This window comes from Podarcis cretensis (genome assembly GCF_951804945.1).
Source record: "Podarcis cretensis genome assembly, chromosome: 10".
In the NCBI taxonomy this organism is placed as follows: Eukaryota; Metazoa; Chordata; class Lepidosauria; order Squamata; family Lacertidae; genus Podarcis; species Podarcis cretensis.
The window spans coordinates 24455553-24686348 of record NC_137179.1 but is presented as its reverse complement, the minus strand read 5'-3'; the positions used below and the strand labels follow the sequence as shown (position 1 = coordinate 24686348).

Genomic DNA, 230796 nt, shown 5'->3' with positions numbered 1-230796 from the left:
TGTTCATACTTTAGTCATTGGGTCATGTATGCATATGTTTCTTTCTAAAAGCCAATTCACTACTCCTTTGCAAGGTGAGAGAAGAACCTCACCAAAGAATGTCAATATGTGTAGATCAAAGAACAATGAAACATCTGGAATAACCTGGGTTCTGTCACTGTGGTAGTTTCTGCCAATCCAGTTTCTGGCAGTGGACTACCATCAGCCACTCACACACCAAAGGAGGCCCATAGCAGTTCAGGACTCAAGTGAAGAATAGGCTAAAGGATTCTTTGCAGGAAGTCATGGTTGTTTAAAGTGATATAATATGGTTAAATGTATGGCGCAGATGGAACCTAAGACAGGGGGGGAAAATCCCATTATGCCATTAGTCTTTCCTTAGGCATCAATGCTAATTTTTATTACAAAATAATAATAGGGATGCCAACTCAAGACCATTCCAGACCCTGAGATTTCAGGGCCAAAACCTAAGACCTAGGGAAGGCCCTGGAGATGGAGGTTAATTGGGAGAGGAGTGAGGAGGATGGCAGACCCCCACAGTGTCTATGCTATAATCTGTAGCCAGCTCCTGAGATCAAAAGTTGACATTTGGGCAGCCTTGAGCCAGAGTTGAAGTGGGCGAAGGAGCAAATTATTATTATTATTTTAACCTTTGGAAAATAGGCTAATTTCTACACACACTTAGTCACCCTTCTGTATCCTTCACCCAAGCCACCAAGAAGCTTTATCAGAATTCAAGGATACATTCCAGCCTGCAAAAACAGTCACAAGGAGTATGAAAGAAGGGTGGCCCTGGGGGGAGTGTATGTGACTCAGAAGGGGATGTGGCCAGGAAATAATGCTGAGGAAATTTCACACAGAAGTATATTATTGTTCACTCCAACTCGCCTGTGGAAATAACTCAGAGGCTGTGAAAGAAGGAAGGATAACAACAGGAGGACTCAAAGAAGGAACTTTTGGAAACTCAAGGCAATAGAAACGTAAGATGATTGGACCCCACTGAACTTGAAGCATGGGAAGCCCCAAACAAAAATTTATAATTTGGCAAAATATTTGGACTTCATGATGTGTATTTGTATAATTTGGAATATTTAATGTGATTTGATTGGATTGTTAAAATGGAAAACTTAATAAAAAATATTATTTTAAAAATGAAATAATTCTGAAGGCTAGAGAGAAATCTGGAAAGGGGGTGCACTTGACCCCATTGTTGGATTGCACAGTGTAGCCAAATGCGAGTGCGGAGCAAGGTGGGTGAGATGGGGGCAGACCACCCTGGGTGTCATCACTGAGGGGGGTGACATTTGGCGTATTCCCTGCCCATGACTCCCGCCTACCACGAGCCGTCAGGGGAAGGGGGAGCTGCATCACTTTGCAGTTTTGACAGCCCTGCACCCCGGGCTGCTGGAGGAGACAGGCAGGCAGGGAGAAGACAGGAAGAAGGCAGGTGAGCAGACAAGTAAAGGGTGGAGGGAAGGATAGAAGCAGAAGCTCCCTCAACTCAGGACCCAAACCCTGTAACCCCCCAAAAAGCTCAACAACTCTGGCCAACCCTCCCCTAAAAAAAGCTGAACAACTCCTGGCAATGACAATGGGTAGATCACAGCCAGTCTTTTTTTACTGTGAGTACATCGCAGTCTCTTGGGAGCCCAAGTAGATTTCAATGTTTGGGGGGAGGGGTGACAATAATCTTTTTGCGCCGGGTACCCACCTGACCTTGCTACGCCACTGGCCAAATGCAGCAGTGAGCTGGCTTGAGCTGGCTTTCTTTGGAGAATTAAACATTCCAGCAGATAAACATGCCCAGAGCCCTGTGTGGTCAATTTCTGCATACGTTGGTGCACATAAAGGAAGGACCTACGCAGGCACTCATGTTCTTTTCTTTCCCCTGCTTTCCTAATGCTAAACTGGACAATTAGGCAATAAGATTGCATGCCCTGTTGACATTAGATTAACACAGGCTTTTTATCATTATTATTATTGAAGGATTTCAGCGCTGCTACCCAAAACCTGCACAGAAATGGTGGCAGAGTCTCTAAAATGTTTAGAGAACAAGCTCACACTCCGGAGCCTGCTTCCAGTTTCCAGTGGTATAGGAACAGAAGCCAGGATAAATCCTGTTGTCACAAAAGAACAAGTTCTAGTATACATTCAACCACACTGAAAAATGTTCAAGCAACATTAAGGATATAACTGAAGGCCACAAAAGCCAGGAAATTTATCATTGGGGTTGGGAAAGCTGTCCTTAACTCACCCTCAGTGTGTGAAATAAGACCGTTTAGGATTGCACAGCTTATTCCTAAATCTGCTCTGAGTGGAGCGAAAGGAGAAGGGTTGGGGGAGACGTTGATACTGGCTAGTTTTCCGCAGCTACCTTTGCCCGCACAAACCCCTCTGGAACTCGTAATCGGAACCGTGATTTATTTCAGTCAAGATTTGAGGATGTTGCTTGTTGAGTTCAGTAGTCACTCCTTTGGAGTCCTTCTGCTCATTTGGGAAGGGATTACTTGGTCTAGTTCCCAGATAAGATCCTCCCTCTATTGTGTGGGCAGGTAGTCCCTCCCCTACCTGGCCTGGTCTCCTTGGCAACGCTTCCCCCAGGCGGGATTGGACAACTGACTGAGGTAGGCGGAGACCTCCAGGTATCCCACCTGGGGGGGAAGGCGAGGCCAAGCCTATGCTGATGGAGCTGCACTGGGTCCAGGGGCTGCACGCGTCCACACAAAGGGCGCCCCCCCATTTAATATGGGGAGCGGTCATTGCGCATTGTCTTACCCACATGTCTACCCCAGAACCCATTGTGTGTTGCAGAGATTTCTAGGGTATCAGGTAAAGGATAACGTAGAGTTAGGAAAGATGCTGAAAATGGCAAACTAAATAATTATGGGACTAGAGCATTTCCTCTATGAGGAAAGGTTACAAAGTTATGGTGTCTGTGTATGTGTCAAAAATTACAAGTGGGGTACCAGCTACACTATTTATTTATTTTTAATACTAAGGATACCTAAAATAAGGTGAGAATTTTGAATGAGGCTAAGATTTCTTAGCAACAATTCAGGTCTGACTAGAAGAATACAGATTTGGTTTCCAATGCCCAGCTTTAAAATATTTTAAATATTTTAAAATTACAAAAATATATCTTGCTTAAGATAAAGTTTATCCCCCTTTTCATTTATAATGATGAACAGAAGAAGGACTGGTGATATGGGTAAAATAAGACAGGTATTGGATGATATCCAACTGAGTCATACTCCGTGTAGGCTGAGCCCTTTGATTGTAATAGGTCTGAATATGACTAACAGTGGGTATTTGCAAAATACATCCTACAATTTATTTATTTATTTATTTATTTATTTATTTATTTAAAATTTATTGGTATATGAATTTTTAAAATATTCAGCGCTCAAGATAGGATAACAGAGAAACAGCTCCAGCTTAAGGAGGAGCTTCTAAAAAATATTCCAGTAGTGCCAGATGTCCAAAACATCAGCATCATGTGATAATATTATTTATTTATTTGAAAGCCTTTCTATATTGCTTAATATTTAAAAATCTCTAAGCTACATTAAAAAAAATACATAAAAACATAAAACAGATAAATAAACCCCAATAGTTTCCCACCGCAGGTCTGTTTTGTAATTAATAAAGTGACCTATTAGTTTGTTCAACCCGGTTTTTGTGTCCAACTGTATATCTGGCCCCCAGATAGTGAATGATTAGTTTTCTGGTTCCTCCTGGCTTTCAGAGATCAAGTGGTAGGGAGAGATAAGCAAGGATGTGCTTAGTTCTACCCTAAAATGTCAACTAGTCTTCCTTACCTCTTCACAACAGGAAATGCAATGGCGAAAACAGCAAGCAATGCTCCAGCTATGTACGCAGTTTGCTTATGAGCCTGCGCCTCTCTTCCTCGGATCCCAGCCCAAACCATTAGTTCATAACTTACTCATAAGGCGTTTCTCAATGCATATGGGGTCGTCCATTTGTTTAAACTGCAGGTTTCTCAGGACAAGTGTAGCCTATTTTTCGGGTTCTGCACAGCATCAAATATAATGTCAATAGCGAACAATAAAAACTTAGCCAAATTCTGTGGTCATACCAGCAAAATTCCCATAGAAACCAGAGGGAGTTTTACTTAATTAACAACTTTTAGAATTTGGGCCAAAAAAAATAATGATCAGCTCCTACTATAACAAAATGTGTTCATTTGCAGCACTGAATGTTCCAGGGGTTTGATGCACACAATTTAAAAAAAAAAAAAAGAGGATTTTGAGTTTAAGTGATAATACCTTGCTCATAGTTCTATGCGTTTGTCAAGGCTGATATTAATTCTCCTGGATCAAACTTTTACTACATCCCATAGAAAAACAAAGGTATCATCTGCACATTACATTTACCCCTTTAATAGTCATGGCTTCCCCCAGAGCACCCTGGAACTGTAGTTTGCTAAGGGTAATGAGAAGATACACTATTCCCCTCACAGAGCCACAATTCCCAGAATTCCCTGGGAAGAGGTATTGATTGTTAAACCACTCTGGGAAATGTACCCCTGTGAGGGAAAGTGTGGTCTCCTAACAACTCCAGTACTGTAAAAATAAATAAATAATAACATTCCCAGGATGCTTTGGGGTAAGCCATGGCTCTTACAGTGGTACCTCAGGTTAAGTACTTAATTCGTTCTGGAGGTCCGTTCTTAACCTGAAACTGTTCTTAACCTGAAGCACCACTTTAGCTAATGGGGCCTCCCACTGCTGCTGCGCTGCCGGAGCACTATTTCTGTTCTCAACCTGAAGCAAAGTTCTTCACCCGAGGTACTATTTCTGGGTTAGCGGAGTCTGTAACCTGAAGCGTTTGTAACCTGAAGCGTCTGTAACCCGAGGTACCACTGTATAATAGTGCTTTGAGTGTAAGGTACAGATGTGGTATTGGTGTGTGCGGTGCACACTTCCCCTCAATATCTCGCTGGGTGTGTGTGTGATCTGGGTGACGGAAGAGAGAAATGATCAGATGGAGTGGCACCCATAGCATTCGCTCCAAATTCCAAATGTGCCCCCACAGGCCTGAAAAGGTTGGCGACTCCTGATACTGCCAGTGAAACAATTTCCCTGCAACAGTAATCCTGGTAATCCATTTTGGCTGCGGAAACAATCAAGCTCAATCATTTTGCTGCATATGCGACCAGCCGGCTCCTGGAGCCTGCTCTGTGCGTTTTGGCTACACCATGGCACCAGATTTATTGTTTCTAAATGGCTCTGAGATCCCTGGATGAAACATGTGATAGATGAGCAAGGCAATGCCATGGCCTTCAACAAAAATCATGTTAAGACCCTGAGGACAAAGAGGGAAAACCGGGGGTGGGGGTTTGCTGTTTCCTCACAAGTCCTTGCAGGTCCACACGGTTGGGTCCAAACCACAGGAGGTATTTTAGCAACCAACAGCAAACTGGTCATGTCATTGCAACTGGTTTTCATTAATGTTTGGAGCACGCCGTTTTACTGCAGCACGCTCTGGTTGCCTGAGTAGAACACAAGGAGCCAGGTTCTAATCCTGGCACTCGCTCCAATTCCTTCTGTGGCTTTGGGCAAGAAAAAATTGTTCGGCAGTAAAATGCTTGCCTTAGCAGGAGAAATAATCTTGTGTAGATGATCTAACATTGGCTTTCCACCCCTCGTTTCTACAATTCCAGCTTTTGAGATGCTTTTGAGATGCTCAACCCAACGTTCTCTTTGGTTTTTTGTGCGTAGCAATGAAGAAGAGTTGGCTTCTCACCTTTTGCCTACTGCTCAGTGTTCAAGCAACTACCAGATTGTAATAATAATCACATGCTTCCAGCCACCCAAAATGGGTACCTTAATGATGAATAATGCTTAATAATTAATATTTTTCTTTCCCCGTTCTAGACATTTGGGAGTGAATCAATTCCTCATACACAATACTGTTAACCAGCAGCATGTAGCACAACCCTTTGGCATGTTCCAGGGCCAAGATTGGGGGAAACTTAGGATCCACTGGATCCTAAGCCCCCCTCCTTCCCAGGCTGTGTCTCTGTAATGATAAGAAATGTACAAGAGCTGTAGAGTTGACATACTAATTTTCCTTCTCACTGGAACCAGTGGGAGGGAGTGTGTGTGTGTGTGTGTGTGTGTGAGTGAGAGAGAGAGAGAGAGAGAGAGAGAGAGAGAGAGAACTAGCATGAAGAAAAGGTGAGAAATTGCCCCCAGTACCTTTTGTCCTGATAGTATGAGAGAGGGCTTTGGATATGGCAGTTCCTCTACCACTAATTTTCCATCTGCTGTACAGCATAGGGTTGGTCTGACCAGCATGAAGGTTGGCTCAGAAGTCCAAACCCATAGGCACATTTAAGCAATAGATAAAAACAATTTTATTGTTAAGACATTGAACCACATAATTGGAAATAAGATATCTGAAACTTTCCCCCACTAGAGTAAAGGGCCAAGGCACTTACATACTTTATGACACAATGCAACCCCCGATTCTGCCACACTGGGGTATGTATGAATTGTGGTGTTTGTGCTAGACAGGCACAGGGCTAGTACACAAAGAGTTCTTGAACTTCCTAGAGGGCACCCTCTGTGTGTGGTCACTTCCTTTGCCTTATCTGGGGAAGAACTCCGTAACAAAGAAGACAATGCTTTATATTTCCTTCTGCCTGTGAGGAGGAGACTCTCTTTTCCCACCATGCCTCCAAGCTGACCAGACATGCATGGCTAAACCTCCTGCTTTCAGCAGTTTTAGCTAAGATTGCCAGCTTTTATTTTACTGTAACTTAAGAGCAATTTTCTGCACACTACTTACGGTAGTTGTATTTGCTGCCTGCACTGAAATGTAAGTAACCCCTTTTCTGTTCCTCTTACTGAAAACATGTGGTTCATTCTCTGCAACAGGGGTGGAGAAGAGGAGGTCAACAGACCACAAATAGAAGGGATAAAAAGATATAAGTGCCTAATTCCTAAGCTTTAATAAGCTGCAAAACTTATGTGTTTTACTCTGCTAAAAAGGCTTCACATCCATATTACTTCTGTGTTTCTCCCACACATGTGGAATAGGAGGTTTACATCTAAATCTACAGATTTACTCCTCGATCCATTTCCCACACAAATGAGGAGGATGTCTCCCTCTGGCCAGCCCATAACAGCCCTTCCTGTCCACCCGTGGAGTGATGCTGAGCGCTATTGGATCCTGATCCAGCCTCACTGTCATCACCTTGCAGCACATGATGCTGGCATAGCCTAGCATAGGCTTTTGCCTGTCTCCCACCTTCTGTCCTGGACAGCACAAACAGCAGGGCTGCTGCAGATATGGTTGTGGCTATGGTCATGTTTCCGTCACTGCCCAGCCATGGTTTGCCAGTCATGCGATCTCCCAAAGCCCTTGCTCAAGCCATTTCGACATGGTTGTGGCCATGTGTTTGAGGGGCTATACCTCCAGCAAAACCGTTCTCAGCAGCGTCAGGAGAATAGCATGTGGCCCTAGGAGAGGTTCACCATCCCTGCTCCCTTTGAATCCCCTCTACAAGAACCATTCATACTCCACATAGAGGTGATTCATGAACAGAAGAGCAGCACATGATCATTTATTACATTCCACACCTTGACTTCAACCTAACTTTGCATCCTGTCCAAATGTCTCCAGCCTATGATTTTAAAATAAAGTGTGACTATCCCAGATGCTCTTTCTGAACTCTTTTGTTGTTTTTTTGTTCTGGTTTTTGGAAAGTAACTGATTCAAGCTTAGCCCATCATCAGATGGGAAATATTAATTTAGCGAAGCATCCGAACATTTGGAGTAAATTTGAAAACAGAGCCATCTGTTATATAAACTAATCCAATAGACTCCACACTTTGTATCACCAGCTGCTGTCAAGTAAGAGATTATGAAACTGAGTCATAAATCTTATTTATTTATTTTTTTTAAGACTCCCTTCCCTCCTCCATGTAAGAAAGGGTTTGAGAATTCTTACTTTGAATGTAAACTGCTTGCAGGCTGCCTGTGGTTGTTGAGGGGCATGGAATATAGCATCCATCATCCCTTTGGGAGACTGAGGACAGCATGTCACCGAGATCAAACAAAAGAGATACAATGGGATGCACCCCTTGTCTGTGTCTGTGATCTACTTGCTTTCCTGCTGTGTAGAATGGCTAGATTTGGGTCCCAGGGTGTTAAAAAATTCAAGAAAGCTTTGTCCAGCTTTACAGAGCATAGTCACAATATCTTCAAACATCCCCCCTCCAAGATTCCCGATGGTCAGAATTTAAATGAAGAGGGTTTTTTAAAAGAAAGAAAGAAAAAAAATTGCCTTGAGTTCAGTTTCAGTTCCCTATTGTGGATAAACAAACATGATTTCCAGCAGTCAAAATGTTTAAACTGAGTTCAACAAGGTTTTCTGCAGCCAAGCTCTCACTCTCTCGCTCTCTCCGCCCCTCCTGAAGAGCAGATTTGGTCACCAGCCCCAGCCTCCATCAGCCCTTTCCTTTCCTCTCTCTTACAGTATGATAGGGAATTATTCAATCCATGACAGCTGGCTCAACTCTGTTACCCTGGCAGTCCTTGTGATTCTGTAGCAGTAGTCTTTCCCCTGCTCAGGGAGGGATAGAGGAAGAAGAAGCACCTTTTAAAGCTTCAGACACATGTGATCTATCTACTACATTACTCAAGATTTACAGAACTGTGGAAAAAAACACAACTTTTTCTTTTTTTGCTTTCTTGCTAGTCTCCACTTGATTTTCATGTGTCAAGATGACAGTGTGAAAAAACAGACATCTTTCCCAAAGTCATTGTGCGTATGCAAATACCAACTAAACCAATCATGAAAATAGTTTTTCCCCCTTTGTTGTTTTCAACCTGATAAATAATTATTAATTCACATTTTTTTTCCTCCTCCTCCTCCTCCCTGTCTACCTTCTCTTCCTCCTCCTCCTATATTCTGTAAAGTGATCAGGTCTGCAGTACAAAACAAAGATCTAGGCCAGGAATGGGGGATCCATAGCCCTTTAGCAGTTGTGGGACTACAACTCCCATCATCCCTGACCATTGGCAATGCTGGCTGAGGCTGATGGGAGCCGGAGTCTAACAGTAACTGGAGGATCACAAGTTCCCCATTCCATGTCTAAATCAGATTCCTCAGTCCCAGCTTCATATAAGACTGCAGCAAACTCACAATTTAAACAAATTTATCAGCCTCCACTATATCCAGTTTTGCCCAACGGATGAACAAAACAACAACGACCATGGTATATCCCAATAAATGAGAAATTGCCCTTCATTTTGCATACCCTCTAACATTTCTCCGATGAAAATAGGGACATCCTACTCCATAATGATGGGGACGCGGGTGGCGCTGTGGGTAAAAACACAGAGCCTAGGACTTGCTGATCGTAAGGTCGAATCCCCGCGGCGGGGTGAGCTCCCGTCGTTCGGTCCCAGTTCCTGCCCACCTAGCAGTTCGAAAGCACCCCTAAGTGCAAGTAGATAAATAGGTACCGCTTTATAGTGGGAAGGTAAACGGCGTTTCTGTGTGCGGCGCTGGTGCTGGCTCGCCAGTGCAGCTTCGTCGCGCTGGCCACGTGACCCGGAAGTGTCTTTGGACAGCGCCGGCTCCCGGCCTCTTGAGCAAGATGAGTGCGCAACCCTAGAGTCGGTCACGACTGGCCCGTACAGGAAGGGGTACCTTTACCTTATCTTTACTCCATAATGATAATTTTACTACTTACACCCCACACATCTTACTGGGTTGCCCCAGCCACTCTGGGCAGTTTCAAACATATATAAAAAACACAATAAAACATCTAACATTAAAAAAACTTTCCTATACAGGATTGCCTTCAGACAGCTCGAGGGTCAGATAACTCAATACCCTTCAACAATTCTCCAGTGAAAACAGGGACGTCCTAAGGAAAAGTGGGACATTCCAGAATCAAATCAGAAACCTGGATGGCTTCTCTAAATCAGGGACATCCCTGGAAAATAGGGAAACTTGGAAGGTCTAATTTTAGAGTGAGTACAAGCCGGGCCAAGGGACGTGGGTGGCGCTGTGGGTTAAACCATAGAGCCTAGGGCTTGCCAATCAGAAGGCTGGCGGTTCGAATCCCCGCCACGGGCATTGTTCGGTCCTTGCTCCTGCCAACCTAGCAGTTCGAAAGCACGTCAAAGTGCAAGTAGATAAATAGGTACCGCTCTGGTGGGAAGGTAAACAGTGTTTCCGTGTGCTGCTCTGGTTCACCAGAAGCGGCTTAGTCATGCTGGCCACATGTCCCGGAAGCTGTACGCCAGCTCCCTCAGCCAATAAAGCGAGATGAGTGCCAGAACCCCAGAGTCGTCCACGACTGGACCTAATGGTCAGGGGTCCCTTTACCTTTACAAGCCAGGCCAGCAGATATTTCATTGATTTGGTCAGCTGATCTTTACAACGAGCCCTCAATTTGTGGTGCTATACTTTGACTAGATTTATTTTCATTATCAGTTATGATAAAGGCTATTATTGACTACTCAAGGAATGCAAGGGGGGGCGCATTGGAGTTTCATGGATATAGGCACAGCCAGCCTGTAACTCAAGACATTTTGCTACCTAGGAGAAGGACAAGATGGTCCCCTGCCCCCATTCCACGTATAGGAGCTGGACTGGCAACTGAATATCAACTTCTTCAAATGGGAATGAGACAGTGTCCTCTGTCACACCTGAGGGCAACAGGTTAGTTGGCTGGATGTAGAACAGACTATGTGGTCCACACAGCTCTGTCTTCCAACAGACGGTAACAGATGATGTGGCTACCACAATTAGTATGCCACACAAATAGCATCCACCACCTGAGGAAGTTATCTCACTCAACCTAATGGCAGAGCTGGCCCATAGTAATTTGTTTTCTGCTTTATGGAAAAGTCTAAAAAAGAAAGAGAAGAAGAAGAAGAAGAAGAAGAAGAAGAAGAAGAAGAAGAAGAAGAAGCCTTAGCTACCCATAGTTCAAAACCCTCAAGGCTTTATGGTCCCTCTGTCAAGTTCATCTCTTTCAGTTTTACAAATTATGAGTTCAAATGTTCTTGCTTTCCCTCATTACGTCTCCCTGACAGATTTTTCATTCACTGAAACAGTCTTTTTGTTATTCTGACAAATTTCCCACACAGCCCTGACAATTCCCCAATATCTTTTTTCTCCAGGCCTTTTCTCATCACTTCTCATCCTAGTCTCTTGCTATTCTCAGAACAGCTGCCATTTTTACTAATATATTAGAGAGTCAGTGTGGTACAGTGGTTAAAGTATTAGACCAGGAATGAGGAGATCCAGGTTCAAATCCCCAGTAAAGCTCATGAGGTGAATTTATGCCAGTTGCTGTCTCTCTGCCTAAGCAACCTCACAGTGGTGTTGTGAAGTTAAAATTAGTGGGGAAACTTATGTAAACACACAGAGATAAAAACTAAAACTTCCCCATTAATAAATCCCATGGGGCATTTGTAGACTGTTCAGAGGATTGTTCTAGGAAAAATTAGATGATTCCCTTTATTTCCAATGTCCATGCATGTTTTGTTGCTTATGTAGCAAAAATGGCACTATCCACCGGAGGAAGGTATCAAGAAGATTGGAGAACCCCAAGGTTTGTTGAAGGACAAAAAGATTGGTGGGGGAGAACTCCACTGGTCCCACTGTTCATTGACCATGGAAAGTTGACTGAATTTTGGGAGGGGGTGAAAAGGCATCTTATGGCTGGCAGACTGGACTAATGAACAGGAGCAGTCCATACTGCAATATCTTTTTGCAAATCCAGTTGTGACTAATTCCAAACCGGTTTGTCCGTAAGTACATGCACACAGAACAATTTCAATTTTCCTGTGGTCAACAAATGTCCATGGACTGTGGACTATTTAAGTAGATATTTGCCTCCTTGCCATGCTTTTCTGCGGTCTTTGTGACAAAGATGAGTCATCGGCGTTAATAGGACCAGGCTAGAAAAAGTGGCCATATATTTTAAAAGCAAAATATGTTAATGCTGCCTTGGCTCCCAAAGTTGAACATGATGAGGTCTAATGTAGATTACCAAGTAGCATGTTAGCAACCCTTCCGTTTTTATGTAGCTCTTAAAGAGCTGCGGTTGGAAAGAGTCACCATGCACACGTCTGTGATACTCATTATCCCAACGTTGGCCATTAATCGGTCCTGCCATATGGCATCAATAAGGCAATCCTCCTGTACACTCTAAAATATCTACGTGTCAGTTATTCCTGACCAAAACAATATTGTTATTCTTTGGCACAAATCCTTACCAATTAGCTACCTTTGAGAAGCTGGCCAGATCTTTGTTACTTGGCAAACCAAAGCCATCTCAAAGGTATATAGGCTATAATGAGAGCCAGGATATTATTATTATTTTTTGCTAAAATATTAAGAGTAATATTTCTAGCGTCCCTGACCTCCACCTCTTGCATATTCATATTGTATGTTATGTACATCTGTTCATTATCTGGCCATTTCAACAGCCATCAATCATTCCGCTGAGGTGGAGGGAAGCAGCAGTGATGCACAGTATTTTCTTCACTGGTGCTGCATTGTGACAAGGTGGGTATCTCAATGCACCTCTGGATGTAAAACAGTTTAAAGGACATCAAAAAATTAGGGAAAGATTTACTTCAAAGTATGCTCACTACACTACTCAATTAATATGTGTCCATCTGACTCCTATGGAGAGAAATTATTCTAGGGTGGAGAGGGTGATGGGGGCAAAATGTCCTCTGATAGGACCTCTCCTCTGTTGGTGACTCCTGGAAGCTGTTAGGGCTCTGGTAGCAGCCCAAAGATGCCAGATGTTGGTGCTGGACCTGCCAGTGTAGGCCACATGCTGTCCGTGCACTAATTTTCCCATATGTCTGATATGTAAATACAGAATCTTATCATCCAAGCAACTCTGCAGTCTAAACTGTGGCCCAACCGACTTTCTTCTTCTGAGAAACAAATCACAGACCTGGAATAGGTCTTGTAGGCCATCTGGTCCAGTGGAGGAAATCCAGAGCTAAGGCAATTCAACTTGTCTCTGCAACTGCAGATGCCACAGTAGCCTGCCACCATTTTAGCCTCCTGCGGAACAGCAGCAGCAGGAAGAGAGACCTGTGAGAATTCAAAGACATTTTCATGAACAAGGCATGTGCCAGATGCAGTGGCAGAGCATGCATTGGCAGCACCAGGGGCAGGGCAAGGATTGTACCTCCTAACCTCCTTGCAGACGCTGCATGGGAGGCAACAAGTGGTCTTCACTGCATCCCTGCTGTACCTGCTGCTCATGGAGATTGCCTGCCAGTCACCACATTCTCCCTCTCAGCTTAGCGAACTCCCAGCAGAAGCAGCGGCTGCTGCTCCTTGGTGAGCTGGGTGGCATCCCAGAAGCGCTGGAGATGCAGCAGGTCTAGGAGGATGGCGGTAGAGAACAGGCTGAAGCACCAAGTGCAGCCCGTCCCTGCCCTCCTCTCTTTGGTCGTGCAGCACAAGGGTGGGCACCAACAGGTTCTGGGTGAGCGGGCAGCTTTCCTCTCTATGTTCCCACTGTGCGGCATGTGCTTCGCCCAAGGACACATGCTGGGAGGGAGGCACCAGGGAAGGACCAGGAAATGTCCAGGAACTGGCTGGTGGGAATTCCACCAAGGATGGGCTTCTCTTCGCCACCCACAAGAGGGAGGTGCTGCCGCAGCCCTGAAGACCTAGCCTGGGCCCGGCTTGCCTACCCGTGGCTCCAAAAAGAGGCAGCCACACAGCCTTGGCGAGGGAGCCTGTTGTGGGCACGCTAGGTTGTGCTCCCTCAGAATTCTGCACCCGGGACCACAACCCCCTCGCCCCACCCCCCACACTATGCCACTGGTCTGATGCGCAAAGAGAGAGTTTCCAGTGGTCTCTGCTGTCTCATGAGAAATGCTTCTTATATACAGTGGTACCTTGGCTGACAAACTTAATCCGTCCCGGAAGTCCGTTCTTAAACCAAAGCCGTTCTTAAACCAAAGTGTGCTTTCCCATAGCAGCAAGGGACTCAATTTACAAATGGAACACACTCAACAGGAAGCGAAACATGTTCTTATTCCAAGGCAAAGTTCAAAAACCAAAACACCTACTTCCGGGTTTGCAGCGTTCTTAATCCAAGTTGTTCATAAACTAAGCTGTTCTTAAACCAAGGTACCACTGTACAAAGAAACATAGACAGCTGCCTTTGTTCTGAGTCAGATAATTGAACCTCAGCATTGTTTAAACCGGCTGGCAGCATCTCTCCAAGGTTTCAGGTAAAGAGATGTTGCCAGTCCCAGCTGGAGATGTCAGAGTTAGAACCAGGGTTGTAGTGCCTGCAAAGTCATATCTCTGCACTCAAGCCCTGGCCCTTCTCTTAACTTTAATTCAACTGGGGCCGGTAAGACTGAACTCAACAGAACTAGCTTTTCAAGCTAGCCTGCTAGAAAAAAATATATCAAGCCTAAATCTTCACATGGATAATCAGCATGTTAATTAAGACTTTTATTGTGCATGGAGGTCTGTCAGGCAGTTCTGGAGCCAAGTCTGAAGAAGTCGTCTTAGGGCACTGAGCGCTTTGCCAAAAAAAGTGGGGGGGGGGCAAACAAAACAAAACAAAAAACCTACCATGACCAAGAGTGTCATGACCACTTAGAAAACTTTCTTCAAGGATGAGAATTCTTCTGCTGGCAGCATGCTATCAGGAACATCTGGCTCAGTGCTATGTCACAGTTTCTTCTGTTTATTTTACAAACAGCCAGCCACTGCAACATTTTCGGGTTGTAGTAAATCTGAGATAGGAGAATAAGGAGCACAGAAGAAAACATCATCAAGTAGTAAAGTATAAATTAAGACCGGGGGGGGGGGGGGAATCAGAATGATGTGCATTGAAAAAGAGTATTTTATTTGCCACTGCAGCTGCAGATTTTCACATCTGAACCAGCTCGCCTTTGGCCTACATTGTCCACTTCCCTTCACGATTCTGGATAAAACAAAACCAATCTGTACTCAGAGGATACAACCACAGCTCACAGAGGGTAGAAATAAGAAGGATAAAAGGGGTCTCTTTAATTAGTGGGAGATGGTTGGGAAAAAGATGGGGTCAAGGAGAGTACAGACATTTGGGTTTGAGGAGTGCAAGGGTCAGCTAGCAATTGTGTGTCAAAGAATATCTAGAAATGCAGTGGCTTAGAACAGTGGATCCCTTCCATTTATGCAAGGCACTTCCAATGGGAATGACTTCTGATTTTTCAGGTTCCCCACTGCAGCCCACCCATGCCCCATCCAATGCCACTCTGATAGGTTCTCCAACCTCAGGAGTGGCTTTTCAGAGGGTAGTAGTGAGAAGGACGAATTGTTGAAGTCCCATGCCATGAAGGCAACTCCACCTATGGGTTCTAAGCTAATGCATTTCAAGCAATACATAGAACCTGACCAGTGGTATGCATGAAAATAGGAGCTGACATGAAGATATATCACTCAGAACAATGAAAATTGCTGAATCAGCAGCCCACTGGCTTCATCAATCCCCTGTCCGTATGATTCAGATGCAAGACAGACAGAGCTAGATCTATCAGTGTGGAAGAAACTGAATCCTGAAACAACATTGTTTATTGCAATTGCCACTCCGGATATGATACTGGAATACAATGCCACAATCTATCACGTGCATTTTGGGTGCAAAGAACTTTGCAGTCCTTCTGTCATAACAAAACCTGTAAGTTAGGTCTTTGCTATGCACATTTTCAATGCAAGTTAAATACCGTCGTTTGCTCAAGGACATACAGCAAAGCTGGAATTTATATCTGGATCTCTTTAGTCCAACATGATCACCTACATGCCTCATTTCCCAGCGTTCTAGTCACCTTGGTGTTTCAGTAGCATCAGGTTGGTATGTGTCTGTCTTCAGTACATCTAATAAAAGAGTTACTGTTGATTAGACTTTGAATGTCAAGTTTCCTTTGGAAGAAGTTGTGAAACTTAAGCAAGGGATAAATAAATGCAATTTCGCCCCCAGTTACTATAGGCCATTTAACTTTATGGTTTATCAAAAATCTGTTATTTAATGGGATGATTGGGTCTGTGTGTGGTTTCTACCTTCGGCTTTAGCCAATTTTCATAGTTTCTAAAAATTTACTGTAAGAGGTTATGGCTTGACAATGGGAGACCACTAAGGCTGCCAGCCTTGCCAAACTATGCTGAATTATAGTGGTTTTGTAGTATTGGGCTGTAAGCCACAGGGAACCAGAGGGCTATAGCGAGAGAAAATGCTTTTCTAGGCAGACCTTGTTCTTCTTCAAATACAGGATTCTAACTAGAGCTTATTACTACAGTTCATAAGGGAAGATACTAGTATTTATTTGTACGAGTACCAAATCCGAGAAATGTGAAAAAGACAAGGTATGGGAGGCCTGCAATACAAGGTTGCTGTGTGGGCTGCTCCTGTTCAGCTTGCAAGCCAGCCAGTCAGCCCTTCCAGGATGCTCCAATCCATAATTCTCCTTTAACAGACAGTCAGTATTCCATGCACTATGAGCATGCATTATTTGCCCATTTAGGGAGGGGAGTCTCTTCTAAAGATTTTCTGTACTTCTGCAAACCTTGGAGTTCTCCTGAGCTTGCTGATCTGCTTGCATAGCACCATGTTGGCTGGATAAAGATTGGCACTTGCAAATGTGTTTGCTATTAGTACAGTGGTACCTCAGGTTACATACGCTTCAGGTTACATACGCTTCAGGTTACATACACTTCAGGTTACAGACTCCGCTAACCCAGAAATAGTGCTTCAGGTTAAGAACTTTGCTTCAGGATGAGAACAGAAATCGTGCTCCAGCAGCACGGCAGAAGCAGGAGGTCCCATTAGCTAAAGTGGTGCTTCAGGTTAAGAACAGTTTCAGGTTAAGAACGGACCTCCGGAACGAATTAAGTACTTAACCCGAGGTACCACTGTATATAATACGGGTTTGCATAGGCTCTGCATGTACCCCAAACTACAAGAAATGAGGTGACTTGGGGAAGGTTCTCACATTTCTGAGTTGGATGTTACCTTTTAACAAGGTTAGTGAAATCAATTCCTGGGTTGCTCTGTGGCCCAACCATGTTTTCTTTTCCAGAGAAACAAAAGCAAGCTGACTAGGGAAATGTTCAGTGCACGAGAGGGGAGGGGGACCAAAGTTTCATGGCAAAGTTTTCGACCAGATTATTAGCCACTTTCAGTATAACTAATACAAATGCAGAATATATTAGCAACAGTAGCAATAATAAATAATACAATTTAAATAATGGTGATGATGATGTTCAGTAGTAATGAAATGTTGAGTGTTACTTGGAAAATATACACAAAAGTGGGAGGGAATGGTTAGCTAGAACCCCCAAGGGGACCTTTTAAGAGGTGAGGATGCTTTGCCATGTCTCATTGTGGGTCCAACTTGTAATATTTAAAGTAGGGTTTCCCAAACTTCGGTCTCCAGCTGTTGGACTACAACTCCCATCATCCCTAGCTAGCAGGACCAGCGGTCAGGGATGATGGGAATTGTAGTCCAAAAACGACTGGAGACCCAAGTTTGGGATACCCTGATCTAAAGCATAAGAAAAAAGGGTGCTGTGGCCACCAGAGGGCTCACGAATTTTCTAATAATTTTTGGCACGGCTTACATCACACATTCCCCGTATCGTAACACAGGCAAACAAGGCTACAACTATACCTGTAGAAGGCAAAGAGCAAAGCAGAAGTACACGGCAACACACACACATATAGAGATGGAGAAAGATATTCTTTGGAAAAGGAGTATGGGGTTCCTATAAGCATCTACACAGGAAGTCCATAAAAGCAGTCCTGATGCTGAACTATTCTTAAGATATAATGGGAGGAATTCAGCACCAAGCTCTTCTGATCACTCCATCTGTGCAAGCGTTCCTGCTTTCTGGATAGAACAACCCCTCCTCCTCCTCTATCCATGCGCTGCTCTGGAGGTTCTTCTGACCCTCCAGAGTGGATGTCGGAGAGGCACATGGGCATGTGGTGGAAGGAGAGGAGGCAAATTTCTGTTGTGCTAGCAAGAGCCTTTGCAGTAACTAACACTAGCACGCCATATTGGTTGAATTCAGGCCACAATATTTTTTATTGATTATTATTTATCCCATTAACACCTACATACCATTCATCTTTTTCAAGTTCCAAACCAGGATGTGCATCTTCTGGGGCATGCTCTCAGGCAAGTCACGTGACCTGTGCCTCACTCCCCCCCCAAGCACTTTTTGAGGGTGAGATCTCACATGCTTTTCTGAAGAGCGCAAGAGATCACGGCACTCGAAATGGCTGCTGCCATCTTGTGTGAGAAAAAAATGGGATGTCCCTTTTTCCCGGGGCACTTGGGGAAGTATGTACCTGTAGACTGAGGAGTATAAAATATATCAAGTTTGACTGAATTGCTCCAGCAACAGTATGTTCCTAGGTGCTGTTCAGAAGTCACATACAGCACTGTCATCATTCAGTAGGTTTTAGGCCCCCAATTCTGAACAGCAAGGCACTGAGTTCTCACCTACACTGAGAGCACATTGTTGGTAACAAACACATAACAAGAGCCATGCTGGATCAGGCCAATGACCCTTCTAGTTCAGCATTTTGTTTCCACGGCAGCCAACCAGATGCCCTTTGGAAGCCGGCAACAGTGGCATAGCGTGGGGGGTGCAGGGGGGGCCGGCCGCACCGGGCGCAACATCTGGGGGTTAGGGAAATCCACGGGTTAGGGGGCGCAAATCCACGGGTTAGGGGGCGCAAATCCATGGGTTAGGGGGCGCAAATTACTTGCCTTGCCCCGGGTGCTGATAACCCACGCTACGCCACTGGCCGGCAAGCAGGACATGATGAGCACAGTAATTTAATTTCCCAATTGTTGACTCAGGTAACATCTCCAAGGAAGTCAGGGGATTTTAAAAAGAGACACGGGATCCAAGAGAGAAGAGTAGAACAGGCTGAATGTGAGCAGGCATAAGAGACTCAGTGACTGGACACGGAGGCTAAGGATGTATCCTATTCTCTGCAGTAACCAAAAGATGCCTCTGGGAAAACCACAAGCAAGCATGAGCACCTCTTTCTTGTTTTTCTGCAGCACCTGGGACCTGGAAGCATGCGCTTTCTGAACTTGAAGGACTCCATTAAAAAGGTAAAGCTACCCCTGCCCGTACGGGCCAGTCTTGACAGACTCTGGGGTTGTGCGCCCATCTCACTTAAGAGGCCAGGGGCCAGCGCTGTCCGGAGACACTTCCGGGTCACGTGGCCAGTGTGACATCGCTGCTCTGGCGAGCCAGAGCCGCACACGGAAACGCCGTTTACCTTCCCGCTGGTAAGCGGTCCCTATTTATCTACTTGCACACGGAGGTGCTTTCGAACTGCTAGGTTGGCAGGCGCTGGGACCGAGCAGCGGGAGCGCACCCCACCACAGAGATTCGAACCGCCGACCTTTCGATCGGCAAGTCCTAGGCGCTGAGGCTTTAACCCACAGCGCCACCTGCGTCCCAGTTGAAGGACTCCATTAGATGACATAAAAAATAGTCACTGGTAGATGTGCCCTCCATAATTCCCATTTAAAGCCCGCTAAGGTTGCATAAAAGTAAAGGTAAAGGGACCCCTGACCATTAGGTCCAGTCGTGGCCAACTCTGGGGTTGCAGCACTCATCTCGCTTTATTGGCCGAGGGAGCTGGCGTACAGCCTCCAGGTCATGTGGCCAGCATGACTAAGCTGCTTCTGGCAAAACCAGAGCAGCACACGGAAATGCCGTTTACCTTCCCCCTGGAGCAGTACCTATTTATCTACTTGCTCTTTGATGTGCTTTCGAACTGCTAGGTTGGCAGGAGTAGGGACCAAGCAACGGGAGCTCACTCCGTCACGGGGATTCAAACCGCCAACCTTCTGATCGGCAAGTCCTAGGCTCTGTGGTTTAACCCACAGCGCCACCCGCGTCCCTAAGGTTGCATACCTTATCCTAAATTTAAAGAATGTTTAAAGCACATGACATGACTTCAATGAAACATGGCCCCCACCCCAAAAATATTTGGGGCGCAAAAGGGCTTGTCCCCCTGGAGCTGGTCCCCTACTCCAAAGCTAAGCATTTAGGAGCACTAAAAATACAAGGTGCTTCAGCTTCAAGGGAATGGTGCTCAAGTTCTGTTATGCACAATGGAACATCACAGAAAACACCATTTAAGTCACTCTGAATTAAGATTTCGTAACACCCCAAATCATTTGCAGAGAAAATTGTAGATCAAGCCAAAAGGCAGCGCATGGAGACCTGCATTGACTGTTGCAAAGCAGCCCTAATTATTATTAGTCTACAGTAATTCCCATTATGAGGCTGCATAGGCACCGGCTCCTAGGGGCTGAGGCAGTCTCCCCCTCCCCCGTTTTTGGGGTTTTTTTAAAGGGCCAGGCCCCCTCCATGTTCAGAGGGTGTTTGGTTCCACCCGCTGGCTCCTCGCAATGTCACACGTGCAATGTCAGGATGTCACATTGAGCCCCCTCAATCAACTTGAGAACATGGTGCCTCTGTGAGGCTGGTTCCTGCATTTCACTCTCTATATCGTATGAGTTATAAAATCCAAAGACAGCATTTCCAACAGTTTTAAGGAATCTGTTCAACTGGTGAAAGTTGCATTCCTGGCGTAAGTCAGAAAGAGAAATACGATTTATCTGTGGGAAGCAGACAAGGGACTTCTTGGCCTCTCTTCTACTGAGTCATCTTTCTCCCCCCCCCCCCCCCCGCCGCCTTTCATACTGACAGTGGTTTCTAGGAAATGTGTAGACCTTCAAACATGAGTCAATAAATTGCTTATCAAATCTCACACAAGATTCTTTCAGACCACGATAAGATAAAAAGTGGATAATCTTGCCAAAGCCCAATGCTGTCTCTGTGGAAATGTGTAAACCGGCTACGGAACAAGTCAAGGTGTAGAGTCCTTGCTGAATGTATGCCCTTTCCTTCAGCCTAGCTCATTGGGGAAGGACTGTAGTGCAATGGAGTAAAAATGTATGATGCATTCATCTCCTGTTAAATGTGTCGTGGGGTGGCCAAGTCGGGGCAATGTAGGTGGAGAATTGGCCAAGGACCCAGAGGAAAGCTCCAGCAGGATGTGGTGGCCTCTGATGGGAGTGGGGGAATCGGCTAGTGAGGATCCTGGATGGGGGCTGCCTCAAGAGCTATTCAGCAGTGGAACAGGCTCCCTCAGAAGGTGGTGGACTCTCCTTCATTGGAGGTTGGATGGGCATCTGTCATGTATGCTTTAGTTGAGATTCCTTTGTAGCAAGCAGTTGGACTAGAAGACCCTCAGAATCCCTTTCAACTCTACAACTTATCATTCAACCTGCTCTCTTGTCTCATCCGTACCTGGGTGTTCCATCACCTTCTCTGTCCCTGCCTCCCTCTCCAAGCATGGCGGAGCCTCTCACTGATAAACCCACTCCTGCGCCCTCAGATACTGAGAGTAGCCCTGCCTGCTCAGAGGGAGAAGGAGCAGCCTGGGGGGAGGAGGTGTCGGAAGTTGTAGAGGCAACAGGGGGCAGAAGGCAGTCCAGAATGAGAGGCAGAAGTGGTGGTTGGAGAGGAGCGGGGTTAAGAGGCAGAGATCAAGCAGACAGCTGAAGAAGCCAGGGAGTCTCCCCCTCCTGCTGCATCCAACTGCCCTCCAAACCTGGTCTCTCAGAACACAAAGAGGAATGAAAAGGGTGGAGCAAAGAGAGACAAGAAGAAGGAGCCTCAGGTTGCTGGGGAAGGACTGGGGGGGGGGAGCCTTAGAGAATGGTGGGAAGGCAGAGCCATTCATTCCTTGCAACTGCCTCATTGGGGCAAGACCTACTGGGAAGAGTTGCTGAGATCACCAGGCGTGAGCTATTTGGTTTATATAAATAAAGAGTTAACATCACTGACATCTTGTGAGTTATTACTGGCTTGCTCCCGCCTCCCGCCTTGACAGCAGCACCTCCAGCAAAATCGTAGCCAGAGTTCTTTGCCATCATCTACCTAGGAATGGGGACGCAGGTGGTGCTGTGGGTAAAACCTCAGCGCCTAGGACTTGCTGATCGCATGGTCGGCGATGCAAGTAGATAAATAGGGACCGCTTACTAGTGGGAAGGTAAACGGCGTTCCGTGTGCTGTGCTGGCTCGCCAGATGCAGCTTGTCACGCTGGCCACGTGACCCGGAAGTGTCTGAGGACAGCGCTGGCTCCCGGCCTCTAGAGTGAGATGAGCGCACAACCCTAGAGTCTGACAAGACTGGCCCGAACGGGCAGGGGTACCTACCTAGGAATGGGAGAAAATTTTGATTCAGTTTGCATTTTAAGCAGAATCTATCAAATTCACCACACTTCAAAATTCACACTTACCCAAATTTTGTGATGCAGTTCTCAAACAAAGCACCCCTTTTCCCAAGCACCTCTTCAACCCTCTATTACTATTTTTTTTTACAAACAGAATAAACAAAATCCCACGAGGCAGCCACTAAAAGAAATGGAAGTGCTCTTTGCTGTAGTCAGAGAGGATAGGAAATCACATTAGCCTGTAAGGTAGGGCAGATTGCAATGTGATTTCATGTGATTTAATAAAAGTTAGAAAGCCTCCAATCAAGCACTCTATAACAGATCAGTCTGCAAACTTGTGATTTCAGAGTTAACGTTAGCAGGAGCTTGTTTTGATGGTGGGCTCAAGTGTGCATAGATGCATCCAGCTTCTCATTTCGTTCAGCTGAAAGGTAAACGACAGCTGATCTCTGGCTGTGTGTGAAGCCGGCTGAAACGTGACCATTCATACATTTCATTTCCCATTGCAGCTTCAGTTTCTTTGACTTCTTAAACTGTTTTCCCTCCTCCCCCTGCCCTTTGCTAATGTACATTCTTCTGGGGGGGGGGGGAGAGAGAACATGCTCCAGTGCTCCAGTTTCAGAATGCAAAGGTATGATGTTATTTGTCACCATGCCCAAAAAAGTCCTTACTCAGTAACTTTGCCAGAAGAGGGAGAGGGAGAGAGAGAGAAGGCAAATGTTCCCCCAGCTGTTTCCTGTCTACAGTGTCTGTGTAATGTAGATAAATGTGAGGATTTTCTCTAAATCCCTCTTCTGTTTGCTAAATCTCACTGTCACTGCTAAAATCAGTGCAGATAGAGCCTGCGCAATGGAATAAAAGTCCTCAATATTGAAATGTGACATTGCTCTCAACATCTCACCTCTCTCTGGATTTCTTTTCTTCCCTTTTTTTCCCTCCCCCACCTCATTATTACTGCTAACCAATTCATTTCCAGAGTTTGCACTTAAGAAGCAATGGAAAAAATCAACAGTCTTTCAACACAATTATTTAAGTGCTGCTTTTGTGATTTCTTGAAGGTAAATCTTTCTTCCTATTTGATTTTTCTTTTTAAAGAAAATATTATGATTATATTGTGTGTAATCTGATTCTGCTTAGAAGAGTGTTATATGCACTTTTTTCAGTGTCATTATTTCTGTACTGGGAATTTTATTTCTAAACTGCTGAACAGACAGTTTTAGCAGAGCTGAAGAATGACTGCATGTGATGGTTGTTCTGAACACAGCTAGGTAACTGACGAGGTAAAGCTATTGCAGGCACTTAGGAATTCAGCTTGTGTTGGGGAAACTTTTTTTGCAAAATTCTGGCTAGCTTGTCATATCTGAAATTTCTACTAACATCATTTTCTGTAGCTAGTGCTGCTAGCATGGAGCAAGAAATTTTAAAGTTTCTCTGCAGGTGCAAATGCTGACATTGTGATAGTCATTTGACAGCAGGTAGCTGGTTCACTTCTGTAAGACTGCTATATGCACAGAATTAACATTGAACGTACAGCTGTTTTCTGACAGTGTTGTACATTTACTTCTTTTTAATGCTTTCCTGTTAAGTCAACATTAAGTTTGTTTTTCCTTTTCTAAAACAGAAACCATGTACAGCTTTTGCTGGCTATGCAGATTGATGATAAGATTAAGTTATTCTGCATTAAGGAAAGTAGAGATATCTTCATGTCAAGCTTTATTTTGCACTCTGCAAAGAGGCTTTTGTCAGGCAAAGTTGGAGATGGAATTTTTATACCATATTACTAGTCATTGCTCCTTAAGAACATAAAAAGCTTTTAAGGTTAATTTTGGCTTCAGTAGATGCACTGACCTCTGTTTCTCTCAGCTGGCCTTCGCTCAAGTTTCCATTCTCAGCAAGATTATATCCTTCAAGAACAATTTTTTTTGTTTTGTTTTTCCATTTGTAGCAGGATTTTGTACAGCTGACACAGTCTCTAAAGCAGTAGGTGCCAATTTAGTTTTGTTTTTTTAATTATCTAAGTAGGATTTATCCATTTCATTTTAAGATGGGGGAATTTTGTAACAGTAGAAGCAAACAGAATGCAATGCAAATCTTGCTGAATTCAGTAGCCATTGGAGAGTCAGAGTTACAATTCCACAACTATGTGCATCCTTTGCTCAGTTTACTGAAGAGTTGGAATTAAACTACTGAGGTTGTTTTTTATATATATATCCCCAATATACTACAGATTCCAAATTGCTGTCATTTAGCCATGGTCTACTGAAATCAACTGAGCTATCCCAATTTATAAGTGAAGACAGCTTCTGCCAGTTTGGTGTGCATGACCTAAACATGCTAACAGAACCACACCTGACTAAGCTCTAAGGGACTTACTCCCTAGTGAGTCTAAGAAGGACTGCAGTTTCAGTCCAGAAGTTCTAAGAAGGGTAAAAGGCATCTTCAGAAAGAGATAAGCAATATATTGTATGGGTGCTTTCCCCAACATTCTGGATTCTACTAGACCCTTTCATATGAGCTAGAAGCATGGGGGTCTACCCCCAACTTTCCTTTACATTCTGCTGTCTGCACTGATTTTGCTAATCCCTTTCCATGGGAACTAGAGGCTGTGTGACTTGTGATTGTCGGTTGGGAAAACCATCCGTATAGACCTCTTGTTTAAATCTTCCACTGCATTACTTTGATTGCATCCACTGTGTTAGGTTATTTCTCTATCACAAGATGTGTCTAGTAACAGATTGATGATTTGTGGTGCTGTCTTTGACAGTAGGGCAGTTTGCATGTGTATTTACTTAGCATAGACTGATACTTGGTTCTTGGGGCAGCCAGACAAGTTCGGAAACATACAAATGAATGCATTTTAATCTGTGGCATCCCTGCTGCCACCGCTGTGTCTCTGAGAAATGTTTTCAGTCAATTGAAAGCGTCATCCGTTTAGACGAATCAGCGCTCACCCAAATTTCGCTGGAACATTCATATGTGCTGCTTGATTTAAAGCTTGTTGAATGGGAGGAGTTGCGGAAGGGCAAGGAAGGTGTAAAAGCCATGGAGCAAGCCATCTGTTGGCTTCCTTAAGTGCCACTGTTTTGGACCGCCGCTCTCCACATGTAGTAGACACTGGATCTTCTCCTGAAGGAGAGATTTGTGAAAATCTCAGCTGTAAACACAATTGGTCATTCATTATAGGGGTGTTTAGCCTGCCTTGCACTGTCCTGAGTCAGACTCAGAGTCCAAATGTAATCAGATGCTTCGATAAAACTCCACCCACATGGCAGTGCGTGCTTTTAAAGGCCTCTGTTTCCCATTCAGTTTGGACATACAATAAATTGGACACACCTATTGAAAAGACCAGCAGCCAAATTGTTAGATCATCGTAAGTATTTTCTTATGAATCCCACCATCCCCATCTAAATGAAAATGAACAGGAAAGGTACAGAAGAGAGTATTATTTCTGTCAGATTCCTGAATAATCTTTTAAGGGACAATTTTATGTTTTTTCAGAGCTAGGTCCATAGGTCCATTTGGCCTAGGAGCATATGAATCCATCCCTTTCCTCCAAGTCATTGATTGTTTTATAATTTGTCAGGGTGGGGGGAGTGTTGAAACTCTTGGCAATTGCATTGTGTCATATTCTTGGCTTGCACTAAAGAAGGGGGGGGGGGACATGGAGACCCTGTATCTTGTCCCAGAACTGATACTTCACTTACAACGTAACTCTCCCGAAAAGTCTTTAAAAAATATAACATTGCTGAATGAGGCTTATGTTTGAGGCAAGGCCAGATGTGAATTAAGAACACCCTGCTAAACACACAGTGTTCTTAGACAGATACACAATGCCATTCCGTTGAGACCATGATGGAAGAGCTCTTTGAACTGCATCCTTGGAAGCAAGAGCATGAAGTCAGCAGGTGATTTACCTCTGCACGCAACAGCTTTTAAGATATCATTGAACAGAGGAAGTGATATTATTAAAACATCGCCTCTTCAGAGCTTTAAGAATGAAATACAGAGGGGCTTTACTGTCATAGCTTTGCGCAGTGGCAGTATCGTAGCCAATGAGGTTAATCCGAGGCGCAATTATTGCTAATTGAAAACTTTTCCCAAAAACTTTTACTGTCATGTTCATGCATTCAGGGTTTTTCTTTTGTTTTGCCAATTTATTTTTTAACGTTACAAAGCTGAGGGAGGACTCATGTTGCAAATGCGAAGAATGGGTATTTTCCAATCACTCCTTGGTGTATCTCATTTTGGTCTTTGTGTTGGATGTTTTCATTGTATCAATGTCATTATGATGAATGAAAGTGATGGTTCCAGCTTCTATACTAGCTGTTTTAATACAAACTAGCAATTAACCCACCAGTCATAGCTGGGCATAGAGTGTTGGCTTGCAAAGAGCAAGGCCTGCGCAGGGGCAATGGATCCTCACTCGCTCTGTATTAACCATGAGCTCCCTGAATGGTAGGACCAGTCCAGGTGCCAAGGGTAGATTCTGCCCTTATGCTAGCAGTGGGAAACCATGTTCCAGATGTTGCTGGGATCCAACTCCCATCATCCCTGTCTGTTGGCCATGCTTTGTGGGGCTGACAAACACCTGGAGGACCACAGGTTCTCCAGTCATGCCTTACAGAATAAGCTTACCATGTACTTTTTCCAATGAGAGTGAATGGCAGCCATATGGGGCAAACTGAAAGAGGACACTACTGAGACCAAACCTACTTTACAACCATGGTGAACCCAGCCATTGAGAATATCCTCTTTTCCTATTTGCATAGGCTCTTCTGGATCTGGGGTTTTGGTCATGTTGGGGTATGATACAGTGCGGTGGGGGGGGGAGTTGAGAAATGTCTTATATATGAAGGATTACTCAATATAACAAAGATGTAGGATCATGATGTTAATGTGGCCAAAACACAGCTGAGAAACAAGATGGAGGTATCAGTGTGACTGGGTTGGGGGTGGAGAATCACAGAATTGTTGACTTGGAAGGGATCCCGAGAATCATCTAGGCCAACCCCTTGCAATGCAGGAATCTCAACTAGATGATACATGACAGATGGCTACCCAACTTCTGCTTTAAAACTTCCAAGGAAGGAATGACCACCACCTCTCATGGGAGGTGTTCCACTGTCAAACAGCTCTTACTGTCAGAAAGTTCTTCCTGAAGTTTAGTTGCAATATCCTTTCTTGCAACTTGAATCCATTGGTTTGGGTCCTAGCCTGCAGACCAGGAGAAAACAAGCTTGCCCCATCCTCCAGGTGACAGCCCTTTAGATATTTGAAGATGATTATCGTATCTCCTCTCCATTCTCAGTAGCCAGAAAATGTTGAGCATCTGTTGCAGGGAGCTGGAGAAAACCAAGGAGATTCAGAATGGAGTGTCCTGGAAGAAGTAATAAGCAGCACACTAGAACTGGTCCCAGCTGTATTTCAGAATTCCTATCTAGCAGGTGTTTAGGTGTTCCCAATTGCTTCTGAATCTAACAAAACATAAGAAGTGCTTTTGTGCTTTGATGGTGCTTGTGTTTGCCATTTCCGCCTGGTCCTTCAAACGTTCTGGGGAAGAATGTGACTAAATTGTCACTGATGTCCAGGAGAGATCAGTTCACTGCAGCTGCTTTGTGCTGCTCCAGTAACACAAAGCAGCTGCTAATCCTAATTTAAACAGCATTTATACAAGGGTTTAGAGCTGCTTTGGTAGCTGGACCACACCCAATCCATTTGGCCTTGCCCTTTGCAGTTGAACCATACTATATCTGTTGATTTAAACCCTCTGCAAACTGACAACTGTAACACTGCCTGGGTTTACCTATTAGCTGCCAGGATCAATAAGATACTCAGGGTAGGGCTCCTGTGCTTTTAACTGTAATGCAAAAGAGCATTTTGGGGGAGGCAGGGGCAACTCTGTGAGTTACAGTGGTTAGAGAAGCTTTGTCTTCTGTTGAATCTGACAATTCTCTTTTCCCTACACTTTCAGGAACAGTCTTCATAACAAAGGGACTGGAAAGCCTTTAGAGACTTTGGACTCTGGACGTTTTCCGTGTTTTTCTACCCCTCCCCACCTTACAATTTCCCTCAGAGGATTGATTTGCATGACCTTTGACTGCATGGGATGTGGCTTGGCTTGATCCCTGCTCTGGTTGTCTCACATATGGTGGGAGAATGTCCATTTCCAATCAAGGGAGGCTTGAGTCCATGCCTCTGTCTGGAAGCCCTGGGCTCTCTGTGCCTTTCCCCCACCAATCCCAGATATGTGTGGGCAAAAAGCAGTTGCTCAGGGAAGAACAAAATGCACCCAACACATGTTCAGTGGTGCCCTGTTAATGACTTCACATGTTCCTGGGATGAGCCCTATATTTGAAAGTAGCTTCTGTGACTGAACCCGCAAACAAGGTTTGGCTCAAGTTAAACCCTGGTGGGTGCAGAATTAGGTTTTCTAATTCTGTACAAGCCACACAATTGGACAGTGCTGAAAAACTGACCAGGCAGGCAGGAAGACTCATTGCCCCAAACATTACCGTATTTTTCGCCCTATAGGACGCACTTTTCCCCCTCCAAAAATGAAGGGGGAATGTGTGTGCGTCCTATGGGGCGAATGCAGGCTTTCGCTGAAGCCTGGAGAGCGAGAGGGGTCAGTGCTCACTGACCCTTCTCGCTCTCCAGGCTTCAGGAAGCTATCCGCAACCCGTGGGAGAGCTGTGCGACTTCACGCAGCTCTCCCACGGCTAGCGGAGAGCTTGCCTGCACCCAGAAGCTTGGGGCACGCTGAGATCAGCATGCCCCAGGCTTCCGGCTTCGCGCAGCTCTCCGCTAGCCGTGGGAGAGCTGCACAAAGTTGCACAGCTCTCCCGCGGCTTGCAGATAGCAGCCTGTGCTGGGGGCGGGGGAAGCTCGGGCTTCCCCCGCCCCAGCCCTGCACCTGGGGGGGAAATAATTTTTTTCCCCTTTATTTCCCCCCAAAAAAACTAGGTGCATCCTATGGGCCGGTGCGTCCTATGGGGCGAAAAATATGGTACTTATCCTAGGACCTTAGAAGATATTTCCTTATTGTGAAGGAAAGCAAGGGTTTTTTGTATAACTTAACATTGTCACATTTACGCTGCATTCGCATTGCAGTTTATTCAGTTTTCATGACTTTTCCCTGTTAATGTCCACATTACATTTGAGCTTTCGCATGCTGTAAAAACCACTTCCAGGACTATAGTGGAATATAGTGCAAGTTTAGCCCTCATTTCCATACTAGTTATAAACAGATTATTATTTTTCTGGAAACAAATAATAAGGAAAAGAGCACTGAACTTGGAGTATATTACATTATAGTCCCAGAAGTGGCTTTTACATTGTGTGAAATCTGAACTATGATGAGGAACTTAACACTTAGGGAAAAGTCATGAAAATGGAATGAACCGCCATGTGAATGCAGCCATAGTCTCTGCTTCAATATAATGTGAGCTATCTTGGATGCAACTCTAACAAGTCTGAATCAACATCTGGGGACCCAAGGTTAGAGAAGACTGGTGTAAACAATACTAAGGTAGATGGTCAAATTGTCTGACTGTGTAAGGCAGTTTCCTATATTACTATATTCTATGTTCCTATAACCTGCCTCTGGGCTTCCCAGAGACATCTAATTGGCCAATAAGGAAATGTGGTGATGGATTGAATGCAATAAATCCTCAGCCATTCCCAGCTATTAGTCATAAATGGGTCATTGAAGGAAAGATTAGGCCTGGAAGCCTATGTCCTTCTCCCACCTTCATTACACCTTTGGCCTGCCAGCATCTGCATTCTCGTACAATATGGTTTAAGGGTTCACCCAGAACATAAAACATGACTGCACAGAACATAATTGCAAGCATGTTATGCAGGTGCTCTCACCCCAGAAACCAGCAATGTCTCTTTCCATTGTTCCTGTGGTGGTGGTGGTGCCCTGAAAGCTGAACCAGCTTCTTGCTGTGGTACAAGATGAAAAGAAAATGCATCTCTTTAATCAGACCAGCATCTTGATATTCCCTCTGCATGGATCCTAAGTATTATTCTTAGCGCCATCAATTATCGCGGTGGGAAGTAAGGAAGGATTTTAATCTACTGAAGCTTGTAGCCCCTGCTGTGTGCTATCTTGTCTATAGAACCAGGCTTGTGTATCCAACAACACAGAAATTGGTCCAGGACACCAAGTGTGTAGTGGGCTCTCACTATCAGCCACAGTAGACTGGGGTTCCAACTAGCTGTTGCATTGGGGAAAGAAGCACCCCAGCAGAAATTGCCTACCAAGCAGAAATTATTGGACGTGTGCTCTGTGATTATGGAAACAACATATGCACTTGGTAAAAATGCACCCTGCACATACAAAGAAATTCCTCTACTATCAAGTCAGCAGGGACCTTTTTCAGCCAAAGGGCCACATTTTCTCCTGGGCAACCTTCTGAGGGACCGTGTGCCAATGGTGGGTGTGGTCCAAGGCAAAAAGTGGGTGAGGCAATGCATCTTCAGCAGGCTGCATTCCAGCCACACACACACACACACACTTCTTTCAAGAAAATCAAGATGTGTTATTACGGTTCAAGGATACATTCTACCCAGGCAAAAGCATTCAGAGCATGGTGCAGGACGGCTATGGGATGTGGCCTGGGGGCACTTCTGAGGGATGGATAGAGATGCCTTGAGGGCCACGTTGAACCCCCAGGTCAGAGGTTCTCCACCAGTGCTCTAGTCTACCAAAACTCTTTGGGCCCTCAAAATTCCCCAGATGTTATCATCTGAGGCCAAATGCTTCTGAATTCACTTTTCAGGAGAAATCTAGTGGTGTTCCAGACTGTGTGAGACCCGTTGATTAATTTATTTTATGGATTTGTTGCATTTATATCCCACTTTTTCTCCAAGGAGTTCAAGGTGGCGTACGTGGGTGTCCCTCTCCTCATGTAATCCCCACCACAACCCTGTGACGTAGATCAGGCTGAGTGTCAGTGACTGGGCCAAGGTCACCCTGTAAGCTTCATGGTCAAGTGGGGATTTGAACACTGGTCTCCCAGGTCCTGGTCTGACACTCTAACCGCTGCACCACACTGGCTCTCTAATGCTAATGCTCTTATCAAATCTCTACGTTTTCCCTTTGCCAAATTTGCTTTAAAGTTCACTTTTGTCAAAAGCACCAGGGGTCCTCCTAACACATGGCATATGGCAACCAACTTTCACAGTAAATAGGAGGTGGGAGAGGAACAATGTGGACCTGGTGGGTGAAGCAGAATGGGAAATTTCCCCAAAAAGGCCATGCTTCAGGATTCTACTGGGAAACTCTGATGCAGTCTCTCTCTCTCTTTTACTTCTTTGGCAGGTGAAGATGCACACTGTGTCCTACATTCATCTCTTCTACTTTGGCCTGTGTTTGCTTACATTAACCAGCTCCTCTGCTGCTGCTGCCCCGGAGACACTTTGTGGTGCTGAGCTGGTTGACGCTCTTCAATTTGTCTGCGGAGAAAGAGGATTTTATTTCAGTAAGTTTGAACATTTGCTACCATTTCCCTCATACAATCAGTTCTAATCCCCTCTCCCCTCGTTTTCCATGGGGATACAGTTATTTGAGGCTTGCGTATGCATAGTTCTAGCAAACCACGCACAAAATGTGGCTTACTCTACTGCACCCCAGAGCTCTTCAAAATCCAAAGGTCAAGCAAAGCACAGTGGCGTAGCGTGGGTTGTCAGCACCCGGGGCAAGGCATGTAATTTGCGTCCCCTAGCCCATGGATTTGTGCCCCCTAACCCTAACCCCCAGGTGTTGTGCCCGGTGCGGCCGGCCCCCCCTGCACCCCCCATGCTACGCCACTGGCAAAGCACAATATTTGGTCTAAGTTCAGCATCTTCCCTCTGCCCTCCACTCCCTGCCGGATTTAGGTTTGATGAGCTACTGAAGGTAATGGGGTCCTTCGTCAACAACAAATTGCTTTTTTGTGTCAAATACATGCTATATGGTAATTTATGGATCTAATAGGTATCTAAAGCCATTTGCACATAACAAAATATGTATCAAAGTAATTGTTGAACTGAAATACAATTAATACAGGTTTTTTCCTTTACATTTTTGGGGGGGCCCCAAGAGAGTGGGGCCCTAAGCTATAGCTTGTTTAGCTTATATGTAAATGTGGCACTGCCCAGCAACCTTTAACACAGTTATTTCCCTCATCCTCCTGTTGTATTTGCTAGGATTCCCACCCCCACCTCCGGTAGAACATGTTGCATCTGGCAACTCTTGAGAAGTGCAGCACAGCACTTTTAAGCAAGTGACAAAGAGGGTTCCACATTGCATTGCCAAACTCGCTTTACTACAGCATCTGGTCTGAGCGGTTGTATGAATTGACGTTTATTGAAGTGGGAAGTGTGGGAGAGAGGAAATGACTGCATAAAGCAACTGCTAGGAGATGAGTGTTTTGCACTGATCAGTCCTTGCTATTGACTTGGCTTCAATAGGTTTGGGTAGCAGGGATAGGAAAAAACCTGCATTGGCCTCCAGAAAGCTAGGTGATCATGTGACTGCATGGATAAAGGCCATTGCTTGGCCGGAGAAGAGCACTAGAGTAGCTAAATGGCTTCTCCTCTCTGATCCTTAAGGTGAATTCAGCTAATATCTATAAGAGTTTCAGTCTTTGATTAAAAGGATTTGCCCTTGGTTATCAATAGTGGATCAGTTGCAGAGCAGTGATATTTAGCAGCTAGGAAGCTACAACATATGTCAGGGTACAGTGTAAATGCAGCACACACAAGGCTTCCATTCCAGAGGCAGTGTGTATAAGCAAAGTCATATATAGCCTGTGTCTCCACTGCTTTCCTCGATTTCTTTGTTCATTTGTTCTCTGTTGCTCCAGAGGGCTGGGCTTGAACCCATTGGTGGAAATGGCAAGGAAACTGAATTGGATTAAACATTAGAAGAGACTTCCTAGTGATAAGGGTTATTTGACAGTGGAACAGTGGACTGCCTTGGGAGGTGAAGGGCTCTGCTTTGCTGGAAATATTTAAGCTGAGGCTGGACAAGCATTGTAGTTGCATCCTGCATTGCGGATATGGCATTGAGCAGGGAGTTGGACAAGGGTCACATCCATGCCATGCATTTAAAGCACTCATACTCTTTAACAGTCATGAAGAATCCTGAGAATTGAAGCTTTTAAGGGTGCTGGGACTTATAGCTCTGTGATGTTGATACACTTCACAAACTGCACTTTTCGGGTTTCTTTGAAGGGTGCCATGACTGTTAAAGTGGTATAAGAGTGCTTTAGATGTACGGTGTGGGTTGTGACACGATTGTGACACTCTCTCTCTCTCTCTCTCTCACATACACACACACACACACACACACACACACACACAAGCCACTTCATTAGAAATAAAAAAGAATCACTCTTTGTGGGGAGGTTAAAACTGAAGCCCAAACAATGGATATTTTACTGTCAGGGAGAATACCCAAGTAGAAAACTCTTGTCTAACTTTAGGGGGTTCTTTATAATGCTTGGCCTCACTTCTGAGGTCTGTCTCAGTTGCCACCACAGGAATCAACGTGATAACTGAAAAGGTAGAAGGTGTATTCCTGATGCCGAGTTAAATCAATTTCCCATCACTGGTATGCTAAGTATGAGTAAGCCAAAACGAAGTGTTGAACTGCTGGCTCAAAATGAATAATGTGACAAGGTTTGAAATCTTAGCTATGGGATAATAGACAAAAACGTTACTTGATTTGTGCTCCTGGGGTGTTGAAATCTTTCTGTAAATGTACCCAAATAGAGAAAAAGAGAGCAATGGCAGCCTCATTCCTATGTGTGATGTACAGTTGTATCTCTGGTTACAACCGCTTCTGGTTACAAACGCTTCAGGTTACGAACTCCACTAACCCAGAAGTAGCTGCTCCTGGTTGCGAACTTTGCCCCAGGATGAGAACGAAAATCGTGTGCCGGAGGTGTGCGTGCAGCAGGAGACCCCATTAGCGAAAGCGGGCTTCAGGATAAGACCAGTTTCAGCTTAAGAACGGACCTCTGGAACGAATTAAGTTCATAACCAGAGGTAGCACTGTACAGTTACAACTCCCCTTGTGTACTCTTTTGAAGTGTATATTAGATGAAAAAATAAAAGCACTGGAGATTGCTATGGTATTATAACTCAGACATACATCCCCACACCACCTGTTTTGAAACTCCACACATTTTGGGGATTAAAATATTAACAATTTATTTCATTATTAATCACCTGAGTGCCACATTCATCCTAGGCCAACCCTCGAGGGCCACATGCAAATTTGATAGACCTGCCTATAAATGTAAACTCAATCAAATTTCTCTCCCTCCCTTGATGGGAGTTGCATTCCAGGAACATTGGGAAGGGCACAGATTTCCCTGCACCAAGCCACTGACATATGAATGAAACCTATATGCATTCTATCTCTATAGACGGCCATGATATTCAAACTTTTTACCAGTGTTCAAGCATTAAGTGCCTGGGAACTTTGAGTCATTGCAATGGACATACTAGTTTCTGGACTGAATGTCCGGGAGAATGAAGTTCTCTGTTTGTTCATAGAGCACGTCTAGCTGCATGGGCTGTGGGCAGTGCCAGTGCGAGCTTCTACCCACCATTCCACCAATGGGCCTTAACCCTGACACAGAGGGGCAATCTCTAGGGGCGTGATGGCAGTTCATTCTACATGCTCATTTTGTTCTTTAGTTTCTGCGCCAACACTGCCAACAAGTGTACTCATTAATTAGTGCTTATTTTGTTGGTAGGGATTTGGGGTTTTTGGGGAGGGGAGAGGGTGGTGATGTAGACATAGGTCCATTGTCCACTAGACAGAATCCTGCAGTTGGGGGTGTATCACCTTATGGCTGCCAGCTATAAAACTAATGTTCCATGTAAGGTCAGGTCCAGTAGTTACTGCTTGGGTGGAAGTTCTCCAAGGAAAACAAGCTGCTCAGGAAATGCTTATTCAGTTGACCTTACTTTGCCATCTGAGTCAGTCCATGCTCAGGGTTAGAGAAAGGCCATCATTTGGCTGACAAAGAGACATCCTAGCCACTGGAGAGAAAAAAAATCCAGTACTGTGGTTTTTCAAGTGTACAAGTAAGGCTACCTTTAGGAAAGCTGAATTTTATCTTTTCCGTCTGCGTGCCTGACATTGCAAATGGGATATGGTACTCTTTCTTCTGGTTCCTTTATCGTAGCCTTTTCCTCCCCATTTCCTGCCCCACGCCACTTATAAAAACATCCATGGAAATATCACTGATCTGCACTCCCCGCCCCCATCCCGTATCATAAAATTCAGCTCCCAAATATAATTTTTTTGCTAGGGTAGGCAGAGATCCTGAAAATGATTGTATCTGGTGTCAAAACGAAGAGAGACGGAATTCTACCTTCTAATTAAGCACACTGGACAATCTGCTCCCATTCTACTGATAAAGCTGGTCTTGGCAGGAACCACATTCTGATAACACTGTGAATATGAGATGGCACTAAGCCCTTGAGGATGTGAGGGTTTCAGCACACGTTTCTTTTTGCCAGGCATCATTGGTTGTTAATATATAGCTTCTAAATCATTACCCACCCAGAGGTCTTGGGATAAGGTGGGCTGCGGGAAAAAATTGAGCTTCTGTTAGACAGCTCTTGCAATCAGATCTCAGGTGGCACTGCAGCAAAATTTATGGTGCTCCGTATTTTTTTAATGCAAAAAAGAAAAGAAAAAATCCTGCTTCCCACTGTTTCACAATATTTTCCACCCACATCCATTGCTCCCCTGAACTGCTGCTGCTTTTGAGCCATTTCTTTTCTTCTACTTGAAAGGACTGTGTTTCAAAGAGCAGGGGAATTCTCCCTGGCCAGAGTTCTAGATTGCATTTTGAGTCTACATGAGTAAGGATGGCTCCCTGGTGCAGGAGTGTGTGTGGAGTGACAAGTACTGCAGCAGTGGCACCAGTGCCCATCAGTTCCTCCTTCTTACCCCATTGGAATTTCATGTAAAAATTCAGGAATTCCTGAACAGGGCTTCAATTTAGCCCTATTAAATTTGTGATGGGCTGATTCACATCAAAAGATGTGAACCCATGGGGGTTTCAACCCCCATGGGATTGCAGTGGGATGAAGGACAGTTTATCAATGAGGTAAATGAAAGAAATTAAAACAATGGAAGAATTAAGTTTTCTTTTTAAAAAAAGCAACATTAATGTATGGAGTTGTTTTTTGTATTATAATAATAATAATAATAATAATAATAATAATAATAATAATAAATCCTTTTTTAAAAAACCCCACAGGCATCCCCCTCCCCACCCATTTTTAGTGCCCCCTGACAAGGATTGCTGAAAATGGGGGTCACTATATTTTCATTTAAGCACTTTGCTAAGTTTAAAGCTACAATAGAAAATATGGCCTAACAATTAAGGTATGGCTTAGATTTAATACCTGTCAGGTTTTGCCACTGATTTGTACAGAGACGTTGGACTGGTTTAGATAGGATTTACGAGAATTCACATACCCTCCCCCTGGGTTTGCTTGCTCCCCCTCCTCCTGCTGCTTCCTCCTGTGGTATGACCTTAAGGAAGAGTTCAAAAGCTTTCCCTTCTGTTTTAGATTAACCATAAATTATCATAGTGACTGAATCCTGGCAAACGGTGGTAAATCTTAACTTTAGTGAGTTGAAATAAGCCAAACCATAGTTTATGAAGCTGTCTTGTTTCAACTAACCATAGTTAATATTAGCAACAGTTAAGGTGTCAGATGACACACTAAACAGCAATTAATCTAATAAAACCGCTTCTGATGCTATTCTTATGAGAAAGGAGGGAAAGGAGGGAATAGCATTTGAGCCCAAGGCTCATTGATGTATGTTCTCCTTATGCCAATCATACAGTACATTCTGTGCTACCTGTAACCTATAATGTTACCTAAGTCATGATGTAGCATAACTTCCATGAGAATTCTGACACACGAAAGGTTGTGGAGGTCTTGTGGGCAGTCTTGCTTCTGCTATGAAAGGTGGAAAGGCTGTAAAAAAGGGGGGATGTAATATTGTGCAATATTCTTATTCTTATTTACGTTTGTATACCACCCTTCATCCATAGATCTCAGGCCAGTTCACAACATAAAAATACAATATAAAAACACAAAATGCATAATAAAAACAAAAACAAACCAATACCCCCCCCCAATCTATTTAAAAGGGCATCAGGTGTTAATCAGCCAAAGGCCTAGTTGAAGAACATTTTTGCCTGGCGCCTAAAGGTGTATAACAAAGGTTCCAGCTGAACTTTCCTGGGGACAGCATTCCACAAACAGGGAGCCACTGCATGAAAAGCCTGTTCTTGGTTTGCCACCCTCTGATTCTGTCCTGGAGGCGGCACACGAAGAACCACCTCACATTTTGATCGCAGGGTCCAGGCAGGTTCATATGAAGTTGCATTGAATTGTATTTTCTCAGTTTCGTTGTTATATCTATTGCACTCTGTCTGCTAAGGGACGGTTTAAAATATTAAGCAGCATATAAATATATTAAACAAAAAACAAACCAATTGCTTGGCTGTAACCATGGATGAGGAGCCTGGGGCTCTCTATATATTGTTGTTATTCCAGCTACCATCAACTACCTGTCCTGTCACCAGCTACCTGCCACCAGCTACCTGTCCATTGGCCATTCTGGTGCAGGATGGTGACACTTAGCGTCCCACAACATCTAGAGGCCAATGGAATTCCAATCTCTGGTGTAAATTCCTTTTTAAAAATCAGAGAAATTCACCTGCTCCCCCAAACCTCCTGAACATTCTCCCCCTTCATGGGGAGTGAGGCAGAGGCGTAGGAAGGGGGTGCGGTGGGTGCGGTCCGCCCTGGGTGTCATGACTGAGGGGGGTGACAAAATGGCAGGCGAGTGGGTGGCACACCTTGCGCTGGGCGGCAGCCGTTCTTCTGACCCAGCGGCCAAGAGCAGCCCTCCTCAACCATGGTGAGGTGCACCCAGCCGCAGCAGCTCCATTGCTGGGTCATGTGTGACCCGGCTGAGGAGAGCAGGAGGAGAGTGAGCAGCAGCGAGAGCCAGTGTGGTGTAGTGGTTAAGAGCGATAGACACGCAATCTGGGGAACCGGGTTCGCGTCTCCGCTCCTCCACATGCAGCTGCTGGGTGACCTTGGGCTAGTCACGCTTCTTTGAAGTCTCTCAGCCCCACTCACCTCACAGAGTGTTTGTTGTGGGGGAGGAAGGGAAAGGAGAATGTTAGCCGCTTTGAGACTCCTTCGGGTAGTGATAAAGCGGGATATCAAATCCAAACTCTTCTTCTTCAGCTTCCCTGCCCCTCTCCTACCCTGAACTGTGGCATGTGGGAGGGCACCCTCCACACCCCACACCCTTCAGGAGCACACCCGCCCTGGGCAGCGCGGGCATATGCTCCGCCGCTGGGGTGAAGGGCCCCATTAAAGAGGGAGAAAGATCATCTCAACATTAGATACTTAGCAGTAAAGATTCACAACACCCCAGCAGGAGACTGAACTGTGGACCCTAGAAATCTGGGTGGAGTTGACACCTTTGATGACTTCACTGCATGTTTAGATCCTGAAGGGATGGATGTTGCTGGACTGCAAATTCTATCCTTTTTGTCCACTGGTCATGCTGGCTAGGGCTGATTGGAGTTGTAGTTCAATACATCCAGAGGGCTCATTGACTACCTGTGGTGTAGGCAATATAATGCTAGATATAATGGTCAGGCCAGATCTAAGACGGCTTCCTATGTCCCCATATTCTTCTCATACTAGAGACTATGGCTAAGCAGTAGCAGCTTGTTTAAGGCCACCTGGTAAGACACAAGACTTCAAGCAGAGACTACCTATTCCATGGTTCAGCCTCTTAGCCTCTATGGCACTGAAAGGCTTGATTTATATGTAAACCTATACACAACTAAAGAGAGAGGAATATTACTTACACACACACACACACACACACACAGAGAGAGAGAGAGAGAGAGAGAGAGAGAGAGAGTGTGTTGAGAAAATTATCCAAAGATACAACAGGCAGGGTGAACCAAAGAAAGATGTAAAATGCAGAAGGAAAACTTGGCCATGAGCAGCTAGGTGATAAAGGACAAGTCATATTTCACTGAGTAAAGCAATCTCAAACTGGTTGCCAAGTAGCATCAGACGTTTCCAAGTTATTCCTCTCTTCTCTCTTTGAACAGCATTCCATTTTGCTGCTAAAGCAAGCTGTTTGGTCGCCCAAATTCCATGGCATGGTGAAATTGTGGCTTTCCAAGTTCACAATAAGATGCCTGACAACCAGTATAAAGCTTTGTATCTGAGCCTGTTGGCCCCTGGGGCCCAAACAGCTGGGAAATTACCTGAAATCTTATGTCTTTTTCAGAAGGAACCACAGGTATTCAAGACAGGATTTTGACGTTTGTGCTTTTTATTATTTCCTCTCTTATAATCATGCTACAGATCTATAACTGATGCACTAGATTTGACCCGGCAGAGGTGCATGGCTAGCAAGCATGCAAATAATTAACAAGTCAGGGTTAAAAAAAAAGGAATTAAATATAAAGCTGGTATATAAAATGGATCCTGGGATCCAAAGTAGGATAAGAGGGAATGCTCAACTAATCTGTTCAGAATAGCAAGCTGTCTCTTGCTCTCCTCAAATTTAACTCTGAAATAGTCATTGAATTTAACTCAGAAATTATCTTCTCTCATACGCAGCTCTCCAACCCTCAGGGATAACACAATTTTATGAGCTTGAATAAATGAACTCCCCATCAGCCTCTCACATACTCTAAAACACACCCTTGCTTTCTCTTCCTTGATGATCAGTGGGGTAAATAGTGGCACAATTGTGGGACAAGGAGATTTGTCCTCTTTTCTTCTCATGTGATGTTTTAGCAATAGCACAATTTCAGAAACCTACAGACATTCGCCGTGACAAAGAGGCTGAACAATAACGAGCAACCCTTTCTCTCCCTACGTGCTTCTGCTATGAATTGTCATGTATGAGAAACAAGGAGGGCTTTGGGAGACAGTGAAGAGCTGGTGTGGAAGGAAAATTGGGAATTCTTCTCTAGCTCAGATTTTGATCCTAGCTGGGGAAGGATTGAAGCAAGAATTAAAAGCTCACCTCGCATTTGAGTCTGGCTTTTACTAACTCTGGGTTTTTAACAGAGCCTGGCTCAGGAGAACTTTGCAAGCAACTCTGTAGATTTCACCCGACTGCGACAAATTATAATAGCTGATTCTCTTTTCCTAGTATTTTGCATGTGATAAAGATAAATCACACACCTTTAAAATAACCAGTTGTAGGAAGGGGCCTTCACGTGTTTCGCTTTGGTGTTCTGCCTCTTATCTCAAGAACTCAAGCAACATACTCAGCTTTTGCGGTATGTTGTCCTCAGAAGTACACTAGGCAGAGAAATGGCTCAAGGCCACCAGTGAACTTGAAGGTTCAGAGGGAATTTGAGCCCAGGTCTATACTCAACATTCTCTCCACTCTACCAGGAAATACCAACTTCATTGAGAGGTGGGGGGAGAGGTGATCCCAGCCAAGTTATTCACAGACCAGAGCCTCTGCCTTCCTACAGATCACCCAGATGTAGCAGTTTAGCTAGGGAAAATTCATTCCACTAAGAAAGGTGCCTGCCAGGTTAGAAACATTGCTTTCTAAAGATGACGTCTTACCATTCCATTTCTAGAGGAAGATAATAGTTTTCTCACAAATCTATAAAGGAAATAACACATTTTTATCATTAATTTGTTTTTTCAAGGTCTTGTTACCATTTCCCCATAAAATAACATCTCTTGCTCCACCCATGATGAATCCTATTGACCAATCTGGGGAAATGGTGGAAAGTCAGCAACATAATATGTAGTTACTTGTAAGAAAGGAGACAATAGTCATTTGGAAAGTGGGTCAGAAGCAAATTAATGAATACTTGATTCATTCATTCAACAAACCTAGCGTAAATCTAAAAGCAACCATAGTTTTCATTTTTACAAAATGAAATGCATTTTTCCAGTTACAAAAGTCATCTGTGTGCTTAAAGCAAATCTTCTGAGGCACTGCTGGCTTTAAAAATGAAAATCACAAGTTGGAGTTAAAGACTTGGCACTGAGCAGGAAGAATGATCTAACACATGCTTCCTTGAACAGAAAAAGGAATTTCATAAAAGAACTGGGCAGATTTTGGTTTCTCTGATATTCAGCACTCGGCACTGCCTGAATCCATCCATGACGTCATTTGACTGTTGGCTTTCTTGTCAACAAGACCATAAAAATCCCTAATAATTATGACTGACCTCCTCCAAACTTTGATATTTTGATTCTCTATTCAAATCCATTGAAAGTAGCTAATATAATGACACCAGTTTTATGTTGCTCAGATGAACACGCTTCCTTACTTACCATCCTTGAAACTCCTCATTGGGTTGGTCCCCGTTCCCAGCATCAAGGTGCCTCCTCTATACCCATGATGCAATAGACATCAGTATTTGAGGAACAGAGTGATCCATTGTGTCTTGTATGAGATATTTTATTTTTTAAAGCAAAGGACAAGATGGGGCTCACCACCCCATTCCATATACAGAAGCTTTTGTCAGTTGAATCTTACTTCAGTATTTGTAATGGGATGGCATCCTCCACTATACCCTAGGCCAGGCCTGTCCAAAGTCTGCCTCGGGGGCCCTAATCTGGGCCGCTGGTTGGTTTAATCCAGCCCCCATGGCAGTTTATTTCCTGGGGTAAAATCCTAAAGAAACCTCAGCAACTTCAATCCTTGAAAAAGCTCAACAACTTCAACCCTAAGAAAAGGTCAACACGTTTGGTCGGCCCTTACGGCCCTTCACTTCATCAAATGTGTCCCTCTTTGAAAAGATACCACTGCCCTAGGCCATGGGTTAGTTTAAGGGGGCAATTACATGTTGTGCAGCATACATAGCTCTGCCCTCTAACAAATGGGAATGGCCAGAGGGCTGCCCCTGCTGCCCATCATCACCTGCGGAGGTCAGGTGTACATGGAAATATTCATGCTTACAGTTGCTTTCATAGGTTCCTGAACCCCTCCTTCATCTAAAAACTATCCACATGTATGCTGCTTGAAACAATGCAGCGTATGTTTGTTTGTTTGTTTGTTTTGCTTTTGACCATACAAAATTTCAGGAAAGAAAGAAAAGTGGATCTTGTTTATGCTGGAACTGATGACCCTTTTGGAATACTGAATCGGTAGGACTCTTAAGTTTGTCAGCATGTCCCAAAGCCTGACTGAGCAAGAATTCCGGTAATGAGAGCCACCATTACACTTTTCCAGTAGTATCCAGGAAGAAAGTTTATATGGAGGAATTTGAACCTTGCAGAGAAGAAAAACAAAAAAGACCAGCAAGAGGCAATGTTGTGGTCATGTAGGCTTGCATGCATGCTCACTGCTTTTTCTCAACCATTTCTCATTTATTTTGTTTAAATAGTCTTCTTGAGGCAGTGTTGGTGGTCACTTTTCGAATCTGAAAGTAATGTGGAGTAATAGGTGGAGTAGGGACCTCAGTACAAGTACTTGGGGTTATTTACATGTGTGCATGTCATGAAGTCTGGCAGAAATATATAAATTATAATGGCAATTTTCTGCTGAGCGACAAGATTTAAAGACTGTGTGTCAGGTGAAAATAGTTAAAAGGTACAAGAGGGGGACTGAGTTACTTAAGGTTAGAATCCTTAACCATCATTTGTTGTGCTGAGTTTGTCATCCATGCCTTATTTAGTGTCATGGATCAGTGCTGCCCTTGCAGCCACTTGGAGCTTGAAACAATCTCTCATGTTCACCTACTGTGGACGTTATCAAAGGGTTAGAGAACACATAATGTATCACCTTATTAGGAGGCGGCCTTAGAGATTCTTTTGTGTGCCTTCCTTGAGGAATCCAATAAATCTGTTACTGAACAGGTGGCAATGTCTCCGAATGCTGTGGTATTTCTTAGACCTGCTGTGATAGTTAGCTCCTGGTTTTGTCGCCCTAAATAATAATGGGTTCCACTGAGGCTGTGATTTTTGTACTGGTTCATATTTTGTACTTTGTTTAATGGTCAGTCAGCCGTAATAAACATTTGATTGATTGATAGTGTCATGTTGGCAAAAGTTACTTAAAGAAGCTCTTGGCAAGCTCAGCCCTGGTTCTGGCATGACTAACCCCCTTCACTTTTTTCACAGGACCTTAAATACCAAGACAGCCTTGACTTGCTTTACTTTCTGGCATATTCTATTATGTAATCAGCCAAAACCTTTGCACATGATCTCCTCTATTTGTCCTGATATTATTAATGGCTTTGCAATATTTGACCAGGGGTAGCAAGAGTCATTCAGACATATCATACAGTCAACCAAGACCACACAGTCTCTTAATTAAAACCTTTTGCTCAACATGTTGAAACATATAAGGCAACTTACATAGCAACTCCAATCCAGAGCCTGGTTAACATGGATTCCACGCACTGTGAAATATATAATGTACAGTAGATTGTGTCCTGCCTCTGGGCCTTTTTCACACCTTATAATTTTTAATATAAATTTTATATTACATGCTGAGATGTAATATCATGAACTGTGAATGTTTGAAAACATATGTTTTGTTTGGAGACACCATTAGAGAGATTATCCAAGGTTCTTTGAGTAGTCACATGGTAGGAAATCTGATTTTATTGCCATCTTGTGTGTGAAATGGCCTGCCTGGCTACCAGGCTTTACAACACATCTGTGTCTGCTGGTACTTCACTGTCTTAAAAGAGTTGGACAGTGGCTCTTCTGTGAGGGTTTACTGAAGAGATATAAAGGAACAGGAATGAAGTGTTTGTGGTATGATTTAGAATTTTCTGCATTTAGTTTAAGTAAACTAACAAAGGTCCCATCTGCACTATACTTCTAAATCAGTATCATCACCTTAAACAATCATGACTTCCTCTAAGGAATCCTGAGAACTGTAGTTTGTTAAGGGTGCTGAGGAGACCCCTATTTCCTTCACAGAGACACAATCCCCAGGGCTCTCTGGGAATTGGAATTTGTTGTTAAGCCACTCTTGGAATTGTAACTGAAGCAGAACCAGCATGGTTTCTTGCAAGGTCAAGTCCTGTCACACTAACCTATTAGAGTTCTTTGAAAGTGTCAACAAGCATATTGATAGAGGTGGTCCTGTAGACTTTCAGTGATACTTTGACAATTGCATTTGCCATTTTATAATAATAATAATAATAATAATAATAATAATAATAATAATAATAATAATTTATTTATACCCCGCCCATCTGGCTGGACTTCCCCAGCCACTCTGGGCGGCTTCCAAAAAAAATTTTAAAATACTGTAATACATCAAACATTAAAAGCTTCCCTAAATAGGGCTGCCTTCAGATATCTTCTAAAAGTCTGGTAGTTGTTCTCTCTGACATCTGGTGGGAGGGCGTTCCACAGGGAGGGCGCCACTACCGAGAAGGCCCTCTGCCTGGTTCCCTGTAACTTGGCTTCTCGCAGTGAGGGAACCGCCAGAAGGCCCTCGGTGCTGGACCTCAGTGTCCGGGCAGAATGATGGGGGTGGAGACGCTCCTTCAGATATACTGGACCGAGGCCGTTTAGTGCTTTAAAGGGCAGCACCAACACTTTAAATTGTGCTCGGAAACGTACTGGGAGCCAATGTAGGTCTTTCAAGACCGGTGTTATATGGTATTGGCGGCCACTCCCAGTCACCAGTCTAGCTGCCGCATTCTGGATTAGTTGTAGTTTCCAGGTCACCTTCAAAGGTAGCCCCACGTAGAGCGCATTGCAGTAGTCCAAGCAGGAGATAACCAGAGCATGCACCACTCTTGCAAGGCAGTCCGCAAGCAGATAGGGTCTCAGCCTACATACCAGATGGAGCTGGTAAACAGCTGCCCTGGACACAGATTTGACCTGTGCCTCCATGGACAGCTGTGAGTCCAAAACGACTCCCAGGCTGCGCACCTGGTCCTTCAGGGGCACAGTTACCCCATTCTGGACCAGGGAATCCTCCACACCTGCCCACTTCCTGTCCCCCCCCCCAAAAGTACTTCTGTCTTGTCAGGATTCAACCTCAATCTGTTAGCCACCATCCATCCTCCAACCGCCTCCAGACACTCATACAGGACCTTCACCGCCTTCACTGGTTCTGATTTAAAAGAGAGGTAGAGCTGGGTATCATCCGCATACTGATGAACACCCAGCCCAAACCCCCTGATGATCTCTCCCAGCGGCTGCATGTAGATGTTAAAAAGCATGGTGGAGAGGACAGAACCCTGAGGCACCCCACAAGTGAGAGCCCAGGGGTCTGAACACTCATTCCCCCCCCCCACTTTCTGAACGCAGCCCAGGAGGAAGGAGCGGAACCACTGTATGACAGTGCCCCCAGGTCCCAGCCCCTCAAGAAGGTCCAGATGGATGTTATGGATGTTATGGTCGATGGTATCAAACGCCGCTGAGAGATCTAGCAGAACTAGGAAACAGCTCTCACCTTTGTCCCTAGCCCGCCGGAGATCATCAACCAGTGTGACCAAGGCAGTTTCAGTCCCATGATGAGGCCTGAATCCCAACTGGAAGGGATCCAAATGCTCCGCTTCTTCCAGGCGTGCCTGGAGTTGTTCAGCAACCACTCGCTCAATCACCTTGACCAAGAATGGAAGATTTGAGACTGGGCGATAGTTGGCCATCGTGGCCGCATCTACCCAGTATGGAGAGATCATCGTGGCCGCATTCACCCAGTATGGAGAGATCTTTTTGCAGCTCCTTGCAGTCTCATTTTGCTTTAACCATCCTGAACAATTTGGTATCATCAGCAAACTTGGCTATATCACTGCTCAGCCCTAAGATAGTTTTTGGACAAGTTATAAAACGCAGGTCCCAATAGCAATCATTGGGTGACTCCACTTTTTTCAGTCAGGAGAATTATTGAGTTATTCCCACTCTGTACTTCCTGTTACTTAACCAGTCCCTGAACCACAAAAGGACCTCACCTCTTTTTCCATGATTGCTAAGCTTCCTCAGAAGTCTTTGGTGAGGTACTTTCCCTGTAAGCAAGTGTGAAGTGATGCACATTGGGCCCAAAGCCCTAATTTCACATATACACTCATGAAGTCTGAACTGACAGTGTCTTGCCAGGAACAAGAACCTATAGCCTTGCTGGGTAGCTCAGTTCAGACATTGACCGAATGTGCACCAGCTGTGAAAAGAGTGAATTCTATGCTAGGGGTCATTAGGAAAGAAATTGAAAATAAAACTGTCAATATCATAATGCCTTTATACAAATCTATGGTGCAACTGCACTTGGAATACTGTGTTCATTTCTGGCTACCTCATATCTCCTCAGAAAGGATATTGTAGAGTTGGAAAAGGTTCGAAAAAACGGCAACCAAAATGATCAATTCCCCTATGTGGGAAGGTTACAACCTTTGGAGCTTTCTCGTTTAGAATAAAGGCAAGTATGGAGGGACATGACAGAAGAGCATGGTTAGGAGAAAGTGGATAGATATTTTCCTCCCTTTCGTGTTAATACGAAAGTTGTGCTCATTCAATGATGCAGGAGATTCAGGACAGACAAAAGGAAACACTTCTTCATGGATCAAGCAATTGTTTTATGAAACTCACTGCCACAAGATTTGGTGATGGACAATATCCCAATGGCTGTAAAATGGGATTGGACAGATAACATGAAAAATAAGGCTGTTAGTGGTTACTGGTCACAATGGCTATATGTAGCCTTGAGGTTCATAGACCGTTTGCACCAAAATATCAGCTGCTGGCAGCCTTGCTTATGGCCTTCCCAGAGGCATTTGGTTGGCCACTGCAGGAATCAGGATGCTGAACCAGCCATACTGCTGGTCTGATTCACAACAGTTTTTGTTACATCCTAATTACGTATGTCCCAGAAAGCTTCCCCTTGCTTTTGTGGCTTTCAGCAGGCCCACAAGCACCTCATACTCAGCAGGGTCCCACCCCCCACCCCCACCCTCAGCTGCAAGCTATTTTGTAGAAGCTAGCTCACTTCACCCTAATTGAGGAGGCATCAATGTTCCCCTCACTCCTTAGCTCTTTCGTCACATCTCTGCTGGACTGGCATCAAGCATCATTTTGAGGGCATTTTCCCACATGTGCATCATGCCAATGAGGTTTACTGTTATTCATTATCCTGACATTTATTCTTTTCACATAAAGACTTCCTTGGATTGTTTGGGTTTTTTGTTTTTTTTGTTAGTTTATTGTTTTATTGTTTTATTGTTTTATTGTTTTATTGTTTTATTGTTTTATTGTTTTATTGTTTTATTGTTTTATTGTTTTATTGTTTTATTGTTTGTTTGTATGTTTATGAGAGCCAGTGTGGTGTAGTGGTTAAGAGCGGTAGATTTGTAATCTGGTGAACTGGGTTCGCTTCCCCGCTCCTCCACATGCAGCTGCTGGGTGACCTTGGGCTAGTCACACTTCTCTGAAGTCTCTCAGCCTCACTCACCTCACAGAGTGCTTGTTGTGGGGGAGGAAGGGAAAGGAGAATGGTAGCCGCTTTGAGACTCCTTCGGGTAGTGATAAAGCGGGATATCAAATCCAAACTCTTCTTCTCTTCTATGTGATTGGGCAACTGTGTTCACTGCTTCAGCCCCTGGAGGTTAATGGAAAGCTAATTGTTGCATCTATTTTATTTTCAATTTTGCATGGTCAAAATTATTATCTCAAAAGCCCTTTAAATCGAGTTATAGCATCTCACTTCTGCATCCCTCAAATTGCTGAATTATGATTCAACAGGCTTCATAGAAGAGCCTGATTCCTCCCCCCTCCCCTTTACATATTTCAAGTTTTATGTTTCTTTCCATTAAAGTTTCCAACCTTTCTCAGACGTATTTAGTTTGGCAAAAGGAGTAATGTTGAGTCATGGAAAAGATTTGAGAATCAGCTACTGAAAATGTATCTAATTTCTCTTTGTGTAATTTAGGAGCAGGCAATGGATAAGTGGGTAGAATCACAAAGTAACAAGTGGTTGTTGGGGTTTTTTTTTCCGGTCTTCAACCCTACTTAAATTTGATGGCCCAAATGTAGCCTTTCAAAAATCTCTAGGCTAGTGCTTCATTTTCTCTAAATTAGATAGAGTGTGTATGTTCTTTAAACACCAAGAGATTAAATTCTCTTGTTTTTGATAGGGGTGATGTTGCCACTGCTTAAGCTGAATCTCAAACTCCGCAGTTCAGTGTTACATCAGTGCCATGCTTGGAGCAGGTCCCAGTGTGTTCAGAGAGGCTTTCTTCTGAGTATACATGCATAGCATGGGGCTGCACAGTGTCAGTCCTAAGCACACTTTGGGAATCAGCAGGATTCCCTTCTGAGTTAACATAGTAAAGTGGTTTCTGTCTCTTGCAATCAAAATGACAGAACCTCTTGCAGAATTCCTCAGACCAGTCCAATGTATTTGGGGTGTCTAGAAATGGAGCTCAACATTTTTGTGGATTCAGGGCTGTAAGCCCAACAATTTTTGGCAGTTCTAGGGTGCAATCACTGTCTATTCACCTCATTTAAAGAAAAAATGAGGGGAAAGAAGCCTCAGGCTTGTCTGTTGTCTGTTGCTTGTCTGCCAATTAGCCCTAAAGCATCTTCCTACAACACTCACTAGGTTCTCTCACTGCGAGAAGTGAAGTTACAGGGAATTAGGCAGAGGGTCTTCTCGGCAGTGTCACCTCCCTGTGGAACACCCTCCCATCAGATGTCAAGGAGATAAAGAACTACACAAGTTTTAGAAAACATCAGAAGGCAGACCTATATTGTGAAGTTTTTAAAGTTTGAAAGCAGCTCAGAGTGGCTGGGGAAACCCAGCCAGATGGGCAGGGTATAAATAATAAAATTATTATTATTATCAATAATAATAATAATAATAATAATAATAATAATAATAATAATTACTACTTCTACTACTACTCCTCAGGATTCAGCTGTAAATATGTTTTCTTAGTTCAGTTTTCATCAGTGGATTTATATTTACTTATTTATGCCTATTACTAAGCTGCCATTCAGGGAGCATTTTTTTTAAAAAAAGAAATTTAAAACATCAGAAACATGTTTTGTTATGATTGATGTCTTTGTCTAATGCAGAGGTGGAAAACCCCATAACAGCCCCATATGTTGTTGGACCCCTGCACCCCAATAGTTTCTACCAGCATGGCCAATGATTAGGGAGAATGGGAACATCTGGCAACATCTGGAGGCTGCATGGTCCCCTTTGCTGGTCTAATGTCGTATTGAAAATATTTTATATTCACTTATGCGGCAATCCTATAGAACAAAAGTCATTTTATTGTCATATTATATGGCTCTTCCCCCAACCCCAATGATCTTCAGGACAACAACCTATCTACACACAAAATGGCCACAGCACCTTCACACAACAACAGTTTCTTAAGATTCCTTTGGGAAACCTAAACTTGTTCAAACCTGGTTTAGGATAGTAATGTAGATGTGATCCAAGTAACAATAATAGGCCCTACATAAAGAGTCCTGTTGTGGTCATGCCCTGCTCGAAGGCTTCTAACAGGCCACTGTGAGAATAGGATTCAGGGCTCTTCTTGAATGAAAGCAAGTGAGTTCATCACTATGTGGAAGACAGACAGCTGACTGAAGTAAACAAAAAGCTGGTTGAGGATAAGGTTTCACTGAAGCTTAAGCCAAGTCAAGAGTGCAAAGTCTCTCAGAGTGCTGCCTTTCCGTATTACTTTTTCCTTTGAGGTAATATACAACTGCTCCAAGGATAACCCCACTGCCTGACCTCCTCTGAACTGGAAACTGGAAATGCTAATTGCTGTGGTTGCAATTTCCAAACCAGTGGCCAGAAACTGTACTTATTTAGTCCCATCTTGCCATTTTGTAATAGTTATGTTCTTCAAAAATGACAGAAAGGGAGAAAATGAGAGAGATTTATGTCAGCAATGAGTAAATAAGTACGCAGTCCCTTTACTTTACATGCCTTTGCAATTCATATCTCATTGGGGCCATTTTGGACCTAGTTTGTTCTCTTATCACTAAAGTATCTTATCACTAAAGTCCTCACTGGTACCCTAGACTTTCAGTTAGAGTAATGAAATCTCATGCCACATGTATTGATATATATTATCTGTGTTCCCTGGCTGGGTCTTATATACCTTGATGAAGTGCTGTGATTGGCCACTGAGTTAATTGTAATCCTATGCTGCACTGTGGTGTCGGGTCAGAGAAGAAGTAAATAGAGGGAGAGGCTGGAGAAACCCTTTGTGAGGAAAGGTTACAAAAGACAGTGGGGGGGTGGAGCATATGCAGGGCATGATAGAGATACCCAGTGTGGAGAAACTGGATAGATAATTTTTCTCTGACTCTCATAATGCGAGACTGTGGAGAACAGACAAAAGACTTATTCTCACAGTGCATAGTTAAACTAAGGAATTTGCTGCCACAATATGCAATGGTGGGCCACCAATTTACGGTAGATGGCTTAAAAGGGGGATTAGAAAAAATCACAAAGGATAAAGCTATCAGTAGATACTAGTCGTGATATCTATATGTTATATCCAGCACCAAGTTGGCAGCTATGGGGAACAGGAAGCTGAACTAGGTGTGTCTTTGGTCTGATCCAGCAGGCCTCTTAAGTTATCTCTTGAGAAACTCCAGAGACTTTTAACTTACACCACCTTTTGTTACAGGTATAATGTTGTACCACCATCAAGTATAGAACCAACTACTAAGCAAACATGAACACCTGTGTTGAGAACAACACCCATTCCACCAGAGAATGGCGCTTGGGGGGAATTGTCATCGCGCCACTCCTTGGTGTGTGGAGTGCCTCAGGGTGCGATTCTCTCCCCGATGCTTTTTAACATCTTTATGCGCCCCCTCGCCCAGCTTGTCCGGAGTTTTGGGCTGGGCTGCCATCAGTATGCTGATGACACCCAACTCTATCTGTTGATGGATGGCCATCCTGACTCGGCCCCAGACACACTGGCGAGATATCCTTTTACTGCAGGACACCCACTGTCATAGTTTGCACAACTGTTAGCCATCACTGCAAAGGGCTCACAACACTGGTGCATTTCCCCCATAGGGAAACTGCTGGTGCAAGGAAGTTTAGGAGAAATTCTATCATAGATGGATATCCTGTGCCAGGTCCTGCTAATTTTGTGGTTTTTGTACATAACTGTACAAAATAAATGCTCTTTTAGTCTTTAGCTATGCATTGTGGCATTATTTTACTGTTGTATTATTATTTAGTACTCTATATTAAATTTGTATGCTGCTCTATACCCATAGATCTCAGGGTGGTCCAGAACATATAATATGTTGCAGTAATCTAACTTAGAGGTTACCAGAGCATAGACATCAGTAGTTAGGCTTTCCCTGTCCAGATAAGGGCACAGCTGGGCCACCAGCTGAAGTTGATGAAAGGCACTCCACACCACTGAGGTCACCTGAGCATCAAGTGACAGCAAAGTATCAATGAGTTCCCCCAAGCTACGTACCCACTCCTTCAGAGGGAGTTTAACCCATCAAGAGCAGGCAACCTCCCAGCCATCTGGTCTAGGGAACCGCCCACTAACAGCGCCTCAGTCTTATCTGGATAGATCTTCAGTTTGTTGGCTCTCATCCAGTCCATTATTGAAGTAAGATGACAGTCCAAAACATCCACTGCCTCCCATGCAGGTGTACAGGAGAAAGAAGTAGAGCTGTGTGTCATCAGCATATCGCTGACAACATACTCCAAACCTCTGGATAACCCCACTCAGCAATGTCATGTAGATGTTAAACAGCATGGGGGATAAAATCAAACCCTGTGAACCCCACTTTGAAGGCTCCATGGGGCTGAAAACACTCCCCAAGCAACAGCCCTGGGGAAAGTCCACCCAAGTAGGGCTGGAACCACCGCAAAGCGGTGCCACCCACTGAGATTGCAGCTCCAGAAGGATACTATGGTTCATGGTACCAAAAGCTGCTAAGAAGTTGAGGAGAATTAACAGGGAAACATTTCCTCTCCTCACAGAGGTGACCAAAGCAGTTTCTGTGCTAAAACCAGGTCTAACCCCAATTGTAAATAACTGGTTCAAATAATATTTTGGTGAAAATTATAGTGCCATCTTCTACTGTGTGGTGTGTGGCTTTTCTTTGTTTTCCGAAAGCTCTGATTATTGCTTTCACGAAAGTGGCTGTACATTTCTCCTGTTACTAAAGTCCTGATGAACAAACAAGGGCGATACCAGGGAGTTTTATGTGTTTGATTCAAATGCATGTCTTCCCAAAGATCATCGATGATTCAAAACAGATGAATCTTAAAGATGTCAAAACAGATTTAAATTTTAAAATAAATCCAATTTGATGGCACTATTAGCAATCAAGTAATAGACAACAGATCTTTATTTCAAATCATTCTTTTTTTTTTTTAGATTATGACACAAGCAGAGGCCACCCAGTTTAAATAAATACAGGGGGTGTAATTCCCAAAAATGCAACTACAGTGGTACCTCGGGTTACATACGCTTCAGATTACATACGCTTCAGGTTACAGACTCCGCTAACCCAGAAATAGTACCTCGGGTTAAGAACTTTGCTTCAGGATGAGAACAGAAATCGTGCTCCAGCAGCGTGGTGGCAGCAGGAGGCCCATTAGCTAAAGTGCTGCTTCAGGTTAAGAACAGTTTTAGGTTACGAACGGACCATTCTATACAGGTAGCGATGGGGGAGAAATTCAGTTCAGTTTGTTACTTTCTGTAACAATATGAGAACCAAAATACAGCCATCATTTGAACTTTGCACTGCTCTGAATTTTGTGGTGCAGTTCTCCAACCAAAGTTCTCCAACCAAAAAAAATAAAAATGCATAGGTTGGGGAGAATGTGCATAAAATGCATATAGCATACAAAATGCACTATATTAGGGAAATTGCTTTCATACGTGTGTGTGTGTGTGTGTGTGTGTGTGTGTGTGTGAAAACTGCATACAAAAAGGTATTTATTAGCAAAAATTCACACTAATATATTGACAAATTTTCATGATTTGATTTTCCCCCCATCCCACAAATTGCTGCAGAAAAATGTGGAGAACCAGATCTTAGATTAGAAAATGGGAAACTGAGAGGATCAAAGTTGATTCTCGATCCATCCCTATATACAAGTTTAATTAAAAGTCAGAAACTTCCTGATGGAGAGGAACATAGAGTGGACAGCTAAAAGGTCTGACAATGTTAATGATGAGGGCAAGAAAAGATCTACACAAAGTCAGTACAGTATCTAAACAGCTACCAAATAGGGATCTGTGCAAGGCACACATGCCATGGTTAAGAGAAAAGAAAATGGGCTGAAAAAGGAGGCTAACCCATTTGACTGTTCTATACAAAACTTCCAAGGAAACTGAAAGCTTATTAGTGTCACCCTACTGAGCCAATATGATGCCACTGGCCTCGTCCAATAAAAGCTTTCATTGGATGGAACATTAGTTGAAGTGTATATTCTCCAAACATTAGTAGAGTCGTATTCAGAAGTCGAACAGAATCCATTCCGGAAGTCCATTCCACTTCCAAAACATTTGACTTCCAAAGAGCGACTTCTGCAGCCAATCGGAAGCTACAGAAGCCCCGTTGGACATTCGGCTTCCCAAAGAATGTTTGAAAACCGGAACAGTTACTTCCTGTTTTTGATTGTTCTGGAGCCGGAACATTCAACTCCCATGGCGTTCGGGAGCCGAGGTACAACTGTAACTCAAATGAGCTAGCATAGCTTAGGGTTGCTTTATGATTTGTCTAGAACTGGCTGTTCTCTCAGCTGGTCAGATTTTTGAAGACAATTGTAGATTATTAGATAATTGTCAAGTTAGTTCACATTTCTGTTTTTCTGCCACCAGAAATTGACGTTCCCCCAGATCTTTTAACACTTTTCGAGACCCAGAATCCAAATATATATTGCACCCTTTTGATTACTTCACTGCATGCACCCTTAGCTTTTCAAAAATTGACTGCTCCTCAGTATTATCCAGGCTAGGTGTTTAAGGCAGATAGGTTTATTGCTAGCTACTGAATCATCAGCAATTGTCCTACTTGAACTTCAAGATACACCAGTCACTTAAAAGAGAGAGAGAGAGAGAGTGAGTAAGGGCTGACCTAAAGATTTGACTTCCTGACACACAGAACATCCTAATACACTTAAAATGAATCTTCTGACAAGAATATGAGAGGCATTCAATGAAAACTAATAATTCATGACATGAGTTAAAAATAATGATGGCTGAAACTGAAGGGACATATAGTCTGCATTTGCATTTTAAAAATTAACAGAGGTTACTCAGGGTTCCAAGTGCTGGCTTTTCCTAGAAATTTAGATATTCCTCTTTTTTTAAAAAAAAAAAAAAACCCCACAAATTGGGATTCAAAGTTCACAAACAACAGGAAACTGTAAGAACAATCAAAATCAATTCAACTACACTTAATGCAAGTCTTCTGGCATAATGCATGTTTTATAAGGTGATTCATATCTTCTTCACTGAACATTAAAAATACCAAGTAAGGAGCGCTCTGCCACTGTGGTAAATTGTCTTTTGTCCTCATGACTTGGAGAAGCAAGAATAGGTATAATTTGATTGGCTGATGCCAGCATCAGGTGCTATTTTAGTGCCAGAGAGCAAAGTTAAATGCAGACATACCATTTTTGAAAGCACAAGATCACTCTTATAAGTGATTTGCAGGTTTGTATGCATGGAGAACATCATCATCAACATAATCACGATAATAATAATATTAAATGGGCTCAGGGCAGCTAACACCACCAGTAAAATCACAATAAAACATAATAGGGGAGGGGGGAAAACAATTTAAAATATGGGTTAAAATACAATTTAAAATGCAGCCTCATTTTAATAGTAGCCCATAGTTCAAAACCATAAGGGGAGGGAAACATAAGGGTCAGGCTGAGTCCAAACCAAAGGCCAGGCAGAACAGCTCTGTCTTGCAGGCCGTGCAGAAAGATGTCAAATCCCGCAGGGCCCTAGTCTCTTGTAACAGAGTGTTGCACCAAGTCCGGGCCCGTACTGAAAAGGCCCTGGCCCTAGTTGAGACCAACCTAACCACCTTGTGACTTGGGACCTCCAAAGTGTTGTCATTTGTGGACCTTAAGGTCCTCCGCGGGGCATACCAGGAGAGGCGGTCCCGTAGGTATGTGAGTCCTAGGCCGCATAAGAGGAAGTCCAGCATATTTGAGTTGTGTGCATATCCACAGTTTCCTATGGGGAATGAAAATGCATACTGAATTTCTAGAAGTAAGAAATTTCTTGGACTCACACTTAAAGACACTGCCAAAGAAGGGTGTGTCATCTGCTGCTACCTGCCCTTTTGGCATGTCCAGAGTGCACCCCTGGAATTGTCTCAGTAATGTAACTTGCTTATCTTAAGAGCATATACTAAGAGCATAAGAACATAGAAACATAAGACAAGCCCAACTGGATCAGACCAAAGGCTTACCTAGTGCAATATCCTGTTCCTCACAGAGGCCAACCAGATGCATCTAGGAAGACTATGAAATTGCCCCCTGACTCTCCCACTGTTGTTCCCCAGCCACTGATATTCAGGGGTTTTATATTTAACTCTGCAAAAAAGAAAAGAAAACAGTTTGTGGGAAAGCAAGTTATGCACCTTCTGTTTTAAATGATATTCAGACGCAAGAATCATTTTTAGAATTTGTCCCAACTGTAAAATGTAGCCTTTCAATTTGTCCTGAGGGATTAAAAAGATGTAAAATTATATTCCTTGCTGGATCAATGGTCTAAGCATAGACCCTTAAGCCAGTGTGTCAGTGGTTTGAAAACTGAAACACAATTCCCGTACACAAGAGGCAATTAGGAAAGAAAAATGTGTGGGTAGAGAGTTGGAGTCACATAATACTAAATCATGAAAATAACTATTAACATTCCCACTGAAATTACATTTTTGATCACGGCTTTCCTGCATCATATGTGTACAATGTCAACAGATGAAACAGTGTCAAATGACAGCTTTGCCAGAAAAAAATTATCCATTGGTGTGCTGTCCAGGCCAGCACTATGTGTAAGGAATATCTTATATGAAACTTATTATACCAGCTCACCTCAGAATTCTGTAATAGAATCTACTGAGGGAGCAGATTATTGCCCAGCTTCCATGTAGACAGTGAGAAATCTACTCTGTGACCCCAGTTCACTGAAATTTCTGGAAAACAACAATGCAGGTTTGGAAGGGCCACACTTGAGCATGAAAAGAAATATACTGAATGCTTTTAAAGATATAAAATTCCTAGAACTGTTGGAAAGACTCTTGCATGTGAACTCTCCCATCCAAGTTGCTCAATAGTATGACTCCAGTCGAGAAGGCTGACTTCAGACTCTTGTGTAACCCATGAGCACAGCAATGCCAGTTTTGCAAACACATTCCGTAATTTTAAAATCTCACCAACATGTTATATATAGTTCAAGGTAGTTTTCCGAAGTATGAACTCACTTGTGTGCAGAGTTACTTCCTCTTTATTCAAAGGAAAGAGGCAATATAAAGAACATAGTCAGGGGCAATAGAGCTTCCACAAAAAGGGTTCCATCTGTTTGCAGAAGAGCTGGCAATCCAGTGGAGGTTGATGCTCTTGGAAGGGGAGGAGATTTTTCTCCAATTCCTCCTTCTGCTTCCCATGCCATTCTGGAGAGTCTTCCACTCTCCCAAAGTAAATGATAGCAGGCTGCAATGGGAAAAGAAATCAATGGCAATCACTTTCTTTTTTCCGCGAGTACAAGGTTCTGTGAGTGGAACTCTGCTTCTGGAATCTCAGAAACCATCCTGTTATATTTGTGGCAAGCAGACTTTTTTTTGCTCAAAGGAATAATTTCATTTCTTGCAGGTGCATCAGTATAGCAGGCAGAGTTCCATAGTAGGTGCTAATGGAACAGATGAGTGGCTTTTCCAACAATATCTAGGATTCCAAGTCTCTTTCCCTGGCTGAAAGTTGTTGCATCCAATTTGATTATACATTGTATTTGTGATAGCATAGTATTTCAGCAATAGGCATGTGTTTTGTATTCTGCTCATCTCTGCCACTTACTTTATTACTTAGATACAGTTCATACATAACCTGACTGCCCAATCTCTCGCATGGTGAAGGAGTAGGATGAATGGGAGGCACAGGATTCAAGAGCCATGGGAAAAAATTTGCTCTCAGTAGTTCCTGAAGAGTTAATCCCCCTGGCTGGCAAGGCCAGCGCCCGTGAGATGTGGGAAGGGCTTAATAATAATAATAATAATAATAATAATAATAATAATAATTTATTATTTATACCCCGCCCATCTGGCTGGGCCTCCCCAGCCACTCTGGGCGGCTTCCATAAAAACCAAAAATACAGTAAAATCACACGTTAAAAACTTCCCTGAACAGGGCTGCCTTAAGATGTCTTCTGAATGTCAGGTAGTTGTTTATCGCTTTGACATCTGCTGGAAGGGCGTTCCACAGGTTGGGCGCCACTACCGAGAAGGCCCTCTGCCTGGTTCCCTGTAGCTTTGCTTCTCGCAATGAGGGAACCGCCAGAAGGCCCTCGGCGCTGGACCTCAGCGTCCGGGCAGAATGATGGGGGTGGAGACGCTCCTTCAGGTATACTGGACCGAGGCCGTTTAGGGCTTTAAAGGTCTGTCATCTCCGACAAGAGGCTGGGTCTGTGTTGCTTTACTTCAGAAAGTTGCACAGGAAGCGTTTGGAGCCAGGGGGAGACCTTAGAGCCCACGTTTTACATTTGCAGCATCTCAGACAGGAATTGACTCATAGAGGTTTCAATATGCCTGAGTCTTAGTTTGCAATCCTTATTCTGGACTCCCTGGATGAGAGCTATCATGCTGTGGCAAGCCAGCTAGCAACTCTTCCTGCGCAGGCCCTCACTGCTACAAAAGTTTTGGTACCTTGCAAAACGAGTGCTTGTACCATCCGTGTCGAGGAAACAGCCATAACAAAAGCTATATACAAAACGGAAGTTCCCAGCGAGAACAGTGCTGGGAGTAAACAGGCATGTGACACACAACAATCATGCCTGACTCTTTTAAGGAGGAATGGAACGATATCCTAACAGGAATATGCCCCTCTCCTCCCATAGTCACTTCCTCCCGTAGTGTATGACACAATGGCTGCATGTACATCATATTCAACCTCACTTTCCTTGCAACCCCACCATGTTTTAGAAAATCCCCGAAAGTTGGGTTCTTCCCTGTGATTCTCTATAACCACTAGGGATGGAAGAGAAATCAATTCACACTTTCTGAAAAAAATACACAAACAGAAGCACATCCATCCTTCAAAATCCTCATTTCTCTGAATTTTGGAAAGCAGCTCTCTAGCCAAGTAATGCGTACAAAACTGCACATATTAGGGTAACTTGTGCATGAAAGCACATGTATTAGTGAAAATAACAAAAAATGTGTTATATATAAGAATATTGCTTTGCAAAACAGTGTATGTTAGGCACAATTGCACACAAGCATATACGTTAGGAAAAATTCACACTAAAATCCTTATGAAATTTTATTTATATATAACTCTAACTCTAACTCTACCTAACTACACACACACACACACACACACACACACACACACACACACATATATATATATATATATATATATATATATAACAAAGGGATGTACAAATGTGGAGAACTGAACATAAATCTGGAAAAATTAGAAACAAAAACTGAAAGATTCATCCATCCCTAATTAACACACAAGTGATTTGAGAGAGCTCCCAAAATAATGTTTTGTGGTCCAACTCAAAGCTGGAGACAATTTTCTAGGGGGGGGGGTTGCAAGCAGCAAAATACAAATACAGAGACATTTTTCACTTCTATTATAAAATTAAATTTCTGACTTCCAAATTAAATTTCTGAATAAAGGCACAGCTCATTACCTCAGCCAAATTTGAGTGGCACAATGATGCCAGGTGGTGCTGAGAGTTTGGCTGAGGAACAGGCCTTAAGTGACTAAACACGTGATGAACAGAATAGTTCAAAAGTATTGTGTAGAGGTGTTTGCTAGTGGTGGTAACTAAGGAAGGGACTGTGGGGACTAGAAAGCACATGAGGGATTCTTCAGAAAAATATGGGAGGTGCTCCAAATAGATCTTAACATGATGCTGCGACCTCAGTTGCTCCTCCTGTCTTAGAATGAAAGTGCCATATCACTGCTACTAAATCTTCAGCCAGTACAATGTCTGACATGGAAGCTTACAACCTGAACTCACAAATTAAGAATGTTTACTCTATTAAATGACTTCTATAATTATTGCCAGCTTCAGCACTAAAATGTTAGCAATAGGTTTGTATGCCTGAAATGCTGTGTTCTTTTTACAGCAAATCAGTTTGGATGATATTCTAGATCTTTGCCAGATGTGACAAAGGAACACTGAAGCCCAAAGCTTGCTTATCCTTAAATCACCCCTCTCACTCCTTTCCCCCTCTCTCACACACACTCCCCAAAGTGGGGAGAGAAAAAGATTTGAATTCTGATCTTTCAAGATAAATATTAATTTTTAAAGCTCTGCTGACCCTTATTACATTAAAATCAGTATGAGTAGATTTTAAAATGCTGGCGCTAAGAACATAAAACCTTTCCTAAGTCCCGATTATCAGCACAAAAGACCTAATGTAGTGACGTCACCTTGGAAAGAAGGCAAGGATAATCTCCTGCTCATTGCCACATTATTGAGGAACTGAGAGTATTTCTGATGAATACACCTCTCGGCTCATACATATGCTTAATTAGGATTGACTTGGAACACTGCACGGTGCACAGATGGAACAAGTTACGGATTGTATAAGCAGCAATGTCTCTGGTGTTCAGCATGGTTAAGTGTCTTGTCTTCCTACTGTACTGCAACACTTTCCAAGCATTTTTGAATATTTAACAAGTCTCCAATGGTGATTTCCTCCAGAACCAGATGTCGGCTTTGCAACTTTCTGCAGTATAAAGTTGATGGGAAAGAGTGGGGGGAGGAATGGAGGAAAAGAGGCACAGATCCGAGACTGCAGTCCTAATCACACTTGCTAACGAGAAGCTCCACTAAATTGCATGGGGAATTACTTCCAAGCAAATGCACACAGGTTTACACCATCAGTGCTAAGTAAGAATATTCTGGTTCCTAGTGTCACATTATTTATTTGTTGTAATCAAATATATACTAATAAGCTGTATTGTGGTTTGTTACACCTGCATATTCAAGGTGCAGATGGGATTCCAGATTGCACTACGCTTCCTGATTGCATGCCAACCACAACATTTTGTTTGCTCCTTATCAGCATTCTTTAGTCAACCTTTAATTGCTGGAAATTCTTTAAAAAGATGAAAAGGTGGTGGGAAAGCCTTCCAAAGATTGCAATTTATTTTTAATGGCCTGCTGTCTGACTGCTAGAGGGATAAACAACATTACACAGAATGCAGCAGCCAACAGCTCCATTTCCAGAAAGTTATTAATAATTGTGAAGAGATCCAGTGAGGTGCAGCAGAAACTAGGCTCAGACAGTTGGCATGGGGGGGGGGATAGTGGTGATGGCAAATGCTTAAAACCTTTCCTTTGTTTTGGCAAAAGTGCTCAACTCTCTACATCTACTTGCAAGTTGGGAAATGCGGGAAAAATATTTGTTTACTTATTCAAGAATTATAGATGCATTAGCCACAATACTGAACCAGGCATGTGCCCTATGGCTCATAGGGCTGTCATCTGAGTGCAAGGCTCCCTTTCAGCTTCTAGGGGTACCAATGGGAAACCTAGGTCAAGGGCACAAGGTGCGAACTGGATAAAGTTTTATTTTGTCCGGGTAGCATCAAACTTCTCTAGTCTAGCAGCTCTAGTGTGTTTGTTGAGTCTTCCATGTTTATGTGTATTAATCGATGTCAAGGGTGGGCAGGGACATTATAAGGAGTTGGTTAAGTTGGCCCCCACCAAGGGCGCAGGCCCAGGGAGGCACAAAAATTGTGCCTCTGGCTCAGAGTGGCTAGTAGCCCGCTCGTCTGCCCATCTGCATGCTCCCCAGGGTGCTCCTACACTGCTCTGGGCAGCCAGATGAAGCATGCAGGTTCCTCTGGGCACCTTGGCAGAGGAATCTGGGCGCTGGTTTGGGCCAACGCAGCAGCCCCCCAGTGCCCCCTCCCCAGTTGGCTGGCGGCACTGTTAGAAATGTGAGCAGAGTGCTCAGGGAAGAAAGATGAGAGAGCAAGCAAGAGTTGCAGGAGGAAAAAGGAGGGAGGGAGGGAAGGAAGGAAGGAGGAGGCAGACAGGAAGGCAGCAAGTAAGAGAGGCAATCAGGCAGGCAGGCAGATGGAAGAGGAGGAGGAGGGGCAGAGTGGAGCAGACCCTGATGACTGCGGAGGAAGTCACTGGAGGAGCACGAAAGGCGACAAAAAGCAAAGTTTTTTTCCGTTTTTGGTCCATAGTCTGTCCCAGCTTTGGAAGGGCCGATGTGTCTTCTTGCCAAGAGCACAGGGGAGCCTAGGCACACCTCTGAGAGTGGGGAACATGTAACCCTCCAGATATTGTTGCACTACATCTCTCATCATCCCTTACCATTGGGTCACGCTGGCTTGAGCCAATGGGACTTGGGAGTTCACCAACTTCTGCGGTGCCACAGGTTCTCCAACCCTAATCTTTTTCTCATTCTCTTCCATGAGCCTGGGAATGTTCCATGGATGCCAGGGTGGTTCACAATTAAATGAGTGGATTATTCCAGGGCATAATTATCAGGACAGCCCCTCCATGCAGAAGTTCTAAGAGCACATCAGAGCCCTCCGGGATTTGGAGTGTGACTTCATTAGAAGTTATAATTTATAATGAGTATGGATGCTACATCTACTTATTCTCAGGAGGCCTCTCCTTTGTTTCCAACTTAGCTAAAGCTTCAGAGTCCTGCTGTGTGTCATGCTAAACACAGATGCAATACGTTCAAGGTTCAGTCGCCAGCTTTTCCAGGTAGAGTTGAGAAAGACTCCTGACTGAAATCCTGGAAAGTCACTGGCCAGTTTCATCTTTCAGAAAAAGCAGGTACACAGGGCACCAATCAGGACTGGGGTCACAGGGAGGTTGGCTTAACTCTTTCCTGTACTCAGTTTTACCCACTGAAAATCCCCACCACTTGTTATTTCTTCCAAATGTGCTGTTAGAATAACATGTAGCTCACCCCCTCAATCTGTATTAGCATCACAAAATGTACGATGGGAAGTTGTCCTGACTGTGATCTGTCATGGTATCATCCTGAGAGATGCCCAAAAGATAAAATATGTGTTCAGGTGTTCATCTGAACATATGTGAGGTAAAACTGGAGATGCGGGACAGAGGTATGCATACAAGCTCCACACCCCAGCATCCTGGTACTCCTCTCTCAGTCCACAGCAACAACTCCCATCAGCCCCAGACATTTGGGTTGGTGAAGGCTGACAGTTAAGGAAGTGGTGCATTTCTAAATAACCTATTCAACTGTCCCCAAAAACCCTTTCTGTGCTTGTATTTGAAGGATGCCATTGAAACCCCAAACTGTCTTATCTCACAGGAATGGCAGGTGCTCCACACTTCCACAGATCGAATCCTTCCACTTTAAGGATGACAGGGCTACTGGGCAAAAAAAATATGACTCCAAACAGTCAAGAACAACACGGCTAGTGACCTCTTCTCTAAACAGTGCAGTGAAAAGCTGTGACAGAATAATGTGGGCACAGCCAGGAAGGTGCCAAGACTGATTACACAATAATCCTATCATTATATATGTATGAACTTTATTCCCTTTCTTCATTCTGCAATACTTTTACAGCAGTCGCTTTCCACTTACTTAGGGTTTAATTTGAAGGGAAAGGAGGTGAAGACTCTTCTTCATATACTGCATAGTAGGATTCAAATACCGTCTATTCTATTGTGGGCCAAATGTCTTGAACAGTGTTATTACTGCATTTATTATTTTTAAGCCTCATTTTTCCTTTCAGGAGCTTAGGCTGGGTAGACAGGGTAGACAGACTTCAGACTTGTTAAATCTACTTTGCTTTTTATTAGAACCTGAAGTGTTTGAACAACATGCACTTTGCAACATTTGAGAAGTGGTCTTCCTCAGGGCCATAGCTCAGTGGTAGAGCACGGGTCCTGAATACAAAAGGTGCCAGGTTCAATTCCTAAGCATCTCCAGGTAGGTTGGTGAAGGACCTCTTTCTGGAATCTTGTAGAGCTGTTATCACCATAAACCAGAGGTGGAAAGCCTATGACCCTCAAGGGCTTGTTGGACTTCCAGCAGCCCACATGGCACAGCCTACATGGCCAATTTCGCAGGAAGATGGGAGCTGGGATTGATGGGAGTCCAACAACATCTGATGGACCACAGGTTAACTACCTCTGGGATGGGCAACGCTTAACTAGACGACATCTCCCCATCTTTCACACCTCTCAGCTTTCTGAGCCATGGATCCATACTGATCAAATCAGTTACTAGACTGGGGATAACTGCTCCCTCAGCACACTGTCACAGCTTGTAGCAATATTGCAAGCCATTAAAGGGCATTTCCATGCTGATATATTACAGTTAGCAAACAATAATGTTACATGATCATACATGTACATCAGGGATGGAGAACCTATGAACCTCCAGAGGTGGTTGGGCAACAGCTGCCATCATCCTCAGCCAGCTGATGGTCACAGGTGATGGGTGTTCGTTTGTATGTATGTATTATTATCATTATCTATGTATTACCTGCCCTCCACCCTAAGGTCCCACAGTGAGTTACAGCATTAAAACACAATATGAAAACAACTCACAATCATAAAAATGTAGCCCAACAACACCTGGAGGGCCACAGGTTCCCCACTCCTGATATACATAATGCACAATAGTAGCATAGGACACACCAGGAGTAAAATGGGGATGGAACAAGGAATTGTTCACCTATCCACTTTACAATTGGTTTTTAACCAATAGGGACATGGCTATGTCTCTGTGCAGATCTACACAATGTAGTTGAAATATAACAACAACTTAGAGGCAGTACAGTAAGGTGGATGCTCCACTCCATTAGTCATGGAAACCACAGTGCAAGTCAATCCTTACTGAGTCACTGCTATGGAAATCTTTCAGAGTTAAAAATTATAAGGAGTTGCAGCCTTATATTGAGGCTCCTTACATATTAACCCACCTATAATGTCATTTGGCGGGTGTAGATGCAGCCACCCCACTGCTGGGACCACCTACATCTGTTTTGAAATGGACACACTGTAATGAGCTTTTATTTTTGGCATGAATCCAGCTTCCCACGAAGCACTTCCTCAGAGCAAAAAATATGCAATACAGTGGTACCTTGGGTTAAGTACTTAATTCGTTCCGGAGGTCCGTTCTTAACCTGAAACTGTTCTTAACCTGAAGCACCACTTTAGCTAATGGGGCCTCCTGCTGCCGCCACGCCGCCGGAGCACGATTTCTGTTCTCATCCTGAAGCAAAGTCCTTAACCCGAGGTAATATTTCTGGGTTAGCGGAGTCTGTAACCTGAAGCGTATGTAACCTGAAGCATATGTAACCCGAGGTACCACTGTATGTCTAGATTGTATGTAGACTATGTAGAACCAAATAAGAAAACTGAGTCACCACTGAGTAAAATGTTATGTGTATGCAACCCGAGTCAGACCATTGGTCCATCTTGCCATCTACACTGAGTGGCAGTGCACTATAGGATTTCAATTAAAGGCCTTCCTGGGGATGCCAAGGATTGAACCTGTGACCTTCTGCATGCAATGCAGATGATCTACCACTGAGTCACAATCCCTCACCTCGAAGACTGAAAAACTTCGGGGGAAACATCACACAATCAGACTTCACCCCCGCCCCAGTGGGGTACACAAAGTACATTCACTATGTAGGTAAATTCTAAAACAAAGGTTTGGCGCTTTCAAATAAATATAGGGATGTTTTGACCAGGCAAAGAAAATTTTGCGTGGAAACATTACTCTTTTCTAGATCTAGCTTCAGCGTGATCCAGCTTTTCTATAATTTATGATGTTTGTTTAATCCAGAGTTTGAATCCAATGAAACAAAGGAAAGAACAGTTGCCAATTAAAAAATAATAAAGTACTGCTGAGAAACATCTTTAAATGTTCTTAGGATTCATGTCAAACTCTCAGAAAACTTGGACTGGAAATAGTGCAAGAAAGGAATTACTATGATTACTTTAGAAGCCTAACTGTAAGGGAAAACTGAATTTATTGAACATTAAAAAGACTAACAACTGAAAGACCAACAAATACGAATGTGGAAAAGTCTCAAGAGTTTTTCCCTGTAAGAAGTGGAGGGAGAAGGGGGGAAATTCTTTTTCTTTTCCAATTAAAAGCTAATTAACTTATTAGAGAATGCATGGGAATACTGTGGCCAGGATTCAATGTCTTGCACCACTAGTTCCATGCACTCGATGGGACTTGGGACTGTGTTCTTCTAACAACATCCCACTATGCCACATGGTAAATCACTTTGGAAACAGAAAGAACTTTCTAAAAAATATCAAAATTCAACTGAGCATACACAAACCCCTGATGTGCCTAATGCTGCAGTTTGGATATGATTCCCTTTTGGATTTCTCTCTCTCATACATATATAGAGGGGGGGAGAGAGTTCTAAGATGTTTTCATCAGTAGAGAAATCAGTGTGGGTTGCCCTGAAATACTACCCAGTGAGTATCTCAATCTTGAGAGTTGATCGCCTGAAGTTTTTGCACTGCTACTACACCATTGGTGTCTGGACAGCTATAGGACCACAAAATCAGGACCAAAAAACAATAGCCAGAATTATTGTAATATAAAAAGTTACAGGATTTCAGTAGGAAGTTACAGCACGTGTACTGCTTGGAAATGAACCAGTGTGACTTCCCAAAACCTATTGAGGTGCATACAGTATTGAATGAAGGTTCGCATGTGACTGTCTTATGAGCATGAATCATAACGAATGTACAACAGGACGGGTTAAATTACGCAATTGATTTTCTCTGGATTGCACAGATTGTCCTCATACAAAAAGCAAACTGAGTTGTCAGTGATCGAACTGATAAGCAGCCTATGAGTCTCACACACACACACAATAAAATGAAATAAAGGAAGCATAGATTGATGGCTCTTTGGCACTGCACTGTAACATTTAAGAAGTGGATTTGCCCCTTGGGAATTGTAGTCCAAAGTGTGAGCCGCCCTTTGATCTTCTCACGATGAGCAGTATAGAAATTAATTAATAAAGAATAATAAAGAAAACTGGGCCAGCCCTAACATTAGACAAGGTGGGACAGCCTATCTCAGAAAAATGATTGTCTGGTGCATTGTAACAACAAATGGTCAATTAGTTTATTACAATTTTTTTTTACCAGCATGGTGGGGTGCTCCGTTTGTACTTTTTCTGCCTGAGCATATCTACAAGGGATAGTGAGGGGTAGCAGACACACCCACAAACTATTTCCTGTTATCCCAAACTATTGCCCATTGCCCTCTTTCCTCCTCAGTTTTCAGGAACAGTATATTATGTTCCCATATAGCTTGAATCAAATTCTTGCTCTGTTAATAATTATCTTCGCAACACCTTCATTTTCCCCGACTAACTTATTTTTAGACCTGCTCCTGTGTCTCACTATTAGGAAGTGGAAGAAAAAAAATGTTTTCTTCTTTACCACTCATTTCAAAATGCAACAAAGGTCTGCAGTGCATTTCTCTGAAATTATTGCAGTCAGTGGAATTATAGAGGTGTTGGTGACACAAAAATATTTGTCAAGTAACGATTAAAGATGTTCAGAGTGTGCTGAATTCTTTACTGACAGTGGTATTTGGCATATAATTTAGATACTGGGAAAATATCAGCCTTCGATATTTAAAAATGCAGGTCTTTATACAGGATGGTGATTAAGGTGTATTGAAAAAATATTCAGGCACTAGCATCAACAAAGGCTTCAGTGTCATTGTTGAGATGGGAAATAAATTTATTTACTGCTAATGTGGATTCATAGCCCACTGAAGGGTTGAACAAAACTTGTTGAATAAAAGCATTGTATGCTGATTTCTGCTGATGTTGAACTTTGATGCATCTCCAGGGGAAGGGAATTCCAAGGCTGCTGAGAGGAAGATATCAAGAATGCCCAACAGTTCAATCCTATGCAGAATTCTTACTGAATTCAATGGGATGCTTGAGGAATTCGTTTTCTGTGAATTCTGATAGTAGCTGGTCTGATCTGCATATCCCAGAATAATGTGTGAATCAGAATGCAATTATCCTTGAGATTTGTGAATTAGTACGTTGAATTATACTTGAAATTTGTGAATTAGTACATTGACATATACTAAAGTACTCAGCTTAAAAAAAATATCCATAAGAAATACAATTCTCAAATGAAAGCCAAACCAGGACAGAACATACTTAGTAGTTAGCAATTCAATCTGCATATCACTTCACACTGCCAGAGTGTGATTTACAGGGGCAACATACAAATATACAATAAAAATCCATTAAAACAAGACAAATATACTAAAAGTGGCAAGATGCAAAAGTGACACAGACCAGAAATAGATCAGTCTGTCCCTACTCCAAAGTAGAGATGTATACAGCCTCTGTGTCCATGCCGTCCTGATCTGCTTTCGGATGATTTAAAATAACTCAGTTGTATGCATCAGAGCCCAATGGTACTTTGGGTGAGTGCTCACAAAAGGCTCCAGTTGCATGTCGAGACCCCAAGACCACTCCCTCACTGATGAATAAGACACTGGCTGGCAGGCGAATGACATGGCTGGGAACCTCCAGGGGACGCGGGACTTCATCCCCTGCCCCCAGAGGGGAGTGGGTGGCCATGTGGTCCACCGCAACTCCTCCCCACTGGGAAGTGGAGCGGATTTGTCAGGAGGCAGACTGAGGAGAGGTGTGAGAGAGTGACAGGAAACAAAAAAGGAAGAATACAGCAAATACCATAAAATATTTGGCCTTACTGAACCAAAAACACGACAACTGGCTTCATCAGCTTCTAATTATGTTATCACAGTCCTTAATAAATCTGGCAATTCCCTTTTTGTGTCCAACACAGCATTTTTCTTGCCAAAGTATCATATTTGTTTTCTGGCAACCTTCAGGTTTCCAGCCATGGAATCTGACCTAGGCTTGTAAACTCTGACGAGCTGGCAACACACTCGCCCTCTAGAGCATTATATTGGTCTAAAGCAATACATCATATCAGCTCCCACTCTCTTGTTGGCCTTTATCTCGAAAGAATCCTGAATGCTATAAAAATTTCCGCCTCAGATCCCAGATCAATACTGCCTATAGGTTCTGCTTTTCACACCAGCACAGCTGGCTCCAGAAACTACTGTGTTGAGGATAGAGGCCATATCGTGCGCTATGTAGACTTAATAGCTTCCCAACGGCAGAAGCCTTAGAAAGAGGGCATAGTGCAGTGCAACTATGTGTGAGAGTAATCACTTTCCAAAGTACAGAGTTTACAGCAAGATTGGGAGAATGAGAGATAAAAAAAATAAAACAAAGATTAAGCAATTTGGGAAAGGGGGGAAAAAACTGCTACTGGAAGCAGATTCCTCGAAGAGAAAAGTCTATTGCCCTGTTTGATTGTGAGACATGTCTAGCAACCAAATTAAAAATTAACACAGCCTGTTGATTTTATAACCTATTCTTCCGTAATGCGTGCAAAGATGTTGGCAAGGCTTTCTGTGGAAGACCAGGGTCATCCAGGTGCTCCAAGATGGGCACCAACCTCAAACAAATATTAAAAGAGACCCCTATATTCATTCATGAGATTTATGCCCTGCTTCCCAGACCAAGCTCCCACACTTCACTGTCAGGATGCATCAAGATTCTGCAAATCACCAAGAACAGCCATCTCCGACTTGGAGAGCTCCATAAGGTATTGGACAACAACTCGCATCAACCCTGACTGTTGAGTTTGCTGCCTGGTTGGAAGGGAGTTGTGGTTCAAAGCATCTGGAGGACCCTGGGTTAGGATGAGCCAGCCATGGGGGTGTGGTGGTCCCAGAGGACCACCAATGAACAATTATTGAGAATTATGCTTTCCTCTCCCTGAAGCTTGATTCCATGTCCTCCTAGAAATGCTAGGAAACAGGAAACACATGGGCCACAGGTGATTCCATTCACATTGTTAATTGTTCTTAGTAGAGGACTTGGTGGTGAAGCTTGATATCCCTGGCATTCTGAAAGAGAATTAACTAATCAAGGATGTAATTCAGCACTCACTTATTTGGGAGTAAGCCCCACCAAATTTAATGGGACTTATCTCTGAGTAGTGTATAGGATTGTGCTGTAAACCACTTTAAAATGTGTATCCTGCATTTCTTTCTGGAGGTGGGGGGAGCCAAAGCTGCTAAAGAAGAGGCAACTAAAAACTACCACCACAAAGGTCAAAATTGTGGGGTAGGAATAAGCAGCAGGTACAGCAGCAACAATGCAGCAGTGTCAAGAAAACAAATCGACAACTGACCAAAGGAGGCAGGGAGTATTGCGGACCACCTGTTTTTCAAAAGCCAAGTCATGGATCCCCTACTTTTGAAACTGTTTATACATCTATGGTAGTTTCTATGTGAATGGTGCCTCGGATCCCCTAGGTGGGCTACAAGGAACCCCTGGGGTCCGTGGACCACCAATTGTGAACTCACCAACCCCATTCTGCCTTCATCCAGCCCTCACCTGCCTGCCTTCTTATTACATCTACTCCAGCCGTGGCACTGCTCAGTGTCCTTGCAGTATTCAGCAAGGAAGAGGATGGGGACAAAACTAGAACGAGTTTGTTCTGCTGGTCATCGGCTCTGGCTTCACTTACCATTGGCTCTCTGACTTCATTTACTGTTGTCTCCCTGTCTTCCACCCTTCCAGTCCCAGTGAGCATCAGCCACCACTAAAACCAATACAGTTGTACCTTGGATCCTGTGACTTGAACGTTTTGGCTCCCGAATGCCGCAAACCTAGAAGTGAGTGTTCCGGTTTGCGAACGTTCTTTGGAACCCGAACATCCGATGTGGCTTCTGCGGCTTCCGGCTGCATGCAGGTAGCTCCTGCAGCCAATTGTAAGTCACGCCTTGGTTCGACAACCAAGGTACAACTGTAGTAGTAAACCAGAACAGAGCCCTTAGCAGAAAAGGCAGCAATAAGGGAACCCAGACAGGTGACTTCTGAAAGCTTGCCCCAAAAGAGTGTTTGACAGTGGAAGCCTATACATTTCTACCGAGTTCAGTGGGACTTACTCCCAGGTCTGTGGGGTAGAGAATTGCAGCCTTAGCATTCTGATAGATACTTTATATTCTCCTTGCAAACTCAGTATACATGCTCTCTTGTGATATCTCTCTTAGGATTTATGAGAACAAAATGTTTCACAGTAAGTTTTCTTTAAAAAAAAAAATCAGTGTTTAATGCAAATAAGTTCATTCAACATGTAAACATATGCTACATTTGGCAAAGAGAAACTGTTGCAAACACACTTGTTTTACAACTGTTATTGCTAAAATTTAAATGCAAGTTTAAAACAAAGCCCTCAGGAGGTAAAATCCAGAGTAGGCTTTTTTAAAAAAATTAAATGAGACTGAAGTGCTTCATCAAGAGTTTGCATCTTCATTGGTGACATGACAAGTAGGGAATTTTTGTTCAAAGCAAGAATATAAAGTAGACAAGCAGAGCTTGCAACAAAATGTTGCTGGGCAAAGCCTTCCTCTTTCCAGGATACAGTGGTAGCTTGGGTTACAGACGCTTCAGGTTACAGACTCCGCTAACCCAGAAATAGTACCTCGGGTTAAGAACTTTGCTTCAGGATGAGAACAGAAATCGTGCGACAGTGGTGCAGGGGCAGCAGGAGGCCCCCATTAGCTAAAATGGTACCTCAAGTTAAGAACAGTTTCAGGTTAAGAACGGACCTCCAGAACAAATTAAGTTCTTAACCCGAGGTACCACTGTACTACAATCGATGTCCCAGGGAAAAAGGAACTATGTTGCCTGCTGGGCTGAATCCTGAACTCCTCCGCCCCCAGCCAGTTACTTTGGAAGGCACCTGACAACGCCATATCATTGGGTGGCCCATTTTTTATTTTATACTGTGGCTGCAAGGGAAGATCCTAGCTGATCCAAGTGGGACTGGATCAGCTGAACGACAGCAACTTCCAGTTCTGCTTGGTTGAACTCTATTCCAGAGTTCGCAACTGGAAACTCCAGAGTGTAGCTGATCCCAGCTGGCCCTACTATTAGACAGAATGAATCGCCCACCTCAGGTGGTGGATGCTGAAGGGCAGGAAGCAACAGGAACAGAGCTATGAGAGCGACATGGCCCTAGTTTACACCTGCAAAACTAGCCTGTTGCGCTCAGCTGCAGTGAAGAACTCTGCCTCTTGTCAGAATGTGGGAGTATCCTGTCCTTTACCTTAGCCAGCAACGTATCTTGGGCCAGCCCTGTCTCAGAAGAGATGGTTTAGAAGGAACCACGGTCAGAACTGTCACACAAAAAGACATTAATTATTTCGGGCACTCTGACAATTCTCTTAAATTCGACTAGCATGCTCCAGCAAACCATTTGAGCATAGTGGCTATATTGTTTCAAAGGCAGCTGAATCACTAATAATTGCCTATGGGTACTCTGTGGGGTTTGCTTCTGAGTAAAACTACGAAGCACGTGTCTGCAAAGATTCTGAACATCTTGGTTTACTGATCCTCCGTCAGAGATGCAATGCAGGAGTTTCCATTTCTGCAGTTAATGCCTTGAATTTGATCTATAAATCTGAACAGCAGGAAACGTAGTCTGCAGAAGGAAATGGCAAGGAGGCACAAAAGTCAATACAGCATGTTGCAAACTTTCTCAAAACACTGGCTAGTCAGCATGCTGTATGACACACAAAGGCAATGGTCAAGCAGTTGTTTGTTGCACCAACAGTTAGCATGGATGCTGGAAAAGCAATGTCCCAGGGCCTCTGTAATTCTGCTCTTTATACTAGCACACATACTGGTTGTGGGGAATGGACCACCAGTGTGCTAGAACCACCATCCATATGTGCATTATTAATATCCGCATTAATAATCAGCTACTATTGGGCTTCTTCTGCCCACTCAGCTGTAAATGCAAATTCTTTGATAAATACTGATTCTCCATTTTAAGTAGTGCAATCAAGGCTGGATTAGTCATTATCCTATGTACCGTATTTTTCCGGGTATAACAACAACTGCAACAAAAAATGGGGGGGGGGGCTGCCCAAAGTTGTTGAGTTTTTTTGGGGGGGGAGATTGCCCAGAGTTATAGAGCTTTTGGGGGGCACCACCGCCAATTGCTCCACAGCATACTGCCACCAATCGCCCATCCCACCTCTTCTATCCGTGTATAAGATGACCCATAATTTTTGCCTATTATTTCTAAGGAAATAATATCGTCTTATACACAGAAACATACGGTGTACTGCAGAACAGGGATCCAGCAGTGTTAGCTGTCTGGTGGCTGTATCTATCCTGCTCCCTGCAAATGGCCTGTTTTCCTCTGCCACTATGTTAGTTATGTTCTTTAGAAATACAGCTAATTAAATGGAATGATCAATTCAAGATAATGCGTTTTCTGTGGCTTCTGAAGGCAAATTATCAGAATATATTTATTTATTTATTCATTTATTTATTTATGCAAGCTGGCACTGGAGAGTGGTGGTGTGACAATGGTTAGCCCTAAGTAGAGAGCCCTGCTGGCTATTACAAGTCCCACGGGCTTTTCATTAGTAATTACTTGGACAAAAAAGAGTGCAAAATGTCACTAACAGCACAATTCTCTGCACGTTTACTTGGAAGTTGTTCGCATTGTGTTCAATGGGGCATATTCCCAAGTAATTGTGCATAGGTTTGCAGCCAAAGTCTTTTCAAGATGTGATTTGAGCAAGGTTTTTAAAAGAGCACACTGCTCCTATCTATGACACACTGCTCCTATCTTAATCTAGGCTAATGATGTAATATACTGAGATGTGCTCTTTGTGTTGTGATTTATCACCAAAGCCTGAAGAACACTTGCATGACACTAATCAGATTAATTTGCATGGTACTCCTGATCCTTCAGACCATTTGCTCATGGGGCTTCCAGAGCACACTGACCACCAGTCAGTTAGAAAAGCATAGGGTGGCCAGTTACTGATTGCCAAAAAAGAGGACAATGATTTGCATAAATTGTGGTTGTGCAACTTTAAGGCCCCTGCACTCCCTTCTTTAAGATTCTACAGCCTTGCCATATACACTGGCTGGGGCTGGATGTATGGGGATGGGGAGGCAGATTGTCACAGAAGCCTGGAGCTCATGCAGCGATTGGGCCAAAACCGGTCATGGTGCCATCGCATAATGGCAATGCGGTCACGCCAGAATGCTCCGGGTAAATAGGATATTCGGGGGGGGGGGGACCTAATGAACCTAGGTATCAATAGAATTAATTTTACATTGCTTTTAGTGGAGTTACTTTGTAGTTGTTTTTCTTTCATTAACCATGTTCCCATGTTCTTCTTTTTTTTTTTTTGCACTGCTTGCTTTTACAATAATTATTACAATTATTTTATTATGATTATAACACAGTGGAAAAAATGATTCCTGAATGAGTGAAACTCAAGCATTTGTGTGTATAAAATCTATATACGTTAAGGCGGCCACTGACACAACACTAAAAATTACGAACCGTGGCATCAAAAAAAAAGGCTAAAGAGGCAGAAATTTGCATAAAAACAAACATGCTAATTTATATGCATAGATGCAAATTCAGAAATAATGACTACAACTTAAATAGAAATACAACATCTCTCACCATAGTGGTGAACAAGACTGTGCCCAGGTGACCTGTGTGCCCTTTTTAGTCTGCTGTCCAGGTCTTAACTTTTGACCGACAACTTCAAGACCACTGCTGCTCCCTTTAAGGTTTTTTAGCTTTAAACCACACCTGGACAACCCTTCAAACAGAGAACTGTAAAGTAGGACACATAACTATTCCAGCCATGTGCCTACTGAACTCCAGCAAAGTTTTGGAGTTCAGCCAATATTTTTTAGCTACTGAATCCAGTAAAAAATATTATAGCAGTTGCTCTTGTGGGTCCACTCAGCTAATAATACTCTAATGTTAGTGTGTTGAGACTTTGGCCATCTCAGACCCTCCCAGTGTCCCTATTTTCCAAGGATGTCCCTGATTTAAAGAAGCCGTCCCGGTTTCTGATTTGATCCTGGAATGTCCCACTTTTCCTTAGGATTGTCCCTATTTTCATCAGAGAAATGTTGGAGGGTATGGAGTTATCCAACCCCCGAGCTGTCTGAAGGCAATCCTGTATAGGGAAGGTTTTTTAAATGTTTAATGTTTTATGATGTTTTTATATATGTTGGAAGCTGCCCAGAGTGGCGGGGGCAACCCAGTAAGATGTGTGGGGTATAAATAGTAAAATTATCATTATGGAATGGGACGTCCCTATTTTCATTGGAGAAATGTTGGAGGATATGCCATCTTCTCTAACAATGCCTGGTTTTTGTTATACTTAGGTAAACCTGCAGGGTATGGGGGCAATAGGCGTCCACCTCCCACCCGAGGAATAGTGGATGAATGTTGCTTCCAGAGCTGTGACCTGAGACAGCTGGAGATGTACTGCGCTCCTGTTAAACCACCTAAATCGGCAAGGTCTGTACGTGCTCAGCGCCACACTGATATGCCTAAAGCACAAAAGGTAGGCAGACTATGATCAACTGTAATCTCCCAATATGTTGCATTTGAGGATTTCCAGCACTGATGCAGAAGGATGTTCATGCACCATTAGTTCTTCATGCATTCATGCTCCTGGGAACTCACACTGAGGCATCTAATCATAAGCCTGCATTTTTATCAAAGCTTATATTTTTGATCAGGGCCTGTATTTTAAAATGAGCTTAAAGATTTTCAAATGTTCATGCCAGGCAGAAGACCAGCTGCCTAAGAACCTTGGCAAGATGTTTATTCTCCTGGACAAGGGGCCCCCCTGATTTATAGCAGAAAACAATTCTCAAAGTCGTAAAAAGGGAATTACAGGCTGACAGCCAAGGTTACACTGACCCTACATATTACAGAAGATAAAAAAAGAGATAAACATAATTAAGAGTTGATAAATAGTAAAATAAAACCATGTGCCTCCCATTAAACTTGAGCCATATTTTCCTAAGGTTGAAAGGTCAAGAGCAGTGAAAAAGGCAACTGGCTTGGCTGGAGAAGATAGGTTTCTTCCTATCTTATTTTGAGGCTGGAAACTGTTCCTTCCTTTTTTACTTTGAAAAGGTTTATTCTTCTAAAAAGCTATCTATGTTATGTATTAAATATATTGGCTTAAATGTAATTATGCAAAGGAATTAGAAGCTAAGAAATGTTAAATCCTTATGCTAGATTCTTATTTCATATAGTTGGAAGAGATCACAGGGGCCATCAGCCATCAGCCCAGCCCCCCTGCCAAGCAGGAAACATCATTAGAGCACACATATGGTTGTCAGGCCTTTGTTTAAAGACCTCCAAGAGAAGGAGATCTTTCAATGATGATGTGAACTCAAGATCCTTGACATCTGTTTAAGATAAAAATTTAAGATTAACCATTTGTTTTGGAGGGCAATAGGGCAAGGAGGGCAAGAGGTGAGCTGGTAATTAAGGTTCCTTGTTGAGACACATGTAAGATATATTACTACTTATTTGTCATTTATAGATAGAAGAATATATAGCTTTTTGTTTCCCATAAAAGGGCAAAAGGAAATGGGTGTATCTTTTGTGATTGGTTCTAGCAAACAGCCAATAGGAATTTCAACCAGGCTGATTGGACAGAGGCAGCCACAGGAGGAGCAAGGGGGCTGGATTAAGGAAATATAAGTGCTGGCCAGAATGGCAGGAGGGCAGGCCAGAGCTTGGTAACCATATACTACTGTGCCTCTCATTTATTTGTCTGACAAATAAATTATTATTTTAATTTCTCTATTGCTGCGTTGAATATTTCATTCCAGCTAAGCGTTAACCACAAGCAGGGTGCTACAACACAGATAACAAAATCCATTTATAATATTATTGAAGATTGTTGGGCATTGTTTTAGGGGTTATTTTCACGGCAGCGGCACAACCATAGTTTTTTTGTTAACTTTTGTTTGTTCGTTTTTTTATTTTAAAAAAGATGGTCAAGTACAAAGGGGGATAAGCCTCCTTCACCTTTTAATTGTTATATAGATGAAATTTCACTAAATGCAGCTTGTCTGCCTCAAGGCTCAGAAGGCCTCAGCATGAGCAGGCCGTGTGAAATAACTCGGTTTTACAGCAGAGACATGTGTGAGTATAACTTGTCAGGGACCTAAACAATGTTTGGCCCAGAATAAGTCAGAACATTTTAAGGCTGGGGACATACAAAAACATTAGCAACAGGTCCTGCTAGCTTGTTGGGGCCTTGACACTTGCTCTGTGGACACTACGGCAAAACACATATGAAATTTAAAAAGTGTTATGAGAGTACCAGTTAGGCCCTATCATAGACCTATGTATATTCCTAGAGTGCACCAGCAGTTCCTTGTAGCTATGTATGACAAAGGAAGATCAATAGGGGTGGACACGCTGCCTTTCAGAGAAGATAATTATTATTAATTATCATCAATAGCAACAACACTCCTGTGGAACTCACTGCCAATTGAGATTAGATGGTCCGTGTCCCCCACCCCGCTTAATGTCAGGTGCTTGTCAAAGACTTTCCTATTTCAGCTGGCATCTTAAGGTGGATTTCTGATCATTTGTTTTCATTTAAGAAAATTTGTATAAAGCTTAACTGTAAATAATACTTCCAAGCAGTTCACAAAGAATATAAGACATGCCATAGAACTGTCAGTAAGTATCAGTGTTAAAAATGAGTGTATAAAAAGTGAAATGAATAAAATCAACAGGTAAATGTATACTTTCTAAGCTAAGATTATAGTTTAAAACACACAACAGCTTTACATGTCTGACTAGGCTTGCCTACACAGAAAAGTTTTAGATGAGCACTGGGGGGGGGGGGAATACAGAGAAAACACCTGCCCAGTGTCAATTCTTAATTTTAATTACTCTTATTCTTTGATTTTTAAAAACATTTTTAAAAAATGTTTTAAAAACATTTTTAAAACACCCCTCTTATAAATTCTTTCTTTTTCTAAAACTACAATCCAATGCACAATTATCCAAGTGAAATCTGTGGGTCTTATGTAAAAAAGTAATATTAAACAAAAGTTTAATAGTGGTTTTTTAAATATTCTAGCCTTTGCCAAGTCTTAGGAACAAGGTGGCCTAGAATTCCAAATCAGTCAGATAAATGCATTGGCTTATTTAAACCATCTTTCCCAGGCTGATCAGGAACCAGATGTGGACCATAAACCAGTTTGCCTCCTGCAAGAACAGACCACAGCCTGTCAAGAAAACTTAGAGTGATCAAACTGAGACAAATCATCCTATGGGAATGAGACCAAGCTCTCAGAGTGATTTTGTTCCATTGATATCATTGGCTGCATGGAAAAGTCTCATTAAGGCTGGGAGGATATTCAAACACAAACCAGATGCCTCCATTGATTTTAAATGATCTCAGCTGTTCAAGTTAGTCACAAAAGTTTGTCACTCAGACAAAAGTAGCATTTGTACACTGCACTGTCATTGCAGCCACTCCAGTGATATTCAAAGCACTGGTGCAAAGAAAAGGAATGTTATATCTAGAGGTTAACACACCATCATCTCTCATGTTCAGAGAGAGGTTTCTAAATATAATATAGCTTGTGATGGTGAATAACATTTTTTTAAAAAAAATTATAAAGTGTGCTGAAATATTTTCTTTCATTTTCAGGAAGTGCATTTGAAGAACACGAGTAGAGGAAACACAGGAAACAGGAACTACAGAATGTAAGAAAATATCATCCATAAAAGTGAAGAATGAATGTGCCATCTGCAGGATACTTTGCTGTAAATAAATTGTCAAACATTGGACAAAACACTAAAGTTCAATAAGCTTGATGAAATTTCCACTAATGGGCATTCTCCCAATGAACAATGCAAGTAAACATTCCAATAGAAATCAACTCAGTGCTAAAATGTTTCTGAGACTGGCAGATCGCTGTTCTAATTGTTCACCTGATAGAAATGTCCTACACACACACACATATATACACATACACACAGAGACACAATGAATCCTGTGCCCCTCAAAAGCCACCAGATGTACAGGCCTTTGATGGATCCAATTGCACTAAATTAACTTATGAACCCTGCTGTTGGAGTCATTCACCAGCCTTGTCTAAGTGGGTTATGTTTTTTTTTTTTTTTTGTCTTTAATATTTGCACTTCCATACAAGCAACAGACTCTGTCTTGCAGTGTCTGATACCATTGTTTGTTTGCCCCTTTTATATTTGCACAGTTTGGCATTCCCAGTAGCAGCGACAGTAACACGTCAATTACACCAGTAGCATTCTGACAACATATGAGTTGCATGCATTCACCCCAGTTAGAGATCCTTACATGGTTCAATATGCACACAGAGTTCCTGTGTAGAATGGAAGCACCATTTACTTTGATGGATGAAGTGGCAACACACATTACACTCTCAGTCACTGAAGTGAATGGGGCCGACTACATACACTTGAGCTCCACATGTGCATGAGAAACCCTTGTTTGCAACAAATTGCTGGATCAGGGTAACAGATTTTAAGACAAAGGCTCACCACCACAACACATGAAGATACAAATAGACACAACATGGACAATTGGGGTGTTGTTTTTTGCAGTTTAGAATCAGCTAAGAGCACACAAAAGGCTATCTTAAATCCTTGGTGATTCTTTCAGGTGATGAGTTATTTTGCCACACTATAAATAAAACGTCTTTTCCTCCATATAGTGCAGTATGTAAAAAAATTAGCATATCAATAACACACATATAATCAACATTATGTAAAACTGTTTCATAGTACAATGGTGCTATTTTGTAGCTTGCTTTATGGAAGGTTCTGGCAAAAACAGTAAGAGGTAAAAGCAAAATAACAGTGGAGTTGGGTGAGAACTAAGCCCAAGGTGAAACGGAAGGAATTTGTAGGAAACACATGCATAATTTAAAAAAAGGCTTCCAAATAATTAAAAAAATTAACTACCAATATCAAGTAATAACATTGCTATCACATACTGATGAGATTTTTGTCTGACTGTTTATCCAACTGAGTGGCAACATACAAACCAATGTGTGATGCCACTCCAAAGAAACTGGCATCTTGTTCTTGGCTAGTGGCAATTTGGGAATTAGCTCTGAGTGACATTGAAAAGATACAAATTATGGCTTGGCAACAGCATGGGAACACGTGTACCCAACTGGTGCTCCCCTAGCGTACCAGGTCCTTGGTGATTTCCCTAGGCTCTGGTTTATAACACTACTTTCTTATCACTGTAAACTAAATATCTGGGACATCTTCAAGTAGACCTGAGCAACGCAACCAGAAGAACCTTGCCGTACTGTACCACTTAGGACTGCAGATGGGAGATTGCAGGTCTGAAATGTTTGCCTGTATATAAAGCTGCCTGTATACAGAAAAATAGCAATAAGGAAAAATGATTTTAACCTCATTTTCTCCCTGACACGCTACTTTTTTGTTTGCAGGGTATTCCGTGCCCAGAGTATTTCCAAAATGATACTGTCCAGCAAGAACCTCACCATGTGATTCTGCTGATTATGTAACTTGAGTCCCAGGTGGTACTATCCTTCAATTCCCCCCCCCTCCAAAAAAAAGATTGCAATGCCTACCTTGGTGCTCCGTAAGACTTTATTTAAACTGTGACATGAATAGGAACTCTAACTGGAGCCAAGGTGAGAAGCAAGCAACCCACAAATCATTTGACTCAGTAATGTTTTAGGAAGGACTACAGTGAGGAAACAAGCCAATAAATAAAATAGAATCATGTAATTTTAGACTGTCCTAAAAACACTTGCATGCAATAAGTATGGTAACTGCGTGCAAATAAGCCTCGCTTACTTTCTATGCACCCCTTCCTGGGAGAAGGTCTCATTCAACTCAATGGGGCTGGGATTGCATTGTAATCCTGACCTGCCCATATCAACAAAGGCATTCAGTTCAATGGGACCTAGAGAGGTTTACTTTCTGCATAGGATCATGCTGCATAAACTCAGATTTAATGCAAAACAGGCTCAGATGTTGCAACAGTTTGTGTTGGCCCTCTGAAAGGATATCAATTTTATTCGTACCTAGCAGTAATTTTTACATAACTTTGGATGGTGGCTGGAACCTATGAATGTATATATATATGAAGTCTTCTGCTGTATTCAAGGCTACTCCATTTTTACAAGCAAGAGATATACAAATGAAGGATTTGGGGAGGGCAGGGGGAACCTGTAGCAATTTTGCTTTACCTTTTACTGATTTGGCCAGCTATGCCAAAGTGGTGCTATTGTTTTGTTTAAGAAAGTACTTGACTTTTAAAAAGAAAAGTATAAAAGAAAGTATATGCATATTTTTAAAAAAATTAATTGACAGATATATAGATTTTGCTTTTTAAAATAGAAACATGCCTAGCCATAATTTTTCAACTTTTTGTCATTTTAAAAAAGGGGGGATTTGGGACAGTACTTACATTTAAAAAAAAATGAGAGAAAAATAAAATTGCCAAAATTAATACTAATATTAGGTGTCACATTATCAGAACAGAAGTGTAGGGCTTACTAAGTACTGCTGTAGCTTAATTTCCATTTGTTTTGGTGGGATATACAGGGATACTGCTCTAACCCTATTGGGATGAATGAATGTTGTAGTACAACAGTGCTTAATGGATTAAATCCGTAAGCCGCACTCAGAAGTTCCAGTGTGCCTGTGAGTGTTCCAGGGCGCCCTATGAGCTCCCATTCTGTTTAATGGAGGGGACAATACTGTGCTTGTGGCAGGATGCCTGCATGGAACTTTCGGTCATGGCACAGTCCTCCACCCATTAAAAGCATCATGTGTTCTTGCACAGGGGTAACATTGGGATTGTTTGTGTGCAGTGGTTACATTGCCTTGGTGGAAATCACCTTTCACTTGTCAGGGCATTTGATTTTCTTCAGATCCCCTTACCCACTTAAGTCCACCACCTCCTCCAAAGTCCCTCTGGAGCAGAATACAATATGGCACTTTCCACTAAGGCAAAGTCACCATATGGATATAATCCATTCTAATTACACCAAATTACAAAAACCTTTCATCCTGGCCTTGGTTAGGACCAGAAGTCCAAATTATCATTCAAAGGGTGATAATCCCTGGAGTGTTTTCACACAACAAGAAAGACACACTTGAGCCTTACTCACGCCTTCTGCATGCATGCATGAAGTCCTAAAACACAGAGTGCCATTTTAAAAAAAATACTTTTTCTATCCATGGTTCCTGAACTACCAAGTAATAATAATAATAATAATAATAATTTTATTTATACCCTCGTCCATGTGGCTGGGTTTCCCCAGCCACTCTGGGCGGCTTACACTATATAAAAAATTGTAAAACATCAGACATTAAAAACTTCCCTAAACAGGGCTACCTTCAGATGTCTTCTAAAAGTCAGTTGCTTATTTCCTTGATCGGAGGGCGTTCCACAGGGTGGGCGCCACTACTGAGAAGGCCCCTTGCCTGGTTCCCTGTAACCTCACTTCTCGCAGTGAGGGAACCGCCAGAAGTCCCTCAACACCAGACCTCAGTGTCCAGGCTGAACGATGGAGGTGGAGATGCTCCTTCAGGTATACTGGGCTGAGGCTGTTTAGGGCTTTAAAGGTCAGCACCAAAACTTTGAATTGTGCTCGGAAATGTACTGAGAGCCAATGTGGGTATTTCAGGACCATATGTCTCTGCAGCCACTCTCAGTCACCAGTATAGCTGCCGCATTCTGGGTTAATTTTAGTTTCCAAGTCACCTTCAGAGGTAGCCCAAACATAGAATGCATTGCAGTAGTCCAAGCAGGAGATAACCAGAGCATGTACCACTCTGGCAAGACAGTTCACAGGCAGGTAGTATCTCAACCTCTGTACCAGATGGAGCTGGGAGACAGCTGCTTGGACACAAAATTGACCTGCACCTCCATGGATAGCTGTGAGTCCAAAATGACTCCCAGGTTGCACACCTGGTCCTTCAGGTGCACAGCTACCCCATTCAGGGTCCCCCACACCTGACCCCCCAAAACAGTACTTCTTTCTTGCCAGTGATCCATGCATAGAAGCCTAGTTACATGTATGGATCTCCTTAGCTGGGTTGAGACAAAAGTGTACAGTGGTACCTCAGGTTAAGTACTTAATTCGTTCCAGAGGTCCGTACTTAACCTGAAACTGTTCTTAACCTGAAGCACCACTTCAGCTAATGGGGCCTCCTGCTGCTGCCACGCTGCCGGAGCACGATTTCTGTTCTCATCCTGAAGCAAAGTTCTTAACCTGAAGCACTATTTCTGGGTTAGCGGAGTCTGTAACCTGAAGCGTATGTAACCTGAAGCGTATGTAACCCGAGGTACCACTGTATTGAGTTTATTTTATCTATAACAGATAACTCAAGGGTAGACCCACAAACATAAAACGTATATTTATAGAGAAATCGGTTTAGGTACAAATCACAGCTATTTTAAAAAAAAGATGCCTTGAAGTGAAAAGAAAAAAACATCCATTTCTAATGGGGGTGGGGAGAAGAAGTGACATATTCTGTAGCTTTTGAGAAAGAGTTGAAAATATATGGCTAGCATTCTGTGAAACTGAAATTATGTGCATGCATTGAGTCTGTATGTGTGATTTTTTTTTTAAAAAAGAAAAACTTTATATAGTTTTCACAAACATCAAAATGTGCAAAAATGACACCTTTATGGTTCTTTTTAAATGAAAGTTAAATCTCATTGGAGATTCTTTGCGTTTAGATAGGGGGGAAATTGTTCTGATGAAAGTATACTCAGTCTATTTAATGTGTTTCAAAACTACTTTTAGTCTGGAAATGAATTGTAGTAATTTATTAAAGACACAATATATACCACTGATTCCTCTTTTAAAAATATCATTGCAGTTCAAACAAGTATGCCGTATATTTTATAGTTTATTCAAAGAGACTTTCCATTGTTCTGGTTTCAAATGGCCTCTCTAGTTTAAATGCCTGTGCATTTGATGATTATTTTTAAAAGGGGGATTAGGATTTTTTGCTCTATTTAACAAGTCACAAATCTTCATTGGTGACTTTCCTCACAAGCCATTAACTATATAGAAGCACCATTTGGTAAATCGTGTAAATCAAATTCCTGTCTTGAAGGAGAAACAAATTCTAAGTGCAAACCTATATTCATTTTAATCCTGCAATAGACATTTTTGCTTATCACAATATTACAGTATTCTGCAAGGACTATCATTGCTCAAACACAGTATCTTGTGTACAATTTTTTTTCTGTTTGACTTTTACATGAAGGAGGTTATAAGAATATCTGAAACTTGACTACATATAATACAATATAGAGATACCACTCTAAGAAAGACAAAACTAGACAATATTTTCATTTCCCTTGAAAGATTGAGGCTAGGTACAGATAGCGGTTCCAGCTGACTTCAAGTTAATTGTGACAAGTTAGTCTCATAAACTAGCTGAAGACCTGTTGCTTTAATTTAATTTAGTCACAACTGCTGGATCAGGGCCAATAGTTTTTCACATGCTTGAAGGCAGAATAATTCAATGAACACTGTCCATAGGGCACACCTTTACTTTCTCTGTCCCACGTTGCCACTGGAGACACTTGGGCTAAACCTAGCCCAGAGATGCTGAGCTGACCAACCATCCCTCATCAAAGTAGCTCTCCAAGAAAGCGAGTTGCTGGCCAGGTCACTACAGTCTCCAGTCATCCAAATGCTTAAAGCACAATTAGATTTTGCGACCTTCCCAAGTGGCTTCTGTTTTGCAAACTCATTTCTGCAAATTCTAAACAAGGCTATTGGAGTCTCTCCTTAATTCCCTCCAAGACAATATTTGAAGGGGTGTGTGAAACTTGAAATTTAAAACATTCAAATCATACTCTTGGTCCAACTAGCCCAGTATTGTTTTGTCTGACAGGCAGAAGCTCTGCGGGGTCTCAAAGAGGGAGAGATTTTCTCCTCCCTACCTTATCTTTTTCGGGACGCAGGTGGCGCTGTGGGTTAAAGCCTCAGCGCCTAGGGCTTGCCGATCGAAAGGTCGGCGGTTCGAATCCCTGCGGCGGGGTGCGCTCCCGCTGCTCGGTCCCAGTGCCTGCCAACCTAGCAGTTCGAAAGCACCTCCGGGTGCAAGTAGATAAATAGGGACCGCTTACCAGCGGGAAGGTAAACGGCGTTTCCGTGTGCGGCTCTGGCTCTGGCTCTGGCTCTGGCTCTGGCTCTGGCCAGAGCAGCGATGTCACGCTGGCCACGTGACCCGGAAGTGTCTCTGGACAGCGCTGGCCCCTGGCCTCTTAAGTGAGATGGGCGCACAACCCCAGAGTCTGTCAAGACTGGCCCGTACGGGCAGGGGTACCTTTACCTTTTTTACCTTATCTTTTTACCTGGAGATGCTAGGGATTGAACTTGGCACCTTCTGAACCACTGACCTATGCCGTCTCTCTTGCCATTTATTACACGGCACATACATAACTACAATATGGACAGGAGAAATTAACATATGTGCCCTTGGACATTGATAGCTCTATCATGCTACCTTAGAGATATACTAGCATCTGTACCTAGCTCCATACTGATTGCATGAAGGGTGCATGTTTTGAATTTTTTTTTCCACTTTTCAATAACCTGCAACATAACCACAACTTTCTGCTTCTCACTTGCATTATTTATTTTCAGAAATCTTACGCTGTAGCTGTTTTCATTGGAATGTATCAGCACAGCCTTATATTTGCAAACCACACATAACCAACACTTCAAAAACATGTGTTTCATTCACTAGCACTTCTTGGATAACTTTGCTGTGCTACTACCACAGCCATCTATTGAATGGTCACTGTGAATCACGATACCTAGCCATGCACGTTCCTTCTCTGCTCAGTGGTACCATTTTTGAAAACTCTCTCTCTAGGTTTACTTTGTCTCACGCACACCAGCTGTGCACTCCTGCTCTCCAGCAGTGGAATACATGTCTCTTTCAATATGTTTTTGCTAGGCAACCCCACTCCAATTACACAGAAAACGAGGTCATAATGGAGAATGGGACTACTGTTAATCCTGTGTTTACTTCAACAACAACAAACCTGGACTATTTGGAAAGGGCCCTTGGCTGGAGGGACATCCTGTTTCAGACAATAAGGAAAATTTACCTTGTGCTGCTTGTTAGTTGCAGCCCCGTTAGACCACAGTTACACCTCTACCTCTACCTCCTGTTCATACATCTGGTTACCCATGCAATTGACTTTGGGAAATTGTGCAAGTGGCCACCATGATTTGCATACAGCAACCTTTTTCAAAATGTCTCCCTGTCAATTCGGTGTGAAGTCATAATTAGATCCCGTTGAAATCAATGTGGAATATTCGTCATGATTAACTTTTAAAACAGGACCATAGCATGACTAACTTTGCCTGGATCCAACCCACTGTTTATTCTTGTGGTCTCTCTTTTCTGGCATAGTATTGCTCACTACTCTATAGCGTTGCCATGATTTCCCAATTTAGATCCTAATACCAGATAATAACATGGGCCCAGATGTTTCACAGGTCTACTTCTAACTTGCTTATTTGCTGCTACAACTGCACATAATATTGGGGTTAACACCCTACCTCTATGTTTAAATTTCACAGATACCAATGGAGTAGATCTACCAAATAGATCTACTGATAATTGGCCACCAATAAACATAAGTCCAAGGATGCAGACTATCTGATGCTTAATCAAAAACATTATAAAGGGGGGGGGGACATTAAAGAAAGACTGACTGAATTGATGTGTGAAATGTTGGTTGATGGACTTCTTGTTGAAAATCATTAAATTTTTTTCTTTTTCTTTTTCTTTTCTTTTTTTTCTTTTTTTGGGGGGCTGCTTCTGAATAATGTCTTGCTTTGCTAAGAAAGCCTGTTCATTTTATAATGGATACTAAATGGGGTGATTTTGCTGCTAAGTAACCTTAAAAGTAAGGCTGTAGGTTATGTACAACTTGCATGAGGAAATTGGCAACATACGCTTGGCATGAGGAGTCATCCTACTTTCATTATGGGAAGGAAACAATGACCCTTGAAAGTGTTGACTTTCAATATAAAGTAGCATTTTCCCACATTAAAAGAAGCAGACTTAGGTTTTCTAAAGGGTATATGACCAGGGTACATGACAAAGAGCCACAGCCAATCCTGGACTCTTAAGAAGTATAACTATATGGTACCCATGTTTTTCATTCATTCATTCATTTTTAATTTATTATTTCCTTTATCTCCCTCTCTTTTTAAATTACATAATCCCTCAAACTAAGCTACAACAGCATTAAACCAGAAAACTTTAGTGTTGGTTGAATTGCCCTGCCTCACTTACATCAATAGGGATTGTTATTGGTACTCAATAGCACTGATGAATTATTTCATTGCTTAATGTGGCAATACACATAGCACGATGACTGTAGATAGAGATGGATGCCCCAGTTTTGAGTACATTCATACATATTTCATTGAAGGTACTGGACTCACACAACCTGGAGCCTCACATGTGCAGAAGTGGCCCCTATTCTCCTTCATGGCTGCAAATGTTCTGTGCACATCAGTGGGAATCCATACTACATATGCAGACCATTTCCTCAATTTATGGAAAGGAATGGAGCTGCTGATGGCCAAGATGTAACCTAACACAGGTGTTTAGTTGGATGCTCCCAACATCAGCAGTGGCAAAGAAAGCCTTAGTTGAGCTTGCAGAACTTCATGTGCCCAAAATGGCAATGGTGGTCCTATTTCATTGGCCTGTGGGCCGCAGCCTATGTCCAAATCCTGCCTAATGAGACCTTTCTTTTGTTACTTGCAAAGGAGAAAATGCAGTACTCCATTGCCCTTAATTTATGAACAGCATTTTGCTATTGCAGAATGAAATTTACGGGGATAGAGCACTTTGAACATGTCTTTGCTAGCCAAGGTTGTGTGCTGGGGAGGGGGGAGGCTCCATGCATGTACATGGTTTTGCACGCCTTAATTGTTGTTGCTACTTTCTTGTAATCGATCCATTAGCTTAAATGCCTGTTGTAAGCAGTCTACCAAAACTGTTTTGTAATTTAGGTTTATTTCCACTTGCAGCCCAATCCCCAAAGCGCTCCGCCGGCACAAGCCCCATTGAGGACTGGAGCCTTAAGCAAGGAACTTGCCTGCATCAAACTTACACAAGGGCAAGCTTCCTTACACTATACAGTAAATGAGAACAACTTTTACTGTGAGGTATGACAGAGTGACTCTGATGCATTTCTAACCAATTCCAATGATGGAAATCAATTGTGACCCAAGGAGAGTAACGAAGCAACTGAAGCAACCAGCTGGTGTGTTACAGCATGTTTTTTTCTGAATAGGTTTTGCGAGCCAAAAACAAGATTCCTTAGTGGGAAAGGACATATGCTGCTTTAAAAAACAATAGTTCTGGGAGACTTTGAAGTACCACATGCTTATTATAAGTACCGTACATCCCTAGAGGCACAGCTAACAACAAAACTAAATGCAAATTTCCAGTATGCCTCCAGCCGATATTTTTCTGTACGTGTCCAGCATAATCTAATCTATAAGACAACAGGATCAAGGACTGACTAATATCTGGATAAGTGACCCTCTGCAAAGCTAGAATGTCATAATTAGCCATCTAGCTTATATGTGTTTTTAGTTACTTAGCTGCCCAAGTGCTAAATGTTGAGATTAATATTCATTTGTTTTCCACAATGCCATTCTTCCAAACAAAAATATGAGCTGGCCCACTTACCTTAAATTAAGAGTATGGTCAACATCAGAACATGAACTGGCCCACTTACATCTTAAGAAAAGGTATGTGCAACCTCAGGGTTTAGATTATACAAGCATGGTTGTATGTGGGCACTTGAATTCCTATAAATTCACTACTGAAGGCTATTGATGGCAAGCATATAAGCAAAAACCATGATGAGGGACATTGTTTGCTCACCGTGTCAGCTCCTCCCACACACCAAAAAAAGTCCATAATCCTTGAAACACTTTGGCGGCATATGTCGTACTGAGATAGATGGGCAATGCACCAGCACAAGGCTTTGTAGATTGGGCTGTAAATATTTGGATTTGTGCAGTTTTTATTTTCCCTGTGCTCATTCAAAATGCAAACTGTCATGACCTAATGACAAGTAAATAATATTTCATACTGTGTATGTAACATCAGTGTGTTGCAGAACCCCCCACCCCACCCAAACAACTACTTCAACAGTAGAACTCACCCCATTATTCTCCCCATTTAGCACTGGTAAGCTTTCCACAGATACACAGGAATGCCAAGTAATGAAGGTTTTAGTGCTTGCGAAAAGAAAAAAACTGATCTTACTATTTCACATTTACCTCGGAACCATTTAGCCATGTCCCCCACTCTGTGCAAACTTTCTAACCCGGTAAACATTGATCCATAAACCAATAGTGTATTCATGCTTCTTAAAAGGCTCTTTATATGCATTTCTCATGATAGGTCCAAAAGATCTCAAGAGCTAGTTGTCTGGTTTTCATTGTTTGTTTTTCTAAGTATCCACTGATTCAGTAAAAAAAAAAAAAAGGGCTTGGTCACACTGTATAATAAAATAAAGACTATGGCAACCTTAGGTTGGTAGAATGTACTGAACTGTTTGCTCCCTCTTGAGATCCAGTCCAAAATGTGAAACATTACTGTAAGAGGGTATCTTTCTAATGTATTTGTATGTATAGTTGACACCTCTGTGAGGTCTAATAAAGAATAATGGTTAATAAACATAACTGTGCTAAGCATCTTTCTTGCTCCAGGATATCTCTGCCTTCTTTGGCTATAAAGCAATTGCTTTAGACTCAGGCTCTGCACATGTGAGAAAAAACACAGAGAGAGTGTTGGCTGGTGATCTTAAATTAAGATAATCAGTACTCCCTCTCCCTCTCTTATCACCACCCACACTCTTTCTTTCTCCTCCCCCCCCCTTTAGAAAGAGAGAGAAAGAGTGTGGGACGAATGGATGATAGATGAATGGAGGCTGGAGGCGGTGTGAGTGAGAATGAATGGAGCGCATCCTTGTATGCCTGTGTAAATAAATCAGTGCTGTGTAAGAAAGGGTATGGAGTGTCTCCAGCCCTGCTAACTGATGGTATGCAGAATCTGACATATTACTCCCAAGGGAATGCAACCTTCAGAGGCAAAAAAACAAAAACAAAAGATTATTCACCCCTCCTTTAAAGCGAAACAAAAACATGACCAATGTTAACAAAAAATACATATGTTAGGGGAACATGTGCATAAAAATGAATATATTAGTGAAAATAACATGCAGTATATTAAGAGAAACTGCTTGCAAAAAGGTGTGCATTAGTCAAAACTGCATCCCAAATGTGTTTATTAGGAAAAAAATTCACTAACAATACAGTACAGTGTTTTTCTTTTCTTTTCTTTTCTTTTCTTTTCTTTTCTTTTCTTTTCTTTTCTTTTCTTTTCTTTAAAACTGCAAACTGCTGCAGAAATGTGGAATTTAAGATTGGGAAAATGAGAAACTGAGTGAACTGATATTGACAGATCTTTCCATTCTTATTGGAGTGGCCACACTCAGTGCCAGAATGTGGCCACTGGAGGACTGACCAAAGTTGAAAGGGGCCCTCAGACCAAAAACGGTTACCCGCCATTGGTCTTCTTCTTTGGCAACCACTTGTAGCTGAGTAAGATTGTGTTCCATGAGCACAGTCTTAATGGTGTGTCCACAGATGACTTTGAAGGCCAATTCTAGATCCACATGTCCTTCCACAGTGGGGACATAGGTTTCCGGGCAGGAGTTGATCATGGTGAGGGTTTACCAAACATGTCTTCCTTTTAATCCATTTCTCCCTTTCGTCCTGCGTTTGAGTGTCTTCAAAGTCCATGACACCTTTGGTAAAGGCTGTTCTCCAACTGGAGCAATTGCAGGCCAATGTTTCTCAATTGTTGGTGTTTATACTACATTTTTAAAGATTTGCCTTGAAAGAGTCTTTAAACCTCTTTTGTTGACCACCAGCATTACACTTTCCATTTTTAAGTTCAGAATAGAGTAGTTGCTTTGGAAGACAATAATCAGGCATCCACACAACATGACCAGTCCAACGAAGTTGATGTTGAAGAACCATTGCTTCAACACTGGTGATCTTTGCTTCTTCCAGTACACTGACATTAGTTCGCCTGTCTTCCCAAGTGATATGTAAAAATTTTCAGAGACACCGTTGATGGAATCTTTCAAGGAGTTGGAGATGGCGTTTATAAGTGGTCCATGTTTCACAAGTGTGAAGTAAGGTTGGTAGTACAATAGCTTTGGAAACAAGCATTTTTGTTTCCCTGTGAATGTCCCAGTCCTTAAACACTCTACACTTCCATCAGGAGAAAGCTGCACTCACAGAGCTCAGGCGATGCTGGATTTCAGCATCAGTGTCAACCCTTGTGGAAAGATAACTGCCCAGATAGGAAAAATGACTGACATTTTCCAACGTTACAGCGTTACACCATTAAGTTGGATTTGTGGCACTGCAAAGGGGTTGTTTTGTGCTTGTTGATACTGCACTTTGGTTTTTTGGATGTTGAGAGATAGGCCAAGCTTTTCGTAAGCTTCTGCAAAGATATTTAGGATGGTTTGGAGGTCATCCTCTAAGTGAGCACACACTACGTTGTCATCAGCATATTGAAACTCTATGACGTAAGTTATGGTAACCTTACTCTTTGCTTTCAGTTAAAGAGCTTTCCATCTGTTCAATATATGATTTCTACCCCAGTGGGGAGTTTACATTGACAATGTGTAGGATCATGGCAATGAAAATATTAGAGTTGGAGCGATAATACATCCCTGTTTAACACCTGATCCCACTGTGAATGGTTCGCTTTGACAGCCATTGTTTCTGCCACATTATCATGGAGGAGCAGAAGAATGTTCACAAATTTATCCAGGCAGCCGATTTTCAGAAGGAAAGTCCACAGAGCATTACGATTTATAGTGTCGAAGGCCTTAGTCAGGTCAATAAACGCCATATACAGGGATTGGTTTTACTCTCTGCATTTTTCTTGAAGCTGTCGAGCGGTGAAAATCATGTCCACTGTTCCCCCTAGAAGGTTGAAAACCAATTTGGGATTCAGGAACGGTGGCCTTGGATATAGTTGGGAGACGGTTTCCTAAAATCCATGCAAGAATTTTGCCAACTGCAGCTAATAAAGAGATAGTTTCCACAATACGTTCTATCAACTTTTTAAAAAAAGAGATTGCATTCTCTTCAGTACCAACAATTTGAGACTAGGTGCCAGCTTCTAGCTTAAAACAACTGAAAAATTCATCTCCATGAAATTTCTTTGTCTGTCAAAATACTTACATCTCTTCCCTCTCTGCACTGCAGTCATGATCCTATCTCTCTCTCTCTCTCTCTCTCTCTCTCTCCCCCCCCCCCATACACACATGCATGGCTACTTACATTATTAATGCAATAATACATTTAACATCACATCAGCTTTGGCCCAGGGAGCTGCAGTTTTGTAAACACATTTCTTCATATTCTAAAGCTAGGTTATCTGTATCCCACTTCATCATTTTTATCTCAGCCAATTATTTGAGGGAGGAAGCATGGATAAATACTTAGAGCTGTTCTACCTAAATCCTAAAACCAGGAGGTTACATTCTACAGTGCCTTGGCATTACTGCAGGGATGGAAAACCTCAGTTCCAGGGCCTAGAAGTGGCCCTTCAAACCTCTCCATGGGGCCCTCAGACTCTCCCTGGACCATGGCACTGAAGCACTTTGTGCCTGGAATATGTCTTGATTGCCTGGATGAAGAAGTGTGTACACAGATAGGGTGTGTGTGTGTGTGTGTGTGTGTGTGTGTGTGTGTGTGAATCTTTTAAGTTTTGTGTGACTGGAATGTAGATTAGTGTAATAAAGATAATAATCACTTTCGTTCCTTTTCCCAGCCTAGCATGTGGCCCCAGAAGGTTGTTCATAAGGAAACATGGCTCTCTGATTTAGTGAAAAGTGTTTTCCACTCACAGAACAGTGATTTTCATTCCTCCTCCCCTACCCACAGAAGCCCTTCACATCCTACACTGTTTTTGAGAGTCCCCTATCCTCACGACCAGCTTTTGGCTCAACGGAAACAGGTTGCCACACCTTGCACAAGGAGGTACACTTTCCACTAGAACAAAGCTACCATTAGTCACAACCCAGTAATGATCAGTGCAATCATATGCTAAGGTTACCAGATTTTTTCAATGAATCCGGGGACACTTTTCAACCTCAGTAGGAATGATAGGATTTTGTCAGGGGACTGATTTGTAAATCCGGGGACTGTCTCCAAGAAACGGGGACGTCTGGTAAACCTTATCGTATGCACGCCTGCTCAGAAGTAGGCAGCATTGACTTCAATGGAACTTATTCCTGGGTATGCATAGATCACATAAAGAAATTAAAACCCATGCATAAGCAACCATAAAGCCATCCTTCCATAATTCAGACACCCATTGTGTGTCAAACTGAAGCTCCTGTACAATCACAAAGAGCAGTCCTCTGATAATGCATGGCAGCTGCTACCCCCACCCAACAAAACTAGATTATGGGGCCAGTTTTAGGGGTGAGAAGGTCCAGCACTTAAGGAGCCTTGATCACCCTCTGCAAAAGCTGCAGTCTTGTTTCCCCAGCACCTTGAGTCTTAGACATGCACTGGTGTCTAACTTGAATTCAGTTCAAAGAAATTCTCTCCTGACATTCTCATTTTGCAGGAAAGCTGAATTCCATGGGCAGAAGTTTCAAGCCAAGCTGTCCTCGAAATGACTTTGATGCTGATTTGTAGAGCGGGGGAAACAACCAGCTGTCATTCCACAGATGCAGAATGAGCCAGAAACAATTGGTACTGATTGTAATGATAGCGTTTGCAGTCTATGTGGAAGTCAAAAGCTTTTTGGACTAGGGAGCCTTTCTATTCGGAAGGAGGCCCAAGTGCTTTACTCTTCCTGTTGTTCCCTTCCAGCATGACAGTTACAGTGCTAATATCTTAGCATGGTGCCTGATCTTCTGACTATAATCATAAAGGCAGACGGCTATGGAAGAACAATAGACTTTCTGTATTGGGGTAGGTGACATCATGCCTCAATCTCCTGGCAGAAGAAGCAAGTGAGACGAGCAGCAAAATGATGCCATATGGAGTACTCCTGTTCAGGGTTTCAGTTACCCTGCCCCCACCCCCAGTTTTCTATTTTATCCCCACCCCACTGTCAGCATCAGCAGAGGTCACTGAGCATGCTCAATCTTCATTAGGCTATTGGAGAGGTCTCCCCTTAGGGTTTTTTCCCTTAAGATTTTGTATACTTCTGTAAATCTTGGGGTTCCTCTGAGCCTGGTGACACCTCTGTTAGGATATAGTTCCGTTCCACCTTAAAAGGGAAGGGCATGACTATTGTGTGTCACATGCCTGTTTACATTTCCAGCACAGTCTGCTGGGAACTTCTGTTTTGTATATTGCTTTTGTATTGCTGTTTTGCTGGAGACGAAGGGAAGCAGACATGTTTTCCTTTGTTCCTGAACTATGCTGGAAAAAATGCTGTACATATGCTTACACATGGCTCTGTTTGCCTCTTCCGTTGTGAGAAGATTTATTCACTTTGCTGATAGAGCATCCACAGTTCTCTTAATGTTTCGGAGGCTCATTTCGCTGACTGATGCTGTTCCAAAGGAGACCGGTGATCGCCCGGCTGCCAGCCAGTGGCTGGAGCCAGCTGGGGCACTGCCTGTTGCCCCTATCACCCCAGCAGCATTCCAACAACCTCTGTCATCTGTGTGGGCGGTGCCATTTTAGATACAAAGACTAGCATCCAGAATATTAGAACTGCTGTTGGTGTACACTAGTGGGATCTACAACAAGATGCTACAGAGCTGAGTGCTTCTGTTCCAGCCAGCCAGTCAGCCAGCCATGCCCTCCTACACAGTGCTCCATTTCGCCACCACTACCTGGCCCCAAGTCAGTCAACAATCCAGGGTCATCAAGCATGCTCAGGTCTCATTAGGCTCAGGGGGGCAAAAATTTACTTTTGCCAAACTTTGGTATTCCCAAAAGCCTACTGTTTAGCATCGGTGGCACTGTTTTAGCTTACAGCTTCTTACAGCCTGCATACTGGATATACAGAATAAACGTTAAACAGTAACTATTCAGTCTGTAAGAGGAGATTTCTATAAAATGTAGGATTATTTTTAGCAACCTTGCTTCCCGCCACCCCTCCATTTCTGTCATTTGGGTGGGGTTTATAAGACTTTGTCGCTGTAATAAGTATGCTTTTAGCAGTCTGGTCTGTAGCCCAAGTCAAACTGACCTGGATATAAGCTCTGGGGAGCTGTTCTCACACAGCTCTGAGACGATATATTATTTTCTGTGACCACAGCCAATTTGGACCACTTCCAGGTTAACTAGGGAGGTTTACACAGTTGTCGTCAGCATAATCATGGCATGGCCACAAGCACTGATGTTCTTAAGCATCCGGGACAAGCTTCCTCCCATGGCATTAGGAAATTATAATTAAGCAAAATGAAATTGGATTGGATTCTAGCATGCTTTGAAAGTTTATATCTCAATGCCAGGTGTTACTGGTTTCAGAGCCAGGCCTAGAGGATTACCTTGGGATATTCTTCCTCATTGCATCACCAGGGAAGCCTAGTACAGGAACCACAGTGATAAAATCTCAGTCCTATCCACAGTAGTGTGTGTGCTGTGTTCACAAACAAGCTGAGTCATGATCAGCTTGTTGACTCCCCTGCTCATTGGTCTCCTGAAAAATCACAATTCCTGTGCATGTCTCCTTGTAGGTCCTCAGGCTAGCTACTGCTCTGGACCATCCATCCAGGTGTTCCACCTTCACCTGATCAATACTCAGTTTATGGCAGGGGTAGGCAACCTAAGGCCCGTGAGCCAGATGCAGCCCAATCGCCTTCTCATTCAGGCCCACGGACGGTCCAGGAATCAGCATGTTTTTACATGAGTAGAATGTGTCCTTTTATTTAAAATGCATCTCTGGGTTATTTGTGGGGCATAGGAATTCATTCATATTTTTTTCCAAAATATAGTCTGGCCCACCACATGGTCTGAGGGGCCCACAGCAGAAAAAGGTTGCTGACCCCTGGTTTACAGGATGGGGGCAGCACACGACTCAGTCGCTGTACTTCATGACCACTCTCCAGACCAAGGAAAACTCCCAGGCAGGGCAGTTTTGCAGCCAAACTGGGCAGGAAATGTGTGCAAGGTTGCTATCTGTCCTGCCCTCTCCTCATACCTGGATATTTGTCCAAATTGCAACTGAGGAGGGGAAGATTAAACCTCTCCCAAGTGCTGTGGACTTGATAAAAATCATAGGTTGCTGGCACCTGCTATTATTATTATTATTATTATTATTATTATTATTATTAAAATATTAAGATGCTTCCTAATGACCCATTTAGCATCATATGTGATTGGGCCCTCAGCAGTCTAGGACTGATATATGGAGACAGAATAGGACTGTGCCTGCTGGTCTATATCAACAACATTGTGTGCCCCACCAGCCTCAGCCCCCAACATCTGCACATTGTGTGTGCAGTGAACCTCTGCAAAAGTGTGTCCATGCAAGAGGTCATGATTGTGTTCAAGGGAACAATATGTAGTTAATACAAACTACATTCATTCAGCAGTTTATTCCATTTCTTGAAATCTTCCTGTTAATTTTGGCATTTTATTTCAGCTTTCACGTGTCGTAAAAACCACTTCCAGAAAACTAATGGATTCTAGCATGTGTTTAGAACTCATTTCCATGTTATCTGATTCCAGAAAAAGAAAAAGAAAACCTTTGCAGCCACCGTAACCCAGAAACTCATAGGAGTAAAATGACGGTATTTGGGGCAGTATATTGGCATACACTTCTTTCCTGCAATTTCCATGGGGGAATTGTGGGGGAACAAAAACATCCATGTGCAGAAAGTGTGGGGGAGCAGCAATATTGTCCAATGACATTGTTGTGGTGTCGTACCATGCCCACTGCTGTGAATGAAATTTAGCTCAACATGCCACTATATTAGTCAAGAAGGCATAGTTCCATACAAAGGCGCCGTCTTGTGCTCAACATTGGGAGGGGGGTTGCAAGTGTGTGATGTCATGTGCACACTGCCCCCCCCCAACTTGGCCTGCCATCCCCCACCCAACCACCGTCCAACGCCATACCTGTTTTTGTTGTCGCTGCCACAAGGCTGAGGCCGCCCGAGCAGGGCCACCTGAGGTGCTTTGGTACATTCCTTTGCTACATTCCAGGGAGCACACCAGTGCAGCTTCCAGGGCCCCCTGCGCACAAATACTGAGGGGGCCAAAGATGCTCCAACCCCTGGAGTTGGTGTGCCTGCTTGGTGTGCCGTCTGAAAGGAACATTGGAAAATGAGACAGAAGCACTAGCATTATAATCAGGAAAACTAACACAATATTCTCCATGTCTGAATGCATTCTAACTGCGCCTAAATACAGTACAATATACCCAGTAAATCACTGGTGCCTAAAAAAATGGCTGTATGTCAAACACATATTTTTCACATTAATATATAAAGCAGGGGTGTGGAGGTTTATTATTTCCATTAAAAATAGCCCAGGGAGAGGGGGACAAACCCAGGGAAGGGAAGCAGGCAAGAAAACTGCTCAAAGCTAGGGACCCCTTTTCTGCATAAGTTTGAGACCTCATTGCTTTTACCTCTTTTAAAAATAAATAGGGGAAAACATGTATTCAGCATGCACATGGTTTTCCCTCCATGTCTGGTTTGCATTGCTGAAGAAGACAGTAAACAGCTTTCTCCTTGCCCCATGCGTCCTGCTGCTTGTAAGGTTGGACTTCTGCCTTCTCTTGCATTCGGATACATAGATTGATAGATATTCTTTATGATTTTCTGCTTTTACACACTCCCTGACCCATTCCCTCTCACTCTCTCTGGACATAATGAAAACAGCAGAGCTTCAATAATGGTTTCAGATTGTGATTTGTTTGTTTTTAATTCCTCGAGAGAAAAGAGCCAGACAGCAATCCCCGATGTACACTAAGTTTTCAAAATTTCCTTCCTCTCTAATTTGCTCATTTTTCTTTTTGTCCTCAACTTCTTTCATTCCTTAAACTTCCTTCAGCTCACACTTTGGTAAACCTCCATTGCTTTTCCACTCAGTTTCTCTGTCAGCATTTCTATCCCTTCTACTCTAGGCATATTTTCCCTTCCTGCACAATTCTTTCCCCTCATCACCTGGGCCAGCATTAGGGATCTGCATAGTCAGGCCCTTCCTGAAGGTCTGGGGGCCCAGAAGGGCCGACTGCCAACCGCTCTGACCTTGCCACCAGGATCCCCACCCACTTGCTATCAGTTCTACAGTGCAGAATCTCCTCTCACCCCATGTGTGTGCTACTTGTTGGCATTTATTATGGGAGCCAAGTCATAAGAAGACTCCCTTCAGATATAGGCACCCACCACATTAGATTCCCCAAATTGCAGTGACCAACATCAGACGTTGCCTCTTGGGGAATTTAACATGGTGGCCAACCACTGTAGCACATAGCTGAGGACTGGCTCAGTTCCCATAATAAGTGTCGCCGCCACCAGGTAATATTATTATGGGCTGTCCTGTGAATCCACTGGATTAAATAGTGGAAGAACGTTGCCTCAGGAGAGTGAGGAAAATTCTCAGGGATGATTCACACCCTGGCCGGCAATTTCTTGATCTCCTGCCCTCAGGCAGAAAATATAGAAGCATGATTAGTCGCACCAACAGGGTAAAGAACAGCTTCTATCCGTGGGCTGTTAGGCTGCTGAATGAAAAGATAACACCAGGGCAACTGACTTTCAGGTTTGGTGGGTGTGCATCAGTAAAAGAGGGGAATTAAAGACAAAGAGAGCTGAGTGGGGGGTGCTCGTGTAATCTCACTGTATACAAGTTGTACAAGTGACAAAGTATTTCAAATTTCAAAATTTCAAATATGTTTGCAGGGAGAAGAGGGCTGAGGTAACCGACTTAACAGCAGCAGACTCTGATGTGGAAGCAGCAGCAGCAGATGGGTGTGCGGGCAGGGTCATATCTATGCCATATGTTTAAAGCACATGGCTTCCCTCAAATAATCTTTGGAACTACAGTTTGTTAAGGGTGCTGAGGGGACGCAGGGGTACACATTTTGTGAATCTTTGTACTTTTGTCCATTTATTTTCCCCAATTTGAACTACAAAATTGTGATTTTCTTGAGTCAAAATGAGAGCACCCCTAAATATGTTTTTTAGGGGGGAAAAGCACTGTATGTAACAATGGCAGCCATAAACCTTAGGAAGCATGCTTTTTCCTCACCAATGAGCAATCTTGGTCAGAAGCTACCTGTTGGAGCGGGGGGCTTGTCAATCCCAGCACATCTCAGAGGAAGGTTTGTCTGAAAGGATGGCAGTTGGGGGGAGGGGAATATTTGAATGCACCAATGAAAACAGGGTCTCTCACCTCACTGCCCTGCCCAGGTAGTACCTCCAACATTTCAAAAGTGAGCAGCCATCTTCTTGTTATTATCGTTCTTCCTCACCTGCTGTATTTTTCTGCTTTGAATCTGGCTGCAATTTCGGTCAATGACAGCCTAATTTGACAGCTATTTGAGCAGCTATTTTTTCTGCAGGTGAAGATGATACAGATGTTTTTTCTCATGAATACACATTGAAAATGATGAATTGAAGCCTGTGCAGTATACAAAAGCATCCGATGAAGAGGGGCCGAAACTTGTTCAGCTGTTTATACTGGACCAAGCTGACTTCTAAGATTAAATGGATTTGGGGCTTTTAGAGTTGCAAATTACTGTTTCAAATACCAAGGTGTATTTGGGTTGTTCCTCCCCTCCCCAATCCACTGCCCCTGTTGATTGGAAGGTCAATATAAGAAAAAAATTGTACTTTTACTAGCAAAATTTTAATAAGATATCCCCAACGTCTACCCTAAACAGGGTCACCATGAGGGCACTTAAAAACAACAACCCATAAACCACAAGTTAAAGTATATAGTCTGTGTCTCTTCCTTTGGGTTTGCAAACAGTATTTTAAGCTAATCAGAGATATAAAGCTGCAACATTAAACTAGCTTTAAAAATATTGTTCTTACAATTATTCAGTCAAGGGTTTGGTTGTGTTTTTATCATGGTTACTGTACTGACACTCTACATTGTCTTTGTGTGAATAAGCAGTATATAAATTTTGTTAAATAAATAAAATAGTAATAAAAACCTATTAAACAATTTAAAATAGTCATTTAAAAGTACCAATAAGAGCAAACATTAAAACAGGTTACATAAAAGCTTTAAAATATAAACTAAAATCAGTAATTTAAAAACAGTTATAAATAATAATAATAATAATATCACATGCTAAAACCGCATACTAAAATTATGTTACAGTAAATAGCTTTAAGACTTTCTCTTTTAGTACAAAGTAATATATAAGTTTAATAAGTCAAATACAAAATAAAAAGAATGGTTTGGTCTGGAGAATGTAGGATAGACACACACTTTTCTCTTCTTACAAGATTAGAACCTGGGGAGATTCAGGGCGGAAAAAGAGGACTTCTTCATGCAGCGCTTAATTGAACTACAGAATTTGCTTCCATATGATCTGGTGATGGGCATCAACTGAGACAACTTTAAAAGAGGATTAAAATCATGGTGGGTAGGTTGGTAGAGCAGGAGACTCTTAATCTCAGGGTCATGAGTTTGAGCCCCACACTGGGCAAAAGATTCCTTGCATTGCGGGGGGCTGGACTAGATGACCCTTGTGGTTCCTTCCAACTCTACAATTCTAGGATTCTGCAAATGGCTACTAGTCATAATGGCTACACCACCGCCAGGAAAATACAACATGCATCTGAGTATTACTTGCTGCTGGGCAAAGCAAGCAGGAAAGGACTATTGCACTCACGTCTTGCTTATAGGCAAGGCATCTGGCTGCCCATTGCAGAAGAATGGATTCTGGACTAAACAACCCTTTGGTCTGGTTCAGCAGGATGCATAATTTCTTAACTATGGCTAGAAGACTGGGGGCAGTTTACATCTAAACTAAGGAAAACCTAAATTTCATCATTGTGTCAATAAAAATGAAAATGTTTCTGAAATAATTTTTAATGCAATCATGCAAAAGTTTGAAATTTAGGTTTAAAAAGATTATTTTAAAGTTTGCCGTAACATTTCTGTTCTCTGATTATTACATTGGATCTCTTCACCACAACACTAACTCCAGACAGGAAACATTTTGGCTCCTTGTCATTTGGATGCTTGTCTGAGGATGTTTATGGAACTTCTGGAAACCACTTCAGTCCTGGACAGACTATGGTAATGATGCACTGAAATATTGTTTTCAAAGCTGATATAGCTCTTCAAAAAGTCATTAGCAGTTTGCACTTATAATGCGTCTTGTATATTGTAGATTACATTCACAAAAACAGTACATTATGGTCTCTTTTTGAGGCCTCTCGGGGGAGATGGTTTGAAATTGTCATTTTTATTGTGAATTCATTGCTGCTAGGCAACTGCTGACAGAGAACTCAGCTATACAGTGGTACCTCGGGTTAAGTACTTAATTCGTTCCAGAGGTCCGTTCTTAACCTGAACCTGTTCTTAACCTGAACTTTAGCTAATGGGGCCTCCCGCTGCTGCCGCGCCGCCAAAGCATGCGTTTCTGTTCTCATCCTGAAGCAAAGTTCTTAACATGAAGCACTATTTCTGGGTTAGTGGAGTCTGTAACCTGAAGCGTATGTAACCTGAAGCGTATGTAACCCGAGGTACCACTGTAGTTATCATTTGTATTCACAAAACATGAAGATGATTGGAGCCATTTTACCATCATGTTCCCACCAACAGTTCGGGCCCCATCTGTACTGTACATGTAAAAACAGTATTACTTTGTGGCTTCCTCAAAGCATGCTGGGAAGTGTAGTTTGTTAAAGAGAGTTGTTAGGAGGCCCTTGTTCCCCTCACAGAGCTGTAATTCCCACAGCTCCCTGGGAAGTAGAACAAAACCCCACCCTACAGATGACATCACATCCATCAGGATGATGTCAGCTGATTTGACAGGTGGGCATGTTTTCAAAAAGTGGACTTAAGGGTCAAATTGTAACCCCAATCCGACCCAGACTGGTCTGTGGGTTAAACCCTTTTAAGCATGTTCAGGCTGACTTTTGGGGAGGGGAGTGGATAATCAGGGGACATGAAATGGAAAGGCTGGAAACCTGAACAGAAGCACTCCACATGAAAATATGTTGTAGCCGAACCTACTTTGTTGATCCCATGTGCAGTTGTTGTGCAAGAAAGGTCTCTTGGCTGCCTTCAGTCTTTTTTATTTTTCATAGCCTGCCCTAATACTTTGTTATTTGTTCATAAAATGTCTGTACCACTTAAATAAAATTGTGTAAGATGGACCAGGGCAGCGTACAAAACACAAAAGGGGGAAAAGGAAGAGCTTGGTTTAACACGTATGCTTTTAAGAGGCATTTAAAGGTCTTTACCATCTCTGCCTCACAGATTACGGTACCTGGGGAAGGGAATTCCAGATGGTGAATGCTATTGCCTGGAAGGTCCACTTCTCCCTTGTCACCAAAAGATAATCCACACTGGATGTGACCAGCAGGATCTATATGGAATATCTTCAAGATTAACCTGGTATTTATTTATAGTAGGGTCCCAACAAAACTCAAACATGGCTACTAGGCAGCCAGTGCAGCTGTTATATTTTTCTCTCTGGGCCACCCATCATAGCACCTGATCTCAATCACCTCTCTGCTTTATACACAATGTCTCAGCCAGACAGAAGCAACAGTTTCTTCAGCCACCCCCACCTCATCACTGTGTGAAGAGCAACAAAGTACCAGTAAAGAGGCCTCGACCTCCGTCTTTGTTCACCTGGTAGAAAGTCACTGAGTGAAGCTACCATCTCTTATAGAATCAAAACATGATACAAGTCAATATTACAGGCTTTTGAACCCTGGATCAGTAGCAAATATGGCCCTGAGTTGTGAAAATAGCAGAAATCATCTGGCATGCGTTAGCCTTTAACTTTGTTTTGTCTGTCTAAAAATGGCCAGGAAAATACAGTGCAAAATAAAATGGACTGAGGTCTTTTACATCTAGCTTGATTGTTGGCAAGCTGGAGCATGCGCAAAGGAGGGCGATCAAGATGGCCCAGGTCTGGAAACCACGCCTTATGAGAGAGCTGGGTATGTTTAGACAGGGAAAGAGGAGACTGAGAGGAGTTATGAAAGCCATCTTCAAAAGGCTGTCACATGGAGCAAGCTTGTTTTCTCTTGCTCCAGAGGTGATGGACCTGAACCAATGTCTTCAAGTTACAAGAAAGGAGATTCCTACTAGGCATTAGAAGAACTTTCTGATGGTTGAGAGCTGTTCAACAGTGGAACAGATTCCCTTGGAAGGCAATTTAGGCTTTTAAGCAGAGGTTGGATGGTCATCTGTCATGGATGCTTTAGTTGAGATTCTTGCGTTGGAGGGGGTTGGACTAGCAGGATCCTTTCCAACCTTTGAAAACAGAGTGTATCTTACTGAATCCAAGTGCCTCAAAATTGCAACAACACTATTTGAACTCAGTAGTATCACTGGCATGCACGAAACTGCTGAAAAATGCTGGAAGGCGCAACAGTCTTAGGAACTAGTTACCATCCAAAGATCTGCATAGTCACCTCTGCGAGGCAGGCCAGTCACACTGTCTTGAGTGTGATGATACAGGTAGAAGGTGATTAAGACATGGAAGAAACAATTCTCTATTGGTAAATCAAAATCTAACCCTTATGGTACTAGCTAATTGTATACGTAGCACCTCAAAACTGTCCTGGATTTTATGATGTTAAAGACAACTCTGTCTTCAGTGCACATAATCTCTCTCAGTATTGTTGCAATGTGGGTTTTTCAAATAAATTGTGTTTGAAAGCTGGACTATTCACCTACTCCCAGCTGCCCTTTGCTGTTTTCAATGGACAACACAGTTTCAAATCATCTGCAAAAAATCAACTGTAGTCTTAGAGTTTTTGGTACAAAAATGAAATATTCCTGCCAGGTCTTTTTCTGGCTGATGCACAAGTCTTGACAAGCAGCCAGATTAACATTACCAGACTACCTCTCTTTAACCCCCAACCTAATTACTATACTTCTAGAGGGAAAAGAATATTTTACGGAAATATCTTATAAAATTCATCCTCTTCCTTTAATCAGAAGAGGGAAGAAATAAGACTGTGGATGAGATAATGAACCTTATTAAGGTGAACATTAAACATCATGGACTTTTAACTTGCTTTTGATAAGCCAAATAAACAAACTTTTGCTTTCATGGCATATCCAGGTGCTACTTAGAAGTTTCTTTTTGTAAGTATCAGAAATGTAATGGCTGCCAAACAATCTAAAAAACCTCAAGGGGTAGGGAATAGATTTTGCAAGTTGCCAGAAAAGTAAGGAGAATAACATTTTCCTGTTAGCTTTTTTAAAACTTTCATCCAGTTATGGGGTTCTAGAAACTTACCCCTAGAGCACTTTTCATTGTGCAATTTACACATACCTAGACCTACAGGGTAGTCTTTACAGGACACTGTCACAAACTGTCACCCATACAACATTCCCTAAATTTCAGCCAGTTACCACCTACCAGTTTCTGGAAACAAAACAAAACAAAAAAACACCTCTAGCATAAAATGACCCAGAAATGCAATGAATTTTGCCATTTGGGTGTTTATTAACCCAGCCAATGTTTACGGAATGGGATAGTAAAGCAGCCCCTAATTTTCAATAAACCAGTGGCCAGGGAAAGGTCAAGAGTGTATCAGTAGGTTGGTACAAACCATATAATGTTGTTTGGGGGGCTGCTGTCTAACCAAGGACTGTTTTCTTGTGAGTTTCTTAATGAAATTAGAAATACATCCCCCAAAAAGTTTGTTAGCTTTCAGTAGAAACAGATTTTTATTGACAGTTTACAATACTTTCATAATATTTTTACTTTAAAAAATAGTTTTGGTTGTTTGTAATTAAAAATAAAAACCATAGCTTATTAAAGATTCAGAAATTGTGTTGTTTACTCAGTATGCATCTGGCTTAGGGGAACAATAACTACACAGACAGATTTTACCTTCTCTGAATAAGTGTTTCCTGGCTCTGAGTGTTCAGTTACTGTCAAGCACACTTAATTTGATGTCACAGAAACAAATATTACATGGGGTATACATTCTAAGTTGTGGGCCTCCTTGGCCTGTCCCCGTGTGGGGAGCTGGGGCAGCTCCGCTCTCACTCACCTGCCTGCCTGCGGGGTCCCGGCCTAGGGGCCGGCACTGGGGCGTGGCGACGCCAACCACACCAACCCATCACCTGGTCGAGGGAAATGAGGGATGAGGGTGGCGCTGTGGTCTAAACCACTGAGCCTCTTAGGCTTGCCAATCAGAAGGTCAGCAGTTCGAATCCCCGCGACAAGGTGAGCTCCCATTGCTTGGTCCCAGCTCCCGCCAACCTAGCAGTTCGAAAGCATGCCAAAAAAAGTGCAAGTAGATAAATAGGTACCACTCTGGCGGGAAGGTAAATGGCGTTTCCATGCACTGCTCTGATTTCAGTGTTCCATTGCACCAGAAGCAGCTTAGTGATGCTGGTCACATGACCCAGAAAAACTGTCTGCAGACAAATGCCGGTACCCTTGGCCTGTAAAGCGAGATGAGCGGTGCAACCCCAGAGTCGTCTGCAACTGGACTTAATTGTCAGGAGTCCTTTACCGTTACCTTTTTATACATTCTAACACACACACCCAAATACACTGAAAATCTCATTGGGGTATGAAATGCACCCCCAAAATTATTACTGTGATTCCCACCAACCCACCCCCCACCCCCAAGATTGAATGAAGGCTAAGGGAATGGTCTGATTTTGAACTAGACTCTGCCCTTGGATCGGCCAAAAGTTACTGAGCTCCACCCCATGGATGCACCAAACATGGACCCACAAATACAGCAGGGCTGGCTTGCTAAATTTTTAGGTAAATGAAGTAATGCATAACTAAGGGGATGGGGCTGTATGACCATTAAGTTCAGAGTTTAAAGTCACCTCAATGTATGCAAACACTATGCAGAGGATTTCTGCAGATATTCTAACATATATAGGTTGGAAAACCATTTTTTTCTATAGAAATGAAAGTGTTTAAAAGGGGGAGGTAGGCTGACATTTAGATACCTTGCTGCAGAAATCAGCCGTCTTAAACTGTAAATAATCCTCAAGATCTCATTTATAGCATTGCTTTGACACCTTCCTTGTCATCATCAGTTGTCTCTCACTTTCAAAACTATCAGGTCAAACATACAAACAAGCAAAACATAGTCACAGCAAAAAAATATAGCCCTTTCAGTTATGTGAGAGGCTCCTGACCTAATTAAAGTTAAATCATTTAGGCCTTTTTAATCAACCTAATGAACCATAGTTCTAGAGTGGAAAAATAAGTATAGTGTACTGCAAACCTGGTTTATTGAGGGCTCTTCCACAGTTCCAGTTGTCCTGTGATCTCTAGGCATGAGTCTGAGAGGTTTTTCTTTCGTCCCGCTGCTTTGTCTGGGATAACCTGCTGTTTACCACTGAATCGAAACAAACATCAGTCAGGTTTTCTGCAGATTGATGTTTGTTCTGATTCAGTGATACATAGCAGGTTTTCCCAGAGAAGGCAGCAGGACAAAAAACCCCAAAAACTTCAGACCCGTGCCTAGAAACCACAGGACACACAGGAATATTGCAGTCTAAGTTATATTAGCTTCCATATTCAGAGGCAGAATGTCACAGAAAGGGAAGGTTATTGCCCTCATACCTTGGTTTCATCTAGCTAGGCACTGTGGGAAGCAGGATCCTGGATGTTTAATATGAATCAGCAGGGTTCTTAATATGAGTAGCAACACACACACACACACACACACACGAAAATGTAACTACCATGTTTTGGGTAGGCTTAACTAGGAGTTTTGGGGGCAGGGATTTGGTTGTTAGGATTTTAATGCAAACCTAACAAGCACTTTCTAGGGACACAGGTGGCGCTGTGGGTTAAACCACAGAGCCTAGGACTTGCCGATCAGAAGGTCGGCGGTTCGAATCCCCGTGACGGGGTGAGCTCCCGTTGCTCAGTCCCTGCTCCTGCCAACCTAGCAGTTTGAAAGCACATCAAAGTGCAAGTAGATAAATAGGTACCGCTCCGGCGGGAAGGTAAACAGCGTTTCTGTGCGCTGCTCTGGTTCGCCAGAAGCAGCTTGGTCATGCTGGCCACATGACCCGGAAGCTGTCTGCGGACAAACGCCGGCTCCCTCGGCCAATAAAGCAAGATGAGCGCCGCAACCCCAGAGTCGGTCATGACTGGACCTATTAGTCAGGGGTCCCTTTACCTTTAACAAGCACTTTCCAAAACAGTGTGCAAACCAAAACTTAGCTATCCTTCAAAATGTTCACTTCTCTGAATTTTGTGGATCACATAGAATTCACGCAATGTTCATGTTAGACTGTACATCTGTAGACCTATTCATTAGCTATGTAATGCGTATATATAATTCTTGATTTCTTGAAAGATGAAGTTTGTGTGCTTTCATTATAAACCATTCACTCAAGTGCCTAGACAAGTCTGTTATGAAATACTGGCAATTATTAAAAGTACTTTTGGCTCAAAGTAGTAAAAGTCTGGGGAGATGGAGAGAAACAATAAAGTACCCAGTCTAAGCTTTAAGTAATTACTGTCAATATTAAACCAAAAATATTTCTTCTAATCTAAGCAGCCAAAGGGGAAACACTTCCAGAAAGCATTAGGAAAAATATAGGTAGAAAACCTGCTTAAAAGTTTTAAAATCACAACTCACCTCTGTATCCTGCAGGGTAGATACAAAACTCTGTATCCTGCATATAGATTTTCTTCTGATGGTAGCAATTAGAATAGATGATAGATGATGATAGATAGATAGATGCTATAGTTTGTGTATATATCTATAGTTTATATAACATATAGATATAGATACATATATACACACACCCCAGCTATAATCAGTTTAGAAAGTGCAGGCAGGGTTTTGAAGACGGTCTTTGAATGGCAAGAGAGATCGTGACAGTAATTTATGGATCGTAAAAGAAAACTCCACCCATTTGGGTTAGCTGTGTGTGTGTGTGTATTTAGTTCATAATTTTAAAGATCACTGCTCACCTTGAATAAACCTCAAACCTTATTTGAAAAATAATACATTCTAATTGCAGTTGGTATATTCAAATATGCCACTGGAGGCAACCATTTTTACAGTGACATAATTCTGTGTCATTAACAATCTGGAAACTATCTTCAGACGGACTACATGAATAGGTTTCTAGCGTGACTTAATATGACTCATTGCCTTAGCAGGCTAGCATTTCTTTAATTTGTTTTGTTGTTGAATTCTAATATTTAATTTCATCATTCTGTCTGACATTCAAAGTCAAAACATTTGAAATCTGACAAATCTGTTACATTCTGCCAAACACAGTTATTCTGCAAATATTATATTCAGGTATTACTGCTAACAAGAGATGCTCCATGCGGAATAAAAATATATTCAAGATATTTGTCATACTTGAGAACAGGCCTCCAGTTTTGGATAAAGGTCCATATTGTTGTGTATTGAGTCAAAGGATTTTATATCTGTATTATTATTGTCTGTAATTGCATTAGGGTAAAGTAACTGCCTTTTGGTTCCAGAGGGTACAGCTACTATTGGTTCATTTAAGCTGCTGTATTTGGATCCTCTGTCTTATTGGTTGCCTCCAAAAGGCAGGACTGTGATTGCCTGATATTGTTCCCTCCAAAATGTATCCCTTCTAGCTAGTTCCCTGTCCCTATAAATGTAGCTCTCCCCTCCTCAGGTTTTAGTCTTGTTGCTTTAATAAAGAAGTGTTACTAGAGAACTGTCTCCAGCATATTATGTCAAGAGAGCTGAAATCACAAACCCGTCACAACACATATTATAGATTCATAAATGTTTTCATTTAATCCCATAAAGTTTTTATATATGTACGAATAGAATTTTATATAAATGTGGGATGTAATCCTCTGGAGCAGTCAAGTACATCATTTCCTGTGTGCCTAGAGTGAACATGCATGGGGAATGTTGGTCCAGCCAGTTGAACTTCCTGTTACACCTGGCTGGAGCATCCTTCCTTTTGCATGTGACTAGTAGGTGGGTGTGACCTTTCCAGACCTAGTAAAAGGCCAAGTCACATAGCTGCCACCCCCTCCTCTCTTTTTTTTCCCTGCCTGCTTTCTGATTCAACTGGACTGCACTGCTGACTGTCAGCCAGCAGTCCCTAGGTTATCTCACATATGGGGTAAACCTGTTTGTACATATTTGTAACTTTAAGCCTAAAGCCTGCCTTCAGGAATCACGCTGTGCTCTGCTGTTCATAAAACTTCTTTTTGCTACTCATGAATAAGACTATTGTGTCTTTATTGTCTTAGGAGGGATCAAAGGGGTCTTACCGGAAATAATAGAACATATCTCAATCTGAGCAAGCCAGACTGAATTGCTTATTATCTTAAGAGATTCACACAAGTCTGCAACCAGCTTCCTGCTGTGTAAAAGGGGGGATGCACTCTGCTATATAACGAAACTTACTAGTGCAAGTTAGGAAGCATAATGTTAATCAATATATCCTCTCCCGTTACCCACAACATTCCCACAATCAAAAAGATTCTTGATGCATAATAGCTTTGAAAAGGGTTCAGGAAAGTTGGTACAAAAATACAACATCCAGGCTGCTGGTAGGAACTTGTTTGCTCATATAACAATATTATACAAACTTCATTAGTTTGCAAATTGTTTCCAGGCCCACTTCAAAGTGCTGGCTATCACCACTGTATTCCTAAATAGGATGGGATGTAGATAGCTAAATGCCAGCCTCGTCTTACTGTATATGCATTTACCTATATAAATGCTTTAGCCCTCAGGGGAAGACTTGCCCTCTTTTCAACTGCTATCTGAGATGAGGTTGGTTGTGCAAAGAACAGGTCCTTCTTAGTGGTGGTATCACCCAAGCTTTGGACTTTTCTGCTCCAGAAGACTTGCCAGATTCCCCTTCTTTCTGCTTTCAGCCAGCATATACCGGTAAATACAATACAATACTATATAAATACAAGATTTATTAGGGCTTTCTACAATATATTAATATCTCTTTGCTAATTTATTGCTTCTGCTACAGTTTGAGCGATCTTTTTATGCTGTATTGAAATTGTTTCTATAATATTTGTTAACAGCCTTGATGTTCTGTCAACAAAAAAATGAGGGAACCCTTTTTTTAAAAAAAGAAATATTTTAACCCACTCTTCATTGTGGAGCAAACCTAGTAGTTTCTCAATTAAAACAAAAAAATCTCAACACACACACACATGTATATTTAAGCAAAACAAAAATACCGCAAAAATTGCAAGTGGTGAAATCTTTCAAAGATAAACATATTTGGTACTGTATTATGCAATCTGAAAACTATGATAAGGAGCAAACAGTAGCTTTCCCACTCAACATCTCTAACCACATATCCAGACAAGCATCCAAACACAAGAAAAATGGCAGAAAATCTTACCACTTGGTAAAGTCCCTATTGTTTCCCACACTTTCAAATATGTCACAAGGGAAAATGAATGCATATTTGCATGAGTATAGGAAACCAAGTCATCATGTGGTAGAAAAATGAAGCACATGGTAAGCAGGACATCAGATTTCAGCTTGTTTCAATCACTTTTACATTAAGGAAGTCTGCTAAGCAAAACCAGCTCCCATTTTGAAATTAGCCCAGACAAAATGCCCTCCAGGTGGGCACTCTCCTTCTCTGGGGACCTTACCTGCTGATGGCAGTGCTGCAGTCTGTGCCATGCTGCCACCCACCATTTAATTTTTTTGTAATGCTCTCAGTGCAGCATTGCTCTGGGGTAGAGAGTCTCCGCCCATTTTGGTGACTGTGGCAGATCCAGGTTCAAAGACTCAGTTCTGTAGATATCATCATTAGAAACATGTTTACTGGCTGGTGCTGATTTTTTTTAACCTTATTTGTTTTATATATCACCTTCTTCCCAGTGTAGAACCCAAGGTGATTCACAACATACCTTGAAAACAGATACAGCTTTTTAAAAGTACCAGTTAGTTATAAATATGAAAAACAATGAAACAAGTTACCATATTAAAAAACAATACTGACTTAAAACAACTTAAAACCTTTAAGAATGCAATAAGAGAAGAAAATATCCACCATTAAGAAACCCTGCCACAAAAGCCAGTTGGTGGCCAAAGGCCTCTAGTAATTTTGGTGACTGAGCGCTGCTTTTTTATTTGCAAAAATATCCAAGTTCACAAGTAAATAATAGTTTTGAGCCCATCACACATACACACACACAGCAATTATTACCTATTTGACCTTGTGGGAATATATATTAGAAATCTGAATACAATGAAATCTGTCTTTCCAACTTTACAGTATTAGAACAATATTTCATCCTCTCCCCCTTCTTACCACATACCTTTCACTGTGCTTGGCAGCACAGCCATTTACGAACAGCCCTGCATCTGCAAATACTATTAGTTTAGAAATTTTTTCCTGCACTATGTTGTTATAAAACTCATTTTTGGCCCCATTTCTTGGTATTTTTTTCATGTTACAGGACATTTTCCCCCATTTTCTTTTCCCTGCATAATGACAGTTTTAAATTCAGCTATTTTGGCCATATATATAAGTAGTTTTCCTGAGGCCAAATAAAATGTCAGCCTAAAGCAGGTCTTGAACTACAATCATGAGCTTCTGTAGTTAATTATACTGTTAAGTGGAGCTGCTGAGGCAGATGGTGATGTGCTAACTGAAAGCCCTGTTGTTTCATTGAACTAAGCTGCTAACCTCACCCACAGCTCTGGTGGTTAGGAAGTGGCCACTTGGCTTGTGATTGTTGTTTAGTCATTTAGTTGTGTCCGACTCTTCGTGACCCCCTGGACCAGAGCACACCAGGCACTTCTGTCTTCCACTGCTTCCTACAGTTTGGTCAAACTCATGCTGATAGCTTCAATAACACTATCCAACCATCTCATCCTCTGTCGTCCCCTTCTCCTTGTGCCCTCCATCTTTCCCAACATCAGGGTCTTTTCCAGGGAGTCCTCTCTTCTCACGAGGTGGCCAAAGTATTGGAGCCTCAGCTTCAGGATCTGTCCTTCCGGTGAGCACTCAGGGCTGATTTCCTTAAGAATGGATAGGTTTGATCTTCTTGCAGTCCATGGGACTCCCAAAAGTCTCCTCCAGCACCATAATTCAAAAGCATCAATTCTTCGGTGATCAGCCTTCTTTATGGTCCAGCTTTCACTTCCATACATCACTACTGGCTTGTGATAAAAAGCATCAAAACTAAACCTGTCCAAACAGGACTGGGGAGACCCAGGTATAAAACCCAGCTTGGCCATGTAGCTCACTGGGTAACCTTGGCCAGTCTGTCTTTCAACCTCTTTGTCACAGGGCTGTGGCAAGGATAAAAATGGCAAATGGAATCATGTACGCAAACTTGATTAAGCTCCTTGAAGGAAAGGTGGGGTATTAACATAAGTAACATAAAAAATCCATTATAGCTGCTGCCTTCTGCCTGTTTCCATTTTCTTAATCTACTCCTGCTGGCTTCTAGTGTGCTCATCTTCCTCCACCACCTCTTCAGCCCTTTCAATCAAGTCCTAGTCAGAGAATCGTAGAATTGTAGAGTTAGTCCAAGCCCCTGCAACACAGCAAGCATAGCTAAAGAATCCCTGAAAGATGGCCGTCCAACCTCTGTTGAAAAACTTCCAATGAAGAAGAGTCTACCACCTTCCGAAGTAGTCTACTTGACTGTTGAACCAGTGTTACCATCAGTCTTTGGGCCTAGCTGTCCCTTTGCCTTGCCCTATTATGTGATTAAACTGATAGTCAGGCTCATAAATGGCAGTCACTTGGTATTCCCCAATGGTGTTGCTGTAGATCCTTTTGGTTGGACGGGTCCTACAATACACAAACCGTGGCCATAATGAAGGCATGTGTGATCAGAATTCTCTTTAGGCACTCATAGGCAAAGTACCCATTACCTCGCATAAGTGGAGGGGGGTGAGGGCATTTGTAGGAGAGAATCAGTACCTAGTGGTGAGGTGAAGTTCTAGGCCTGATAAAATAAAGCATTCTCAAAAAATTCAAATGTGCAATTGCTGATCTTCTAACAAAAATATCTAATGACCATATCCATGTTTAGCTGTCTTTTCATAAACAAAAATGTTCATTACTTTAGACTTCCCTTGTTGAGATTCCCCTCTCTCCATTCTCAAGGAAAAGTACTCTCCCCCCGCAACACACACATTTCTTCCACATATGTGCAAATTAGTTCTTTTAAAAAATGGTTTCTATTTGGAAAAAGGAAGAAGTGATGTTTGATATATGATAATCTGAAGTATTTCAAGATTATATTACTAAATAAATTCATCACCTATGGTGTAAAATAAAAGAAATGTAATAGTATACAAAAGGTCACCCTCTTAACTAGTGGCCATCTGAAGAACACATAAGCCACTGAAGTGGTTGCTATTCACTCGGTAGGCTATATAAAGACAGTTTTGACTGTGACCAACACTATTTTCAAAGTAGTCTCTTTCAAATAATATTTGAACTTGATTCTCTTCCATGCAAACATTAAAGCACCAGAGAATGTGTATCTCATCCTATGCATTAATACTAATTTTTTCTCTCTTTTCTCAAGGTTTCTTTCTTTCTGTCTCAAAGTCTATGCGAAAAGCAGAAGATGATATGCTGCTCAGTACATTCACGCTTGGAAAAGTAATACAGAATGGAGGCAAAGCTGAAAAGGCACGGCCCGCATCTTCTCTTGAGCATTATAAAATGGAGGACAACAGTTTTCTGGATGAAGAGGAAGATGCAGCCCCCAAGTTCTCTGTGAGTTTCATCTCTTGAGCTAATATGGTTTTTTAATACATTATTATAAATTATATGAAACAATATAATCATTCACCTTACAAACTCTTAAGAATTCCTGAATAGTTAAAAACTGATAAATATAATCAATCCTTAATCAGTTACAACTCTATTAGTTTAATCCAATTTTATTAACTAGATTGCTTTGAATAGATTTTTTTTTTAAATCAAAATAATTCACTGGAAGTATTCTTCTGGGCTTTTCTCTGCTTGTAACCCAGTCCTGTATTTAACTTTGCCAATTTAATCATTTCCCATCAATTTCTCAATTCTGTATTGCTGAGGCTTCTTCCTTTATTCAGTTCTGAGCAATGAGAACTTTAGCATCACCAACAAAGAATAAGTTATCTGACTTCAATTACTATTACAGAACCTAGTAAAATTACAATACAATCTGCTTAAATCTTTACTTGAGTTGTAACCTCAATTTTCCTTAATATTAACTTGCAAAATTTCTGTATCACTGAGCAGTCCCAACATATCTGCTTTATGCTATTTAAAACTCCAGCATCCAGCTTTCTTCTCCACCTCATTCTCTTTATTCATTTATTTTTTAAAAAATATAAACTGCTCACCCACTTGAAAAAAATGGCATCCTCCAAAGAGACTTTCTTTAAGGAGCTGCAATCCACTTCATGTTCTGGAAATGGCTCATCAGATCAACTGAGATCACTATACTTTGCATTCTGGCCATTAATATGTTTTTTTCCTTTAACATCTAAATTACCTTTTTATTAAATACAGAATATAAATCCTAAACACCATGCCATAAGTCATGGCCAACCCATGAACCTAGATATTAAGCAACTTCCTTATTTTGCACTGGAGGGACCTATGACTTTTCCATCTGATGCTGAAGTTCAGAACATTCAATCTGTACAACAAAGGAGAGAGACTGAAGATGATGAGAACTCAGCTAAATTACCTATTGGAAGAAGAGATTTTGACAGTAAGTATAACTTTCAGGTTATTTCAAGCAAGTAAAACAGCTGGATTATTGCAGCATTTTAAGGTATCAACTACTGAGACAAACACTTGGACTGGAGTCATTTCCTTTAAAAAAATTAAATAAATTGATTTTAAGATTATTAGTTTAGTGAAGGTATGTAAGATGAAGATGTTCTTAAACCCAATTTAAATAAATGTTATGTGTGTTAACTATTTATCTACACAAAAATATCAATATTTATTGGATGTTTTATGCAGTGCTCAGATGCATGCTGGGAAGAGTCTACCGACCTTGTTGGCAAGTCTAACAACTGCTGAAGTACATAATTTGGAAGAGACAAAACCATGTTCTTGACAATTCAGTAAAGAAGTAGTTGTGGTTTAAGTATTGTTTTGTGTTTGTATTGATCCTATATATTTGTACATCAAAATACCACATGATTACAGTATACAAATGTAAAAGATTACAGTGCATTATTAAAACTGGGAATTCCGCAAAGCTTGTTGATCCATTTGTCCAAATACTGCATACATATCAATATTTATAATCACAAGGAAGATGTTACTGTAGCGTATGCATTTTTTCTTTCAAACCTCAAAACGAGTCAACAATTGTTTGCATAAGAATCACAGCAAGAGCATTTATAATCTAAAGAAATGAGTTAGCTTTGCTTGACCAACAATCAGTTTATTTTTGGCTATAATCTTGTTGCATTTTCCAGCCCTCTTTATTTTGCTGTCCAAACTATTCTGGCATTTCACTGCAGTTTTTGGTCTCTTACTGTGTATGTGTTGAAGTGATTCGTTTTCATTACTGCATATGACATTTTCACTAGTCCTGTCCACCTGCTTCCTCTTTGAGCTCTTGTTTCTTGGCTGGCAACTTAGTTTTCCTATTTCTTTACTTTTACTTCCATTCTGATGAACATTTCCAGAACTAGTTCCAAGTGCAGCACTTTCAAGTTGTGAATGTAGGCATTCTGCTGGTTAAGAGAACACAACATTTTTATAAGGAAAAAAAAGCAAGATAATATTATTTGAGTAATTTTTTTCCTGATGTGCTAGTCACTTAAATCCACATCATTATTTTTACACAGATTACTTTCTTATAAAAATAATTAGCCCAACACAAATTAGCAGAGTTAGTGCACTACAAGCCAAACATGATATATAATTGTAGCAATGATTTAGAAAAAAAATTCAGCAATTGCTATAGGAAATGGACACACAAAGGGCAGAAAGTTCATCTTTAAAAAGTAAAACATATACAGCAAAATGCAACTATTTGTTGATGTAAAAGAATTAAATCAACAGTTTAAACACCTTTGTCTTCATCTATTTACCATGGCAATACACAGGTGGTAATAATAATAATAATAATAATAATAATAATAATAATAATAATAATAAAATTTATTTATATCCCGCCCTCCCCAGCCGAAGCCAGGCTCAGGGCGGCTAACAATAATCAAATAGTCAAACAATAATCAAACAAAAAGTATGTGAAGTTTAAATAACTTTTCAAGAATATTTAGAGTATCACTTTTGACAGAGGTCAATTCACACAAGGTACTTTTACACATCAGAAATCCGTGTACTGAGTTATGCACCTGGGTGGACAAAGATAAAAGGTGCATCTGGTGACCGCAGATATAGTAGCAGCAATTTATAAGATCACATTGCACTTATTCTAGCTGTTGCAGCAACAGGATTTGCTGCAAACTGTATCCATGACTGCATTATACGGCCCTTGTGATATTCTAGTTACTTGCTTGTAGAAGCAAGCATAGAAGAAATACAGCCCTAAGGCAACAAAAAACAACACTCAAAAGCAATGCTGTTTTCAACACCAGTGCTTTGAAGGCCTGAATGTTCATGGCCAACATTTATATAAAGGGGTTTTGTATTAAATAATTGCAGGAGAAAGCAAGCAGTGGTGTCTCCTGTGGATCTGCACTGAGATCAGTACTATTCAACTAATTCATAAATGATCGTATTAGGAATGATCAGTGAAGTGGCCAAGTTTGTGAAAGACACCAAATTATCAAGAACAGTGAAACTCCAAGTGAACTGGTGAAGAAATTGAAAATGGGTAAATGGGTAATAAAATGGCAAATGATACTTGAATTATGTGTTCACTTTTACACATAAAGTTATGCACCTTGGGGCAATACATCCTATCTTCACATATACACTTCACATATGCATATATACTGCTGGGGTCTGAACTGATAATGTTGAACCAGAAAAGAGATTGTGGGGTCATTGTGGAAAACTTTATGAGAACTCAGGTTGCGTGGTGCAAAACAAAAAGGCAAATTCCATGCCATATTGGACCTGTCCAATAGTCTATTCCCACATCAACTCTGTAAAGTAGGTGAGATTGAGAATGAGGTATACAGGAAGCACATGATTAAAAGAACAAAACGTACATAATAAAACAAGTCTAACAATAAGTTCCATGCTGGCTAAATAGAATCTGGATACTAGTTATCTGCAACCAGAACCAAGGGCGTAGCTAGCTGCTCCGGTACCCCGAGCAGTGGGGGCAGGGCGAGCCGCCGATGGGGATGGGGCAATCCATGCACGGGGGTGCCGCGGTGATGACCCGCGAAGGGGGCGGCGCAGCAAGCTGCCCACAGAATCCACTTGGCGGACGCAAGCTCTACACTGCCATTTCAGGCAGCGCAGGGCCCCGAGCCACCGCATCACTCCCAGGAGAGACGCGTGGCTCGGGTGCACTGCGGGCCATTTTGTCACCCCCCTCAAGGATGATACCCAGGGCGGACCGCACCCCCCCTTCCTACGCCCCTGACCAGAACTAGCTGCTGGATATCAGAACCTGGAGACAGAAAGCAGCAGCAGGCATGACTGCCTTCATACCCTGTTCATGGACTTCCCAGGTGCCCCGAGAGGCCAATGTTGGAAATAGATGAGCTAGATGAGTCTTTGGTGTGATTCAATAGAACTCTGATTTTCTTATACAAAACAATTTTAGATATGATTATAATGGTTAATTTGAATTTGGCAACATACAAATCCATCTGGCTTATCAGAAAGATGCAACTATATAGTCAGTCACTGAAAAGCGGAAAGGGAAAGCAAAGAGGTCTTGAGAAGTTTTATTGCCGATTGGTTTACCTGCAGTTGATTCATTTTTAGAGTCTGGAACAGCCTTTTCTTTCAGTGCTGGATGTTCACATGTTGGGGCCTGGATTGCCTGGAAATGCTGACCCTTTGACTCAGTCATTTGGTCATCTTTGTAGGTGCAAGAAAACTGAGACCTAATTAAAGGTTGCTTCAACTAAATTGAAAGAAGTGAAATTATGAAATGCAGGTGGTTGCTATGAATGTGATTTCTAATATGGAAATCTGATGTGAAAATACTTCCAGAAATTTAGATAACTATATTTTACATTATATACCGTATTGGCCCAAATATAAGCCACATCCCCCCCCCAAAAAAAAAATTCTGACCATGAAAAGTGCGGCTTATATTAATGACCTTACAAAAATTGGATTGGAGTGGGCTTGTCCCCAGATGTTGCCTGGTTTCAACTGGGCCAGCTCCCAAGATGGCAGCGCAGTGAGGGGGTCCCTGAGAGGGAGCCAGAAGGTGAGGAGGAGGAGGAAGGGAGGAGCGCGGATGAGCGAGTGATAAGGTCTGCTAGGAGGAGGAACAGGAGATGCAGTTGGTGTGCTGGGATTGGCGCTAGCCTGAGGTGCTGCCTGGCTTTAGCCCGCCGAGGGGCACATGAGTCCCGCCAGCCGCTGCCTCTTTCCACCCATCCCATTGGGGGCCCATGGTGGTGTTGACCCTCTGGAAGCGCTGCTGCCCACTGCTGCTGCTGCCGGAGTGAAAGAGCTGCCTCCTTGGCCCCCCTCAGCCCCCACTCCTCCTCAGGTATTCTCATTTCTTTCCCCCCCCCCTTTAATTTTAAAGGTGCAGCTTATATTCGGGTGCAGCTTATATTCGGGCCAATATGAATATACCGTATTTTTCGCTCTACTGGACGCACCGGACCACAGGACGCACCTAGTTTTTAGAGGGGGAAATCAAGGGAAAAAATATTATCCCCCCCCCAGCCCCAAAGAGCAAAGAAGCCAAGACAGCGAGCGGGATCCATAGCCGTGCAACCCCTCCAGCCAGGAGCTAAACCTCTCCAGCACAGCTAAAGAAGAAGACAAGGCAGCGAGTGCGATCCATCCCACTCACTGCCTTGGCTTCCTCTTTAGCCTTGAGCAGCATCTTTAGCCTTGCACAACGGGATGGATCATGCCTGCTGTCCACCGGGGCTGGACTACATGACTCCTGCGGTTCCCTTCCAACCCTGCAATTCTATGACCTTGGAAGGTGTTGGGGGTCTCCACCACTGGAGGCTTTTAAGCAGCAGTTGGGGCACCATCTGCCTGGCGTTCTTTAGCTGTAATTCCTACATTGTGAGGGGGCTGGACTAGATGACCCTCGGGTGGCCCTCCCAGCTCTATACAGTCCTACACTTCTGCGGCAGGAGATCCACAGCCAGTTCACACAATACCCACTCCCAATTTTCATTGGAGAGACATGTGGCTTCAGTGTCTAGGTAGGTACCCCCCTACCTGCCACTCTCCCCCCACCCCACTTAAGCCGAGGGAATTCCTGCCCAGAGAAGCTCCCAGATGAGGCAAGGGTTAAGATCTACCTCTGGTAAATGGCTTTCCCTTTTCTCTTCTTCTTCTGTGCTATTTCCTTCTTTTGTGTTTTGTTTAATCTGTTTTTATTGTATACTAAAAGAAAAGCTGCAAAGTTTCCTTTTTTATAATATCCTCCCCTCCAAACTAAAATGTTAATCTAGATAAAAACACTGATCCAGAGGAAAAGAAGGGGGTGGAGAAAGGACGAAAAAAGAAAAAGAGGTAGAGATAGAGAGATTTTTTAAAAGTTGGCTTCTTTAGCCTTGCGCAGCCTCCCACGGCTGGAGAGGCGCGCAAGGCTAAGAAGGAAGCCAGGGGAGCGATCGGGGATGGATCGCGCTCGCTGCCCGGGCTTCCTCTTTAGCCTTGCACAGCCTCCCGTGGCTGGAGAGGCACGCAAGGCTAAAGAGGAAGCCCGGGCAGCGAGCGGGATGGCTTCCTCTTTAGCCTTGCGCAGCCTCCCCCCGGCTGGAGAGATTGCGCAAGGCTTTTCTAGAGGAGGGAGAAGGGACTGACTGACCGCGTCAGTCCCTTCTCCCTCCTGGGGAAAAGCCTGCAAGAGCCGCACAAAGCTTGTGTGTGGCTCTTGGGGGCTTTTCCTGCCTGCCTCCCCCCCTGCATTCGCAGTCTTATCTTGTTCCGCCGATTTCAGTGTAGCGTAACTGCATTGTATGATACTATATTTGGTGATGTTTAATATATGTACTGTAGTTCCAACCTATCACGTTGCATTATCACAATACCAGAGGTTGTGAGATTAGAATGAAACACAGAGTACCATTACAATTGGTGCTTTACTGATATAAAGGCCCACAGGATTAGATCTAAGCTGTTAAGCTTTGCTTAAAAGGTAAAGGTAAAGGTACCCCTGCCCGTACGGGCCAGTCTTGACAGACTCTGGGGTTGTGCGCCCATCTCACTTAAGAGGCCAGGGGCCAGCGCTGTCCGGAGACACTTCCGGGTCACGTGGCCAGCGTGACATCGCTGCTCTGGCCAGAGCCAGAGCCAGAGCCAGAGCCGCACACGGAAACGCCGTTTACCTTCCCGCTGGTAAGCGGTCCCTATTTATCTACTTGCACCCGGAGGTGCTTTCGAACTGCTAGGTTGGCAGGCGCTGGGACCGAGCAGCGGGAGCGCACCCCGCCGCAGGGATTCGAACCGCCGACCTTTCGATCGGCAAGCCCTAGGCGCTGAGGCTTTAACCCACAGCGCCACCTGCATTTTAAGCTTTGCTTAAAACAGTTTAAATCCAAATTAACTTTAAAAAAACCTTGATACATATTTTTCTTCAAAGGACTCTAAGTATGCTTATTCCACTGCAGGAGGCAAACTAATCATTTACAGCAATGGCTTCTGGAGACTGAAGAATGTCCAAATCCACCCCTGCTGTTAAGGTACTTGCTACAGACAAATAAGCAGAAGTGATCAGTTCACAGAGACAGACCAAAATGCTCTGTTTTACAGCTTTTTCCATCTTTAGAAAACTTTCAGTATGCTAAAGCCAGGTTGGGGGGAGCACCTCAGCCAAACACATCTTCCTAATCTCCACCCCATGCACTAACTTCAGTTCTTTATCCCTTGTATTAAGTGAGAGTTCCCCAGTCTGGGTTTATTATCATGCTTAGGAAAGGAAGTGTAGGAGCTGGTGCATGAGGGTAGACAGTGTTTACCCCAGTGCTTGTTCATGGCAGTTTTGTTGTTTTTTAAGGGATGGTGGGGAGAAAGAAGAGTGAAATAAAAGCATCATTTTACCTGAAATTGCAAATCAGGCCTCAGACACCAGACAATATAGATATGTAATCAATTAGATTAATAATAGTTCTCCTCAAGGCAAGGATTTTGTAGTTATCATACCTTAATTTTGTTTTCACCAACTGCTGTCCGAATTCTCTGTCTCAAAACTTTTGGAGAAGATCCACTAGATTGTGCTGGAGATCTAAATTAATATAACAGTGACTGTAAGCAATAGTGACCAGCCCAATATATGAGAACATATTACGGTGAATTTTCATTACATGCATATATAGATTTGGCGTCTGTTTTTTAAAATTCCAAAATAAATGACTTTTTAGCATATGAACAAAAAAGCAAACCCAGTCCCAAAACAAAACCTACTGCAGCTGCTCTGACTGGAGAGATGCAACATGTATTTTGATCTGCAGAGACCTTTGGCTGTGTGGGTGTTTAATTCATTTTAAAGAAGGGAGCCAATTCATATGTACACAAAAAATGCTTGTGTAAATAGGTTCCCGTCATGAAACAAATGCTTTTTTAGTTCAGAAATCTGCAGACATACAAAGGAGCTCTGTACCTATTGATGACAGCTTGATTGGAAAAGCTAATATTGGGGCGGGGGGGGGGGAGACAACTTATTTATTTATCATTGTACATACTTTTAGTTTTTTACCCTTTTTCTATTGTTTTTATTTTATCACTGTAGCTGTAATGACCATTTTGGGTAAAGTCATAAGTTTACTAAACATTCTGCTGAAACTGAATTTTTCATTAAGGAAATATGGCTAGCAATAAGGCTTCTCAGTTGCCATATTTTATCTAACTCCAAGCAACATAAAACTGGCTCAATTAGAAAGTATCTTTAACAGTACTTAAGTCTTGGTATGCTTCTTCTCAAGTGTTTCACTCCATTTTTTACTTTGCAATTGTTTCCCCCTTGTTGATGACATTATTTTTGTTATACAGAATTCTATGACTAATATTTTATTGATACAATATTGTCATCCTTTTCCACCCAAGAATAATTCCATCTGAGGACAGTTGAATGCATAACTTCCTGAGCCACTGCCTTTTTTGAAACACACATTCCACACTTCCCAAGTTACAGTATGCTTGTTGTTCTTTACATAGTCTTTGTATAGGAGATAACTGCATATGGGGTGGCCCCAAGTCATCAGCTTCATGGGGAAAAGTATTCTTGCTCTCACCTCTTCTGTGAGGCTTTGCCATTTTTCAGCACCTAGCACTTACCTGAACAACAAAAATGTACAAGGGAATCCAAATTCATCACCAAACAACATTTGGGATTTGTTTTTGGGAGGAGGATCGGTAGCTGCTTCATCCAAAAGTGCTAATAAAGCCTTTACAGTATCTTTGCCACAATAAGCAGTGCCATGGTTTATAGCATGTAGCTTGGGCTGAAATTAAATATTGACTATTATTAGTTTTACAGGAGGGGTTTGCATCAATTGACTCACCTGATCAAAGTAGTTTTAGGTTGTACAATTTAGGATATAAAACCTCTCTGATAAAGCTTAAAACCTGAACATAAATGTTTGTGCATGTGTATCACTGGATCAAAAGTGACTAGTTACAGGTTGGGATTATCAGATACATGGGTGGAGGTTGTATCACATAGTACATCTATTTATCTTAGACCATGCTGTGCCCCAACTTAAGACAGCAAGAATTAACAAGGTGCACCACTGAAGGTGTTCATGCAGAAAGATAATGCCAAGGGATTGAAGCAAGGGAGAGCTTAGCAAAAAGACCTCCCAGAGTTAATAACCAATCCAGCCAAGGAAAAACCCAGCATATAAACATAATGGTAAGGGTAATCACAGTGTCAACCATTACTAAGAATGAAAGGAAAATCTTTTTTCCCCAAAAAATCTAAAAAGGTAGAAGTTTATAATGTTTGGGTAAAATTGTTGTTGTTGGTAGGAATGTCTTGAGACATTAGACAAAATATAGAATATTTCACTCTGATGTTAAGTTATCAGTATTAAATTATTAGAAAAACTCTTTTCTTTCATAATTCTTTAGAAGTACCTTATTTGCCAAGTAAGACTATGTGTGTGTACACACACACACACACTCATCCCTCAGTGCAAAGCAAATTCTTTATTTCAACTTGTTAAACCCATATTATAGGAAACCTAGATTGCATAGATAGTTCTTACATTGTATTACATATATTACCTATTATTGTATTAAATTTGTATTACTGAGTTAGTTTCTACATTCAAATCATTTTTAAAAATGTCCTTTCTTTGATATCAAACCATTAAAAAGAACAAAAGGGGGCCCCTTACCCGGGCTGGACTAATTCCAGTGGTGCTAGCTGTCATAGACTCATGCTGAAAGTTGATAATATTTTTAATCCTCAAATCCAAATCTTGTACAACTTCCTCTGCTGCTTGACAGAAGGCATCCCTGCTGTTTCTTCCTTTTATCAAATGCATCTTGATTGTTGATAGAATTTTCCCCCCTGCAAGTCTAAAAACAGACCTAGGGTCATCTCCATATTCATCTTGGCGCTATTTTAATATACTTAATAGTTCTGAAAACAGAGCGTCTTCACAGTTAATCAAAACTGTTCAGCCAACAGCTTTGATCTATTCAGTTGCACAGCATCATGCAATAAGATCTTGCCCTTTAATGCAATCTTTCACTTTTAAGAATTGGGAGATTACAAGAGTCAAGGAGCAGGGACAGTAGACTTCTCTCTAGTTTACAATTTTAAATAGAAAAGGAAATAATTAAAACTTGCTATGCCATCAGGCTATCATTTGTTCATTCACATTATCTAATTCTGCTCATTAGCCACAAGTGGATTAAAGTTTGAAAAGAAATGAAATCTGCCTGCTGTTATAGAACATTTCCATTTCCCAAACTTTTATAAGCTCATAAGCCAACAAAACTGTTTTGCGTGCTGTATAGCAATAATTAAATAGCTAGCACAAACAGGTCATTTACAAGGTCATATATTTTTAATAAAAGTGTCTGACGTATGCTTCCAGCAGCAGAGGGAAAGACAAGATTTCTGTATTTTTAATACAGTGCATACTTTATACAAGTCAGTTCTCAACACTCCATGATGCATACTAGTGTGTAATCAAGAAAACAGAAATTTAGTGAGGACCATGCAAATAGAATAAGTTCAATTCCTAATCAATAGAATCACTAAGTACAGTGAGCAGCTTTAATCACTACTCCATGGCAATTCTTACATGATTGTTGGGTGTTTGTTGGTATATAGGTAGGAGTAAAGAATGTAAACTTTCCATCCTTCTCTGACCCCCACCATTCAAACTTGATAGGCCTTTAGCTAGCTTAGTAAGAAAAGAAGCTTCTCCTCTGTTAGCTCAATTGCATAGTCAGGGAAATCCTCCTTTTCAAGAAACTCCAGTAGCCAAGCATTTTGTCCCAAATATGACCTCTTAGTAAACCACTACTATGTTTCTATCTACAGTGGTGCCTCGCAAGACAAAAAGAATCCGTTCCGCGAGTCTCTTCGTCTTGCGGTTTTTTCGTCTTGCGAAGCAACCCTATTAGCGGCTTAGCGGATTAGCGCTATTAGCGGCTTAGCAGCTATTAGCGGTTTAGCGGTAAAGCGGCTATTAGCGGCTTAGAAAAAGGGGGGGAGCGAAAAAATCGCAAGACTCGCAAGACATTTTCGTCTTGCGAAGCAAGCCCATAGAGAAATTCGTCTCGCGAAGCGCCTCGAAAAACGGAAAACCCTTTCGTCTAGCGGGTTTTTCGTCTTGCGAGGCATTCGTCTTGCGGGGCACCACTGTAGTATGGATTTTTACCTGCATAATTTCTGATCAAAGAGCTCTTAAGTGTAAAATCTGAGTAGTAAAACCTATGGTACCTTAATCCAGAGTTTTCCCCATACACAAACACTCAGTGCTTTTTTTTTCTTAGGGAAAAAATGTTTAGCACTACTCTCATTTTCCTACTCATATTGAAATACTGCCCCTTAATGAGGCCAAACTTACATTCACAAAATTTTTAAGGGTATGTGTACCCCTGCATCCCCCCAGGAAAAAAAGCACTGCAAAAACTGCTACCTACCTTCCAATAAGGGTCCAGCATAATTAAAACTTCAGTTCATCATAAGTATAAAAAAGACTCTTTCCAGGCCAGGCAACCTACAACAGTCTTTTGATTAAGATGCTTACAAACCAATCTCGCATTAAAAGTTTGGCAATTGTGTATGAGGATCACACCTAGTCTGATTGGATAGTTCTACAAAGAGGGCCATTTAGCTATTATTATTCTTCTAGCAGCACAACATTCAGGAAAACTAAGATCAATGTGTTTGTTTCTACCTAATATTGCTGCTCCAACAGCTAATATCCCAATGCTCATTTTTCTTTCCACGTTCTTCATTTCCAGGAAAAATGTTCCCATTCCCCATCAGATATACACAACTCTAGCTGGAGCAATGAAAGGAAAACTTCATTCATTTTTCATATGAGGAGGCCAAGACAAAGTACTGATCTACTGTGTATGGGAATTAAAGACATTATGCCATGGTTTTCTTCATTTTGCATTAAGGTACAGTATAAACCGCCTGCCAACCTAGCAGTTCGAAAGCACCTCCGGGTGCAAGTAGATAAATAGGGACCGCTTACCAGCGGGAAGGTAAACGGCGTTTCCGTGTGCGGCTCTGGCTCGCCAGAGCAGCGATGTCACGCTGGCCACGTGACCCGGAAGTGTCTCCGGACAGCGCTGGCCCCTGGCCTCTTAAGTGAGATGGGCGCACAACCCCAGAGTCTGTCAAGACTGGCCCGTACGGGCAGGGGTACCTTTACCTTACCTTTACAGTATAAACAGATTAGTCTTCCCATCTGATTCTACCCTTGTTTAATCAAAAGTAAATCTCACTGAATTAAACAGGATTTGTCTCTAAATAACTATGCAAGGGGTTGTACCTGAGGTTGATTTTATTAAGTTGCCCAAAGTATTAAATCTGTTCCTGATACATTGCATGAATGATTTTAAGCTGTACAAAAAAAAGCCAAGCAGTTGAGATTTGGTCTATTTCACTTCCTGCTACATTACCTGTGCCACATTAAATTAATTTAAACTGATTTCTGTCCCACCTCTGACCTGCAATATTAACAACTGGGAAGTTACACTTCTGGTCAGCAGAGAGTGGAGCATACAGTAAGGGGTTGGCTCATCTTCAGAAGGCAGGGTAAAAAACAATTCTAAAAATGTTTGCAGTAGCAAGCTAGAAGAGGAAAGAACTACCCTCCTATCCTCTCACTTGGCCTTGATGATAGCATTGTGGCCATGGGGGGGGGGGGGACACACTGGGGAATGAAACCTTAACAGAATAGTATAAGGAAATAGCTAGAAAAATATGAAGAAGGGGTGTATTTAGAATCCCTGCCTGGCTTACCAGAGGGAACTGCACAATGTGATGTACATAGACCTTTCTATCCCACCCCACTGATTTGACTCAAAAGGCAGAGCTGTATGCACTATTGTCTGCTAACTAGAAAAAAAATCTCTGCTTTAGAGTAAATCCAACTTTTCATTCTTTATCAGTGGATTATACAGGAAAGGGATTTACAAATGCAGTACCCTCATGGACTAGGTGGAAGGAGAATTAGTAATCACAGCACTTGTTGTAGGATCCTCCTCCCAAAGGCTGCTTCTGTCAAAACATATTTGTCTAGTTTGAGGTGCCTGGTGAATGTAGAGGGGTGAGCCCATGTGAATGCCCTGCAGGTGTCCTCCGTTGAAGTTCAGGTATGCAGAGCAGCTGAATATGCTCAAAAAACTGGTTGATCAGTGTCCCAAGTACAGTGGTGCCTCGCAAGACGAAAAGAATCCGTTCCGCGAGTCTCTTCGTCTTGCGGTTTTTTCGTCTTGCGAAGCAACCCTAATAGCGGCTTAGCATCTTAGAAAAAGGGGGGGGGGCGAAAAAAATTGCAAGACTCGCAAGACGTTTTCGTCTTGCAAAGCAAGCCCATAGGGAAATTCGTCTTGCGAAGCGCCTCAAAAAACGGAAAACCCTTTTGTCTAGCGGGTTTTTCGTCTTGCAAGGCATTCGTCTTGCAGGGCACCACTGTACTAGGTACATGTCCCATGTAGGGAATCTATGAATAAATGCAGGGGGGTGGCAACAGGAGCAAGGGTTGGCAATAGAACAGAACCACATAAGAACTGCTTAGTGTGGCTATGGGACCTTCCCCCAATCCAGTAACATTCAGTCCAGGGCCACCAAATGCTTTCAAATCAAGACAAGCTTGCACAAACTCAAGGATCTCTCAGACGCCTGAAGCTGTGGCCTGGACACAAAGGCATTTCCACCAGCAATGGAAAGCTTTCCTGGCCATTTCATAGACAAACATCTGGAAGCTAGGATTTTCCAGGCCACTTTATTGGGAAAACCCTTCGTCTAAAGCCACTCACGGTCTAAACACAGAGCTGCTGCCAACATGGGGGCTTATGGGTTAGGAAATCCAGCTGCATTGGGATATGCCAGAGTTCTTAACAGCCCATCAGGTCCAAGAACCGCAGACTCTGGAGCCAGTGGCAATTCACTAGTTGGACCCTGTCTCAGAGAGTTCTGACCTTCTGTAAAAGTTTGGATAGGAGGAGAAACTGTCAGAGTAGTGACAGGGAGGTGACACGGGTACCAGGTGGCCTATCTTTCTCAAAACTGGGTCTTGGATGGGGGAAAGCCTTGTAGGTGCACCATGCCCATTAGATGAAGCTGGATTCAGGTTATGAACTTCCTTGTTTTGTCCAGAAGGTTGTCTTCTTGCTCCTGGGACACAAATATTTTGAGCTGGATTGTGTCACCCCCTCCTCACTCCCAGGTGTTGGATCCTCTCAGCTGTGATGAGAAAGCTCTTAAGTTGATTTATCATGAAGCCATGTTCCTCCAGTACTAAAGTGGTGGTCAGGATCTCCCTGCATGCTCTGGCCTTGGATACTCACAAGTCTGATCCTATAGTAAACAAGTTGCTGGCAGCATAAAAAGAATACTACTCCTCAATATGATTTTATAGTATGTACTCTTTCTGGGAACTATGTGACGGAGAGAGCAATACAGACTGTCAAGAATATGGACAGCATTCAAAAACCTGATAAGACATAAAACAGCTTCCCCAACATCTATTCCAGGAACAGGAAAGCATATATCAAAATCCTATTACAGAGGTATCAGCATTTTTATTTTTTCCCGTCATGGCAGTTACAGAAAATGCACATTGCAATTTATAAGAAATATAATGTATTATATTACGGTATGTTGTTATACAATAGAAAGACAGCTCATGATAGATTGTGGACATCAATCAGCTGGAGAACTTATGTTATTTTACCAATTACTTATTTTAGAATGTACATTTTTATAGAATTGGTGTTTGAAATGCTCGCTCGGGTATTTTGATGCCAACTCTCTGGAATTTCCCCTCGCCATATTCAAAGCCTTGTATTATCCCTCACAGTTTTCACAAACCTCTTTTTACTCCAGGGTCAAAGACTTTGGAAAATTCATCAGCTAGCTAATCAAGCTTTTTAAAAAATAAAATAAAATACAGTGACCACTCTGGTAAACTCCATTCTCACTAGGTACTGTTCCCCTATGGGTGCCTCATCAAGGGGTCAATGGTTTTTATATTTGAACTTCTCATGTAATGACTGGTATGATGTGATGGGCATGCAGATTTATAACTATCTCAGGTTAGAAGCATATTCCATTATTTAAGGATGCCAGAAATATTTGCCCAGTTAATGGTTTAACACATAGCTGGGCTGTTTGTCTTCTCTCTGCTAAAAAAGCATGGCCAACTAAAGGACATCCCATGTAGCTGTTCAAAGAGTTATATATCCTGAGCCCACAAACTGCTCGAGGATACAGGAAATTTTTCTGGTCATGTGATACTGAAATATATTTTCCTAAGGAACCCTCCATTATCATGTCACCTCTCCTCCCACACTGGCTCTCTGAGAAGCTTTGTAACTATAGCAGAGAAGGTCAGAAATTAAGGGAGCTGGAGTTGTACAATGTTTGGAGGGTCACAGGTTTGCTATCCTTAATTTATAAACTCATTTTCACTTGAATCCCACACGCACCTCCCTTCTCTCTCCCTTGCAATCCTTGTTCTGTCTGCAAAGTTGACCTCCTGTTATACAGCTCACAGTTATCAGGTTCATGTATCAGGTTCTCATCCTTCAATGAACTCTTCTTTAATTAAGTATTTCCTGAACTTTTGCCTAAACTGACTGCTTCTTCCTCCGCATTTCTCGTCAATCCCATTTGTTCTTCACCCATCCAGATTTGCCCAGATACTGTGAACTACAAAGTTCTTTGAACATAGATGTCACTTCTGTGGTTGTGCACAGGATGTAGTACTAGGCAAGTTTGCAGTTACAGCACTAGCCTCTGTTACTACAACTGATATTCTTTGGTAACACAAGAAAGCAAGCTTAAATCAAAACTAGAGAAAGAAAAAATGGAACAGAAGCAAGAAAGATTCACATATCACAATAAAGCACAGGGCAATGTTTATGAGCTAGAATTAGTCCAAACAAGTCCCAGTTTCATGTGTTCCTCCCCTCTGGAATTTGGAAGTTTTAACCTCCACTTTTAGTTAAGCTCATCTTGCTATGCCATCTGGACCCCGAGTTATAATAAACTTTATCCATCAGCTTCAGAAACCAGTTTGAAGTTGGCTTCTTTTAAAATTAACCATACAGTGGTACCTCAAGTTAAATACTTAATTCATACTGGAGGTCCGTACTTAACCTGAAACTGTTCTTAACCTGAAGCACCACTTTAGCTAATGTGGCCTCCTGCTGCTGCCGTGCCGCCGGAGCACGATTTCTGTTCTCATCCTGAAGCAAAGTTCTTAACCTGAAGCAATATTTCTGGGTTAATGGAGTCTGTAACCTGAAGCATATGTAACCTGAAGCGTATGTAACCTGAGGTACCACTGTAGTTTTAACCACAGTTTGTTTGTCCAGATAACACAACAAACTGTGGCAAACTTAAAGCAAAAGCTTCTGAACTCACTCACCCAGCCAGCCACATTGGAGTTGGAAAGAGGAACATAGTGTGTAAACTTCTGGCTTATTTCCGTTTATGCATGTCACAAAAAACTAGGAGTGAGGAACCTCTGGCCCTAATTAGGCAGTCAGGAATCCACCTACTTGTCGGTCACAGCTACCTGCCAGTCCCATGACATCATGGCAGGTATATGCAAGTAACAAGATGGGAGAGCCAAAAGGGCTGATCAGCAGGGCTTCAGAAGCACTATACGCTCAGTTTCTGAAGTACAACCATCAGCTGCTCACTAGTACTCCAACACGCTACATCATCCAGTGTCATTGTGACATCTGGTGATTGACAGGTGAGTGGCCCAGCGCAGCTCAAGTTTGGGCAGCAGGGGTTGGGGAAGAGAGAAGCATAAGGCTCTGGCCTGCTAGACTGATCCAGTTGCTTCTGTGCTAAACAACATATAGTGTGATGTGCAAACCAACTCAAGCGTGTGGGAAAGCAAGGAAAGAAAGAGACCAAGGCTGCAATTCTATGCCTACTTTCCTGACAGAAGGCATCTTTTAACTCAATGGGCCTTATTTATGAATAGACATGTATAGGATTTCTGTGTCTACTCAGAAGTAATTTCCAGTGCATTTGATGGGGCTTACTCCAAGTCAAACTATTTTCAATATTTTTTTTCAAATAACCTCTCTTGCCCTGTCTGCTTTACTGCAGTTGTTATTAAGGAAAGGCTGAATAGATTCAATCTTCATATTGATAGGCTTACAAGGTTTGAAAACCCTCTATCTAAAATAGCTAAGAATGAGTGCATTTGTAATAGCTGCTGGCTTTGTTTTAATGAAGGAATACACATTTTAAACAGTGCTGCATGTACACATACATAGGAAAATTATTACCTCGGATCCTGGACTTCACCAATAATTTCTTCCAGTTTATCAATGAAGTGAACCAAGTGTGAAAGTCCCTTCATATGGGTTCTTAAAGGATCAGTTGGGGAAGGGGCATAACCTTTTCCTCCAAGTTCTATGGTTCTGATAAAAGATGTCGCCATCTAACAAGACATATAATTTGGCTAAGTAAAATAGTAATGCAAACATAGAAAACCAATACACCACACGTAAACCACAAATATTCCCACAAATATCAGGATGATTCAAGGCATCAAAGAAAAGTCCAAATTATTCCTTAAAATTAAACATAATGGCTTTCTATGCGATTGTAAAACAAAGACAAATCTGTTCCAAATATGATAACTGTGTGCTATTGTGAAGCAAAACTACAAATCTTTGGAAAACTTAAGTATATTAATTGTTCAACCCATTCTACTGTTTCAAGCCAGAAGGATTGTGCCTGCATAGTAAGACAAATTTGATCTTCCCATTAGCCACCTTACATTTAAATGTTTTGTGCAGAATTCAATTAAAATTGTGTCAATCAAAGCAGGTACTAGCATCAGGTGACTTCTGGGTCAAAATTCTGACCCCACAGCTGCCAATTCAGAGGTGGCCTGTATGGAAGGCACATAGGTCTGCCTCAACAGGACTTGGGATATTCATTAACCCTCAACAACATCATATAGTAATCCTTTGGCAAAAACGTACACAAACCCAGTTAACCAGTGCACCAGAATCTGGTGGGTCTACAAGTGTGTTCTTCTTATCTACATATTGTATAATTAAAAAAAAAAAAGATGGGGGTTAGATTTTTAGAGAACCCCCAACCTTGTAGAATAATTCTGCCAGTGCTCATGGATACACTACAGATTGTGTGTGCTTCATAGGATCTTGACTACTCAATGGAAAGTATTTCGTCATTCTTCTTCTTTAGAACAAAGCTGCCAAAAGAAAACCATGTTTTTATACAAAGAAGTTTTCTTTCTTTGGTAACCATAAAAGAGTGGCTGATGAACATAGTCCAAGTCCATAATTCATAAAACACCAAATAATACAACTTTAGGAATTGAACTGATTAATCTTTCACATGTTTCCATACTTATTCAATTATAACACCCCAAAAACTTGACTATGCTACATCAAACCTGTTCCCAAGTCATGTTTTGAAAGGAATTAACATTTAAAACCCAAATTATGAATACATGGTACAGTGCTCTGGCCTGAGTGATTTCCTATGGCTCTGCCACTGATAATGGGCAAAGATCTTTGAGTAATGCCCATTTGACAGAGAATTTAGGAAACACTTTTTTCACAACTACTGCTTCATAAAGCAACTTTAGTGCTCTGAAGCCCTTCAGTTTTGATTTGCTCCCCTCTGGCTCCACCAAAACTATACTGATACAGATGGGCTGTCCTGAGAAGCTAATATATTAGAATGATTTCAGTCAACTTTTTCAGTATTTGGTGTACTGACACAGCATACCTGACTGCAACAATCCTCACAGAAACTATGCCTATATTCACTTATCTAAAATGGCAGACTGGAGGATTTGTACAACCAGCATGGATAACGCAGTACAAATGGATGACTTCTGGCTGTTACATGAACAATCCCAATCCAGCTCCTATATAGTTTGCTTTAAAAAAACCCAAAAATCGTCCTATTGCATCTCCTCAATGCCTTCAAATACAAAAAAATTGCTTTGATTTGTCATACGTACCAAGAATATGGACATTTGTCTCTGCTGTGCAGCATGCTTTAGGTCAGTAAAAGCTTCCCTTCCAAGTCCTCTGTCAGGAACGTTTAAAATGTAAGCAAATGCCAGATCATTCTTGGAGTTAACCAATATACTTAAATATGCATACAAAATTTTCTTCACCATCATTGGTAGCTACATAAAAGAGAATCCTGTTAGTTTATTCTATAATAGTAATAATAATAATAGGTGGCTTCCAACAAAATATTAAAATACTGTGATACATCAAACATTAAAAGCTTCCCTAAACAGGGCTGCTTCATGAAAACACAATTTAGCAAAATATTAGGAAACTCTCATGTAGGAAAGCAAAAATACTACACTAGCTTTCAATTCACTAATCTACATTTTGAAAAATCAGATAAGCAATTAAAGAAACAAATATGGATTATAATTAATACATAAAAGTACACTGGACAAAATTTTAAATTACTTTTGTTCTTTCCAGCCTGAGATCTACACTTTCCATACTGACCACCCTGGCAATAGACACTATTTCATCATAGGACTGTTCATCATTCCAATCTTATTAATGACTCCAAGTAAATTTTATTGTGTCAGGCATTCTATCTCCAGAGCAAGGTTTGAGTAACTGAAAGGCAGCAGGGGTGTACAGGTAAGAAAACATGGGTAAAGATTATGATGGGATTCTGAATCTTGGAATCTTTTACCATGCTTATCTACATGTTCTGAAATGTCTTTCCACAAAACAGAATACTAGTTTTCTTCTTTCAAAGAAAGCAGAAATGCAGCTAAATTTCAATACTGTATTAGAGTCCAAGTGTGATTTCTGTACATAAGCAAATACGGGTTATGACAAACACTATGATAGTTGGAATATAGGACAATACTCATACATTTTACCTCTTCATGATCCTGGTTCACTCTGCTGGTTGGTGTTGAGGGGGTAGTAAGAACTGAATGATTCTCAATGGCTAAATCTGCTGTTCCAGCAATAAATTCTAACAGTTGTGCCTTTGGGAAGCAATAAGATATTTCAGAACTGTAACTAGACACTCTCCTACCATTCTTTTCAAGGAACAGGTTGTGGAGACTGTTTTGATTCTTGAGTACCCAGAACAAAGTTTGCTGCACAAGTAGATAGCAAAAATCCCAAAGCAGAAAAGTGGTTGAGGAATATGGATACTCAAAAAGAAAACTTTACTGGTTAGCTTTAAACTGGTCCTTGTTGAGAATGCAGGATTAACCATTAGTGCCAGAATCTCTCAGAGTGCTCCTTTTCTCTCTGTTCACATTCTCCACACCATCCATAATCTTATATATGACAGAAGTATCAAAGATTATGCATGTTGTGGAGAAAGTGGATAGGAATTACTTCTTCACACAGTGCATTAACTAGAGGATTGGCTCCCACATGATGCAGCAATGGCTACCAACCTGGGTGGTTTAGACAAATGCATAGAGAATAGGGCTACCATGGTTACTAGTCAATGTTCTCTCTCCACTGTTAGAAGCAGTGTGCCCCAGTATACAAGTTGCCAGGAATCCTAAGTAAGAATGCTATTGCACTCACATCTTGCTTGCGGGTTTTCAGTAGGTATCTGGTTAATCACTGTGAGAACAGGATGCGGGAATAAACATCTGAACTGATTCAGCAGGGCTCTTATTATAATTTTTTAAGGATATAACATGCCACGATCACATTTGTAAAACAGATGCTTGATGGGGAGGGACCTAAAAATTGATTCCAGAATGCTTGTTGGATAGTGAAAACCAAATTGCGGCTTCTGATTGGCTGCAGGAAGCTCTTGTAGCCAATCAGAATCCACAGAATCCCCATCGGATATTCAGGTTCCAAAAGAATGTTTGCAAACTGAAACAATCACTTCTGGGTGTGCGGCGCCAAAACATATGAGTTCTAGGGCGTTTGGGATCCAAGGTACGATTGTACAAAGAAATCTCATAACAAGAGAAATTTCTTTATATCCCAGTAGCAGAGTACATGAACATGGACATATGTAAGGCTGGAATGGGCTTTAATTCCTTTAGATACAAGTTTCTGGTACTGTTTTTGTTTTTTTAAAGGTGATTAAGTGAATCAAAAATGTGCAGGCATTTGATGATAGGGAAATAAAATGATAAAAAATATTCAAGAATCAAAATTACAAAAAAAAATCAAAAATCAAAACTTCTAAAGCAAGATTTCAACAGGCAGAACTTTCCTCATCACATGCTCATAATTTAAAGTACCATAGCAGTTTGTCTTCATAATGTTTCCGATTAAAGTGACTGCATCCCTGGAATTTAATTCTGAGTTACTCTGACATGAAAGAGCATCCTTTCCATAGAGTTGTGCCAGACACATTAAGAGGGGATTATCTTATTTCATAACCACATAGCTTTTATCCTTACCAAGTTTAGCACAAAAACTGAAGTAGCTTATATGGCTAATATGTGGCTTTGGCATGGATTGCAGGATTACTGTGTAGCTAATTTAGCTTCATCTACATCACTTTCTTGGCAACATTTTATTCCATTCTTTTAAATAAGCCCACAAAAGTTACTAGCCCACAAATAATGCTTACCAATCCACATTTACTTTGTTAGCCATTTTTGTGACACAGCAACAGGCTAAGATAAAGCAAATTTGAGGTGTTCGTTTCCCTGCTTGGTCGCCTTAAAGTCCAGCTTACTTGTCATAGGCTATGAGTAAAGTGGCTGTTTTAATTAAATAAATAAATAAAATACTTACACAGGAAACCGATTCATTTTCCAGTGCTAGTGCCCTACATTTTTGATAGACATCTATTAGATCCATCATATTGCAGCGTTTTAAAAAGCTAGCATATGCACTTGTGATGTCAGCATAGTTTTCAGGAGCTTCCATATTTTTCTGCAGTATGCCCAGTTTGCCAGGTACCAAGTAATTCCAAGTTAATAGCAGTTCACTAAGAGATGCTTCAAAATCTCCGCGGTTCTGTAAGTTAATACAAGAGGGGGAAATCTGCTTACCGTACTTATTTGGAACAGGAATTGCAGGCTAATAAAATACAAACCAGTCTTACAAAGTTATATTATGCTGAAAAGCAAAAACTAATCACATAGAGCATTTAACTATTTTTATGAAAGACTTCAGGGAAAATACCCTTATCAATTTCCTCCCCAAGCCTTTTAAAAATGCATTGTTGTGTCATGGTTGGATTCTAAGGAGACTATATAGGAGAAAACATCAAAATAATATATCTTTGTGGACTGATGACTGTTTCTAAGGTTTAAAGCTACATTTCAAAATCATCATGTGACTTAGAGCCATGAGACATATGTTAGACTCATCTTCCTATGGCCACTTATAGCCTTTTCTGTTTTCCTCACTCTTCCTTTCCTCAGTTTTCCTTACATTTTTCGTATTTATAGCAATGCCTTACTTCCTGGAAATATCAGCCTAGTGTGGTACAGGACTAGGACATGGGGGACCAGGGCTCAAATCCTCACTCAACTATGAAACTCACTATGAGACCTTGGGCCAGTCACTGCCCCTCAGACTAACCTACATCACCAGGTTGTTGTGGATATTAAATGAGAGGAAGAACCATGTATGCCTTTAGCTCCTTGGAGAAAAGGGTATGTGTGTAACAAATGTAATAAATAAATACATATCTTAAAGAGTTTCTAGAACCTGGTCTCCCACAGACACTGACCCTTACATACTTATTTTATTTATTAAATTTCTATTCTGCCCTTCCCCTCAATGGAGCTCATGGTAGCAAACAACACAGTAATAAAACTGTACATATAATAAAATAAAAACATATTTTAAACACTTAAGAATGACTAAGACCATCTAAATACATTTAAAAGGCTTGTTTACCTTCCCCATGGTGGCAGCATCATATGCCATCTAACCATTCCCTGGACAAATGCTTGGTGGAGTGGAGTGGCTTCAGACTAAAGCTGAACTTGCATCCAATTGAAATGATTTGGACAAGCTAGTCTTTATCTATACAGTGGTACCTCGGGTTAAGTACTTAATTCGTTCCGGAGGTCCGTACTTAGCCTGAAGCACCACTTTAGCTAATGGGGCCTCCTGCTGTTGCCGCGCCACTGGAGCACGATTTCTGTTCTCATCCTGAAGCAAAGTTCTTAACCTGAAGCACTATTTCTGGGTTAGCGGAGTCTGTAACTTGAAGCGTATGTAACCTGAAGCGTATGTAACCCAAGGTACCACTGTACTACATTGATTTCAATAGGAAGTAAATGTCATCTGTGTCCAGTCCACTCACCATGTTCACATGTCATGCTATGCCAGTGTTTCTCAAAGGGTGTGGCATGCCACACTAATATGTCAGGAGAGGATGGCAAGGGCAGCAGGAAGATTTGAGGACAATCATTCAGTGTAGTATAGTATCATTTTTTTATTATTATTTGCAGAACATGGATAGATATCTTTTCAAAATGAGAGGAAGAGCACCAAGCGATATTGAGGACAATCCTAGCTGTGATCCAGAATTGCTGTTTAAACAGAGTGCTTGAAAATAGCATTGGCTATTCTTCTACAGTTCTCCGCAACGTACTGTTGTGAACAGGGATTTTCAACTCTGACAAATATGAAAGATTGCAAAAGAGAAAAAGGCCTTGATGAAGAGATGATAGTTTGTCTGATTCAAATTAGACATAATATAAATGAGATTACCTGACAAAAGCAAGCTCGCGTTCAATGAGAGGTGTGAGTTTATATACATATTTATGGCACATATGTAAGAGGCTAGTCTATCATATTTTGGGAATGATTCATGTTCTTATTTAGCTGCCTTGTTTTATACTTTCTGGATTTCCCCTGATCATATTATAAAGTAATTGTGTTCTATTTTATAAATCAAGTACTGATAGGATTTCTTTCTTATTTGTTTTCCAATGTATTTCTTATCAATAAAATATTCAATGTGGTGCAAGCAAATTTTTATTCTGAAAGTACAGTCCAGAGAAAAAAGTTTGAGACCCACTGTACTATACTATGGTTTAGTATTACAGTATCTGCATGAGAAGAAATGAGCCACAGTGAGACTTCCATCATGCAACCATTTGAAAAAGTTTGTAAGTTTTTTACTTTCCTTTGCTTAACTGTGGTTTTGCTGTGACTGACAAATTGTTGCTAAATTAACTACAGTGGTGCCCCGCAAGACGAATGCCTCGCAAGACGGAAAACTCGCTAGACGAAAGAGTTTTCCGTTTTGGAGGTGCTTCACAAAACGCATTTCCTATGGGCTTGCTTCGCAAGACGAAAATGTCTTGCGAGTTCCTGCGGGGGTTTTTTCCTCCCCCCCCCCTTTTCTAAGCCGCTAAGCCGCTAATCTGCTTATCTGCTAAGCCGATAAGCCGCTAAAAGCCGCTAATAGCGCTAATCCGCTAAGCCGTCAATGGGCTTGCTTCGCAAGACGAAAAAACCGCTAGACGAAGAGACTCGCGGAAAGGATTCTTTTCGTCTTGGGAGGCACCACTGTATAGTTATTTTCAAATCAACCAAACTCAGATTGTTGTTTCTGAAGTTGGCTTGTTTAAACCATAGGTGGCATAACCAGTGGGTCAGGAGGCCACACCAGGTGGATTGTGGCAATGCTGTTGCTGCCATGTTGAACTTTAGCTAAGGCTAAATCCCACCTTCCTGTAGCTATGCCTGTATTGAGGTAGCTCTACATGGAACAAAGGTACTCTGTTCACTTTCTGGTCTATATCTGTGGCATTCTAGAATTCTCCTGGAATGAAAGTATGCTGGGAACTAGAATGCAGAAGTGTTTTGCTGGGATAGTTTGGCTGCCTGGTAGTTGCCATCATAGCAGCTGATGGGGGCCCAGGAAGTGATGGCAAAAGTCTGGTGGTTGCAGCTCTTTTTAAAAAAACACTGTTTTGAAACCAGTTCTTTGAAGTGTAACTACTAGTTAAGCTTCAGAATAATTCAGTCAAAATCTTTTCTCACAAGATGAAGAATTTGCAGAGCTTAACTGTGTTTATACTGGTATTGTAAAAACATTTTAAATCCAAATAAAAATGCTGTCCAGATATCAGTTTTCATGATCAGGTGCCCACCGTGACAGCATATTATTCATAGAAAGGATTGTGAGAGTTTGTGGTAGGACTCAGAAAATGTTTTGCTAGGAATAAATGCCAGCTGGCTAATTTATAAAGGAAGTTCACAAAGTTCAACACTTTAATTCTCTGATAGACAACAGGAATATTATATTTCACAAGGGTAAAGTGAAAAAAATCAAACTTTTACCAATCTTAAAGCCCTGCAGTTCTTCCAAATGTTTTTTGGAATAATCATGTACTTTCTGAACATATTACTACAGAGCTTTTTTGTTCTAAATTCCAAATTTCTAACAAAATTTCTTTACAGAAATTATTAAATATATTTTTTAAATAATTACACCGAAAATGGAAGTATGTTGCATCATGTTACTATGGAGGAATTACAAAGAAACTATGCTACCTATATGTTAGTGCAATGAAAAAATAGGTATAAAATGAGAATTCCTGGGTGCCAATTTTGGGGCAAGTACTCTTTGGTGAGAGAACCCCAGCAGAGATTTAAAATCACTAAATATGCAGCATACTAAAGCATGGAAATATAGGCTGTTAGAGCTATAAAAGATGCCCTTGTGAGTTCCAAAGCTTCCTTCTTTCCCTAACATAGAAATTTGGTAAGTTAAAAATGGTTTACTTACAAACTCTCCAAAGGTCAGTTTCATGTGCTTTTCCATACAGCATTCAGAAAAGGTTGCACAGACAGTATTATTATTAGTATTTATTAAATTTTTCTACCACCCTTGATCTATATATTTCAGTAAAACGTGGCTTAGTTGCATAGTGGTGAAAGTTTCAAAATTATTGGTACAGGAATTCAAGAGAGGCTTGTTAGAGACATGCGGCTAGGCTGGAGCAACCAACTTAGCCTCTTCACACACTGCATTCATCAGGTAGATTGAAGTGGCTTGATTAACTCCCTCCCCCAAAGTAAGCTAAACCTGGCAGAAAAGTTTAACCTCTTCGTGCATTAACTAGACTAAGCATGTTAGTAATATGAGGCTGGCTATTTGTAAGTTTGCTATCTAAAATAAAAATTATTATAAAATGCATATATAAAGCCTCTGCTGAACCAGCTGCCAGAGAGATGCAACAGAGGCCCATACTGGGTACCCTCCAATCACATGATTAGCAGCAGGGCAGGCCCAGGATCCAGTGGATCCTGTGCTGGCCCAACCCCACAGAATTGCAGTTGTTTCTGAAAGCAGCTTCCATACACTAACCATTTGGGCAACCACATTGGGGTGCTCCCTGCAGAGCCCCCACACCAGCAGAGGGGTTTGGATTGTTCTCTGTCTCTTTTAAAAGTTATGTTAATTCATCGGACAGAAACAATGCTTATTTTTGGTCTGGTTTGATAACAATGTTTGTTTGCCCTTGCAAACCACCAGAACAGCAGAGGCCAATAAAAGTTCCAACTTTTCACTAAAGATCTTTGTTAAACAAAAATATATCATATGTCAGAAAAGTGTATATATAACTATAAGCATAATGTTACAGATGCAGCTGAAAAACAAGTTCCTCACTAACCCTCCCCACTTTTTCATCTGCTTATAATTTTATGATGTAAAATCCTTTTGAGCTGAAAATTTCCATGGTCAGTCTCAGCAGAAGAAAGTGAGCTTTCCTGGAAAAGTCTGCTGAGGTACTTCATCCTTCAGCTGCTTGCACTTGGACAAAGAAGAAAAAATTGGTTCCACTGTAACCAAGTTACACAAATGCTAACCTTGCAGTAATTGTAACTTGAATTATATGTACTTCCAACTTTATTAGAAATGTAGTCCTCATTAAGATCCTAAGTCATTTAAGTAGTTAGGCATATATTTAAAGACACACACAAGGATATGCTAAATTGATTCCATTCCAAAGAAAAGAAAATTAAAACATATGTTATGTTAACAGCCAAAACATTAAGCATCTAACACTTCCCAACATTCTGTTATGCTTGAGTATGACAAAGAAACAGAAGTCAGGGGCCTTATTCATCATCCATTTGAGACAAAAAGGACCAGAAGTAGGTTTATTCTCATAACAGTGTTACCTTTTAACTTTCTCCAGTGAGGATGAATGGTTTCCAGTCAATGGAATGGGGAAGAAAGAAGAATGTTCAGTGGAACTCATACATATAACAAAAAAGCCACATTTTCCCATTGCATCTGAAACAGCCCAATGAGAAATATAAGCAGCATTTTGAAGAGGCTAGCAAGACTCCTGCCTTCTCAAGCATCAGAAGCAGTAAAGGCATCCTTCAGCTTTATCTGGGCACCTTGTGAACGAAGTATTCAAGACAGAAAATTTCCCTAACTTTGTTCACTAACCTTTTTATTGACCTCAGCAACCGATAGGTACAAAGCCATCAGCATGCAATCTACACCACACACAGTAGTCCTTTCAGATTCTGAAAATAAGCGCCATTCTTTTCGAAAACACTGAATAATATTCAAGATCCTTTGCTGAAGGGAAGCCATGATCCTAAAATTAGAAAGTAAAATAATACTAATTTTACTTAGTTTCAGTGTTAGAAACACATATGTATAAGCTAATCACCAAATGACAGCTTAAACCTAGGTTGAGGTTGCCAAAACTGAATGTCTAGGTGTCTTTTTGTGCAAGAAGATGTATATATACCGTATTTTTCGTCCCATAGGACGCACCAGCCCATAGGACGCACCTAGTTTTTTTTGGGGGGGGGGAAATAAAGGAAAAAAAATTTTCCTTTATTTCCCCCCCAAAACCAGGTCGGGGAATCCAAACCAGGTTGGGGAACAGTGGTATGGCGGCGCGGCGCCTCCCCGCTGTCCCCCGAGCTTGTGGGGCTGCCCGATGTCTGCCCAAAGCGCGGGGCGCTCTGCTTCAGGGGCCCGCACGCCGGGCAGCAGGCTGCTATCCGCAGCCTAGGGAGCCCTGCGGGAATTCCCCCGGGCTCCCCAGGCTTGCTGATAGCTTCCTGAAGCCTGGAGAGTGAGAGGGGTCGGTGCGCACTGACCCCTCTCGCTCTCCAAGCTTCAGCGAAAGCCTGTATTCGCCCCATAGGATGCACACAGATTTCCCCTTCATTTTTGGAGGGGAAAAAGTGCGTCCTATAGGGCGAAAAATACGGTAATTATTATTATCTACATTTCTATACCACTTTATATTTTAAAGAAAAAATCCCAAAGCAGTTGGAACACATTAAAATGCTAAATAAAACAATCCAGAATAAAACTAATTCAAGCTTCAATGAAAATCTTTCAGACCCTTCTCTAAGAGCTTTCCCCATACTTATTAACCTACTTAATTTATATAGCTTCTCTATAGCAGAAGTACTCAGAAGTGTGGTTTAGTGGTTAAAGTGTTGGACCAGGACTTGGGAGATCAAGGTTCAACTCCCTACTCAGTCATGAAGCTCACCAGGTGACTTTGGGCCACAGTCCCTCAACCTACCTCACAGGGTCATTGCAGGGAATAATTGAGGAGTAGGGTGAACCATGTACTCCTTGGAGGAAAAGGTGGAATATAAATGCAATAAATAAGTTGTTCTGCTTACCTGCTTAAGAAAGCTGGAGAAACCAGCCAGATGGAGATGTCAGTTGCCAACTTGGCATCCAGAGATCTCATGGTAGCAATTGGACCCATGCCAGTAGCAAAATGTGCCTGGCATCTGGCTAATTTCTAACACTGCTTAGTTTAATTTTGAACTACACAGGAGGGGTAAACCTTTAAAAGAACAGGATAAACATAATATTCTCCATGACTAGGGGCATGAGAAGCAAACACATCTAAATGATATTCAATAAGGACAGAACATGGCTGAAGAATAAATGTGACCTGGAAACAACAGGGAAATATGAAAGATTATGGTAAGGTGAGTTACCAAAGTGACAGTATGACAAAAAAATCCTATGTCATTTGAAGGTACATAAAAATAACCTGGGGGCCAATTCTACATTGGCTTTGTGTGCCAGATCTCCATAGGGAACTGGTGCACGCAGGAAGATTTAATCTCTTCTCAGCAGATGAGCTGGGGGTTAAATTCTACTCAGTTTGGCTACATTAGCCAGTTCTTTACATAGAATTGGTGCATACAACCAACTCAGTGGTCTGTGAGGCCAATCCTGGTAAGGATCTGGCCTGTGCAGCCAAAAAGATTGCCTGGTGCTTGCAACAGAGAACATATAACACTTATACTTCAAAAGTACCACTGGTTGCCAATGTGTTCCCAGACTAAATTTGAAGGTGCTAGCACATACTTTTAAAAGTTTGGGCCTATATAACTCCCTCCATACGTTCCTTCCTTTAAGACCTATGAATGAGAACCTTTAGGCACTTATTGTGTCTATTAAGCAAGAAGCTACTGTGATGGCTCTGAAGCTTTGGGAGCAACTCAACACATTGTGACAGACTGGGGATCCTGCACTTGTAAGTAGATGTTTAAAGCCTAATGGCAATCATCATTTATTAGTTCATTCACTCTCTCTTTTACACCAGCTGTGGTTTTATCTATCCCTATTTAACTGTTGAATTGTAACTGTCACTCACTTCAGAAAATCATGATGATTGAAAGGCTGGTTCAAAGTGACCTGAAACGAATTCAACCGTGCGGTGTTTAACACATAAAGCTCTGGTAAAACCAGTGATGTATCACTTTTTCCCTGTGCTGGCAGGGTGGCTCAGAGCTGTACCGTTTGGATCCTTGCGAAAGAATGACCACAAAGACAAAATTTAAAAACTTTTAAAAGCGAGGTGGGAGGAGAAAATGTCTAACCAAGCACCTGCTAAGAGTTCGAGAAAGCCTTCTTCACACATTCAACATACAGTAATATGCCTAATCCTCCCCGTGTCCCCAGTCACCGCAGCCATGCCTTTATTGGCAGCGTAGCACATTCCCTTTTTTGTAAATAATTTTTATTTGACTTTAAGAAGATATAACAAAAGCAATTTAAAAACCACATAAAGATATTACTCTGAATCTCAGGACCCCTCCCCCCATGGGTCCTAATAACAATGTTTACAACTACTTATCAGGTCGTTGTCCTTTTTTTTTATCCATCTAAACTCTCCATATTTTTTGTTACTTTACAAGCGTAGTTAAAATCCTGCTACACATTCCTATCCAGCATGGGATGTACTACTGTTAGGAGCAAGAAGAGACCAGGGCGTTGTTCTCTTCCCCCGGTCAGTTGGCAACCCTAACTTCTAGCAACGCCGTTATTAACGTCCTCCCCTCTCCGCCCCACCGCTCTCCTCTGCTGGTCCGACAGAGCTACGGCCACCTCCCTACTCACCCTGCGGTCGCGGGACAGAACCGCCACCTTTCTAAGCAGAAGCTGGGACTCAAAAGCCCGGTGGGTTGCTAAGCAACCCTCAGCACGCTCCGCCAACCGGCTGTTCGCGGCGGTTTAATTTCAAACTCGTCGGCACCAGCCAATCAGCAAGCGCGGCGCTCCGTGACCCGGAAGAGGTTTGTCGCGGTTGCGGGCAGATACCGGAAGTGCTGAGTTTTGACAAATTCTTCGCGGGAGCGTGCCGCTCAGAGAATGAGGTGCGGAAGTTTGGAATTGGGTTTTTTTTAAAATGGTGGGAGATCTTATGAATATTATGCTGGATCAGGGCACGTGGGGCGGGGGGGGGTCTTGCGGTCAAACGGCTGTTTCCAGTCTCTGAGGGGTGGGAGGGGGGAGATCTGCTGAGGTTGCATCGCCTCAGTCTTCAGGGCAGGGGAGAGGGTAGGTTTAATTTTTTAACATTGAAGCTCAACGCTGTGCTGTGCAAGGAATACCTCATCCAGATAGAAACATCGCTCTTAGGGCCGGTTGAAGCGTCTAGGAAAATATGTAGCACGTTTCTGCCTGCGCTGTGTGTTGCACCCCTAGGAAATGCTGGATGGGAACTACGCGTTGCTCAAGATACAGCAGCGGTAACACTGGAAGCCGTTTTGTATTTGATATGAATTAATAGGCTCTCCGAAGACAGGAGTGCCTGGCGTGCTCTGGTCCATGGGGTCACGAAGAGTCGGACACGACTAAACGACTAAACAACAACCAATAGGCTCTCCTTTCTATTTTATATCAAAGGTTGCTGGCATGGAATGTTTATGCACACTTAGGAAGAACCACTTGATAAGCAACTTTCAAATATTGCAGCCAGCCTTGATTTTTCTAAAAGCCTTGCTACTGCCACCTCACTCTGGATATTGTACAGCAGCCTTCCCCAGCCTGGTGCCCTTCAGTTGCTTTGGGCTACAAAGCCCATCAGCCCCTGTCAGTATGGCTAGGAAACGATGGTTCCAGCCGCAACTAGAAAGCGCCAGTTTGGGGCTTGGGGAGGCTGTTGTACAGGCTGCTTCTAATTCTCTCAAAATTGGCAAGAGAAGTCAAACCTGAACAAGTATTTTTGAGGGACAGAAGAAGAGTTGTTGTGAAGTAACAGCAACAGGAAAAACTACATGCAAAAAAGACCCACTTCAAATAATGAACAGTAACCTGTTGTGAAATAATGTTTAGTTTCAATAAGCACTGGCGTTAAAAATTTAAAGAGTATCATAGATCTTTCCAAATGGAAATGAGAGAAATGTTTTGATTATTTGCAAAGCCCATGGTAGAATTGTTTCATTTTCTTATATTTATATCCTGCCTTTTTTCCATCATGGAACTCAAGGTGGTGTACATGTGGTTTTCAGGCAGTCACCCATCTAGGTACTGATCAGATCCCACCCAGCTTATCTACAGTTCATGTACCTTTAGACCACCACCACCGTGCTTTATGCCTTGATTCTAAAGGGTGTTTAAACATTAGGACCATCTATTTCTATGAATATTCCTTCAAAGTAAAACCTTTAGGGGGAAAGATAAGATCTTCATATGCCTGAGGAATAGCATCATTTATATATAACTTGATGGTATAAAACTACATAGTGATCTAAAAGAAATATTTTCCCATTATGGTGCTGTTCTATTTCCTTTGCAGCACAGTAAGATATGTATTCAGAAGTGAAGCCTAGTCTACACAGTCACTTGTTTTCCTGTAACTCTCCTTCTCTTTACCTATCTATAGCCATTCTATTAAACTGTAATAGATATATAATAAATATATTCCTTCAGATGAGGAATGAATATATATATATATATATATATATATATATTTCATAGTACCTATGGTAAATAACATTAAGCGCTTTATTTTTAAAAAGATATTGCAGCAAGAATGTATTATTACACTCTACTTACTATTTCATGTTGTCTGTTGAACTATTTGTATGCTTTATTTAATTCTGAAAGTTTGTAGGCTGCCCAAGGAGCATGTTTGACGGGTGGAGTAAAAGTGCCTTAACTAAAAATAGCAGAATGAGGTGGACTTTTTAGACCTCAGGTGAAGGATGACATTTTTTAAATGCTGCTATGTGCAAAAGACCTCGTGTATGTTTTAAAAACCAAAGCTAGTATATCAAAAAGGAGAGGTTTAAGCCCAGTGCACTCTTTGCTATGCTGGGTTTTTTTCACTTGTGCAAAGACAGAGTTCAAAACTTTACTCATTGTCCAGTCTACTACTTCTGAATTATATTGCATTATATTCCTGTGTGTGTTGACCATATCTATCTTCCATTGATTTCAATGCAACTTCCAAGCATTTTTTGTTAGGTTGAAGCCTCAAACTGTAATTGCTTACTTGAGCAAAAGTGTTATTGGCATAGTGGAACTTAGCTCTGAGTAAAAGCAGATAACTGACAGCCCAATTGTATTCATGTGTGCATTTACAATTCAGTTCCTTCTCCAATTGAAGAGCCTACTGTTGACTTGAATCCATTTACTGAAGATGAAGCAGGAGAATTCCCGAAGTGCATCCTATACTGTGGAGTGTGAAGATTACGTCCATGTGGTGGAATTCAACCCATTTGAGAGTGGCACTGCAGAATCACTCATTGCATATGGTGGCAATAATTATGTGGTTGTTGGGACCTGCAGGTTCCAGGTTAGTATACTTCATAGATCTGAAGCTTATTAAGAAGGCATTGTAACTTGAAAACAAATATGGCTATTAGTTTTGAGAAGCTGAAAATGTGAATGATGCACTAGGAAAGAAAATAATTTCTATGTATAAGTGTGCACAATAATTTTGTAACCATTGGGTATCATCTTTTTGTCTTTATTACCAAAGATACCTACGGTGGCATATTACGTTTAAAAGGCACAGTTTTTTAAAAATAATAATAATAAAGAAGCATTTATTTGCTTGTTTGGTTGTTTATTTAAAAATATATATTTGCAATGCAGTTTATATTTGATTAGCATTGATTTCTTTCTGGGGGAAAGCCCTTCATAAAGCATTCCATAGATAACACTCACTAGTTTGGAATACTGATGAGAGAAACCTGAGGGAGCTGGGAGAACCAGCATGGCTTCTTTAGGATTCCATACATGGGGATAGAATGGTATTGCTGTAACACAGTCCTATGCATGTCTGCTCAGAGGTGTGTCCCTATGTATCTGATCTACCTTACCCCCAGGTAGTTATATAGAAATGCATGATCTTTCTCATGAGAGGAAGTGCACAAAGAATCTGCAATACCATGTAGTCGGGCCCCAAATAAATAATTCAGGGGCCATGTTGTTTGTCAAGTCTATCATATCACAAAATATTTGAGATGCTTTATTACTTGCTCACAAGTGCATTGCATGTATCTATCTGTAGGATGAGGATACAGAAGTGGAAGGAATTCAATATAAAACGCTAAGAGTTTTTCATCATGGGATTAGAGTTGATATCATTGCGTGGAGTCCAGAAACTAGACTTGATGCTTTATCTCCCCAAATACGGTAATGTATCCAGCTAAAATGTAAACTTTCTTGGTCATTTTTTATTGTGCTAATAACACGTCTACAGTCGTACCTTGGTTTTCAAACAGCTTAGTTCTTGAACATTTTGGCTCCCAAATGCCGCAAACCCGGAAGTGACTGCTCCAGTTTGTGAATTACTTTTGGAAGCCAAACGTCCAACAGGGCTTCCGTGGCTTCCAATTGGCTGCAGGAGCTTCCTGCACCAATCAGGAGCTGTGCTTTGGTTTCTGAATGTTTTGGAAGTCGGACGGACTTCCTGAACAGATTCCGTTCAACTTCCAAGGTACGACTGTACTCAGAAGCAAGTCTCATTGAGTTATATGGAGCTTACTCCAAGGTAAGTGTGTGTAGAACTGCATACACTTAGACAACTGATCCTGGAAAGTCAGTTATGAATGTGAGGGATAAACCTCTGTGTTTAAAAACGAATGCTACTGTATATATAAAATAAACTCTGCACTTGACTAACAAAATGTGTGCAGGAACAGGGAACGGAACAGTGTGGTGATCTGTCATACAAGCAGTACTGGAGTGTCTTTTGTGAAACAATGCCCCTTCTCTGAAAGTCTTAAAGAAATCTGTCCAGATAAGTATTAGCATTAATCTGTAGCAACAAGACTGGTGTGGAGTGGGGGAACTCTGCCAAAGTACCTTTTGTTAAACCAAGTTTTAACAAGTTTTTGTAAGCAGCCTAATTCGTCACATGCAATAATTTGCCAGTACAGAGGGACAGAAGCAATTGGTCCCCTTATGCTATGCTGTGTGCACAGCCAACCCAGAAATACAGAGCCACGTCTGCTATGTGAACGGTACTTTCTCCTGTAGCTTTCCAAGGCAGAAGAAAACTGTTCATGCGTTCCATGTGGTGCTGCATTGTGCAGCTGGGTCTGAGAGCCCTGGTCACCAGGGTAAATTGTCGTTTGCTTATTTCCTCTGAGGCAACTCAGACTTTGGTAAGGTGTCATAACAGTTTTTGCCTTTTCAGTTTTTGCCTGTACTATTTTATGTTAAATCTGATTAAGTTACAATATTAAGCTGAAGAAACTTGAGTAATTGAAACCTGAGTAATTGAAAGTGTTGAATGATATTTAATTATTTGACTAGCACTACTAGCATAATAGGCATTGACTCAGATCCCTTCTTGGGTTTTGTTCCTGCTATCTTCTTAATTTTCGTAAGTGTTTGGCTATCAGCTACAAGTTACATAAATGCTATTGATTAGCTCCACACATCAATACATATAAGTTGTTCCTAACATACTAACCTACAAAATCAGGAGCGATATTATTTTCTTTAATTGCAAGTGATTCCTGCCTGGCTGTGATCTAATGTGTATGTTCAGAGAAATATGGCAGCTTAATTATTTTTCATTTTATAATGAATAATGCAAATTTACTTCGAGAAATCCATCTTTGATAACATTGCCAACCATATTTCACTTGTATGGAATAACTGAATGTATTGCTTATCTAATTACCTTAGATTTTGTACTGCAGCTGCTGATAAGAAATTAAGGTTATTCACCTCAGATCTCCAAGAAAATAATGGATATAAGGTGAGGAGAAACAAATTATAATGATAAATGCTATTTTCTGTTCTTTATTTAACATGCCAACTTTTTAAAAGTAAATATTGTTGGAGTGGTAGTTATGAAGTTACATAAATTTTGTAAACCTTAAATCATTTATTTTAACACTTTTAAAATAAGTGTGTTCTTGCAGAACAAAACCAGTGTATACTACTTAAGGCAAAATTTTAATAAAATGGATAAATGTTTTTTAATTGCCTAGTAATTGTTAAGTCTAAAATAAATGCAAATAGGAACATGAAGGCAGAGCAATATATGGCATGCTAAGGAATAAGAATAATTTATGGAAATAATATGCAGGGAACAGTTTTACAAGAAGAAATTAAAATCTTGTGTCTGATAAATATTCCTATTGAAGCAGCTACTATTTTATAATTAAATATCACTTTAATCCATGATTAAGTATCACTATATTGAATAATATTTATCCTTCTTCAAAACAACCTCCCATACATATCCAAATAATGTTGATATTCTACCAGTCATAGTTGTGATAGTTTTAAAACTACAACTTATGTGATTACAATGGTTTATTAACACTCCCAGATTGAGCTGATAGTTCAAGCTGCCAGAAAGTCTGTACTGGTGCTAGACTTTATATATTAACACTCTGATTTATAACTAATGTCAGTGGAGCTTCTTTGATGAATGATGTTGATCATATATCTAAACTGTGGAGGCACAGGTCAAATCTGTGTCCAGGGCAGCTGTTTACCAGCTCCATCTGGTACGTAGGCTGAGACCCTATCTGCCTGCGGACTGTCTCGCCAGAGTGGTGCATGCTCTGGTTATCTCCCGCTTGGACTACTGCAATGCACTCTACGTGGGGCTACCTTTGAAGGTGACTCGGAAACTACAACTAATCCAGAATGCGGCAGCTAGACTGGTGACTGGGAGCGGCCGCCGAGACCATATAACACCGGTCTTGAAAGACCTACATTGGCTCCCAGTATGTTTCCGAGCACAATTCAAAGTGTTGGTGCTGACCTTTAAAGCCCTAAACGGCCTCGGTCCAGTATACCTGAAGGAGCGTCTCCACCCCCATCATTCTGCCCGGACGCTGAGGTCCAGCGCCGAGGGCCTTCTGGCGGTTCCCTCATTGCGAGAAGCAAAGCTACAGGGAACCAGGCAGAGGGCCTTCTCGGTAGTGGCGCCCACCCTGTGGAATGCCCTTCCAGCAGATGTCAAAGCGATAAACAACTACCTGACATTCAGAAGACATCTTAAGGCAGCCCTGTTCAGGGAAGTTTTTAACGTGTGATTTTACTGTATTTTTGGTTTTTATGGAAGCCGCCCAGAGTGGCTGGGAAGGCCCAGCCAGATGGGCGGGATATAAATAATAAATTATTATTATTATTATTATTATTATTATTATTATTATTATTACTACCATATAATTGATGTGAGCAATGCTTATTACAGCTTGATCAGACAAGAAATAGATTTCCATAGGTCCTTGTGTAGTAAAATAAACAGTAGTTTGAATGTCAATTGATTAAACATGTAATTGTTTGAATTGGTAACATGCTGAGACTTGCAAGACTAAATACAAAAATATATAATGATTATTCTGAAAACACTACAAATTATAACATTATGCTGGTTTTGAATGCCAGTTCTGTAGTATTTCTTCATTTACATTGTTGTCCAGTAGAACTATTTTAGGTGTATGGTTAAAGAAAATTATTGTGCCTCATCTTATGCTCAATATTAAAACTTTGCTACCCACTTTGTAGACAAAATGGCTAATATGCAGCCAAACATGGCCCAGTTAGTTTAAAAACACCAAGGTAGCAGGTGTTCAGTCTTGTCCTGGTTCTTCTTTTTCTCTGTTTCTGGATCACTGGATCACTCCCACCAATGGAGAGGCTACAGTTGCAGCTTGTATGGGTGATCATCTGCAAGTTGTTTGAACATGCTCATGTTGAAAGCTTGGAGAAGCTGGAACCTTTATCTGCTGGTAGTGGTAATGGAGGAATAAAGTGCCAATTGGCTGTAAAAATGTGCCTATTTGGCCCTTATTTGAAAGATTATATCTGTATGAATACTTCTCTAACTAGCTATTTCCCTATTCCCAACTTTCCTTCCTAGAAACAACTGGATTTCGTTAGTATTCAGACCCCATCAATACAGCTTTTAGATATTATGAATTTGTCATCCATGGCCAAAAGGTCAATCTTTGCTTAGAAATCAGCAGGGTCAGTTACACCCTTCTTGTTCTCAATTATTTTTTCTGCAGCCTTGTTGATTATGAAGTACAGTGGTACCTCGGGTTAAGTACTTAATTTGTTCTGGAGGTCTGTTCTTAACCTGAAAGTGTTCTTAGCCTGAAGCACCACTTTAGCTAATGGGGCCTCCCGCTGCTACTGCGCTGCCGGAGCATGATTTCTGTTCTCATCCTGAAGCAAAGTTCTTAACCCGAAGCACGATTTCTGGGTTAGCAGAGTCTGTAACCTGAAGTGTATGTAACCTGAAGCGTATGTAACCCGAGGTACCACTGTACTAATTATACAGCTATGGGGTCTGCAATGCTTTTTTTGAGCAAATTGTCGGGAGCATTCTGGCCACTCATAGAACCAGAGCAAGAACCCTCATGGGCACCTTTCCCTGAACCTGAAGAACAGTGTCTCCCACACTGTCTCACCAAGGCCACTGTGCAGAGACGTCAGCAAATGGGAGGCTATGGGACACAAGAGAAGTGCCTCTATGAAGGCTAGAGGGTTGGCATTTGAGTTCTCCAAAAGGGGGCAGAGCCCAGGAGGGTGGATTGGAGGCAGGGGCTCAAAAACCTCAGCTCCAACCCTAGTTGGAGCAAATTGCTCACCAAGAGCTCTCCTTGGTGTTGCAATAATTGATCTGCCTTCCCCCTTTATCCTTGGGACCATAATGGGACAGTGGTCATCACCCTGTCATGCCCTTCTCTGTGGCGTCCTATAAAGGTCTGCTTTGCTCCAACCCCACTTTTAGTGAGTGTCTGAGGTTGCTAGGTGAGGTTTTGTGCAGGTATGGTGTTAGGTTCCAGTGATATGCTCATTTCACGAGGCTGCAGTTAGTGGCTGTTAGGCTGTCATGCTTTGAACTAGCTATCTCCTAAAACAGATAGGTCTCTGAGAGCCTTATTGTAATCCACACACAATTAAAGATAGTTGTTTTATGCTGCAATGCTCTAAATTGCTTGGGTCCAACACAAGCCATTTCTTTTGTCCCCTGTATCCTACCCTGACAGATAATAATTAAGATCTTCACTTTACATTTGCTTGCTTGTACCAGTTGTTCTTTAACTTGCTTTGTTTAATTTATAACAAAAAATATTTCCACTTTCTATCAACAGACTTTGGAGGGCCACTCAGATTACATTAATGATGTGGTATTTTCACCTAAAGAAGGTCAGGAAATTGCAAGTGTGAGTGATGACCACACTTGCAGGTATGTGAATTTAACTCTCTCTACATATTTTTAATTAAAACTAGGACATTGGTCACTGAAGCAATTCTCTAAGTATGAACTATGTAATTTCTAAAAGGGTTGATATTTCATGCAGTGCAGTTTTTCAGAAGATTGCATATAAAAACTGACTAAGCTTATTTTATTCCCTGTGTACTGCTTTAAAAAATACTGTGTGTTTGTACTTCCCTGCAAATTACTTTAAAAAAAATACTGGCTCACTTTGCTAAATATGGAAAGGAAAAACTTGTATTTGCAGGATTTCAAGCCTTTTTATGATTTTTTTAAAAATAATAATTCATAGAATACATGCAGGTCCTGCTTTACTGATGCAATGCATTCCCTGGAAATCGTTCATTAGGTGAGCGTTTGCATAAAAAGTCAGCAATTGCCATTGTTTCCTTTGGAAACATTTCTCCTAGAAATTTCTCAGGCGGAATTTGTCCACTGTCTTGCCCCCTCTCTCCATGATTTCTTCCTGAAATGGCTGCTGACAACTGGGGCGGGGAGTGGACCAAGGAAGTAAGGAAGCTGCCTGCTGGAATAAGTGAACCTGCGGAGCATATAGCAAAGTTTGGACATAAGTCTTTAAGTGCAGATAAGTGAATGTTCATATAGCAAGCATGTGGAGAGCGAGATCTGCATGTATAATAAAATATTTGTTGAGAGGAGGGGGACTTGGAAGTTTATACAGTTTTATGAATCATATAATTTACTACTCACTTGTTCTTGTGTCCATCCAGCATTTGTTTTCTACACACACACACACACACACAAGCCTTTTACTTTAACTCATAGGATGATGTCCAACATTCTACGAGCAAGCTTCTGCTTATGCAATGGGACTTACCTTATCGTCCCTCTCCCCAAATCTGCTCCAGAGTGCCCCCAATTTGGAACTGCAGCGACTGTGTAAAGAGGGAGGGAAAGCCCCGTTCACTAGCGGAAGTGTGTTCTACAGGCAAGTGACCACAGTTGATGTTCACTCATGATGTAGAATGAAACTAGATTTTTAAGTACAGTGGTACCTCTGGTTACGTACTTAATTCATTCCGGAGGTCCATTCTTCACCTGAAACTGTTCTTAACCTGAAGCACCACTTTAGCTAATGGGGCTTCCCACTGCCGCCATGCTGCCGGAGCACAATTTCTGTTCTCATCCTGAAGCAAAGTTCTTAACCCGAGGTACTAATTCTGGGTTAGAGGAGTCTGTAAGTAACCTGAAATGTCTGTAACCTGAAGCGTCTGTAACCTGAGGTACCACTGTATAGTGAAGTTAACAACAATTACATAGGCTGCAAATTCTCTCCCTCAATGAGGGCCTTCTCTACACAAACTGAAGCAATGTATTTGGTTACTACTGCTGTCTAGTCATTGCTGAGCTTGAATACATTCCCCATCACTCATTATAGCACTTTCCTCCAAGTCATAATTTCCATGTGGTAGGAAAATGTTGTAGTTCTAGTAAGTTCCTGCATGACTGCTGCTTTTTGTTCAGGGTTTTATTTTATTTTATTTTATTTTTTTGCCACTCCCCATTTTTCTTTGCTGGCCTATTTGTTATTTGGACAGTTAGGATGGATACATGCTGTAAGAACTGAAAGAAGAGCTATACCCAAGGGTATTCTAGGCCGCTTTCCCCCTTTGCTCCTCTCATCACAGTCTCTGCCAAAACATGTTGTTCTGGGAGTCATCCTGCACATTCAAAAACCGTTTCAGCCCTTTGGCAATGATTGTGCAGTGTTTTTTGTCTTTTATTCTCAGCGGTCTTTCCTTCCTCCACCCCCACCCCCTTTACCCCTCATTTTGCAGTACTTCAGCAGTAAGACCAGGCTAAATTATTTTTCAAAATAGCTTAAGAAATGTAGCTTGCCTTATCCTAAAATATGCTCAGGCTATATAAACACATGGAGTGTACCAGCTGTTTTGGCAGTGTGGTGTTAATAGGCCAAGATACTGCCGTAGTGTTGATTGGAATGTTAACTTTAGAATTGGAATGCTAGTTTTGTTTGCAAATAGAGCATTTAACATTTTAGTTGTATGTTTTTAATAAAAATGTAATTATTTAACTTTTACCTGTGGTAGAAAAATCACCCGGAATATAAAAACGCTTTGTTTTCCAATTGTAAATAAATCTTTTCTCTCTCTCAAAAGACATGAACTTACAATGTTCACCAATTTAGCTGTTATGTACTGTAATGCTTTACTAGGGAATATTTGGACTTGGATTAAACATTGTGACATAAGGAGAATATTTGCTGATCCTTGGATTCTAGGGTTTCTGCCCACTTTTTGTTGTATTCAAATGTGTCCTACAGATGTGATCCATCCCCCCCTCCCCCGTTTAGCACTTAATCATTACAAAGAACCGGACAATATGCAAGTTTGTGACTTGCTACAGTATCTAGGCATCTCAGAAGCAGAGTAAGTTTCTGAAACAAAAGTATTACCTGATTCCTTATAACTTAGTTGTTAGCATTAATCATAATATATGCTCACTTTGCATAATTGTTCTGCTGTGAAACACTTCGTAACAAATGCCAAGTATTTTCTGCTTGTCGTTTTTGATTACTATGCCCAGGAAAGGCCTATCGCTAGACTGTAAATTCTTTAGAAATGAAATCATTGTCTTTAAAAAAAGAAAATAAAAAGAGATCATAGAAATTTTAAGGTCACTGTAGAGAATCAAGTTCAGGTTGTAAGGATAATCATGCTTGCAATAAGGATAAAAGTACTTTCAGCATTTTTTCACATGTGGCATTTCACTCGCCTCCCAAAGATTACATATTGGTTCTTCACTTTTCTTTAGACGCTTGCTGTATGTAAGTTAAAACAATATAGCAGCCTTGCAAAGAAGTACAAAAAAATTACTATCCTAAAAAAAGTTTTACTTCTCCACCTGTGCAAAAATTAGCTATGTTAGAGCAGTCATTATAATGTCTAAGCCAGCTCTCCCCAACCTGATACTTTCCAGGTATTCTTGGACGGCAAATTTAAAGTCCCAGTTAGCCAATGTTCAGGGATAATGGGAGTTATAATCCAGCAATATCTGGATGGCACTGGATTGGGAAAGCTTGGTCTATGGAGTGGGGTTTTTTCCATCCTTAGTGGCCACTGCTAGTGGGAGGAGCTGCAGGCTGTCCAGCTACCTGTGTGAGGAGAATCTCTGTCTCCGGGTCAGAAAGCATTTGGCACTACCTGGCCCTGGTTGGCAAATAACACACTTCCAAGGGGTTTATTTCTGTTTCAGACCTTTTAAAGACCAGCTGGCAGCTAAGGACTAGGGAGAAGACCTTTTGTACCCCTAGCACTTAATCAACACTGTGGTTTGGGGGTTTTTTTATGTAAGTTTTTGTGTGTGTTGATTTTATCTTAGTTGCCATGGAGAACAGATATAATAGCTATTTTGTGGGCTGAAGCTGAAAAAGTGCCCCTACTTTTAAAAGCTTCCCTGTCTGGCCATCTGGAGACCAAGTTTTACTTGCCACAGGCAACCAGGTGAGTGCCTATAAACAAGTTGGTGAGAGAATTGCCAGTTACTTCTTCAGCACTTGAATAGTCAGTGCCTTGCATTGTGAAGTGTGCAGTTTAAATGCAAACTTGCAGTTCTCTCATGCAACCCTGACATCCCTTTATAAGGTTCCTTTTGATATGGAGACCTGAATGCACTCCAGAATTTTGCATTCCCAAGGACAGCCAAGATAAAGAAAAGATACAGTTTATTGTAGCAAAAATGGAATTAGCATATATTGAAGATATTAAACAGACTCTGTGAATAGCACTCTAGCAACAGGCTACATTTAAAGGAGTTTAAAATTACTACAATAGTTCTAAATAATTAAAATGGTTTAAAATGCATCACTTTTAAAAGTATGCATGAAAATACATAGAAAAGCTAGGATGTAGTAAAATTGATCAGAGAAACAGGATGGGAAAGATGTTGCCTGGAGCAGAGAAGAGAGGCTTGTCTGAAGGGAGAGATGAGATGGATGATGACTAGAACAACTTGCTCTAGAAAGAGAAGAGGTGAAGAAGGAGGTTTGAACTGTGATTTTGTGAGGCTTTGGGAAAGGTTTTAGGAAGAAAGCAAGTGAGATACTCTGGGGAGAGTAGAAGTTCTGTTTTTGCAGTGGGTGGCTATGGGCAGCGAGTAACAGAGAATACGAAATTCTGGGGTGAGACATGCAAAGCATAGCAAGGGAAGGAAGAGGAGGTTTCTCAAGAAACAGGGATTTGATAGGTGATGGGGAGAGAGTGTAAGGGTTTGGGCATATGATAGACTGGCATGTGAAGTGGTGGTGGGGGAGCAGCAAAGGTAAAGGGACCCCTGACCATTAGGTCCAGTCGTGACCAACTCTGGGGTTGCAGCGCTCATCTCGCTTCATTGACCGAGGGAGCCAGTGTACAGCTTCCAGGTCATGTGGCCAGCATGACAAATCCACTTCTGGCGAACCAGAGCAGTGCACGGAAACGCTGTTTACCTTCCCGCTGGAGCGGTACCTATTTATCTACTTGCACTTTGACATGCTTTCGAACTGCTAGGTTGGCAGGAGCAAGGACCGAGCAACGGGAGCTCACCCCATCGTGGGGATTCGAACCGCCGACCTTCTGATCAGCAAGTCCTAGGCTCTGTGGTTTAACCCACAGCGCCACCCGCGTCCCTTTCCTTATTTCTGTGGCACTGGAGTTGAGTACGGTGGAGGAGATGGTACCTCTTCAGAAACAGAAAGGGGATGAGAACAAGAGAAATGGGTGGGGGAGTAAACAGGAGATCTATGCAGGAAAATGAGTTCTCTGGTATCCAAAGTGATATGGGAGGATGGCAGAGATTTACAGTAAAGGAGACAGCAATCAGCGCATCTAGCAGGTGATACAACTCATCTTTCTTGACTGTGCCCTGCCTAAGTTACTCTCCAGGCCAGAACAGTACTTCTGTGAAACAAAGCCTGGGATCAAGAGAGGTTCATCTGTGCATGTACATGGACTTTTTTCTCTGGCAGCTCTTGGGATGATATTTTAGAGGACCCCCGCCCCCGCCCAGTATTCAAGGGGATGCAGTTCAGAGGGCAGCTGCTGTAATCGGGGACAACATGTTTGTGGAGAACACATTGGGTTGTATCCAACAAAGTTATACTCTAAGTAGTTAGCCATGCCCATTTATTTCAGTGGGGGCTATTCTGAGTAGGGGTAGTGTTGAAAGTAGCCCTTTTGTGGTGCTTTGGCTCCAGGGCAATATAAAATAGGATAGGGAAGTTCCAAATGTATTTACTTAGAAAAGGAGCCTCTTGAAATCACTGGGAATTACTTCCATAGATAGGTAATATTAAGCACGGGAAGGCCTGACATTCTAAAATCTGTACTTAAGCTTTCTTCCCAGGTTAGTAATAATTTAGCAGTTTTCAAATAGAGCTTTCCAAATATGCATTGCATGTGCCTCTGAATCAAACCATCTCCCAAACGCAGTCAAAATGCCTGCAAAGAAACATCTGTTAAGGATGGTCCATATAATATGAATTATGACTTCTTTTGATTTAACAAGAAGGGAGGAAGGAGGGATTGTTGTCATAATTTGTGGTTGCCTGGAAATCTGAACTAAACACTATTAAGAAAGTATATTCCAGTTTATAAAAATTCTCCAAAACTAAAACTTGGATGTGCATGAAAATGTTGACTGAATGCCTGAACTTAAACGTTCTATTTGCATAGTTTTATGCTTCCTTTGGTACAAACCTCTGCCCAGTATTTTTTTTATTACTGCTTTGATTTTTCTTAATAATTTGTTTTTTCTTTTCCCTATGGATTCTGCGGCCTTTCAGTGATTGAACAATTGTTTTCAATGTTGCCTGCCTCTTATCAGCCTGCCTTCCATCAAGAGCTCTGTGCTTAGGTGGACTGTAGAGGGGGAAACAAAGGAGAGCAAATTATCATTTTTATTGTTTAGCATCTGCAGTCAGTTTGTTGTAGCAACTAACATTGCAGTCCTATTTGCTCCTGATCTGAATTTTACCTGTTTTTTGTGCAGTTAAAATGGAGAAAATGGCAGGATGTTTCATTATTAACAAACATGCCGTCTCTCAACTTTGAACTATCCTAATTTATTCAAAAATAAGTGCTGCTTGAATACATGACAGAAAATCTACATATGAAAGATTTATTTTTAGTTTATTTATTTATAAAATATTTATATACTGCTGTATCATAAAAATGTATCACAGCTCTTGACAGCAGTATAAACACATAAAACCAGACGATCATATAAAGTTAAAAACAAGAGCAAAAAGAAACAAATCTCAATACTCCATTGTGGAGTGTATTCTTAATTGCTTGCATAGACCTGGTGGAATAGAATTTTTTTTTTAGCAAGGGTTTAAAAGCTGGCACAGAAGGTGCCCGCTGAATATCTATTGGCAGGGTGTTCCACAGGACCGGGCCAATGATACTAAAGGCTCAATTTCTCATTGTTGTCAAATTAGCCGCACCAACTCAGGGAACAACCAAAAATGCTCCTGCAGATGATATTAGTGATCTTAGTGAGCTGGAATATGAGGGTTCAGGCGATCCCTGAGGTATCCTGGATCCAAGTTGTTCAGGGCTTTGTAAATAAATAGAAGAACCTTCAAGTTGGCTCGGTAGCAGATGGGCAGGCAGCACAGCTGTTTTAACAGTGGTGTCACATGTTCTTGACCAAATGCTCCCATCAGCAATCTGGCTGCAGCATTCTGTACCAGCTGGAGCTTTCAAACCAGACCCAAGGCAGACCCACGTAGAGCACATTACAGTAATTTAGCCTTGAGGTTACCAATGCATGGACTACAGTGGACAGGTTATCCCTGTCCAGGAACAGTAGTAGTTGACAAACCAGAGAAAGCTGGTGAAAGGCATTCATAGCCACAGAGGACACTTGGTATCCAGGACTACCCCCAAACTACACATTTGCTCCCTCAAAGGAAGTGCAGCCCCATCCATAACAGGTAACTTGCTAGGTTCCTGAACATGGGAACCACCCATCCGAAAAGCCTTTGTCTTCCCAGGATTCAAACACAGTTTATTGTCCCTCATCCAGTCCCCAGTGCACGCAGACACTGGTCCAGAGCTTTCACAGGCTCTCTTGATTCAGATGTTATGGAGAAGTAGAACTACATGTCATCAGCATACTGGTGACACCTCACTCCAAAACTCCTAATGACTGCACCCAGTGGCAGTGGTTAATTGGTCTCTCCTAGGAATGCCAAAGTTGCTGTGCAACCACCCTCTCCACCACCTTTGCCAAGAAAGGAGTGTTGGGTACTGGTTGGGTTTTTTGAGTAGTGGATGCAGTGGGCACCACTCCATCACACAATGATGCATTTACCATACCTAATAAGCCAGGGTGGACAAGGATCTAATGAGCAAGTGGTTGGGCGCATCACTGGCACTATCTTGTCCACATCCTCAGGCATCATCAGCCAGAAATGGTCCCACAACATCAGGCTCGATGTTGCATTGGACGCCTTGGTTTATACTGTCTCAGTTGTTGTTGTTGTTTAGTCGTGTCCGACTCTTCATGACCCCATGGAACAGAGCACACTAGGCACTCCTGTCTTCCACAGCCTCCCGCAGTTTGGTCAAACTCATGTTGGTAGCTTCGAGAACACTGTCCAACCATCTCGTCTTCTGTCGTCCCCTTCTCCTTGTGCCCTCAATATTTCCCAACATCAGGGTCTGCTACTGTCTCGGTAGCAGCATCTAAACCACAGTGGAGCCAAGCAACGTTATCCTCAAAGTGTTTAGCCATCCAGTTACAGTGAGTTTCCATGTGTTCCAGAGGTCTGCCCCCCTGGTCAGGAGCAACCAGCCTCTGGACCACGTGAAACAGCCCCACCAGACTGCTCCTCAAGAATGCAGTGGAGGCAACAGTGTAGGATCTTTTTGCTGCCTTCATCACCACATGGAAGGCCCAGTTGTGAGCCTGAACACATGGTTAGGTGGCTCCAACTTCTGGTCCATCCCTCTCCCAGCCTGGCAGGGCTTTGCATCCCCTTTGGATTTCCCCTCTTCCTTTGGGTTGATCTTTCTGAGACCAACTACCAAGGACTTCATAGTGGAACTGTGGGTCAATGTGGAACTTCCCAGTTCTTCAGCTCATACTGTGTCAGCTTTCATGTGACTACACGTGCATCTATTAGGTTTATATGGGCTTTTCTTTTTTTCTGGCATAGAGATCTGGTCATCTACAAAATGTGTAGTATCTGAAGGGGCTCCAGTAGGACTATATTGTAGTTGGGGAGGTGGTAAAGGTTGTTGGGCGTGTTTTGCTGCCGGAGGATGTTCTGTTACTGTACATGATCTTTATACATCCACGAAACATAAAGCAGATACAGGCCTGACAGTAAAGCATAAATCAGAAAAATATTGCTGCCTACACCTCAACTCCTTTGCCTTTGGGAAAGGGACATGATGTTCCCTGGCCAAAATGATTCACCATCTTGAATTGTACTACGCTCCTCTTCCCTGCATAGTAAACACATCCAGAAAGTGTTGATTTGACTTGGAAAGACCTACAAGGCAAAACCTTTGGCAGCAGAAGAAAGGACTTTGTCTGTAAATTACCTAATCAAGTAGATATTCTTTGTTTTCACAAAATGTGGAGTTTTTAAAAATAAGGATGCTGATCTTTCCAAATTTGGAGGCCCTAGGATTTTTGCAGGGAAAACAAATATTTGATCTGTTGAGGTTTGGCACAGAAAGGCTCGCACTGTTAATTAATTGTATTTATTTTATTTCACATCTATTTTGTCTAGACTTGACTAGACATTTTGCTAAAGAGTGTGTTCCGATGCTAATATAAACTTTTCACAGCCCTGGTGAGAAATGAACTCAAAAGATCTCTAAGCAAAACTTAACTTATAAAATATTTTGCTATTTGGTATCTTTTAACGGAAAGTTAAATTGAACATTTTCACTTAAACATTTATGAACAAGAATACTTAACACCATGGTAAAATTACGCAATTAAGTCAAGTGAAAATCTATATTTGATATCATTTTTATATATTGAATGTGGGAGGATTATCCAATTGGTCATAGTCCTATTTTTCCTGTAATCCAAGTTATCATATTTTTAAAAAATGGTTATAGTTAAGGCATACTTTGCAGACACCCCACAGCAGCCTTCCCTAATCAGAAGCATGGCTGTACTTGCTAGGACTGATGGGAGTTGTAGCCCAAAAATTTTGGAGGCCACCAGTTTGCAGAAGACAGCCTTCTTTGAACAGCTTCCTATTGCATAAATCTGTGAATTGAAGAGCCTGCAAATGCAAGGGAGATAAATGGGAGGGCATCTGCCTACAGTGTCTTCTGTTTTACATTGGGGAGCACACACACCCTGCCCCCATTTAGGGAAGTGAAACAAAGAGGGTAAATCATAAGCTCTTTATAACCTGCAGGGGTATAAAACACTGCAGAAGAAACAGGAAGGAAATGGGTACATTATAGGGTTATTCAAAGACTGCCCTTGACATATACAGCAGGCCACTTTGCAAAGTGTTACTGAAGCCACCTCCAAGTTTTAACAGAAATCTTACAAAGGCAAATGCTTAAAAAGGAAAAAGACATGTAATCTCCTGCTACCCCTCCCTCAGTTCCATAGCCTTCATTAACTAGAGTATTTGGTGTGTTGGTTTGGAATTTCTTCCTTTCAAAGATTATCTTGTAGAATTTATTTTTTCTCCTACAACTCCCACCCTACATCTTGAAAATGTGGATATAAATGAATCTTTTTGGCTAAAGTATGGGCTGTATTTTATTATTATCCCTTTGTTATATAGTGATGTACTTTACTGTAAAGTTCATTTATAGATTTATTGTAGCATTTTTTTATTGTTGGATTGTTTTCACATTTGGTTGTCTTGATGCTTATTTGTTCATGTCTGATGTGAACCCCTTTGAACTTCCTTCTGAAGGCAACAAAAGAGGTACAAATATGGTGGCATGATCTCTGTCTTAGAGAAATAATAAATACCTACTGTGTAGTTTTTTCCTAAAACCTCTCCTATAGGATACCCACCACCTCTCCATATATGTTTTCTCCATCTATCTAATTTAAATGTTAATTGGCTAGCATATCCTGTCTTCTGCCAACTGAATTTAAGGTCAAAAACGGCACAGTTCTTCCCTGTTGTAACAACTTTATTGAGGTGGTTGTTCTAAACTGGGCATGGTATGAAACCTTTTTTTTAGAACTCGACTGTTCTTTGGTTTTTTAGGGTCTGGGACCTGGAAGGAAACTTGACCACTGACTTTGTTCTACGTTCTCCTGGAGTGAGTGTGGGCTGGCATCCTGAAGATGCATTCAAGGTCAATATGCTACAGGCAATTTTTCCTTGGTGAAGCACCTTTGATTTACCGGTAGTTAGTCATAGGTCACAAAACTGAAGCTTGTCTGAATTCGATTGTTTTTTGAACAATCAAAAATGCCATTTCCAAAGCCAACATGAGATAACTCATTCCTATCCCCCAGCAACATGAAAGTATTCACAGACTTATGAGTCAGCATCTTTAAAGCACTGCAGCAGGCTGAAGCCTGTCATGGCACAACAGAATGAACTGAGTTGTCTTGGTACCTGATCCTACAAAAGAAGTCCAAGCTCTCTAGATAGTTAAACCACCCATGAGTTCTTCAAAATAATATATTTAAAGTAGGGCAGGGGTTTATGAAGTGTAAACGATCTTTGTATGGAGACATTAGTTGTGGTCACCACTGATTTCCCCCCAAGGTGGTTTGGCATACACTGTGGAGGGGCTTATTCCAGACTAAGGGGGAAGTTTGAATGCCTGAAAGCACAGGACAAAATTAGAGATCAACTTGGCCTATCCATCCCCAAGTTCAAGACTGGGGAGAGGGGGCAGGTCTTCATCCTGCACTTCAGAGATATCTAGATAGTACCAAGGCATGGAGCAAGCCAAAGATGTGACCTCTTGTTTTGGGAAAAGGTGGGTCAGTCATTTACTTAAGTTTTACACCTTGGAAATTGAGTCCCTAAAAGGGCAGTGTGAACAAGATAGGGATTGTAAAATATAAATCCCTTAGCCGATATTGTAATATTTATTACAGCGATTCAGGTTTATTTAGGTTTGGAAAGTAAAAATTTAAGGTTTGCTGTTCAAAAGTTATTGTAACCTCATTTTACTTTTCTTTTAGTTAATGGTTGCAGAGAAAAATGGAACAATACGATTCTATGATCTCGTCACCCACCAAGCTATTTTGTCTCTCACAACTGATCAAACACCACTGATGTCAGCAAACTGGTGTTTAAAAAATACTTTTAAAGTTGGAGCAGTTGCTGGAAATGATTGGTTTATCTGGGACATTACTCGATCTAGGTATTTTTATCAAAAGCTTTGTTCTTTTTTCTATTTGTGTAACCCATTCTTAAACTTTTACATTCATATAAACATAGGGGGTAACTATGTCAAAGATGAATGATCAATTCCTTTTCTGGGGTTTTATAACTATCCTATAAACTGAAGTGTGGGTATCACTTAGAAATTGTTCTGTTTTCTTTTACAGTTATCCTTTGGATAAGAGACCTGTCCATGCAGATAGAGCTAGATTATTCAGGTATTTTGTCCTAAACTGCATCTGCTGAAGTGGGCTCTACTCTATGAATTTTTTTTGTTAGGGATTGTTTGTTTTTGTCCTACATGTAGTATTTACTTTTCAGAAATACTATACAGCTTCTCTTTTTGTAAGTATACCATGAATTAATTGTTAATATTTGCCCTGGTCTATTAAGTCTCTTGAAGAATAAGACTGTAACCAGAGAACGAGTAAGTAAAGGGAGAACTGCAACACAACTTAAAAATATTTTTAACAAGACCATTGCCTTCTAAATCATCATTTAAACATTTGGTGGGGGAGAGAAGAGTCTTTGAGGTAATATGTAATAGTAAAAACCTTAATTGAGAAGCAGCTTATAGCAACCAAGTAAAAATGAGGTGGGGAGGGGGAGAAAATTATTTTTTAACAAGCAATATACTATTGCTTTTTTCCATATCTGATAGTGCTACAGATCAATTTGATTTCTCACTTTGTGAGACAATAATACATATAAAGTATTTGCTGCCTGCATGGTTGGTTGTAGGTAACGTTTATACTTATAGATGCAGAAAAAAAGATGTTTGCGTATACATGTGTAAATACATATATACACATTCTCCCTTACTGGGAATCCCCCAGTCACATTTAAGCATTCTCTTGAGTCTCAAGTGCTTTACTCTCATTGAAATCTATTAGATTTAAGGGTGCTAACTTTGACTGTATTACAACCTGTGTATATAGTATACTCTATTTTAATATTTCTTTTAAGAACATTTGTGGTTTGTGCTTCTGTATATAGGTGGTCCCGAGTCAATGAAAACCTGTTTGCTACAACTGGATATCCAGGCAAAATGACCAGCCAGCTTTTAGTACATCATTTGGGACATCCTCAGGTAAAGTTCATGCAAATATAGCATGCAGAATAGCATTCTTACCCCCCCCCCCCATAACAAAAATATAAAATGGGCTCTTTCTAAGAACTTAGCACGATTGCAAGGCAGGTAAGACACAGTCCAGTGTGGAGGTTTTTGTTCTTTCGTCTTGTGTCTCAAAATGAATATAAGTGGACTCAGTGTACTTTGAAACAACCTTATCAGAACATCCCGAGGAACACTGTCTGCAACTGTAGTGTCCAGAATAAAAGCGATGAAAAGCTCATAGGCTGTGATCCAATGAGCTACTTTAGATGTGATCAAGGGTTTAGGCATGCCCAAGGGATTTTTTTACTTTCTCCTTTTAAACAGCAAACCCACCTGCCATATTGCAAACTGTTTTTATTTGGTTTTTTTTTTAAATTGCCTCATTTTCAAAAACAATTTGCCAGATTGCATGGAGGCCTGCTGTTCAAGAAGCAGGCACATCGGAACGAAATCTGGATTCCATTGGCTTCACAGTGTAATAGCCAATTAGAAGTTTTGTGACACTGTGATTGACTCTTTTTGAAATGATACCTCCACTCCTGAGGCTTCATCTAATTTCTGTTGTCTGTACAAGTTAAACTGAACTTTAGAGAAGAATGTCCATTAACATTCTGTACACTACTGGAAAAAACTTTTTTAATTGCCTGAATATTTGCACTCAAGCCCCCGACTTTCTGTCTTGGAAAGGAGTGCAAGGATGAAGGGACTCATGTACACATATGTGTATTGCACATCACATGTTACATACACATGGCTGAGTATGCATAAAGGCAGTTCCAATGTCCTGTTTGCAGGACTTCAAGCAGGCAAATTTTGAACCAGTTACTGAAATCAATGAGATGATAGCTTGTGAAGAGCGAAATATGTGCCAAGTTTAACTGAATTTAAGGCAGGTAGTATAGGTTCTTATTTTATTATGTTTAAATGTATATTATTTAAATTGAATTGAACAATTTACATCATATTCACCCATCAATGGCGCTAAAAGGCCAGCAGATAAAAGGAGCAGATTCCAGATTAAAAAGCAAAACTTTTGAAACCCGGGGGTATAAAAAAAAACTCTGCCTCCAGTACTGAAAAGACAACAAAGGGTGTGCCCAGGCAAGCCACTCCTTTGTTTTAATTTTTTAATCCATGGCTTATTAGGGTTTGCGCATTATTACGTTATTGGTTCAGGATGCTTCAGAGAGCCACCTTGCACCTGGACAAGCCCAGCTTCTGTCCAAAGCAGCCTGCTTTAACCTGAGAGTCTCCTGAATCTAATATACACCCTAACACAGACTATAAATTTGGAGAGTGAGTGGATCTTGGTAGTTCTTGGGTAAGAAATTTAAAATATTCCCATCTACGCTTGAGCTGGCACAACAGACTTTTGTGAAGGGGTAGTAACAGGACCAGACTGAAGCAGCTGCTTCAGATTGCATGTTCTATAGATGCAGTGCCAGACTTGTAGCAAGATATTGGGGGGGGCACTCCCAATTTATTTAAAAGGGCTTGGGGCTGGAGACATTTCCAGTGGCTTTTGGCTCTTATAACCCTTTATTTAAGTCATTCTCTTCTGGCTTCTTGCTGCAAGTTTACAAGCAAGTTCCCTTGAGGTATATGAAAACAATTTGGAAGGCAAATGCAGGAGGTGATTGCCGGGTCATAGCATTGCAGCTGAAGAGTTCTTTAGAAATGATTTTAAAATTTATGTCTTGTTGTGCTCTAGATGTAAGATATCTAATCTCCCTCTCTCTCTCTCTTTCCAGCCCATTCTTATCGGTTCTGCACCTGTAGGATCTGGCTTAACGTGGCATAGAACACTTCCATTATGTGCAGTGGGTGGAGATCATAAACTTTTTTTCTGGATGACAGAAATGTAACCATTTATATAAAATCTGGGATTTTAACGTGAAGATATTTGTTAAATTAAACATATTTTATATCGCTGTTTACTTGCCAAATGATAGAGATATACCAAATGACTGCATACAAGGAACAAAGAATCTTTGCTGTACTTTTTCTTTTTCAAGGCTACAGATGCAACCAGCTCCATCAAAGCAGGTTTTTTTTTGTTGGGAAGGGGATTTTGTAATAAAATATTATTGTCTCTCTTGAGCAAGATGTATTGTTTCTTCACATTGAAGATAGGCTAGCTAAAATATTAAAATTCAAGTTATGCGTTTGGTCTTGGTGGGGACGGTATACCTAGAACCTTCCGTGCAAATCTTGTAGAAATACAGGGAAACATTTTCTTGTTCAGTTCTCATTTATTCAGTAGGGTGCACATGAGAAACATTCCATATATTAAGGTACTATTAGCTTGGCACATAATATGGTTATAATTCAGATATTTATATTCTCGCTAGAGAACCAGACCAGTGTACTAGATAGGGTGCTGTGTTTGAAATGGAAAGGTCCTGGTTCAAATCCGTGCTCAGACATGCACTCAATAGGCAGGTAAGTTTTTCTCAGTCTGGCTTAAGTAATTACCGTATTTTTCGCCCCATAGGACGCACCGGCCCATAGGACGCACCAAGTTTTTTGGGGGGGAAATAAAGGGGGGGAAATTATTTCCCCCCCCCCCCAGGCGCTTGTGGGGCCGGCAGCGGGGAGAAGCGCTCTTCTCCCCGCTGCCCGCCTGCAGATCAGGTCCGGGGACAGCGGGAGGATGCGCTGCGCCTCCCAGCTGTCCCCGGAGCTTGCGGGGCAGGCAGCGGGGAGAAGAGCTCTTCTGTCCGCCTGCAGACCAGGTCCGGGGACAGCGGGAAGACGCGCTGCGCCTCCCAGCTGTCCCCAGAGCTTGCGGGGCTGGCGGCCGGGAGAAGCACGCGTCTCCCCGCCGTCATCCTCCAAATCACATTGGGAGACAGCGGGATGGCAGCGTTCCGCCTCCCCACTGTCCCCTGACCTTGTGGGACTGGCGCTGCGGCTCTCCTGAAGCCTGCATTCGCCCCATAGGACGCACACGCATTTCCCCTTCATTTTTGGAGGGGAAAAAGTACGTCCTATAGGGCGAAAAATACGGTAAGTATTGTGGGAAGTGGAAGAGAGCAAATAGAATAACCCTCTTGCTCCTTGGGTGTAGAATACAGTTGTGATAAATAAGTAAAATTGTATGTAAAGACTAGCTAAAAATAATCTCTTTTTTTACCTATGGTCAAACCTGTTCATCAACTGATTTGCCTCTAGGTGCCTTAGGTATGCTGGATGATGGGTGTGGTACGCCTCCCACTCCCCATCAAATTGCCTTAACCTTTTGCCAGCTCCATCTAATCACATCTGTCTACCAGTGGGTAAACCAGTCTACTTCACATGTAAGGGAGGGGGAACAAATTGTTAATATTTTAAATGAAGTTCAAAGGTAATCTTAGAATTGTTTAATGAGACAATAGAACCTAGATTTCAATCATGGAAGAAGAAAAAATCAATTTTTGAAAGAGAAAAAGCTGCATGGATGGAAGCTTGTGACAAAACAAAGAACTTTTGCCAAAGAACTAGTAACTTCTCTTGAATTGTTAAAGGGGGAGATCTGAGAATTGATAGCCATTAGAACATCAGACCACTAACCAAGATTGTGATGGGGATGCCTCTTATTACTAATTGAAAAGGATCCAAGGAGATGGGAGGGCAGATTACCACAGAGGGGACTGACAGAAGGGCAGAGGGGCAGAGCTCTGTTTTCCATTCTAGAAAAAGAGGGAGCCTCTTATTTGGCTTAGCACAGAGTTGCATGTCCACAATAAAAATGTGTTAGCTACATCAATGTGGTGATTAAAAATTAAACTAGATTTTGTTAACCTTGGAATGGCATTTTCCAAGCTATTTTGTTCCTAAATACTAGATTCATTGGTGGGGCTTCCATTTTTAAAACAGCTGCCTTTCTTTATGGGGGGGGGGGATTTGTATGACGCTAATGATGGGAGGAATGAGGGCTTATGACATGTTTATGTATCCCTTTGTGATGGTGCAGCAGTAAAACTGCTAGCACATTGGCAAAGCTAAGCAGGGTCCAGTATGGCTTCAAACTGGAAGACCACATGTTGAGATAGCTGGGGGTTGGACTACATGATCCTCAAGATAATCTTCTACAAATCTATGATCTATGAAAAACATACCTGCAAACTCAAATACAAAGACTGAACTCATTGCGGGACCCCAAAAATATGTGAAAGTGTAGTGGGACACTTTGTGTCTTTGGTAGCAAAAAATATTGTCCTTGGTCCAGACAGACGATTAGCTTTTACAAAACAGGTCCAAGATCTCCCAATAGTTAAATCTACCCATGTGTTTTTTGAAATTAAGAACTGTGTGTTATTTCCTATTCATTTGAATTTACCAGAGAATTTACTGGAGCACTTTGCTTTTATGTAGATCACAACTGCAAAAGTCAAGCAATGTTTCATTCTCATTTGAGTAAAAAAGGAGGGAAAGGTTTCTTACAAACTCAACTGACATGGCTGCAGACCAAAGCAAACAGACATTTTGACTAAATGATGTTCATTGTGTGTTTTCAATTAAGTTAAAATTGCCCTTTTCTAAGCAGAAAAGGCATATGTCAGTGTGTCATGACCATTCTGTTACACATTACAATTCTGATTCTATTGCTTGTTTGACTTGCTGCCACAAATATAAATCAACTACAAAAAAATACTGTGTATCTAAAACATAGACTGTGAGTATGTATTTGTACAGAAGTTAATGTTCCTGGTGCCCATTAACCGGCATCCTCTTCAACACCCTGCCACCGGGTTACCATCTGTTGTTGGCTTGTATTCCATGTATCCTTAGTCAAACAAAGGCTGGTATTATCTCACAACCTCTTCCACTGAAGCTTGGTGAACAATGTTAAAACACACAAATAGAAGCCATTCATCTTCTTAAAAGTATGAGACTGAGCATTCCTGTATGGCTCAGTCTTGGAAGATCTGTTTATCTATATACCTCTATTGCACACAAAAATGAAAAAAAAGTTACATAATGTGCAGTACAGAAACATTTCACATACAGTACATGGTTTCATTGCAAAATGAGATCATAGAATCAGAATTGGAAGAAACCCTGAGCATCTAGTCCAATCTCCTGCAATGTAGGCATATGCAGCTGTGCCATATGGGGATTGAACTTGCAACCATGCTCTAACCAACTGAGCTATCCAGGTAAAAGTTTATTTTAATATAAAAAATAGGGGGATATTAAGTACATATACATAACATTAGGAGAAGCATGTCAGGGCTTTCCTTAGAATAATGCAATAGTGAAATTATATATACATAAACAGCAAGTATCCTCAGTTTCTCTCAAATGCCTAGGAATCCTCTTAAACCATATCCTCAAGGTGGTGGTAGGGAAACTGGCAATACAGTAGTCTGATCCTGAGGCATAATGCCTTTGGGTCATATATTTTGTGCTGAGCCCCTAACCTTATGGACTTCAGCCTCCTGGGGAGGTGAAGGGAGAACACTTTTAAGATGGCATCACGCAATGCAGCACCTTGTGTTAATATGAAGGTTTTCAAAATATTTATTGGGCAGTGCTTTCCATTGGAAAACTTTGTTCATTTGTGTGTGTGTGTGTTTGGGGTGGGGGGTTGCTGTAAATATCAGGACTATGATAGGACTTGCAGTTAAAGAAATGAGACTGCTTTTCTGGCTTTCTTTGTATGATCTCTGAATTACATTACATAAGAACTCTACTGGATAAGGCCAGAGGGCCACCTAGACCAGCATCCTGTTCTCACAGTAGCCAACTAGATGAGAAGTCTGATGAGGGCCTGAGCACCAGAGTGTTCTCCTCTCTTACAGTTTCAAGCAACTAGTATTGAGAAGCATACTGCCTCCCTGAAACCTGATCCTCTTTTAAAGCCATGCAAGATGGTGACCATCACAGATAGCAATGATAGGAGTTGAAAAACCAGATCATACAATATTTGTGCAAATCATGAGCAGTCTAGCTATCCCAAAGGACTGGAAAAGTGGACAGTCTTAAATCCTGATTTGAAGTCAGGCTCGCCCAGATCCATGGGGCTTATGACCACAGAAACAGAATTAACAAAACCAGGATCCATAAGTAACTAATTCAGAGCAATTCTATACATGTTTGCTCAGGCATACGTCCTGTTGTGCTAGGAGGATCTTACACCCAGCTAAATTAGTACTGTATAGGACTGCAGTATCAGTCCCTTTTTAACAACTTTTATCCCAGATATATTTTCTTCTTCACTTACATTAAGTGGTGTGTATAATTTTATTTAAGAATTTATAAATAATATTTTCTGATGACAATGCTAATCCTCAAAAGCAGTTTTGTCAGAATGTTTTTTGAATACACAAACTTTGAGAACTTCATGGGAAATTGGGGGGGGGGGGGCTACTTTCTGACCTTTTCAGCTGTTCACTGAACTACTTTAGTAAACACAATTGTTGCCTCATGGAGGATCAGGTGACACCATGTCTGGAAATTGCCTTGGATCAGCTTTTTCGTTCTGTGTAACTTGCTGCTTGGTTGTATAGTTGTTTTGACTTCTATGCTGATTATTAAGAGAGCACACTGGGAATTGTTACAGTGGTTTATATGAATGTCATGTGCTCATATAAATGTAAGTCAGAGCTTTGGTTGTTTGCCTGGTTATTTTGATTACTGATAATTAAAGTGAGCTGTTGTAGAGGAAAGGGCTTTTCGTTTAATCTGAGGGAACTGGGCCACAGAGTATTATTATAAATAATGCAATTATCCTTTTATGCCACAAACTCAATCAAGTCTTCCTGATACTTTTTCATTGTTTTCACTGGGGATGGAGACACAGCTTGTGATCTTTCTGCAGACATGGGCTTTGCATTTCCATTTGGCTAAACTCCATGGAAGGCTGACTCCCTCATTTCCTCACACATACTAATGTTCATCTTTAACTTGCTTTCTTTTTAAAGTTGTTCTGCAACTGAACTGCCACCCTTTGGTGGGAAAAATAATAATTTGACTGGCCTCGAGTTCTTTAGTTGCTCCCATTTTCCCCCCTCCTATGCCTTTATAGATTTTCAGTACAGTCATACCTCAGGATAAATGTGCTTCAAGTTAAGTACTTTCAGGTTGCGCTCCACGGCGACCTGGAAGTAATGGAGCACGTTACTTCTGGGTTTCGCCGGGTGCGCATGTGCAGATGGTCAAAATGACGTCACGCACATGCGCAGAAGCGGCGAAACACGGCCTGCGCACGCGCAGACGCGAGTTGCGTTCCCTTCAGGATGCGAACAGAGCTCCGGAACGGATCCTGAGGTACCACTGTATTAACTAGAAGGTTGGTGGTTCAAGCCCACCCAGGGACAGCTATAGGCAGGATTCCTGCATTGCAGGGGACTGAGCTAGATGACCCTCAGGGTCACTTCCAACTCTATGATTCTATGTTGCACTAGGGCAGGTATGGGGAACCTTTGGCCCTCCTGATGTTGCTGAACATCAGGCAATTGGCCATGCTTGCTGGGGCTGTCAGGAGTTGTTCAGCAACCTATCGAGGGCCTAAGATCACCCACACCTGTACTAGGCCAACAGACCACTTTAATCCACTCTAATTGGATAAATCTACATAAAGCATAATAATTGTCCAAACCTATAAAGTTCCAATACATGCTTGAATCCTTTCCACAAAATAGTCTGGAGGCACCACCTATCTGAGCATTTTTTAGCCCTGCAGAACGCCCTTCCACCAGATGTCGAGGGAATAAACACCTATCTGACTTTTAGAAGACATCTGAAGGCAGCCCTGTTTAGGGAAGTTTTTAATGTTTGATCTTTTATTGTGTTTTGAATATCTTGTTGGAAGCTGCCCAGAGTGGCTGGGGAGGCCCAGCCAGATAGGCGGGGTATAAGTAATTATTATTAGTAGTAGTAGTAGTAGTATTTCCTGCCAACCTAGCAGTTCGAAAGCGTGCCAATGCAAGTAGATAAATAGGTATCGCTGTGGTGGGAAGGTAAACGGCGTTTCCGTGTGCTCTGGCAATCATCACGGTCGTCCGTGCATCAGTAGTGGTTTAGTCATGCTGGCCACATGACCCGGAAAACTGTGAACGAACTCCAGCTCCCTTGGCCTGAAAGCGAGATGAGCGCCGCAACCGCATAGTCACCTTTGACTAGACTTAACTGTCCAGGGGTCCTTTACCTTTATTATTATTATTATTATTATTATTATTATTATTAAATATATAAATAAAAGCAGCTGAGTACGGTTCCTATTGAATTTAACACATTTGGTCCCAGCTCCTGTTCAGGGATATTTGAACCTTGGTGGTTAGTACAGTGGTACCTCGGGTTACGTATGCTTCAGGTTACAGACTCCGCTAACCCAGAAATAGTACCTCGGGTTAAGAACTTTGCTTCAGGATGAGAACAGAAATCGCACGGTGGCGGCGCGGCAGCAGTGGGAGGCCCCATTAGTTAAAGTGGTGCTTCAGGTTAAGAACAGTTTCAGGTTAAGAATGGACCCCCCGGAACGAATTACCGTAAGTACGTAACCAGAGGTACCACTGTATAGTAATAATAATAATAATAATAATTTTTTATTTATACCCCGCCCTCCCCAGCCAAGGCTGGGCTCAGAGCGGCTTACAAGCAATAATAAAAACAAGATGATTACAACTTAAAAACAAAAATAAAATACATTAAAATAATGGAACATTAAAATATTAAAATGTAGCCTCATCGCAGGAGGAGAAGGAAAAGAAAAAAGAAAGAGAGGGAGGGAGGGAATCAAATTGGCTCCAAGCCAAAGGCCAGGCGGAACAACTCTGTCTTACAGGCCTTGCGGAAAGAAATCAGATCCTGCAGGGCCCTGGTCTCATGAGGCAGAGCGTTCCACCAGGCCGGAGCCAGAGTTGAAAAGGCCCTGGCTCTGGTTGAAGCCAATCTAACTTCCTTAGGGCCTGAGACCACTAGGGTGTTGCTATTTATGGACCTTGAGGCTCTCCGTGGGGCATACCAGGAGAGGCGGTCCCGTAGGTACGAGGGTGCTAGGTCGTGAAGGGCTTTAAAGGTCAAAAGAAGCACCTTAAATCTGACCCTGTACTCCACCGGGAGCCAGTGCAGCTTGAAAAGCACTGAGTGAATATGCTCCCATGGCAGAGACCCCGTGAGGAGCCTCGCTGCAGCATTCTGTACCCACTGGAGTTTCTGGGACAGCTTCAAGGGCAGCCCCGCGTAGAGCGAATTACAGTAGTCAAGCCTGGAGACGACCGTCGCATGGATCACTGTGGCCAGGTCGGGGCGGGAATGGTAAGGGACCAACTGCTTGATGCGGCGAAGGTGGAAAAATGTCGCCTTGGCTGTTGCCGTAACTTGCGCCTCCATGGAAAGGGAGGCGTCAAGGATTACACCCAAACTCTTAACGGAAGGCACTGGCACTAATTGGGCCCCCGCAAGAGAAGGGAGTTGGTCCCTCATCCCCATGCCATCCCGACCTAGCCATAGGACCTCTGTCTTCGAAGGATTTAGTTTCAATCGGCTCCCACGAAACCATCCAGCCACAGCTTCCAAGCATCTGGTCAGTGCGTTCGGGGCTGAGTCGGTGTGGCCATCCATCAGCAGATAGAGCTGAGTGTCATCAGCATATTGGTGACAGCCCAGCCCAAAGCTCCGGATAATCTGGGCAAGGGGGCGCATAAAGATGTTAAAAAGCATCGGGGAGAGAATTGCGGCACTCCACACACCAAGGAGTAGCGCGGCGACATTTCCCTCCCTAGTGCCACCCTCTGTCCCCGACCAGAGATAAAAGAGCACAACCAGTTACGGGCTATGCCCTGTATCCCCAAGTCTGCGAGGCCATGGTCCAGAAGATCATGATCGACCATGTCAACGGCTGCTGACAAATCTAAAAGGATCAGCAGTCCTGACCCGCCTCGATCCAGTTGTCTACGGAGATCATCTGTTAGGGCAACCAGACTGAAATGTATCTAATGCCGATGTTTCCTCCAGAAACCTACCAAGCTGTTCAGCAACTGCTCTCTCAATTACCTTACCCAGGTATGGAAGATTTGAAACTGCGCAGTAATTGGATAGGTCTAAGGGATCTAATGAAGTTTTTTTTAATAGTGGACACACCACTGCTTCCTTCAGTTCCCCTGGGAATGTCGCCGTGTCAAGGGACAAATTGATAATTTCAACCAGGGGGGTCCGCACAACATCTGGACACTCCCTAATCAGCCAAGACGGGCACGGATCAAGGAGGCAGGTGGTGGGCCTACCAACTTGGAGGAATCTATCCACATCAGTAGGGAGTATCTGATCAAAATGGTCCAACACTGGACCTGAAGTCAGTCGAGGGGCCTCCAGTTCAGTCACTGTATCTAAATTGGCAGGGAGGTCAACAGGACTTTCTCCGCAAAAAAAACCTCGCGAATGCCTCACAGCTGTGGGTCGAATTTGTGCTTAAATTTGGTTGTCCTCCTAAGGACGTTATTGACCTAATTATTCTAAAAAGTTGTGCCGGGGGAGAGCTAGCGGATGCAATGGAAGCTGCAAAGTAAGATTTCTTAGCAGCTTTCATAGCCATCTCATAGGCTTTCATAAGCGTCCTATAAGATGTTCTTGAGGCTCCGTCATGAGTCCGTCGCCATACTCGTTCTAGCCGTCTGAGATCCCGCTTCATTTTCCGGAGCTCCTCAGTAAACCAAGGGGCCCGGTTTCGACGGGGTCGCAGAGGGCGCTTAGGCGAGATCTCATCAATGGCTGCCAAGAGCTGGTTATTCCAGTCCTCAACAAGGTCATCTAATGAGTTGACAGGAGGAGTAGGGTTCCGCAAGGATTGTCGGAATCTATCAGGATCCATCAGTTTTCGCGGACGAGCCCAAATAGGTTTGCCACCCGAGCCGGGGAGGAGCAGGAAGTCAATCTTGGCTTTCAGAGCGTAGTGATCAGACCATGATCACATCTATGCCAGCCCCAAAGATCAGATCCAGCGTGTGGCCTGCTTGATGAGTGGGGCCCAAAACAACCTGGGAGAGCCCTAGTGCTGCCATGGAAGTCACTAGGTTCAGAGCCTGTGAGGAGGGAGCGGCATCGGCATGGACGTTGAAGTCTCCCAAAACCAGTAGGTTTGGGAGCTCCAAGGCCCAGCCCGCCACCACCTCCAGCAGGTCTGACAGGGTGGCTGCAGGTGTGCTGGGTGGTCGGTACACCAGCCAGACAGCCAAGCTCTCCTTGGTGCCCCACACGAGACCAAAACATTCAATGCCGGAGATCGCCGGTGATGACAGAGCTCTGAAAGAGCAATCCTCCCGGAATAACAACACTACTCCTCCCCCCCCCCGACCCACAGTCCGCGATTGATGAAGGACAGAGAAACCTGGGGGTGTTATCTCATGTAGGGAGACTACTTCGCCTTCCCATACCCAGGTCTCCGTCACGCAAGCCAGGTCAATCCCCTGCGAGACAAAAAAGTCACGCATGGTGGCGGTTTTGTTGCCTACGGACCTGGCATTGCACAGCACCAATGACGGAGGTGTGTAATCCTTGCTCTCCCTACCCTCATCCCTTGGGATGGGGCGTAGATTGGAAGGGGTTCGAGGATCACTGCATCTCGAAACCCTTCGCCGATAGAGATATCTAGCCCCACTGCCATTCCAGTAGGAATTCCCAGTTGACCATTTCTCTCTGTATTATTTGTAGGCCAAGAGGCCTACACATTGCAGAGCAGATGCACAAGCTGTTAGTGTTGTCCTTGTGTTTTGCAGTAAAAAAAACCCGACGTTTTGAAAAATTCATGTTAGCCAACTTAAGAAAAAGAAAAAAGCGCTGCACATGACTAGTTTTAAATGGCTCATTGTGTGGTTTTGAATATTGTCCATATGTTCCAAATGACCATAGGCATCCTAATCCTAAACAAGTTTACCTGCCACTAAGTTTAAGAAGATATCTGAAGAAGTGTGCATGCACACGAAAGCTTATACCAAGAACAGACTTAGTTGGTCTCTGAGGTGCTACTGGACATTTATTATTATTTTTTTATATTTCGATTGTACAAAGTGTGCTCAGGAGGTCAACTATTTCTCCCCACGCACCCGCCCTACTCCGAGTGGTGCAAAAAACAAACAAACAGAGAGCGCGCGCGCGCACAAAAACTGCATTAATAGATCATTCAGGTGTTGTAAATCTGACTAAGTAATAAGAACGCAGAGAAAACAGTCCACGCCCCATTTTCAGGTTCGATTTGTCGGAGCTCACCATTAGAGCTTCCTGGGGGAGAACTACAAGCCCCATGATGCAACGCGGCCTCTCCTGCCTTCCCGCAGGCGAAGGGCGGGGTCGCGGAGCGGCAAGTCGGGAATCGCTTCCGGTGCGCGGGGTCGCGAGGGGTTCCCTGCTTGAGAGGCTGCTTCTCTCCCCAGTGAGGTCCCTCTTGGCGCCTGCCAGTGGCCGCTTGAGGATGGATGAGGACGGGCTGCCCCTCGTAGGCTCCGGCATCGACCTGACCAAGGTACAGGCGGCGCCAGGTTGCTGGCGTTGCTCCCTGAGGCCGGCGCCAGGTCCCCAGGGAGCGAAGGAGGCAACTTCCCCCTGTAGGATGCTCCCCCACCCCGTCATCTCTTCAAAAGAGAAGCTGACAAGCTCTGTGAATCGGGGCTGCTGCTTTTGCCCTTGCAGGGCTCCTCCTGGACCTCAGGCAGGCAGAAGTTCGCCAGGAGAAGCTGCGCTCCTTCGCCTGCGGTGTCGTGTTTTTATTAAAGATGCAGAAACTATGCGGGTGGGGAGGTGGGAGCGCGGGTAGGGCAACCTCTAAGGAAGCACAAGTCTATGGAGGCTGAGGGTTAGAGAAGAGGGCGGTTGCGAGGAACTGGGGGGTGGAGGGTGTCCTCACGGGAATCAAAGGTGGCTTAGCTTCCTCTGCCATTCGTTTCCTGTGGGAGCCAGTTGAGTGAAAAAACAATACACGCTGGGCCTCCTTCGTGGAAGTTACAAGGGGCTTGCATAGCAAACATATATTCTGTGCCCTTATATGCCAGTTTGTTAATAGGTAGTAGCAACCACTGGTCATCTGACCCACCCTGAGTAGCCAAGTCTTGAAGGTTTCCAAAACATCTTGAACAAAGAGCATTTTTTGGTCCTTGATCATCAAGCTTCCCTCTGAATTGATTGTTTGCTCTTCCATGCCCTACTTTCCTCCATCCATAAGATTGCCTTTTTAAACCATGTCCCTATTTTTCATTTTTAACGCATTTGACCAGGTCTTCGTGCACTGTAGTCAATTTTGGAGTTGTTGGGTTGTTGTTTTCTGGCTCTGATTCACTCGTGAGTGCAGTTGTTCTGGAGCAGGCTTGATAACCCATGTAGCATATTGGAACTTGCTCAGTCCCAATTCCCCTGGGGAAACTTAAATAGCTACACTGCAGTACTGATTTGGAAAATAAGGCAAAACAAATTAAAGGGTCTGGAAGGTTGCAGGAACAGCATGAGCTGAATTTCTCAATGTGTGCTTGCAACTCATCCAACCCTAATGCAATGCAAGTTTGATTCCATAAATCATTGACTTCCAAGCTGTATTCTGGAAAATCCAAAGTGTGTTGTTGGACCAGGACCAGGGAGACCCAGGTTAAAATCCCCACCAGCCATTAAGTTCCTTGAGTGATCTTGAGCCAGTCACTCTCTCTCAATCTAAACATAATCACAGAGTTTTTCTGAGGATGAAATGGGTGGTGGTGGTTGCATGCTATTCTGCATGCTAAAATGTAATAAGCCCTTGCCTCTGATACTACATGAAATCAATAATGGCACATAAAGTTCCCTGGCAGACAGCTTGTCAGATCTGCCAATCATCTTTTGCAGTATGCCACTGCTCTGCATGAACCTGTTGTATTCCCCTAAAACAGGCCTTGCATTCTACTACAGCAGACACCCTGGTAGCACTTCCTTGGCAGATGACAAGCCAATGGTTCCTTGAAAGCAGGAAGCTTCAAAATCACAAGGGAGTAAACTTAGTGAAATATAATCCAATGACAGTAGCAAGCAGGTGCTGCAGGTAAAATGGAGAGAACTCTGCAACACTCCATAAGAAAATCCACTGTTAGATTTCTGCTGTGGCAACACATTGCACTTTGATCATGTATGCAAGATCCAGTAGTCCCTAGGATGACAGTTTTCCATGCCAGACACCATGCTGGAAGTTGCATGATACTTAAAAAAAAGAAATGCCACACTTACTGGAAAGATAAATTCCTTTCTGACTTTCATAGATAACTCCCGAAGCATCTAATTTAACATATCTCCATAAGCTGTCACAGAAATATTTGATCATAAATGCCTGTTGTAAAAATTTTATTGGTTGATTCATAGATAAAGCCATGACTTGGTGGCTGTTGTGGATTTGCAGTAGGATAGCGATGATGAGGGAAGTGTTTTTAGGCTAGCCCATGCCCTCAGAAATGATTATAAAAATAAGTTTGTCGGAGAAACTGTTTAATATACTTCCAAAATCCATCCACTATCTTTTTCAGAATGTGAGACTTGCAGCCCCTGCATATTCATACTTACTCAGAAGTAAGTCCCACTGAATTTGATGGTATTGGCTCAGAGATAGCAGTGCAACCTTAATCTGTTCTGTTTTACATTTGTAGTCTGTCCCATTCTTGTAGATGAGCGTTAAGGAGCCTGTGGCCCTCCATGTGTTGTTGGACTCGTGTTCCCATCATCCCTGACAGCTGGTTATGATTGGTGAGGCTGATGGGAACTGAAGTCTCAACAACATCTGGAGGTTTTCCATCCCTGTTATAGAACTACCACGTTTACATATTTGAATCCGTGACTCAGATGGAAAACCATATGCCCATCCAGTTTGCATATGTTCCAAAACTGGGAAGAACTGCAAGCATGATAGAGCACAGGATTACACTTTTATGTGACTTACATAACTTGAAGCATTGATCTGAAAATAATAAATTGGATTTCAGCATATCCATAGCAAAAGTGCAGCAGATATGTGTATTCAAACACTGGACAGAGGTGTTGGGAGCAACTTTGCTCAGTTTTATCATCATATAGGTTTTGGGTGTACAGAATGAGCCTTGCTATTGTTGTATTTGTGCTTTGTACAATGCAGGTTCCTGCCATCCAGCAGAAGAGAACAGTGGCATTTCTAAACCAGTTTGTGGTTCACACAGTTCAGTTCCTCAACCGATTTTCCACTGTTTGTGAAGAGGTAAGTAAGTATACACTGTACTACCTGGGGGAAGGGGGTGGGTGCATGTTGCAGACAGGATTTGCATTGTTGGCTAATAGTCTGCTGTGTGGTGCACAAGCCCATTCCCTCTGATGAATTTTGTAAGACATAGTTAAAGTACAGGGTTCATTACTTCCAACTTTCCTAAAGAGATGGTGCTTTGAAAGTTCAGTAACTCTTCCTCTTCAAGGAGGAAAGAGACACTGGCTGGAAAGTACATGGGGTCCTTTAGCTTTTTAGGGTCTGACATGGTGCAGTAGATAGCACCAAGCATGGCTATCAGAGGCCCACATTCAAATAAGGAGCATAGGAAGCTGACTCAGGTCAGACGAGCCTTCGAGCCCAGTATTTCCCACTTTGATTGGCAGTCTTTCCCATTGCCTGCTACCTGCTTCTTCTAAGCAGAGATGCCATGACATGTTATCTGCCACACAGCTATAGTCTCCTTTTTCTGCTGCGAAGCTCACTGGAAGGTCTTAAATCCCTAAATCATTCTGGGTCGTTGTGGTTTTTGTGTGTGTGTGTGTGTGTGCTTGTTTTTTGTTTGTTTAATACAAAGTATCCCACACAGTTCATAATGTAATAAAAATTAAAACAGTACATAATTATCCATGTTCTATAGATACTTATGGATTGATTTTATTGTATTGTATATGCTGTAAGCTACCTTGATATATTTCCCAAAAGTGCAGATTATGTACTTCAAATAAATAAATAAATAACATAAAAACAACAATCAGATAAATAATTAAATAATTAAAAAGGAACCTCTGGAGAAAGGCTCAGACCAAGCGGACTTCCCTCTTCAGGGCACCACACTAGAAAAGACTTACCCCTTGTGGCCATCTGGCATTCTTCGTATGGCTGGGGCTCTACATGAACAAGCCACGATGGCTATGTAGAACCTCCACCATTGGAGACTATGCCTCTAAAGGCCAGTTGCTGGGAATCCCAAGTGGGGAGAGTACTCAGTTGTGCTCATGTCTTGCTTGCAAGCTTCCCATATGTGTTTGGTTTGCCACTGCGAGAAAAAGATGCTGGACTGCACAGGCCCTTAACCTTCTCCAGCAGGCTCTTCATATGTTCAAAGGTCAGACATTCAGAGGTAGAGGTGATTCTTCAGATCCACTTTGTCACAGCCTGGTTTCCTCCAGATGTTTTGGACCACAACTCCTCTCATCCCTGACCAGTGGTCATGTTGTCCAGGGCCAATAGGAATTTGAATCCAACAACATCTGGAGGGTACCCTCTTGGGGAAGGCTACTTTAGATCCTAGGGTCCCTGGATCTATCCACCTACCAGGGCAATTGTGATGATGAGAGAAGAATAGGAAAGTGTTCCATACACTGATAAATGCCATAAGAATCCTGTTGGATAGACATCAGCTTCCAGTGTTCCATGCTACTCAATTCACATCAACAAGAAGTGGAACTTGTGGTGGGGCTTTGCAGATAGCAGCAAAATTCATTGTCAGTAATTGGGGTCCCAGGGGGTATCCAGGGCCCCCAACCAGGTTTAGCCTTTCCCATTGCTTTATCTTCCATAAGTGAGTGTTTGCTATTCACCCATGTGGGGTAAAGTGATGACACTGTTGGGTTTGAAGGTAAACCTGCCCTTGCACTGTGTGGCCTTGTCATCGCTGATGGTGGAACAGGGAAGGGGCACCACCTGTCTCTGTGCATGCTGCACCCTGTAGAAGTCCTTTCAATATGCAAGCCCTCCTTCATGCACCATTATTTATTTGTATTTTGACAAAATATTTCCAGACTGGCCTTTGCAAGCAATCAATATTGGTTGGCGCCAATAGGCTTTGCAGACTTACTTGCATTGCTACATTTAAATTTTAAGTCCTATCACCTACCTTCAGCTTCATCTAAAAAGGCACCATCATAAGGTTTTCTGATATATAAATTACTTCATATACCGTAAATTGACTTTGAACAGCTAAAAACCAGATGGCTAGTTCTTTTTCTTTCTTTTTTATCCCAAAGTCTTGACAGCCCTAAATGCTTGTGTGTGGTCATTTTTTAAAAATGACATCCATTCCAAAGAACAAAGAGGCATCTATAAAGAAAGAGATGGAGACCAAAAAGGAAAAACAAAACCCCAAGCTCATCAACATCTGTGCTTCTTTGTCTCTATTATGTTGGCTGGTTGGCATATTTCTCAGGGTGTTAAAGATTTTGGCTCTAAGAGGCCAGCAAAAAGTTACTACCGTGCCAGGAGGCAGGGAGAAAAATGCTACAGATCTGCCAGCCAACACACTAGCCAAGGGTACAACACAGGCTGGTTGCATATGGCAGCAATTAGTTCAAGCCGCCATATCACTTCTTAAGGCTTGGGCTTTTTTGCAAATCAGCTTGCATTTTAAAATAAGTCTTGCATAGCGTTTGGAGCATTGTGTCAGTTCACCTGACCTTTTATCAGATTTATTCCACCACTTCCAAATTGGATTACAATTTACGAGTAGGTCTGAATGCTTTAGTTGGAAGATGGGTTTGTAATACTAATTGCTCAGGTTTCACTTATTTCGTTGTGGAGGAGGTGGGTTAGGCTATTTTGATTGTGGCATGTCATGGGATTGTAATATAGCATTCCCCATCTAAAGATGAGCAAAATATGTTTCAGTGTATCTGAAGAAGTGTGCATGCACACGAAAGCTCATACCAAGAACTAACTTAGTTGGTCTTTAAGGTGCTACTGGAAGGAATTTTTTTATTTTGTTTTGACTATGGCAGACCAACACGGCTACCTATCTGTAACTAAAGATGAGCAGTAACTTTTGTTTATTAAATTGTTTCACTCTTATTCTACCCTTTTGCAAAAACTATATGAGGAGGTTTGTAGCATTTCTCCCTCCCAGTAGGCAGGTTTATTTAAAGGAGTAATTGTTCTGTTTACAACTTTCACATAGCCTTTCATCCCCAAATCTTTGAAATCAGTAGAGATACACACAACAATCTATATCCGGTCTGAGTAAAATTCACGTGTTGATTTATAGTCCGGTCCATTTTCTCATTAATCTGCAATTTTTTATCAAAAAAATCTGTACAAAAATTCTTCTACATGCCAGGATTCAGCATTCTCTGACCACCAGTGCAAGGGCTATTACGCTAGTGTAGCAATGAAAATAAAGGGTGGGCAATACCAAATGCAGTGCAACAATTGTGCTAGCAGGAGCTTGTTGTGCAGCAGTTTGTTCAAGAGGAAATATCAGTACTACAGCAGCAATCTGTTGCACAATCAGCAAAGAGAATCACAGTCATTTCCTGTACTTTCTCTTGGTTGAGCCATTCTTCTGGCACAAGTACACCACTAAGCAGTTTTAAATCAATGCGACATTGAATTCCTCTCACAATCTCAATATACACATTTCTGATCCTACTTTACCATAAAATGTGTATTTGTTTAAATATTTTGATACCTTTTGTGGTGAGAACTTTATTGCAAAATTTTGAGAATTGCAAAATCCAAAGGATAATTGTGTTGTGATCCACCTATTTGTTCTAGAGGTGTGAATTAGGTTAGTTCACTTTAAAAACTAACCAGTTCTGTATCCTATTGTGAGCCCTTACCACATGACTCTTCAGGGTGCCCAGTTTTATCTTGTTCCTATTCAAGGGTTTAAGATTCATTTTACACAATACTATTACGTAATAATTTGAAATCAAGTCTATATGGCAGGCTCGTTCATAGACACTTTATTAATTGTCTGTGCAAAGTAAAAATTGCCTCCAGGCAGCCAATGACAGAATTTTTTTAAAAAGTTGTCCTTTTTAGGCCACAGGTGACAATCAGCTATTTCGGGGCAGATGGGCTGTTAAATGTTTTTGAGAGCTAGAAACTATTTACCAGGCTTCACTGTTGTATATTGTCAGGGACTCAGCAGGAGCGCAGGGAGGAGAAGAGATGGAGAGCGAGGGGGAGCAATCCGAGGGCAGCGTAGGAGAATATGACAGCAGTTCGAGAGATTCCATGAGCCTCTCCAGCGAATCGGAAGATTCACAGAAGGGGGCGCCGATGGGCAGGGCAAGGGGCGAACCAAGGGGGACACCCCAGAAGCAAGGGGCCAGCGGGGACTCCCAGAGCAGCAGTTGGAAATCAGGAACAGCTTCCCCACCAGAGCGCAGTGGGGGGGAGGAGTTCCAGGTGTCAGAGCCCACATATGCACCACCAGCGAGAGAAGATGAGTCAGGGTTGGCCACGCCTCCATCGGAGAGCGAGTTAACGGTCAAGAGGAAAGTTGCAGGCTGGACGCGCGCGCCAAGTTCAAAGGTACAGGCGAGCGGCACAGAAGGTAGCCCGGATAGGGAACCAGGTCCTAAAGCCCGCCGGAAGGAGGGGCAAGAATCGTCAGGGTCAGCGTCAGAGGAGTCCAGGAAAGATGAGACCCTAGCGGGCAGGAGGGCCCAGAGGAGAAAGGAACTTAGGAAGAGGTGGAGCAAGGCGAGGGTCTTAAACTGGTGTGGAAGGGGAGGAGACTCAGACGGGACTTCGCCGATCTAAGGTCGAGACGTAGAGCTGCACGCTGCGGCTTTAAAATGGAAACTGAATCTCAATAAAGACTTTTGTACATAACTACAGCCTAGCGTTGGTCCTCTGTGAGCTGGGACCTGGAGGCAGCTCTGACATATATGTACCAATTCTGGTAGCAATGAATTTTACAGCCTAATGTTATAATCAGCGGTTGATCTTGAGGTATTTTAGACCACCTGTGTGACAAGGCTTACAGGATCATCGTATAATGTGCCACATATTATCCTCCGAAAGAGTGAGGCAATAAGTATTTGGGGGGAGGGAGTGGAATGCTAAGTATTCCTGAGCAGGGAGGGCAGAGGAGAGAATTGCCAGTGAGTAAAAGTATGGAGTAATATATTTCACTTCCATCTTTCCCAGAAATTGTCAGCACTTTCCCTCCGTATTCAGCAGATTGAAACTACACTGAATATCTTGGATGCAAAGGTTTGTGCATGATATCTCTCTTCTTGCTCTTTGTAGTCTTGAGCACAAATTAACGGACTTGCCTGTATAATTCCTAAAGTCCGGTTTTTATCTGAGCTACATTCGTCTTCAGGCAGAACTGAGTATATTTTTTCAGAATGTTGGAATGTAAATGGAAACAGATGGCAAACAGATATCTGTGATAAGGCAAAGAGGAGGTGAAGTGGTTGGGTGCAAGCAGGGCCCGAGTGATAAACACTTCACCCCCCTGCTGGCCAGAATTTTGTGACATGTTGGTTTGTCTTAATTAAGGTATTGCCTATTAGTGAATGTTGAGGCCTTGGTGAAAAATAGCATGTACTGGATGCTGACTAAACAGTTACAAGTTTTATATTCTCAATATTAAAATGTTGTCTACTGTTCTTGGTGTTCCCATCTTCAGTTGTCTTCTATACCTGGGCTAGAAGATGTCAAGTTTGAAGTATCCAGCACCAGTGTCAACAGCGTTACGAATGGCCCTGTCCCACAAGTCTCAATAGATCCACAGTCAACAAATGTATCTCCTCAGCTGGAGGTAAAAGATTGAGCTCTTCCTGACTTGTTTTTCCCCCGCTTCTAGTTAGCCTTCCTAAAGCAAGCAATGACTTTGTTCACAAGTGATTTGATTTGCTTCCCGCAGACCACAATCTGTAGTCAGGGTTTGTTCTTGGCTTACTGATTGTGGTTTGTTGGATCTGTGGTTTGGACATAATTCATAGCCAGGGATTGTGGTTTGTTTCATCCATGCGCTAGAGAGGAGGAGCGAAACAGTCCCAATCTGTGTGCTTGTGCTAAACTTAACCATGGTTTACCATGATATGTGAACTGAGTCAATGTCTGCACATGTTTAAAGATCGGCACATAATGTTTTCTCTTTATAGCAGAGCACTGGTCATGAGATGGGGCAACAGAAGACGGAAGGAGCCACAGAAAATATCATCACGGTAGCAAAGGATCCCCGCTATGCAAGATATCTCAAAATGGTTCAAGTGGTAAGATAGTTGTTCATCAGGTTTCATCAGACACCAAATTTGTGTGTATTCTGTATCAAGCAGCCTTCGAAGTTAGCCCTTCTGGCTGTCCACTCTAACTTCTTTTTAACTAATCCTCTAACTTTTGATAAACTCCCTCTTCTGAAAGGGTATGTGATTCTGTTGGAATTGGTGGTGGTGGCTGTTGTCAATCAGTTCAGAACTCTATTTCTCGCCTGATGTAGACCCTACTTACAATCATTTGTTGTATTTATTAATGTCTCTTTATCGTGATCTGAATGTGCGTTTGCTCTTTCAGTGTGATGACAATTCAAATCATCTATAACTAATGGCTTTCCATCTCTGAACTTCCCTGTTTAATGTGTTTAGAGACTCGGCAGCAGTTTCCGTGTTTGATGGCTCTGCGCCAGGCTTGATGGGAACAATATGTGTGAAAAGCCACTCAAGGATCAGTTTTGTTCCTTTTAGTTTGTTTCCACTGATGTCCAGCCAAACCAGTTAAATTGCTCAACATGTGATGGACCTTTGCATCTAGAACATGCTTGCAAATGAGCTCTTTGTAAGCAGGCCCTGGCTTCTTTCCATTCTGATTGAGCCTCCAAGCCAATTGTCTCATTAGCATTTCCTAACCTCCTGTTGATGAAAGGAATAGGAACAGAAGTCACTTTACTCTGAATTAAACAGTAGTAATAGGGAAAAAAATTATGTGCCCAGAAAATTGTAGGTGAGCAGGCTGCTATTGTGCTTATGTCTTGCTTGTGGGCTTCGAAAAAGCATTTGTTGGCCGCTGTGAGAACAGGATGCTGGACTAGGTGGCCCACAGACCTGCTTCAGTAGGCTCTTCTTCTGTTCTTAATAAAAATTATGTGAAAAGGCAAGACTACGCCATTCACATTTTTTTCTAGAAATAAGAGACAAAGGTATTCTGAATTTCTATGGATTAGAGAAAGCAGGAGCGAATGATTCTCTGTGAGAGTGCAAAGCCATTCAGTATTCTTATTCCACAAAGGTGTTTAGTGGGACAAGGGAGGGGCACATGCCCATATTTTCCTTAGCTGGAGCATAACATGGAAATAACTCTTCACACATTTTCCTAAGAGATGCTTTTTAGCCATGGCACCATGCAATTGGTCTTATTTTAACCAGCTATTGGCAAACTTGCCCCACCTTCATCTTTGGACCATGCTGTGCAGCCTTCCTGAAATTAAAATGGAACTAATGGCTTGATTTCCTTGCTTGTGCCCAACGGTTGCTGTTGAGTCAGGCTTCAATACAAAGCATTCAGATTCAGTATAGTTGTTAGGATATTCCACCAGACCTCTTTTGCTGGCCTGAACATTTTCCTGTGAATTGGGAGTGGCAAACTGGCGTTGTGTGGCTAGATAATTACCAGTGCATTTGGAAAGACTGATGTGGTGGCTGAAAGGAGAGTGTTTGGCTGATGGTTCGCTCTAATGTCCTTTTTTTTGGTGATGGGATTTGTGCTGGGGGTGGGTGGGGAAGACAACTTTCTGCCCCCCCCCCACACCCCCTTTTAGAATCTTTACCACATTATTTGAAATCTACCCTTCTTCTGTAGAAAGGCTTCTTCTATATATGCCCCCTTCCTCTTAGGTACAGCATAAGAATGAGATGTTGGGCTGTTGAGGAGCACAGTAGTTTTATGTATATGTTACAGATGCATCAGGAAGCACAGCTTTACCCAAGTAAAGCTACACATGAATTTCGGCGCCACAAAAAAGTGAGGAAAGCAGGCATGCACATGGTTTGTATTTCTTCTTTAGGAACATATAAGAAGTGCTTTATATGAGATCAGGTTACCTGTATGAAGTAAGAAAAGTGGGCAGAGATTAGTTTTTCTCCCTCTCATAATACTAGAATCCATGGCCATCCAGTGAGAAGCTGAATGTTGGAAGATTCAGGAAAGACAAAAGAAAGGATGTCTTCAGACAGAACAGAGTTACGCAGTATATTTTGCTCTCATGAGATGTAGTGATGGCCACCAACTTGGAATCAGAAAGTGGATGAGTTCTGTCACGCTTCCTCTTCTCCTAGGCTTCTGGTTGGCCACTGCAAGAACAGGATGCAGGACTAGCTGGACCTTTGGTGTGATCCAGCAGGGCTCTTACATTATTTTCTGGCCCACTATTATCTACTTCAGCTGGTTCAGGCTTTTCACTTCATCTGCTGCCTGGTTGTTTGTTGTTTGTTTGTGATATAAGGGACTGGACCTGGGACATTCTACATCCCAACTTGTGAATTCTGACATTGAGCTAAGGCTCCTCCCTTCCTTTGTGAGATCCAAATGTCTTTCAAGTGAGCTTTCTTAGTTTCATCTTCTGAAGCTACAGGAGGGTTGGGAAAACCAGTGATGTGAGTTCCTCACGGTTCAGCTCTTCCTGCTTTTTTTGTAATGTTTGAAACAGTATTCTGTTCAAAGCTGATGATTCTAGTTCTCATGACAGTCACACCAATGACATCTATGTATCCTCCATGTAGACAGCACTGTCAAGAGGTTGTAGAGGAGCAAGCTTATTGTGGGCTGGCTTGAACAGAAATTTCTTTGTGGGAAAGTGGCAAAAAAGTCTAACAAACATGGACCAGCAGAACTTTGTGGCCCAAGTCCAAGTTAGTTAGGCGTAGTTAAGCCAATGCACCTGATTCTGTGTTGGAATGTAGCCTTATAGCATAGCTGTGAGATTTAAAGGCAGCTTCTTCCACCCCCGTAGAGCTTGTGTTTAGGCTTCTTGTATGCAAGTTAGGAGCTGCAGGTAAGCCAATATGGAGATGAATATATCCTGACCTGGTAGCCTAGGAATTGGGACAACCCAGCTATAAAGATTGAAGCAATATCAATGATGGCAAAAATCCATGAGAAGCAAATTGTTTCAGTGGGTGTAACGGGTTCAAATGTTTGGTGGAAACATCAGAAAACAAAGAGAATAAAAATTGTAGCAGTAAGCAAGCCAGTTCTGACCCTTAAGACAGATAAGCTTTCTCTTAAATTGCGAGGGAACACTGATTCTCAAGTTAAAGGTGGGTCTGGAAGTAAATGATCTTCCATTTGGGACAACTACTCCACCTGTTTCATAAAACCCTAAGCTGACTGTTTATAGGCCTCCAGGATATGATTTTAAATTCCTCTCGCATTAGTTATGTAATACAGCTTGTGTTTTTTATTTGATTATAAATCATTTTAGTGCCGTATGTATGTTAGATAAAGTTTTTGGCAAGTAAAAACCTTCTACTGCATCAAAGCATAGGTATGTAGGTGTGGGTCTCATCTTCTCAATTTCTTACTTCATATTTCCCATGACACTTTCTGGGGTTGAATCTTAGGTGATAAACTTTCAATTCTTCTCTCCCCCACCCCCCACGCCAGTCCAGCAATTATTAAAAGCTCTGAAATGGGAAGAAAATATTGGGGGAGGGGTGTAGCTCACTTGCTTTGCATGCAGAAGGTCACAGGTTCAATTCCTGCTATCTCTAGGAAGGAGTGGGAACATCCCCTGCATGAAACCATAGGGAGCTGCTACCAGTCAGTGCAGGCAATACCAGGCTATATACACAAATGGTTTGGCTCAATATAAGGAAGCTTTTTCTGTTCCTATGACACTTGCAAGGTGACATAAACCGGGGTATGATCTATCCAGCATACAGTTTGATGGAGACCTCTGAAACATAAAACTTTATGTAAGATGGTTCCCCTCTACTACAATCTTGCATATCTTTTTCAGCTGCAGTTCTTACATGCTATTCTGTTTCCTGGCTAACAGTTGTTTGCTATTTCTTCCATTGGCCTTTTTTCATATTTATAATAATTGTTCCCTTTGTAAGATACAAAACGTTCTGGATAACAGAATCCTCAACACGTCCCGCCCCCCTAAAAAAAAAAAAATCTAACTTCCATACTTTGGGTTACATTTTCCATATGGCATATGGTAAGTCCCAGTTATAAAAGATCTGTGTGACTCCTGGTAATTACAGTTCTGTAGATCCCCACTATTAAACTGCTGAGTTTAATTGTTTTTATTGGAGATAGCCAGTTTATATAAAGGTGGGGGGAAGCCCCAAATACAGATGCACACAGGAAAATATTAATCACCGAATTAGCATCACTATTGCTCTGCCAGCCTTAACCACTCTCTCCACTTTCATGTGTGGCGCTAGTACAGACACGCTTCTCTGAAACACCCGCCATGGCTCCTTTCTCCTTACCTTGGCCAAAGTACATTTGTTCAATGCCAAAACCAACCACGCACTACTGTTCACTTAGAGTTTGAGGTCTCTCACGTCCTTTTCAGACCTCCAGTAGACCTTGGAACTCAGAAATTGGACTCTCTTTTTTTCGTTTTTGACCTTTTGCATCAATGATGGCAAAGCAACAAGTTCTCTTTGAGCCTCAGTGGCAGGAACACAGGAGCCAGTTCTGTTAGAACACCCCTAGCAGAGAGTTTGGACTTTCACAAACTGTTCTTTACGATCCTACAAGAAAATATGAAGGGAAGATGTTTGAGACTTGGGGAAATGCACCACAAGTAGTGGGAGAGCTTGCATTGAAAGGTCATTTTCGTATGCATAGTTGTCTAAAACTTACCTAGCCCACATTTAAATGTTGATCTTGTGATGCTAGATTTGGAGAAGTCTGTCTGAGGAGTCTCCTGTTGTTATCAAGAAAGTGCTGAGGGGAGCTGCAGGAGAGTAGCATAGTTACAAATTGCAAGATGAATGAAGCTATTTTTCTTTGATTTCACAAAAATAAAAATAGCAGTTCAGTTGATGGATGGAATTAACTGCTGGCAGCAGGTGGGAAGTCAGTCTGACGATGTTTAAACAGAAAAAACATTAATAATAATAATAATAACCCATCCATTTATACCCCACTTTGGGTTACCCCAGCCACAAAAGCTTGGTAGCCTAATACCTGTACTTATGACCTAGGTAGAAGATGGGTTACAACCTCTAAACCTTCCAGCAGCATCAGCTAAGCAATTTTATTGGAAAGGACAGTTTCATTACGTGTCCCTTTATAAAAGTGGTTTCCTGTTAGTAGGATTATGATGTGATCTCACCTCTGTATGTTGTGATTTTGGAATCATAAAGGCTGATCCCATTTTCCAGTTGCTGCAAGCAAACTGATGAGAAGAACTGCATGGGTAGGGATATATCCCGGGCAAAGAATAGTCACAGATATTCAAAAGGTCCAGGACCTGGCCACTGTACTACACATGCTAGTCCTGTTCTTTACATCTCATTTAGCTGGCTACTGGTTAAAGAAGCGGCTGAGAGCAATGTGCAGAGCTTGAACGTTGGTCTGCCATCGCTGCATCCATTTCTTTTTCTCCTTCCTGCATCCACATCTTGGTTTCTTTGACTCCACTGCCATGATCACCTTTCCTAACTCCATCCATTTTTACACTGATAACTTGGACTGATGTTTGAGCATAATTTATTTCGTGCCTGGAGTGCATTGCTGACCATCTCTTGTATCCTTTTGTGGAGCAATGGAGAATTCAAGAAAGAGCCCTGCTGGATTGGACAATGCCTGTCTCATTCAGCCTTGTACTCCTGCAGTGGGAATGGAAGCACAAGACCAGTAGCATGCTTCCACTAGTGTTTGCCAGCAACTGGCATTCAGAGGCATGCTGCTTCCAACCCTGGAGGCAATATAGCCATTGTGATCAGTCCATAAATTTGTCTAATCCCCATTAAAAGTCATCCAACCTGATCGCCATCACTGCATCTTGTGGAAGGGATTCCATCGTTAAATTTTGTATAGTGAAAAAAAAATACTTCCTTTTGTTCATCCTGAATCTCCCACCATTCAGTTTCACTGAATGACTCTGAGTTCTAGTATTATTGTGGGAGGGCATTCTCCATCCACTTGATCTGCACCATGCATAATTTGGTTCACCTTTAACCCCTCCTCCCCAATTTTTCTAAACAAAAAAGCTCAAGATCTTGACTCGTAGGAGAGCTGCTCCAGCCCCTTGATTGTTTTGGTTGCCCTTTTCTGTACCTTTTTCAGCTTGACAGTGTCCCTTTTTGAGGAGGGAGAAACTCACATGGACATTGCAGACACGTAAGAGATATTCCACAGCAGCAAACTTCTCTAGGTGTTTGAAAATGAAAGAAAATGGTATGCTAGCTACAGCCTCTGAAGTAAACCAAAGTTATTCAGATACGTAATTTGGTTTTTCAACAATTTCTACTCCCAAACTTTCTATAGGGGCAGCCATAGGAAATGTGCCCTTCGATCAACTTCCTGCTGTAACAAAATCAGTTTCTCAGATCAGAGCTTTTTCCCTTAACATTTTTGTGTTTGCTCTTTATTCATTAAAACGCTGCGATTTTGATGGGACTCCCTTATACAGTGCTTTTCTAGACTTTTATCATTCTTTTTCCCCTCCGCAGGGTGTTCCTGTAATGGCAATAAGAAACAAAATGATTTCTGAAGGATTGAACCCGGATCTTCTTGAGTAAGTGACAACTACTTGCATATTATGTGTGCAGAGACAGGACAGAGTCGGCACTTGCAATGGGGGATAGAAATGTGTATCTTGGTCATTTGGAAGCTTCAGAAAAAATCTAATTTTAATTAAACTTGCAAGGCTAAAAAAGCTAGTACACCCAAAACATCGTGCAAAGGAGATTGTTCCACCAGTGCAAGCATTTCTGCTTCCCTGACGGAACAATCTTCTGAATTCCACCTTAATTCTTTCCCAATCGGGTTTTAGTTAAGGCTATCCCCACCCCCTAAGCAGCAGGATTACCTCCCCCACTGAACACTTTTAATGGCTTGAGGATAATATCTTACTTTTTTCTAGACAGTAGCCACAGTTAAGCATGGCTGGGTGTTTTCCACTGTTGGTGATGGAACAGCTAATACATGCAGGTCCACCTCTTTATTGCCAGCATTTTAAAGGAGAATAGATAAAATTTTAGAGATTTGTTTTACTATCAACAGAGAGAAAAAAGAATTGGCTCACTTACTTGGGATTGAAACCCAACAGAAGCTTCAGTTCCTTGTCAACAAAAGAGCTACAGGTAGCCTGATCCCAAAATTTAACTGTGCCACCTATAATAAAAGCGAAGGATGAGGCATACCTATTGATTTTCATAACCCATGGTGTTCAAGAAAGATTCTCTGGTGCATATGTTCTGGATTCCTAAATCAGTGTTCTCAGACATAATGAAACGGTATAACCCCATCCTAGAACATACCCACAATCCTAGGATTCTGACTTCTGAATACATATCCTGACCAGCCCCTAAGCTGCCCACACTTCTTCCTGGCTCCCCACATCAGTAATGTTACAGGGGCCACGACAAGCTCCAATAGGACTCTGTATCCCTTTCACTAACACCAGTAGGGCTAGGACCTGTCCTTGAGAGAGTGTCTTGGACCTTTACAATTGATAGGTCTATTACCATTGCATGTGCAGATAACCCTACAGGCTGAGAAATGTTGTCCTGCATGATGTACTAATAACTACAGCAACAGTACTTGGCCTTTATGCTGTGCTTTTGGAGTGTTCAAAGAGCTTTGCATCAGTCATCTTTAGAGCAACCCTATAAAGTCGGCCAATATTATCACGCCACTGCAAGAGAACAGCAGCAGAAAGCTACCTCAGTGAGCTAAGCGAGATTTGAATGGGACATCCCCACCTCACTTCCAAGGTTTTCTGGATTTTGCATCCAAAGAGGGATCTCTGAAATTATACCCCCTTCCTATGGGAAACTAGTCTGCTGCAGTACAAACACCTCCTGCTTACCTAGGAACTTCTCAGTCGACTTCATATAGGTAATTATGTAGGCGCTGCCTATGAAAGCCCATGCCACAGTAAACCTCTGAAGTCTGTAAGGTTAGGAAGCATGTTTTGCTGCTGCATAACAACACAACTGCTCTTCTGAAAGTAGCTGCAGCATTGACACTTAACATGTTTTCTAGCGTTGCACATGATCATAGAATCATAGAGTTGGGAGGGACCCCCGCCCCGAGGGTCATCTAGTCCAACCCCCTAAGTTGTGGCTTCTTATCTTTCCCTTGCAGGACACCAGATGCTGCAGTGCCTACCTGGGGAGGGGAGGCAAATGCAGAAGACAGTTCTGACAGTGAATCCTCATTTAGTGACTGACCTCGCTGATCCAGGTGCATTTTTCCTTAAGAGCCCTCTTCGCAAGTGCTTGTGTACAAAACTTAAATCTGAAAGATTTCCTGATAGCTTGAGCCATAGAAAGTGTTCTTCTTTAAAGGAATTGCTACTTTGCACTGGGGTCTTTGCATCGTCTTCCTCAGAGTTTTGAATGAAGGCCCAGTCTGTCCTGAAGGGACTGACAAGATGTGCTGTTGCTTACGACATGATGGCCCTGATCTATTGTTCCAAGGAAGCTCAGGGTAAACTTGGGGCAGGTGGGAGAGTAAGTAGACCATGCAAGCATGGCAGGTGGGAACAAGTGTACCAGCTCTGTCACTTTCACCCTCCACAAGTTCTGCGGATGACCAACTCTAGCGGGGAGCCTCCTGCATTTGTGGATTTGTGTACATTCCCTGTGCCACGTAGAACTCTGATCTTCCTACACTGCAAGGAGATGGGTGCCCTCTTATTCATGGAGGGGGATCGGGACAGAGAGCAGAGCTAGCGTGCTCATTCTTGCTCTCTCCACTGGCTTTTCTGCTTATTTGTGAGTAAGGCACCTGAGAACAACTTTGCATTTCTGATGAAGCCAAGGTGTTTCTTTGGACAATACTTACAGCCTTTTAAATTACCTCTTTATGACTGGATTCCACTACCCCTCCCTTCCTGGCAACTATCTATATTCAGAATGCTGCTAATGCTGTTTCCTACACTGCTTTTCTTTTTAATCCTCCAGTATCGAATGAGAATTGAAAGCATCAATTGCTTGCTGCAAATATTATATTTGTCCCAGTGGTCTAAGAGCTGTGGGTACGAAGGGCAGTGACAGAAAGACTGAGGGTGGAAGATGGTGGCTCTTTCCACGAGCATCTCACACAAATCACACAACATTGCTGCTACACCCCACCAAATTTTTTTCCCAGTGGAGATCCCGTACTAGGCGCGTGGAAATCTTAAGGTAGCTCAGCGGCAATTTTTTTGCGTATTGTATCACTGCCATCGTAGTCAGCAAGCGACTTCTGTGGGTTATATCTTGTTTAGAATGTCACTCCAAATTATAATAGAAATAAAGAAATAAAGGTCCATGTTACTTAGGAGAGTAGAGCTTTAAATTCTGATGGGTAAGAAAGTTATTTTAATGCAATAGCAAAGACTTCCATGGCTTACAATTTTGAAAGATAGATACAACTAGCAAGGAGATTATCTTGTTTTCAAAAGCTTATTCAGGAAAGCAACACTCACAGAAACTGAGACCTACCATTTATTTCAAAGCATGAGTTGCCTTATGGAGGGATCTGATTAAAAAGAAGGGGCAGCCCTGTCTTAAACGAAAAACAGCCTTTTAAGATCAAAATGCAATAGTACGTTACAAGACTGCATAAACTTTCAGAGGTCTTTTTTTGTGCAAGATTGGCTTGCCTCACTGCCTGGTGAATTTCACTAGTGATGTTAAGGACCACTTCACTTTATGGATTTAGAGCATTTCTTAAGTGTGCACACAGTGTACACTAAAATACTCAAAAAAGAACGCTAATGCCCTTCCACCCCATATATGCATAGCAGGGATCTGCAGTTGTCCGTGACTTCCCAATGTGGCGTAGAGAGGTGTAAACTGGCCCTCAGCTTTTGTCCTTCACCTTTTCTCCCAGCCCACCAGTGTTTTCTCACACTACCATTCTGAATTTGCTGCACATGTGCTAGCGCCGTTGTGCTTTCAGCAAATGCCAGGATAGCCATTTATACATCAAAATCAGATCTGAGTATGAGCCAAGAAAGGCCGGGGATGCACACGCCTCTTGGTTAGGAGAGTTCCGGCTGCAGGCGTGAAGCAGAATCTCATGCAATTCTTCTGATTGGAACAAGACATTCCGGGACATTTGTTTTTTCCGAAAATATTTCGGAATAGATCAAGACATTTTGTTTCAAGCAACAAATCTAAGATGTAACCTTTGTCTAGGTCTTCATTAACCTGGTCTTCAGCAAAATGCAACTAGTATTAACAGTGTCTGCTTTGTCAGCCATAAATAATCAATCAAGTACTATTTACCATGCTGCCTAATAACACATATTGTATACTACAACACTCAGAAGTGGATTCTGTATATTTGAAAAACATGCATCTATAATTAAAATTATGTTTTGTAAGCAAATGTTTGATTCTTTGTGCAATGTGTAGATAAAATTGCATGTTTTGATGCAGCCTTATTAATTTTTATTGTCACTAAAGTGCACTGCAAGAACATTTGAAACTATCCTTCCCCAGAAGTCAAGGGAGATAAGAGTCCAAGAAAACAAGATTGCTTAGCAGCAGAGAGATTTCTTACATCTGCAGGCAGACAGCATTTGAAACCATGCAGTGGAGTCTAGAAATACTATTTTTCTGCACTTGTTGTTGTTGTTTAGTCGTTTAGTCGTGTCCGACTCTTCGTGACCCCATGGACCAGAGCACGCCAGGCACTCCTGTCCTCCACTGCCCCCCGCAGCTTGGTCAGACTCATGCTGGTAACCTCGAAAACACTATCCAACCATCTCGTCCTCTGTCGCCCCCTTCTCCTTGTGCCCTCCATCTTTCCCAACATCAGGGTCTTCTCCAGGGAGTTCTTCTCTTCTCATGAGGTGGCCAAAGTACTGGAGCCTCAGCTTCACAATCTGTCCTTCCAGTGAGCACTCAGGGCTGATTTCCTTCAGAATAGAGAGGTTTGATCTTCTTGCAGTCCATGGGACTCTCAAGAGTCTCCTCCAGCACCATAATTCAAAAGCATCAATTCTTCGGCGATCAGCCTTCTTTATGGTCCAGCTCTAGTTATAAATGCAGTCAGGTATTGTTTATGTCAGAACATTGGTGGTTGATTTCAGAAATTCTCAAACTTTAAAGGAAAAGGTGGCTTCACTGTATGTGGATTAATGATGCAATGTATGTTTAATTCCCTCCAATGTTTTTTGTAAGTATTACTGTTAATGCAAAACACAAAAAGCCTGTAGCTATTATTTAGAAACACAACAAAAACAGAATAAAGCAACCTGAGTGATTCCAGTATTTTAACAAATAATATCGTTTGATACAGTTTGACCTATTTTAGGAAGATGCAGATTATACGTCTCTCATCAAGTGAGGAAGAAGTTGCACCGTTTTAACAATATAAATCAGTTTGCCAGTTTAGTTCAAACCATGGTTTGCTGTAATGTTTGTTTGAATTAAATCAAAATTAAGCATTTATATCACAATATTCGATGTAGATGTATATGCCAAGAATAGGTATATGCATGTATACACTGAATATTAGTAAAAGTACTTCTAGCTAGTTCTGGAACCAACTCCTTCCCATCTCCCCCCCCCCCCAACATAACAAATTAGTAGCAATACAGTGGTACCTCTGGATACGAACGGAGTCCGTTCTGGAGCCCCGTTCACATCTAGAAGCAAACTTAACTAGTGATGGCACGTCTGCGCACGTGCGTGTCACTTTTCGCCACTTCTGCGCATGCGCGTGACGTCATTTTGAGCACCTGTGCATGCGCACGCGGCAAAACCCTGAAGTAACACACTCTGTTACTTCCGGGTTGCCGCGGAGTGCAACTCGAACGCGCTCAACCCGAAGCGCATTCAACCCGAGGTCTGACTAGTTTTTTATCCCTTCTTTTTGTCAAGGTGAAGATGTTTGTGAGTTATAATGATGTTGGGAAGCCATCAGGCTGCTGAGATTGCTTTGCTCAAGGCTGACGCTTTTTAGCATCTTTCTGCTGGAACCTCTGAATCATTCAATAAGAAACTGGAAGGGAACTTTTATTTTTTATTTTTTTATCAGCTTTGCTAGCTACTGAAGAAAAAGTATTTCCCAAAACTGCTGGAATGAAGGGGGATAGATTTATACGAAGATTTAAAAATAAAAATGTTAGGCATATTTTCCTCAAAATACCATGGATTGCTTTTAGAGCTAGATTGGAATATTTGTGTAAAGCTGCAATGTTTGGCCTCACAAAGACAGGATATATTTTATGCCCTTAATTGAAATTTATGGGAACTTTAACTGCTCATCCCAACTGGAACTGGCAACATTAGCCCCAATATGGGTCTGGAGATAGGTTACTATCTTTTTATGTGCAGTTTTATGGGAAATAGTTTACATTCAAGATGGGGGGATTAATATTTATTTTCCATATTTTGATCGCCTGCCTGCAATCTTAAAATATGAATGAAATTGCCCATTGTTTCACAGTAATTGTAAGATGTACTGTTCGTGGGAAGGCTGGTGAGCAAAGCACTTTATTTATTTAGAGCAAGTGTGGGGGACATTTGGCCCGATGGATGTTGCTGAACTACAACGCCCATCATCCCTGGCCATTGACCATGCTTGCTGGGCCTTGTAGTTTATCAACATCTAGTGGGCCAAAGGCTCCCCTCACTAAAAACATTAGGCATGAGAAAAGCCCACCAGAAATCTAATTCCTCAGCTGCCTCAGGACAAAGTCTCCAGAGCTTTGTGTAAGATCTGGACTGGAACACCTACAGAACATGATGCACCAGACCCAGAACTTTTCTTCCTAGCTGTAACTCATCAGGACTCAGTTCTGGCACCTCTCAGGTGGGTGCCATTGCCACTCTAAGAGAACGAGGGAGAAGGATATCTACATTTTTAAATATATATCCAAATTTCTCCCAGGTCTGAGGATGAATCAAGGTTTTGCCAAGGACCCACATTCTTTTGGAGCCTACCAGAACTTCAACCACAGAAGTAGCAGCAGGTAGCAAGTCAATGGGCAACTTCAAGGCCTTCGTTCTCCCTTCTTAGGGTTCTTTATTTTTAAACCTAGCTCGGACCAGACAGCCCTTCAGACAGAGGCTTGTCCTCCGTAAAGTAGGATACACAACCATCTATATATTGCCTGACTGCGTGCTCCTGGGCTACAGGCTTTAGGTTTACAGAGAACTCTTTCTTAGAATGGAAGGGCATCTAAGTCCCACCTTTGGAAGGAGCAAATTTTATTTAAAAGATGCACTATATTCAAAAGCTTGCATGCACCAATGTCAACAGACAAATTAAAACCCTACTTGTCCCCTAGGGTGCAGCAATAGAACTGCTAGTACATTTGCAAAGCTGGTTTCCAGTTGGATGAGGGATCCTGTGTTAAGATTCTGGCATTGCAGGGGGTTGGACTAGATGACTTCTGAGGTCATTTCCGAACTCTACAATTCTATGAGTCTATGATTCTAGATTCATTACTAAAGACAGGAATGGGAATTCTACTCATAAGGAATCCATTAAATGGGATGAGCCTTTGAAGCTACAAGCTGTCTTTTCAGACTCTTCTCGTCTGCCAGCCACTGATTTTAGGAATGTTTTAGAAATACCTGCCAGTGCATAAATGGAACTCATTTTGGTACTGGGAACCAAAGTTACAATCTCACAAAAATACTAGAATGTATTGCATCTTCCAATTTATTAAGTAATAGCATCGACTTGTCTTAGTAATAATGGTGGTGATGATGATAGATGTGTTTTAAAAAGCAAAGTATCAGATTGGATGTAATAGCAGGGTTGCTCATTTTGATTTTAAAGACCAAGCTTGTTCTTTGAGCATTTTTAAACGTAACTCCCAACAATTTCTCACACCATAATTTGCCTTCCCATGACCTTGTTTTGGAATATACTCCATGCAGATGGTCAGTTTAACAGAAGGGATTCTCCAAATTCTGCCAATTCCCAGCTACATTTAAGTAGTCATGGAAGACTTCAGGGCATTTAGCCTCAGGGAAAAGAATTCTTCCTTTTTTCAGATTGATGTGGTAGGTACAAGACATTCTGATAGTTATATTTTGAAACAACTACGCCATGTGCTAGGCACAGATTGCTAGGCACAGGATGAGGTCTAACAAGTTAGTTTTTTCCTGAGCATTTGGAAAAATGCTACAAGAAAGAAGATTCCACCTAAACATTAGGAAGAACTTCCTGACAGTAAGAGCTGTTCGACAGTGGAATTTGCTGCCAAGGAGTGTGGTGGAGTCTCCTTCTTTGGAGGTCTTTAAGCAGAGGCTTGACAACCATATGTCAGGAGTGCTCTGATGGTGTTTCCTGCTTGGCAGGGGGTTGGACTCGATGGCCCCTGTGGTCTCTTCCAACTCTATGATTCTATGATTCTAACCACTGGTAGCAAGAGCAGAGCCAGTGTGGTTAGAGGCCTGGGAGACCAGGGTTTGAATCCTCACCCAGCCATGAATCTCACTGGGTGACCTTGGGCCAGTCACCATCTCTTAGCCTAACCTACCTCACAGGGTCATTGAGAGGAGGAAATGCCAAGGAGAGGAACCATGTACACCACCTGGAGTTCCTTGGAAAATAAAAGTGGTATATAAAGGTAAATAACTAACTAACTAAATAAATAAATAAGAGCAGTTCAACCACAGAAACAGTTGCCAGCAGGGTTTCTCCAAACGTGTAGTCCAAAAACAGCTGGAGACCCAAGTTTGGGAAACCCTGACCTAGAAGGTGAATGTGGGCTGTTTCTTGCTGCAGGTCTTCAGACAGAGGCTGGACAGCCATCTGTTGGGTATGCTCTAGGTCTGGATTTCCTGCATTGGTGTACATCAGGTATGGGGAACCTTTGGTCCATGAGATGCTGCTGAACTATGAGCCCAGCAAGCATAGCCAATGGGCAGGGACAGTGGGAGTTCTGGTTCAGCAATATCTGGAAGGCCCAAAGTTCCCTACACCTTGACCACATGGAGTATAAGGTCCCCTCCAGTTTTATGATCCAGGGATCCAGCTTAACACCCCAAACTCATAAAAAATCAGCTTGCTGAAAACCGGAAAAATCAATTGTGTCTTTTGAAAGACTGGCAGCAATCCTTTTTTATAGAAAAAAGCATGGCACATTCTACAATTGTCATAAGCAATTTGATTTAGTCACAGTTAAACTAACCAATGATGTTAGATTTAGGCAGGAGCCCAGCTGTTTGCTAGCAGAGGGTCGAGTTTGAGAGTGCCCTGGAATGAAAAATACCTGCATGGCTTTAAATCTGTCACCAACACCAAGATTAAGACGACCGCAAAATGGAAGCAAGCACATTTGTTGACGGTCACGAAGAAAGATGGCTTTGGAGCAAGAGAGCTGAAACCACACGCTAATGCTAGCATGCTCTATTTGTTTGCTTTGCCAGGACAATCTCTGTGAGCTGAATATTATGTAACACAGTATGACGACAGTGGACAAAAGCAGAAAGCAAGACACACTGCCAACTATGTGCCCCAGAACTGAAGCAAAGAAATGTCAAAGAAAAGCTTGCCTATTCTCAAGAGAACTTGCACTTGTTCGTTGGAGACAGGCTCTTTACCTTATGTGTCCAGCTGCTTCACAAACCTACCCCCACTGGTCAGCAAGGCTCTTTAAAACAATGTTAGCAAGAGAAATGTATTCTTGCAGATCAGAAAATTCAAATTCAGGTCAGAAACCCAAGCGAACCCATATCTCTCTTAGAATCAGTGGAGTCATTCTCAGGCCTGATGTACAAACACTTTGCCAATCCCCCCCCCCTTTTTTTTTTTGCCTTCAGGGAAGGAGGAAGAAACAACTCCCTCTCCCTGAACAACAACAACAACAAATCCCACAACAAATCTGAGGGCCACTCCAGAGGATTACACCTTGTCCTCCTTTCACCTCTTTCATGTTCTTGGCTTTGCAAAAGCCCCAAGAAGAGGTTTGCCAGAGTGCTGCCACAAGGGCCAAGTTTGGGCTTTTTAAATGCTTTTGCTTTATTGCATTTGCATTAGCAGGGGATTTTATTTGGCCCACGGTGAACAGTGTCCTGAACAAAGCAACAGACATTAGGAGCTCTATGTAAGGGATAGTGTAGCCAGGTGATAAGTGTGGCTGACTACATTCACCAGGGCTGTGGTTTTGGATCTTGGGGCCTAACTAAACACTGCACGCAAATGCATGTAACAAAATTCCCAACAGCCTTTTAAAGAGAGGGAGAGAGGGAAAGACTAAGAGAAGCTGCCTAAGGAAGGGCCAGTTAGAGCACAGAGGTAGAGAAAGAGTGTGTGTGTGTGTGTGTGTGTGTGTGTGTGTGTGTCAGTGTCTGCATACACAATGTACAGTGGTACCTCAGGTTACATCGCTTCAGGTTACATACGCTTCAGGTTACAGACTCCCCTAACCCAGAAATATTACCTCAGGTTAAGAACTTTGCTTCAGCATGAGAACAGAAATCGTGCTCCGGCGGCATGGCAGCAGCAGGAGGCCCCATTAGCTAAAGTGGTGCTTCAGGTTAAGAACAGTTTCAGGTTAAGAACAGACCTCTGGAATGAATTAAGTACTTAACCCGAGGTACCACTGTATATTTAAAGCACCCTCCTGAATCCTTCATTCCTCACAGAGCTACAATTCCCAGCACCCTTAAACCACAGGTCCCGACATTTATTGCCGGGGTGGTGGTGTTAAATGTGCTTTAAATGTGTGGTGTGTATACAGTCAGAGGGTGCATGCTTAATCCATCATCGCTCAGCCACAAACCATCTTCCCAAATGAGGAGGGAAAGTGCTATTGGGTGAGATTTACTGTAGAGCAGGGAAGTGATAGGTGGGGAAAGAGTTAAGCACCCTGTCTTCCTCTCCTGCCGCTTTCCCCCCAATTTAGGCCACTTCTTCCCCAAGTGACTGTTTCACTGGGGGTTTCACTGCACACATCTACGTGTAATGTTCAGGTAGGTTGTCCCTCCGTGGGCATTTCTAATGAGATCTACAGGAGTGTTTTCCCCCTTCAAGGAAATAAATTGCCAAATGAGTCAGATGTCACTTTCCACCTGACAGGCATCTTCCAGCACAGGGCCTCATTAAGTGGCTAGTCCCTACAAAATCTCAGATTAAACGTTGTGGAAGACAACATTACCAGGTAGGAACTTCAGTGCCACTGCTTTGGTTAGTGACACATGGAACACAGTACTAAATTATGTTGGGGGGTTGTCCTGCACCCCTGGCCTACTGGCAGCAAATCTGGGGGCCAATCCACACAAGCAAATTCCCAAGATCAGGAAATGTAGTTCACGGTCAATCCAGGTAGCCAAGTCTCAAGGCCAGCAGTCCAGATACAGTCCAGAGTCAAACCCGAAGCACAGCCCCATAGAGGTCCAGGAGCGTCCAAGCCAAGGCCCATCAATATGGACAGTTGAGCAGACACAGCAGTTCAGTTCTGTTTTCCTTCCGTACTTTGCATGCTGATTGCCGTATCTGGGCTTTTTGAGGCATGTGGCCCTTAACTGTCCTGAGCCTACTCCAGCTGAGGGATCACACACCTCCTTCCAAAGCTATCAAGTCCCACCTGGCCAACAAGGGAACTGGGTTGTGGGCCCTGGCCTGCCCCAGCCCATTATTATAAAGGACCCCTGAATGGTGTGTGTGAATATGCGACTATGGGGTGTGGTGCTCATCTCGCTTCAGGCTGAGGGAGCCGGCATTTGTCCAAAGACAGCTTTCCAGGTCATGTGGCCAGCATGACTAAACCGCTTCTGGCGCAACGGAACACCATGACAGAAGCCAGAGCGCACAGAAATGCTGATCACCTTCCCACCACAGCGGTACCTATTTATCTACTTGCACTGGGGTGCTTTCGAACTGCTAGGTTGACAGGAGCTGGGACACAGCAATGGGAGCTCACTCCGTCGCGGGCATTCAAACCACTGACCTTCCAATTGGCAAGCCCAAGAAGCTCAGTGGTTTAGACCACAGCGCCACCTGTGTCCCACCCCCATTATTATACCCTGTCCTGAAGCAAGAAAACTAATTTTTCAGTCAGTACAGTTGGATGGAATGGAAGGAAGGCTGTTCCTTTCCGAGTCAATGCTCCCAGGATTAGCTGAGCAGACTCAGGCTGTGTATACATTCCATTTAATCTGCATTCAATGTGCTTATACCGCTGGCTTAGGAAGGGGTGAACACACCACATTAGCTACTATCCACATATAAGCTGTCATAGGAAACGCTGGGTTTTGATGCATTTCCCCGCAAACCAGCATTGATCCAAATTGAGAAAAATAATGACCCAGCTCTGTTTTAAGCCAGTAATGCGGACACAGCCTTAGTTGCACAGGGCTATGTTCATGCAGCAACAGTCATAAGGAGCAAAGGCCAAACACGCAGCCAATTTTCCACACTGCAAAGTATCAAGCAAGCATTACGTATAGATACTGCTGGACTTTCTGTTCAAACAGGCGCACGCACACAATTCACAAAATTCCCCGCTTATTATCATATTAAAATCTTGATAACTTGCTCAATTTTTATGAAAGATTGTAGGCCATTTTTAAAGCCTGCTTTTTCCTTTCAGCCTTTCCCTTGACCCCCGAGGCTGAAATCCTATATACACTTTTTGGGAATAAGCTCAACCTTACTCAGTGCAGTTTACGTCTGCATAGAGGTGTAAGATTTCAGTGTTAGTCTCATGCCCAGTTGAAACACGCAGCCCAATCCCATGCAGGACCATTCGAAAATAGGCTCCATTGTGTTCAGTTGGGCATATACTCTTTAGGGTAAGAGCCAAAGAAGCACACTGTATGTGTAACTGTATTTCATGCTCTGTGGATTTCATATGCAGCAGAATAGGAGGTGCTAGCACGGAGCATACCACTTCAGAGTGGAAGTAGGGGATGCTATTTTTAAATGTCCCCCCACCTCTATATATATATTTAAAAATCCTGCAAGTAAAAAAAACTAGCAGAAAGATTCTAGTTCACATCCTGTGTGTCAATTTTCTTCTTGTGGTGAGCTTTGTGGGGGGTTTTTTCCACACAAAGGAATATTCAAAATGCCATTTCCCCTAGCTTGGTCTGAAGTGGCACAGTCCATTCTACCAGGGCAAAACAACAACAACACCCCCTTGATCTGCTGCATACACAACCTCTGTGGCAAGAGAACAACCCAGTGGTGAGCAGTTGGTTAAGCTTATTCTGTAGAATCAGCTGGTGCAGCTCCAACTGGGCTTACCAAAGCCCAATTTCCTGCCATGCAAAAATATCCTTCGAGAGCAATAGGAATCTAGTCAACAGTTTCCACATTATATGTGCGCACACATGGCATAAAAGAGATGACTACTGCTTGGCTCAAGACAACTGCCCCATTCTTTTTTTGCCGAGGTGAACAATCCAAGGCAGGACTTTTGTTTCTGGCACTGGGGCTCCGCAGACACCGATTAGGTTCTGTCTCCATAAATAAAGAACATAAACCTCAGCAATTTTTCTCCCGACATTCTGGTTGAACAATTTTTCACTGTTGAAGGAATAATGATGCCATGGTGAAAAACAGTCAACATGGCTTATGTAAGGGGGAAGAAGTCATGCTTCAACCTATTGGAACTATCTGGAGGCTGTCAACAGGCATACAGATCCTGGTGGCCCATTGAACAAAGTGTCAATAGCTTTTTAAAATTATTCTTTAAGCTTTGTATTTAGTTTCTTACCCAAGGCCCCTGTGGTGATACAGTAGGATACCTGCCATTGAGTGGAACGTCAAAGCCTCTTTATGGTTTGGAAGCGACAGGAAATAAAGGGCAGGAATAAATGCAGTGAAATGAACTGGGCACTCAAGGCTGAATACTAGAACAAGTTATTTAAAACTGATAATCTAGAGCTCTGGTCTTCAGCAGGCGGGTTGGGAGAAGATGATGAAGAAGTGTTTGGATTTGATATCCTGCTTTATCACTACCCTAAGGAGTCTCAAAGTGGCTAACATTCTCCTTTCCCTTCCTCCCCCACAAGAAACACTCTGTGAGGTGAGTGGGGCTGAGAGACTTCAGAGAAGTGTGACTAGCCCAAGGTCACCCAGCAGCTGCATGTGGAGGAGCGGGGAAGTGAACCTGGTTCACCAGATTACGAGTCTTAACCACTACCCCACACTGGCTCTTGGAGCCGCTAGTGAGTCATGGAATGACCCAAGGTGGGGAGCAACAGAAGCTTTTCCACCATGCAAATATATGGTAAGATATTAAGAAATGGATCTCCAAATGCATGTGGGTCCAGGGGTCTAAAAAGGTTGAAGACTACTGATCTAGAGGCAGGGTAAATAGGTCAAGCTTGCACAAGGATATATTGTTTGCAGGTGATGCAGCCTTGACAGCACACTCCAAGGAAGCTCTACAGAGACTCACCAACTTTTTTGCCCAAGCCTGCATGGAGTTCAGCCTGACGAAGACCAACATAGTGGGTCAGGACATCACCAGCACTCCACACATCAGCATTGAGGTGACAGAAGTTTTCCCCTACCTGGGCTCCACTATAACCAGCAACCTTTCCTTGGGCAAGTATATTGGTAATGCAGCTATGGCAATGGCTCAACTCTCCAAAAGGAGATGGTCCAAGATGAAGGAGTACCAGGCTTGCGTGCTGAGCACGCTGCTTTATGGAAGTCGTGGGCAACTGACAACCGCCAGGAGCAAAGCCTCAATGCCTTCCATATGTACCATGTCAGGAAGATTTGGGGCATCACATAGCAGGACAGAATCTGAAACAAAGGTGTGCTCTCCCAAGTCTGCATTCTCAGCATGTTTGCACTTCTGTCTCAGTGATGTCTACACTGGCTTGACCATGTGCAGTGATACCTCGGGTTAAGTACTTAATTCGTTCCGGAGGTCCGTTCTAAACCTGAAACTGTTCTTAACCTGAGGCACCACTTTAGCTAATGGGGCTTCCTGCTGCCGCCAGGCCGGCGAAGCACGATTTCTGTTCTCATCCTGAAGCAAGGTTCTTAACCCGAGGTACTATTTCTGGGTTAGCGGAGTCAGTAACCTGAAGCGTATGTAACCTGAAGCGTATGTAACCCGAGGTACCACTGTACATGGAATGGAGCGTGGCAGGATCCGCAAGGATGTGCTTTAAGGGGAGCTGGCTTCAGGCACCAGGCCCGTTGGCAGACCAACTCTGTGTTATAAAGATGTCTGCAAACATTACATGAAGGCTGGCAGCATTAACTATGCTGTGAGGAAATCCCCTGCAGACAGCCACAGTGCCTGGAGACAGCCAGGTCATGTATCCACAGCGGTTTCCAGAGAAACTGGGAGGAGCACAGAGAGAAGAAATGCCACGGTGTATCTGGACACCTCCATCTGCCCCAGCTGCAACAAAACATGTCTCTCCCGTATCGGTCTCTACAGCCACAGCACTGTAACTCTCCACTGGTTTACTTTACCCCCAATGGCGCACTCTTCCCTCGTCTTTCGAGACAGACGAATGCCAACAACAACAACAACAGCACAAGGAGGAAGGAATAAAAGATATGAGACCTCAACAAAGCAATGAAAAGTACAGAGGCTCAAACAGTGCTAAAATTGAAACTTTATCAGTGACATAATCCTTATAAAATACTGACATCTCTCTGGAAAGATGTTGTTTTCCTAGCAGAACCATGACAGAACTGAAGGTTGTATTTAGCTAAAGCACATTGGGCATTTCAATAGGGTTTTCTTTCATAGCACCATTTTGAAGGTTTGCTTTTCTTTGTGCCTTTAGGCTTGCACAGAACAACAAAATATTTCAGAGCAATAAAATCCATAGGACATTGTAAAAGAGTTCCATAAACTTCCCTCCACGAGCTGCTTAGTCAATGTGGTTCCATATTAATGTTTGCTGAGGTAACTATGCCACAATTTATGTGACCCGTCAGCTGAACACCCCACTAGCCATGCCTGACAATTAAGAGTAAAATTATTGTCAAGACACTTGGCAGACTAGCTTGGTCACTCATACACCATACACTCATACACCAACTATCAGGTAACTGATAGCTACGTCTGTTGTTAAATAAATATTGCCTGCAACACTAGAGAGATATTTTAGAGCAATGTGATAATAGTTTTATTTGAAAGCCATCTGAATTAATTTTGTGCTGGTTCAATAGGTCCTTTTTGTTAATTATTATATTGGAAGTCACCTCGGGGTTTGATCCAAAAGTGGCCTATAACGAAAAATAGTATAAATACATTCTGATTAGCAGCTGCTTTTTTCTACAAGCATAGGAAAAAAGCAATTAATTTGTCTTACGGTGACTATCTGATCAGACTTCAAGCTGCCCACACATTTATTTCTTCCCAGGGAAGTAGATCAATTATTATTTAAGGATTTAGGGGCAATACACACTACCAATATGGTCCTTTAGTGCCATCTACTGTGCAGTCAAGAAAGTATTACATATACATTATTATATACATACAAAAAACCTTAGCAATCTGATTTGTACAAGGAGTCCCTTTTATTTTGTTCAGCCTTTATGTTCACCTACACGTTGTTTCACATCTGATTTTCACCACAGATATTAATTTTGTCATTCCTTTTCCAAAAGAACAGAGAAATGTTGGTTGGTTTTTTTTTTAAAAAAAGCAACAACAAAAAGATTCCCCTGTCAAGTAAAGAAAAGCCTATATGTGCATTTAGTGAATTTATAATGTTACTCTTATGGTGCATGTGCACACATCTCCTGGAAGTGTTTTTAGTATCACTAATGGAAAAGACAGACTTTGACCCCAGTCCAGAGCTAGTTAGCTTTTCTAACTCCTGCTGAGTTCAATGGGATGTTATTGCCAAGTAAATGTGTATAGCATAGATCAGTGGCGTAGCGTGGGTTGCCAGGGCCCGGGGCCACATGGAGGGGGGGAGGTAGGGAAATGGACAGAGTATGCATGCACATTCAACTGCCTAATAGCGTCACCCAGGAGATCACAGCTATAGATAAGAAGGGTCCTTCCATTGTCTGGAGAGGTCACTTCCTGGTTTGCATGGAGCTGTTTTCAACGGCATGCAACTCCTGGAGAACTGGCCAGCACTCAACGTAGCCCTTGGCCCAAAAAAGAATGTAGCCATCCCTGTTTGATTTCAATAGGACATGTAGCCCAAAAGGCCAAGTTAGCCATGACTATCTGAAGGCCACAGCTAGCCTGAGGACATGAGGAAGATGCCTCAGACGGCAGATGTTGAGGGGCAGGCAGTGGTGGTGAGGCAAGGACAGAATTGCCTGTGCCCTCAGGTGTAATAGAGGCAGCTAGTGCTGAAGTAATATTCAACTGCCAACCTGGTTAGTTTCTGTAGCCAGAACATCTTATTCTTTTATCCAAAGCAGCGAGAAGCCTTGAGCAAGCCTTACTGAAGCCCCTTTATGTTCAAAAAGGACCTGAACCACAACAACCTCTCTTTAGATCAGGGCCAGTTTATTTCCTAATACATAAAAGCAGACATTACTATCCACAATGAATACTAGGCATTTTAAAACACAATCTTAAGCACAGTCAGTTGAAAGAAAGCCCCACCAAGTTCACCAATGGGACCGAGTTCACCAGACTGCAGCCTGAGTTTTACTTTGAGGCCATCGTGACTTCCAACAAATAGAAAGAAGGCAACAGTTGTCGAGGAGGGACGTCTCTTCCTCTCCTTTTTTCCCAGAAGTTAACGTTTTTCAGACATCCCCATTTTTAAAAATGAAACTGGAAAGAAGTATTTAAAAATACAAAAAGGATTTAGAACAGCGTTTCCCAACCTTGGGTCTCCAGCTGTTTTTGGACTACAACTCCCATCATACTTAGCGAGCAAGACCAGTAGTCAGGGATGATGGGAAGTGTAGTCCAAAAACAGCTAGAGACCAAAGGTTGGGAAACACTGATTTAGAACACAGGTTAAAAGGGGAAACGAGGCACATGGGGATATTAGTAAAAGTAAAAATAGTCTCTCCCTTGACTATGATTATGCAAACTTGCAGCGTTGATCCACCAGGTTTGCGTCACACCAGATTTTACCGTTCTGGAGTCTCCCCAACAGTTTCTTTAATGCCCTCGACCCCAGCTTCTATGATTCAAACTATAAAAAGTGGTCATAGGTTTCCATGTAGCTCTGTTGATATCCGTATTGTAACTCCCTGGAACAAAAAGAAAATGAGAATAACCAGTCACTACAAAGTACTGGCTTCACATGTGTTACGCGGTAGACAGGCATGCAGGCAGAAAAGTGACAAAATATTTGGCATTAGTAGAAAAAGGTTCGTTTCATCTAGTATTTGAAGAGAGCTGGGTCCCCAGTCTTAAATATAATTTAAATCCAGGCAAAGCTAATAAAACTGACCTCATCCCAAAACAGACTGGCTACAACCCAAAGTCATGCATACATGTATCTATGGTGAACAGATTTTTTTTTTTTTAAAAAATGCACCTGTCTACTGCCAGAATTAGGGATGCGGGTTGCACTGTGGGTTAAACCACAGAGCCTAGGACTTGCCGATCCGAAGGTCAGCGGTTCGAATCCCCGCAATGGGGTGAACTCCCGTTGCTAGGTCCCTGCTCCTGCCAAACTAGCAGTTTGAAAGCACGTCAAAGTGCAAGTAGATAAATAGGTACCGCTCCAGCGGGAAGGTAAACAGTGTTTCCGTGTGCTGCTCTGGTTCGCCAGAAGCAGCTTAGTCATGCTGGCCACATGACGTGGAAGCTGTATACCAGCTCCCTCAGCTAATAAAGCGATATGAGCGCCGCAACCCCAGAGTCGGTCACGACTGGACCTAATGGTCAGGGGTCCCTTTACCTTTACTGCCAGAATTGGCAACTAAAGGCTGGGTACTGGTAGTGGTTTTTCAGAAACTCGAATGTGTCTGAAACTGCAGTACTTTTTTCCAGTTCAGAATTAATGGCCAAAATTATCCCCACTGCCGCTCTTTGTGCCTAAGGGTACCATATGCTGAAACCACCACTTTCAGGGACAAATAGGGGCCATGCAGAAATGATAAGAGGGCCTTTTGGTTCAGACGGTGGAATTCCCTTCTACTAGAGCTATGCGCATCCCCCTTGTTGACATCTTTTTGTCACTGAAAACACAGCTGCTCTGTTCAAAATAGGAGGGTTAACAAGGTTATTGTGCTGTTTGTTTTGCGACAATGTATTCTGCTGATGATCATTATCGTGAATTTATTGCTCTGTTCTATTTTGCATTTTATTGCTAATAACCTTTGTTGAAGGGCATCTACAAACAACAACATCAAGAGCAGCTGCAGCAGGTGGATTTTTGGCAGCATACTGGCATGGGCCCACCCTTGATCCAGATTTAGTGTGCATTCTGGAGCATGTGCCCCTATGGCTGCTTTTTCTTAAGGACAAAAATGACGTTTAAAGCAATATGCTTATGGCAATGTACAGTTTGGCCCTCAGACTCTGAAGCCCTTTTGCTCTGAACATGAAACCTTTTGTTCTGCCATACCCACCTGAAAATCTCCGATGAAAGTTAAGAAGAAGAAAACAAAACTGAAGGCTACTACCCATTCGCAGATTGCACTCACAAAATGAAACACGTAATCCTAATGGAAAGGAGAAATAAAAAGTAATTCTAAACACTAAACATGGCAAACAGAAGGCAAGTCAGACAGGCAGATACCAATTAATGTATACACCAGGAACACAAAGGAGATGCCTATTTTTATTTTGGAGACATACATTTCGTGTTTATTTTTTAAAAAATGTTAAACTCCTTAGAACAATTACATTGGAGACACTGAGGTTCACATTTCCTTGTTAATCCTTCCAAAATTTTGAATAATTTTATTACAGTTTTCTCTCTCTTTCTTTGATAGGTATTGCTTTTAAGACTTTTTTTGTAAGAAAAGCTGTTTAAAAATAATAATAATCTAGATTTTCAAGATAGCCTATTGGTCACTTGTTCAGTATTTTGCCATTTTGAAGTTTTATGATCTTTTTAATCATTTTACTGCATTCCGCCTTGGTATTTTTTTGACCTGGCTGTTTACAAATATTCAAATAAATAAATCCTCTCATGCCTCAGGATACAAACATATTGTTAAAAAGAATCATTAGGGATTATTTTCACCCATTTACACTCTGTAGCAAGATTGTGTAGCAAAGTACATTCTCCCCCACCCCCCTTTATTTTATTTTTATTTTATGAGATTCATAAGGCACGTGCTCCCTCTTGTGGTATATCATACCCACAAAAATACTTGCAGAAATTCGGGATTTCCAGTGAGGTTAGTCTGTTGCTGCAGCGAAAACAGAGAGCCTTGGTGCTCCTTAAAGACTAACAAATGTATTAAGGCAGAAGTTTTAATGGACTAAAGCCTGTTTCTTTAGATGCACGAAGACAGTGAGGGAGGCAGACAAATGAATCATCAGGTCCACTCTAGTCAAGACTGTTCCCCTCACTGCAACCAATTTTCTTTTATTTTTTTCTTTTGGTATTTTAAAATTGTAAACCTCCCCTCTGGGTGCCTCAGCAAAAAGGCTGCCTATAAATGCAGCAAATAAGTGTTATCCTCAGCAGGCAAGTGCATATATATGGGTGCAGAAGCAGAAATTTGTAGGCAAGCACCATCACAATTAAATAAATGATGCTGGCATCTGTCTGCCTTGGGAGACAGTGGAGGATTGAAGCTTTGGGGGTGAGGTCAAGCTGTTGGAAGGTTGTAGTGCCTACTGTGGCTGTAGAGACCGAAGCAAGAGACACATTTGCAGCTGAAGGCGTCTGAATTTAGTGCACATCTCCTAAATTTAGTACATATCCGCCTAAAGGTAGGATAGGGCTGATTATGCAAACGCCTTCATTTATACCACTTCAAACCCCGTGCACAGCCTCCAAAACCCAAATGTGTAGCTTCTCACCCCCTGATTCCTACACAGATGTTGCCACTGAACCATTTCATTCCCAAACTGAAATAGGGCTGCAGCAGCTATAGGAAACATTAAACCTTAAATGAACACTATGTTGTACCAGGAAGGTAGAGCGTCTCCACCCCCATCGTTCAGCCCAGACACTGAGGTCCAGCTCCAAGGGCCTTCGGGTGGTTCCCTCACTGCGAGAAGTGAGGTTACAGGGAACCAGGCAGAGGGCCTTCTCGGTGGTGATGCCATGTGGAATGCTCTCCCACCAGATGTCAAGGAAATAAGCAACTATCTGACTTTTGGAAGACATCTGTAGGCAGCCCTGTTTGGGGAAGTTTTAAATGTTTGATGTTTTATTCTGTTTCAATATTTTGTTGGGAGCCACCCAACAGAGTGGCTGGGGAAACCCAGCCAGATGGCCAGGGTATAAATAATTTATTATCATTATTATTATTATTATTTGCTTCGCTCATTCTGGCCCCAAGTGTAAGGAGCCTATTTGCAGCAAGGAGAGGAGCATTACTGCTTCCCCAAACACAAAGGCGAAAAGCCTGCTTTTTGCTTGCTGCACTTGATGATCCAAAAAGAGATTCTGACAGCTCTGGCCACCCAGTGGGATAAGTGAATAAAATGGGGCAGAGGTAAGTAACAGTGTATGCCCTACAATGCCCTTTTTTTTGGGGGGGGGATATGTGTCTCCCCCTCTGTATCCTGCTGTTGGCACACGTATGCATTCTCAATGCTAACTTAGAAAGAAAGCTCATCTTGTTCTCAATTAACCTATCACCAACGTTAAACACACTTAGATGTTAAAAGGTACGTACATTCTTTTGCATTATATTTAATATCACGAAACAATATGGCAGCTTTTATAACTATGGCTATCTATGTAAATGCAAAATAGTTCTTAGCCTTGTATAACTTAGCTTAGTCTGTGCAGCTTCCAACTTACCAAAGTTAAGCCCTTTATTGTCTACTTTTGCCTATTTTAATTTGAAAGTATTGAACAACCAAACAAAATGGAAAAACGATTATATATTTTTACTTAGTACGAATTTACCTTTTCACCTGGATTCCACTCAATCTTTGTTATGGAAACTAGTGAAGCACACGCAATCACTGGAGGAGAGGGTGTTAAAGGGAAACAACTGATTTAAAATGTAATGCTATTTTTGGCTTGTAATGCAGCAATACATAATTACAGTGGTGCCCCGCAAGACGAATGCCTCACAAGACGAAAAACTCGCTAGACGAAAGCGTTTTCCGTCTTTTGAGGTGCTTCGCAAGACGAATTTCCCTATGGGCTTGCTTCGCAAGACGAAACATCTTGCGAGTTCTTGCGAGTTTTTCCCCTTTCCCCCCTTTTTCTAAGCCGCTAAGCCGCTAATAGCCGCTAAGCCACTAAGCCGCTAATCGCGCTAATCCGCTAATCCGCTAATAGCCGTGCTTCACAAGACGAAAAAACCGCAAGACGAAGAGACTCGCGGAACGGATTAATTTCGTCTTGCGAGGCACCACTGTATTCACAAAGAGGAATGGAACAGTCAGTGGGAACCAGCACACAAACATACACAAACTTCCACAGACAATTGCAAGAAGTATGACACACATCTCATTTTAGAATTTATACAGCCACGAATGTTTGGTGCACGGTCATGTAAGAAAGTTCACCAAAAAGGAAAACAGATGAAGTTAGTATCTGGTTTAGATTTTAAATGCCTAAATTCCCCCCACCCCCCCGGTCACAGACTTTTTATTTCAATGATAGGACCTTTGATTGATTAATTTTAAAAAAAAAAAATGTTTAAAAGTTCTCCAAAATGATATGAACTGTTGGTTGGCAAATCACAGTCACTTCAGGAACTTTTATTACCATCAAATCTCAGAGTATCCACACATGCAATTCTGTCCTCAGAACTGTTTTGGAATAAGGACTTATCCACACTTCCTCTTCCCTGGGGAAAACTTGCTCTTTACTGCTGAATCAGAGCAAACGTCAGCTGGGTTTCCCACAGATTGCTACTGGTTCTGATTTATTGCTAAAGAGCGGGGTTTCCAAGGGAAAGCACCAGGGCAAAGGCAAAACCGCTTGCAATCTATGGCCTGATGACCTTGGTGATTCTCAGTAGTCTTGTTATTTTACTCTCATGGTTGGTACCTCTGATCTCTACTTGCTGTGACTGCATAATTTCATCCATCCCTGAATAATAACCAACACGAGCAAACAGCCCTTGATCACCCAGGGATTCTTTTCCTTGGTTTTATCGTCAACCATGCTTTTGAGTGCAACCAAGCTTGCACAAACCCTTAGGTTATATAACCGAATCACGAGAAGGAAATAAATTCAAATAAATACCTCAGAACCAATGATCACGTAAACAAGACCCTAACGCCAACTCTCAACGTTACTTAAATTTTATGGCTGTAATCGTCAAATCGTCCCATTCTTAGTAGTCTGCTAAGCCTCAATAATAAAAGATCTAGAGAACAGCAGAATGAACATGTTACTTTCAGCTAAGGCATTTCAAATAACTGAATGCAATAGGAATGGGTTCTTGTTGTTGTTAAGGTAGATTATTCATGCTTTAAACAGGCAGAGTGACATACTGAAAAGGATACTGGGAATGATAGCTACCCAAGTCATTACACAGAAGAACAGCCTTGTGTGACACGCACACGAACTGCTCCATTGTGGATGCGACTTGTAAGAGATTACAGTCTGAAGCACAATGTACAGAGCACCAGACACAAAAGCTAAAAGAGCACCTCCATCGTGGACAGCAGGAACTGCTAGCTCCTGAAAAGACAATTGGAAAAGCATTATCTACTATTGCAATTTCGCTAATGAACACAAAAAGGAGACTGATACTGCAGCAAATACGCAGAGGGTAAACACAAGAAGACAGACTGGATTTGTCAATATCTCCGCAGATGAGACTGAAAAGAAACCATGAAACTTTGATGCATTGTGCATCCCTGTTCTCATAATTTTCCATATGGTTCCAGGACAGTCAAAACTGCACAGAAGAGCTGTGATGCCTTATGGTTTACACATGTTATTCTTTGTTCTCTTCCTTTTTGTTATACTTGCACTTCTTATTTTTCAACCGATCAATTAAAGGACAGGGGAGAACCACCACATAGAAAAGCAATGTGACCTTGCTTTCCATCATGCTCATTTTGTGCAACCAATAATTATTTTCTGCAGAATATCCACAGTTCTGTGATCAAGATCCTGGCTTCAGAATCGAAGGGTGAGATTTTGGTTCTTGTTATTTGCTAGTTGGCCTTGAACAACCTGCTTAACCTTACTTGACTTTGGCATCTGCACATGAAGTTAATTACCTCATTCACTCTTCTCATATCTTATGCTACAAATTCTTGCAAAACATAAGGGGCACAGCTTCTAAATATATAAAAGGAAATGTCACAATGTGAAGGGTTAAGGACAATTTGACTTGTCCACTTGCTAATTCCGCACAGCAGTGCATTAATAACCATGGGAAAGCATGAAACTAGCAACACAATCCACAGATTTAAACAAAACAATCAAGCAGTGAAATTTTGTCTTTGTTTAGCAGCTAGCTACTCTGAACAGGTATCTGGACACAGCAATGAGCTGGAGGAGGGCTCAAGCCATCAACATGTGTGTTAATTGGCTGCCAGGTATATAATAAATTGTTTCTAAAACGCCTTCTTTCATTTATTTCCATACCATCATTTGATGCCATTAGATCTTCCAAAGGAACATTGTTGGGAGAACCACATTTTTTGTGGTTGTTGACTATCTGTAATAGTGACAGACACCTGGAATTATCTGCCCTGCACTCCTTCAATAATAAATAATAATAATAAATTTTATTTATATCCCGCCCTCCCCAGCCGAAGCTGGGCTCAGGGCGGCTAACAACAATCAAAATAATCCAACGTTCTAAAAACATTTCATTATAAAAATTAATTAAAATCAAATTGATGGCAACCATTAAGCAAAATTCTGTGCAGATTGCCAGAGGAGGGGGTCAGGCTGCGCCCTGACCAAAGGCCTGGTGGAACAGCTCTGTCTTGCAGGCCCTGCGGAAAGATGTCAGGTCCCGCAGGGCCCTAGTCTCTTGTGACAGAGCGTTCCACCAGATTGGAGCCGCGGCCGAGAAAGCCCTGGCTCTAGTTGAGGCCAGCCTAACCTCTCTGGCCTCCACGTGCCTGTCATTCAGTAAACCAAAAAACAGTCTTTAGGAGGACTTTGACCTCTGGATGAGAGAGTCATTGCATTGCTCCTTGCAGTATCAGTTCCAATTCTTGGTTGCTGATTTACCTAGAGGTTTTGTTTATTTTAAGGACTAGCTTTAGAATGGGATATATATATGGTATTCTTAACTACTTGTAGGCCAGATGAAGGGGAAGCAAAATATCAATTGAGGAAAGACAGACAGAAAGATAAATTTTATTTGGGCCTACCTGAAAGCTTGCAACAATGCCCATTCCAACACAACCTATCCATCCAACAAACAGTGATAGTAAATTGAAACAGGGGGAAATGAAACGTGTCACTTCATTTTGCTCCTTGACAATTAGGTATCTTGCATACATTGTAACTGCACCTTTTTTGGAAAAAAGACAAAAATGTAAGTTATTAAGAAATTGGGACTAAAAGAAAACCATTCAACCCACTTTGATCTGATCCCAACAACACAAGGGAAGAAAGATTCTCCATCCTATTCAGATAATTTATATGCTGTAAAGCTCTTCTGCGCAACACAGTGAGCAAAAGATGGAGGCCTCAAATAATGCTTTTCATTTCAGCTCCCAACACTCTGCCCCATTCTGGAACAACCAAGAGCAGAACCTTGAACGGGGAACACAGATGAAGGACAGAAGTTATGCAGATTTGATGATCAAATGATTGGGACAACCTGGGCTAGCAGCTAAGCTTGCTCCTCGGCCCCAGGGATGCACCCCTTTAATTTCTTCCATGTGCAAAAACAGTTGCTAACCCAACCTGTGGGAAAATGTAAGATACCAATTTATTAAAAGATGTATATTCCATTATTTCCAAAGAAAGCCATGGTGACTAACAAAAAGATCAAAACAAATCATAATGCAGGATGAAACAATACAGCTAACTTAAAAAACCTAAACAAATTACTAGAACTCAAATGACCAAAGTCTGACTCGTGCAGGATCCATGAAATTCACAGTTCTAAACGCTGACTTTTGCAAAACGGTACTTCAGAAAGGGATAAGTGCTTGGTCTTAACCTTTCTCCATCCCCTCTCCAACATAGGCATTTCTTGGAAATTTGTCACAGAAAGCCTACTTCCCTTCATAGTGTCTCTGAATGCCAGAATTCAGAAACTACCCTGGATTAAAATTTATAAAGCTAACATTGATGATAAAATTCACTTTAAGACTACTGGGTTTGGGCTGACTTCTAGCAGCCAATGCCACATAAATCCAGAGCAGAGACAATATGCTGCATTTTTTGTGGTTTTTCCTATCTGAAAATATGTGCCCATCTTACCAGTAATCATTTTTACCCAGTCAAGTCTTAGGATGAGACAGACTAGAAATTTAAAATTAAAAATGTAATAACAGACACATACATACCTAGGAATGCTGAAATGTTAATCATAAATCCAAAAATACCACTTTCTGGAGGTTTTGCTCCTGTATCACTAAAACAAAACAAAACAAAACAAAACAAAACAAAACAAAACATGCAGTTGTAATATACAAGAAACACATTTAAATCTAACTGAAATAATAATGACAGTCACTTTTGCTGCATTTTTACTGGGAAGGTTTATTAAATACCATGTAATATCCATACTCCTTTAGAAGAAGAAAAAAGAAAAACAGCTTTGCTAATCAAGTCAGAGAAACATTAACCAACATTACACTGAAGTCAATGAAACATGTCTAAAAATAAGTAAGTGAGTAACACCTTGAACATAACCACATTTATTTAGAAGAAAGTTCCATTGACTTTAGTTTCAGATTTACCACCAGATCTGTATGCTCAGGTTTGCAAACTTGCAGCCTGATTCTATATACATATATTTTGGAAGCATTTTCAATTTTCTTCCATGAAAAGCTGCTCTGGTGCACATTATTAAAGTAGAATACTCCCAGTATCTCTGAGGTGCATTTGTATTAATAAGCAAGTCCCTTTTTATTTGAATTTCTGCAGGCAGGGATAGTATTCATTTTCCCCTGGTTTCAAAATCTGTTCTTGCCAATGTAGATCCTTTTAAAAAAAACCCCAAAAACCAATCAATTTTATCAGGTTATAATCTTGAGATAGGAATATAGCCATTCAAATGAGTGGGCTGCTGATATACTATTATCATCAGTGTTATGTACTGAAGATGTTCACCCACAACTTAACAATCAGCATAGCTAACAGCCCAACAAATTGATAATTCCATCAGTGCTGAGACACTTATCAGCTGTGAATAGTGTAAGACTGTGTGAGAGAGGAATTAACTGTCTTTCACTCCTCCAAACACATAATTGGTGGTGGTGTCCAAACTGACAGTGCCTGAACTCCCAGTCGTGCTGGGACTTCATTTACATTTCCTGATTCATTGCTGGAAATTCCATATTTGGTCCATAGTCCTTGAAGCAAATATCTGAACCTGGAAAACAAGCATGCTGCATCCCTATGAATGTGTGATTTTAAATTTAGCAAGAGATATGCAAATAGGAATCAGCCTGAATGTGTGTGCTGGTCTTACTGCACAATCTTTCTATAGCATTCTGCAGTTTACTTTATCTGATTGATTGCTAAGCAAGCCAACTTCAAACAAAGTTGGTTTGTTTAACTCACTAAAACTAGGATTCCTGGTTTGTATGCAGTGCTAAGCATGGGATTCTTTGAAACTGAAAGTAAACTTTGCAGATACAAACTCCCTGCCGGTGCCAACCATCAACTGGGTTCCGCATACAGTACTTTATTTATTCATCTTTTAGAAACACCCTTACTTTTATTTTAATCTGCAGGATTTATAAAAAAGTGTTAAGCGTCACAAATTAATTATAAATAAGCTCTATGTAACTTGGTAGACAGCAGGAAACTCATGTCCCAAGTGACTCACTTGGGACAAATCTGAAGTACTTCTTCAATTAGAGACTGGCCTACACTACCTAAATAGTAAACTGAACTGCGATCACTTCAAAGTCTTTGAAGAGCATTAGGTAAGATGAGAATGGAATTTGCACGTGACCAATGTGCAATTTGAATTTCTTCTTGGAACACTTAATGATTTAAGAGCATCACAAGTAATTAAAATTGCATTGAATGCCATTCATTTTTATTTAAACCTTTAAAAATTGGGTTTATGCATAAATTACAGAGTTTCAAAGATTGTCATGAAATAACATCTACTGTATAATGTGTCTACATTTTAACTATGCTGTGAATTGTGCTTAAATGACAAAACAGTGAGGAAGAAGAAACATAAACATTTAACTAAGAAAACTGCGTCCAGGTAACCAGTAATAAGACACTCTGGTTCTATTATTTTAGGCCCGTGGTTTTCAACCAGTGTGCTGTGGCACCCTGGGGTGGCTTGAATGATGGTCAGGTGTGCCGTGGGCAACACTGGCCTCTGTCCCTCTTTCCTTCTCTCCCTCCTCAGATGCCCTCTCGGGTCTCTGTCCCTCAAAGGCTTGCACAGCTGTTCTCTGCAGCAGCCCTGGCTACAAGCTCCCCAGGCGAATGGTGCTTCTAGGGCCAGGAAGGGGTGCTTCCCAGGACCCTATGGGGCAGTGTGAGGAGGCACCTCTCAGCTCAGAGACCAGGGGAGGACTCCCAATGAGAGGGGAGAGGAGAGGAGGTTGCCAGCTCTGCAGGCAAGGGGTGACATAACTGGGCTCCTGTGCCCCACAGGGGTGCCGCAGAAAGAATGTAGTTGGTCAAGGGAGCCGTGGACTCAAAAAGGTTGAAAACCTCTGCCATAAACCCACATTTATATGGTTTTCTGTACAGACAAGAAAACACTTGCATATCTTATCCATTTCTGTTGGGATGAGTTCTTGAGTCATACTTGTGATCACATGTTACAACTTTGTGATGGTTTGCAGTTGTTGCACGCCACCTCAATCTGCAAGCAGTGTGAGGCTTCAGGGGTTTATCCAGGGGTTTGTAATCCTCCATTAGATTTTAACACCTGCTGGATCCAGGAATTAGAAGGGACTTGAGAATAGAGCCTTCCGCCAATTAAAAAAAGCGCAGATAATTGTGGATTTCCAGTAAAATGGATTTCCATAACTTTTAATCTTTCTGTTACACTGCTTCAATAAGCACACATTAGCTATAAAATGGCTTTAAACCGTATCAGTAATGCTTTCCCTCCTTTTTACAGATATCTAAAAAGCAATATAACAAAAGTTCTGGTCAGAAGTCAGTTTCCACTGCGTTAAGGGGAAAAACAACCAAACAAAAATAGCTGTTCCAAAAAGCTTAACTTTGAGGCAGGTTTTTTTTAGGCTTGAAATTAAGGTTAAACAAAGGTAAAGCACTACAAAGAAAAGTTATGGCCAGCTTTGCTTTTGTTCATTTATTTGTCTCAGATTGTAGGGTCATGATGAGCCAACACATTGATCATTCAGTTCATGCAGCACCCAGAAGCTGCACTTTCCATTCTACCCTCATCTTTTAAAGTTTTAAGATCAACTCAATGCATGTGTATTCTACTCTCTCAGGCCTAGCATGAGAGACAGAGCAGAACAAGTAAGGATATATATATATATATATTGCGCTTTCATGTGCTTACATACTGATTGGTTCAGCATTATTATCAGCCATAAAGACAACTAACTAGGGCCGGGCCACGAAAGATACTCCCGGGTTTCCAGAACCAGCACGGTCATGAGAAAAAAAGAAAGTGTGTGCAATTTTATTGAAAAATTATAGGAAAAAAATAGGCAATAACCTTAGATTTTAAAATATGCATCCTGGAATTAGTCATGTTGCCAAGGGGCCATACCACAGAAACCAAAAACTTTCTACTAAATATAAATTGCACAGGGGAAATCCTGTATCTGCATATGATTCCATGTCCAACTCTCTCTCTCTCTCTCTCTGTGTCATCTCACTAGATGCTGTTAAGTAGTACAGTAACCAGTGATGCCCAGGGAAACTATCCAAGTTTCTTTCTTCCACTGGAGACCAACTTTACAGCAGGATCAGTTTCCTTAGCAGCAGAATGGCAACTGCTGTGCCATAGGAATACAAAACATTTCCCTTAAGCTTGTTTGAATACACCCTCTTAGAATCATAGAATTGTAGTGTTGGAAGAGGACCCCCCCCCCTTCCGAGGGTCATCTAACAATAAGCAAGGTTGCTATTTTCCTTGACAAAAGGTCTGTGGCTTTCATAGCTGCAAGCCAGGAAGAAAGTCAAGTGCTTGCTGGGCTGGTAACAGAGAAAAGACTGGGAAAGCTTTGATTTTGTGTTTCTGCAAATCTTGTAGCTGCCATGCGCAGAACCCTACACGGATGGGATAATTTCACAAAGTCAAGTGCTGTTTTCCCCACCACAAGTCCCAACATATTCAGTGGGACTTGGGTTGCAATCCTGACCCACTTACCTAGAAGTAAGTCCTACTACTTCTGAGTAAATATTGTTAGGATTACACCGATACCTCAACTTCAAGCTGCAATACACTATCCTAAGTATACTTTAAAGGTAAAGGTAAAGGTACCCCTGCCCGTAAGGGCCAGTCTTGACAGACTCTGGGGTTGTGCGCCCATCTCACTTAAGAGGCCAGGGGCCAGCGCTGTCCGGAGACACTTCCGGGTCACGTGGCCAGCGTGACATCGCTGCTCTGGCGAGCCAGAGCCACACACGGAAGCGCCGTTTACCTTCCCGCTGGTAAGCGGTCCCTATTTATCTACTTGCACCCGGAGGTGCTTTCGAACTACTAGGTTGGCAGGCGCTGGGACCGAGCAGCGGGAGCGCACCCCGCCGCAGGGGTTCGAACCGCCGACCTTTCGATCGGCAAGCCCTAGGCGCTGAGGCTTTAACCCACAGCGCCACCTGCGTCCCATAAGTATACTTTACCTGATGCTATTTCTTATAGAAACAAACAGGGTTAAGGATTGGGTAATAAAAGTTGAAGTCTCGTGCACTCTTACTTGGGAGTAAGCCCCACTAAAATCAGTGGGATTTATTTCTGAGGAAAGACACATAGGATCAGTTAAACACATGAGCTACAACAATATGCACATTTACTCAGTAGGTCTTAGTGCTTGAGTAAACTGTTACTGTCCTGTCACAACTTGCTGTTAGTTATGGGCTCCTCGAGACAACCTGTTTATTGAGTGTTCAGCCTGATTTGCTTGCACAAGGTTTAAGTTAAGTCTTGAGCATTCATTCGGTTTCGTCCGTGGGATTGTTATATGACAATCAGCATTCCATTAAAGTTGCGATCCTAAACCCACTTTCTGGAGACTATAAATCCCATGGGAATTAGTGCAGCTTACATACCAGTAAGCTCCCTTAATCAAATTGGTGAGTGCTTTAAACCACAACCTTAAACTTTGGAACTGAAGACCTCACAGGCCAGGCCTACACATGCAGCAGAATGTGGGATGCAACAGGCACAGGCAAACTCAGCCTTCCAGATGTTTTGTGACTACAACTCCCATCATCCCTAGCTAACAGGACCAGTGGTCAGGGATGATGGGAGTTGTATTCCCAAAACATCTGGAGGGCCGAGTTTGCCTATGCCTGTTTGAGACTGTCGTAAGGAGACAACACTTTTGAATGCTTCACTATGTTTAAAGATCAAACTAAAACCTCCAAGTCAAGAATTAGCACATGAAGTACAAATACTTTAACCCAGCCATTTCCCCATACCACACCGCTTGTCTACTTGCCAGTATGATCCCTCTTCTATGAAGTGGTACAGTCCACTCCAATCCTCTCAGAACATTACTACCAGACTCCCTTTCCCTCTGGGCCAGTTTATAGATCCAGCAAACTGAAATAGAATCATAGAATTGTAGAGTTGGGACCTCAAGGGTCATCTAGTCTGACCCCCTGCAACCCAGGAATCTCAACTAGAGCATCCATGACAGATGACCATCCAATCTCTGCTTAGAAACCTCCACTTAAGTTGAGGAGGTCCATTCCACTCTCTGACAGCTCTTACCATCAAAAACTCCTCCTAATGTTTAGTCGGAATCTCTGCTCTTGTAACTGGAAGCCATTTGTTGTTGTCGTCCCCAATAGCCTGGGCCAGTTAAAGGTGCATGTGGAAAGTTGCATGTCAAAACACTCCCTGCATGAACTAAAACTCCCTGCTTACAGAAAGCGAGAATTTCAGGGAGAAGCACCCGCATTCTTTTAAAGACCAAGCTAGCTTTCTATATGCAGGGAGTTGCCTCGACTCTCCATACAGGCAGCATTCAGACATAATTACCAGCTAGGGGTCAAGAAAACCTACCCCACTTGATCTGGCATGCCTGTGATCCGATGCACTGGCTTCCCGCTGCACGTGTGTACCCAGCAACCCCTTTAACACGGGGGGTGCCACTCTTGTCCCCTGGTTCTCCCACAGAGGGCGCCCTCCTCCTGCTCCCCCCAGCAGGGGCCCTCACCTGATGTACGGGAACAGCGGCTCCACGTGGCCTTCGAGGACAGCGATCACGTAGGAGATGATGAAGGAGGCCGAAGACCAGACGACCAACAGCGTCGGAACGAAGGCCGCTCCTTGCGTGCAGCAGGGCATCCTGTGCTGCTGCTGCTGCCACCGCCAGCGGCGCCCCCTAGGGATCAGCGGCTGCCTCTCCCCGCCGCCAGGCATGGAGGCAAGAGAGGCCTCGCCGGCTCGCGGAAGCGGAGAGCAGCCTGGCAGGCGAGTGAAGTCACAAAGCGCCTGAAGTCACAAAAGTTTTAATTGGGAGGCTAGAGGCGCCGCGCGCGCGCGCGCGCACGCCTTTTCTCCCTCCTCGCGCTTTAAGCAGAGCAAACTCCGCGAGCTTCGTGGAAGAGAACCAGGGCACGCGCAGACACGACCAGTCACTCGTTTTCTTCTGCAGCCGCCTCCTCCGAGTTGCTTCTATTCGCAGCTCAGTCCGACGCCCTTTTGGAAAGAGAGAGAAAAAAGAGGCCACCGAGGTCTCTCTCGCTTCCTCCCACACACCTGCAGAAAGTTATCTCGCCCCCAGAGCAGGAAGTCTCTCCTTCTCTCTCTCTCTCTCTGCCCTCAGAGAGCGCAAGTCCAACCTTTAAGAAACCGAAGCGAGCCGAATTCCCCTCACAAACCCAAAGCTGTCCTTTTCCAGGAAAAAGCGAATTCCGCTCGCATTCATCACAGTTCCATTCTCCAACCCCCACAGAATCCTCCTCCCAGCCCCATACATAAAACTTCCTCACACAAAAATTTTTTGGTTTTGGTTTTTCAACTGGGGAAGCTATTCAGATGAACTCGGTTTCCCGCCTTGCAAAAGTCCGGGTCGCGGTTTGCCCAGGCAGCGAGAGACGATTGCTGAAGTTCATAGGCGCGCAAAGTTCTCAGCGGGCATCTTTGCGCAAAGAAACGCGGCGAAAACCCTTCCTCGCGCAGCCACAAAGCGGAACTTTTCGGAGCTCGCCTCTCGGCAACCTCAGCAAACCGGAGGGAGGAATTCCCCCCCCCCCCAGCCATTGCTGAGATGTTTCTGGGATATTGTGCAATTCAGTTCTGTTTTTTAAAAAAAGCACGCGCTTTCCTCCCTCTCGAGTTCATCATCCGGGAATGAGCCTGAGAAAAAAAAACATCCTGCATCCTTTCACCAGGGAAGCAAGCGGGCCTTTCACTTTCGTTTCTATTCTTCAGTTAGCTTCTTTTTGGCTCTCTTTTACGAAAAGAGGGTGAGGGAGAGAATTCCCATTTAACTAACACATGAGAGGGGCTCTAAATCATGAGTCACAATCATGCGAGAAAGCAATGAGGATGGTTGAGAAAGCCCCACTATTTCTCAACACCCTTCTACCTGGCCTAATGAATGGTTATCTTCTTTTTAAATTAAATTTGTCAGCAAGCATTGACATAAGAGTAAAAATACAGCTAGTGGCCACCAAATAAAACATTTTACACAACAGTGCAAAATATTGCATTGCATCTGTCAGAGTTTACAAAAAATACTCATTCTTGGTAGTGAAAGTCATTGCATAGATGTTAAGATAGCCCACTCCAACTCCCATCAGCCCTGGCCAGGCTAGAAGAGGGTAAAAAGAATCCCACAACTTCAGGATGATCATAAATCCCACATATTTGTGTACTTAGACTCTCCAAGACAAGAGTCCCTATTTTCCAGGTCCCTATCCACAGGCTCACACTTAAAAATGTACTTTAAAATTGTGCAGCTTCATTAAAAATCAGGGAGTCCGTCAGGGACCACATATAATTACTCAGTACAAAGTTATGATTTATATAGGAATAAAATTAGAAGGAAAAGCAGAAAGATTAGATTGATTAGACAGAAGATTAGATTAGGCATAGGCAACCTCTGGCTCTCCAGATGTTTGGGTCTACAATTCCCATCACCCCTGACCACTGGTCCTGTTAGCTGGGGATGATGGGAATTGTAGTCCCAAACATCTGGAGGGCCAGAGTTTGCCTATGCCTGGATTAGATCGATGTACTCCCTGATGTTCTTTGCCTGTTTGTTTGCATGTCTAACTCATTAAAGTAACATATGAAGGTTCCACTTCATATGCTTTATCTCTTTCAACCTGTCTTCAATATGAGAACATTATTACTCAGTTGTACTATAAGCAATGATGGGACGCAGGTGGCGCTGTGGGTTAAAGCCTCAGCGCCTAGGGCTTGCCGATCGAAAGGTCGGCGGTTCGAATCCCTGCGGCGGGGTGCGCTCCTGCTGCTCGGTCCCAGCGCCTGCCAACCTAGCAGTTCGAAAGCACCTCCGGGTGCAAGTAGATAAATAGGGACCGCTTACCAGTGGGAAGGTAAACGGCGTTTCCGTGTGCGGCTCTGGCTTGCCAGAGCAGCGATGTCACGCTGGCCACGTGACCCGGAAGTGTCTCCGGACAGCGCTGGCCCCTGGCCTCTTAAGTGAGATGGGCGCACAACCCCAGAGTCTGTCAAGACTGGCCCGTACGGGCAGGGGTACCTTTACCTTTTACTATAAGCAATACCCTGATATTTCAGTATCCATGGTGGTTGTTAGCTGCATCAGGACTTTGCACTTTGCTTAAGCGTTTAAGGAAGTAGTAATGGTAAATGGGGCTTTTTGGCTGACAAGGCTCACAAGGTTCCTATTCACAATCCAACTGAAATTGAAGGAAAGGTAACTTCAGGTTATAATTCGCCAGTAAATTTCTTTGACATTTAGATCAAGTTGAGTCTCAACAATGGGACACAAACAGACAAATGGTCTCTATCAGTAGTGTCAAAGTAACTGAAATTTCAAATTTCAAATATAGCTTCCTTTTTTTAAAACTAGGAGAAAAGTTTAATACTGTGAAATAGTGCTAGTACAGTATGTAGGGCCAGTGGAGGTGTAAGAAGATTATTATGATTCTGGCAACTGAAAATAGACTCTTCTTTTCCTTTTTTGCATGGGATAGGCCCTGTGTGTGTTTGAACAGCTAAGCATTAGAGTAGCACTTAGGTGCAGTAATGGGCTGGGAAGAGCCAACAAACTGAGGCTGAATCATGACAAGAAGGCGGCATGGTAGGTAGGGTTTGCAGTCTCCAGGAAGTAGCAGCTACATAGTTGGGAGGTTACCTCCTGGATCCAACATTGTCACTAGAGGCCAAAGTGGCCTTCGTGACAGAGAGTGCCTTTTCCCAGCATTGGCTGATTCACCAGCTATACTATTCCTGGGCAGGGATCTCTTTATATTTGTATTCCCGTAATCTCAGCAAATACTTAAGTATCCTTCCTTTTGCTGAGATATCCAGTTCTACCATGAAAACAGTCAAAAAAACCCACTGCCTACACAATACCCCCAACATAACAATACAGAAAGTTTTAGGCACCACCTAGTGGCAACAGCCTTGTGGTTACAGAAAGGAAATATTCCTTTTCATAAGTGATAAGGAATGCGGGTGGCGTTGTGGTCTAAACCACTGAGCCTCTTGAACTTGTCAACTTGAAGGTGGGCAGTTTGAATCCCTGTGACAGAGTGAGCTCCCGTTGCTCTGTCCCAGGTTCTGCTAACCTAGCAGTTCAAAAGCACGAAAGTAGGTAAATAGGTACCACTGTTGTAGCACCCTGTTTGTGGTTAACGCTTAGCTGGAATGAAATATTCAACGCAGCAATAGAAAAATTAAAATAATAATTTATTTGTCAGACAAATAAATGATAGGCACAGTGGTATATGGTTACCAAAGCTCTGCCCCTTCCAGCCCTGGTGGCCAGCACTTATATTTCCTCAGCCCAGCCCCATTGCTCCTCCTTTGGCTGCCTCTGTCCAATCAGCCTGGTTGAAATTCCTATTGGCTGTTTGCTAGAACCAATCATAAAAGATACACCCATTTCCTATTACCTTTTATGAGAGACAAAGAGCTATATTTCCTTCTATCCATAAATGGCAGACAAGTAGCCATATATCTTACATTTGCCTCGACAAGACACCTTAATTACCAGATCACCTTTTGCCCCTGTTGCCCCTGCATTCCAAAACAAATGGCTAAAACAAATGGCTCGTGGTATTAAATTCTATCTAAACAGAGATCTTGGGTTCACATTCTCACACACCATCAATGAAATAAGAATCTAACATTTCTTACTTTCTAAATCCTTTGCCTAATTACATTAAGCCAACAAATCTCATACATAACATAGATAGCTTTTTAGAAGAAAAGGCCTTTGCAAAGTAAAAAAGGAACTCAGTAAAAAACAGCTTCAAAAGAAGCCTCTTCAGTTTACACCCTCCTTTTCCCAGCCAGCTGCTTTTCCCATTAGCTCTTCCCAAAATTTATTGCCCTTTAACTCTCTCAGTATACCTTAAACCTTAGGAAAATATGGCTAGAGTCTAATGAGAGGCACATGGTATTATTTTCTGTTAAACAATAAATCTTACTATTTACCAACTCTTAATTAGTGTTTTTGCAGCTTGATTGTGAATATGTAGGGTCAGTGTAACCTTTGCTCCCAACCTGTAATTCCCTTTTACAACTTTGAGAAACTTGTCTCCTGCTACTGCTATAAATCAGGGGGGCCCTTGTTCAGGAGAGCAGGAAGATAAACAACTGCCAAAGTACTTAGCCAGCTGGTTTCTGCCTGGCATGAAACATACAAACATTTGCAAATTTATCTTTAAGCTCATTTTAAAATACAGGCCTTGATCAGATGCCTCACTGTGACAGGAAAGTAAAACGGTGTTTCCATGCACTCTGGTTTCCGTCATAATGTTCTGTTGCACTGGAAACGGTTTAGTCATGCTGGCCACATGACCAGGAAAGCTGTCTGTGGACAGACGCTGGCTCCCTCGGCCTGAAAGAGAGATGAGCGCCACAACCCCATAGTCGCCTTTGACTAGACTTAACCATCCAAGGGTCCTTTACCTTTACCTTTTGCACTTTATGAGGTTCTGAAACAAAATGTTGCCTTTTGGAGTGCTTCTTTTCAGAGTTCCAACTACTCTAGACCAACCCCTTAGTTTTATTTTCAGTTGCAAACTGTCAGTCAGGATTCCATATCCACTGAACATGCTCAGGGTTCTCAGATCTCCCCATCTGACCTGAAGTCGCCAGGCTTGCCTGGAGGTGGAGGACTTGAATCTTCAGGTGGGTGAGAATTTTTAAAAATATTATTATTAAAGCACTAAGAAGACTGTGCATTCAGCTTGCAAGCATAATATTGGCAGGAGCAGGCTACAAATTATAGCGTAGGCACTCTGGGGAATTTGTCCTTGTCTCCTCTCTCCCAATTAACCTCCATCTTCAGGGCCCACTCCATGACATCACAGGGAAATGCCCCACTAATGTCACCAGGAGCCACCACCAAGTCTCAGGTTTGGACCCTGAAATCTCTGGGTCTGGGATACTGCTCACCTGGCAGCCATAGTCCTCAATGGGTTTCAGGGGGTAGGGTGGAGAGGGTGTCCCACCATTTGAGGGTTGTTGTTTTTTTTTTGGGGGGGAGGTATGTCCAGCCCTAGCTGCATTAAATTATTTTAACTTATCCATTGGTGTATATCAGGCATGGCCAAACTCGGCCCTCCAGATGTTTTGGGACTACAATTCCCATCATCCCTGACCACTGGTCTTGTTAAATAGGGATGATGGGAGTTGTAGTCCCAAAACATCTAGAAGGCCAAGTATGGCCATGCCTGGTGTATATGGACAACTCTCTCTTCTATACTACAATAGGTCCATTCCTAACTGGATAACACATTCCAGAAGACAGTGTTGGACGGAGACTATAACTGTTTTGTTGTTATTGTTTAGTCGTGTCCGACTCTTCGTGACCCCATGGACCAGAGCATGCCAGGCACTCCTGCCTTCCACTGCCTCCGCAGTTTGGTCAAAACTGTTTGCTCCGTGGCAATTGTGCAACGGTATACCAGAGTTCTACCCTTTTTTTATCAAGGAATATGGTGTAAGGTGTCACCAGTATGTGGAAACATCTAGCTGGTATTTCTTTTGAGTACTGTATTCAGATCAGCAGAAGAGCCTCTCCTGGGTGTTCCTGAGTTGTATTGTGCCGGCCCACGGAAGAGCCTTTTCAGTGGTGCCTCCACATCTGTGGAATAACCCCCTCAGTGAGGTGTGTCAACTCTGTGCTCTTTCAGATGCTGCATACAAACGCCACCTTTGTCACCAAGAGGCTGGTGGATTAAGTCATTTTTAGGGTGTTTTAGATTACAGTACTCTGTTTATGTAATTTATGAGCATTATTTTAATGCTTTTACATAAGTAATCTCTCTCTCTCTCTCTCTCTCTCTCTCTCTCACACACACACACACACACACACACACAATTAGAGGCTGAGGAAGAAAAATCAAGCGCCTGTTGCCAGTGGCATAGCGTGGGTTGTCAGCACCC

At 42.3% G+C, this 230796-nt stretch overlaps 6 protein-coding genes and 4 long non-coding RNA genes across 24 annotated transcripts; 6 read left to right on the top strand and 4 right to left on the bottom strand.

Moving 5' to 3' along the window:
- Positions 1–13302: 13302 nt before the first annotated feature.
- On the bottom strand, positions 13303–98868 carry LOC307225347. The gene is made up of 6 exons (XR_013842915.1): positions 98792–98868; positions 96653–96840; positions 55768–55891; positions 31690–31764; positions 14618–14781; positions 13303–13403 (listed from the first exon to the last, which is right to left on the bottom strand). It is a non-coding gene; the product is annotated as an uncharacterized lncRNA (long non-coding RNA).
- On the top strand, positions 22840–87860 carry IGF1 (insulin like growth factor 1). Of its 7 annotated transcripts, none has more exons than XM_079993165.1 (5): positions 22840–22933; positions 31631–31790; positions 74819–75000; positions 78133–78188; positions 79928–80043. In XM_079993165.1, the coding sequence occupies exons 2-5, from the start codon at positions 31637–31639 to the stop codon at positions 79986–79988; spliced, it is 453 nt and encodes a 150-aa protein (XP_079849291.1). In that variant the 5' UTR covers positions 22840–22933; positions 31631–31636; the 3' UTR covers positions 79989–80043. The 7 variants fall into 7 exon arrangements, with proteins under 7 accessions (XP_079849291.1, XP_079849287.1, XP_079849293.1 ...); XM_079993161.1 differs by lacking the exon at positions 22840–22933 and adding an exon at positions 23039–23360; XM_079993167.1 differs by lacking the exons at positions 22840–22933; positions 79928–80043 and adding exons at positions 23042–23360; positions 87542–87860 and having other exon boundaries at positions 74819–74954.
- Positions 98869–98985: 117 nt separating the features above from the next.
- LOC307225432 lies at positions 98986–102119 on the top strand. The gene is made up of 3 exons (XR_013843005.1): positions 98986–99104; positions 100707–100798; positions 101987–102119. It is a non-coding gene; the product is annotated as an uncharacterized lncRNA (long non-coding RNA).
- A 10788-nt stretch (positions 102120–112907) lies between these two features.
- Positions 112908–114908, top strand: PMCH (pro-melanin concentrating hormone). The gene is made up of 3 exons (XM_079993160.1): positions 112908–113422; positions 114206–114410; positions 114668–114908. Exons 1-3 carry the CDS (start codon positions 113153–113155, stop codon positions 114715–114717), a joined length of 525 nt encoding a protein of 174 aa, XP_079849286.1. The 5' UTR covers positions 112908–113152; the 3' UTR covers positions 114718–114908.
- On the bottom strand, positions 114796–143912 carry PARPBP (PARP1 binding protein). Of its 7 annotated transcripts, none has more exons than XM_079992659.1 (12): positions 143805–143906; positions 143059–143211; positions 140859–141012; positions 135215–135439; positions 133366–133476; positions 132466–132636; positions 130748–130902; positions 123133–123316; positions 122069–122235; positions 120938–121019; positions 117551–117713; positions 114796–115392 (listed from the first exon to the last, which is right to left on the bottom strand). In XM_079992659.1, the coding sequence occupies exons 3-12, from the start codon at positions 141006–141008 to the stop codon at positions 115052–115054; spliced, it is 1749 nt and encodes a 582-aa protein (XP_079848785.1). In that variant the 5' UTR covers positions 141009–141012; positions 143059–143211; positions 143805–143906; the 3' UTR covers positions 114796–115051. The 7 variants fall into 7 exon arrangements, with proteins under 7 accessions (XP_079848785.1, XP_079848787.1, XP_079848786.1 ...); XM_079992661.1 differs by having other exon boundaries at positions 114796–115389; XM_079992660.1 differs by lacking the exon at positions 143805–143906 and adding an exon at positions 143714–143734.
- LOC307225412 lies at positions 133486–137161 on the top strand. Its single transcript, XR_013842986.1, has 2 exons — positions 133486–134401; positions 136891–137161. It is a non-coding gene; the product is annotated as an uncharacterized lncRNA (long non-coding RNA).
- Positions 143913–143956: 44 nt separating the features above from the next.
- Positions 143957–166982, top strand: NUP37 (nucleoporin 37). The gene is made up of 10 exons (XM_079992985.1): positions 143957–144061; positions 146281–146487; positions 147208–147332; positions 148836–148908; positions 152273–152367; positions 162629–162719; positions 163564–163745; positions 163933–163983; positions 164762–164855; positions 166634–166982. Exons 2-10 carry the CDS (start codon positions 146332–146334, stop codon positions 166745–166747), a joined length of 981 nt encoding a protein of 326 aa, XP_079849111.1. The 5' UTR covers positions 143957–144061; positions 146281–146331; the 3' UTR covers positions 166748–166982.
- A 10182-nt stretch (positions 166983–177164) lies between these two features.
- WASHC3 (WASH complex subunit 3) lies at positions 177165–196320 on the top strand. 2 transcript variants are annotated; one of them, XM_079993131.1, is made up of 7 exons: positions 177165–177324; positions 179941–180039; positions 184957–185022; positions 185444–185575; positions 185925–186032; positions 192447–192511; positions 194086–196320. In XM_079993131.1, the coding sequence occupies exons 1-7, from the start codon at positions 177274–177276 to the stop codon at positions 194168–194170; spliced, it is 606 nt and encodes a 201-aa protein (XP_079849257.1). In that variant the 5' UTR covers positions 177165–177273; the 3' UTR covers positions 194171–196320. The 2 variants fall into 2 exon arrangements, with proteins under 2 accessions (XP_079849257.1, XP_079849256.1); XM_079993130.1 differs by having other exon boundaries at positions 185922–186032.
- A 13491-nt stretch (positions 196321–209811) lies between these two features.
- On the bottom strand, positions 209812–225507 carry DRAM1 (DNA damage regulated autophagy modulator 1). 2 transcript variants are annotated; one of them, XM_079993069.1, is made up of 7 exons: positions 224396–224748; positions 218396–218463; positions 217247–217389; positions 215411–215588; positions 213852–213910; positions 211384–211476; positions 209812–210054 (listed from the first exon to the last, which is right to left on the bottom strand). In XM_079993069.1, the coding sequence occupies exons 1-7, from the start codon at positions 224599–224601 to the stop codon at positions 210010–210012; spliced, it is 792 nt and encodes a 263-aa protein (XP_079849195.1). In that variant the 5' UTR covers positions 224602–224748; the 3' UTR covers positions 209812–210009. The 2 variants fall into 2 exon arrangements, with proteins under 2 accessions (XP_079849195.1, XP_079849194.1); XM_079993068.1 differs by lacking the exon at positions 209812–210054 and having other exon boundaries at positions 210717–211476; positions 224396–225507.
- Positions 214592–215403, bottom strand: LOC307225434. The gene is made up of 2 exons (XR_013843007.1): positions 215177–215403; positions 214592–215097 (listed from the first exon to the last, which is right to left on the bottom strand). It is a non-coding gene; the product is annotated as an uncharacterized lncRNA (long non-coding RNA).
- Positions 225508–230796: the final 5289 nt, after the last annotated feature.

Excerpts from the sequence above, each read along its gene's own strand:
- IGF1 (XM_079993161.1), top strand. The coding sequence starts at position 23,298 with ATGGAAAAAATCAACAGTCTTTCAACACAATTATTTAAGTGCTGCTTT. Across the intron at positions 23,361-31,630 it reads GCTTTTGTGATTTCTTGAAG|GTGAAGATGCACACTGTGTC; the intron begins GTAAATCTTTCT and ends CTTCTTTGGCAG. Across the intron at positions 75,001-78,132 it reads ATATGCCTAAAGCACAAAAG|GAAGTGCATTTGAAGAACAC; the intron begins GTAGGCAGACTA and ends TTTCATTTTCAG.
- PMCH (XM_079993160.1), top strand. The coding sequence starts at position 113,153 with ATGCAAACATTAAAGCACCAGAGAATGTGTATCTCATCCTATGCATTA. Across the intron at positions 113,423-114,205 it reads ATGCAGCCCCCAAGTTCTCT|AATATAAATCCTAAACACCA; the intron begins GTGAGTTTCATC and ends TATTAAATACAG. Across the intron at positions 114,411-114,667 it reads TGGAAGAAGAGATTTTGACA|TGCTCAGATGCATGCTGGGA; the intron begins GTAAGTATAACT and ends TGTTTTATGCAG.
- PARPBP (XM_079992659.1), bottom strand. The coding sequence starts at position 141,008 with ATGGCTTCCCTTCAGCAAAGGATCTTGAATATTATTCAGTGTTTTCGA. Across the intron at positions 135,440-140,858 it reads TTGCTGAGGTCAATAAAAAG|AACCGCGGAGATTTTGAAGC; the intron begins GTTAGTGAACAA and ends ATTAACTTACAG. Across the intron at positions 133,477-135,214 it reads AAAATGAATCGGTTTCCTGT|GCACAACTGTTAGAATTTAT; the intron begins GTAAGTATTTTA and ends TGCTTCCCAAAG.
- NUP37 (XM_079992985.1), top strand. The coding sequence starts at position 146,332 with ATGAAGCAGGAGAATTCCCGAAGTGCATCCTATACTGTGGAGTGTGAA. Across the intron at positions 146,488-147,207 it reads TTGGGACCTGCAGGTTCCAG|GATGAGGATACAGAAGTGGA; the intron begins GTTAGTATACTT and ends ATCTATCTGTAG. Across the intron at positions 164,856-166,633 it reads ATCATTTGGGACATCCTCAG|CCCATTCTTATCGGTTCTGC; the intron begins GTAAAGTTCATG and ends CTCTCTTTCCAG.
- WASHC3 (XM_079993130.1), top strand. The coding sequence starts at position 177,274 with ATGGATGAGGACGGGCTGCCCCTCGTAGGCTCCGGCATCGACCTGACC. Across the intron at positions 177,325-179,940 it reads CCGGCATCGACCTGACCAAG|GTTCCTGCCATCCAGCAGAA; the intron begins GTACAGGCGGCG and ends TGTACAATGCAG. Across the intron at positions 185,576-185,921 it reads ATGTATCTCCTCAGCTGGAG|CAGAGCACTGGTCATGAGAT; the intron begins GTAAAAGATTGA and ends TTCTCTTTATAG.
- DRAM1 (XM_079993068.1), bottom strand. The coding sequence starts at position 224,601 with ATGCCTGGCGGCGGGGAGAGGCAGCCGCTGATCCCTAGGGGGCGCCGC. Across the intron at positions 218,464-224,395 it reads CCGCTGTTCCCGTACATCAG|TGATACAGGAGCAAAACCTC; the intron begins GTGAGGGCCCCT and ends GTTTTGTTTTAG. Across the intron at positions 213,911-215,410 it reads TTGGGTAGCTATCATTCCCA|TGATTGCGTGTGCTTCACTA; the intron begins GTATCCTTTTCA and ends CCTCTCCTCCAG.